Consider the following 268,076-nt stretch of genomic DNA (forward strand, 5'->3'; position numbering starts at 1 on the left):
GGCAGTTTTTCTTAAGGACATTGTCAATTTCATCAAAATTCCCTGGCATAAAGTTATTTGTAAAATGCCCCTATTATTTGCTTTAATGTCTCTGGGATCTGTAGTGACCTCTTCTTTCATCACTAATATTCCTAATTTATGTCCTTTTATTATCAGTAGTGTGGCTGGGGGGTCAGTCTTATTAGTTGCATCCTACCAATTTTGATAATTTTCATTTTACTCAATTAAAAATCTTTTCTCATTTCCTTAGACTTTTTTTTTGAGCAAGGGGCACTTAAAAGTGTGCTATCCAATTTCCAAATATCTGTGGATTTTTCAGATGTTATTTTTAGTCTAATTTATTTGTGGCCTGAGAATATACTTCGTGTGAATTTGATCCTCTAAACTCTAAAGTTTGGGGTTTATGGCCCCAAACGTAGCCTGTCATGTTGCAAATGTTTCATGTGCACTTGAAAAGAATGTTCTACTGTTTTGGGGTAGAGTGGTCTATAAGTATTACATCGATAGTAGATAGCATTGTTCAAAGTCCTTTATAGTTTTGTTAATTTTCTCTGTTCTATCAATTGATGAGAAAAGTGTTGAAATCTCCAAATATAATTGTGGATTTGCCTATTTCTCCTTTTGTTCTATTTGTTTTTGGTTCTTCTATTTCGAAGCTATGTGCATGATATTTGATTTTTATGTCTGCTAAGTGAACTGGCTCCTCTATTATGAAATGCCCCTTTATAATATCCTTTATTCTAAAACTTGTTTTTTCAGTATTCTTTTCACTATTTTGCATTATTTATCTTTTTCTATCCTTTTACTGTCAGAAAGGGGTTTCCATGTGAATAGCTTATAGTTGAGTGTTGCTTTATTGCCCAAGGTGAAAGTCTATCAGTTGGAATTTTTTGGAGCTTAAATTTTAGGTCATTTACAGATGGTTTCCTTATCTTCTTTTGCATAGTCTCTTTATGACTCCATTTTACAACATTCCATTTACCACTCTCAGCTTATTCAGAATCCCTCTGTCTCATTTATTCAGTGATTTCTCAAGTTCATAAATAAGAAAATGTACAAAGAAAAAAACTCTTTGGAGTTTTATATTAGTTTTGTTATTCAAGCAAATATATTACCCCTCTTCAACAAGCTGAGTTTTCAGTTTTGACTTTGAGATTAAAAATTTTTTAATTAAATGTTGTGGAGAGAATGTCTAGTTTGTTAGGAAGCCAGAAAAAAAAGTCAAACTTTTTCACAACATGGGAACAATGAAGCTAAGGCAAGAATAAAAAATAACACAGTTAAGAAAATGAACATAATACATAGATATGTCAACCAGACTGGACAGCAAGTATTTTATAGTATAATGTAGGTCCCTCAAAACCACCTGCAGAGGACAGTAAAAGCAACAAGGCCAATTCCCATTTAAAAACCTTTCCTCGTACAGCCATGTTCTTTGCAGCATTATTCACAAGAGCTAAAATGTGGAAGCAACCTAAGTGTCCATTGATGGATGAATGGATAAGCAAAATGTGTTATACACATACAATGGAATATAGTTTTAAAAGGAAAGGAAATTCTGACACATGCTACATGGGTAACCTTGAGGACATTATGTTAAGTAAAACAAGCGAGTCAAAAAGAGGCAAATACTGTATGATTCTACTTACTTGCAGTACATTTGAGTAGTCAAAATCATTGAGACAGAAACTAGAAGAGTAGTTGCCAGGGGCTGGGAGAAAGAGGAGCTAAGGGAGTTGTTATTTAATGGGCACTGTTTCAGTTTTAGAAGATGAATGGTGGTGAAGGTTGCACATAGTGAATGTATTTAATACCACTGACTGTACACTTGAAAACAGTTAAGATGGCAAATTTCCTTCACAATTAAGAAAGTTGAAAAAAAAAACCCTACAATCCAAAACCCATTGGAAAAAATCCATTTGTTCATATATAGGCTGGCTTTCTGCTGTATGTAAACTACACTGCTGCTGGTAAGCAACTTTCTGTGGATTCCAAACCAAATCTGGTATGACTTTAGACACTTTTTTTTTTAAAGAATGACAAAAACATACTGGCATATGTATTTTTACTTTATTAAATCTCACTAGTACTCTTTAAAGGACAAACACGCAAGTAAGGAGACTGCAGTGAAGAAATCTTATTTTTGTAAGAGAGTTGGGAAGCCACTAACTCAGATAGTTCCAGGAATTATCTTCAGTGGTGCTTCTTATCTTTATTCTGGGACTCCAGGTAATATTCAGCCCCTACAGCTACCACAAATGCAGCAAATCCCCATTTGAATCCTTTTAATAGTGCACCAACAAAGGAAACATTGTTTGAAAAGCCACCCATGTATCTCCAAGCTTCATTGCTAGAGAAAAAAAGGGAAAAAAATCATAAAATTATAATCACATACAACTTATATATATTGAGTAAAATATACTTAATTTTCACCTTTATAACAAACTTAAAGTCTGTTAGATAAGATAATCTAAGTGGATCCAAATAGGAATCTTTCTGTGGCAATAGATAATTAGGTCTAGATGCCTACATTTCACATATAAACAAAAACATTTGATGATTTCACATTTCAGTCATAATACTTAGGATTTTATAGAATTCTCAAATGGAAGACTCATTTTGGCCTGTGCCTATCCATCACAGGTCAGGATGTGGCTTTGCCTATACTAGTCTTTACAGCATCATGGAAAGAGAAAGTTAGAGACTTGGGTATTAATATTTGCCGTCATTTGTACTAGATTCACAATCTTTTGGGCTGGGCAAGCTATTTAACCTGTCATGGCCTGATTCTCCTTCTACTCAATGATTATTACTATCTGCCTTTTAGTGTTGTTATAAAGATAAACAGGAAAAAGATGATGGTGTAAGAAGTGAGGCCGACACCTCTTCCCAAAACCACATGTAACACAAAAATACAGCAAAAAGAACTAATATTGAAAGAGTGACTGGAAAGAAGACTACAACAGACAGCCTATATCTGGGGAGAAAAGAAGACCTCACAGAAAAGGGTAAATTAGCAAAGCTATGATCCAGCATCCTCCCACTCCAGGACCCAAGCCGTCCTCCCACCCCAGCTAACCAGCAGAAGAGAAATGGAGTGGAGAGTAGAAGCCCAGGACTGCTAAACAACCACCCCTGGAGATCTCCTCTGGGAGCACGAACCCACATTACATGGTGCTCTGGGGATTGGAGGGGTTGGAAAGCAAAGATAGGCAGAATACTCAGAGAGACAGAGACAGTTCCTGTGGAGAACAGGTACCCATAACCAGTCATTCTGGAACAAAAGAAAGGCAGGCACTTTGAAATACTTCCCAACAGTGAGAGGGGTGCTAAAGGGGTAAGGACAGAGCTTCCTACTCAGAAGAAAGGACAGGTGGACAAAATCATCATGGCACACTCAGCCCAGCACATTGGGAAGTTTCAGGGGCTTCAGGTGCTCCATCCTGCTGGCTGGCAATGCAGCACAGAGGCCACCAACTGCGATATGCAGCCTGCCATTCCTTCCTCCCAGCTGGCACCAGTTCGCAAAACTGTTGCCCCGCCATTGTGCCAGATCAGCCAGAGGGAGTCCCTGCCTAAAGCAGCTTCAAGGGCTTAACAGAGAGGACCTTCCCTGCACTCTTGGTCAACTAGACCTGGCAGTGGAAGCTAGCTCTGCAGCTGGGAAGCAGAAAAGAGCTCTTTCCTTCTGGCAAACACTAGAGCCACTTGCCTGTGAACCCCATCATCACTCCATATGCTGAGAAGCTCCAGAGAGTAGAGCTTCTGGGCACTACAGGGTACTGCCTACACAGAGTTATTCCATAGTAATCATTAGAAATATGAAACAGCAAAAGAATCTTGTACAAACCAAAATCCCTTAAATACCAGAAAGAGGGCTAAGTGAAACTGAAATCACCAATCTTCTTGATAAAGATTTCAAAATAAAAACCATAAACATGGAACTACAGAAAAATATTCAAGACCTCATGGAGGACTTCAAAAAGAGACAGAAACTTCGAAAAATACAATATCTGAAATGAAACATACAATGGAGAATTTAAAAGCAGATTAGATAAGGTAGAGAAGATGGTAAATGAAAGAGAAATTAGAGAACAGGAATACAAAGACGCTGAGGCACAGAGAGAAAAAAGGATTTCTAGGAATAAAAAAATAATAAGGGAAATGTATGACCAATCCAAATGGAGCAATATTTGCAGTATGGCGATACCAGAAGAAGAAGAGAGAAAAAGGGATAGAAAGTCTCTCTGAAGAAATAATTGCTGAAAGCTTCCCCAATCTGGGGAAAGAAATAGTCTCTCGGGCCATGGAAGTACACAGTTCTCCCAACATAAGGGACCCAAGGAAGACAACACCAAGACATATAATAATTAAAATGGCAAAGATCAAGGTCAAGGACAGAGTATTAAAAGGAGCCAGAGAGAGAGAAAAGATCACCTAATAAGGGAAAATCCATCAGATTTCTCAGCAGAAACCTTACAGGCCAAAAGGGAGTAGCGTGATATATTTAATGCAATGAAACAGAAGGGCATCAAACCAAGAATAATCTAACGGGCAAGATTATCATTTAAATTTGATGGAGGGATTAAACAATTTCCAGATAAGCAGAAGTTGAGGGAATTTACCTCCCACAAACTGTCTCTACAGTGTATTTTAAAGGTACTACTATAGATGGAAGTGCTCCTAAGGCTAAATAGCTGTCACCAGAGAAAATAGCTGACACCAGAGCCGTCACCACAGTAAGGGCAGTTGACCAATTAATTACTAAGCAAACACAAAATTAAATCAACTACACATAAAGTAAGTCAAGAGATCCACAAAGAGTACAGAAAGTGATACTTAATATAAAAAGAATGGAGGAGAGAAAAAAGAAGGGAGAAAAAAACCCTTTAGATTGTGTTTGAAATGGCATAATAAGTCTGTTAAGATAGACTGATAGATAGTAAAGAAGCTGCCTTGAAGCTTTGGTAACCATAAATCTAAAGCGTGCAATGGCAATAAGTACATATCTATCGATGATCACCCTAAATGTAAATGTACTGAACACACCAATCAAAAGACACAGAGTTACAGAATGGACAAAAAAACAAGACCCATCTATATACTGCCAACAGAGACTCACTTCAAACCCAAAGACATACACATACTAAAAGTGAAGGGATGGAAAAAGGTATTTCATGCAACTAATAGGAAGAAAAAAGCAGGAGTTGTAGTATTTGTATCAGACAAAATAGACTTCAAAACAAAGAAAGTAACAAGAGACAAAGAAGGATATTACATAATGACAAAGGGGTCAGTCCAAAAAGAGAATATAACCATTATGAACATCTGTGCACCCAACATAGGAGCACCTAATTATGTGAAATAAATACTAACAAAATTAAAGGGAGAAATAGAATGCAATGCATTCATTTTAGGAGACTTCAACACACCACTCCAAACGACAGATCAACCAGACAGAAAATAAGTAAGGACACAGAGGAACTGAACAACACACTAGAACACATGAACTTAACAGACATCTATAGAACACTCCACCCAAAAGCAACAGGATATACATTTTTCTCAAGGGCACATGGAACATTTTCCAGGAGAGATCACATACTAGGACACAAAAAGAGCCTCAGTAAATTCAGAAGGATTGAAATTGTACCAACTAGCTTCTCAGACCACAAAGGTATGAAACTAGAAATGAATTATGCAAAGAAAACAAAAAAGCCAACAAACACATGGAGGCTTAACAACATGCTCCTAAATAATCAATGGATAGATGACAAAATAAAAAAAGACCAAGGAATATATGGAGACAAATGACAACAACAACCCAACACCCCAAAATCTGTAGGACTCTGCAAAGGCTGTGCTAAGAGGGAAGTATATTGCAATGTAGGCTTACCTCAGGAAAAAAAACAATCCCAAACGAACAGTCTAAACTCACAATTCATAAAACTAGAAATGAAGCACAAATGAGGCCCCAAGTCAGTAGAAGGAGAGAGACATATAAAGCTCAGACCAGAAATAAATAAAATTGAGAAGAATAAAACAACAGAAAGAATCAATGAAACCAAGAGCTGGTTCTTTGAGAAAATAAATAAAATAATAAACCCAGCCAGACTTATCAAGAAAAAAAGAGTCTACACACAAAAACAGAATCAGAAATGAGAAAGGAAAAATCACTATGGACACCACAGAAATACAAAGAATTATGAGAGAATTCTATGAAAAATTATATGCTAACAAATTGGATAACCTAGAAGAAATGGACAACTTTCTAGAAAAATACAACCTTCCAAGGCTGACCCAGAAAGAAAGAGAAAATCTGAACAGACCAATTACCAGCAATGAAATTGAACTGGTAATCAAAAAACTACCTAAGAACAAAACCCCTGGACCAGATGGCTTTACCACTGAATTTTGGCAAATATTTAGTGAAGACCTAATACCCATACTCCTTAAAGTTTTCCAGAAAGTAGAAGAGGTAATACTTCTAAGCTCATTCTATGAGGCCAGCATCACTCTAACACCAAAACCAGGCAAAGACAGTACAAAAAAAGAAAATTACAGACCAATATCCCTGATGAACATAGATGTAAAAATACTCAACAAAATTTTAGCAAGCTGAATTCAAAAATATATCAAAAAGATCATCTACCATGATCAAGTAGGATTTATTCCAGGGATGCAAGGATAGTACAATATTAGAAAATCCATCAATATCATCCACCACATCAACAAAAAGAAGGATAAAAACCACAAGATCATCTCCATAGATGCTGAAAAAGCATTCCACAGAATTCAACATCCACTCATGATAAAAATTCTCAACAAAATGGGTATAGAGGGCAAGTACCTCAACATAATAAAGACCATATACAACAAACCCATAACCAACATCAGACTTATCAGTGAAAAGCTAAAAGCTTTTCCTCTAAGATTAGGAACAATAAAAGGATGCCCACTCTCACCACTGTTATTCAACATAGTACTGGAGGTCCTAGCCATGACAATCAAACAACACAAAGAAAAGGCATCCAGATTGGTATGGAAGAAGTTAAACTGTCATTGTTTGTAGATGACATGATATTGTACCTAAAAAACCCTAAGGAATCCACCCCCAAACTACTAGAACTAATAACTGAATTGAGCAAAGTTGCAGCATACAAAATCGATACACAGAAATCTGTTGCATTCCTACATACTAATGATTAACTGACAGAAAGAGAAATCAGGAAAAAAATTCCACTTACAATTGTATCAAAAAGAATAAAATACCTAGGAATAAACCTAACCAAGGAGGTGAAAGATCTCTACCCTAAAAACTGTAAGACACTCATGAGAGAAATTAAAGACATCAATAAATGGAAATCTGAAGACATTTCTCCAAAGAAGAAATTCCGATGGCCAAAAGGCATAAGAAAAGATGCTCCACATTGCTAATTATCAAGGAAATGCAAATTAAAACCACAATGAGTTATCACCTCACACCAGTTAGGAGAGCCAACATCCAAAATACATAGAACAACAAATGCTGGTGAGGATGCGGAGAAAGGGAACCCTCTTACACTATTGATGGGAATGTAAATTAGTTCAATCATTATGGAAAGCAATATGGAGGTTCCTCAGAAAACTAAAAATAGAAATGCCATTTGACCCAGGAATTTCACTCCTAGGAATTTACCCAAAGAAAAGAAGATTCTGGATTCAAAAAGACATTTACACCCCTATGCTATGGAAGAAACCTAAATGTCCATCAGTAGGTGTATGTACAAAGAAGATGTGGTACATATACACAATGGAATATTATTCAGCCATAAGAAGAAAAAAAATCCTACCATTTGCAACAACATGGATGGAGCTAGAGGGTATTATGCTTAGAGAAATAAGCCAGGTGGAGAAAGACAAGTACCAAATGACTTCACTCTCGTGGAGTATAAGAACAAAGCAAAACTGAAGGAACAAAGTAGTAGCAGATTTACAGACTCCAAGAAGAGACTAGCAGTTACAGAAGGGAAGTGGATGGGATGGGAGGGAGAGGGTTAAGGGACATTATTTTTGGCACACATGGTGTGTGGGGTATCATGGGGAGGACAGTGTAGCACAGAGAAGATAGGTAGTGACTCTACAGCATCTTACTACACTGATAGACAGTGACTGCAATGGGGTGGGGGTGGGGATTTGATAATATGGGTGAATGTAGTAACCACAATGTTGCTCATGTGTAACCTTAGTAAGATTATATATCAATGATGCCTTAATTAAAAAAAGATAAATAATGTATATATTGATAAAATGACATATTTTGATAAATAATGATATATTTTGGCACAGAGAGTATGTAACAATATTATTACTATTCAATAGGGTCACAGCTTTTCCCATCAGTAGGCCGAACTTTAGAAAACTGCTTCATGCTCTGGTAATTATTCTTCTGAGCACACTGAACAGAGAAGTAAACAGAAGTCAGACAGCTATCATGAAAAAAGTCTTCTCTCACAGGTAGGAATAGGTGAGAGGAAAAAGTCATTTTAGGAAGAAAACAAATCACTTAATTCTAAAAATCTGACTTACTAGAAAATATGAGAACTAATCAAATCTAATTTAGCTACCAAAATCAGATAAAGACATTAGAAGAAAACTACAGAGTAATCTCATGAACTGGTGCAAATATTCTCAACAAAATTTTAGAAAATTTAATCCAGAATACATAAAAAGGATAATATATCATAATGAATCCAGGTTTACCTCAAGAATGCAAGATGAGTTTAATATTTGAAAATTAGTAAGAGTAGTTAGTCATATTAACATAAAAAAACTATCTCAAAAGATGCAGGAAAAGCATTAAAATTCAATAACCATTAACAAAAATAACTTAGAATAATTTAAGAATAAAAGAGAAGTCCTTCAACTTGATACAAGGCATCTATGACCACCCTACAACTAACATTATACTTAATGGTGAAAGACTGAATGCTTTCCCCCCAGTTAGGAACAAGGCAAGGATGTCTGCTTGCATTATTTTTATTCAACATTATACAGTGTTAGCCAGTGTGATAATACAAAAAATACAAAGTTTGTAGGTTGAAAGGAAGAAGTAACAGTCTTTGTATACAAAATGATCATCTATGAAATAAATTATTAGGGATTTGTAAAAAAAACCTGCTATAATTAAAAAGTGAATTTAGCAAGGTAACAGGGTATGAAGTCAATACATAAAACTTGATTGTATTTTATGTATTAGCAACATACAACTAGAAATTGAAGTATAAAAATACCATTTACATTGGCATAAAAAATATGGAATAATTTGGGATAACTGTAGCAAAATATGTACAAGCCCTGTATATAAAGCAATAAAATACTGCTGAGAAAATTAAAGAGGGTTTAAATTTTCCATGGTCTGGAAGACTCAATATTGTTAGGACAACAATTATCCTCTATTGTTCTACAGAATCAATGTAATCCCTATTAAAATTCCAAGCGGGGATTTTGTTAGAAACTGAAATGTTCATTCTGAAATTTAAATGTAAAAAAGAACCTAGAATAGCTAAAACAATTTTAAAAAAAAGGTTGGAGATTTTATACTACATGATTTGAAGACAGTGGTATTGGCATAAGGATAGACATATTCACCAAGGTAATAGAATAGAATCCAGAAATAGACTACACATACTGTCAGTTGATTTTTGACAACAGTCTCAAGATAAATCAATGGGGGAAAGGTAATCTTTTAATAAATGGTCCTGGAATAACTATATGTCCATATGCAAAAATATTAACTTTTATCCTTACCTCACATGACATAAAAACTAACTCATAATGGGCATACCCTTAAATTTAAGGCTACTATAAAAACTTCTAGAACAAAGCATAGGAAAAAATGATAGTATTCAAAAAACAAGCTATAGAAGAAAAAGATGCTAAATTGGGACTTAATCAAAATTTAAAATTCTTTGACGGACATTAAAAAAATAAAGAGATAAGCTATACTTTGGAAAAAATTTGCATTTACTTGTATCTGATAAAGGACCTATATTAAAAATATACAGAAAACTGTTACATAATTCAATAAAAGAAGACAAAGATACTGGTATATAAAATGGGCAAAAGATCTGAATATACATTGCACCAAAGAAAATGTACATGACAGGCACAAGAAAAGATTCTCATTATCATCAACCTTCATGGAAATTCAAATAAAAACCACAAAGAGGCATTACTACCACATTCACTAGAATGGCTGAAATTAAAGACTGATAATACCAAGTACTGATGAGGACACTGAACAACTAAAATAACCATAAATTTTTGGTGGAAATGCAAAATGGTACAGCCACTTTGGAAAAAGTTTTGCAGTTTTTTAATAAAAATAATTATATACTTATCATATGATCCAGAAATCCTACTCTTAGGTATTGATCTAGGAGAAATGAACACACATGTTTGCACAGACTTGCACCTGAAGGGTCACTGCAACTTTACTCATAATAACCAAAAATTGGAAACAACCCAAATGGCCAACTGTGAACAATAAACAAAATGAGGTGCATGTACACAATGGACTATCATTCAGCAATCAAAAAGGAAGAAACAACAGATATAAGTTAATGTGTATAAGTCTCAAAAGCATGAAACTAAATGAAAGTGGCCAGAACAAAAGACTACATCCTGTATGATTCCAACTATATACAATTCTAGAAAAGGCAAAACGAGAGACAGAAAGCCAATTAATGGTTGCCAGGAACCAAGGGTGGGATAGTACTGAGTATAAAAGGAGAGAGAGAGAACTTTTTGAGATGACTGAAGTATTTTGTATCATTACTACAGTGGTTGTCATGTAATTATATACACTTGTCAAAACTCATGGAATTATACTCTTAAAATGGGTGAATTTTTACTCTATGTAAATGATATTTCAACAAAGCTTATTTTAAAATCTTAATGTAAAAAACCATTTTCAATGGGATTTTAAAGGAAAATACATTAAAAATGAACATAGATGTTGGTTCTCTAGGATAAATTCTACCTAAATTATTTAATTATTCTTACCGGCCCCATGGATCCCTTAGCCCTCGTGCAGCCAGTTTTTTCTGGACAGTTTCTAATGGTGTCCCTTCAATCTTCCATTGTTTATAATCTGGAAGTTCCATTTTACTGTGACCATGTTCATGTCCATGTTCATGGGCCATGTCTATAGGAAAAGATTAACATAAGGGAGTAATATGCAGATTGTAGATATTAAATGCCTAAGTTTAGAATTTAGATTTTAAGGTTAAAACATTTCATGTTTTAAAAAGAGAACCTATATACTAGAAAATTCTAAGTGAGATTTTATAAAAACAGCATCTTATCTATAAGAACTAATGAATGTTCAGTTAGAAAATACACATACATACACAAAATTTAGAAAAAGAATCAGCAATCCCACCACTCAGAGATCATCATTTACTATTTCATTCCTTTCTTCATTGTAACAGTAAACATTTACAGTGCCCTATATGCCACTGCACTAAAGTGCTTTTACATGTATTGGCTCCATTATTCCTAAAACAACTCTTTGAACTTAAATGATTATCACTATCCCCATTTTACAGCTTATAGAAGGTAACTTTCTGAAAGTAACAAAATAGTAAATGGCATAGTTGGGTTTTGAACTTTGCAGTTTTGTTTCTGAGCCCTTGCTCCTAACTTCTACTGTAAAGTCTGATGATAGCCTGAAGAGTTTTCCTCTGTAGGTGATCTTTTTTCTCTCTCTGGCTGCTTTTAATGCTCTCTCCTTATCTTTGATCTTTGCCATTTTAATTATTATGTCTTGGTGTTGTCCTCCTTGGGTACCTTATGTTGGGAGATCTGTGGACTTCCATGGTCTGAGAGACCATTTCCTTCCCCAGATTGGGGAAGTTTTCAGCAATTATTTCTTCAAAAACACTTTCTATCCCTTTTTCTCTCTCTTCTTTGTCTGGTACCCCTATAATGCGAATATTGTTCCATTTGGATTGGTCACACAGTTCTCTTAATATAATTCATTCATTCCTGAATATCCTTTTATCTCTCTCTGCCTCAGCTTCTCTGTATTCCTGTTCTGGTTTTTATTCCATTAACAGTCTCTTCCACCTCATCCAGTCTGCTCTTAAATCCTTCCATTGTTTGTTTCATTTCTGTTTTCTCCCTCCAGAATTCATCCCTTAGCTCTTGAATAATTCTCTGTAGTTCCATCAGCATGCTTATGACTTTTATTTTGAATTATTTTTCAGGAAGATTGGTGATTTCAGTCTCACCAAGCCCTCTCTCTAGTGTTAGAGGGATTTTGGACTGAACAAGGTTCATCTGCCTTTTCATGGAGATGGGAGTGGTCACCGGTGAGTGGCGCCTGTCAACTGGGAGAACAGAGTCCTTTCCTGCTTGCTGGTCCCCTTGCCTGTATCTGCTATCTTTGCCAGTTAACCACACACAGGGAATAGCCTCTGGGTTAATCCCCTAAACTGCTGTGGGTGGGGCAGCCTTTGGGGCACTGGCAGAGGTTGCAGGCGAGTGGTGTGTTTTCTGATGAGAGAACAGAGCCCCTTAGTGCTTCCCAGACTCTGCACCCGTCTCTGCTGTCTGTGCCAGTCAACTCCAGGCAGGGGGTAGCCTCTGGGTCTGGGCTAGTTAGCCGCATTCAGGGAGAAGCCTCTGTGCTAAGCTGTGTGGTTGCTGTAGGTGGGGCTGCTCCCCAGCTGTTCCACAGCAATGGCAGTTCAGCCGATTTGCTTGCAGTGCTGGTGGGTGGGAAGGAACAGGAGGCTGCTTATTGCCATGAGGGGGATTGAAGCTGCGTTGCCACCCAGGGGGTTAGGGTGCCTGAAGTTCCTTAAAGTTCCCAGCCTGCTGGGCTGAGTGTGCCAGGATGATTTTGTCCACCTGTTAAACCTTTGCCCCTTAAAGACTTTTAAGGTGTCTGTTTTTCTTCTGTCCCAGGGCAGCTAGCTGGCTGTGGGAATCTGTTCGCAGTCTCAATCTTGGACCTTGCTTTTCCACTCCTCCAATATCCAGTGCACCATGCAATGTGTGTCTGGGAAGACCACCAGGGCTGATTATTTAGCAGTCCTGTGCTTCCACTCCCTCCCCTCTCTGATTCCCTTCCTCCTGCCAGTGAGTTGGAGTGGGGAGAGTGCTTGGGTCCTGCCAGGTTACGGCTTTGTATCCAACCCTCTTCTGTGAGATGTTGGGCTCTCGCAGATGTAGCCTGGCTTATGTACTGTATCTTCCAGTCACTCTTTTAGGAATAGTTGTATTTTCTGTATTTTCAAGATATATATATGGTTTTTGGAGATTTCCACCACCCTATTCACACCACCATCTTGAGAATCCTCCCTTGCTCCTAACATCTAAGCAATGCTGTTTTCCTCCTTTTAGTCCTTTAATAATGCATAAATATATGCAGGAGTGTTATATATACTTTCTTCAGATGATACTTTTAAAATGCAGTATTACTGTTTGAATACCTATGATCACAGAAACTTCTTTGAACTTTTTCTCTAAAGATCCAGACAGTAAATATTTTAGGCTTTGCGGGCCAAGAGGTAAAATCAAGGACATTATGTAGGTACTTATACAACAAGAACAAAAACAAATTTCCACAAATATCTTAGTGATAAAATTAAATATATAATAATAACTGAGTACAGTTTTTTGTAATATAGGCCTACTGATGAAAAAATAGGACCTCTCCCCCCTTTTTGGGGGATAACATTTTGTTTAACCAGGGGTCAAAGTTTAGTGTTCCTTAGTATCAAATTCATTGCACATGTTTGTAAAAACATACTGAGCTTGTGGCTGTATCTGGCCAGCTGCTGAACTAGACCAACAGAGACCTTAGGAACCCTTTTAATCAGTAAGTTTGCTTCCCTAGATAAAATGCCCTCAATGGTTACAAAGACTTCAGTTTTACTAGTGTTACTTTTATAGGTGATTTGAAAAATAAATTTCAGCTCAATCCCCAGTAAACTGTTATGAATTTTAAATTAAGGGGGTATGAATTAGTAATGCTATATATATTATAATTTGTGTAAAGTTAGCAGTAGCAATTTTATAATCACTCCTCTCTAGAAATAAAAACAAACTAAAAAATTATTACCATTATGTCTGTATTTTTAATTACGAACAGTCCCAATAATAAGTCAGAACTCTCAACACTGCATTTTAGAAGAGAGATATTAGGTAGTATAGACTAAACACATGTGAAATGTTCATTCATTTATCAACAGTTCCAAGAATATGGAGGGGAAATTGTACACACTATTTCTGACAAATTAACCAATAATTAATAGTTATAGACATGTTAAAATATCACAAAACATTATGTTGAATATGTTCACATTTAAAAAAGAAAATGAACACCAGCTGGAATGGCTAATATAAAAAGACAAGAAATAACAAGTGTTGGCAAGGATATGGAGAAAAGCAAACCCTCATACACTCTGATGGGATTGGAAATTGGTGAAGTCACTGTGGAAAGCAGTATGGAGATTTCTCAAAAAACTGAAGGCAGAAATACCACATGGCCCAGCAATTCCATTTCTGGGAATTTACCTGAGGGAAACAAGATCACTAATCTGAAAAGATACATGCATTCCTCTTTATTGCAGCAGTATTTATAATAGCCAAAATATGGAAACAACCTAAATGTCCATCAATAGATGAATGGATAAGAAAAATATGATATATATATATAAAGAACAGAATACTACTCAGCCATAAAAAAGAATGGAATCTTGCCATTCATGACAACACGGGTGGGCCTAGAGGATATTATGCTAAGTCAGACAGAGGAAGACAAATATTGCATGATTTCACTTTTATGTGGAATCTGAAAACAAAACAAACTAACAATCAAAACTGAAATAGACTCATAAATACAGAGAACAGACTGGTGATTACCACAGGGGAGGGCAGTGGGGAGATGGTGAAATAGGTAAAGGGGAAAAAAATTAGTGAAAATGTTTGTTATCTTGATCAGGGCAATAGTTACAAGTGTACACATATGTCAAAATTCATCAAGCTGTACACTAAGATTTGTGCATTTTATTGTATGTACCTCAATTAGAAAAATAAAAATAAATGTGGAAAACTGGGGGAAAAAAGAGAGAAGGAAAACCAATATCCACAAAACACAAGTTAAAACTGCAACAATCAAAACTTTGAATAAAACACTTCACCCATTATTTCATTATTATTTGGTGGATTCAGTTAAAGGAACAAAACTATGGTTTCAGATTTCGGACTGTCTTTTGAGATTCAACACATTATTACAAAAGAAAGGCACTAGAAGTGTTTAATTAGAATGATAATGATAATAGCTTCTTCAAACCATATTTTCAAAAACAAATTTTTTAATAATGTTTCATTCCAAAATCGTTTAGAGACCCTTATTTTGCAAATCTATTGTAGAATATTAACCCTGAGTATCAATATACTTGGAAAAGACTACAAAACATCAACATTTTTTGATAAAATAGTTTAATTTTGAAAATAAAAACTGAAATATGACCATGGTATGAAGGCTATTTCAAAATTAAAATATTACTATGTCCAAAATATTAACTAATTTGGAAGAAAAAAACATGAAATTATAAATACAATTTCTCCTAAACAAATTTCCTTTAATAAACTCAATGTGTTTTCCCTTTTACCTAATTAAAATCTTTCACAGAGGGCCCCTTCATAGGCATTTACTACATAGAGTATTTCAATGACTTTTCAAAAAGAACAGAAAGTTGAACACAATTTCTAAGGAACTTTTAATTTTCTTTTTAAAATTATTTCCACTTCAGAATACCCATGTAAATCAAACAATATTATCCTGGCCACTTGAATGGAGAGTTTGGAATTCTACTGAAGTGGAGACTTTGGGGCTGTACAGATCTGCCATCAAATCTTGGATGCACCATTAACAGCTGTTAAATCCTGGGCAAATCTTTTAATTTCTCTGAACTTGAGTTTCTTCACATAACGTAAGGATAAAACCTACCTTGCAAGACTGTAAGAATTGGGGAAAACACATTGTGATGTGCCTTCCACTTTCACACCCAGGTGGTGAGAATGTGATTTAGCACAACCTTCTGAAAAACTGTTTGGCATGACCTAGAAAAGTTGAACATTGAGTATCTTGTGGTCTAGCAGTTCTACTCCTAGGAGTATACACTCTAGATCTGCACTATCAAATACAGTAGCCACTAGCACTTAAATTTGGCTAGTGTAATGTGGGAACCAGAGTTTTTATTTCATTTTAATTAATTTAAATTTCAAAACAGATTCTCAAGTCAGTTACTAGGAACTTTTAAGTGTATTTGGAACAATTTGGTTATATGGATCTACTTTAAGAAAAACTGTTGGGGTATAATTGACATACTATATTGATTTCAGGTGTACAGCATGACTTGCTATTTGTATTCGTAGCAAAGTGATCACCATGATAAACGTAGTTACCATCTGTCTCCAAAGTCAACTTTTAGGATTTAGTCTCCTGACAACTTTCTAGTATGTACTATAGTATTATTGGACTATAGTCACCATGCTGTATATTACATGCTGTACATAAAGTAATTACTAAAGACTTACTTTAAAACTGTTAGTTTGTACTTCTTGATGCCCTTCACCTGTTTCACCCACCCCCCTCAACCCCCCCTCCTCTGGCAACCAACATTCTGTTCTCTGTATCTGTGAGTTTGGTGGGATCTACTTTTTCAATGGTAAATTTATTATGATATATATAAATGCAGATCAAGTGTTTGTATTTATGAAAACTTGACATACAAACACATTATGTTAAGTGTAAAATACATAGATTCTGAAGATATGAAGAAAATGTGTAATATTTCATTAATAATTTTTAATATTGATTACATCTTGAAACATTTTGAATATCCTGGGTTAGATGAAATATAAGTTTTATCTGTTGCTTTTCACTTTTTATAAGACTACTAGAAAATTTTAAATTACATGTGTAGCTTGTACTGTATTTCTATTGGAGTGCACTGCCCTAAAGAAGCTCTTTTATGTGTACAATAGATGTTTTCTTAGAATCTTTCTAGCCACATTGTTTATTCCAGCCCCAAACTGTAAATAACACAAATATTCAACAATAATAATGAATTAATTATGGAATAGTCACACAATGGAATATTACACAATGTAAAACTACAAATATGAGTGAATCTCACAAATATAAAAATGAGCACAGAGTGGGTCAGAAAAAATACATACACTTTGATCCCATTTATATGAACTGCAAAACCTACCAATTCATTCATTAGGAATGAATCATAGAAAATTTAAAATAAAACAAGTGAAAGCTTATCAAAAGTCAGGATAGTGGTTACCTCTTGGTGGCAAAGATAGAATCAGAGCTCATATGGGGCACTTCTAAGAGTGTTTTGAAATCTGTTTTTAATTCTTGTACACCAATGATATTTTTCAGACACTTTTTTTCCTTATCACATTCTCATCACCCCTCCCCTGATGAAAATACCACAGATAAACTATATACCTGTTTATGTACTATGGCTCTGGGGGCAGGGGCATAAATTATTGTAGTATCTAAGACTTTTTTCACTCCCTTAAGCCCCCAAGAACCTATTTTCACCAACTTGAAAGGCAATCACCTCTGTTGAGAATGCATGTTCTAAGTTACTGGAAGTTACTGGCAATGTTTTTTCCCTTAACCTGAGGGGTGGCAATACAAATGTTTGCTTAATTCTTTAAAATGTACTTATGTTTAAATACAACTATGTATACTTATCAATAAAAATTCAAATTAGATAAAGTGACAAATTATGCCAAAGACTCAAAATAGGTTATTTCAAAACAGTTTCAGAGCTGTTCAAAAAAGGCAAGGAAATTAGTTCAGTAAAGAAAAAACATGTAATCATGACATTTTAAAAAGCTATCTACTTACGTTGGAGTGAAACTATACGTTTGGTGGAGATCAACTTCCACTAAAGGGAGCTAGCATACCTTTCCTAAGAAGGAAGTGTAGTTTTACAGCTTATCAAAGACTTTTCAAGTATGTATCTCAACTTTCCCGCATTTTTAAAATTGAGAATACTATAAGAACATTAGAAATAAAAGGCAAATGAATTTTTAGTGTCCCTTCCACGCTCTGCACCTAGGTCTGTGCAATTTAAAAACAGTAATCCGTCTAAAAATGCATGTAATTTTGTTCCCTGTTCTTTTTTCACTTTAATATTGCGTCATAAACATTCACACCAGAAAAATCTTACTTAAAATTATACATGCTTGTGATACAGGCATTATAATTATTCCTATTTCTACAAGTTTTCGATTTGGGGTCTGTTCTGCCTATACTTAATTCAAAGGTAAAACAAAAGACACGGGGCGGGGGTGGGGAGTGTTGGGGTTGGCAGAGGAGGAAAAAGGCATGCTAACTTAATTAACAACCACAGCTAGATCTCGCTGCACTCTTCTACAACTACCCCCTCACGACCCCAGAACTTCAGTGTTTTCCGGCGAGTTTTGCGATCTCCTTCTCTCTTGAGCTACACTCTCATCCTTCTCCATTCAGTCTCGCCCTTTCTACAATCCCCAGAATAGAGTCTCACTCATACTCCCATTCAAGAGGACACACACCAACTCGTCTGATTTACCTGACAGAAATCTGACCTCTTAGGACATTCAACAGTCAATCTCCCAGCAGGAGCCAACCGGAAACGGAAGTCATCCCTCTAGTACCTTACGGCAGGAAAGCAGAGAAGCCACTTAACGTTCCGGTAGGGGGTCCTGGATTCCTGGACCAGGCAGACATGACATGAAGTAGGCTGGAAACTGACATTTTCCCTGAACATCTGTGCATCAATAGCCTGGCTGAGGTAAGAGAAATTGTGGAGGACCGAAGGGCGGAGAAAAATGGTATTTTCCTTCCTTGGAGACCGGAATCCTCAGATACTGCACACAGGGGAGGGCCGTAAACATCAGGCAGCCAATTAGGGAGGCTGTTGTTAGAGCGTGGGATCAGCCAATGGGAAGGCTGGTTGTTGCGCTGCAGCTGGCAGGCTGCTGCGGGAGGCGGTGGCGGTAAGAAGCCCGAGGCAGCCGGGTGACAGGTAGGCGGCGGCGCTGTCTTTGGGGGACGCAGAGTGCTAGATCAGGAGGAATTTTCTTCTTCCCTGGCTTTAGGAACTATAGAGGGGATCTGACGAGGGTGGTCTGGGAAGGTGGTAGCTCGTGTTGACGGTTCCGGAATTTCTCTTAGACCAGGTGGCAGTTTGGGAGGGTCGTGAGAAGGCAGCAGAGGCGGGTGGAGGCTGAACCCTGTGGGGCGACATGGGGGCCTAGGGTGTGGGGGGCTGCGGTGGCGCCAGCAGAGGGAAAGAGAGACGGCTCCCTCAAGACAGTTCTTGAGGGCTGAAGGAATTATCTGCCCAAAGCTCGGAGAGAAAAGGACGCGGCATTGCAGGCACCTGAGAGGAATCCTGGGGATTGCTTCTTAGGGCCATTTCTTGGGGTGAGTAAGGAGAGCGGAGAAGGAAGATATTTACTGGCGGTCAGATCCTTGAAACTCCTTATAGCTTATACATTATGTAATCATTGGCTGGTATTTGTCCAAGCAACTAGGTCGAATCTCTTGGAAGAGTAGTTCTTGCAACCAGTTGGTGTGTCAAAATAGATCTTTTTCGTTGGTTTGAGTGCTTTGTACCGCGGCAGGCTCTGTAGGCGAAAAAGCGTGAAGAATAGAGTAGTCACGAAGACCTTATCTCAGATATGAACTTGGATTAATAGAGATGTTAGTTTGAGATGAGCGTGGGCAGGTTCACGTTTGGTAGTTCATGAATTTTGCGTGTCAAGATTGATTACAGATACTTTTTTTAATCTTCAGGAAAGCGGGCAGCCTCGAAAAATCGATAGTAGGAGGTAAGTGCAAGTTGGAAAATGAGTAGAAAATTATTGGTAGATTCACCGCCTTCCCCCACCTCCTGCCCCATGCCCATAGATACTGTAGATGTTAGGGACAATGAAAATAAGGTGGTGGCAGAATGGGGGGGGGGGGTCATCTTTTAAGTAATTTGCTCTGTAAGTCAGAGTAACTAGTCATGAATTATTTCTTAGGTTTAAAAAGTATGTTCTTTGAACCTCTCTGAGGTAGAATGTGTTTACAGACATAATTAACTGTAAAATATGTTTTTTCTGAGTTTTTATAATTCATTGCACAATGAAATGTAGAATTACAATAGGAATTCCATTCATTGTCTGTTATGGAAGGATAAACTACATTAAAAACTTGATTTTATAGCTCACCGGCAAAGTTTTAAAAGAAGCATTGTAAATTGCCAAAAATGTAAGCTGATTGAAATGTTGCCGTTAGCATAGACGATGAGGACTAATGTAGTATATTAGCAAGTAGTTTTTCTGTTAATAATTATTCTATTAGTATAACCCAGAACCTAAATCAGAAATTCATTTTTTTCTCCAAACAGTATTTGGTTAAGAGGTGGATCATTAGAGTTTGTTAGTTCTGAAATGTTTATAGAGTACTGAAATATTTATCAATGCTTCAGATAAAAAAATTGGTACTTGATATTATATTCTCTGTTCTTTTATATTTTTGCAAGAATAATACTATCTCACGCACAACGAATACTTTTGTTTCTATTTTAGTTGCATTTCTATAGTGTGAGCACCTGTGAACAAATCTCAGCTTTTATGCAGAGTGGTGTGTGTGTGTTATTACGTAACCAGTCTCCTAGAACTGTCTTAGAGAACTAATGGCTGGTTTTGAATGGCCAGTAGGTGTCATAGTAGAATGCAATAAAGTTGAACATTGAGTAGGAAATTAGCAAGTGATTTAAGTTAAGGAACACTCATCCAAATTAGAATATAATAGTAATTGGCTGATACATCATTAGAAGTCCATTTTTTTGCCACATTTCAGTATTGGAGCTGTTTATAAGGAATTTGAAACAATGGCTGTAAAAAAGTATAATTGCTCTAAAAAAGACTGAGAGTTTGTTTTTTAATCCAACTCTTAAGGCATCTTGACATGCAATCCAGAATAAATTTGGTTGTTTTTAATACATAGCTTTGGCATTCTGTAGTAGTTTATTAAATTCTAGAATGATAAGATTTTCAGCTCGACTGAGCTTTATAGTGGAAAACCAATGCTACGTAATGAAAAACTGAATGGTAGAACATGGACAGAAAGTCTCCAAACAAGTTATCAGTTGCACAGAATAGTACTTTGGTATTGTTCTTTGAATGCAAGAACAGAGGATTTTTGTCTTTGATTAACTGTGGCTTCTTAGGGGTTTTTTTAAATGTCCAAAATAGCTTCTTTTTACATTTTTTATCTGGCTAGTATATTATGTACTTTTCTTAGGATGATGAACTGAACATTTGTCATTGTCTAAAATATAATCGTTTTCTGTAGGGAGCTGGCACAGAAAACTCTGAAAATGGCTTGTAGCTGGTGTAAGTACAGCCCCTTACCTGCAGAGCCTTCTAAGCTCATGTAACTTTGTAGCTCCAGCTCCTTTTGCCTGCTATTAATACAATGTTAAAAATAGAGTTGGACCTAATTCAGAAAGTCTCCGTGAAAGTGGAGTTACATATATATCAGGATAATCCAGGTGCTTAAGAAAAGGAGCACACACACACACATAACCATTATATCATCTTCACTTCTCTTGAGAATCTTTGTGGTAGGGGCAGTGTGAAAGGAAGTAGATATATTTTGAAGGAAAAAAGTCCTGTATATGATATGGTTCACCACTGTCTTCGACTTTAGAATCATTGATGTAATTCAAGGCTGTCATACTTTTCATATGAAAGAGTAACAGTTTCCGTCGGAAAGGGCTGCCAAATATACCAATATTTTTATAGCTCAATAAATTCTTACCATTTAATGTCATAGATGGTATAGATTTTTCTAGCCAGGAGCTAAAGTTGCCAGAAATAAAAATTGTTTCTGAATGTTTTGGTTCAGATGAGTTTTTACTTGGCACTTAGCTGCTTTCCGTAAACGAAGCTAATTTCTTTGACGATTCAGATCTGTGCTAATGTTCACAGATATTTACTCACATCTTGTTCTCTTTATGTCTCTGAAAGCTATCTAGTTCTAGAATTAAACTAGAATTGAAAATAAGAATTGGAAGTTTTCTCGATTAAAGGTCTTTTTGAGATACTGCTGATATGAAGAAATACATTTATCTTTTGCATAAACATTCACTCAATAGTTTAAAACTTGAAATTGTGAATGTGTTGACTTTAGAATTTCTAGAAATTCATGGCTCATCTTTATGAACTCTGGACTTTCTGTTTGGGTGTCTACCTGTCACAGAGTCTAGTATGAGAAAAAGTAAATGAGTAGACTTTTATTTTGGAGAGAAAAGAGTAAGAATTCTGTAATATGTTAAGAGGTGCAACTTTGATTATTTATAGAATTATAGTTATTTCTAAATTTGAAATATGATTACGCATAGGTAGTCATAAAATATAGTAAGTGGCACCAATTTACTGAATGGCAAAACATGATTATAAAATGGCTATTTTGTTCTGTTGTAAAACACTGAACTCCAAGAAATGTTAAAATCAAATTTACTTATCACCTTTGTCTTTACGGATTCTTGACTCTTTTTTTTATTGAGATATAATTGACATAACCCTTGACTCTTGATAGTGCTTCATTCTTAATTAATATAGACTTTTGTTGTCTACTAAAATTTGTCAATTTACTCCTTAAATTACTTTCCCCATATATTTCTTGAAAACTTGGTGGAGGGAGTTGGTGCAGGGAGTAAAAATTTTGCTTTTTACATATTCTTTTGTAAAAAGAGGCTTTTTTTGAGGCTCAATTTTTTCCCCTAGATTATATTTTTTAGAGCAGTTAAAATTGAGTGGAAGATACAGAAATTTCCCATATATTCATGCATAATCTCCTGCATTATCAGTAGCCTCTACAGAGAGGTACATTTGTTACAGTTGGTGATCCTACATTAACACATTATTATCATCTAAAGTCCATAGTTTACATTAGGGTTCAGTCTTGGTTTTACATTCTGCAGGTTTGGACAAAGTATAATGTCATGTATCCACCATTATAGTATCATGCAGAGTAGTACTGAAGTTTCAGTATATATTCCTTTTGTAGTTCTTTTTAAATATCAAAGGGAGCAGGGAGGGGAGAGTATACTGTTGTTTTTTCTGCTTTTAAGATGATCATAAAACTCATATAGTAGACATGAAGTGCTTATAAGATCTGAAGTTAATATGAATTTGCAGTCTATCACAGTACCTATTGTTTTACTGTTTATGGGGGAAAAAACAGAAGAAATGAATGTTTCTGTTCAAGGTTCTGTTGTCAAATGTCTTTTCATTCCATACCCTGTCCCTCTGATCTTATTTACTCAATTAGCATCTAAATGTGATGATTCTCAAATCTTTATGATAATACAGAGCTGCTGCTTGATCTCTAGTTGCTATTCTATAAATCTAACTACCTGTTAGATGAGGATGCCCTGCAGGTTTCTCAAATATAATATGTCTAAAAGTGAATTCATGTTTTATCTTTTATCATCTATCTAATGTACTGAAGCTGGAACCTGGTGTTATCTCTGACACTTTATCTGTAAACTCCTCATCTGATCAATGCTAGGTTCTGTTGACTGAACCCTTTTTAACTGTTTCTTTAATTCCATTTACTACTAGAAATAGTATGAGGAATTGGGACCTAGAGGCAGACCATCTAGATTAGAATCCCATTTATAGCCTGCATTTCTCTATCTTTAAAAACAGGGTTGTACAACCCAGCATTTATACTTTTGGGCATTTATTCCAGAGAAATTGGAACTTGTATTCACACAAAAACCTGTATATGAATGTTCATAGCAGCTTTATTCCTAATAGCCAAACACTGAAAGCAACCCAGTGTTTTTCAAAGTATGAGTGTTTAAACAAACTGGCACTTTTATACCATGGACTGCTGTGCAGCAATAAAAAAGAATGACATACTGATACATGAAACAACTTTGGATCTCCAGTGAAAAAAGCCAGTCTCAAAAGGTTATGTACTGTATAATTTCATTTATATGATGTTCTTGAAATAAATCAGTTATAAAGATGAAGAACAGGTTAGCAGTTGCCAGGGATCAGGGAGGGGGAGTAGGTGACTACAAGGGAGCCTCTTGGTGATAAAGCAGTTCTGTATCTTGATTGTGGTGGTAGTTATACAAATCTACATGTTATTAAAATTGTGTTGAACTACACACAGAAATGAATGCTTGTAAAGCTAGTAATATTGGAATAATCTCTGTGGACTGTATTAAGGTCAGTTTCCTGGATTTGCTAGTTTACTGCAGTTATGCAAGATGTTACCATTGTGAGGAACTGGGCAAAAAGTACCTGGGACCTCCTGGCATATATTTTGGAAACTTTTGTGAGTCTTCAGTTATTTCAAAATAAAAAGGTTTTCAAAACAGTTGTTTTAGAGATTAAATTAGCAAATGTAAGGTTGTTATTACAGTATTGGTGCATTATAAATATGCAGTAAGTATAACAGCAGCAGCAGCAGCCTTGCACCCTACGAGGCTCTCACCCTACGAAGCGCCTCACTCCGTGGGGCCTGTCACCCTGCAAGGCTCTCGCCCTGCCAGGCCTCTCACCAGGACCGTTCCAGCAGTCGTCTGGCCTCAGTCTTTCCTCCCTCCAGTTCCTTCTGCAGTACAACCAGAGTGCTCTTTATAAAGTGCCTATCACATATTACTTTGTTTACACAAAGACCTTTAGTGGCTCCTCATTGTACTTTCATCCATTAATTTTTTTTTTAATCACAGTGAAATGAAGCATTGGGGTCAGTGTGACCTCCAGGATATTGTAGTAGATGAATTAAAGATAAAAACAGAAAAATCTCAAGTGATATTTCTCACTTTCAAGAAACTATTAAATACTGATATTTTAAAGTTTGTTTGTATTGCTACCTAACACACCACCTCATAACTAATGACTTGGGACAAAAAGATGTATTATTTTTCAGTATTCTCTAGGTTGGCTGAGCAGTTCCTCTGTTGGTTTCACTTGTTTCATGCAGTTGAAGCTACTGAAGAATTGACTGAGTTGGAAGGTCCAAGATGTCCTCACTCACGTTTGCAGTTGGTGCTGACTGTCAAAGTGCTTCAGTCTTCTCTGCGTGGCTTTTCATCCTCTTGTAGACTAGTCTCACAAACTTCCGTGGCATTGTCCTGGTACTCTTCTAAAGGTGAAGGTAGAAGCTGCAAGGCTGCAAGGCTTCTTTGGGGCTGAGGCTTTGAAACTTACATTATGGCCCTTCCACTACATTCTGTTGGTCAGAGCAACTCACCAAGCTAGAAAAGGACCTGTGTCCTAGTCAGTTCAGGCTGCTATAACAGTACCATAGACTGGGTGGCTTAAACAACAAACATTTCTTTCTCACGGTTCAGGAGGCTGGAAAGTCCACGATCAAGGTGCCAGCAAACTGTGTGTTTGCTGAGGGCCTGCTTCCTGGTTCAGAGACAGCTGTCTTACTGTGTGAGAAAGGGTGAGAGCTCTCTGGGGTCTTTTCCATAAAGGTACTAATCCTGTTCATGAGAGCTCCACTCTCATGACCGAATCACCCCCAAGTGCTTCCTCCTAATACTATCACATTGGAGGTTTATTTTTGTGTCTCCCTTAAATTCATATATTAGGGAAACACAAAAATTCAGTCCAAAACAGTAATCCACAGAGAGATCAGATTATTTTCCATTTTCTTGATGTAAGGATGAAAAACAATCCAAAAAAAATGACACAATCACTGTAAAAGTTCTTGAAAAGTTTTGCTGAAACAGCAAGTAAAATAACACAAGTACAGAAAACATTAAATGTCAATCCAGGCAGGACAGGTTCAAAATCTTTATGAAATAGAATAGTCTACATAGTATATGGAAGAATCAGCCTTGTTTGCTGTTTGTCAGCAGTGTTCCCTGAAAACTTGAAGGAAGTTAATCTATAAAGAGGTCGCTGGGTTTTTTATTTGAACAGGTTTTAAACAGCTGATTTAACTTCTTCCATTAAAATGTATATTTTTCCTAACCTCTTAGTTTCATATAATTTTGTCTTGCCAGTTAGTTTTATGAGCCACATTACTTTTCTACAATGTAACTCAAATGTTGGCAAGAAGTTACAGTACTGTATTAGGAAATCTTGTCAGTGTACTAAACTACTCTATGTCCCCTCCACTTGAACTATAATATAATGGTGGTGTACCTTCACAGAGTACAGGCTCTTTTTTCAATCTTGCCTCCTACTCTAGCCCCTATTTCAATGGAAATATATTTTGTTCACATTAAACTGAAGCATAGCTGAAATGACTGTTGGTGTCTTAGACCACAGATTTGCTGGTGGCATCTCTTTATCAGTTAGGAATTGTGTTTGGTTGCTAGGAACAGAGAAGAAATAACCATTGCTTAAACAAGAGCATAGTTCATTTCTTTGTCTTGTAAAAAAAAAAATTCAGAAACTGGCAATCTAGGACTGATATGGCAAACCCACAGAACTGAATGACCTAAGCTGCTTCTGCCTTTTTCCTTTGCCATCCTTAGCACGTGGCTTCCCTTCTCAAGATCACAGAATGGTTGTTGGATATCCAACCATTACATTCATATTCTAGGCAGGAGGAAAGGCAGAGGACAAAATGGTCATACCTCTCATCTTTAAAGAAACCTTTCTAGAATTCCCTGCACAGTGTTTCTTTGTGATCTCATTGACCAGAACTTAGTCATTTGGCTGTACTTAGTTATAAATAAGGTTTAGAAGTGGCTTTTAGCTGAGCGTATAGATTAAATTAGTTGGGGTAGGGGTGGGGTCTGTACTGGATGTGAACTAGAGGTCTCTGCCATATTTACTCCCTGTCATCTTTGTTGAGTTTGCTGCTGACTGCTTAGTTGTTGCTGTTTTCATTTAATAGACATGAATTAAGGGTTGTGTGCTAGGCCCTGTTAGGAACAGGAAATACAAACGTAATTGAGAAATACTCCCTGCCCTAGAAAAGTTATGGTTTAATAATAGGACTCACAAAGCTGTACATAGGTTTTTGAGAACAGAAGGTATTAAGTACTGCAGACTGTTTGGACTAGTTACCTCTATGATTCTGCCTACCCTATCAGTTTATAAGAGGCTTAAAGTGTAGAGGGGGAGGTGACCAATTTGGAAGAGCAATATTAATGGAAAGAAATCAACCATTCTCTGCTTCCTAAGGGGAAGGGATAAGTGCTATTTCCCTTCCTGAAAGCCAGGAAAAAGATGTCCTAAAGGAATTACTCTTGATGTTTTTTGTGCCTTTAAAGATACTGTTGTTGCAAACACTTTTATTCCAGGTGGGGCAGGAGCTCTTTAGCCAGAGAAATCTGACATGAAGTAGTGATGAGTATAAATGATATTTTGATGTCTGCTGTAATTTGATATGAAAATACCTTTAATATCTATTAGTGACCAAGATGTAGAAAATACTGTAGGGTTTTTTGTTTTGCCTACATTCATAATTCCAATGAAATGATACATTTTAGTTGGAGATTAGTTAAAGTAATTATGTAATTTTCTTCCCAACAAAATTTATGAATTTTATTCACAGATCCCTGAGGGTCTGTTGATTCTAGGTTGAGAATTTGTGAGTGAGGGGAAAGAAAGGGCTTTGAGTGGATATAGGATGGTATGCTAAGAAAAGGCTTTATAGAGGAGATGACAGTTGATCTGAGTCTTGAGAGAAGAGTAGGGTAGTTATGCTAGAAATATTCAAGAGAGGCGAGTCATTTAAGAAAATGAGTGGAGATATGAAACATGTTGTGGAACTGTAGATGCACATTAGTGAGGGGAAGTCTGTGTTGAGCCAAGGTATAATGTCTGTTCCTGCAGAAAGGGCTGTTTTGTTCAATAGTATATTGAACAAGTACTGGTGACACAGGCTATTTGCCAAACCATGTATGTGTACCTCTGGTCATTTGTCTTTTCAGGCATGGTGAGCAATCAGATACAACTGCTTGAAGATCTGCACACTAGAAAGATTTTCTCCTTTCTCCTGTCCTGCAGGGCTACCTCTGTGTAGAAGTAATGCCAGCATGTCATTTGGAACCAGGTGTAAACTAGGCTTGAAGTTTTCTTTTTTCTTTCTTTGGTCATAGGGAACTCTAGGAGGCCATAGACTAAGGGAGTGTTAACATTTAGTAGAAATATGTGACATGGATGTCTGAACCATTTGTTTTTAAGGCTTATTTATGCTTTTAGGGGCTGCTCTAACTTCATCACATATATAACCATTGGAATAGGACAGCTACTTATGTAATGGTAATTACCAAGCTTAAATCATGACTTAAAATTGAAAAAAAAAGAGATTTAGTTTTTTCTCATGTAAAATCTGCTGCAAGTCTGGATGACCCCAGGCTGTTCTTCATATGATGGATCAGCAGTGCATCTCTATATTTATCTCTGCTTCTGTTATCATAGTGGCAAGGGAAGAACAGGCTGGTTAGTACATACTGACATTTAAATACTTCTGCAGAAATCATTTTTGCTTATTGATCAAGCAAGGCATAAGGTCACATTTGACTTAAAGAAGGAAGAGAAGTATAGTTCTCATATATCATGAAGGAGAGGAAAATCTAATGTCTGACACACAGTATCACTTTCACTAATGATGGAATGCTCAACTTTCAACTTTATGGCTTGATGGGTCAGAACACCTGGCTCTTAAGAGTAGACAAAAAGTCTCTATCAGGGAGAAAAAGTCAAGTAGGAAGCTCTTTCTCAAAAGTAGAATAATCATCTGCAGAAGAGGGCTTAGCTTTATTCTAAAGCAGAATTTCTCAACCAGGGAGAATACTACTCTCCAGAGTATACCTGGCAATGTTTGAAGACATTTTGTCACAACTTGGGGGAATGGCTACTGACATCTACTGGGTTGAGGCCAGGGATGCTGCTAATCATCCTACCATGCCCAGGACAGCCTCTCACAATGTCAGGAGTAACCAGAATGCTAATATGTTGAGGTTGGGAAACCCTGATCTCTGTGGGGCTGCATGCCTAGGGGTCTATGCTTTGATTTTCCTAGTAGGGCCTACTGGTAGCTTTATGTAGCTACTTCATCATCAACCATAGACACTTCAAACACTGCTGAGTTGGTTGGATCTAAGGCCCAAACGGCAGAGTATCTTGCATTACCTCATTGACCTGCTAAACTGCCTTATGTCCTGGGCCCCATTTAAAACTGGCAGCTTTATGGATTATTCAGAAAATGGGCAAAGCTGCACTTTAAAATGCAGTTATTTGCAAAACTTTAATAAGAGACCCACCAAGCACTGTGTTTCTAAGTGGTGGTTGTGGGCTGAACTATGGCAGCAAACCAAGTCTGTATTTTTAAGAGTATGTCTTGATATACTCCAGACACTAGACCTCTAGAGACCTCCTAAGGTGGCAGGTTCCTAAATTTTCGTGTAATTTTTCTACGCTCTGACAGGCTTATATCTTTCCAAGGTATCTTACTGACCAGGTAAAATAAACATGATGTTCTTAGTATAATAAATACATATAATATCCTGTGGGTTGGTGAGATATTTAGAGTTTTTATAGTCTAGATTGACAAGACCTGGTTTTACCATTTAATAACTGTGTGACTTTGGGCAAGTGATATAACCTATCAGTGCCTGTTTGTTTCTTCATCTATAAAATGGGATGATAACAGTACCTACCATATAGGGTTGTTGTAAATAGTAGATGACTTATATAAAATGTTTAGAACAGTGCCTGATATATAATAAGTGCTATACAAGTATTGGCTAATAACATAATGCCTATAATAATACAAAAATCTTTAAGGAGAAAATAGGAATTATAACCTCAGCATAGAAAAGTTCATTAAAAAAACAAAAAGCATAATACTATAAAGAAAAAAGATTGACCGATTCAACTAGCTGTTAATTTGTAAATCTAAATATTAAGAATAAGCTCCTTTACATTTAAGTGTATTTAAAATTAACACGAGTACAGCAGGACTTCACTAGTACTATTTAAAAAGTAGTAATACTCACAGTAAGAAAAAAGGAAGAAATATTTAGGCACTTAGATGCCTGTGCCTGCTTCATCCCCTTAAATCCAATTTCCTGATTTCTCTTTTTTTTATTGCAGTTCTGGATTACCTTTAAAAATGTAACTCAAATATTTTTGCCTTCAGAAAGAGCTTTTTCTGAACTTTGTCAGTTAACTAGGTAAGGAAGACTTTTTTTAAAGGTAAAAATGCCACCAGACCTGGACACCAATTCCTTACTTGATTCTGAATGCCAACTACTTTAAACAATTATTCAGTATTTGAAAGATTTACTCTAAAATATAGCATATTTTCCTGAAATCATGTGTATTTAAGACATGCTCATTCTTTGGCATCCAGAATACAGTCTCTAAATATTATTTCCCACTGAAAGGAACAAGAGTTCCTTAGAGAAATGTTTGATCCTAGGTCTAGGACAGGAATTGTACAAGATGAGCCTGAAACTTCTTGTTCTAGCAGGAAGCTAGGAGACCATTATTATTTACTAGATTTATGTCACAAGGGCTTATGAGCTATGTTTAGGGGTCCCCAAGATAATCCCCAGATTTCATAACTTGTTAGAATGACTCATAAGTCATTATATTCATAGTTATACTTTTTTTTTTTTACAATTAAATGATGTGGATCAGTGTAAGTCTGCGGAGAGGAAATCCAGGGCAGAATACCTCTAAAAACTGAAATCAGTCAAAGGGAGAAATAAAGTTGCCCAGGTAATTACCCATTGATTTGGAGATCAACTTCTCTCCATCCCTGAGGAATGATACAAATGCACTAAAGCCACTAAATGCACCTCTGAATGCCTAGTGATATGCAGATATACTAAAGCCAGGTGAGATATTCTGGAAATATTACAATTTTACCCACAATCAGCAAAACAAAGGGTGCATGGGTAAAGTCTAGAGGAAATGAGCTACAAGCCTGCCAGAGTGCTCTCCCAATGGAGTTGAACAGGATACACTTAATCCCTCCAGTAATGAGTTGTGACAACATGTGTAAAATGTTGTCTACTGAGGAAGATCTCTTAAACCTAAATGTCCAGGATTTTTTACTGGGGGTCAGTCACACAGACCACAGTTCTAAAGTATTAGACCTCCAAAAGGAAAGTCTGCATTGTTTGCAGAGACTACCCAAATTGGTATAGTGTGATTCAAGGCCCCAAACATGCAAAACACTTTTATGAGACTATTTCAAGGGTTTAGTTCCCAGGACCCAGCTGTTATGAATTGAATTGTGTCCCCCAAAAAAGTGTTGAAGTCCTAACCCCCCAGTACCTCAGAATGTGTGACCTTATTTGGAAATAGGTCATTGCAAATGTAATTAGTTAAGATGAAGCTATACTGGAGTAGGTGGGTCTTTAATCTACTGGTGTCCTGTCACTATCAAAGAGGAGAACAGACATTGCAAATGTAATTAGTTAAGATAAAGCTATACTGGAGTAGGTGGCTCTTTAACCTACTGGTGTCCTGTCACTATCAAAGAGGAGAACAGACACAGACATAGTAAGAAAATACCATGTGACAATTGAGGCAGAAATTGGAGTGATGCATCTACAAGCCAAGGGATAACAAGAATTGATGGCAACTCCAGAAGCTAGAAAAGGAAAGGAAGGAGCAAAAAAGATGGTGGAGTAGGAAGGCAAGGTGGAAACCTCCTTCTATACACACCAAGGAAGCAACTGCAGCAAATACAACTAACCCTGAAAACTACCTCAAGACTACAAAACAGACCACCTACACCTGGTAAAGAAGAGAAGACCACACAGAGAAGGGTAAAGTGGCAAAGCTATGATCAATCAAGACCCCAACCCTTCCACCATCCCCCATGCTGGTTGGTCAGCCTCAAGTGTGTCTACCAGCCCAGCCCACTTGGCCCAGTAGTGGTCAGACTTTGCTGCCACTTTCCCAGATATCTCAGCCCTTTTTCAGCCCAAGTGGGGAGGCACCTGTGGGAGCCAGCTCAGAGTACTTCTTTCTCCTTGCTGATGGCCCACATGGTGCTCTGCAGCCCAGCACCATGCATCTGCCTCACCACCCCTTTAACCCAGCAGCACTGCCATTGCTGGAAGGCAGCAGAGGGTGGACTGCCCAAAACTATCCGGACAGTAGCATTGCTGCTCTCAATTCATGAAGGGCTGGCTGAGATGAGGTGTAACTTGCAGCAAACTGAGATTAGCTACTGTGGGCAGACAGACAGAAAGGCGCCCCACCCATGGCACACCAACAGCAATTGGGCTCCACAGCAAAGGAGAACCAGGCACTGGAGAGTAAAGAGTCTTGAGCTTCTGGGCACCACAGGACACATTCTTCATAAAGCTATTACTCTCTAGACCAGGAAGCATAGCAGATCTATTTAATAGAAAGGAAGAAACACAGAAACCCTGACAAAATAAGGAGGCAGAGCAATATATTCCAAACAAAACTACAGGGTAAGACACCAGAAAGAGGACTAAATGAAATGGAGGTCACCAATCATCTTCATAAAAACTGCAAAGTAACAGTCATAAATATGCTTACTGATCTGCAGAAAAATATTGACGATCTCAGGGAGGACTTCCACAAAGAGACAGAAAAGTTGAAAAAGAGCTGCTCAGCTGAAAAATACAAAAGCTGGAATTAAATATACAATAGAAGGAATGAATAATAGATTGCTGCAGTAGAGGAAACAGTCAATGAGATGGAAAACAATGAAGCTGAGGAACAGAGAGAAAAAAGAGCCTCTAAGAGAGCTGTTTGACAACTCCAAATGAAATAATATTCACATAATAGGGGGTACCAGAAGAAGAAGAAGAGAGAAACAAAGGAGTAGAAAGTATCTTTAATGAGATCATTGATGAAGACTTTCCCAAACTGGGGAAGGAAATAAGACACTCAGATCCTGGAAGCATAGAGAGCCCCTAAAAAAAAGGAACCCCAGGAAGACAATACCAACACATATAATAATTAGAACGATGATTAAAGATAAAGAGACGGTTTTGAAAGCAGCCAGAGAGAGAAAAAAAATTACTTATGTGATAACCCCATGAGCCTATCAGCAGATTTCTCAGCAGAAAATTTACAAGCCAGAAAGAAGTAGCATTAAATATTTAATGTACTGAACAAAAGGACCTTAAACCAAGAATCCTCTATCCAAAAGGGGCACAATAATTCAGTTACAATATAAGTTGGTCACAGGGGTTGGTAGTACAGCATAGAAAATATAGTCAATGATTCTGTCACATCTTTCTACATTGGTAGATAGTAACTGCAGTAGAGGAAGTGCAGATTTAATACTGTTGAACCACTGTGTTGTATATTTGAAATGAACATAAGATTGTATATCAATGATACTTCAATTAAAAAAAAGAGCCTCAATAAATTAAAAAAGTTTGGAATTGCATCCAGCAACTTCTTAGATGACAATGGTATGAAACTAGAAATACATTATATGAAGAAAACAAACCCAACAAACACATGGAGGGTAAACAATATGCTTCTAAATAATTATTGGATCAATGAACAAATCAAAGTAGAAATCAAGCAATCTATGGAGACAAATGAAAACAAAAATACAACAGTCTAAAATTTGTGAGATGCTGCAAAAGTGGTTCTAAGAGGGCAGTACATAGCAACACAGGCCTACCTCAGAAAGCAAGAACAATACCAAATGAACAGTGTAAACTCATAACTAAAGAAATTAGAAAAAGAACAAATGAAACAAAGTTAGTAGAAGGAGGGAAATACTAAATCAAATCAGAAATAAATAAAATAGAGAAGGAGAAAAACTATAGAAAAAAATTAATGAAACCACAAGACAGTTCTTTGAGAAAATAAACAAACTAGATAAACCCCTAGCCAGACTTATCAAGAAAAAAACAGTGTGTATACATCTAAGCAAAATCAGAAACAAAGAATAATCACAATGAATACCTCAGAAATAAAAGGAATTATTAGAAAATTCTATGAAAAATTACATGCCAATAAATTGGAAACCTGGGAGAAATGGACAAATTTCTAGAAAAGTACAACCTTCCAAGATGGACCCAGGAAGAAACAGAACAATATGAACAGGCCAATATCCAGAAATGAAATTGAATGCTTAATAAAAAAAACTCCTAACAAACAAAAACCCAGGACTGAATTACTTCACAGCTGAATTCCACCAAACATTTACAGACAAGATAATTCCCATCCTTCTTTAAGTATTCCAAAAAGTAGAAAAGAGGGAATACTTCCAAATTCATTCTGTGAGGCTAGCATCACTCTAACACCAAAACCAAGGATACTACAAGAAAAAAAATTATAGACCAATATCCCTGATGAACATAGATGCAAAAATGCTCAGCAAAATATTAGAAAACTGAACTTAAAAATGTTATTAAAAGGATCATCCATCATGACCAAATGGGATTTATTCCAGGGATGCAAGGATGGTACAATATTCATAAATCAACATCTAACACCACATAAACAAAAAGAGGATAAAAAGCACATGATCATCTCAGTACATGCTGAAAAAGCATATGACAAATTCAACATCCATTCATGGTAAAAACTCAACAAAATGGGCATAGAGGAAATATACCTCAACATAATAAAGGCTGTATATGACAAACCCACAGAGAGCATCATACTCAATGGAGAAAATCTCAAAGCTTTTCCTCTAAGATCAGGAACAAGACAAGGATGTCCACTCTCACCACTTTATTCAATATAATGATGGAGTTCCTAGACACAGAAATCAGACAAAAAGAGATAAAAGGCATCCAAATTGGTAAGGAAGAAGAAAAACTACCACTATTTGCAGATGACATGATACTACACATAGAAAACATGAAGGTGCCACCAAAAAACTATTAGAAATAATAATGATTCAGCCAGCTGCAGGATTCAGTTATTACACAGAAATCTGTTGTATTCCTGAATGCTAACAACAAACTAGCAGATAGAGAAATCAGGAAAACAATTCTATTTACAATTGCATAAAAAAGCATAGGCTATCTAGGAATAAAGCTAACCAAGGAAGTGAAAGACTTGTACTCTAAAAACTGTAAGATACTCAAGAGAGAAATTAAAAGAAGACACAATTAGATGAATCTGAGGGTTTAAGATGGCGACATGAGAGGTGAGACACAGGCTCCCTCCTAAAATGGCATATAATATGAAAATATAATTAATACAACTAATCCTGAAAGAGCAACAGGAAAGAGGGCTGTGCCAAACTGCATATACCTGGAGAAAAGAATAAATCTCATGGAACAGAGTAATGTACCAAAGCCATGGCCTAGCTGAACTCAAGCCCTTCCCCCACCCCAGCTCACCAGTGGGAGGAAGAGAAATGGAGCAGGGAGGGAGTGGAGGCCTGGGACTGCTGAATACCTAATTCCAGAGATCTGCTCTGGGAGCACAAGCCTACATTTCATGGTGCTTTCATGGTACTCTCATGACTAGGGGGATTGAAAGCTAAGACAGGCAGAATACCTGGAGAGACTGAGATTCCAGCCACTTGTGGAAAGCAGGGATCCATATCCAGCTGGTTTGGGACAAAAGAAAGGTTGGCAGTCTGAGAGACTTCCTAACAGCAAGAGGGCTACTAATGGGGCAAGGATTGCACAGAGCTTATTGCTCATGAAAAAGGACAGGTAGACAAAATTTTCCAGCTGCACTCTGCCTAGCAGGTTGAGAACTCGCTTGATCTTCAGGCACTACAGCTCCGTGGATGCCTACACAGCTTGAAGGACCTCCTGCATGATACACAGCTTACTGCGCCTTTCTCCCAGCCTGCCCCACCTGGCTTACAAACCAGCAAACCCTACCCTGGCATTAGGCCACCCAGAGGGAAGCCCCATCTACAGCATCTACAAAGGCAAAGCATAGAGGCTTATACCTCTGTGCTCCACCCACTGGTTCTGGCAGTGGAGGCAGGCATAGCAGCCAGGAAGCAGGAAACAGCTCGTTCTCCCCCCCAGGCACCAATACTGCTCCCCTGCAACCCCTGACACTGCTTCAGGGGCTGAGGAGCTCCAGAGAGTAGTAGAGCTTCTGGGCACTAGAGGGCGCCATATACAAATATGAAACACCAAACCCCGTTTAAAGTAAAATTGTGAATACAACACCTGAGAAGGATTCAAATGAAATCGACCTCATGACCCTCCCTGATTCATTAACATGCTCATGGAGGTACAGAAAAATATTCAAGAGCTCAGGGACAAATTCTGGTCAGAGATCCAATCGTTGAAGAGCTCAATGGAGGGTATTAAAAGCAGATTAGATACAGTAGAGAAGACAATAAATGAAATAGAAATTAGAGAATAGGAATACAAAGAAGCTGAGGCACAGAGAGAAAAAAGGATCTCTAAGAATGAGAGAATATTGAGAGAAATGTGTGACCAATCCAAATGGAACAATATTCTCAATATAGGGGTACCAGAAGAAGAAGAGAGAGAAAAAGGGAGAGAAAGTGTCTTTGAGAAGGTAATTGCTGAAAACTTCCCCAATCTGGGGAAGGAGATAGTCTCTCAGGCCACGGAGATACACAGATCTCCCCACATAAGGGACCCAAGGAAGACAACACCAAGACATATAGTAATTAAAATGGCAAAGATCAAGGATAAAGACAGAGTATTAAAAGCAGCCAGAGAGAGAAATAAAATCACATACAAAGGAAAGCCCATCAGGCTATCATCAGACTTCTCAGTAGAAACCTTACAGGCCAGAAGGGGGTGGCATTATGTATTTAATGCAATGAAGCAGAAGGGCCTCGAACCGAACCAAGATTATTTTATCTGGCAAGATTATCATTTAAATTTGAAGGAGGGATTAAACAATTTCCAGATAAGCAAAAGCTGAAAGAATTTACCTCCCACAAACCATCTCTACAGTATATTTTGCAGAGATTGCTGTAGATAGAAGTGTTCCTAAGGTTTAATAGCTGTCAGCAGAGGTAATAAAACCACAGTAAATGAAGTAGAACAGTTAATTACTAAGCAAATGTGAAATTAAATCAACTATCGCCAAATTCAATCAAGTGACAGACAAAGAGCACAGAATATGATACCTAATATATAAATAATGGAGGGGGAAGAAAAAGGAGGGGGAAAAAAAGAACCTTTGGATTGTGTTTGTAATACCATATTAAGTGAGTTAAGTTAGATGCTTAGACAGTAAGAAAGTTAACCTTGAACCTTTGGTAACCACATATCTAAAACCTGCAATGGCAATAAGTGCATACCTATCAATAATCACCCTAAATGTAAATGGACTGAATGCACCAATCAAAAGACATAGAGTCATTGAATGGATAAAAAGACAAGACTCATCTATATGCTGCTTACAAGAGACTCTCTTTAAACCCAAATACATACACAGACTAAAAGTGAAGGGATGGAAAAAGATATTTCATGCAACTAATAGGGAGAAAAAAGCAGGAGTTGCAGTACTTGTATCAGACAAAATAGACTTCAAAACAGAAAGTCACAAGAGACAAAGAAGGACATTACATAATGATTAAGGGGTCAATCCAACAAGAAGATATAACCATTATAAATATGCACCCAACACAGGAGCCCCTAAATATGTGAAACAAATGCTAACAATATTAAAAGGGGAAATAGAATACAATGCATTCATTCTAGGAGACTTCAACACTCCAGTCACCCCAAAGGACTGATCAACCAGACAGAAAATAAGTAAGGACACAGGCACTGAACAACACATTAGAATCGTTGGACCTAACAGACATCTACAAAACTCTACACCCAAAAGCAGTAGAATACACATTCTTCTCAAGTGCACATGGAACATTTTCAAGAATAGATCATATATTAAGCCACAAAAGAGCCTTAGTATATTCAAAAAGATTGAAATTATACCAACCAGTTTCCCAGACCACAAAAGTATCCAACTAGAAATAAATTACACAAAGAAAATGAAAAATCCCACAAACACATGGAGGCTTCACAACATGCTCCTAAATAACCAATGGATCAATGACCAAATAAAAAGACAGATAAAGCAATACATGGAGACAAATTAAAACAATAATTCAATACCACATAATCTGTGGGACTCAGCAAAGGTCGTGCTAGAGGAAATTATACTAAAATACAGGCCTACCTCAGGAAAGAAAAACAATCCCATATGAACACTCTAATCTCACAATTAATGAAACTAGAAAAAGAAGAACAAATGAGGCCCAAAGTCAGTAGAAGGAGGGACATAATAAAGATTAGAGCAGAAATAAATAAAATCGATAAGAATAAAGCAATAGAAAGAATCAATGAAAGCAAAAGCTGGTTCTTCATGAAAATAAACCAAATAGACAAACTCCTAGCCAGACTTATCAAGAAAAAAAGAGAGTCTACACACATCAACAGAGTCAGAAATGAGAAAGAAAAAATAACTATGGGAAAATTAACATAGATATTTATAATAGTTATATCTTCTTGTTGGATTGACCCCTTAATCATTATGTAATGTCCTTCTTTGTCTCTTGTGACTTTCTTTGTTTTGAAGTCTATTTTGTCTGATACAAGTACTGCAACTCCTACTTTTTACTCCCTATTAGTTTCATAACATATGAAAAATTGTATGCCAACAAACTGGATAACCTAGAAGAAATGGACAACTTTCTAGAAAAATACATCCTTTCAAGGCTGACCCAGAAAGAAACAGAAAATCTGAACAGACCAATCAGCAGCAACAAAATTGAATTGGTAATAAAAAACCTACCTAAGAACAAAACTCCTGGACCAGATGACTTCATTGCTGAACTTCATCAAACATTTAGTGAAGACCTAATACCCATCCTCTTTAAAGTTTTTGAAAGAGTAGAAGAAGAGGGAATACTTCCAAACTCATTCTATGAGGCGAGCTTCACTCTAATACCAAAACCAGGCAAAGACACCACCAAAAAAGAAAATTATAGCCCAATATCCCTGATGAACGTAGATGCAAAAATACTCAACAAAATATTAGCAAAAATTAGAATTCAAAAATACATCAAAAAGTTCATCCATCATGATCAAGTAGGATTTATTCCAGGCATGCAAGGATGGTACAAAATTTGAAAATCCATCAACATCGTGCACCACATCAACAAAAAGAAGGACAAAAACCACATGATCATCTCCATAGATGCTGAAAAAGCATTTGACAAAATTCAACATCCATTCGTAATAAAAACTCTCAAAAAAATGGGTACAGAGGCAAGTACCTCAACATAGTAAAGGCCATATATGAAAATCCACAGCCAATATTATACTTAACAGCAAGAAGCTGAAAGCTTTTCCTTTAAGATCAGGAACAAGACAAGGATGCCCACTCTCCCCACTGTTATTCAACATAGTACTGGAGGTCCTAGCCACAGCAATCAGACAACACAAAGAAATGAAAGGCATCCAGATTGGCAAGGAAGAAGTCAAACTGACCCTGTTTGCAGTTGACATGATATTGTACATAAAATACCCTAAGGAATCTACTCCAAAACTACTAAATCTAATATCTGAATTCAGCAAAGTTGTGGTATACAAAATTAATACACAGAAATCTGTTGCATTCCTATACACTAACGATGAACTAGCAGAAAGAGAAATTAGGAAAACAATTCCATTCGCAGTTGCATCAAAAAGAAGAAAATTACTAGGAATACACCTAACCAGAGAATTGAAAGACCTATACTCTGAAAACTACAAGATACTCATGAGAGAAATTAAAGAAGATACCAATAAATGGAAACACGTCCCATGTTCATGGACAGGAACAATTAATATTGTCAAAATGGCTATCCTGCCTAAAGCAATCTACAGATTCAATGCAATTTCTATCAAAATACCAACAGCATTCTTCAGTTACCTTGAACCAATCGTTCTAAAATTCATATGGAACCACAAAAGACCCCAAATAGCCAACGCAATCCTGAGAAAGAAGAACAAAGCTAGGGGCATTATGCTCCATGACCTCAAGCTATACTGTAAAGCTACAGTAGTCAGAACAGTATGGTACTGACACAAGAACAGACCCATAGATCAGTGGAACAGAATACATAGCCTGGATATAAACTCACACATATTTGATCAATTAATTTTTGATAAAGGAGCCATAACTATACAGTGGGGAAAGGACATCCTCTTTAGTAACTGGTGTTGGGAAAACTGGACATCTAAATGTAAGAGAATGAAACTGGCTATTGTCTAACTCTATATACACAGGAGTAAACTTGAAATGGATCAAAGACCTAAATGTTAGACATGAAGTCATAAAACTTAGAAGGAAACATAGGCAAAAATCTCTTGAACATAAGCATGAGCAGTTTTTCCTGGACACATCTTGAGCAAGGGAAACAGTATAAAAAATTAACAAGTCCAACTATGTCAAACTAAAAAGCTTCTGTAAAGCAAAGGACACCATCAGCAGAAGAAAAGGCAACCTACTAGTATGGGAAAATACATTCGTAAATGATTTAGTGAAGAGATGATAATACAGCATGGAGAATGTAGCCATTGATTCTGTATCAGCTGCCTATGTTGACATATAGTAACCTCACTAGTGGGGGTGAGGATTTAATAATCTGCTAACTGTTGAACCACTGTGCTGTATACTTGAAACCAATAAAAATTGTATATCAACTATACTTCAATTAAAAAAAGAAACTAAGGAAAGGAAAGGAAAGGAAGGATTCTCCCCAGGTTTCAGAGGAAGTATTGTCCTGCTGACATCTTCATTTCAGACTTTTTCCCTCCATCAGAATTGTGAGACAAAAATTTTCCATTCTTTTAAGTCATGCAGTTTGTGGTGCTCTGTTACTTGGAAAGCAGTACACTTGCCAGTGGCCACAAAAACAGGCCCTTTATGGGAATGTACAAAGTTTGAATAACCCAGGCTACCTGAGTTTACTCTTTTCTGCACAGGGGCCAGGCATGTAAAAGCTGTCACTGGCAAAGATGGCAGAATTTGAGTATTACTAAGAATCTAACTATAGTTGGTTGAAACATCAGGTTTGTGTAGCCCATGAGGTTATAATGATAGCTACAGAAAAATTAGTTGGTTACCTATACAGAATGTCATTACCCAGTTAATTTGAAAACTGGTAATTAAAGGGAAGAAATTAAACATCTTACCTTTACTTTAAAAATGCTACTACTGTGTAACCTAATACTAGATAAAGAGAAGTTTTTCTTAACAGGCATATCCCGGCTAATTATGAAGGAATAATAGAATTTGATAATTAGATTATAACTATTTGTTATCTCTAAACATCCCTATGCATTGATCACCAGCAGCTGCTAATATCACAAAGTGACAACCAGACATGAGCTTTCTGATTGAAGAACACACCAAAATGGTCTTTTGGTGTGATCTTACTACTGAAAAGGAACCTAATCTGGTCAAACTCTATGTACAACCATAATTTTATAAGAATACTGAAGAGGATAGAAGAATATATATTAAATCATGTGCAGTTAACAAAATCCAGACATGTGGAAAATGTTAATAACTTCATTCATCAAGCAGAGTTTATTTAAGACTGATATAAATACCTTTGTTTCTTCAACCAATAAAAGACAAATACACACACACACATCCAGATTTTAAGATTTCAGGGACATACAATCTAAGCCTGACATGTATCCTCATTTGAATGCTGAGTTAGTGTTTTTAAAAATTGGCATAATTGTAAATTTGAACACTAAAGGGATATTTGATTATATTAAGGGCTTAATGTTAAATATCCTTAGATGTAATGATATTGTGGTTATCTCTTTTAAAAGTTCTTGTCTTTTAGCACTATGTACTAAAATATTTATTGTTAAAATTATATCCTGGATTTGCTTCAGAATACTTGAGTGGGTAGAGGGAGTGGGGATGTATACTGAAAAGAGTTTGGCCATGATTTCATAAGTACTGAAGCTTATTGGGTACATGGGGGTTCATTATGCTATTTTCTCTACTTATGCATATGCATAATGTTCTTTGCACTTTTGCTTCTCATTCTTGAGACTGGATCTTGTGTCATTACCTCAGGAAAAAAACATACCTCCTTCCATGAAATTAGAAATTATTTCTTGGAGCCATCCCATAGGATTTAATTTTTTAAAATCCTAAACTAGCCACATATTCAAATTATATAGCAAACACTTAAATGGCTTTCAGCCGTTTGATGATTATGTGTCTAGGTATGGATCTATTTGGATTTATCTAAGCTGGACTTCCTGTACCTTCTTGGATGTGTAATGTTTTTTCATCAGATTTGGGAAGTTTCAGGCCATTATTTCTTAAAGAATTATTTCTGCCTCTTTCTTTCCTTCTTGGACCCCCATTATGATTATATTGCTGGTTTAATGGTATCCTACAAGTCTGTGAGGCTCTGTTCATTTTTCTCCATTCTTCTTTTGTTCTGTTCCTCAGACAAAATAATCTCAATTGAACTGTTTTCAAGTATACCGATTCTTTCTTCTGACAGTTCAAATCTGCTGAATTATTTATTTCAGTTATTGTACTTTTCAACTGTAGGTTTCTGTTTGGTCCATTTTGTTTTTAAAATAATTTGTCTATTTATCTCTATATTCTTTAAATGAAAACACATCATTCTTATACCTACCTTTCATTCTCTAGACATGGTTCCTTTATCTTGGAACATATTTAATAGAGCTGATTTAAAGTCTTTGCCTAGTAAGTCCAGCATCTGGTCTTCAGGGACAGTTTCTATTCATTGCTTTTTTTCCACATGGCTCTTCCATTTCTCATGTAAGTTTTCTTGATATTATAGAAATTCTTCCTTATAGCTAGAGATCTCTCCCTTGTAGCTTTCTTGTTGAAGGCAAATCCATTTCTACTCCAGCTGCTGGTTGGTTACTGTTTTCTTGGCTCCTGTATATTTAGAGGAGCCTCTAGCTTCTTTTCTGTGGTCAGCCTGTTCTGACATATCTCTGTCTTCCACATGGCCCACATCTCATCCATGGTAAGAATTTGTGCAGTCTTCCTGATGCAGTCTGGGAGTGCTCATTTCAACACATGAGCTCTTTTCATTCCAACATCATGGAGTAGCTAGCAGCTTTGACCCTTGCCTTATAGGTTTCTGAAATGTCAGTCACATCAATCTAATATATCCTTCAAGGTGTTGGTAAAATATATCAAGGTCTCTAAGTAGTATCCCTGAAGTCCTTTCTTATTAGGCATGTCATCAGGAGGCAGTGCCATCTACGTCTACTACTTTTGGGAGAATGGGAAACGTGGTATTTCAGTAACCTTTTCCAAAAAATCTTCTGTTCTTCAGTAATTTCTGACACTTTTGTCCTTTGGCTGAAGGATTAAGATTTTTGAAAATAGATGGAAACCAACTCCTTTGCAAATAATACATTGTGTCTCTCCTCTCATTATCTTTAGTTTTTTGAAGTTTCATTATAATACATCTAGGTGTGTTTTGTTTTGATGAGAAGGTATTTATCCGGCTCAGAGTTTACTGAGCTACTTGGATTAGTAGTTTGATATCTTTAATTATTTTTTAGAAAATTTCCAGCCATTTCCCCTTAATGCTGCTTTTATCCAATTTCCTCTCTTCTCTTCCTGGAACTTCAAATAAAACTATGCTGGCTGCTCTCTCTTTCTAGGGGCAGCCACTTTCTCTTTCAGATAATAAAATCTCTTGCATGGGCCTGTGTCTCCTGAGTCATTCTTGGCTTGTATTACAGGATTACCAACCCCTCTCCAAAGACGATGATCCTTATTAAACCTGGAACATGCCATCGCCACTTCAGACCAAGGGCTCATCCGAGGACCACCCCCCATCAATACAAAAATGAACTTCATTGCCCCTAATCAGCAGGATGCAGTTACTGAAGACTGACGTTCACCCCTTCCAAAGTCCTCCACCACTTATAAAACAGAAAAGGGAGGAATATAAGAGAATAGTAATTTAACCTCCATTTACCCCATGGTTACAAGCACAGAAGCCAGAGAAAATCATGCCTGGACTTGCCTGGGGCTTGCCTGGGCTTGCCTCACCTTATTTCTAAACATTCTGACCTGCCCCCAAGGCAACAGGCCAAGCGGTTCTTTTCCACTCCGCCTCTACGAAAGCCACAATGCTCTGCACCAGGTGGCTGCTCTCTCCCTCTCTCTAGGGGCAGCCACTTTCTCTTTCAGATAATAAAATATCTTGCGTGGGAAAAAAAAACTATGCTATGCAATTTGGTACTGTCCTGCAGCTTTTGGACAATATGTAATTTTTTCTCACCATTTATTTTTATTTATTTGTTTGTTATTTAGGTATTGTTAATATACAATTACTTGAACAACATTATGATTACTAGACTCCCCCTGTTATCAAGTCCCCACCACATACCCCATTACAGTCACTGTCCATCAGCGTAGTAAGAGGCTGTAGAATCACTACTTGTCTTCTCTGTGTTATACTGCCTTTCCCATGTCCCCCCCCCAGCTACATTATGTATGCTAATCGTAATGCCCCTTTTTCCCCCTTATCCCTCCCTGCCCACCCATCCTCTCAGTCCCTTTCCCATTGGTAACTGTTGGTCCATTCTTGGGTTCTGTGAGCCTGCTGCTGTTTTGTTCCTTCAGTTTTTTCTTTGTTGTTATACTCCACAGATGAGTGAAATAATTTGATACTTGTCTTTCTCCGCCTGGCTTATTTCACTGAGCATAATACCCTCTAGCTCCATCCATGTTGTTGCAAATGGTAGGATTTGTTTTCTTCTTATGGCTGAATAATATTCCATTGTGTATATGTACTGCCTCTGCTTTATCCATTCATCTACTGATGGACACTTAGGTTGCTTCCTTATCGTGGCTATTGTAAATAGTGCTGCAATAAACATAGGGGTACATATGTCTTTTTGAATCTGGGATCCTGCATTCTTAGGGTAAATTCCTAGGAGTGGAATTCCTGGGTCAAATGGTATTTCTATTTTTAGTGTTTTCAGGAACCTCCATATTGCTTTCCTCAATGGTTGAAGTAATTTACATTACCCCCAGCAGTGAAGGAGGGTTCCCCTTTCTCCACATCCTCACCAACATTTGTTGTTGTTTGTCTTTTGGATGTTGGCCATCCTAACTGGTGTGAGGTGATATCTCATTGTGGTTTTAATTTTCATTTCTCTTAGGATTAGTGATGTGGCGCATCTTTTCATGTGTCTGTTGGCCATCTGAATTTCTTCTTTGGAGAAGTGTCTGTTCAGCTTTTCTGCCCATTGTTTAATTGGGTTATTTGCTTTTTGTTTGTTGAGGTGCATGAGTTCTTCATATAATTTGGACATCAATCCCATATCGGATATGTCATTTATGAACCCTTTTATTTTTTGTTTCAAGTTTGATAATTTTTTTTCTTATCGTTTAAGTCTATTAATTCTTTCCTAAACTGTGTTGGAATATTCTGATAGGCCTGGAGAAGGAATTATTTATCTTTGGCTATGTTTTGTTTTGTTTTTCTTTCTTTCCTAGCATTTCCATTTGATTGTTTCTGATTGTTTACATCTCTGCTATAATTACCTGTCTTTTTCATGAATGTTTTCCCAACCATTTTACTAGATCCGTTATATATTATAGTTATTCTAAAGTCCCTGTCTGGTAGTTCTAGGTCCTGTTGATTTATCTCTTGAATATAGCTGACTGTTTTTGTGTTCTGAAATTTTTTATTGAATGCCTGACATTGTAGAACAGTAGAGACTGATGTAAATTGTATGTATTCCTTAAAATGAGCCCACATCTATCCTGGAATTAGTGTATGTGTGTTGAGTCAGTTTAGTCAGGAATTGAGCTGGGTTTGGGTCTGTTGCTATTATCATTATCTTCAGTACACTTCAGATCTTTCTCTAATGGTAACTTGCTATTATTTTGTGTTAGAGTGAGGATTTAATTCTCAAAGGTTTCTGTTTGGTCCATTTTGTTTTTAAAATAATTTCTCACAAATAAAAAAAATTTGTTGAGGATTTAATTCTCAAAGGGTTTCTCATGCTTCATCCTCAACTTTCAGCCATCCCTGTCTACATATGACACAGAAAGGGTCTTTCCACACAGGGTCCCTCCACACTTTTTGTTGTTTTGTGAAGAGATTTTTAAACTGTAAATTCTATTTTTAGGATAGATACAGGACTATTTGCATTATTTCCTCATGAATGAGATTTGGTATTGTATTTCTTTCAAGAAATTTGTCCATGTTAAATAAATTGTTGAATGTATTTGCGTAAGATATTTATAAGGTTCCCTTATTTCCTCTTGATTATCTGTAGAAAATAATAAGAAAAAAGTGAGAAAAAATTCATATGTTGATTCTTGTAGTTGCTATTTCTGATTCTCTTCAGTCCTTTGAGTAAATTCATGTTTCTATCTGGTATCCGTTTCTTCTCCCCAAAGAGCTTTCTTTAACATTTCTTGTAGTACAAGGCAGCTTTTGTATGTTTGGAAAAGTCTTTATTTTACCTTTGTTTTGAGAGATATTTAGTTTGCTTTATAGAATTCTAGGTTGACACATTTTTCTCTTTTAGTACTTTAAGGATGTTGCTTCATTGTCCTCTCTTATATCATTTCTTTCATCCTTATCTTTGTTCCTCTGTACATGTGTTTTTCCCCCATACTCTGAGTTTTTAATATGTTCTCTTTATTACTAGTTTTGAGCAATTATAATGTACTTTGGTGTAGGTTTTCTTCATGTTTCTTGTGGCTGGGGTTCAGGGACTTCTTAGAACTGTAGGTTAATAGTCTTCATCCAGTTAGGAAGTGTTTTGCACCATTGTTTCTTCAATTTTTTTTCCCTTTCATTTCGCTCCTCTACATTGGAGAATCCAATAACATATATGTTATGCTGCTTGTCTCTCTTTTGCATTTTTCTGTCCTGTGAAAACTAACACCTTGGTTTACCTGGACTCTCAGCTGTACTGCCTTAACTTAGGGAATTGGCTGGACTTTGCCTACTTTTCTCTTCGTTATACTGCAGCCTGGAAACTCTCTCAAGGAAGGAAGTTGGGCAATTTCATTGTTCTTTGTGCGCAGTGTCTTAGAAACCTGTTTATCACATTTTCTCCCATTTTTTTATTATTTCAGGCAAGAGAGTAAGTTGAATTCCTATCACTCTGTCATGTCCAGAAGTAGAAGACTTTTTCTCTACATACTTTTCCTCTTTAACTAGTACAAAAGTTCATGGCTGATAGTAGGGATGTTGTCTGTGATCCTGGTTCAACCTCAGTCTTAGGTTGGCTTACTGTGCCAGTGCTTCATGGTTTTCCTGCCCCACCCCACACCCCAAGCAATCACAGATCTCTCCCTAGGTACTGGGCATATGTATTGCTGATATCTTCTGCTACTCTTCGGCTTGCCTTTTCACATTCTTAGTTTGTCTTTTGATGATAAATCTAATAGTCTTATTTATCTTTGTTTTTTTATGTTTAGTGCTTTTTGTTTTGACTTAGCAAGTTTGCTGCTTCAAGGACACAAGTTTTGCTGTTTTCTTTTTTTCATACTTTCACAATGAAATCTACATTCTATTTGGAATTTACTTTTGTGAATTGTATAAGGTTGGAAATCATGATACATTTTTTTCCATAGGGATATCCAGTTGACCCAGCATCTTTTATTTAAAAATAGAGTATCTGAATAGACATTTTCCCTAAAGAAGACATACAGATAGCCAACAGGTACATGAAATGTTGCTTAACATCACTGATTCTTAGGGAAATGCCAATCAAAATCACAATGAAATATCACTTCACACCTGTTAGAATGGTTATTATTAAAACCAAGAAATAAGTGTTGGCAAGGTAGTGGAAAAATGGGGACCTGTGTGCACTGTTGGTGGGAATGGCTATTAGTACAGCCTCTATGGAAAATGGTATGGAGCTCCTCAAAATACTTAGAAGTAGAACTACCATATGATTCAGCAATTCCACATCTGGTTATTTTGGTAATATACCAGGTAAAACAGAAACAGTAACTTGAAAAAATATATGCACCCTCATGTTCATTGCAGGATTATTTACGATAGCCAAGAAATGGAAACAACCTAACTATCCATTAGTGGATAAATGGATAGATGGGGAAAAAATGGGTACAGGCTCTTTAAATTCCCTGGAGGTCACTTCAGTGAGAGGCATGGGGCTTGCAACAATAAGGGGAGGTGGAACAACACTGGCTGCCCACTTCTTTGGCCCTCTATGATCAGAAGCAGCAGTCAGTAATTAGAGCACAGATATTCAATATTTTTTTAACAGGGTCCTTTTTACCATGCCTTGCTCCTGCAGTGTGCTCCAGGAACATGTCAACTGCTGCCTGCCATATGGCTGGAGGTGGAGGATGGATAGCTGTTAGTGTGCTAAGAGCTGACACTGACTAAAATTAATTACAATTAAAATTAAAAACCAAAAAGTCTTCCATGAAAGTTGCATTTCAATAGACTCCAGAGTTCCAAAATAGTTACATCAGACAGATTCAGCTAGTATAATTACTGTCTAAATTGACAGATTCCTGGTGCATTCTGCAATCTTCCCAGAATCTTCTCCTCCACCTTAATTTTTGAAGGCTGTTTTTGCTGGATATTGTATTCTAGGTTGTCAGTTATTTTCTCTTGTCCTTTTAATGGTTCCAGTCTGTTATATTCTGGCTTCTGTTCTTTCTGTTGAGAAATTTGTTTTTAGTCTTTCTGTTTTTTTGAAGGTCAACTGTATGTTTTTTTAAATATTGTTTTTATGAATTGTCTTTTCCTTCCTTCATTTCTTCCTTTCATAATTTGATTATGATGTCCTAAGAATAGTATTCTTTGAGCATACTCTACTTGGAGTTGACATAGTGCCTTAAATCTCTGAATTAATTTCATCAGTTTCCCTGAAGTCAGTTATTCTATCTTTGAATATTGCTTATATCTCTTATTCTCATCTGGGACCTCAATTATATATATATTAGAAATTTTGAACATATCCTACCTTCTCTCTTAAACCTCTCCTTCTCTGCCTTTCTGCTTCTCTCTGCCTTTCCCCTCTCTTCTTCTCTTCTTTCTCTACTCTTTCTCAAGCTATAGTTTTGGTATTTTTTTTATTGACTTAGCTTTTAATTCTTTGGTCTGCTATATCTAGTGTTATAAAGTCAATGTATTGGGTTCTTAATTTTTTATATTGTGTTTTTCAGTTCTTGAATGTCTTATTTAATTATTTTTATAAATCTTAATTCACTGGTGAAATTCTCTATTCTTCATTAATTCTCTTTTCCCTCTATTTTCTTTAATATAATAAAATTATTTTAAATGATTGTCCTCCATGTTAACTACACTATTGGGTCATTTGTGGATTGATTGCCTAGTTTTCTCTTAATTATTGGTCATATTTTGGTCACTTTGCATATTTAATAATTTCTGATTGTGTGCTGGACTTTATGTATGAAAGAACCATACAGGCTCTGCACAATGTTACCTTCCTGACAGTGTTCCCATTTTTTTCTGTGGCTCATTACCTCCAGTTAATCAGGGATTGAGATTTTTTTAAAAGCTGTGTTTAAGCTTAATAAACCTTAGTTTTCCTATCATTTGTCCTGTTGGGTTTTTTTGTTTTAAATTGAGAGCCTAGTGAGTATCTGTATCCTTAGCCCTAAAAGACTGTTGGAGGCTCATCTCAAACAGAGGTTCTGAACTCAGCTCTCAAGACTACTTATCTGCACTGCTTCAAAATCTAATGATTGTCTTGGTGGTTGAAAATTCTCAAGGTACAAAAAGAAACTTAGTCCCCTTGGCATCAAGTGCCCCTACCCAAAGTATAACCAGTTTCTTGTGTATCTTTCCATAGATACTCTGCTAGTCCTTTTCCAGTTTTTTTCCCTCAGTTCAGAACTTCTCATGAAATAAAAATCTCATGTAGTAGCCCAATATATGAGATAAAAAGTCAGCTGCCGTGGTTGGAATAGGAGGTTCTGACACATCTTTAATTGGAAAACACTGGAGACTTTACCATAATAATGCAATTTAACTCCAAGAGAATTTTAGTTCAGTATTTGTATTTTAAAAAAGTGTTTTGTTAATGAACATAGTTTAAAATGTTTATTTTCTTTTGGTTTTAGATCTTAAAGTTGTGGTACAGTTTTTAATCAAAGAGATACAGCATAATGTGGTCAGCAACTATGTGAAAATAATTACTACTTTATGATGAAATCATACTGTTAGCAATTTGAAAATAATTCTCTCTGATCAAAAAACTTTGAATATGTTTTTGTGTGAAAAATTCAAGTAGAAGCATTTTCTGTGTTCTTTTAAAAAATTTTAGAACTTTCAGTTCTTTGAAACTCATCTGCAATGATTTTATAGCCATTGGTACTTATTATTTAAGTTTGGTTTTATACTGCATATTAAAATTGAATGGTGGTTTGTATGTGATATCACTGTAACATGTTTCAAAAGTTAGAGTCATAGAATTTTTTACTAGAAGGGACTTAATTTTATAGGATTTTCAAATGAGGCTCCAGAAAATTTAAGTAACTACTCAAGGTCTTACAGAAAATTGTTGGCAAACTCAGATTTCCTTTCTCTGAATCAAATGATTTTTTTAATTAAGCCTGATAATGGTACATAAGTATATGCTAGCTATTATAAAATTTTTTGAATCCCTAATTATTTAAGTTAGATAAATTATGTTACAGATGTCTTAATCAAAATGATTTTTTTCTTTGTATTACATTCTTGAGAATATTTTCCCTCAATATTATGCAATTTTTCATTTTTATCTTTTATAGAATTGGAAAATATTTAAATCTCAACAAATGAATTCCACACTTGAACTCTGCTGCATTCCTGTGCCACCTCCTCCTTTAGAAAACTGATCTTAGAACAGAGGTAAAATTATAGAATTTCACTTTTTAAAGGGTAAAGAATGAATTTCCCATATAGTAGACATGTTGGAATGTGAGGTAATTTTTGATGATAAGCTTCTGTTATTAAGTGATTTTACCTAGGAGATTTGAAATAACACATCTTAATTACTGCCTTTCAGTTTTGCTTTTGAAAAAAGTATTTCCTTTTTAATAGTTATGTCTTCTAACCTTTTTATTACTTAAACTTTACAGTTATTGAATTATTAAGTTACTCAGCATAATTATATTATGTAGCTACATCTAGATCAGAGCTGTGCAGTAGAATTTCTGTGATGATGTCTATGTTGGATATCTGTGCTGTCCAATATGGGAGACCCAAGCCATCTTTAGCTGTTGAGCACTTGAATGTGGCTAGTGTGACTAAGGAATTGAATCTTTAAATTTTATTTCATTTAATTAAATTTAAATAGCCACATGTAGCTCATGGCTACTGTATTGAACAGTGCAGTTTTAGGTTTTTCCTTAGGGAATTTAGTATTCACAGTAACAGCACATCTAAAGTGCTTAAGTTTCAGACTTATACTTGAAATATCTTCAGAGTTGTTGACCTAGTTTTAAAATGTTCACTAGCAAAACCATTTTTTTGCTATCTTGTATGTTGCTTTGATAATTGTGCAGTTTTGTTTATCCAATATTTTTGATAGAGTAGAAATCCTTGAGAGCAGTTATCATAGTTCTGCTCACTGATGTGTTAACTTATTTAATCCTTAATAAAAAGCCTTTGATATAGGTACTTATATTATCCCCATTTTATAAACGAAGAATTTGAGGCCACAGATGAGTTAAATAACTTTCCCAAAGATGCATAGCTTATAGGTTACAGAACTGGAATTTGAACTCAGGCAATCTAGAGCCAGAGCCCATACTTAACCATGAGGCTGTACTGCCTTTTATATTCTGATTCTCTATAAATTGACAAAATTCCTGAAAAAGATTTGTCATGATTGTCAGCTAAGACACAATATCTGCCCATGTAGATAATGGAGAACTTATTGTACTTGTGTAAATACTGTGCGTTTGCTTCCTAGCAAGTATTTATTGACCTCCTTTAGATCATTTTCCAGTAATTACTATTTCATTCATTATGTTGTATTCAGGGCTTGCTAATAAAGGTTGCCATTACTATGGTCACTAAAAAGTTAATCATTTTCTGTGATAATTCTCTTTACTTTGTTTTACACTCTGAAAATGAAGCAGTATTGGCCTCAATTAAGCTGCATGATGAAATACCAGCTTGATTTTTGCTTTTAAATACAGTTTTTATATAGCAGGTAATGATGGGATGGGTGTAATAGACAGTAGAAATATTGATCTTCAGAATTCTATATTGTCTGATCAAATATATAACTGTTCATAGCTACCTCTAGAGACTACAAGATACTGAGTCTGTTTAGGAAGTATATATTTACAAAATTTCTCTGTAACCAGTACTATTCTATTTCTTAAATGAAGGTACTAAAATATATCCATAGAATTTTAGAGTTAGAGAGTAACGTATTGTAGAAAACTTAAGCCCAAAGGGTTTAAGTGATTTATCCAAGGCCATATAAGCAGTGTGATTCATTGATTCAACAAATATACATTAAATTCCTGCCATATGTCCAAATAAGATATTATGCTTATTAGCTTTGAGTACATAGTGAGCACTCAAATGTAAGCAAAATAGAAGTGGACCCTGTCTCCTAGAACTTTAAGTAATCAATAGGTTATGAGGTCTAATAAACAAGGTACAAAATCCAAAACTCTAGGAAGGAAATTAACCATATTTGTTCAAATGGAAAATAGTGGAAAATGGAGAAAGGGCTGTTCTTTAGATCAAGAAAGGCCTACTGAAACTAACAGGATTGGAAGGAGCCAGCTGTTTAAAGTAGCAGGAGTAGGACAGCTGGAACATTCCAGACTGGAACAGCCTACATAGAATCCTTGGGGTAAAGATGTGCATGAAGCTATAGAAAACTAGAAGGGAGAGTATGGCTAGAACACAGGAAGCTGTGAGGGGAAGTAGTAAGAGCTAAGAAAGGGGCCAGTTTACATTTTTCAACTGTAGGTTTTAGAGTAGGTGTTAAATTCAAATCCAAGTTCACCCACTTAAACTGTGTTACCTTGCGTGGGTTGCTCAACCTCTTCACACTTTTAGTTTTCTTACCTCGTAGATGGGAATAACAGAAACTATTTTACCGTACATTGAATTGTGAAGGTCAACTAATACTTCTAGCAAACACTTATATAGTATTTAGCTTATGAAAGGAATTGTTGTAAGTACATAAGAACTATATGAAGTAATGGTATTATCTATCAATTTGAAATGAGACAATGAAGCATAGAGGGTTAAAGTATAACTGGTAAGGGGATAAGAAGGTATAAACATAGCTAGAATAAGTGATCTTAAATTTAGATAATAGGGCTTCAGAATCTGAACTCCAAGTGTGTCCTGAGAATCCTGTAAGTTTATCTCTGGGGTCAAAACAATTTTTGATACTGATACTGAGACAGTATTTGCCTCCTTTACTATCATTCTCTAATGAATATACGTAACTCAGATAAAACAATAGAAAACAGTTGATACAGTGTTTATACTTGATAGGCTCACTAATAACTTACATATTTCCTCACTTTTTTTTGCATTTTAGCATTTTTTAGATCAGGATGTGTCTTGTCTGAATGAACTTTTCAGCAACCAGTCAAGTAAATTGTGAGATAGCAGTAGTAATCTATATTTGGAATTTTGAGAATTTAACTTTGTATAGTCATTTATTCAGTTATTATTTTAGTTGATAATACTAACCACATGGGGTTGAATTTTTAGTTCCGTTTGCATCCCTAATTGTTACTTAAAATGTCTGTAAAATGAACGATCGTGTAAGCAGAAAATTGCCTGGTGCATGCCAGTTAATTCAAAGGCAGCAAACTTGCCAAATCTCTCAGTCTCTTAATTTCAGACCTGGGCAAGGTTAGTATGACTGATGCATTCATCTGGGAGAATATCTACCTGTCAAATTTCAGGGTGATTTTTTAAAAAGCTATTAACTTTCATGTATATTTACTTTGGAAAAATAAAATTATTGAACTTAATCAAGTAGAAAATGCAGGTAGAAATCTCAGGTTTTGCTTTGACCAGAAATAAAACTGTCATTCCTAAAGGTGCTAAATAAAGTGAATTCATAAGGAGAGGTAATTAAGTTGAGATGTTTGAGTGCCTGCTATCTGTGCCGAATACAGTGCCTGTTACTGTAAAGTACAGACGCTAGTGGGAAAGATGGACAATAATAAGTAAACAAATGAGATAATTACAGATCTTTCTAGATACTATGAAGAAGTGGACAGAGCAAGAGGCATTGGAGGAAGGAGGAACTGGGGATAGAAGGAAAGGCTTCTCAGGGGAGGTGACATTTGAAGTGAGTCTAATCCAGCCATGTACAGAGCGCTGGGAGAACCTGCCAAGTGGCTAGTAAAAATACCAAAGGTGGCTAGAAACATAAAGGATAATTATTTAAAAGTCATGTGATTATATGGATAAGCTTAGGCTCTTATCCTTTAGTTAATTATTTTTCATTTTAATAAATGATTTTTTTATTATTTTCTACTTTAATTTGTTAATGAATTACTGTCTTAAAATGTGTAGTGTCATAGATGTGAGGAAATACGATGTGTTTTAATTATAATTATTATTAATGCCATTATATTTCTCTATTTAAAGACATTTAGTTTGCAGTCATTTTTAAAATGGTATTGATAGACACTAAAGTGATTTGATGTACCAAATTCATGATTATATGAGAGATCAGATAGGAATTTAAAATAAGAAATTTAACCTGGATGTGATACTTTTTTTTTAACTGAAGGGTAGTCATCAGGTTACTTGGGGAGATCTTATCAGATAGGAATTTTGATGTGCTATATATCAGATTAAAAGATTTTTTCTTTTTAAAAATATTTGGGTTTCCTTTTGATTTTAAAAGCACTTTTTCTTTGTAGAGTATTTGAAAAAACATAAGTGTAGTTGCTTTTTCTTGACCTTTTCAATAAGGCAGTAGTATTCATTTAAAAAATCTTCCAATCCCAGGGACTGCTATAGATGGAAGTGTTCCTAAGGCTAAAAAGCTGTCACCAGAGGAAATAAAATCACAGTAAAGAAAGTAGAACAATTAATTACTAAGCAGATGCAAAATTAAATCAACTACACACAAAGTCAGTCAAGAAATAGACAAAGAGTACAGAATATGATACCTAATATATAAAGAATGGAGGAGGAAGAAAAAGGAGAAAAAAAAGAAAGAACCGTTAGATTGTGTTTGTAATAGAATACTAAGTGAGACTTAAGTTAGACTGTTAGATAGTAAGAAAGTTACTCTTAAACCTTTGGTAACCACAAATCTGTTGCATGCAAAAACAATAAGTACATACCTATCTATAATCACCCTAAATGTAAATGGTCTGAATGCACCAATCAAAAGACATAGAATCACTGAACGGATTAAAAAATAAGAACCATTTATATGCTGCCTACAAAAGACTCACTTCAAACCCAAAGACACACACAGACTAAAAGTGAAGGGATGGAAAAAGATATTTCATGCAACTAATAGGGAGAAAAAAAGCAGGAGTTGCAGTACTTGTATCAGACAAAGTAGACTTCAAAACAAAGAAAGTCACAAGAGACAAAGAACATTACATAATGATTAAGGGCCAGTCCAACAAGAGGATATAACCATTATAAATATATATGCACCCAACACAGGAGCACCTAAATATGTGAAACATACTAACAATTGAAGGGGGCAATAGAATGCAATGCATTCATTTTAGGAGACTTCAACACTCTACTCACTCCAAAGGACAGATCAACCAGACATAAAAATAAGTAAGGAGACAGAGGCAGTGAACAATACATTAGAACAGATGGACCTCACAGATATCTACAGAACTCTATACCCAAAAGCAGCAGAATAAACATTCTTCTTAAGTACACATGGAACATTTTCAAGAATAGATCATATACAAGGCCACAAAAAGAGGCTCAGGAAATTCAAACAGATTGAAATTGTATCAGCCAGCTTCTCAGGCCACAAAGGTGTGAAACTAGAAATAAATTACGCTAATAAAATGAAAAAGCTCACAAATACATGGAGGGTTAACAACATGCTCCTAAATAACCAATGGATCAGTGACCAAATAAAAAAACAGATAAAGCAATATATGGAGACAAATGACAACAATAATTCAATGTAGCAAAATATGTGGGATGCAGTGAAGGCTGTGCTAAGGGTGAAGTATATTGCAATACAGGCTGACCTCAGGAAAGAAAAACAATCCCATATGAACAGTCTAAACTCACAATTAATGAAACTAGAAAAAGAAGCACAAATGAGGCCCGAAGTCTTTAGAAGGAGTGACAGGATAAAGATTAGAGCAGAAATAAATAAAATCGAGAAGAATAAAACAATAGAAAGAATCAATGAAAGCAGGAACTGGTTCTTCAAAAAAATAAACCAAAAAGACAAACCCCTAGCTGGATTTACTAAGAAAAAAAGAGAGTCTACACACATAAACAGAATCAGAAATGAGAAAGGAAAAATCACTACAGACACCACAGAAACACAAAGAATTATTAGAGAATACTATGAAAAATTATATGTTAACAAACTGAATAACCTGGAAGAAGTGACAACTTTCTAGAAAAATACAACCTCCTAAGGCTGACTCAGGAAGAAACAGGAAATCTGAACAGACCAATCACCAGCAACGAAATTGAACTGGTAATCAAAAAACTACCTAAGAACAAAACCCCTATACCAGATGGCTTCACTGCTGAATTTTATCAAACATTTAGTGAAGACCTAATAATACCCATCCTCCTAAAAGTTTTCCAAAAAGTAGAACAGGAGAGAATACTTCTAAACTCATTCTATGAGGCCAGCATCACTCTAATACCAAAACCAGGCAAAGACACCACAAAATAAGAAAATTATACATCAGTATCCTTGATGAACATAGGTGCAAAAATACTCAACAAAATATTAGCAAACCGAATTTAAAAATACATCAAAAAGATCATCATGGTCAAGTAGGATTTATTTCAGGAATGAAAGGATGGTACTACATTCAAAAATCCAACAACATGATCCACCACATCAACAAAAAGGACAAAAACCACATGATCATCTCCACAGATGCCAAAAAAGCATTCAACAAAATTCAATATCCATTCATGATAAAAACTCTCAAAAAAATGTGTACAGAGGAAAAGTACCTCAACATAATGAAGGCCATATATGACAAACCCACAGCCAACATCATACTTAATAGTGAGAAGCTGCAAACTTTTCCTTTAAGATTGGAAACCAGAAAAGGATGCCCACTCTCCCCACTTATTCAACATAGTTCTGGAGCTCCTAGCCACAGCAGTTAGACAACACTAAGAAATAAAGGGCATCCAGATTGGTAAAGAAGAAGTTAAACTGTCCCTGTATGCAGATGACATGATATTGTACATAAAAAACCCTAGGAATCCACTCCAAAACTACTAGATCTAATACCTGAATTCAGCAAAGTTGCAGGATACAAAATTAACATACAGAAATCTGTTGCATTATACATTAATCTGAAATCTGAAACCTATACATTAATGATGAACTAGCAGAAACAGAAATCAGGAAAACAATTCCATTCACGATCGTATCAAAAAGAATACAATACCTGAAATAAACCTAACAAAGGAAGTGAAAGACCTGTACCCTGAAACCTACAAGGCACTCATGAGAGAAATTAAAGAAGATACCAATAAATGGAAACAAATCCCATGCTCATGGATAGGAAGAATTAATATTGTCAAAATGGCCATCCTGCCTAAGGCAATGTACAGATTCAATGCAGTCACTATCAAAATACCAACAGCATTCTTCAACAAACTAGAGAAAATAGTTCTAAAATAAATATGGAACCACAAAAGACCCCAAATAGCCAAAGCAATCCTGAGAAGGAAGAATGAAGCTGTGGGTGTTACTCTCCCCAACTTCAAGCTCTACTACAAAGCCACAGTAATCAAGACAATTTAGTACTGGCACAAGAACAGATCTATAGACCAATGGAACAGACTACAGAGCCCAGATATAAACCCAAGCATATATGTTCAATTAATAAATGATAAAGAAGCCATGGACATACAATGAGGAAATGTCAGCCTCTTCAAAAATGGGTGTTGGCAAAACTGGACAGCTACATGCAAGAGAATGAAACGGGATTATTGTCTCTCCCCATACACAAAAGTAAGCTTGAAGTGGATCAAAGACCTGAATGTAAGTCATGAAACCATAAAACTCTTAGAAGACAACACAGGCAAAAATCTCCTGAATATAAAGATGAGCAACTTCTTCATGAACATATATCCACAGGCAAGGGAAACAAAAGCAAAATTGAACAAATGGGACTACATCAAACTAAAAAGCTTCTCTCCAGCAAAGGACACCATTAGCAGAACAAAAAGGCATCCTACAGTTTGGGAGAATATATTCATAAATGACATCCGATAAGGGGATGACATCCAAAATATACAAAGAGCTCACACACCTCAACAAACAAAAAGCAAATAATTCAATTAAAAAATGGGCAGAGGAGCTGAACAGACACTTCTCCAAAGAAGAAATTCAGATAGCCAACAGGCACATGAAAAGATGCGCCACATCACTAGTCATCAGAGAAATGCAAATTAAAACCACAGTGAGATATCACCTCACACCATTTAGGATGGCCAACATCCAAAAGACAAACAACAACAAATGTTGGTGAGGATGTGGAGAAAGGGGAACCCTCCTCCACTGCTGGGGGGAATGTAAATTAGTTCAACCATTGTGGAATGCAGTATGGAGGTTCCTCATAAAGCTCAAAATAGAAATACCATTTGACCCAGGAATTCCACTCCTAGGAATTTACCCTAAGAATGCAGCAGCCCAGTTTGAAAAAGACAGATGCTCCCCTATGTTTATCGCAGCACTATTTACAATAGCCAAGAAATGGAAGCAACCTAAGTGTCCATCAGTAGATGAATGGATAAAGCAGAGGTGGTACACATACACAATGGAATATTATTCAGCCATAAGGAGAAAACAAATCCTACCATTTGCAACAACATGGATGGAGCTAGAGGGTATTATGCTCAGTGAAGTAAGCCAGGCAAAGAAAGACAAGTACCAAATGATTTCACTCATCTGTGGAGTGTAGGAACAAAGAAAAAACTGAAGGAACAAAACTGCAGCAGACTCACAGAACCCAAGAATGGACTAACAGTTACCAAAGGGAAAGAGACTGGGGAGGATGGGTGGGAAGGAAGGGATAAGGAGAATAAGGGGAATTACGATTAACACACATAATGTAGGGGGGCACACGGGGAAGGCAGTGTAGCACAGACAAGACAAGTAGTGACTCTATAGCATCTTACTACACTGATGGACAGTGACTGTAATGGGGTATGTGATGGGGACTTGATAATGGGAGGAATCTAATAACCATAATGTTGCTCATGTAATTGTATATTAATGAGACCAAATAAATAAATAACCATAATACCATGATCACATCTACCACAATTAAAGATAATTTTTATGATGTATAAAAAAAGAACTCACATGCCTCAACAACCAAAAAGCAAATAACCCAATTAAAAAATGGGCAGAGAATATGAACACACAGTTCTCCAAAGAAGAAATTCAGATGTCCAACAGGCACATTAGAAGATTATCCACGTCGCTAATTATCAGGGAAATGCAAATTAAAACCACAATGAGATATCACCTCACACCAGTTAGGATGGCCAGCATCAAAAAGACTAAGAGCAACAAATGCTGGTGAGGATGCAGAGAAAGGGGAGCCCTCCTGCAATGCTGGTGGGAATCTAAGCTAGTTCAACCATTGTGGAAAGCAATATGGAGGTTCCTCAAAAAACTAAAAATGGAAATACCATTTGACCTGGGAATTCCACTCCTAGGAATTTACCCAAAGAAGAGAAGTTACCTGATTCAGAAGGACATGTGCACTCCTATCTTTATTGCAGCACTATTTACAATAGCCAAGATATGGAAGCAACCTAAGTGTCTATCAGTAGATAAATGGACAAAGAAGAATGGTACATATACACAATGGAATACTATTCAGCCATAAGAAAGAAACAAATTCTACAATTTCCAATAACACGGATGGAGCTGAAGGATATTATGCTCAGTGAAGTAAGCCAGGTGGAGAAAGACAAGTGCCAATGATTTCCCTCATTTGTGGAGTATAACAATAAAGCAAAACTGAAGGAACAAAACAGCAGCAGACTCACAGACTCCAAGAAGGTACTAGCAGTTACCAAAGGGGAGGGATGGGGAAGGGTGGTTGGGAAGAGAGGGAGAAGGGAATTGAGGAGTATTATGATTAGTACACATAGTGTGGGGAGGGTCATGGGGAAGACAGTGTAGCACAGAGAAGACAAGTAGTGAGTGACTCTGTGACATCTTACTACACTTATGGACAGTGACTGCAATGGGGTATGGGTGGGGGCCTCAATAGTATGGGTGAATGTAGTAACCATGTTGTTTTTCATGTGAAACCTTCATAGGAGTGTATATCAATAATGCCTTAATAAAATTGTAAAAAAAAAGAAAGGGAAAAATACCTTCCATCCCTCATACTTAGTGAAAAGATAATTTACTAGTTTATGAATTTTTCTAAAACTTAGAAATATTGATTTAAACCATTTACAATATTTTAAATATATCTAAAATTTTGTTTATTTTGGTTTTTTAAAAGTGTTTATTTTTGTATTACAATAGCTAGTTAGAAAACAATGAAAAAGAATCACCATTGCAGCAAGAAAATATAACTACTTAGTAATCAGCTTAATTGGAAATGTGTTGACCTTTATGAAAGAAACATAAAATTTATACTAAGGATTTTTAATAAAGAGCAGTGCTATGCTTCTGATTGGAATAGCTTAATACTGTGAAGCTGTTATTGGGAATTATAAGTTTAATTCCCATGAGGATGGAGTGGGGGGGGGAACTTATCTATGTCTAGTATTCATCTGGAAGAATGATGCAAGGAATAATAATGAAATGTATTTTTAGGAAAAGTAATTAGGACTTGTACTGTTATATATTAAAGTGCATTATAAAACATTATAAAACACTGTAGTCCTAGTGCAGATTAATGGGAAAAATATCTCAGAAGTAGTTCCAAATATATGTAAGAGTTTTAGTATATGGTAAGAATAGCATTTAAAGTTAGAAAAAAATGGACATGTGAACAGTGTATTAGAACAATTGATAACTATTGGGAGGAAAACATTGATAGATAGATCTTTATCTCATTATCCCATCTAAAAGAGCAAAGGAATGTTGAAAAACTAAATAATGAAGGTGGTTTCTAACTTTAAAAGATTCCAGCTTTAAACAAGCAGACTGATTTTTAAAATTCAGTAAAATACATTCTGATTTTTTTTTTGCCATGTCTGTTTCAAATATAGCATTGTATGAATTAAATTTTTAATATTTTGGCAATAGGTACTCACTTGAATGTTCTGATACTGGTTTTTATTGTAAAAGTCATATATGTATGCCATTGATAAATATAGAAACATTGAAATTTTTATATTTCAATTTATTTAGACTTCTATGCTAAAGTAGTAGTTTTATAAAATAGCGCAGATGGGAATTATTCTGTACATGTGACAGTCATATGCTCTTTAAAAAATATATGATGGATTATGGCTCTGAGAATTTATTTCTATTTGGATTTGCCATCAATAATATATCCTGTGACCTTAAAGTTTCAAATTTAATTTTTAAAATTTATACTACTGAAGAGAACAACACAAATGTACAAATATTATGAGGTTGTTCATTGCAGCATTTTAATTTTGTAATATAAGACTTGAAACTATGTGTCTCAGTAAATTATTAGATTATGGGATTATACTTAAAATTAATTATAGCTGTTAAAAATTAGATCGTTCTGTAGGTTTTTCGTATATTTTTAACAATTGAAAAAGCATATTGTAGAACACTCTGATGAACTATATTTAAACTATATATACACACATGTACATACATACATGCATATACATGAATATATACCTGGAAGAAAAATACATACCAAATAGTTGACTGTTGATCTTCACAGTGCAGTAGGTAGTTGGGCTTTCTAAGTTACTTTTTTTATAGGCATATACTAAAAATAAGTAAGTTATTTAATAATTGAATGTCAACTATTCATATTTGTTGCTTAATATTTTTGTAAAATTAGAGAGGTAATAGTTGAAATACAAATCACATAGCTTTATAATTTTCCAGTAAATTAGAAACAAAAATCAATTAATTAATATCCAGCAGTAGAGATACAGGAATTTTTTTTAAGTTCCTATTTTGTTGATTTTGGAAAATAAGTCCTTTCTGTCACCACTACAATAAAATTGTGCTCTCCTTCCTTACATGATAATAAATGTTTTGCAGCATTTACTTTATTTTTTGGAGTACTTATCAGAGAGGATGTAAAATTCATTTTTCCTTTTGTGGTCCACTTATGAACTCACTAGAGATGAAGTGGTTGAAAGAGGAGGTGTTATGAGTGATATTAACAGAGCAGCCACTTTTGTTTATACCTTCGTAAGAGACTTGGGAGGAAAGGGAAATACTAAGGGGGATCAGGATGTTAGAATTAAATTCTGAAATAATTATTTCCTGAGAAACTAATGTAGGCTTTGCTTTAACTTTTTATGCTTTATTTGAAGCTTAATAAAAATTGAACCTAGCTAGCTTACATACTTTTCAGGTACTTTGTAAATAAAAACCATTTTTCTTACCAGTAGCTATTCAGGTTTTTTTTATTTCCAGAGACTTGGTAAGAATTCTCTGAGTATGTGCTATAGCAAGTCTGGAAATCTTTTTAGTCTTTATACTATTGGGAAATTTGTAGCTAGTTCTGAAAGGGGTACCAGTCCTTTCTCTAATCAGCCGGGTGAGCTTTTCAAACCTTTAATCTGTCATTTGCTTAAAATGTTCAGTCACTGTCCACACTTAATGTGTACTAGAAGATCCTATTTATACAATCAGGCAATGCCTGACTTTACATTTTTTACCTCATCTCTTGCCCCTTGATTTCTGTGCTTCTAGCGACTTGGATCTTCTTTCAGATTCTACAACTTACTGTTTTTTTTTCTTCCGACAGGACCTTTGTATAGGCTGTACACTCCTTCTATCTAGAGTGCTCTCTTCCTACCTCCCATAATGCCTACGTATCTTTGATATCTCAACTTAAACGCTATCTCAGAGAAACCTCTTTTGATTCCTTCACCAGCATTCGGTTCTTTTGTTTTATGGTTTTTTGTGCTTTACTTCTTACTCCAAATCTCTTTGCAAAAATGTGTTTAGTCTCCTCACTAGATAAATGCTCCATTAGAGTGAGTCTATATCTGGTTTTGTTTACCATTGTATTTCCAGCTCCTAGCATAATAGCTGGCCTATAGTTGGTGTTTAAAGAAATATTTATGTAATAGATCAGTGAATTTTGACTGCCTCCTTCCTTTGCTTTATGGTCAGTTGCGTCCTTGAGTTCTGAGAAGCTTTCAGGGGCAAACTACCTTAGGATATTTAGAAAATTGTTCATACCTGAAAGTTATAATGTATGGTGGATCCATGCTTCTTATTTTATTTTTTGTAATTAAACATTTTTTATTGAGGTGTAATTTGCATAGAGTAAGAAAGGCAATAATCATAGTTATACTTTGGCATCTGTTTTCAGGTGAAGAACAAGGTTTTAAAGAGTATTTAGTACTGCTTAACTAATACATATTTGAAAAGAAAGAAAAGAATTCTGAAAATGATTTGAAAAGTCATTGTAATGAGTGTAGGAACCTATTAATGTGATAAATGCAGTAACCTAAATGTAGTAAATGTAGAAATCTTTGAGGGGCATTATCATATGGATGTGTAGTTGTGCTCTATTTTGTGAAGTTATTTTTAAGTCTCATTTCTTCATGAAGAGTTTTTAATTGGGAATCCATATCTATTAATGGGTTTTATTGGTTATGTGAACCTCCTGAGATGCAAAACTGTGTACATGTGGGCATATTTATCTTTTTCTGAAGGGGAGAGGGGTGTCTGTGACTTTCGGATTTTGCCCACTGCCCAAAAAGGTTAAGAACCATTGTTTAGGATCTTGTATATCATGATTTGAATGTAGTGTTAGTTACTCAGTCCTTTTTTTTTTTTTTACTACAGCTTTTATTTACTAATATGGAATATTTCAAACTTACAGTAACATGGAGAAATAATGTAACAAACTTGTATACCAATCACTCAGCCTCAGTGGTTATCTACTCATGGCTAGTTATATTTCGTCTGTACCAATGCCCTCTCCTCCTTTGGGTACCTTCCCACCCTGATTGTTTTAAGGGAAATCCCAGGCATCGTTTCATCATTAAATATTTCAGTATGTATTCTAAGTGAAAAACCTAAGTATAATACCGTTATCAAATAGAAAAACAACCTCACCTGTAATGATTCCTTAACTTAAAATCATCAAATAACCAATCATGTTCAACTTTCCCCAGTGTATCATGCTCTTAATTGTTTGAATAAGAGTCCAAATACAATTCATACTTTTGTTGTTGATTTTATTACTATCTCTTATTTCTCTTACAATTTATTTGAATAAATCAATCAGTCATTCGTTAGAATATTTGCTGTATGAAAATTAGCATGTCTTCTTTTTGTACTCCATGCTTACATAGTACTTTTGATATAGTGCATTATATAGGGATATTTTTAAATCCTTTTGGATTTAAGGGGAGAAATTAGAAAATCTGATTTCTTTTTCTTAGGTAATAATTTAGTGTGGAATTTGACATACTCTTAAGAAATACTGTCTTTTTAATAAAAGAACTTTCATTGCAGTTCCTTTGAAACTATATCTCCCCACCAAGAAATTCTTTATTTCTTCTAGTTCTTATCTTTTGAGCCTTAAATTAAAAACAAAAAACTTTGTCCTTCTCAATTTCTGTCTGCCTCAGCTTCTCTGTAGTCCTGTTCTCTGATTTCTATTCCATTAACAGTCTCTTACACCTCAACTAGTCTGCTTAAGACCTTCTATTGATTGTTTCATTTCTGTTATCTCCCTCCAGACTTCATCCCTTACTTAGCACTTGCATATTTCTCTGCAGGTCCATTAGCATGGTTATGACTTTTATTTTTAATTCTTTTTCAGGGAGATTGGTTACATCTATCTCACCAGGCCCTCTCTCCGGGGTTGTCTGAGTGATTTTTGACTGGACCAGATTCTTCTGCCTTTTCATGGCAATAGAAGTGGTCGCAGACAGGTAGTGCATGTGTCAGCTGGGAAAACAAAGTCCGTTCCTGCTTCTTGGCCACCTCGCCCTTCTGTGCTGCCTGTGCTGTCTTCTCAATTTAAACATAATACATCCTTATTTTAATTTTTTTATAATTAAAAGTTACATGATTAGAATATCCTCAGTAATCCTTCCCTTGAAGCGAACACTTAATAGTTCAGTGTCTATATGCTTCTATGTCTTTTACACATTTTATATAATTTTTAATGGAGTTATAGTTATATATTATTGTGAAACTTGCTTTTTCTACTTTGGACATTTTTACATTTGCGAAACAAATCTACCTTCTTTAAAGGCCTTATTTCATGTAGTATATATACATTTATAATCAGTTTGCTGAGTATATCACCTTTGATTTCTAGCTTTTCTGTGTTTGTCACTTACAGTCTGTCACATGGTTTGTTCTATGAAGTATAACTTGATCCAGTTGTTTATTTGGTAAAAGCTTTAGGCATAGACTGAATTTGTCTTGGGTAGCGTGCAATTTGGTTTCACTCAGTAAAGTTGTTTTTGCTGCTTCGAAGTATAATTTGGGGGGAAAACATAAAGGTATTATGAAAATAGGGTTCAAACGTATCATTAAAAATTGAACTTATTTCTTAAAAAGAACATTGTTTTAATTGAGCTCTGGTCTAAAACTAAGCCTCCTTATCTGAAATACATACTAGATGAATTTCTTCTTTAGTGAAAGGCATATATCATTTTTTACTTGTGGTAGTTTCTGTAAGTAGTGCTATTTTCAAGTTCAGTACTTTTTCCTTTCAGAAAAAGAAGAATAGAAGATAGAAGAAGATGCTGGGATCTGAACGTGGTGTTGTAGAAGAATGGTTATCAGAATTCAAGGTAAATTGGATTGGGGACAAGTATGGATCAGATGCTTATATATATATATCTGTATTCAAACATTGAATATGTGTTCTATGGAGAAACTGAAATGTTATGAAGTGGAAATGGCAAAATCCGAAAAAACTTGTTTCTAATGAAATAACATGTTTCTATAATTGCAACTCTTTAAAAAGCACTTATGTGAAAAATGGCTAGAAGATAATATGTAAAAATGAAAATGGTTGTTAGGATTGATGAAGGGATAAATAAATTTTAAAGTAAAAGAGCAGAGAAGCCTCCAACCCATAATAAAGCACAGAAATAAGATTTGTCTTATATTTTTATTTCCTATAATTAAAATCACTCATTGATTTGCCTGAAAACTATATAATTTATGAACATCACAGAAATAAGTATTTTGGTTGTAGCATAATTCATTTATTAATATATCCTACACTGTTTTTTTAAGATAAATTAATTTAAAGTAAGCAAAACTTGATATAATGTGTGGTTTCTTTTTTTTATTGCCCTATACTTGATACACAATCTTGTATTAGTTTCAGGTGTGAAACACATTGGTTCAACAGTTACCCATATTATTAAATCCTCATCCCACTAGTACAGCTACTATTTGTCAACATAGGAAGATATTACAGAATCATTGACTATATTCTCCATGCTTTACTACTATCCCTGTGACCAGCCTACATTATGATTGAGGATTTTTGTGCCCCTTTATCCCCACTCTCCCACCCAACCCCTACCCCATGATAACCTCCAGTCCTGTCTTAGTGTCTAGAGTCTACTACTGTTTTGTTCCTTCTGTTTTGCTTTGTTTTTATATTTCACAAATAAGTGAAATTATATGGTATTTGTCCTTCTGTGCCTAGCTTATTTCACCAAGCATAATACTCTCTAGGTCCATCCATGTTGTTGCAAATGGCAGGATTCTTTCTTTTTATGGCTGAATAATATTCCATTGTGTATATGTACCACCTTTTCTTTTTCCATTCAGCATTGATGGACACTTAGATTGCTTCCATATCTTGGCTATTGTAAACAATTCAGCAATAAACATAGGGGTGCATATATCTTTCCAGATCAGGGATTTTGGTTTCTTCAGGTAAATTCCTAGAAGTGGAATTACTGGACTGACTGATATTTCTATTTTTAGTTTTTTGAGGAATCTCCATACTGCTTTCTACAGTGGCTGTACCAATTGACATTCCCACAGTGTAAGAGGGTTCCCATTTCTCCACATCCTCAGCAGCACTTGTTATTTCTTGTCTTTTGAATAGTGACCTTCTGACTGGTGTGAGGTGATCTCTCATTGTGGTTTTGATTTGCATTTCCCTGATGATTAGCAATGTGGAACACCTTCACAGATGCCTGTTGGTCATTTGTGTTTCTTCTCTGGAGAAATGTCTATTCAGGTCCTCTGCCCATTTTTTTAATTAGATTTTTTGTTTTTTTGGGTGTTCAGGCATTTGAGTTCTTTAAATATTTTGAATATTAACCCCTTATCAGGTAAATCATTTATGAATATATTCTCCCATACTGTAGCTTGCCTTTTTGTTCTGCTGATGGTGTCCTTTGTTGTACAGAAGCTTTTTATTTTGGTGTAGTCTCACTTGTTCATTTCTGATTTTGTTTCTCTTGCCCTAGGAAATGTGTTCAGGAATAAATTGCTCATACTTATATTCAAGAGATTTTTGCCTATGTTTCTATATATTCAAGAGATTTTTGCCTATTTTTCTTCTAAGAGTTTTATGGTTTCGTGACTTACATTCAGGTCTTTGGTCCATTTCAAGTTTACTTTTGTATATGGAGTTAGACAGTAATCCAGTTTCATTCTCTTACATTAGCTGTCCAGTTTTCCCAACACCAGTTGTTGAAGAGGCTGTCATTTCCCCATTGTATATTCATGGCTCCTTTATCATATATTAATACACGTGTGGATTTATATCTGAGCTCTCTATTCTGTTCCATTGATCTATGGGTCTATTTTCTATTCTGTTCCATTGATCTATGGGCCAGTACCATACTGTCTTGATTACTGTAGCAGCAGGAGTCTCAGCCTCCCAAAGTGTTCCAACTGTTCCTGGTGCCCAGCCCCCCTGATCACCAGAATCCAGTACAATGTGGACTCATGCTCTTGGAGCACTTCTCCAGGGCAAGGAGTGTAGAGTTCCTGGGTATCTTTCCTCTCCACACTCTCTTCCTCTTCCTCCTGCCTGTTGGCTGGAATGGGGGAAGGGCTTGGATCCTACTCGATTGTGGCTCTGCCTATTTACCCTTTTCTGTGTGGTCTTCTCTTCTTCTCCAGGTGTAAGTGGTCTGTCTGAAGTCTTCAGGTTGCTTTCAGGTTTAGTTGTATTTGCTGTTGTTTCTTCCTTGGTGTGTTTGTGGGAGGAGGTTTCCGCCTTAACTCCTACTCTGCCATCTTTTTCCCCTTCCTGTGTAATGTGTGATTTCTAATCAGTTCTCATGGTTGAATAGTTAGAAAAATCTATAGCATCCTAACAGTTTGTTTTATTAACTATCATGGTTATTTCTTATACTACTTATTTTTATTTTTCTTAGTTGACTCCATTATGAATCTTTTCAAAAGGAACTCATATGAAATAAAGTTTGACTTCCCAAATATTAAATTCACTTTTCTTTCCTTTGATGTTTCTTTTAGGCATTACCTGACACTCAGATCACCAATTATGCAGCAACTTTACACCGGAAGAAATCACTGGTACCAGCCCTCTATAAAGTTATTCAAGATTCAAATAATGAGGTAGGAGAATTTATATGAAAAATAATTTCAACATAGTAAAATGGAATGTGTATTCTAAAACACATACATGTTGTTTTGTAATTTTTCCTCCTCTTTTTTTTTATCCTTCTTATGAGACTGGAAAACTTTCTGCTGTTTTCATTCTGATAGTTGCTTTGGCTTTCTCTTTGCCCTCCCTCTCCATATTTTTTAATGTTTTGATCAAATTTGTTTCTGTTAAGGACAGTGTGTTTAGATTCTTGATTTAAGTGAACATCATCTCAGTAGATTATTTAATTTGAAACTTTTTTCTGTCTCTTATTCTGGAATGTTTTCTGGAAGTCAAATTTTAACCATACACTGATTGAAATTTATTTAAATATCGTGTATGTTATTTTATTGCCAATATAGAACTGTGTATAATCACTCTAATTGGTAAATTCAAACCAGTAACTTGAAATGATCCTGCTAGTAAATTTAGCTTGAAAATGGTCAAAGGAAGTACTTTTTTAGCTCGTCGAGATCAATAAACTTAGAAGAAGAGTTTCCTGTTATTCAGCTTTGTGAGAGAAGGAGGAAAACATTACAGTATTGAATCTGTATGTTAATTTATGCAAAGTACACACATCATCTTTCCCTTAACACAATAGTGTGACATACAAGTTTTATCACCTCTGGATTCATGTATGCTTTAAAATGAAAATGAAAGGAACACACAGGAAAGTAGCTTCTTATCTTCCCAGATACAGCCTTCAAGAGTGCCTCTGCTGTGTACTGGAGTGAGTTTGAAGAAGTTCAGGTAAACATCTCCTAACCAGCAGCTTAACTTCAAGTCCTTAACTTTTGTCCTATGACTAAAAGCTTGTTTACTGACTTCTTTTTTCCTAGCTCCTAAACAATGATTGGCTCTCAGTTAGGCTTGCATCTGTTGCTATATAGCAGCAATTGCAAGATTCACTTGCTTCTTTTTCTCTTGCTGTGTATTTATGAACGTTTTATAACTTTAGGTATGATAATATACATATATGTATATCCTTCTCGGTCAGGAGTTTTCAAAATTCTGTTTGAATAATGAATGTGTGTATTCCCTACTCCTTGTTTTGCACTGTCTTTTAACATTTAAGCTTTGCTTATTAAAATTTGTTTTATGCCTTCTCTTTAAATTTTAAGCTCTTCATGGGCAGTGGTCATGTATTCCACATTTGTTAATTCCCTAGAATCTGGTATTTTGTCGTATAATGAACACTTAATAAATACTGATTAGAAGAATAGTGAAATATAAAATGAGACTGGCAAGTGCTATCATTTTCATTAGGACTCATAAATGTATAAAAAGTATCAGTTTCCTTTTTTCTTTTATACTTGGAAGCTATCACATTGAACATTGAAGTTATTCATATTACTTTATATTGTCATACTTTATCATAATAACATGTAAGGCCTTGTCCTGGTCAGAAAAAGAAAAATTACAACTTGAGAGATTCAAGCTCAAGACCAACAGTCATTACATCATCCAGTTGCCAGTGTAGGTCTTCCCATCCTTTCTCCTGTCAGGTCATAAGGTTCTAACCATGTGTTCATACTTCAGAAAAGCAGAATGTTAAGCTCTATAGAATCTCAAAGCAATTCTGGACTTTAGTTGTAGAAGGAGAGCTCTTTTAGTCCAGATTTTGTTATATTTTATACCATGATCAAATGTGTTATTTAGTTAACAGGAAATTATTTCAGAAATTATCACATGCCATATATAATATTAATTGAAACAGTTCTGCTTTAAAGAAGACCATAAAGGTTCTTAAGAAAATGTGTATTTCCAGAAGTTTAATATTACATATGATAGCCAACCTATAATCTCTAGGCCAATAGCTTGTTTTAATCTGTAGACCGACATATTGCTCTATTTTTCTCCTTTCAGTCCTTCCAGACCCCTTAGTTACTCCAGCAGTTCTTCCTCTTCAAAGAGACTTTCATCCAATCCATTAACCCTTATCACTTTTTCATGATTTAATTGCCTTTCCTTCCTCTCTCGAATGTCTCACTTCTCTCTTTTCCCAGCTAACTTTTTATGACCCATCATTAGTCATTCCTTTGCAAACATTCTTAGTTTCTTTGTCTCTCATTCCCTTAGTTTACATTCTTTGGGCAAAGACTCAAACACTTGGATAAAACCAAGCCATACACCAATTTCATGTCTGTACCTTGGTGGTTACACATACCTGAAGAAAACACAATTTTGTTGACTTACTCCAGTTTAAATGCAGGACAAAAATCTCAAATGGGCATATAATACTGTCTCACAGTCTTACGTTACTTCTTTGGTATACCTTCTCACTTTTCATTTCACACCTTTTTTCCTCATTCGCTTATCCTCCTTTCTCATTTTCAGCTTGCTTTCTAGATAATTAAAAAAGCAGCAAATAGTTGGGAGCTCTCTTATTTTCACATTCAAATCTACCACTCTACTAGCACTTCTCTCTCCACTCTCCTGCCTTTTCTGTTGTTCAATGGATAAAGTGTCCCAGGTTGTATCAAAAGGCCATCTGTCCCACTTAGGCCTGGATGCCATCTTCTGTAGCCACCTCAAAGATTACTCCTGCAATTATCCCCTCTCTTTCTTCCATCCTTGATTTTTTTTCCTTTCCTGTTGAATGAAAAATGGTAAAGACCATATTCTAATTTTAAAAACCTTCTTTGATTTGCCTCATATTTTATTATCTACCCCATTTCTCTTTCCCTCTTCACAGGTGAACTTTTTATAAAAAATACTGCTTATTTATAGCCTCTCTCTACTATCCCCATTTTCTCACCTCACATTCTTTAACCCACTCAAATTGGGCTTCAGTCTCCATTATTTCACCCAAATTGCTCTCAATGTGTTCATCAGTAGCATGTCTCTTAGTATTTATAATGTCAGAACTGTTTGCTAAATTTGGGGAAAGTGTCCACTCTTATTTTATTTTTTTAACCAAAGGATAAGGATTTTTAACACCTTTTGATGTGGGTGATAGTGCCATTTAGGGGAAGTCGTAGTCACTTATGATACTGAGAAATTGATGGCATGGTACATATGCTTAGAATTAAAGATTTTAACAGATAGCATTGGCAAGTTTTTAAGTCTTTTTTTTTTTTTTTTGCAGTGGTATCTGATTAAAATTACTGCATTGCCAGTCACTCCTCCTCCTCACTTTGAAAAAAAGCAGAGTAATAATTTTGGTAACTCTGTTTCTTTTCTGTGCTTACTCAAAATATAGTCTACATGCCAGTGTACTTCTTGCTACTGAGGAGGGGAAGTTTAAAGTCTTTATAATATAAACAAATTGTAATTGTACCATGGACAGTAAAATTCAGAGCAACTTTGAGTCTTTTACTAAAGTGGAAAGTAGATTTGAAGCATAGATATATATTTTTATTAAATAAATTTATGAGAGCAGCAAGCTTGAATTCCCCTAAGAGCTGGATATTGTTGTTGGTGTTTTAAAAAAGATACCAGCAACTGTTTTCAAATTTTTATTACTTCATTATTGGAACTCCATGGAATATACTATTTGTAATTAAAAATAACCCTTACCTTCTGTTCTAGTATAAGAAATGTAGTATAATGGGAATATCAACTGGTGTAGGAAAACCTGAAATTCTAGAGTGAACTTGATGACCTTTATTGAACAAACTGACTGGTCTAGACTTCAGTGTAAGGGGAGAATTGGAATGTTTTGAAGATTTTAAACACTATGATAGTAATTTCACATAAAAGACAGTAGTTACTAGACAGGTGCATGTGTGTAAATTTTTTCTAGCTTTAGAGTTGTTCCTTACTAAGCTTAACTTATCTAAATATATTAACTATACAGTCATATAGGATTTGTGACTTTTAATTTACAATTATATAAGTAGTGACTTTAGAATGTTGGATTATTCTAGGCATGTATAACTATATTCAAGCAGATTTCTAAATGTATATGCATTATTTTAATCAACTGAGTAGAGGTAAGCATATAAATTACTGAATTACTCATTTTTTTAAAAGTTAGTATTAAATTTTAATTTAAACATCAGTCTATGGTTTCCTTTCAGTGTTTTATGTGCATTTTAAAATCACACCTAGTTTTGTAGAGTCTGCAGTTATTCCAATAAAGGCATTCTAAATTGGCAGTGGTACGTGTTTAGGGAAAAGGGAGAGTTTATTTAAACTGCTCATTTTCTTCAGTTTTCAAAGAGATCAGGTTCCTTGCAAGTCATATTATGTAATATCCTATGGAAAGTTATCCACTTAAACATGAAAAAGTTATTTCTGTATACTTTCCTCCTTTTCAAAATCTTTCAAATAAATTAGTAGAACTTAAGTCAGTCTTAAAAAATTAATTTGTTGCTGGGCATAGAAGCCACAGGGCATAAATATGCTAAGAAGTAAAAAGTAACTTTTCAAACAATAAGGCTTCTCTCTCACTTACCAACTTAACATTTCCCTGTATGGCCCCGGAAGATGACTGGTTAGCCAGAGATGGGTAAGATTCCTCAAGGGAGGAACAACCTAAGACAGGCACAGTCGCAGGGGGTCCATCAGGTGAGAAATTGGGGATCAACAGAGGTGAAGCTTAGAACCTCTCCCCCCTGTTCTGAGAGAAATCTTCTGCATACGTGGATGTTTTATTGCCCTTGTCTAGCTTGGATTAACACATAGTCTACAGGCGCACACCTGATCATCTACAATTTGCTCTCTTACAACACTAAACTATGTTTTCTACCTTTATCTTGTATCTACCTACCACTTCAGCATTTTATTGAAAATAATAATAATAAAGGGAGAAATGTGGTATCCACATATAAATCAAGAATAAAAATCAAATGAATATTCATATTTGAACTGACTGTTTATAGTTCATAATGCATGAGCAAAACCGAAAGCTTCTGTGATGACTGCCCTTGTAATGTTCACCATGTAACTTATTCACTATGTAAGAATTTGTACTTCATGTAAGAACTTGTTTGTTATGCTTCAGAAGATTGGAGACTGACAAAAATTAGGCTTGGGGTGGATTAAGGATTGTGCACTGAGCATTGACCCCCCTATACAGAATTTTATTGTTGTTAACCATTTGATGAATAAATATGAGAGATGCCCTCACACACACACACACACACACACACACAATATATATATATATATATACATACACTTGCAATTGTAAAATAAATAAGTAACCTGGATGTAATGTATAGCATAAGGAATATAGTCAAAATATTGTAACAACTTGGTATGGTGATAGCTGGTACCTAGAATTATCATGTATATAAATGTTCAATCACTATGTTGTACACCTGAAACTAATATAATACTGTGTGTCAACTACCCTTCAATAAAAAATAATTATCTAAAAAAAAGAAAATACAATATGTGAGTACCCCCCAAAATGAAATATTTACATATAAACCTAACAGAACATGTACAAAATATATATGAGGAAAACTGCAAGAGTCTGATAAAAGAAATCATAGAACTAAATAAATGGAGGGAAATTCAAAAAAAAATTAATTTGTTTTACTTGTATGTATTTAAAATGTTAGCTCACATTTTGGATATCCAAATATTATGTATTTCAAAACCCCTTTCTCTACTCAATGGTATATAATTTGTTTAAATCATATTCTAAATTGAAATGTAAAGTTCCTTTATAACAAGATCATTTGAAATGATTTTCTTCCAATAGAAACTTTTAAAAATAGAGGATAGTAAAGGTTGGTAAGAACAGGAAAGGAAACTCACTAAATATAAATGCAGTACATTGGTTAAGGAACTAATTATCTACTAAATCTAGTACAGTATATTGAAATATACATTGATATTATGGGCACAAACTTCTCATAGTAGATTGGTCGCTTTACAATGTGGTCTGTGTACACAGAGATTAAGGTTTTGGTTGCATTGATTCAAAAATGCAAAAACTAATATTGAAAATTTATTTAAAAATACTATGTAATTATCTATGCCTTTTAAAATATATATGTAGTTAACCAAAAGATTAGAAATAGTTAATGCACATTATTTTCCTTTTAGCTCCTGGAGCCTGTCTGTCACCAGCTATTTGAACTCTATCGTAGCTCTGAGGTTCGACTTAAGAGGTTCACATTGCAGTTCTTGCCAGAATTGATGTGGGTTTATTTACAGCTTACAGTTAGCCGAGACAGACAGAGTAATGGCTGCATTGAAGCACTTCTGTTAGGAATTTACAATTTGGTAAGTTGAAAATGATTGTTCAGAAAATTTTAAGTATTTTTTGAAGTTCTCTGAAATAATTCTTAAGGGATATTTAGAAAAAAATTAATTGAAGTGTCCACTGAATAATTTATTTGAATTAATTGAGTACAGAGATGATTAATATGTAATGCTGATAATGCATTTTATAAAGTAGGTGAGGCTATTATAATTGATAGCATTGTAAGTATTTTATGACTTATTTCTTCAAATTATTTTATTTGACCAATGTGTCTGAATGCCTTGCATTTAAAATTTTTTAGCTTTTTAAAAATAATCATTTGAAAATACATTATTCATTTGTTACTATATTGTTTATGAAACTTTTTTTATTCTAAGGAATTCTTAGGTACCTTAAACATTATTATTCTGGGGTTTTTTCCTGTGGTGCCTAGTTCAGGACATTGGTATTGAAATTCTTGCCCTTTGAAGTCTTATATTTGGTGTATTCAGTACTTAATATAAGCAAACATTCAGATAATAAAGTTAAATTTTTATAGTGGAGAGGTAATAAAGTACCTCACAGAACATTGAGTCTCACAATGAATAAATATTCTTCTGTATCAGTGCTCACGCTTCTAAGTGTTATCCCTTAAAAAAGAATCATTAGAAAACATTTCCATCTTTAGACTGTATCTGAAGAAAGAATCATAGCCTTTAGAATCACTTGTATTTTGTTTAAAACTAGGCCCTGCCACTTACTGACTTGTTTTAAATTTGGGCAAGTTGCTTAATATCTTAACTTCAGTTGCTCCATCTGTAAAACAGAAATAAAACATTGTTAGTAGGATTAGAAACAGAAGAATCCAGCATAGTACCTAAGGTGTTTAATAAATGCTTATCGTTATCTGTAGTATTTATCTACTTACTAGTAGTAGCTTATCATACATTAGTAGTAGTAATAGTTGTAATTTAAAGTGAGGGTTTTTTTAAATTAAAAGCTAGGTTTAGGTATGAAATTCCCTATTTTGCTAACTTGCCTGATTGTTTTCTCTTTTAAAGCAGGAAATTTGTTTCTTATATCACTGTGTTTCTTCTAGTGTTTAGCACCTGCATTTAGTGTTTGTTGATTTAATAGTAGAGTTTAGTTTTAGATTATGTTTAACATTAAGCTATCATTTTAAAATTTTTTAATTAACATTGATATACACTCTTATGAAGGTTTCTCATGAATAAGTTATCATTTTTATTAATTTGTTTAGGGTATAAAATTCAGTAGTTGCACAAATGAAGCAAAAATATTTGTCTAGTGGAATGCTTGACAGTATTCATTGGTTGCTATGGTTTAGTTATTTTTTGGCATCTCAGAAATAGTGCACTGTTAAAAAAATGCTCAATTATTGTGTCAGAAATGGGATCTCAGAATTTTGTTTTCTTTAATTGCCTTGCTATCTGTGTTCTCTCTTCTCTGTGGTTCTTAATTTCTCTTACTGTGCTGGGTTTCTTTTATATATATTCATTTCTGTTTTCTTCTTTCCATCACCAGCATTTCTCCCTTGCTTCACATAGCCCCAGAGGGTAGTTTTATATTACCCTCTGCTTAAACAAATTTCAGCACACCCTTCTCCACAAATACAAATAAGTATAAAAATGAAAAGGATTTGGTTTCATTTGAAAGCTAAGAATACAAATTAAAATTTTATTGCCTAATGTAAATCATGTCCATTCACCTTAGCATAGCCCAGATGTTATAGTAACTAGTTTTACTACAAAGTAGTTAAATGATCTCTCCAGGCAATTTTTAGACCTATTCTCCTGCTCAAATTAGAGGTATGGCCTTTGTTCACATACAACTGTTACTCTTCTCTGACATATTAAATTTAAGAGATGAGCCTGATAGGGGGATTCTTTTGGGTTTGTGTTTTGGTGATGATAGTTGTTTTTATTGTTTCTTTTGTGCTGTGTAACCACTCAGTCTCTCTTTAACTACCTTTCCTCTAGGTCTGTTAAGGGCAATCTTCTTTCTATGGATTTTATGCCAGTTATGTATAAGTTGTAAAAGAAACATAGACTAAAATAAGGCAGTGGAGAAAAGGAGTGATGTAGGAGAGCATTTCACTCCTCTAATTGCTGGCGTCTGTAGGCAGATTTTTACTGATACCTGTGGAAGATTTGAGGTACCAGTAGAGACTGTAGAAATGAAGGACACTGTTTCCCTTTCAAGAACAGTAAAGTACTTTTAAAAGTCACAAGAATTTAGTAAAAATACCTAAATATGAACTTATTTTTAATCACTTGGATTAATATTAGTTATGTTATTATGTAGCTTATTTCAGGTCATTAGGTTATTGCTAAATAATTGTAAAAGTTTCTTTTAGTCAAGATTCATTCTGTTTTAGAACAATGTGGTGCTCTTATTTCAGGAAGTACTAGATCCTTTGGCTAAAACCTTTAATTTTAATCTGTTTAATTCAGCCATGTTTCTACTAAAAGATCTAATCACTGGTAATCTCCCTCTTCTGTATGTAAATTTAACATGAAAATTGAATTGTGTGCCTACCTAATGTCTTTGCTGTCATTTTGTATTTGAGTTAGTATAGTATTGCTCTCAAAGGATATAGTATATCTCTCAAAGGATAATTTGACTACCAAAGTATGTAAATTTGTTGATAGGTTAGAAAAGATACAATAGGGTAGTAATATTTTTTGTATATTACTTTTTCACAAAATCTTCCTCAGTTGCCAGTGATGCATTTGGTAAATTAAGAAAGTTATTATTATTTCCTGTAATATAGTCCTGTGATTATTTCATTATTTTTGTATATTTTTTCATCTATAGGAAATCGCTGATAAAGATGGAAACAATAAAGTTCTATCTTTTACTATCCCTTCCTTATCCAAGCCTTCAATATACCATGAGGTAGGTAAGATTGGAAAGGTGGAATTATTTAAATTATATTCAATAAGAGATAGAAGCCAGTTTCTTATGAGAGATAAAAATATTCCTAACACATCTTTACGGATTTGTTTCTTAAAAGTAGATGTTTGTTATTACTGTTGTAAAGCTGAGCTGTTGTCCAGAGGCAGAAAGTAATTAATGGAAAATTTTCTGATAGTTCTTATTCTTCTGCCTTTTCAGTCTTTTTCATTAGTCTTTTATGAATTTTCAAAAATATTATTTTTAAAGATTTCACATATCAATTAGAATTCATCTACATTGTGACTACTTAGAAGAATATTAACACCATAATTATTTTATTTTCATTTAAAGGAGTCTAACATTCTAGCTATTTAATAAAATTAAACTTCTGATTTTTGGTTATTTTATTTGGTGAAGAATGTGAAAGCACTAATAATCACATAGGTAGATAACTCCTGTTAACCTGAACTCCTTCTGCCTGCTGTCTGTGGATGCTGTAAATCAAGCCTCTGAACTGTAATGGCCTTTAGTGCATGAAGTCATGAGGAAGCATTTAAAGAAACTATATCAGTAGTTTAAAAATTACTTTCTATTTTGTTATTAACAAACAGTATCCTGTTGTTCCATCACTGTATGTAGCTGTTTATTTTCTTAGTTGATTCTCATAGGACTTTTGTGTTGGAAATAGAATGCCTCTTAGCTAGGACTCATTTATTCCTGAGTAATGGCTTTTAATTAAGTGCTGTGTATCATGTTATGAACCAAAATGGAAAATAGTGAAACATTATGAATGGATGGTTTTTATAACTTTAGATACATGATCAATTTTGTCACTATTAAAGAGACATTTGGTCATAGTCTTAAGTATTGTTTGTGTTACATAATTCTATACCTGGCTTTTTTCAATGTAGAATAGGATACATGAGAGAGAGTACCTACCTGAAATTAAACTGCAAAGTTTGAGCACACAGTCCCCAAGATTGCTCTGTGTTCTGGAATACAAAAAAAATGAAAATTGATATATCTGTAGTCTTTAGTCTTTTCAACAACTTTTCTTATTCTTATCCTGAATAGAAATTAATTCCATAATCTTTCAAAAATAAATCAGTATATTTTTAGTTTTATATGTTACATATATAATTTCCAAAAATATGTTTAGATATATATGATTGAAAAATGGAAAAGGTTTTGAAAGAGAAGAAATGGTCTGAAACTGCCTTTTTTTGAAATAAAAAAATACCTTACATGATAGAGATTCTTACTTCATTTTAGAGACATAATCTCATACTTTACCTTATTTTTGTAGCCCTCAACAATTGGATCCATGGCTTTGACAGAAGGGGCATTATGTCAGCATGATCTCATCAGGGTTGTTTATAGTGATCTTCATCCTCAAAGGGAAACATTCACTGCCCAAAACCGGTAATGGTCAAAACTGTAGACAGTAAAAATTGTTAATTTTATGCTTCATGGTTAACTGTAACTAACTTTGTAAAGTTTGGTGACTTTACTAACAAACTTACAAGTTTGGTAAGAGAAGAGGTAAAAAGTTAAATATATCATACTAGTGAAATACATAATAGCAGTGAAATACCCATCCATCTAATGCTTGGTAATATGTCATCTTGTATAGAGCAATGTAAAAATTAAAAAGTGTGGGCATCAAGTCAGACAAAGCAGGGCTTATATTCTAGCACTACAACTTAGAAGTTTGCCATCTCAGACAGTTTATCTACTCCCTATACTTTGCTTCTTCATTGTAGAATAGATTAATTAGAGTAGCTGCCTACCTCAAGTTAGACAAAATGCAAAGTTTGAATATACAGTCCCAAGGACTGTTTCACTTCTGACACCAACTACAAGTTTGGGGGATTCTCATAACCACTCTTTGGTTTGATGACTTGCTGGAAAGGATGCACAGTTCACTGAAGAAAAGCCGTTACATTCACAGTTGCAGTTTATTACAAGGAAGGGATGCAGATTAAAATCAGCCAAAGGAAGAAATGCATTGGGTAGAGTCTAGGAGTGTTCCAAATACAAAGCTTGTGTTGTCCTTGCCCGTGGAGTTAGGATGAAGCATTACCTCCCAGTGTCAGTGTGACAGTATGCAGTCAGTCTAGGGTGAGCTTTGATGTCCAGAGCTTTTATTGTTCTCCATGTGTGAACATGATTGATTAAGTTGATTACTCACATGGTTGATTTCAGCCTCTGGGTTGATTGATGTTGTATGATCCAAAGCCCTACCCTAAATCATATGGTGGTTCTTTCTGGTGTGGCTAAGAATGTTAGATGTGACCAGCTCCATCCTAAGATCTGTTGTCACTAAACCCACCCTAAACAAAGACACTCCTGTCAGTTACAACATATGTTACTTCCTAGTAGGGGGGCAGTTGCCAAACTTCTGGGCCATACCAAATTCTTTTCTTGGTTGTGGGAGTGGGGGAAGGGAGTGGTGGTTTATAACAGTTTTACTGAGACAAAATTCACATACCATGCAATTCATCTACTTAAAGTATATAATTCAATGGTTTTTAGTATATTCATAGAGTTGTATAACTGTCATCACAATCAGTTTTAGAACATTTTCATCACCCCAAAAAGAAAGTCTGCACCCACTAGCAGTCATTCCCCATTCCCACTTCCTCTAGCCCCTGGCAACCACTAATCTGTTTTCTGTTTCTATAGATTTGCCTATTTTGGACATTTCTTACAAATGGAATTATACATTATGTGGTCTTTTGTGACTGGTTTTTCTCACTTAATGTGTTCTCATAATGTTTTCAAAATATATTCATGTTATAACACTTATCAGTATTCTTTTGTTTATATTGCTAAAAACATTCTATTATATGGATAACCACGTTTTATTTATCCATTCATCAGTTGATAAAATTTGGATTGTTTGTAATTTGGGGCTATGATGAATAATGCTGCTATGAACATTCATGTGCAAGTTGTGTGGACATGTTTTCATTTCTCTTAGATATATGCCTAGGTGTGAAATTGCTGGGTCATATGGTAATTCTGCTGTTTTAACCCTTTGAGGCACGACCAGACTGTTTTCCAAAGTGACTATTCCATATTACAACTCCACCAGCAGTGTATGAGGGGTCCGATTGCTCTACATCCTCACCACACTCTTTATCTACCTTTTGTTTTTAGCCATCCTAGTGGGTGTGAGTGGTATCTCTTTGTGGTTTTAATCTGCATTTGCTGGTAATATTAAGCATGTCTTCATGTACGTGCTGGTGTTTTGTATAATCTTCTTTGGAGAAATGTCTGTCAGGTCTTTCTACCTACTTCTTTTTTTATTATCATTGATATACAATCTTATATTGGTTTCAAGTATACAATACAGTGGTTCAGCAGTTACCCATATTATTAAATCCTCACTCCCAGTAGTACAGTTACTATCTGTCAACATAGGAAGATGTGACAGAATCACTGACCATATTCTCCATGCTGTACTACTATCCATGTGACCAACTTATATTATGTTTGAAAACTTTTGTGCCCCTTTAACCTCCTCCCACTCACCCTTTCCAAACCCTCCTGCATGGTAACCAACAGTCACTTCTCAGTGTTTATCAGTCTACTACCATGTTCATTTTGTTTTGTTTTGTTTTTATATTCCACAAATAAGTGAAATTATATGGTATTTGTCTTTCTTTGCCTGGCTTATTCACTTAGCATAATACTCTCTAGATCCATCCGTGTTGTTCCGTGGTAGGATTTTTTCATGGCTAAATAATATTCCATTGTGTATATGTACCACATCTTTTTTATCCATTCATCTATTGATGGGCACTTAGGTTGCTTCCATACTTAGTGTGGCGATAAACATAGGGGTGCAAATATCTTTTTGAATCAGGAATTTTGTTTTCTCTGGGTAAATTCCTAGAAGTGAAATTAGTGGGTTGTATGGTATTTCTATTTTTAGTTTTTGGAGGAACCTCCATACTGCTTTCCACAGTGGCTGCACCAATTGACATTCCCACCAACAGTGTAGGAGGGTTCCCTTTTCTTCACATCCTCGTCAGCACTTGTTATTTCTTGTCTTTTGGGTAGTGAAGGCCAAATTCTTTACTACAGAGGCCATTCCCTGGCCTTTTGTCCAGGCCCTTTTAAACAAAACAATCATGTTTACCTAGGCCTCTACATTAATATGTCATTTGTATGACAGATGCAGATAGCAATATGATCATAATGAAGATGCCTTACGTTTGAGGAGCCAGTATAAGCCAGTGATAGATTTAAAGAAACAACCAATTCATTCTATTAAAGCCACTCACTACATACATTTTCATAATTTTGTACCAATTCGATTACTCTCCTACTTCACCCTACCTTGATCTGCTATACTTACCATACAATAAACTTGAGCAGAACTATTCATCATAGAAGTTAGCTGCTGGTTAGCTAAATGCAGTTCTTCCCTTAGCCCAGGCATTTTCCATTACTATTCATCCTAAGGAGGTTTTAATTCAATTTACCAATACATATGACCCTCAATATCAGTATTATAACCTTATACCAACAATGCCGGTGTCACACTATATTACAGAATGGTGGTAGATGTAAACTGAAGCATAAGAGTCAAAGATATGGCATAATACTGGAGTCTCAGTCATTAATGATTATTCTAGTTCATGACTGAGACTCCAGTATATACTCTGTAAAAAAAAAGTGTCTCCCAGAGCAGTGCCACTCAAGTTTGCATGTTTCTGTTTGATTTCACGAGGTCTAAAAGAAGGAATGATGTCACCAACATATGGCTTCATCCTTTCAGGCATCTGGTGTAACTGAGTCAAGAAACGATATCATCTCTTGCTCTGACCCTCTCTCAAGGTGGCAGTGTAATATTGAATTCCCTTCATTGCATAATTTATTTATTAATACCTTTATATCAGCTACCATTCCAAACTTTCTCATTTGTACCCAGACTTTTCTTTCTACGTTTGGAAGGGATGCTAGGTTCAGTCACTGTGCTGGTCCAGATTGCTGGCAGTAATACTAATCTAGCATGTACCTTCCCTCAATCTGCTCTCATCCATGTACAGTGAGTTTACTTAGGTACAGCACAGAACTAGTGGGCTATCTCAACAATGGGGTGAAAGATATGTGTCCATTCTCTGTTAATGTCAGTTTTGACAGAGGGGGTGAAGGTACAGTGTACCCCATTGAGCCTTAGGAATTCTGACATAGAGGTTTAAAGATACAGTTATGGCTTCTTGCTTAGGAATCATCTCTGCTTCTGGCACCTGCAGTTGCAGCCCTGGTCCTGAAACCACTGTTTCAGATAGGAGGAAAAAAAGCTGAGGTGATATGGAGGAAAAAGAAAAAAGTATGGTTATACGACCAGCTTACCCCCATAGGAAGACTTGCATAGTTGTACCAACATTGTCCCTCCCGACCCATCTCTTCCCAAATCCCCCAGGAAAGTGAAGGAATCTATTTAGTGGTGATCCTCCTGTGGGCCCCCTCATGTTAAGTATGAGTACACACTCATGAAAGAATACAATCCAGTCCTTTATGTTTTATTCTCCCACCCCATCTCACTTTAAACAACAAATGTTTCAATTCCTTCTTTGACTTCTCTGTCAAACCATTACTCTGAGTAGATCTCCTTACCCATTGTTTAGACCTTATGGGTTATAAAGTGTGTTTGTTGCTCTGAAGAAATGTGACTCAGCAATCCAGATTAGTACAGTATCTTCTGTTCTGGTTCTGTCAAATAATAGAACATTTGATCTATCATCAGCTGAGCAAAGATCAATGGAGAGTAAGTGTCTTTTCCTGTCAGGACCTATTTTTAGCCTGCAGGGGCTGCTGGCATCAGTCCAGCTGTCAGCTGTGTACAGGGCCTTATCCCAGGGGGAATCTGCCCCATAGTCAGCAGTAGCCTCTGTCTCTCCTTTTGACAAACAGAACAGTTCTTTTTGGCATTTTATGCCTCATGGTGCAGAAGGAATATGTCCAAATTTAGCCCATCTGCATTGCCACAGTACTACCATGTCCACTCATTTCATGGACCCAGATGGCATTTTAAACAAGCATACTAGGAAATCTGCTCACTGATGCCAATCACTGTCTGATTCTGGAAGGGGTTTCTTTTGATGGGCATAAATATGTCCTACTTTAATGCACTACTCAGATTTGCATAGTGATTTCCATAGGTCTGTTCCTCATGTGGGCATCCCTTTAATAGGCCAGCTTTCCATTGCCCTCCTGCCTGACCATATGGCCAGGCCATTGGCAACCACCCGTGAGTGTAAAAACCCAAACATAGCAGAAAACAGCATGCAGTTAAGTCCACTCACCAAGTTTTTAGTTTTTCAATCAGCGTGGCAGTCTTCAAACAGAATGTAGTCCATTCATCTTGGAACTGCCATCCATAAAGCAAGCAGCTCTTTATTAGTCAGTAAAAAGCTGTTCATAGGGTACCATCCAGGTGATGACAGAATCTGGCAGCTTGTCAGTTGATGCCAAATTTGGCCCTTGGGAAAAAGAGGCTCTCTGCTTATGAGAACTCTGGGTACTTTGCATTCTCCCCATAGCTTGTTCCTCCTCAAGCCATTTCCATTTATTATGGAACTTTTCTGGCACTGCCTGTGTTTTTCTGACATCACCGAAGATGATACGGGTATTTCAGATTTCAGGATCATTTTATATTTCAGTCATAGAGGCAGTCTTCAGTTGGTGCCTAAGGGCAAGCTAGTTGTCTCTCAAATGGAACTTTACTGGTCCCAAATTCCAGAAGTCATCACTAGGTGGCATATTACTGGTTTTTGCCATAAGCCCCAAGTTACTCCACACAGGGCTATTGCACAACAAATTAATGACCTTGTGGGCTTGAGCAGTCTTCCTGGTCCCCATTTAGCATGTCCAGTTAATACTGGAGAAAGGGTGGATTTACATGGCTTTCTGTTTACAATACTAGACAAGGGAAATTTTTCCAGACACTTACAATATCCATTCCCACAGTGCAATCAGGTAGATGAGACACAGTTACTTCACATAAAGTTTATCCAAACTTTCACCTTAATGCTCTCATATCCTTGCATTCTTATATCCTTTTAATCTAGTCAGAGCCTGGGACTTAACCAACAAGGAGATTTTGTGTCACCAGCACCAACCCCGTACCCTAAACACACCTGTCAGGTATGACACAGGTCACTTCCCAGAAAATGAGGGCAAAGGCCAGACCTTTCTTTGGACAAGAACAAATTCTTTACCACACATTACTCTTCCATGGTGGTTGTGAGGAATGAATGAGCTGATGCCCTAAACATGCTTATAGCACAGTGCCTAGCACATAATAAATGTAGGTGACTCTTTTATTCATTATGTAATATTTTGTTTGTAGTAAAATAGTACTCTTATTGGTTATAATATTGGAGCTATGGAAAGAATATAAGATCAAACAAATTATCATAGTCATTGACCTTTGATCAAGTGCTTCAATCTGGAATTCCAGTTCTTCCTATGGGTCTTTCCATTAATTACACATATGATAGAAAATGCAATGGCTTCCCTGTGTCCTAACACATTGTTGGGAATTCAGCTTTAGTGATTGCCCTTTATTAGCCAGCAGGGTGCTGAATAATATTTGGAGAAGACCTTATCCCAACTTAAATAACAGCTTAATTTTTTTTCTATACAGTTATGTTGGTTTACTCAAACCATTTTATAATGTAAAATTTCTATTAGAATAGTGGTTGATAAGTACAGTCTGCAGATTGATTTACATAAAATCATCTAGTTACCTAGTTCTTTTTGTTTTAAATTAATTATAATTTTTTAATTAATTAAAAATTAAATTTTCTTAAGTATAACATATACTTGGGTAAGTTTGAAATCGAACAGAATATAAAGTGAAAATAGATGAGAGTACAAAGAGAAAAGTGTGTGTGTCCTCTTCTCTGCAGCCACTCATTTCCACTCCCAGTAGTTAAATTGTTAGCAATTTTTTGTGTCCTTCCAGAAAATTTTAATTCATGCCGTAGCACATATTCAACCTTAAACACTTGCAGGCCCATACACCCTAGCTTCACTTTTGTATATTGTTCTTCAACTTGTTCTTTTCACTGAAGAATAAATCTTAGGCATATTTCTCTAACAGCATACAGAGATTTCATTCTTTTTTAATGACTACTTACTATTTCATTCTATATATGTAACATATGTTTTATGTTGACTAACATTTGGATTGTTTACAATTTTTTTGTTACTGTAAGCAATATTGCAAAAAACACAAGGTTTTCATATATATATATTTGCATGGGAGCACCATAGTATCTGTAAGGAATTCATAGCAGTGAAATTGCTATGCAAAAGAACTTCGTCGTCTTTAGTTTGAGTAGACACTGCCAAATTAACCTTCCCCAAACAACTGCAGCAACTGAATCTCCTACCAGTAGTTTGAGAGTGCCTATTTCCTCATCCTAACCCCCAATATTGGGTATTTTAAAGTTTTTTTTATCTTTACCAATCTGATCATTAAAAATTAATGTCGCATTGTGTTATTTGACATTCCTTTATGACTGGGCTTGAATGCTTTTAAGTTCTTTATACTGTATTCTTCAGCTCTGAGTGGCTTTTTTGCAAGTCTTCTATCTCTTTGTGGAAGTCCTCCCTGAAGTCTTGAATACTTTTCTGTAGATCTCTGAGCGTGTTTATGACTTTTACTTTGAAATCTTTATCAAGAACATTGGTGATCTCTGTTTCATTTAGCCCTCTTTTTGGGGTCTTGTAGTTTGGTTTGGAACATATTCCTCTGCCTTTCATTTTGTCAGTTTCTGTGTTTCTTCCTTTGAGTTGGACTATGGCTCTGCTATCTTTCCTGGCCTATGGAGTAATAGTTTTATGAAGGAGGTTGTGTCTTGTGGTTCCCAGGTAGAAATTTCTTCTTTTATCCTTTCAGAAAACAAATCTTCTGTTTCAGAAAATAAACTTCAGTAAACCAAGTGGCATAGAGAAGATGGTGGGATTTGAAGATGTGACTGCTTCCGAGTCAGACTTTCAATTTGGTTTTTAACTTCTCATTTTGAAATAAATTCATACTTATGAAAAGCATTGCAAAATATTACAGAGAGTTTCCATACACTCTTAATCACCTATGGGAAGTTTTTCTGAAGTATAACTTCCCTGGGTCTTGCCTTCATAGATTCTAATTGGGTCAATCCAGATTGAGACACAGGAATGTATTATTCCAGAATGTCCCTAATTAACTCTAATATGATGCTAGGTTTAGAAGCCACTTTCTTAGAGATTGTAAAGATTAGAAAAGCAAGAAGGAGCCAAGATGGTGATGTGAGTAGAGCAGCGGAAGTCTCCTTCCAAAACCCTATATATTTTTGAAAATACAACAAATGCAACTATCCCTAAAAGAGAGACGAGAAGATACAGGACAACAGCCAGGCTACATCTACACCTTCAAGAACCCAGCGCCTCACGAATGGGGTAAGATACAAGCCACAGCCATGCGGAACCCGAGCACCACTCACCTCAGCTCCTGGTGGGAGGACAGGAGTCGGAGCAGGAGAGGGAGAGGGAGCCCAAGACTGCTAAGTACCCAGCCCTAGTCATCCACACCAGGAGTGCAGTCACACAGTGCATGGGGTGCTGGATACTAGGGAAATGGGACAGTAAGACCTGCGAGCGGCTCACCGTAGCCGGCGCCCCTGGGACAAAGAAAAGTGAGTCTTTTTTGAAAGTATTTAAGGGACAGGGATCCCACACGAAAGTGTCCCAGGACACTTAGCCCAGCAGCTGGGAATCCCAGGGAAATCCGGGTGTCCTAACCCCTGAGTGGCAGCACAGCTCGGAGGCCCCTCACAGCAATAAAGAGTCTCCCGCCCATTCCACCTCTGGTGCAGCTCCACCATAGCGAAGCAGCAGCCTGAGGACAGCCACGCCCACAGCAGCAGGGCAGAGCTTCTTTCACTGCAGCCAGGCAAGAATCAGAGATCCCGTCTACGCGCAGCTGCCCAGCACAAGCCACTGGGGGTCTTTGTTCTCCCAGGAGAGGAATGCCACAAACTAGCAAGAAGGGACGTTCTCCCAGCCGACACATGCACCAGCTCCCCACAACTACCTCTATAGCCATGAAAACGCAGAAGAATTTGATCCAGACTAAAATCGCAGAGACAATCTCTGAGAAGGAGCTTGGAGAGATAGACCTAACCAATCTTCCTGAAAAAGAATTCAAAATAAAGGTCATAACCATGCTGATGGAGCTGCAGAGAAAAATACAAGAGCTAACGGACAAAGTAGGGAGAGACTACAGAAATAAAACAATCCCTGGAAGGATTTATAAGCAGAATGGATGAGATGCAAGAGGCCATTGATGGAATAGAAACCAGAGAAACCAGGAACACATAGAAGCTGATGCAGAGAGAGATAAAAGGATCTCCAGGAATGAAACAATATTAAGAGAACTCTGTGACCAATCCAAAAGAAACAATATCCACGTTATAGGGGTACCAGAAGAAGAAGAGAGAGGAAAAGGGATGGAAAGTGTATTTGAAGAAATAATTGCTGAAAACTTCCCCAAATTGGGGGAGGAAATAATCACTTAGACCACGGAAGTACACAGAACTCCCAACAGAAGGGACCCAAGAAGGACAACACCAAGATACATAATAATTAAAATGGAAAAGATCAAGAACAAGGACAGAGTTTTAAAGGCAGCCAGAGAGAGGAAAAAGGTCACCTACAAAGGAAAACCCATCAGGCTATCATCAGATTCTTAACAGAAACCTTACAGGCCAGAAGAGAATGGCATGATATATTTAATGCAATGAAACAGAAGGACCTTGAACCAAGAATACTGTATCCAGCATGATTATCATTTAAATATGAAGGAGGGATTAAACAATTCCCAGACAAGCAAAAGTTGAGGAAATTTACCTCCCACAAACCACCTTTACAGGGTATTTTAGAGGAATTCCTCTAAATGGGAGCACTCCTAAGGCTAAACAAATGTAACCAGAGAAAATAAAATCACACCAAAGAAAGCAGACCAACCAAATACTAACGAAAGGCAAAAAATAAAATCAACTACCCACAAAAGCAGTCAAAGGAAACACAAAAGAACACAGAATAAAACATCTAAAAGAAAAAGAATGAAGGAGGAATAAGAAGAGAGAGAAATAAAGAATTATTAGACTGTGTTAATAATAGCTCAATAAGCGAGTTAAGTTGGACAGATAGTAAAGAAAATAACCTTGAACCTTTGGTAACCACAAATCTAAAGCCAGTAATGGCAATAAGTGCATATCTTTCAATAATCACCCTAAATGTAAATGGACTGAATGCACCAATCAAAAGACACAGAGTAACAGAATGGATAAAAAAGCAAGACCCATCTATATGCTGCTTAAAAGAGACTCACCTCAAACCGAAAGACATGCACAGACTAAAAGTCAAGGGATGGAAAAAGATATTTCATACAAACAACAAGGAGAAAAAAGCAGGTGTGGCAGTACTAGTATCAGGCAAAATAGACTTTAAAACAAAGAAAGTAACAAGAGACAAAGAAGGATATTACATAAAGATGAAGGGGACAGTCCAACAAGAGGATATAACCATTATAAATATATATGCACCCACTACAGGAGCACCAACATATGTGAAACAAATACTAACAGAATTAAAGGAGGGAATAGAATGCAATGCATTCATTTTAGGAGACTTCAGCACTCCCCTCACTATAAAGGATAGATCCACCAAACAGAAAATAAGTAAGGACACAGAGGCACTGAACAACACACTAGAACAGATGGACCTAAGAGACATCTACAGAACTCTACAACCAATAGCAGCAGGATACGGATTATTCTTAAGTGCACATAGAACATATTCCAGAATAGGCCACATACTAGACCACAAAAAGAGCCTCAGTAAATTCCAAAAGATTGAAATTCTATGAACCAACTTCTCAGACCACAAAGGTATAAAACTAGATATAAATTGTACAAAGAAAGCAAAAAGGCCCACAAACACATGGAGGCTTAACAACATGCTCCTAAATAATCAATGGATCAAGGACCAAATTAAAATAGAGATAAGCAATATATGGAAACAAATGACAACAACAACACAAAGCCCCAACTTCTGTTGGACGCAGTGAAAGCAGTCTTAAGAGGAAAGTATATAGCAATCCAGGCATATTTAAAGAAGGAAGAACAATCCCAAATGAATAGTCTAATGTCACAATTATCGAAATTGGAAAAAGAAGAACAAATGACACCTAAAGTCAGCAGAAGGAGGGACATAATGAAGATGAAGAGAGAAGAAATAAACAAAATTGAGAAGAATAAAAAAATAGAAAAAATCAGTGAAACCAAGAGCTGGTTCTTTGAGAAAATAAACAAAATAGATAAGCCTCTAGCCAGACTTACTAAGAGAAAAAGATAATCAACACACATCAACAGAATCAGAAACGAGAAAGGAAACTTCACGACGGACCCCACAGATATACAAAGAATTATTAGAGAATACTATGAAAACCTATATGCTAACAAGCTGGAAAACCTAGAAGAAATGGACAACTTCCTAGAAAAATACAACCTTCCAAGACTGACCAAGGAAGAAACACAAAATCTAAACAAGCCAATTACCAGCAACGAAATTGAAGCAGTAATCAAAAAACTACCCAGGAATAAAACTCTCGGGCCAGATGGACTTACCACTGAGTTTTATCAGACATATAGAGAAGACATAATACCCACTCTCCTTAAAGTTTTCCAAAAAATAGAAGAGGAGAGAATACTCCCAAATTCATTCTATGAAACCAACATCACCCTAATAACAAAACCAGGCAAAGACCCCACCAAAAAAGAAAATTACAGACCAATATCCCTGATGAACATAGATGCAAAAATACTCAACAAAATATTAGCAAACAGAATTCAAAAATACATCAAAAGGATGGTACAACATTTGAAAATCCATCAACATCATCCACCACATAAACAAAAAGGACAAAAGCCACATGACCATCTCCATAGATGCTGAAAAAGCATTTGACAAAATTCAACATCCATTCATGATAAAAAGTCTCAACAAAATGGGTATAGAGCGCAAGTACCTTAACATAATAAAGGTCATATATGATAAACCCACAGCTAACATACTGAACAGCGAGAAGCTGAAAGCTGTTCCTCTGAAATCAGAAACAAGACAGGGATGCCCACTTTGCCCACTGTTATTCACATAGTACTGGAGGTCCTAGCCATGCAATTAGACAAAACAAAGAAATACAAGGAATCCAGATTGGTAAAGAAGAAGTTAAACTGTCACTATTTGCAGATGACCTAATATTGTACATAAAAAACCCTAAAAGCTCCACTCCAAAACTACTAGAACTGATATCGGAATACAGCAAAGTTGCAGGATACAAAATTAACACACAGAAATCAGTGGCTTTCCTATACACTAACAATGAACTAATAGAAAGAGAAATCAGGAAAACAATTCCATTCACAATTGCATCAAAAAGAATAAAAAACCTAGGAATAAACCTAACCAAGGAAGTAAAAGACCTATACCCTGAAAACTGTAAGACACTCTTAAGAGAAATTAAAGAGGACACTAACAAATGGAAACTCATCCCATGCTCTTGGCTAGGAAGAATTAATATCATCAAAATGGTCATCCTGCCCAAAGCAATATACAGATTTGATGCAATCCCTATCAAATTACCAACAACATTCTTCAACGAACTGAAACAAGTAGCCCGAATAGCCAAAGCAATCCTGAGAAGGAAAATAAAGTGGGGGCGGATCTTGCTCCCCAACTTCCAGCTCTACTACAAAGCCACAGTAGTCAAGACAATTTGGTACTGGCACAAGAACAGAGCCACAGACCAGTGGAACAGAATAGAGACTCCAGACATTAACCCAAACATATATGGTCAATTAATATACGATAAAGGAGCTATGGACATACAATGGGGAAATGAGAGTCTCTTCAACAGATGGTGCTGGCAAAACTGGACAGCTACATGTAAGAGAATGAAACTGGATCACTGTCTAACCCCGTACACAAAAGTAAATTAGAAATGGGTCAAAGACCTGAATTTAAGTCATGAAACCATAAAACACTTAGAAAAAAACATAGGCAAAAATCTCTTGGACATAAACATGAGTGATTTCTTCATGAACATATCTCCCCAGGCAAGGGAAACAAAAGCAAAAATAAACAAGTGGGACTATATCAAACTGAAAAGCTTCTGTACAGCAAAGGACACCATCAGTAGAACAAAAAGGTATCCTACAGTATGGGAGAATATATTCATAAATGACAGATCTGATAGAGTGTTGACATCCAAAATATATAAAGAGCTCATGCACCTCAACAAAGAAAAAGCAAATAATCCAATTAAAAAATGGGCAGAAGAGCTGAACAGACACTTCTCCAAAGAAGAAATTCAGATGGCCAACAGACACATGAAAAGATGCTCCACATCACTAGTCATCAGAGAAATGCAAATTAAAACCACAATGAGATATCACCTCACACCAGTAAGGATCTCCACCATCCAAAAGACAAACAACAAATGTTGCTGAGGTTGTGGAGAAAGGGGAACCCTCCTACACTGCTGGTGGAAATGTAAATTAGTTCAACCATTGTGGAAAGGAGTATGGAGGTTCCTCAAAAAGCTCAAAATAGACATACCATTTAACTCAGGAATTCCACTCCTAGGAATTGACCCCAAGAATGCAGGATCCCAGTTTCAGAAAGACATATGCAACCCTATGTTTATTGCAGCACTATTTACAATAGCCAAGAAATGGAAGCAACTTAAGTGTCCATTAGTAGTTGAATGAATAAAGAAGATATGGTACATATACACAATGGAATATTATTCAGCCATAAGAAGAAAACAAATCCTACCATTTGCAACAACATGGATGGAGCTAGAGGGTATTATGCTCAGTGAAATAAGCCAGGCGGAGAAAGACAAGTATCAAATGATTTCACTCTTATGTGGAGTATAAGAACAAAGAAAAACTGAAGGAACAAAACAGCAGCAGAATCACAGAACCTCCCAAGAATGGACTAACAGTTACCAAAGGGAAAGGGAATGGGGAGGATGGGTGGGAAGGGAGGGATAAGGGCGGGAAAAAAGAAAGGGGGCGTTTTTATTAGCATGTATAATGTGGGTGGTGTCATGGAGAGGGATGTGCAACAGAGAAGACAAGTAGTGATTCTACTGCATCTTACTACGCTGATGGACATTGACTGTAATGGGGTGTGTGGGGGTGACTCGGTGAATGAGGGAGCCTAGTAAACAGAATATTCTTTATGTAATTGTGGATTAATGATAAAATTTTAAAAATAAATAATAAAAGCAAAGCCATTCTATACTAAAAAAAAAGATTAGAAAAACATTAATAAAAACGTATTGGGCAATTATAATGTGTTAGACACTGTGCTGGACACTAGAGATAGAGTGAATAAATCAGAGTCTTTGTCCTAAAGTTGCTTATTACTAAATAGGTGAAACAGACAGAATTGTGATTCAGTGGGATAAATGCTATATTACAGCTACACAGATAAAGAGAACAGTTTCCTTTAGTTGGGAGAATTAAGGACAGGTTTATGCCTAAGGTAAAAATTTGATCCAGGATTTGAAACCTTAAGTCATTTTTAATGACTACTTAGTATTTCATTCTATATATGTAACATATATATAGTCAGTAAGAGTTTCCCAAGTAGAAAAGCATGTTTTAGTAAGAAAGGCATCCATAAAAACAAGGAGTTATGAAAGGTTATGGTATATTCCTGAAGTGGTAAGAACAACATTGTAGTGTGGTATGTGTGGTGGGCAGTGGAGGGAAGTAAGGTTGGAGAGGTAGATTGAAGGTGGATTTCAAAGGGCCTTGTGTGTCATGATGAGTTTGGATTTAATTGTGCAGTCAATAATGACAGTGGATTAATGTAGGTAGGGGAGTATATGTTAAAGCATGATGGTTTATCTTTTGAGGAATAAAATACAGATGACAGCAAGGGACACATGACCTTTAATAAGGAAAGGGATATAGGGAAATCACTGAGGAGGATATTCATAGTAATCTGATTTGAGAAACCATGAAGGTCAACATCAAGGAGTTGTTACAACCATCCACCAAAGAGATCACAAGGCCCAACAACAGCATCAGACTTTGCTGCCTGGCAGGCAGAGGGAAACTCTCCCAGCTTTCTCAGCTCTGGGATGGTGCCTGCAGGAGCCACCCTAGGAGCTCCTTCCTACATGTGGGTGTCCAAGCCCTGTGCTGCACTTTGGACCTGGGCAGAGCCCCACATCAGCCTGCCCGCCCAATTATCCCTGCCACCCCATCATTGCTGCAGGGCAAGCAGAGGGCGGCCCCTCCCACAGCGATTCCAGCAGAGACTTCTCTGCTGATCACAAAGGCGTGTCTGAAGCAAACTGCTCCCCCAGACTCAGACCATTTACAGAAAGCAGACAGAAAGATGGCCCAGCACACTACTCGCCAACGTTTGGGGCTCCCACACTGGAGAGTAAAGAGTCCTGAAATCATTTACTGTAGTCACTAGTAGAAATAATTGTTAGTAATCCTTTTCTCATTTTGTTTTTCCTAGGTTTGAAGTTCTGAGTTTTCTCCTGTTGTGTTATAATTCTGCTATTGTGTATATGCCTGCTTCATCTTATCAGTCTCTTTGTCGGATGGGCTCCAGGTAAGAATAACTATCATTAACCTTCATATTCATTTATTTGACAAATATTTATTGAGCACATTCTCTGTAGTAGTCAGTTCTGGTGATAGAGCAGTAAACAAAACTCTGGGAGCTTACAGATAGGAATCCTTATCACCCCTTATGCATGACTTCTTGAAAATATTTCGGCATTAAAGAGGTATTTTCTTGCTGAACATCAAGTTAAGCCAAGACATCTTGAGTTTAGATTGGTTTAGTGATACATCTAATCATAGCCTGGATATCAATTTTTGTAAATCAAGAGTTTTGAATAAATAGTCCTGTATGTGGAGAAAGTTTTAAAGAATATGAATGTTTTCCTTAATGTATTTCACAAATAACTGTCTCTGCTTCAAATAAGATTAGCAATAGCACCAGTTATCTATATGTCTTATTTGTATTTGTGTGTTCTAATCTTTACTAAATCAGAATTTTTATTAATTTGGACAGACCTGAGCTGAAATTTAAATTTCCTCTACAGAAACAGAATTTAAGTAATATAAATTAATTTGGAGTCAGAGGATGCTTAGTCACAGAATCTCAATTATAGAAGGAACCCTACATTCATCCTGTTCATCTGGTTTTTACTTGAGAAACTGAGCCCCTCAAAAAAGGTTAAATGCAAATGCCTTATTAGTTTTCTATTGCCTCATAACAAATTACCACAAACTTAGCAGTTTAAAATATCACGCATTTATTATTTCACAGTTTCTGTGGGTCAGACATGAGTCTAGGGATAACTTAGCTGGGTCCTTTGCTGAGGGTCACAAAGATGCAGTTAAGATGTTGGCTGGAGTTGCAGTCTTATCTGAGGCTTAATTGAGGTATTATACACTTTTGTTGTAGAATTCAGTTCTTATAGCTATAGGACTAAGGGGTTCAGTTTCTTGTGGGCTGTATGCTGAAGACAAACCTCAGTTTCTTGCCACGTGGACCTCCCAACATAGGCACCTTACAACATGGCATCCTCCTTCTTAAAAGCAGAGTAGGAATGAGAGACTCCAGCAAGACCTTCACTATAGTCTTATGTAACATAATCACTTAATCATATCATGTGGTCATAGAATTCCTGTTATCTTTGTCATATTCTGTTGGCTAGCAACAAATCACAGGGCCCATCCATACTGAAGAGAAGAGGATGGTATAGGCATGAATGCCAGGATGGAGGGATCATAAGGATCGTGGTCCCGCTAGAGTCTGTCCAAAATGTTCAAATTCATGCTATTGTGTTACTGGGAGAGTGTGTAGTCTTGCTTATAGCAAAACTCAGTTCTGCTGATTAGGAGAAGGCCAATCTAAATTAGCTATAAATTTGACTGTATACATTATCTTAAAATAAGTATATTATTTATACTTAACTGTGATAACATGATTAGTGACTAAAAAAATTCTCATCTCTAACCTGTATACTGTTATCAAGAGAATACAGTTTAAGAATGTACTGCCTACCTACAGATAAATGTATATGTAAATGACTATTTTTGGTTCTTTAAAACAAATCTGCTGAATCTCTAAGTGGCATCATTATTGTGACATTTAATAGTTTCCTAATAACAAAAGTGACAGTTCAGTAGTCCTCAAACTTTTGTTTAGTTACAAACTAAAGAATTTTGAAAAACTATGTAGCCCTTGCACATTTTTCAGTTAACATTTAAATTTTTCATCCTATCTTAGTTGCAAATGATATGATTTCCAGTATGAAAATATTGACATAATAAACAAATAGTTGATCAGTATTTTAAATGTATATATAGTGCCAACACCACACTGATCTAATACCACCACCATCCATTTGAGAAATAAAACAAGCTTTTCTTCAATAGTCTCTATTATTCCTTTTTCTCCTTAAAATTGAACTTCCATTCCACTTTACCCACATAATTTTTTCCTAATATAATGCCATTTTATACTTAACCAAGTCTTTTATTGGTTACCTAGTTTATGTCTCTGCTACAAAAATATGTATATGTAATTTGAAATAAAAAATTTCCTGAGACCATAATACACTAAACACTAAAAAAATTTCTTCTGGACTTGCTTACCATTTATAATTATTCTAAAAAGTTAATTGTTAAAATTATCAGCTTTTGGTAATTACAAACATAATTTTTCTGGAACCATCTCTAAATGAGATGGATGACAGAAGGTTGTTTATGGTACTTTGATTAAAACCAGCCTCACAGACATGTGAAATGTCCCTTTATTTGTTAGGAGATTGCTGTATCTCCTAACTAATTCATCCTGATACAATTTGGGATGCATGAAAGTTATATATTTCTTTTGTGAAGAGGAAGAAGGATGGTTATAAAAGAGACAGTAAGCTATTTGAGAAAAATCGTGTTTCTTATTGGTAGAATCCTCAACACTGTATGCTTTATGAGGGCTCAGATTTTTCTTTTTGCCTGTTTACAACTGTATGCCTAGGCCCAGGATAGTGACTGGGACATAGCAGGTATTCAGTAAATATTTGAGGAATGAATAATTGAATAACTGAAATGATGAAAGCAGAAATATTTTATTTAATGAATCAGTAAATCACACATGATAGATACTGTATTTTCCTAGGGTTTGTGTGAGTGGGTTTCCACGGCAACATGAAAAACACTGGAAAGAACTCTGTGGTCGAATAGTATTGGATCCTGAATTTATGGTGCAACTTCTCACAGGGGTTTATTATGCCATGTAAGTAGGTTGATATGAAATTGGGTGAATTCTTCCTGATGCTTGGAAACTTAGTATTTCTCTTTTTTTCCTAATACAAACTTCTTTTTGGACTTTTAAAAAACAAATATATACTTTTTATTTGAGAATAATATAATAACAAAAATAATTTTTATGAGATATAATTGATAAAAAAGATTGTATTAGTTTTAGGTATATAATGAGTAGATATATTTTATATTGTGAGTTGATTACCAAAATAAGTTTAGTTAACATTCATCACCACACATAGTTGCAAATATTTCCTCTTGTCATGGGAACTTTTCAGATCTACTCTCTAAGCAACTTACAAATATATGATATAGTTTTATTAATTCCAGTTACCATGCTGTACATTATATCCCCAGGACTTATTTATCTTTTAACTGGAATAATTACCTTTTAAGTCCCTTCACCCTTTTTTCCCCCCTCTCACCCTTGCCTCTAGCAATCATCAGTCTATTTTCTGTATCTGTGAGTTCAGGGTTTTGTTGTTGTTGTTTTGAGATTCCACATAGAAATGAGATCAAGCCATCCTGAGGAAGAAGAACAGAGCTGGGGGAGATCATGCTCCTTGACCTGTGGTAATCAAAACAGTTTGGTACTGGCACAAGAACAGACCCACAGATCAATGGAACAGTATAGAGAGCCCAGATGTAAAGCCATGTATATATGGTCAATTAATATATGATAAAGGAGCCATGGATATACAATGGGGAAATGACAGCTTCTTCAACAACAGGTGTTGGGAAAATGGACAGCTACATGTAAGAGGATGAAACAGGATTATTGTCTAATGCCATACACAAAAGTAAACTCAAAATAAATCAAAGACCTGAATGTAAGTCATGAAACCATAAAACTCTTAGAAGAAAACATAGGCAAAAATCTCTTGAATATAAGTATGAGCAGTTTATTCCTGGACACATTTCCTAGGGCAACAGAAACAAAATCAGAAATGAACAAGTGGGACTACATTGAAATAAAAGGCTTCTGTTCAGCAAAGGACACCATCAGCAGACCAAAAAGGCAACTAGTATGGGAGAATATATTCATAAACAATTTACCTGACAAGGGGTTAACATCCAAAATATATGAAGAATTCACACACCTCAACATCAAAAAGACAAATAACCCAATTAAAAAATGGGCAGAGGACCTGAATAGACATTTCTCCAAAGAAGGACTACAGATGGCCAACAGGCACATGAAAAGATGCTCCACATCACTAATCACCAGGGAAATGCAAATCAAAACCATGATGTCACTTCACACCAGTCAGAAAGACCACTACCCAGAAGACAAAAAATAACAAGTGTTGGTGAGGATGTGGAGAAATGGTTACCCTCCTACGCTGTTGGTGGGAATGTCAATTGGTGCAGCCACTGTGGAAAGCAATATGGAGATTCCTCAAAAAACTAAAAATACATGTACCATTTGGTCCAGTAATTCTACTTCTAGGAATTTACCTGATGCAGACAAAATCACTGATTTGAAAAGATACATGTACCCCTATGTTTATCACTGCACTATTTACAATAGCCAAGTTATAGAAGCAGCCTTGAGTGTCCATAAATGAATAAATTAGTAGTACATATACACAATGGAATATTATTCAGCCATAAAAAATAAAAAGAAATCCTCCCATGCAACAACATGGATGGACCTAGAGGTATTATGCTAAGTGAAATAAGCCAGGCAGAGAAAGACAAATATCATATGATTTCACTTATTCATGGAATATCAATATGAACAACAAACTAGTAGATTCCTAGACTCTGAGAAGTGACTGGTGGTTATCATGGGGTAGGGTTTGAGGTGCATGGGTGGGTAGGGAAGTTGAGGGGGATAAAGGGGCACAAAAATTCTTAATCATAATATAAGTTGATCACAGGGATAGTAATACAGCATGGAGAATATAGCCAAATGATTCTATAACATCTTCCTATGTTGACAGTAATAGCACTCATGGCAGGGGTAAGTATTTAATAATATGGGTAACTGTTGAATTACAGTTGTATACTTGAAACCAATGTAAGATTGTATATATCGATACTTCCATAAAAAAATAAATAAAAACAAAAATGAGATCATACAGTATTTGTCTTTCTGTCTTATTTCACTTAGCAAAATGCTTTAAGGTCCATCCATGTTGCAAATGGCAATATTTCCTTCTGTTTTTTAATGACTGAATCATATTCCATTGTACATATATAGTTAACCCTTGAACAATGAACTGCACAGGTCCACTTACACAGATTTTTTTTTCAGTAAATATGTTGGAAATTGTTTTGGAGATTTGTGATAGTTTGAAAAAACATTTTTTTTTCTCTAGCTTACTTTTTTGTAAGAATACAGAAAATAATACATATAATATACAAAATATGTGCTAATTAACTTATCAGTAAGGTAGTAAACAGTAGGCTATTAGCTACTAAGATTTTAGGTAGTCATAAGTTAATATGCAGCTTTTGACTGCATAGAGGGTTGACACCTTTAATGCCCATGTTGTTCAGGGGTCAACTGTATATACCATATTTTCTTTATCTGTTCATCTGTCATTGGACACATAGGTTGTTCCATGTCTTAGCTATTGTAAATAATGCTGCAGTGAACACTGAGGTGAAGATATATTTTTTAAATAATGATTTCATTTCCTTTGGATATATACCAGAAGTGGGATTGCTGAATGGCAGTTCTATTTTTCATTTTTTGAGGACTCTCCATACTCTGTTGCCATACTGGCTGTACCAGTTTACATTCCCAGCAATAGTGCACAAGATAGATTCCCTTTCTCTACATCTTCAACAACACTTGTCACTTCTTGTCTTTTGATAAAAGCCATTACAACAGGTGTGAGGTGACATCTCATTGTGTTTTTGATTTTCATTTCCCTGATGATCAGTGATATTGAGCATCTTTTCATGTACCTGTTAGCCATGTGTGTGTCTTTCTATTCAGATTTTCTGCCCATTTTTTAATTGGATTATTTGTTTTTTCCTATTGAGTTGTATGGGCTCTTATATATTTTGGAAATTTACACCTTATCAAATATATGGTTTGTAGATATTTTCTCCCACTCCGTAGGTTGCCTTTTCATTTTGTTCATGGTTTCCTTGGTTGTGCAGAACATTCTTAGTTCAGTGTAGTTTTACTCGTTTATTTTGCTTTTGATGCCTTTGCTTTTAGTGTCAAGTCCCAAAATCATCGCCAAGAGCAATGTCAACTAGTTTACCACCTGTTTTCTCTTAGGAGTTGAATGTTTTTTGGTCTTAAATTCCAAGTCTTTAATTCATTATAAGTTGTTTTTTGTGTATGGTGTAAGATGGCAATCCGGTTTCATTCTTTTCCATGTAGTTTTTCTGTTTTCCCAGCACCATTTATTGAAGAGACTGCCCTTTTCTTACTCTATATTATTGACTCCTTTGTTGTAAATTAATTGGCCATATGTGTGTGGGTTTACTTCTGGGCTCTCTCTTCTGTCCCATTGATCTGTGTATCTTTTTTTTATGGCAATACCATACTGTTTTGATTACTGTAGCTCTGTATAATAGTTTGAAATCAAGAAGTGTGGTGCTTCCAGCTTTGTTCTTTCTCAAGATTGCTTTGGCTATTTGAGGTCTTTTCTGATTCCATGTGAAGTTTTAGGATTATTTGTTCCATTTATGTGAAAGATAACATCAGAATCTTGATAGGGATTGCACTGAATCTGTAGCTTGCTTTGGGTAGTATGCACATTTTAACAAAACTCTTCCAATCCATGAGCACAGAGTATCTTCCCATTTATTTATGTGTTCTTCAATTTCTTTCATCATTGTCTTACATAAAAACTCTTTTAAGTATACAGTGTACAGATCTTTCACCTCCTTGGTTAAATTTATCCCTGAGATTTTTTTTTATTTGGTTGTAAATTGGATTGTTTTCTTAATTTCTATTTCTGATAGTTCATTATTAGTGTAGAAAATGCAAAAGATTTTTGTGTATTGATTTTTGTATCCTGCAACTTTGAGTAATTTGTTTATTCTAACAGTTTTTTGGTGGAGTCATATGGTTTTCTATATATAATATCATGCCTGCGCAAATAGAAACAGTTTACTTCTTCCTTTCAGATTTGGATGCCTTTTATTTCTTTTTCTTGCCAAATTGCTCTGGCTAGAACTTCCAGTACTGGGTTGAGTAAAAGTGGTGAGAATAGACATCCTTATCTTTTTCCTGATCTTAAAGGAAAAGCTTTCAGTTTTTCCCTGTTGAGTATGATGATAGCTGTAGCTTGTGATATATGGTCTTTATTATATTGAGATATATCCCCTCTATATCACTTTGTTGAGAGTTTTTATCACGAATGAATGTTGAATTTTGTCAAATGGGGTTTTTTTTGCATCTGTCATATGTTTTTGTCCTTCAGTTTGTTAATATGGTGTATCACATCAAACTGCAAATATTGAACCATCCTTGTAACCCAGGGAGAAATCCCACTTGATCATGGCATATGATTTTTCTAATGTATTGTTGAATTTGGTTTGCTAATATTTTGTTGAGGATATTTGCATCTGTGTTCATTAAGGATCTGTAATTTTTTCTTGTAGGGTTGTTGTCTGGTTTGGGTACCAGGGTAATGCTGTCTACACTAAATGAGTTTGGAAGTGTTCCCTCCTCTTCTGTTTTGTGGAAGAGTTTGAGAGGGATTGGTATCAATTCTTTTTTGCGTGTTTGGTAGAATTCACCTGTGAAACTATCTGATCCTGGACTTTTGTTTTTGGGGAGGGTTTTTGATTATTGATTCAATCTTCTTTGATTAATTGGTCTATTCAGATTTTCTATTCATGATTCAGTCTGGGTATGTTGTACTTTTCCAGGAATTTACCCATTTCTTCAAGGTCATCCAGTTTTTTGGCCTATAATTGTTCATAATCTGTTTAATACTTTAAAAATAACCTAAATATAACATAACCGGTCATTAAATTGGAGTCCAAAATTATCAGGTTTTCTTTATGGAATACTATGCCTCTCTATGTTGTTCATAAACCAGGTTTTCATAAATGCATTAAATAAATTACCCTAATATCAACACCTGATAAGAGCTAATTTATGTGAATTTTAAACATTAATATTTGAAATCTTCATTTTGTTCTTATAACCAAAAAATGGGATAGCTTAGAAATGAAATGAGGCAAAAATAGATGTGAAAGTCTTGTTTCAGGATCAAAATAGTAGGACTTGGAACAATAAAATGTTTGTTGTTGACAATTAGAGATATTTATTTGACAAAGATAGTAAATGATCTGCTTCTCCATAGGTACAATGGACAGTGGGACCTTGGCCAGGAAGTCCTTGATGACATCATCTATAGAGCTCAACTAGAACTCTTTTCTCAACCACTGTTGGCAAGTTACTGTATTTTTCTTTATTAAACATACCTGTTCATAAAAAGGGTACTAGTGGGTAAAGAAACTCAATATGTAATATATGAGGCAATCCAAATCATTGAGGGAAAAAAGTTTATTCCTTAATAACAGTTGGCTAACTGTTGGAGAGAAAACTAAATTTGCTTGATTCTTTCCTCTTATCATATATCAAAGTAAGAGTCAGGTAAATTAAAGAACTGTTTTGAATTCCTTTAAGAAAGAAGAAAAAGTTATAAATATTTACTCAAATTTCTGGAGAAGGAAGGACTTTTTATATTGCATGATGGGACAAGTTAGTAAAAAAAGTTGATTTTTTTTTTGACCACATAAACATCTAAACTAATTTTTAAAAAATAAAATTAATGTAATGCACAAAAAACACATAATCCACAAACTCAGAAAAGTATTCTCAACAGGTGTGACAGGAAGGTAAATGATGAGTCACAAAACAAGTGTACACATTCAATAGTGGAATAAAGAGGGCATTCTTTACCAGTAGCAATACAACACAACTCTGAACATCCCTTTGCAAAAGCAGTTTGGTAATGTGTGTTTGTTTTCTCTGACCCACTATCCCATATCTGGCAACATATCCTAGGAAACTACTTTAAATTCTTTTTTTTAATGTATTGTAAGCAAAACAATACTGTTATTTTTTAATTGCAAAGGAATCAAAACAGTCTAAATGTTCCCACAGCAGAGAATGATTAAGTTATAATATTATTGATGATATTCAAAAACTCATGTTAAAGAAAAATGCTAGCTTGTGTTAAGTGGTAAAGCAGTATACAACATTTTTTTTTTAATTTAGAAAGAACAGAGGAAATATAAAAAATGCTAATAGTTAATCTAGGTGATTTCAACTATGGATGGCTTCTACTTTTTGCAATTTCTGTATTTTTAAGCTTTTTTGTAGTATTTTTTTTTTTTTTGAGAGGGCATCTCTCATATTTATTGATCAAATGGTTGTTAACAACAATAAAATTCAGTATGGGGGGGTCAACGCTCAATGTACAATCATTAATCCATCTCAAGCCTAATTCTCGTCAGTCTCCAATCTTCTGAAGCATAACGAACAAGTTCTTACATGGTGAATGAATTCTTACATAGTGAATAAATTCTTACATGGTGAACAGTACAAGGGCATTCATCACAGAAACTTTCGGTTTTGATCATGCATTATGACCTATAAACAATCAGGTCAAATATGAATATTCATTTGATTTTTGTACTTGATTTATATGTTGATCCCACATTTCCCCTTTATTGTTATTATTATTTTTATTTTTTCTTATTTTTTATTTTTTTTTGAGAGGGCATCTCTCATATTTATTGATCAAATGGTTGTTAACAACAATAAAATTCAGTATAGGGGGGTCAATGCTCAATGTACAATCATTAATCCATCTCAAGCCTAATTCTCGTCAGTCTCCAATCTTCTGAAGCATAACGAACAAGTTCTTACATGGTGAACGAATTCTTACATAGTGAATAAATTCTTACATGGTGAACAGTACAAGGGCATTCATCACAGACACATTCGGTTTTGATCATGCATTATGAACTATAAACAATCAGGTCAAATATGAATATTCGTTTGATTTTTGTACTTGATTTATATGTTGATCCCACATTTCTCCTATTATTATTATTATTTTTATTTTTAATAAAATGCTGGAGTGGTAGGTAGATGCAAGATAAAGGTAGAAAACATAGTTTAGTGCTGTAAGAGGGCAAATGTAGATGATCAGATGATCAGGTGTGTGCCTATGGACTAAGTATTAATCCAGGCTAGACAAGGGCAGCAAGACATCCACGGATGCAGAAGATTTCTCTCAAAGCAGGGGGGGTGAGGTTCTGAGCCTCACCTCTGTTGATCCCCAAATTCTCACCTGATGGCCCCCCTGCGACTGTGCCTGTCTTAGGTTGTTCCTCCCTTGAGGAATCTTACCCGTCTCTGGCTAACCAGTCATCTTCCGGGGCCATACAGGGAAATGTAAAGTTGGTAAGTGAGAGAGAAGCCATATTGTTTGCAAAGGTTAGCTTTTTACTTCTTTGCAGATTTATGCCCTGTGGCTTCTATGCCCAGCACTTGTCTCGAGGTATCTTTACCACCTGGAGGAATTATGATACTCGGTAAATTCGATATGAGGCACGAATTCTATTTAAGGGTTGTAATTAGGAAGAAAGAAGAAAAGCTACAGATGTAGCATATGGAAGGAAACATGGGAGGATTGATTATTTCTTTGACATATCTTCTTGTATAGTACCTTAAGTATGTATAGGTTTTAAACTACTAACTAATTTGCACACACATATTAACATAATAGGAATACGGTGACATAAACAAAGCAAATCTATAATTACCATCCCTCTCCAGTGAAGCCAAGAAAACCATTTCGGCACCCTAGGCATTTGTGAAAATTTGTCTATGATATGATGGATATTGTCCAACTGTACTTGAACAGTCTGAGAGAAATCAGACAAATTAAAGCAGCCCATTTCTAGGATCTGTTCACATCCCATATGTTCTTTTAACCGTAGATAGTCTATAGTCATAAGATTTTGGAGTGCTACACCTTGCACCCCTCCCAACTCCTAGTTGAGTTCCAACAGTACAGATCCGGTCAAATTCGTTGTCTCACTGTATGCACATGCCAGCCTAGACATCTCCCTCCTCATTCCTATGGCAAGTCCAGGAGACGGTGGGCTGGATGCAGCCACAACCGCAGCATCGTCCGGATCCCTGTGGAGGCTTTTTGATGATCATCCCCCGGCACAAGTCCTCCAGAGAGTGCTGATGCCGGAAGCTCCTCCTCATATCGTATCTTAGTTCATTTTCTGGGTATCCAAGCTAGGCCTTGATCTTCTGCATAGAAACAAACAGACCCTTTGCCCACACTTTGACATGCCCTCTATACCACTGTGCAGAACTCATTGGAGGTCAGCACACAGTAACTGCTTTTTTTTTTTTTTAATTAAGAGAAAGGAATATTATCAGAAAAGAGTACCTCCATAGCTGATCACCTGACACCCTTTAAGTGATCAACATTAAGGATATTTAAAGCATGCATTGATCTTTGATTTACCAATAGTTTTATCCTGTCAAGGAGTAATCCGCCTTTTCTTTCTTTCTTTCTTTTTTTTAATTTTTAATCTACACTTACATGAAGAATACTATGTTTACTATGCTCTCCCCTATATCAGTCCCCCCTAACAACCACATTACGGTTACTGTCCATCAGCTTAGCAAAATGCTGTAGAGTCACTACTTGTCCTCTCTGTGTTGTGCAGCCCACCCTCCCCTTTCTCCCTCCCCCCGATGCATGCTAATCTTAATACCCCCATTCTTCTTCCCCCCCCTATCCCTCCCTGCCCACCCATCCTCCCCGGTTCCTTTCCCTTTGGTACCTGTTAGTCCATTTTTGGGTTCTGTAATTCCGCTGCTGTTTTGTTCCTTCAGTTTTTCCTTTGTTCCTATACTCCTCAGATGAGTGAAATCAGTTGGTATTTCTCTTTCTCCGCTTGGCTTATTTCACTGAGCATAATACTCTCCAGCTCCATCCATGTTGCTGCAAATGGTTGGATTTTTCCACTTCTTATGGCTGAGTAGTATTCCATTGTGTATATGTACCACATCTTCTTTATCCATTCATCTACCGATGAACATTTAGGCTGCTTCCAATTCTTGGCTACTGTAAATAGTGCTGCGATAAACATAGGGGTGCATCTGTCTTTCTCAAACTTGATTGCTGCGTTCTTAGGGTAAATTCCTAGGAGTGGAATTCCTGGGTCAAATGCTAGGTCTGTTTTGAGCATTTTGATGAACCTCCATACTGCTTTCCACAATGGTTGAACTAATTTACATTCCCACCAGCAGTGTAGGAGGGTTCCCCTTTCTCCACAGCCTCGCCAACATTTGTTGTTGTTTGTCTTTTGGATGGCAGCTATCCTTACTGGTGTGAGGTGATACCTCATTGTAGTTTTAATTTGCATTTCTCTGATAATTAGCAATGTGGAGCATCTTTTCATGTGTCTGTTGGCCATCTGTATTTCTTTTTTAGAGAACTGTCTGTTCAGTTCCTCTGCCCATTTTTTAATTGGGTTATTTGTTTTTTGTTTGTTGAGGCATGTGAGCTCTTTATATATTCTGGACGTCAAGCCTTTATCGGATGTGTCATTTTCAAATATATTCTCCCATACTGTAGGGTTCCTTTTTGTTCTGTTGATGGTGTCTTTCGCTGTACAGAAGCTTTTCAGCTTAATGTAGTCCCACTTGCTCATTTTTGCTGTTGTTTTCCTTGCCCGGGGAGATATGTTCAAGAAGAGGTCACTCATGCTTATGTCTAAGAGGTTTTTGCCTATGTTTTTTTCCAAGAGTTTAATGGTTTCATGACTTACATTCAGGTCTTTGATCCATTTTGAGTTTACCATTGTATATGGGGTTAGACAATGGTCCAGTTTCATTCTCCTACATGTAGCTGTGCAGTTTTGCCAGCACCATCTGTTGAAGAGACTGTCATTTTGCCATTGTATGTCCATGGCTCCTTTATCAAATATTAACTGACCATATATGTTTGGGTTAATTTCTGGGGTCTCTAATCTGCTCCACTGGTCTGTGGCTCTGTTCTTGTGCCAGTACCAAATTGTCTTGATTACTATGGCTTTGTAGTAGAGCTTGAAGTTGGGGAGTGAAATCCCCCCTACTTTATTCTTCTTTTTCAGGATTGCTTTGGCTATTCGGGGTCTTTGGTGTTTCGATATGAATTTTTGAATTATTTGTTCCAATTCATTGAAGAATGTTGCTGGTAATTTGAGAGGGATTGCATCAAATCTGTATATTGCTTTGGGCAGGATGGCCATTTTGACGATATTAATTCTTCCTAGCCATGAGCATGGGATGAGTTTCCATTTATTAGTGTCCCCTTTAATTTCTCTTAAGAGTGACTTGTAGTTTTCAGAGTATAAGTCTTTCACTTCTTTGGTTAGGTTTATTCCTAGGTATTTTATTCTTTTTGATGCAATGGTGAATGGAATTGTTTTCCTGATTTCTCTTTCTATTGATTCGTTGTTAGTGTATAGGAAAGCTACAGATTTCTGTGTGTTAATTTTGTATCCTGCAACTTTGCTGTATTCCGATATCAGTTCTAGTAGTTTTGGAGTGGAGTCTCTAGGGTTTTTTATGTACAGTATCATATCATCTGCAAATAGTGACAGTTTAACTTCTTCTTTACCAATCTGGATTCCTTGTATTTCTTTGTTTTGTCTGATTGCCGTGGCTAGGACCTCCAGTACTATGTTAAATAACAGTGGGGAGAGTGGGCATCCCTGTCTGGTCCCGATCTCAGAGAAAATGCTTTCAGCTTCTTGCTGTACAGTATAATGCTGGCTGTGGGTTTATCATATATGGCCTTTATTATATTGAGGTACTTGCCCTCTATTCCCATTTTTATCATGAATGGATGTTGAATTTTGTCAAATGCTTTTTCAGCATCTATGGAGATGATCATGTGGTTTTTGTCTTTCTTTTTGTTGATGTTGTGGATGATGTTGATGGATTTTCGACTGTTGTACCATCCTTGCATCCCTGGGAGGAATCCCACTTGGTCATGGTGTATGATCCTTTTGATATACTGTTGAATTCTGTTTGCTAATATTTTATTGAGTATTTTTGCATCTACATTCATCAGGGATATTGGTCTGTAATTTTCTTTTTTGGTGGGGTCTTTGCCTCGTTTTGGTATTAGGGTGATGTTGGCCTCATAGAATGAGTTTGGGAGTATTCCCTCTTCTTCTATTTTGTGGAACACTTTAAGGAGAATGGGTATTATGTCTTCTCTGTGTGTCTGATAAAATTCCGAGGTAAATCCATCCGGCCCCGGGGTTTTGTTCTTGGGTAGTTTTTTGATTACTATTTCAATTTCTTTGCTCGTAATTGGTTTGTTTAACTTTTGTGTTTCTTCCTTGGTCAGTCTTGGGAGGTTGTATTTTTCTAGGAAGTTGTCCAGTTCTTCTAGGTTTTGCAGCTTGTTGGCATATAGGTTTTCATAGTAGTCTTTAATAATTCTATGTATTTCTGTGGAGTCTGTCATGATTTTTCCATTCTCATTTCTGATTATGTTGATTTGTGTTGACTCTCTTTTTCTCTTAATAAGTTGGGCTAGAGGCTTATCTATTTTGTTTATTTTCTCGAAGAACCAGGTCTTGGTTTCGTTGATTTTTGCTATTGTTTTATTCTTTTCAATTTTGTTTATTTCTTCTCTGATCTTTATTATGTCCCTCCTTCTGCTGACTTTAGGCCTCATTTGTTCTTCTTTTTCCAGTTTTAATAATTGTGATGTTAGACTATTCATTTGGGATTGTTCTTCTTTCTTCAAGTGTGCCTGGATTGCTATATACTTTCCTCTTAAGACTGCTTTCGCTGCGTCCCACAGAAGTTGGGGCTTTGTGTTGTTGTTGTCATTTGTTTCTATATATTCCTTGATCTCTATTTTGATTTGTTCATTGATCCATTGATTATTTAGTAGCATGTTGTTAAGCCTCCATGTGTTTGTGAGCCTTTTTGTTTTCTTTGTAGAATTTATTTCTACTTTCATACCTTCGTGGTCTGAAAAATTGGTTGGTAGAATTTCAATATTTTGGAATTTACTGAGGCTCTTTTTGTGAGCTAGTATGTGGTCTATTCTGGAGAATGTTCCATGTGCACTTGAGAAGAATGTATATCCTGTTGCTTTTGGATGTAGAGTTCTATAGATGTCTATTAGGTCCATCTGTTCTAGTGTGTTGTTCAGTGCCTGTGTGTCTTTACTTATTTTCTGCCCGGTGGATCTATCCTTTGGGGTGAGTGGTGTGTTGAAGTCTCCTACAATGAATGCATTGCAGTCTATTTCCCTCTTTAGTTCTGTTAGTATTTGCTTCACATATGCTGGTGCTCCTGTATTGGGTGCATATATATTTAGAATGGTTATATCCTCTTGTTGGACTGAGCCCTTTATCATTATGTAGTATCCTTCTTTATCTCTTGTTACTTTCTTTGTTTTGAAGTCTATTTTGTCTGATATTAGTACTGCAACCCCTGCTTTCTTCTCACTGTTGTTTGCCTGAAATATGTTTTTCCATCCCTTGACTTTTAGTCTATGCTTATCTTTGGGTTTAAGGTGAATTTCTTGTAAGCAGCATATAGATGGGTCTTGCTTTTTTATCCATTCTATTACTCTATGTCTTTTGATTGGTGCATTAAGTCCATTTACATTTAGGGTGACTATTGAGAGATATGTACTTATTGCCATTGCAGGCTTTAGATTCGTGGTTACCAAAGGTTCAAGGTTAGCTTCTTTAGTATCTTACTGCCTAACTTAGCTCGCTTATTGAGCTGTTGTATACACTGTCTGGAGATTCTTTTCTTCTCTCCCTTCTTATTCCTCCTCCTCCATTCTTCATATGTTGTGTGTTTTGTTCTGTGCTCTTTTTAGGGGTGCTCCCATCTAGAGCAGTCCCTGTAGGATGCCCTGTAGAGGTGGTTTGTGGGAAGCAAATTCCCTCAGCTTTTGCTTGTCTGGGAATTGTTTAATCCCGCCATCATATTTAAATGATAGTCGTGCTGGATACAGTATCCTTGGTTCAAGGTCCTTCTGTTTCTTTGCATTAAGTATATCATGCCATTCTCTTCTGGCCTGTAGGGTTTCTGTCGAGAAGTCTGATGTTAGTTAGCCTGATGGGTTTTCCTTTATAGGTGACCTTTTTCTCTCTAGCTGCCTTTAAAACTCTTTCCTTGTCCTTGATCCTTGCCATTTTAATTACTATGTGTCTTGGTGTTGTTCTCCTTGGATCCTTTCTGTTGGGAGTTCTGTGTAATTCCATGGTCTGTTCGATGATTTCCTCCCCCAGTTTGGGGAAGTTTTCAGCAATTATTTCTTCAAAGAGACTTTCTATCCCTTTTCCTCTTTCTTCTTCTTCTGGTATCCCTATAATATGAATATTATTCCTTTTGGCTTGGTCACATATTTCTCTTAGTGTTGTTTCATTCCTGGAGATCCTTTTATCTCTCTCTATGTCAGCTTCTATACGTTCCTGTTCTCTGGTTCTATTCCTTCAATGGCCTCTTGCATCTTATCCATTCTGCTTATACCAGGGATTGTTTCACTTCTGTGATCTCCTTCCTGACATCTGTGATCTCCTTCCGGACTTCATCCCACTGCTCTTGCATTTTTCTCTGCATCTCATCCCACTGCTCTTGTATTTTTCTCTGCATCTCATCCCATTGCTCTTGCATTTTTCTCTGCATCTCTGTCAGCATGTTCATGATTTTTATTTTGAATTCTTTTTCAGGAGGACTAGTTAGGTCTGTCTCCTTCTCAGGTGTTGTCTCTGTGATCTTTGTCTGCCTGTAGTTTTGCCTTTTCATGGTGATCGAGATAGTTTGCAGAGCTGGTACAAGTGACCGCTGGAAGAGCTTCCCTTCTTGTTGGTTTGTAGCCTTTTCCTGGGAGAATAGCGACCTCTAGTTGCTTGTGCTGGGCAGCTGTGCGCAGACAGGGCTTCTGCTTCCTGCCCAGTTGCTTTGGGGTTTATCTCTGCTGTTGCTGTGGGCTTGACCTGGCTGGGGCTGTTCCTCCAAAATGGTGGAGCCCTGTTGGAGGGGGAGCGGCCGGGAGGCTTTTTATCTCTGTAAGGGGCCTCTGTGTTCCCTGCTGCCCAGGGGGTTAGAGTGCCCAGAGATCCCCAGATTCCCTGCCTCTGGTCTAAGTGATCTGTCCTGCCCCTTTAAGACTTCCAAAAAGCACTCTCCAAACCAAAACAACAACAGCAACAATGAGAGAGGGAACAGAAAGAAAAAAAAAGGAAAAAACACGCAATTTTTTTTTTTGTCCTCAGGTGCCGGTCCCAGGCACCCGCTCACTGGTCCTTCTGCCCTGTCTCCCTAGCACCAGGGTCCCTGTCCTTTCAAGGCTTCCAAAAAGCACCCACCCACCGGTCCCGCAGGGAAAGAACCCTCAATATTCTTTGTCCTCAGGCGCTGGTCCCAGGCACCCGCTCACCAGTCCCGCCGCCCTGCCTCCCTAGCACCGGGGTCCCTGTCCCTTTAAGGCTTCCAAAAAGCACTCGCCAAAAAGAGAGGAAAAAAGGGGAAAAACGCGTGATTTCCTCCGTCCTCAGGTGCCGGTCTCAGGCACCCGCCCACCGGTCCCACAGGGAAAAACGCGGGATATTCTTTGTCCTCAGGTGCTGGTCCTAGGCACCCGCTCACCAGTCCCGCCGCCCTGCCTCCCTAGCACTGGGGTCCCTGTCCCTTTTAGGCTTCCAAAAAGCACTCGCAAAAAAGAGAAAAAAAAAGGGGAAAAACGCGCGATTTCCTCTGTCCTCAAGTGCCGGTCTCAGGCACCCGCCCACCGGTCCCGCAGGGAAAAACGTGGGATATTCTTTCTCCTCAGGCGCCGGTCCCAGGCACCCGCTCACCAGTCCTGCCACCCTGCCTCCCTAGCACCGGGGTCCCTGTCCCTTTAACGCTTCCAAAAAGCGCTCGCCAAAAAGAGAAAAAAAAAGGGGAAAAACGCGCAATATCCTCCATCCTCAGGCGCTGGTCTCAGGCACCCGCCCGCCGGTCCCGCAGGGAGAAACGCGGGATATTCTTTGTCCTTAGGCGCCGTTCCCAGGCACCTGCTCACCGGTCCCGCCACCCTGCCTCCCTAGCAATGGGGGCCCGTCCCTTTAAGGCTTCCAAAAAGCACTCGCCAAAAAAAACTGCTCCGGTTTCTTTCCACCCGCCGGGAGCCGGGGAGAGGGGCGCTTGGGTCCCGCCGGGCCGAGGGTTGTATCTTACCCCCTTCGCAAGGCGCTGGGTTCTTGCAGGTGTGGATGTGGTCTGGATGTTGTCCTGTGTCCTGTGGTCTCTATTTTAGGAAGATTTTTCTTTGTTATATTTTCATAGCTCTATGTGTTTTTGGGAGGAGATTTCCACTGCTCTACTCATGCCACCATCCTGGCTCCGCCTTTGTAGTATTTTTATAATGGTATTTTTAAAAGATTTATTTTTTGTAGCACTTAAAGGATGTAATTTTTTTCAAAGCCATTTTCTTCATATCTTTTTTTATATTTTAAGCAAAATATAAATTTATTGAGGTAGCATTTACAATAGTTCTTTGACATTTGAATTCCCTTTTTTTTCTCATGTCAGCATCCCTACCCTGAGAGCTACATTAAAACAAATGGATAACAAGACAAAAAAATCATAATAATAATGCCTTGTATTTGTGAGATTGTTTAAATTCATATTTTTCTCCTTGAAAAAGTCTTATAAATTAAACAGAGGTGGCATTTCCAAGACAATATATGCAAAGACAGTAATATCTAGTCCTAGAATAATCCCTTATTGTTGGGTCTCCAAGAGACCTAATCAATAACACTGTTTTTTTCTCTATTCAAATCTAGAACCAGGTGATAAATGGATAAAATAGTTGGCAAATAGAGAAAAAAGCATCATCTTTATTACTGATAAAGGCTAAACGGAAAAACTTAACTCACCCCTCAGTCTAGATATTAGAACAGCCCACTGGAGAGAAGGTTTGAACTGGCAGAGCAGGCACACTTATCCAGGGTGCTATGTTCTACTTGTCCTGTCCAAGTACAGGAGGCAGGGAGAAAGACAACCCTCTAGTTCAAAATCTTTGCTAGATTAGCACTACCCAGTCAAGAAACATGGACCAGTTAATGACACTCCTCTGTGAAGGGCAGAAAGTGGTGTGGGACAAAATGCTATATGTGTGTAGTGAGAATTTCTCCTCTTGAAAACAAAGGAGTGGAATAAAGGCTAAAGTGTTAAATCAGAGATTAAAGTCTGAAGAATCAAAAACTTATTATAAATTTTCTTATATCAGCATTCAAATGTTAAACAGATTTTTTCTCTTTAGAATGCTTTTTTTCTTTGAAAGTCAGCAACTTCAAGGAATCTTTGGGGTGTGTGACTCATATTTTTAAAAATAAATTATTATTTAAATAGCCTGCCTAAAAGAATATAGAACAATGAAGACACAAACATCTCTGAAACATTATACTTTTTTATTTTTATAGGACAAATTTGAAATATATATTCCAAAAATTATGGAATCATGCAGTATAAAATAAGCATAAATTGTGTATTGAAAAAAAATTGTGTATTGGGTATAAATATGTATAAACTTGTCATTTTAGGTTGCTAATGCCATGAAAAACTCATTACCATTTGATGCTCCTGACTCTTCCCAAGAAGGGCAGAAAGTACTTAAGGTAGAAGTCACTCCCACAGTACCGAGGATTTCTCGGACTGCAATTACAACAGCTTCAATCCGTCGCCATAGATGGAGGAGAGAAGGTGAGTACCCACTCCAAATAGTCCACTTTTGGATTCAAGTAAATGTATCACTGTTTTTACAGATTGTATTAACACATGATATTATTGCACTCTATATAAGTAAAGCAAAATTGTTTAGTTTTTAAAAAGAGCACAGAAAATGTAGCTTAAATGCCTGAATATATTTTAATATATTTTTTAAAGTAAAGTAGATTTTCTTTAGACTGTTCTATGAATGTTAAAACAAGATAACCTTAATTTTTGTATTTCTTTGAACTAGTAATAACAATAGGAAAGAAGTTCCTTTAAGCCTGTTACCTACCATACTGGGGAAAAAAAAGGTGCATGTATGAGCGTTGTGGGACTAAGTTATATAACTGGCCAAACTAATGGTATGATACAATCTATCCATAAATGAATTGATTATTGAATTTTCAATTTTTATCTTTCCTTTTCTTTTTGTTGTAAGTGCTGAATCCAGCAGTATTTCATAGGCATATAGTACTTGAATAGTCAAGCTGTCTTGCCTAAGAGATATTAATTGCCATTTTAATGATCCCTATTTTTCTTTCCTATTCATTTGCAAACCTCACATTGTTCATCTGCCGCCTTATGTGTGTGCATCCTGTGCACACACATGTAACTATATAAATAGTGTTTGTGTTTATATCATATCCATATATACATTCTCTTATCTGCCTGGGTCAAAATGCTCAGAAAAGAATAGAGCAGCGCAAAAGCACTAAAATTTTATATGTTGAATCCCAGATGGCTTTGACTTCTCAAACGAGGCTGATTCGAGTATTCCTGGCTCCCCGATCCAACACGGCTCCACTGACCTAGGGATCAAACGTGTGCAAGAGGGGGAGGTGCTGGTGCGCAGGACCCCTGAGCATGGCTCACCGGAGCCCAACTCAGCAGCAGCCACAACAGAGGGTAGGACAGAGATGAGGAGGCAGAAGTCAGTGAGGCAGTTGCTGGAGAAGGATCCTGGCTCTCTATCCCCAAGCAGAACATCTTTCCATTATAGTGTGTGTTTCTACTATCCCAGGGTGTATTAGCTTCTCCTTGCAAAGCATACCCCCCAATATGCATAGAGCCGGGTCAAGGGACAATCTTTAGTTACCATTTGTGCTGGCCTGGAGTCTGCATCCCTGTGTAATCAAAGAACAGCTTGGCATGGCTACTAACAAGGCAGAGGCCTGTCTCCAAAAGGTCTGCAAATGCTTGGGATTTTTTCATTACTGAGCATGTTTATTCTAACATAGGTAAAGGAAAAATGTACTCAGTGGACATGAGCCTTATTAAGTCAATATGAATTGATTTAATCTATATAATTTATTACTTAAAAAATAAAAGGAGAGTTTTAAAACATTAACACATTATCTTTAAGAAATTGGACTGAAGTGGAACTGGCTGATTTATCTGTTTCCCGTGTGGTCAGTTAACAAGAATTTCTTGCCTCTTTGACAGAGTAAACCGGTATTGATTGGCTTTTTGTGATCTTTGAGTCAAGTTGCCTGGGTGAAAGTGGTGAACTACTGACATCTTTTCTCTATAAATGTGCTATCGTGGTGCACACTGCATTTTATCATTTATTGAAATAATGATTATCCTATATAGCTCCCAGTTGGAATTGAAATGTGTTATTTAGAAGTCAGGTATCCTAGTAGATCCTTATTTCTACAATGTAGACATTTCCAAATGAGAATTTTTTTTTTATCCTGCCCCTTGCCCCCACCACAACCACCACTGTCTGATAGAAAAGTATTTATTTTCTGTTTTATGTGTGATGCCTTAGGAGTTGGCTTTGTGAAAGAGGGGCCTGTAGCCTAGTATTAGGTTTTCTCATTATTATTATATTATATTATATTATATTATATTATATTATATTATATTATATTATATTATATTATATTATATTATATTATATTATATTATATTATATTATATTATATTATATTATATTATATTATATTATATTATATTATATTATATTATATTATAGCTGTATTGCTACTGTGGAACCTTTACACTAATTTATGAAATACAGCAAGTAGTTTTGAAATAGGTTACATATTTTTACTGCTTTTGAAGACCAAACATACATGAAGCAGTTACTTTCCACCTTAGGGAAGTCTCTTGCTCTTTGGTGCATTAGAAATTTGAGCATGCTCAGTAAGAATCTAAATCTACTCTTTGTTCCCATGACCATTTGCCCAGATTGACCTTACTTCATTTAACAGTGTTGCATGTGCATGATCTCGGGATTCAAAGAAATTGGTGCTGTTTTACAGAGATCCTGTGAAAAGATGCAGCCTCCCTTTTCCTTTTTTCTGTATCTCTTTATGTTATCCCCTGGAGTCAGTTTTATCTTGTATAAAGGCATAAAAATAAGTACATAAGTAGATGTCAAACCCAGAGTTGGCCTAAATTTAACAACCTGTTTCTCAGCCTTTTTGATGACTAAATGAGCCACGTGGTGTATATTTACTACTATTGTTAAGATGTTTGAGTATTTGTGCTAAAAGTAGCACTGTGTTAATTAACACTTGCTGAAATTCTAGAAAGAGTGGGTATTGGTTGCAATATTTCTCCCAATTTATCAAAGTCATACACTTTGAAAAAGGTTATCAAATAGTAGTTCCTTTCAAATATCCTGTTAAATATTAACATATCCTATTTTAATATCTCCTATCTATGGTAAAAATTTCAGTTTGGGAGGATGGGGGATAGCTACAGTTAAGAGGAATGTGTTCCATCAGTGTGTTTGAAATTGCTCAAAAATAATTTTGCCTTTTAACCTAGATTACTTGTAGCTTTAAATCAATATTAGTAGAAGCTAAATTTATAAGGAAAATCCGACACAAACTTCTCTATTGACAGAGAAGTTCATTAAAAATCCTTTTTGGTGGTCTCTTTTTTAGATCATGACGAGTTTTGTTATTACCCAGGGAAAAAATTAGAAAGGAAAAATGCTGTGCCTTTTTATTCCTTGAGGTTTTTTAAACAGAAGGAAGGAAATTACTAAAATCTATGAAAAGTTTTGGTAATTCTAAAGTCAGCTGGACCTTTTGGATTAACATTGATGATTGATCTTTTTTTTAAAAAAGAAAATGTTTTCTAGTATGATTTTAAATAGTTTTGCAGTTAAAATTGTGTTTATTATATGTTGAAAATGAAGGGAGAACATGAACCCATCACCTACTTTTATCCTGATTATCAAGTAACACTTTATTTGTGACTTTCACAGTTGGATTTAGAATTATTACTAAATTGAGGACAATGCCTATCATTAAAGTATAGTCAGTGTTTCACTATACTGAAACAGCATTTCTTAGTATATAAAATAGGAGTTAGATTCTCTTGCATGGTGGCTTTTATGTTATCATCTCTTATGCCATATTGCTTGGGCATCAGATCTGCATGTAGCAAAATTCAGAAGCTAGCGCTAAGTCTCTCAGTCTCCTTTCCTAATTATATATATACCCAATGATACTTTTCTTTTCACTCCCACTTTATATTACTGACAGCAATTCTGAACCCGTAACTGTCTTTTCTTGGGCATTTTGGGGTTCTTTATACTAATTTTAAGTAAATTGCTAAGATGATATATGAATATAATTTCAAGTTTTTATTTTGATCATTATGTACTATTCTTTTGAAGAAGGGGTTGAGAGAAGTGGTGTCAGCTGTGTTTTCATATGGCTTTGCATGGATAATTAAAGATTATTAAACTGCTGGATATGATAACAAGGTGCCTTTTGCTTTAAGGATAGCCTATTTTATTTATCATTCTTTTGAAGGAAGGAAATAACTAATCTATATGAGAAAATACAGCTAAAAATTTTTTTATTTACCCAGATCCTATGTTAAATAAAGGTTGTGTTTAAATATTTCATATACTTTACTTAGGTAACCTGTATCTCAAAGTCATAGTTGCTTAGAATTCTTTCCTAACATTTTACCTTGGCCATAATATTGATATCTGTATGTAGATTCAGATTAAACTTTCTTGCAGTCTGGTAAACCTGTTTAATGAGTAGCAAACTGCTATCAGTTTCTTAACGAAGCAAATATATTACTTCCTAAGAAAATGTTGATGGTACTATCAGTAAGAGAATTAGGCTTTCTGGAATCCCCAAACTAAATATATGTGCTTCTCCCCTTCTTATAAAATCCCAAGATGAGGATTCTTTCATTACCTGCAGTTTCTGCATGAAACATAATGGGACACTAGTACTTTGTGATTATGATGTCTCAATACAAAAAAAAATCTGAAATATTATAGAAATAGTTTTATAGAATATTTCTATATATAGAAATATTGAAAGTATAATATTTAATATAGAAAGTAATAAATCCTTCTTAAATACCCTGCTGGTTTCCTATCCTCACTCTCCAGTAATCAAATCTTTTCTTCACATTAATTGATCAAGAAAATATGGAAACCAGTGTGTAGATACGTCCGTAAAACAAAATAGGATTTTGAAGTTATTGGAAACAATTTAGAGTGTTTTAGTGTAGTGTTAGAAAAATTAGTTCTATAAAGGTTTTAAAGCCATTTAGAAGCAGTTAGCTGTTGAGTAAATATAAAATTTTACTGTAGTTAAAAAGGATTTGGCTTTTAGGGATAAATGAGTTTTGGGTATTCTGGGTGACTGAAATTAGAAGGGGGTCTCATTTGCATGGTCTGTTTTATGGTGGGTTAGGGAAGATAAGAGGAAAAAAATTTGTTTTTTTGGATAGGTATGGTCACCTCAAATTGACAAGGGTGTAATGTAAAGATTTATAACAACACTGTATTTTACATAAAGTTGTTTTATGTACCTAGATATTGAGATACTGCGTTCATTTCTGGATAGTTTGGACTAATCAGAGCTAAATGAACAGAATGAAAAACATTTCAGAATTCTGTATAGATTAAGGTTTCTTCCCCTAAATAATTTAGGGGAGGTGGTGAGAGCAGGGCCATTGCCAACCTATAGCAAACATAAACCAAGAGATAAGGTCAGTTGCGCTGTTACTCACAGCTGCTGCTTATTTAACTTAGCTGTTGCTGAGCCTGTCTGATTTGTTTTTTAGGTGCTGAGGGTGTAAATGGAGGCGAAGAGTCGGTAAACCTGAATGATGCAGATGAAGGATTTTCATCAGGGGCTTCCCTCAGCAGTCAGCCATTTGGGACCAAACCATCCTCCTCTTCTCAGAGGGGAAGCTTAAGGAAAGTAGCAACTGGGCGTTCAGCCAAGGATAAAGAAACAGCCTCTGCCGTCAAATCCAGTGAGAGCCCTCAAGATTCGGTAGTTCGCAGGCAGTATATACAGCAACCACCTGATCTTAGTGTAGATTCAATTGAGCTGACACCAATGAAGAAACACCTGAGCCTGCCTGCTGGCCAGGTGGTACCAAAAACCAATAGTTTAAGTCTAATCCGGACAGCCAGTGCTTCCTCAAGTAAATCATTTGACTACGTAAATGGCAGTCAAGCAAGTACCAGCATTGGGGTTGGCACTGAGGGCGTTACTAATTTAGCAGCTAACAATGCTAATCGATATTCAACTATCAGTCTACAGGAAGACCGGCTAGGTCAAGCTAGAGAAGGTAAAGAGCTCCTGAGCCCAGGAGCTCCTTTAACCAAGCAGTCTCGATCCCCAAGTTTCAATATGCAGCTAATATCCCAGGTGTAGTTTTGACATCCTATCATCTTTCTGCTTACCTTTTAAACTGAACATTTCATTGTGCAAGAAGACACTTCATCCCACATTGTGAAAATATGGGTCATTGTAATCAGATCTGATTTAGTTTAGGTATTTTCATACTGTATTTTGTATGAAAACAGCAATAAGGTTTTCTTTTTCCTCCCTATATCTTCTCTTCACCTATTCCTTGTAAATGCATTTGTGAAGCAGTATGAAATGTTTGTGTTTTCCATGCATTCCTTTCTAGAAACCTTGGGTGATGTGCAATCCATCGTAGGCTGATCGGTCCCATTTCAACACTGTGAGACTGAGGATACGTTAGAGGAAATGGTGTATATGATCCCTATGAAATGATTCTTTGGCTTTTGTTTAAAAAACAAAACGGGTTTGTTCTCATAATTTATAGAACTATGAAGATTACTGGATCATGTTTTTTTCTCTCAACCAGGAGTGCCTCAGAGATTCTGCTATGACTTTGGACTTCTCTGAGTCTGTGCAATTGTTTTCTTGAGAAGCATGGGGAAAGGTGGTAGACTGCAGCACTTTTTCATTAAAATGAGGGTGGCTCCTCTCTTTTTACCCCCATCTCTTTTATCTCGAGGACACAACTGTTCAATTACTGAGGCATTTAAATCAAGTTGTGGCCACCTCCATCAGAGAGCAGGGCTCTTAGTTGATTGTGTAATTGATAATGCACTTTCTTTATGGCTGTATAATCATTAACATGTCTTCCCTCCTCCCCACAAGGACATAGGTCATTTCTGTCCTTAAAGTTTTTGAACAACTAACAAATCAGAGAATCCAAGGGGTATGTTCTATTTCCCAGGAATGATTGACACTTTGGTGCTGGGGTTTTTTGGGGGAGGGGTGGTTTTTGTTTAGCTCATGTGGGATTCTGTATGTGAGTGGAAGTGTTGATTTTTTTTTTTCTTTTCCTTTGTGAGCTGATGATGACTGAAGTAGAACAAGTACGTCTTCAGGTAAAGAGAGGGATTTCTCATCCCATTTTCTGTGATGTCAGACTATTGGAGAAACCCTTTCAGCTGCTTTCTAGATGTACCTAAATTCAGTCAGGTATTTTGGATTAAGAAACCTGAAGTCCTGATAGATCATATACTCCAAGGAAATACATCAGGGACAGATAATTGGCTGAAAACACTGAAGCTTCAATGTGACACATTTTTACAGAATATTTCTACGAGGGGGTACTGACTTGATTTCTCCTACAAGGACCACACTGCCTTTGTGTTCAATGTAATGCAATTTGTGTACCTTCTAATTATATACCTGCAAAAGGTTCTCATTTTTATAAAACTTTGAAATCATGCCAGTAAGCTAGATGTTGAATGTATGTAAGTAGCATTTAGTAACTGTGCTAGGAGGCTACAAAACACATTATTGGTTGAAAAACTTTTTTAGTTCTGATTTTGTTGGGTAAGATTTCATTATAACCTTCTGGGTCTCAGGCTCTAATGCTTGATTGAAATAGAAGAGAATATATTGGTATTTGAAAATGAGTATATTGTGACTTGAACTGCTCTGTACATTATCTTTCCACAAAATACACCAGAGCTATTAGTACTTTGCATTAGACATTTTGATTTTATTGTGCAAGAAAATACACTGAATTTATAGAAACCAAGTATTCTCCTAATTAACAAAGTTTAAATTTTTATCTCTACCAATTAAAATTACAAAAGATTTTTATAAATAAAATAAATAGAAAAATGCCTCTTGTTTTTTTCACACCAAGATGTCTCCCCTCTCATCTCTTTTTTTGGTTGTAATAGGTTAGGTTTTTTTTGTTTGTATTTTTAAAGGACTTTCTGTTTTGAATCTTCGTAAGAACAATGAAATGCTTATTTGAATTTGGTGGTCTGTAACATTTTTTCAACTTAAACGAAAATGGAAAACTATAACCTGAACTAGTATCTACAACATTGCCAAAGTCTGAGGTAATGCTAAAAGTTAGTAAATAGAGATTTATTAGTTTGTGTGTGTGTGTGTGTGTGTGTGTGTGTGTGTATATATATATGGTGTGTATATGTATATATCACAAAGATGTATTTTAAATACTACTTACTTTTAAAAATTTAAGGGATGTCAGAGAAGTGAATTAAAAAGCAGCCAAAATAAATAAGATGTAAAGATCTATAATATACTAAGGAAAGCAAGGTTTCAGGTATGAAAGGAACAGCATTCTTCTTTCCAGGGAGTAAGACCTTGGCCATAGCCAGAGGTCATTCATTTTATAGCAGAGATATTTGGTTGATTTTGGAGGCTGAAGAGTTGTTTTTAATTCAACAAGTTGTGCATTTATTGGCATCTAAATCTAGGAGGATTTTAGCTAAAGCACAAAAAAACCCAAGTAATAACAAATTATAGCAAAAGCTATATGTGATAAATAAGATGTTCCTGTGGTTTGTTACGAATCTTACATTACAACTGAAAAGTTGGTTTTTAAAGACTTTCAACTTAGAGGATTTATCTGTATTCAACTTATCTGTATGCATACTTATTTTGTACATAACCTTTAAACAGTTCATCACCCTGCAGCATTTATGTTCCATTCTTTTAAGTGATATAATTTGGCCCCATGAAGAAACATTTCATTTAGTTCAAACTTTGCATTCAGGATCTTAGAAAAGATTTCCTGTGCAAAATACAGTAAATGGAATGAGTTACTTTAACAAATCATAGTCAAATTTTCTAAAATATTTTTGATATTCATTTGCATTATTTATTGGCTTCTAATTTAAAATGGTTTTCAGATATAGAGCAGCTGTTACAAATGTATGCCAGCAATATTCATACTTTATCCTTTAACAACCTTTTGTTTTATATTTCCTACCTTCCATAAAAATATCCTTCCATCTATGGAAAAACTAGTTAGGGAGAAAATACTTGTTTTCTATAATAAAGCAACTTGATTAATGCCATCTATGACAGATTAAGAAATACTAATACCTGAAAGTTTTGGGAACTCTATAACATTAAGTTAAAGTCATGTTACTAGAAAGCAGACCAAAATGTAAAGTGAAAAGCTAACTTTAAAGTAAGATTTTTAAATATAAAAATGTTTTGAGAAGCTAGTGGGGGAAGTGGTTGCAGTTTGAAATTCTAACCCCTGCAACCACTCTTATTCTCCCAATTACTCTTCTGTTCCTATTTATTATAGTTAGAATGTGCTTGAAGAGGCCCAAAGATAATCTAATTCATCTCTCAACCCCACCCCGCCCATAGCCATCCTCAGAAAACTGAGGTTCAAAAAGGCTGTGACATGATCAAGTCACATAACTAAGAAGCAGAGCCATAATCAAACTTCTCTGTCTTGTCAAATGCATATTAACACCCCACTGCCTCCCTTTACTCCTACTACAGTAAATGTGCTATGTAATACTCTCCATTTCTGCAGTTTATAGTTCTGGTGTAGTTGATGAATATGGCACCTTAAGAAAAGTATTAAATGAAGAAAAAGTGTAGAGTAGTAAACATAGATGGGGAAGTGTTGTAACTGTACCACAGATGTAAAAATAGATGCATTTTTTCTTCTAATTTATGCCTTACTATTTTCTGCCACATAACAGTTGTAATATGCCATTTTATAGTTGATAGTATTTCTGGGAATTTATTTAAATGCAAAAATAAGCCCAGTGAAATGGCTTTGATCAGTGTTTCTAGTCATTTTAAAGTAATTTTTGAATCAGTCAGCTTTCACTGTCATCTATGTGACAAGCTAATTGTATTGCACAGTGGAGTATTACAAAGTAAAAATTAAACTTGATCCCTTTCATTTTTAATGTTGAAAAAGATTGAACCTTACCTGTGCTTTAGAGAAGATAAGTAAAAGCAATATTTCCTTATGTGATTGAAAAAGGCTTACAGTGTGAAGCTTATGATTCCATAAAGGAATGGAGACCACGATGTCATTTAAAGTGTATGTACCATATAAAATGTCTTAAATGCAGTTGTCTCAGCTGTACAAGCTCAATATTTCCAACCTATATTCTCAGATTCCACTTAGTAGCTTTAAATTAACTATAATTATTTATTAGACACTGGAATACTGAGAATAACTTCTTTTGGATTCTTTTATTTGCACTATTTTTGTGTATATTTTAATGAAGTGGGTTTTTCCCACCTCATTTTGTGAGGTTTGTATCAGTCCATTTTTGAGTACTTTAGTTGTTGATAATCAGTTGTCTCCTATAATTCTCTGCATGTTCATTTGTAAGTTAAAAAAAATTAATATCTGTCTTTAGTGGGTAGTACACTATTTATACTAACACTGGCAAGGAGGAGCTCTCCATTTCTGATCTTGGATTATAAAGTAAGTTTTGTTTTGTTTTGCTTATATATCAGTATTTCAGTTGTGTATTTGTTTTTCAGTTTAAAATGTTTAATAGGTCATGCTAGTGGTCACAAAATCTGTAATTTTAGAGCAACCTTTCTATACTGTGGCTATGTTAAGCAGTCCAAACATGAGACTTTTTATCCTTCAAGTTGAATGATTATGTCATGTTTCAAACCACTGAATTGGTTGAGACACTTACTTGTAATACTTTAATTTTTTTAAGGTGCTTTTTAGAAACAAGTTGTTTGAAAACCAACTAGAAATTACTGATAGCTTAAACTCTAAGAAATTAGAACATTTACCAGATTATAAGAAGATGGACTGCAATGTAAAATTGTTAACAGTGCTAATAAAATAATAATGAGTCATCAGATTGGTACAATTTTCCATTGCTAAGGTGGTTATTGTTGATAATGTAAGACATAAATTTTAGTATTAACCTGCATTGTGTACCTAATGGGTATATCATATTGGTACTGACCAGCATAGTAAATACTGTTCATAGGGGCAACTGATGTACATTTAAACTATATTAGATTTTTGGTGGTGCCAGAAATTTGTGTGGTGATCCTGCCATTGAAATTATAGTAGTCATCATCAGCCAACCTTCCCCTGCCCCTGTTGGCACTTCCTTCTAAACCTGACCACACAACCACAAAATTTTGGTAACTTCAATCTCTTCAGTATTTTTATAGTCTCAGCCATTAACCACATGAGAAATATATACAAGAGCAAACAGTGTAGGATAGCAGTTAGCAGAAAGCTGGGAATGAAGTGTGAAATAACTGGCAGCATAGTACAGAAATGTAGGTTCTATGTTTTGCTTCTGGATTTTGAGAAAATGTTTACAAATTAAGGTACATTCAGATGTCTACTATTATGTAAATACAGATTTTACCAAAAAAATTAAAATTAGGTGTAACTTAACATATTGAGTCTTTTTTTAATACTTATGTATCTAGAGGTTGGTTTAATACATTCTTTATTTTCAAAGAGAAATAAACTTAATTGGACAATACATCCCCAACTACAGAATTTTTATCAATCTGGTTTACTGTATTTGAGGGTCAACAGCTCATTGTTAATTACAGCAGAGGAAATTCTTTACTTCATTGATCAAAAAATTTACCAAAGAAAACGAATCAACCAAATTTTTAAAATACCTTTTAGGAATGAGGTCCTTTAACATAAAAGGATTACTTTCTAGCCCTGGGAAAATAAACACTAAAAGATTGTTTGATCTGGAACACAGGTATAAATAGTACCTACAAGTTCTCATGTGAGGTTTTCTTGTCAGTAATACGTCAACATTTTACACTTTCCGCAAAAGTACCACTTAAAGCTTAAGTCCAAATATTCTTCCTTATGATATTTTCATGTCTCCTTAAATTAAGGATTCTGCACATCAGTATTGAGTAAAAAGGGGGGGAAATTCCTAAAATTGGTATCTTTTATAATATCTAGCTTTTTAAAAATAAAATTGAGTGAGAAATTACAGAAATGCATGTTTTTAAATGGGCAGTGGTAATCATTTCTGATAACTATGATATTGGCTAAATGTTATGTTTATATAATTTATGTACATGATTGCTCTGGGTGGGTTCCCCACCCCCCTTGCCTTTGGGAAAGAAAACATGACTGGGTTAAGAAATGCTAATTTAAAAAATGTCTAGATCAATAAGAAGTGATTTTTTTCAACTATTAAATGATTTTGGGGGGGGGGTACCATGAAATGTATATTAATTGATGTTCCAAACAGGTCCTGTGCATTATTTTTTTTGTATTAGGTAGTAGTTAAAAAGTAACGAATGTATTGATTGATCAGCTGTCTTGGAAAGAGAAGATTAGCTTTCCAACAATTACTAATGTAGATTATGGGTTTTTTAAGTTTTATCATCCAAACTGAATTGAGAAATAAGATCAATGCTCCATGTGTTGTTTTAAATACTATCATCAACTACTTGACAGTAAATCTTATTCTAAAAATTATGCTGACTTTATATTCAGTTTAACTGGTTAATTGAAAGTTCTTATGGTTTATTTTATTTTCCCACAATAATTTGGCTCTCCTGAGCCACAATTTCTAAAGGAAATTTTACTGCTTTAGCATTATGTAGTCTGATCTCTGTCACAGTGGACAAGTAAACAGGAAGTATCTCACTTCCACATGTTTGCTTCATAAGAGGATATGGAATGTATGGATCAGCTTTATTTTTTTTTACAAGCATCAACCTATAGCTCAGTATAAACTCCCCAAGTATTCAGAAAATAGTGCTGATGAAAATTTAAATAGGGTAAGGCATGAAGAAAATATGATCTCTATTGATCAATGTCCTTAAAACCTAGGCCTAGTGAAAACCTTCATTTTTCAGAGCTGAAGAAAAAAAAATGCACATTTAAGATCATACATAAAATCGGTGCATGTAAGCCATTATCTTAACTGTCTTACTGAACTGGTTAATGCTGTCGATTGTTGAAATGTGAAATGTAGTCACTGTTGACCTTGTAAATATCTGCCAGAGATGAAAAAATATTTTAAGTTATTGTAAATAAAGATGTATAAAATTCATTATCAGTCTGCAATGCAGAAACATATCTAAGATGTTAAATATTGTGTTTCTTGAGAGATGTGTAATTTTTCCCTAGATATATCCAGTTACATTAAGAATGTAAATTTTCTTTTGTACCGTATAAAAATACAGCATTATTTGGCTTTTGACTGAATTTCCCTGAGTTAATTTTATATCTTACCTAAATTTTATACCTTAAAATGGTCCTTTATTGTATTTTTTCAAAGCATACCACTTGTCTGAACTTTTTATTTATATAACATCCTATTAAGGCAATATATAAAATTACATATAGCATTCTAAAATAAGTAACATGAAGGCAGGAATGAAATTAATACATAAAATATGTATCTGTATCTTAGTGTTGAAATACAAATTCATCTGAACTTTAAAACAGCCAAATGCCAAGAAAGAAGTAAGATTAATTACATGACTTTTAGATGTCCTGATAAAAACAAATCAGTTTCTCAGGTAAAGCACAACTGTTACTAGTACTGCATTGTGAGAAATTTTCTCTCCTGGGTCCTTATAAAGAGGAGCCAACGTTATTGCAGTTATCATTTACATTCTCTTCAGCAATGTATGAAAAGATCTGTTTCCTCACACTCTTAGTAGTTAGTTCTCTAATCATTAAATTTTTTGGTCTTCCCTTCATTGTATTTCTAAGTATACTTTAGCTTTCTTTTGGAACATGGGTTTAATGAAAGGCTGAGCCCCAAGGCCTCTTTTCTTTTCCCTTTACTTGCAGTTCCTAGAAAAATCTTTGTGCCTTTTTTTCTTCCTAATGGCTATTGTTCCTTGCTTATGGACCAAGGCTTTATTTTCCCTTGTCTTTCAGATTTAAGCAGTATAAAGCACATTTTTAAATATCTTTTTTATTATGCCTTAATCCAAGATTGCTGATAAAGTTCCAGGAGAAAATGGCTTAAGGCAACTCACCAAGCCTGTTTTTGTGTTTTTTTGTTTTTGCCTTGACTCTGAATCTGCATGCATTAGTTTCCAAGGATGAGATTCACCAGTTGACATTTCAGTTTTTCCCTTTTATTAAAAATATAATACTTGCTCATTTTGAAAGCCTTAGAAAATACAGAGAAAGTACAAAGGGAGAAGTCACTTTTAAGGTACTGCAATAAAATAGTAAGAGTAGAGACACTATCCCTCAACACACATACCGCTGTGGTCCAGGTCATAATATTTTATGTTCCAAAGATTCTTTCGATGTGAATTAAACAGCAACAACATTTATTGGGTGCTGGGACATGTCAGGCACTGTCCTAAAAACTTGAAAGAAAATGTCATAATTCAATACTCAATTCAATAGTATTAGATAAGTACTTTTATAAGAAAAGGAAAGTTCATCTGTTCAAGGTCACAGAGCTATTAAATGGTAGAGCTGTGATTGAACCCAGACACTCAGGTTCATGGACTTTTGCATTCAACCATTATAGGATACTGCTTCTTCATATAGTATTGATTATTCTCAACTATTAGTACACATGCCCTAACCCCAACAAGGCCAAAGCCAAGGCCTCAGGGGAGGGGGGCACATGGATTGGAAGGAAGGGGAGATTGGATTTTAGTGGAGCTAGTTTACTAATAGGCAAACTAAATCCCTGAGAGAATCAAGCCCTAATACCCTAGGCATCCGTAGTTATAAATTAACTTTTATCCTGACCATGATTCTAGTTGTGTACTATCCTTAAGTATGTACCATTCTTGAAAGAGAGAAAATAGTCTTTCTTTGGTACATATGAGTAACCTCAGTTGAGAAAAGCTGATTTGGAGCATTATTAAAGCACAGGAGACTCTCAAAATGTAAAACTTTAAAATATTTTTTAGTTACTCCCCCACTGAATGTGGGGAGAATGAGAATACTCCCCCACATTGCTCCCCAACAAAAAAGCTGCCAGGTAGCTTGGGAGGAAATCAGAATTTTATTAGACTTACTTGCAATTATTTTATGATTTAATATTATTTTAAACTACATGGAGAGGGTAGAAATAAAGTCTTTGTGTTTACGGCTTCTAAAGGTCTAAAAAATGGACCCAGGTCATAATTCAAGTCAGGTGGGTATAACTCATGTAACAACACTAGTTTTGTTCAGAATGCTACATCAGAAAGGGGGTGGTGACTTCTAAAACTCATTTGAAGGGCCAATCACTTTAGGGACTTTATTAGAGAACTACGGTTAATACACTGTAGAAATGAAACTTTTTTTATGGCCAGGTCATGCTGATCAGTAAAAGCTTAAGTTCAGAATCATTGTATAATTTAACTAAAAACACTGTTATATTCAAAAGGATTTTTTATTCTCTCCAACATTCAGTAGGGAATTCCTCAAACACAGGCTTTCCCTTTTTCCTCAAAGTCAAAGATTAACACACTTTTAAGAAATCTATAGATTGTTACAATAATGGCTTTACTCATGCTGTAAAATTCTGTACTGGAGATTACATTCTAAGCAGTTACCCAGAATTTGAATTACTGTGTACATAATAAGAATTACTGGGGGTGGAGCCAAGATGGCGGCGTGAGTAGGACAATGGGAATCTCCTCCCAAAAACATATATATTTTTGAAAATACAACAAATACAACTATCACTAAAAGAGAGACCAGAACATACAGGACAACAGCCAGACCACATCCACACCTCTGAGAACCCAGGGCCTGGAGAAGGGGATAAGATACAAGCCCCAGCCCGGCAGGACCCAAGCGCGCCTCACCCCAGCTCCCGTCGGGAGGAGAGGAATCGGAGTGGGGAGGGAGAGGGAGCCCAGGACTGCTACATAGCGAGCCCTAGCCATCCGCACCCAGGAGTGGGGAGCTGGATACTAGGGAAACAGGACAGTAGGACCTGTGAGCAGGTCCCCACAGTCAGAGCCCCTGGGACAAAGAAAAGCAAATGCTTTTTGAAAGTCTTAAAGGGACAGGGACACCACAGCTGGACAGAAGTGTCCCGGGACACTTAGCCTAGCAGCTGGGAATCCCGGGGAACTCTGGGCACCCGAACCCCCTGGGCAGCAGCTCTGAGACCCCTCATGGCGATAAACAGCTCCCCTGTCCATTCCCCCTCCAGTGCCCCGCCATAGCAGAGCAGCGGCCTGAGGCTGGCCACGCCCACAGCAAGGGAGCTTCCTCCATAGTGGCTGGGCAAGAAACAGACCCAGTCTATGTGCAATTGCCCAACACAAGCTGCTAGGGGTCGCCATTGTCCCAGTAAAGAAAGGCCAGGAGCAAGTGGAAAAGGTCTTGGCTCTCCCAGCTGACAGACAAGTCAATAGTATACCACTGCATCTATCAACATGAAAAGGCAAAAAAATTTGATCCAGACCAGGCTAACCCAGACACCTTCCACATCCTCTCCTGAGAAGGAATCTGGGGAGGTAGATTTAACCAATCTTCCTGAAAAAGAATTCAAAACAAAAGTCATAACCATGCTAATGGACATGCAGAGAAATATGCAAGAACTAAGCAGGGAGAATACAGAAATAAAACAATCTCTGGAAGGACTTCAAAGTAGAATGGATGAGATGCAAGAGACCATTAATGGACTAGAAAACAGAACAGGAACGCAGAAAAGCTGATGCAGAGAGAGATAAAAGGATCTCCTGGAATGAAAGAATATTGATAACTGTGTGACCAAGCCAAAAGGAACAATATTCACATCATAGGAGTACCAGAAGAAGAAGAGAGAGAAAAATGGATAGAAAGTGTCTTTGAAGAAATAATTTCTGAAAACTTCCCCAAACTAGGGGAGGAAATGGCTTCTTAGACCACAGAAACACACAACTCCCATGACAAGGGATGCAAGGAGGGCAACAACAAGACACATAATAATTAAAATGGCAAAGATCAAAGACAAGGACAGAGTATTAAAGGCAGCCAGAGAGGGAAAAAAAAGGTCACCTACAAAGGAAAACCCATCAGGCTATCATCAGACTTCTCAACAGACACCTTACAGGCTAGAAGAGAATGGCATGATATATTTAATGCAATAAAACAGAAGGGCCTTGAACCAAAAATACTGTATCCAGGACGATTATCATTTAAATATGAAGGAGGGATTAAACAATTCCCAGACAAGCAAAAGTTGAGGGAATTTGCCTCCCACAAACCACCTCTACAGGGTATCTTAGAGGGACTGCTCTAGATGGGAACACTCCTAAAAAGAGCACAGAACAAAACACCCAACATATGAAGAATGGAGGAGGAGAAATAAGAAGGGAGAGAAATGAAGAATCATCAGACTGTGTTTATAATAGCTTAATAAGTGAGTTAAGTTAGACGATTAGATAGTAAAGAAGCTACCCTTGAACCTTTGGTAACCACACATCTAAAGCCTGCAATGGCAATAAGTGCATATCTTTCAATAATCACCCTAAATGTAAATGGACTAAATGCACCAATCAAAAGACACAGAGTAATAGAATGGATAAAAAGCAAGACCCATCTATATGCTGCTTACAAGAGACTTACCTCAAACCCAAAGACACACACACATTAAAAGTCAAGGGATGGAAAAAGATATTTCATGCAAACAATAGGGAGAAAAAAGCAGGTGTTGCAGTACTACTATCAGAAAAAATAGACTTCAAAACAAAGAAAGTAACAAGAGATAAAGAAGGACATTACATAATGATAAAGGGATCAGTCCAACAGAGGATATAACCATTATAAATATATATGCACCCAATATAGGAGCACCAGCATATGTGAAACAAATACTAACAGAATTAAAGGAGGAAATAGAATGCAATGCATTCATTCTAGGAGACTTCAACACACCCCTCATTTCAAAGGACAGATCCACCACACAGAAAATAAGTAAGGACACAGAGGCACCGAACCACACACTAGACCAGATGGACCTAAGAGACATCTACAGAACTCTAAACCCAAAAGCAGCAGGATACACATTCTTCTCAAGTGCACATGGAACATTTTCCAGAATAGACTGCATACTAGACCACAAAAAGAGCCTCAGTAAATTCAAAAAGATTGAAATTCTACCAACCAACTTCTCAGGCCACAAAGGTATAAAACTAGAAATAAATTGTACAAAGAAAGCAAAAAGGCTCACAAACACATGGAGGCTTAACAACATGCTACTAAATAATCAATGGATCAATGGCCAAATTAAAATAGAGATCAAGCAATGTATGGAGATAAATGACAACAACATCACAAAGCCCCAACTTCTGTGAGATGCAGCGAAGGCAGTTCTGAGAGGAAAGTACATAGCAATCCAGGCCTATTTAAAGAAGGAAGAACAACCCCAAATGAATAGTCTAAAGTCACAATTATTGAGATTGGAAAAAGAAGAACAAATGAGGCCCAAAGTCAACAGAAGGAGGGACATAATACAAATCAGAGAAGAAATAAATAAAATTGAGAAGAATAAAACAATAGAAAAAATCAGTGAAACCAAGAGCTGGTTCTTTGAAAAAATAAACAAAATAGATAGGCCCCTAGTCAGACTTATTAAGAGAAAAAGAGAATCTACACACATCAACAGAATCAGAAATGAGAAAGAAAAAATCATGAGGGACCCCACAGAAATACAAAGAATTATTAGAGAATACTATGAAAACCTATATGTTAACAAGCTGGAAAACCTAGAAGAAATGGACAACTTCCTGGAAAAATACAACCTTCCAAGACTGACCAAGGAAGAAACCCAAAATCTAAACAGACCAATTACCAGCAATGAAATTGAAGCGGTAATCAATAAACTACCCAAGAACAAAACCCCCAGGGCCAGATGGATTTACCACTGAGTTTTATCAAACATATAGAAAAGACATAGTACCCACTCTCCTTAAAGTTTTCCAAAAAATATAAGAGGAGGGAATACTTCCAAACTCATTCTATGAAGCCAGCATCACTCTCATACCAAAACCAGGCAAAGACCCCAGCAAAAAACAAAATTACAGACCAATATCCCTGATGAACATAGATGCAAAAGTACTCAATAGAATATTAGCAAACAATTCAAAAATACATCAGCAAGATCATACACCATGGCCAAGTGGGATTCATCTCAGGGATGCAAGGATGGTACAACATTTTAAAATCCATCAACATCATCCACCACATCAACAAAAAGAAGGATAAAAACCACATGATCATCTCCATAGACGTTGAAAAAGCATTTGACAAAATTCAACATCCATTCATGATAAAAAGTCTCAAGAAAATGGGTATAGAGGGCAAGTACCTCAACATAATAAAGGCCATATATGACAACCCACAGCCAACATCATACTTAACAGCGAGAAGCTGAAAGCCTTTCCTCTAAGATTTGGGAACAAGACAGGGATGCGCACTCTTCCCACTGTTATTCAGCATAGTACTGGAGGCCCTAGCCACGGCATTAGACAAAACAAAGAAATACAAGGGATCCAGATTGGTAAAGAAGAAGTCAAACTGTCACTATTTGCAGATGACATGATATTGTACATAAAAAATTCTAAAAACCTCCATTCCAAAACTACTAGAACAAATATCTGAATTCAGCAAAGTTGCAGGATACAACATTAATACACAGAAATCTGTTTCTTTTCTGTACACTAACAATGAACTAGCAGAAAGAGAACTCAGGGGAAAAATTCCATTTACAATTGCATCAAAAAGAATAAAATACGTAGGAATAAACCTAACCAAGGAAGTGAAAGACCTATACCCTGAAAACTACGAGACACTCTTAAGAGAAATTAAAGAGGACACTAACAAATGGAAACTCATCCCGTGCTCTTGGCTAGGAACAATTAATATTGTCAAAATGGCCATCCTTCCTAAAGCAATCTACAGATTCAATACAACCCCTATCAAAATACCAACAGCATTCTTCAATGAACTGGAACAAATAGTTTTAAAATTCATATGGAACCAAAAAAGACCCCAAAGAGCCAAAGCAATCCTCAGAAGAATAAAGCAGGTGGGGACCTCGCTTCCCAACTTCAAACTCTACTACAAAGCAACAGTAATGAAGACAATTTGGTACTGGGACAAGAACAGAGCCACAGACTAGTGGAACAGGATAGAGAGTCCAGATATTAACTCAAACATATGTGGTCAATTAATATACAATAAAGGAGCCATGGACATACAATGGGGAAATGAGAGTCTCTTCAACAGCTGGTGTTGGCAAAACTGGACAGCTACATGTAAGAGAATGAAACTGGATCACTGTCTAACCCCATACACAAAAGCAAGTTCGAAATGGATCAAAGACCTCAATGTAAGTCATGAAACCATAAAACTGTTAGAAAAAATCATAGTCAAAATTCTCTTGGACATAAACATTAGTGACTTCTTCATGAACATATCTCCCCAGGCAAGGGAAACAAAAGCAAAAATGAACAAGTGGGACTATATCAAGCTGAAAAGCTTCTGTACAGCAAAGGACACCACCAATAGAACATAAAGACATCTTACAGTATTGGAGAATATATTCATAAATGACAGATCCAATAACGGGTTGACATCCAAAATATATAAAGAACTCATGCACCTCAACAGACAAAAAGCAAATAATCCAATTAAAAAATGGCCAGAGGAGCTGAGCAGACAGTTCTCCAAAGAAGAAATTCAGATGGCAACAGACACATGAAAAGATGCTCCACATCGCTAGTCATCAGAGAAATGCAAATTAAAACCACAATGAGATATCACCTCACACCAGTAAGGATTGCTACCATCCAAAAGAGAAACAACACTACAAAGCCACAGTAATCAAGACAATTTGATACTGGCACAAGAACAGATAAAGAACAGATAAAGAACCACAGACCAATGGAACAGAATAGAGACTCCAAACATTAACCCAAACATATATGGTCAACTAATATTCGATAAAGGGGCCATGGACATACAATGGGGAAATGACATTCTCTTCAACAGATGGTGCTGGCAAAACTGGACAGCTACATGTAAGAGAATGAAACTGAATCACTGTCTAATCCCATACACAAAAGTAAATTAGAAATGAATCAAAGACTTGAATGTAAGTCATGAAACCATAAAACTCTTAGAAAAAAACATAGGCAAAAATATCTTAGACATAAACACGAGTGGCCTCTTCTTGAACATATCTCCCTGGGCAAGGGAAACAAATGCAAAAATGAACAAATGGGACTATATCAAGCTGAAAAGCTGTACAGCAAAGAACACCATCAATAGAACAAAAAGGTATCCTACAGTATGGGAGAATATATTCGTAAATGACAGATCCGATAAAAGGGTTGACATCCAAAATATATAAAGAGCTCACACCTCAACAGACAAAAAGCAAATAACCCAATTAAAAAATGGGCAGAGGAGCTGAATAGACAGTTCTCTAAAGAAGAAATTCAGATGGCCAACAGACACATGAAAAGATGCTCCACATCACTTGTCATCAGAGAAATGCAAATTAAAACCACAATGAGATATCATCTCACACCAGTAAGGATGGCTACCATCCAAAAGACAAACAACAACAAATGTTGGCGAGGTTGTGGAGAAAGGGGAAGCCTCCTACACTGCTGGTGGGAATGTAAATTAGTTCAACCATTGTGGAAAGCAGTATGGAGGTTCCTCCAAATGCTTAAAATAGACTTACCATTTGACCCAGGAATTGCACTTCTAGTAATTTACTCCAAGAATGCAGCACTCCCGTTTGAAAAAGACAGATACACCCCTATGTTTATCGCTGCACTATTTACAATAGCCAAGATATGGAAGCAACCTAAATGTCCATCAGTAGATGAATGGATAAAGAAGATGTGGTACATATACACAATGGAATATTACTCAGCCATAAGAAAAAAACAAATCCTACCATTCGCAACAACATGGATGGAGCTACAGGGTATTATGCTCAGTGAAATAAGCCAGACGGAGAAAGACAAGTACCAAATGATTTCACTCATATGTGGAGTATAAGAACAAAGAAAAACTGAAGGAACAAAACAGCAGCAGAATCAATGAACCCCAGAATGGACTAACAGTTACCAAAGGGAAAGGGAATGGGGAGGATGGGTGAGAAGGGAGGGATAAGCGTGGGGGGAAAGAAAGGGGGCATTATGATTAGCATGTATAATGAGAGGGCAGGCACTGGGAAGGCTGTGCAACACAGAGAAGACAAGTAGTGATTCTACAGCATCTTACTATGCTGATGGACAGTGACTGTAATGGGGTTTGTTGGGTACTTTGTGAAGGGGGGAGTCTAGTAAACATAATGTTCATGTAATTGTAGATTAATGATAGCAAAATAAAAAGACTCATCTATATCAGTGCTGCAGTCTGCCTTCTCTATATCCTTAAGCCCCCAACACTTTGAGGTGCTTGTACTTCTTGACCTGTCCCCTTTCTCATTCCCTTCAGCTTCAGTTCCAAAGCTTCATTACTTTAAGTACTACTTTCTCAGCAGCCTCAATTTTTACTTTCTCCATAAAATGGAGGCCATAATGCTAAAATGTTATCCCATACCACTTCAAAGAAAAACTATCTACAACTACTCTCATCTTGCTGCCTATCTCAGAAGATGATGTATCACTTCCTTTCTTACTTTACTCAATATCCCTGGCAATTCTCATTTTTCTCCCTCTGGTTTTAATCTATACACTGATGACCCCTGATTTCTATTTGTAGGCCTTGACCTCATGAATGAATTTCAAGTTCTTATATTCAGCTGTTTCAGGATAATTTGATATACCTCACTCATTTCAAATGTCAGGATGCCCCATGTTTAACTCAACTCTTCTACACTCTCTCTCATCTGTAATATGTCTTTCACAGCGCGCTAGGGAACTGATACCTAAGCAATCAAGCCAAAAACCTGGGAATTACATCTTCCCTTTCCCTCTATATCCAGTTTCTATCTCCTGCTGACTTTGACTTTTCTTCCCCAAATCCATTTCTTCCTTTCTATTTTTACTATTACATCTAAAACTCATGCCTACATCTTCATATCCAGACTGCTTTGATAGCATCCTAACCAGACCGCTTGCCCCTCAAATTAATCTTCCTTAGTAATTGATATAAAATACTTATCAATTCTGTTTATAATTATTCAATAGATCCATCATAGGAGATAAATTCTATTCCTTAGCCTGAGACTTCCCCCACCACATGTCTCTATCATTCATACTTGTACGTAACATTGGTATTATGTTGGTATTATGAATACTCTCTCCCTGAAATCCCTTCTCTGCCCCCATTCTCTATGGTTTGTAGTTAATTAGGTCCTTTCTCTGCTGCCTTGTCCCCTTATCCTCCCACCTGCCAGGCTGAGCTAAGTGGCAGTTGTCCTAGTAGTTCTCAGCAAATTCTCTTTGCAGTCACACTTTATTGTATTTAGATTGTCTGATTCCACCCAACTAGTATCTAAGTTTATTAAGGTTGGGTACTATGTCCTCTATATGTAGGTGTTCAAAGGTAACTGAATAAGCTTAACTGGTCAACGAAAAAGATCCAGGGAGAAAATGGATTTTTTTTTTCAAGCAGAAATAGCATCAATATAAAGATTTTCATGAAACTGGTAATAAAGACAAAAGTTACCTGAGTTTCCCAAATTTAGGAACCAATGCAAGTATCTCTTGTCCATATGACCTACCTGGTCATGGTTACTTAGTGAGATCTCTCACTGAGTTCAATGCAGCTATTTATATTTCATTTTGGAATATAGAAACTGATACTGAAATTGATCATATAAAATATGGCATGGGTAAAAAACCTTGTTTGAACATAAAAATAAACTTAAAAAATGGTATCATGTTTTTTTTACTCAGTCATCTATCTCCCTGACAAAGAGACACATAGACTATTTTTTCGTTGTGCAGCTAATAAGATGTTGCAGTCTGTTTAAAAATTAAAACTTTAAAGATCTAAATTTGATGACTCAGATCTTTTATATTCTTTGTTTTAAGATATAAAATCTTTTATCTCTGAGATTTTTATAAAATTAGTTTGGAATTAATATTCTCCTGGGTTCTTGTAAGTTCAGGGAAACGAAATCCTGGGGCAAAATACCTCTAAAAACCAAAATCAGTCAAAGGGAGAAATAAAGTTTGAAACCCGTTTATTGCTTACAAACTGCAGTCCAGGGCAGTCTCTCCCCTGCTCCTGAAGGAAGCAAGCCAGCAAGCAAGTCAGCCTCTCCCCTTAAATTCTCAGGTTCATATACGCCCTCGGTTGCCCAGGTAATTACCCATTGACTTGGAGATGACTCTCCACCCCTGAGGATATGCAAATGTACTAAAGCCAGGTGACATACTCTGGAAATGTTACCATTTTACCCACAGTTCTACATAGTCTATTTGTTCCTAGTCTATTTGTTTTCTCTTTCATAGCTGAGGCTTTGTTGGAAAGTTTGGTAATGCTAAAATTGATTGGAACCTCTGCCTACAGGGGCAGGACTTACCAGCTAGTAGGTTTCAATGTGGATGTACAAGTGAACTAATTTTTCTGCCTGCGCCTCCTGCCTTCTGATTAGTCTGCATGAAGAGGGAGTCTTTAAATTTAACACCCAGGGGCTTTATGACTAATTGCCATTGTTCTGGGAGCAAAAGATTCCAGTGTCCATATAATCTGCCCAGGTAATTTTCCCCACCCCCTACCACACCCCCAATTTCAGTATGACTTTTCATTCCTACTCTGTTGAACTTAGAGCCTCTTTGGTTTACCTTGTAACTTGGTCTTGTGCTAAGAACAGGAGACCTGGAATCCAATTGTTCCTTGTTTCAGACTTCAACCAATTCTCTGGTTCTCAGCCCCATAACTGCTCTTCTGACTTCAGAGGTTCCTATTAGGAGGAACCTCCTAATTAGTTTGGGAGACCAATTCCTGAGATTATCTGAAGCTCTGTGACAGTAATAAGTTTCTTATTGGTGTCAGCCTTTGCAGGTCTGGGTTTCAACTTACTTTGCCTAATTACCATGTATCTACCAAAATTTTATCTCACCACCTTTCCAGGTCTCCTAATTGTATGTTTATACTTAAAAATAATTCAGTTGTGTCATTTTAGTGGCATTTCAAGAGACTGTTCAATTCACTGTTTAATCAAACTGTCCTAGAGACTTTTAAAGCCAGGCCCTAAATTTCAAACTATTAACTCAATTAGCTGCTAATTTTTCTACCCCTTTAAAATGTACCTTAAGTTAACTTGGTCCCCTCTTTCCCTATGGAAAAGTCTTAATGCTCTACCCAAAATTTCTGTGAATACATGGGGGAATTGCCATTTTATAGTCACCTCTTAACTTCAACTTCCTGACAACCCCCTAAATTCCAAATCTCCATTCTGAAAGGTATGGCTTTGTTTTTGTAAGTATCAATCTAAGTGGGAAACAGCTCCTTCCATTTCCCACACATATATATCATAAAAACAAAATCAAAACCCACCACTCAAAGCCTTAGTCTAGAAGACCACTGAAGATCTGAGAGGGAGATGGAAGAGACTTTGCATCATAGAAACATATAGAACATATGTTAAATACCCATTCAGTATTTCTAGATCTTCAAATTTTTAAGGACTCTAAAAGCACTTCATTGTTAACTATTGGCTATGGTCTCTTTCCTATTCTTCTCTCTACTTATAGCCCAGATTCTTTATTTCTAATGTAGATAGAAAAAAATTACTTTTATCTTTCGTTTTTTAACTTCTAACCAAATGGAGTATTGAGGTATCCAGGCTACCATCATTTCTCTTTCTCAACTATATTTCCTAAACAGCTTCCAAATTGGTGTAACTCCATCTCTTCCTTCACTCCCACTTTGACCGCTTTCATCCAGTGATCTTTCAATACAAATTTGGTGCAATAAGGGCCAAACTAGCCTTCTTAACTATAGACCTAAGTTTGGCCCTTGCCTCTGCATCTGCTGTATTAATTTGGGTCTTCTACCTGGGAAGTTTTGTCCTCCTTTTTGTCTGACTTAAATCTGTTCAACCCTCAGGTTTTGATTTGAATCTCTTCCTCCAAGGAAGTTGTCCTGACTCCTTCAGTCCGTTAATACCCCTGCCACGTGGTCCAATAAATACTGGACTTCCAATATAGTAGTATTTTTCTCAACAGTGTTCAGTATCTTCCCCTGTAGTATCCTTTGAGGGCACAGATCGTGTTTGCCTTGCTTAATATCGTGTATCCTCGTTATCTGGTACACGCGACTCTTAATTTTGAATGCATGAATCCAAATGAATAGTATTGTTAGTGGGTAATACTTTATCCCAGCAGGTCCCTTCCTTTTTTTCCCTCATTATCTCTGTCTATATTTATTCCCCTTATTTTCCCAGTCTCTTCATCCCATTAGCAGTTTGATCCTATCTCCATATTCAGTCACCCGACCCTAATTCTCTACAGAGAGGACTGTGTCCTTCCTGCCTACCTCAAACTGAGACGCACAGAATCCTACCTTTCACACAAATCAGGAGAAACTTAAAAAAACAACAAAAAACGAAGTAACTCCCAAGACAGACACTCAGCCTGCCACACCTCCATAAATTCCCTCAGATCTAACCGCCTCCTTGTCCCTTCCCCGGAAATGGAACAAGGAACGAAAAGGCCCAGACCCAGTGATTAGATACTCCTTTTCCTCAGGTTTCTTGGTGGGCGGGGCCGGGAGGTGAGCGCTGAGTGGGCCACATACCCGTCGCTCCCGGCTGACTCCGCTTCCTACTGGCTTCTTTGGGCTCCGCCCCTGAGCAGGGCGGGAGATTCGGTGTGCCGCAGGCAGGCCTCCCATCCCCCAGTAGGGCTCCCTGGTGCCTGTTTGCTGTAACCTGTGACCCTGTGATCCTGTTCTCCGGCTGCTTACAAGAATTTAGCCTTTCTCGCTGGGGCCGTCCCAGCGGAAGCCTTCCCTGCAGCAACCACTCACCGCTGGTAGCGGGGTGGCCGGAGCCGCGCGTGGCGGAGACTGAGCGGTGCGTAGTGAGGCGACCGAGTAGCCTGCCTTCATCGCGTTCTTAGTTCGGGGCTTGTGAGGTGAGTCCAGTTGCGCCTCCCACTCGGCCTTCCGCGGGCTGCCCCGCAGTCCCCCGGGCCCGAGGATCCCCGGCTGCCGGAGTGCAGCCCGATGGTCTGCGGCGTGAGGCCCAGGCCGCAGTCCCTTCAGTACCTGTAAGGGTAGGAGCTTCCCTCTAGAAAGACAGTTTGTCTGTCTGTCCAGCAGTAATAACGCTCTTCGGTGCAAGGGACGCCTGTTACCAACATCTGTTTTCCGGCATAAGGAGCTCTATGCTTGTAAAGAGAGAAGGGAGAGAATCTGTAACGAAAATAATAAAGTGATCTGTGAGTAAAGTTAGGACTGAGGGGGACGAGATCGTCCCCAAACTACCACTGGAACAAGAACCTTTGATGTTAGCATATCCCAGCCTGGAAGCAACAAATGGATGATGCTAACAGAACAGACTACCGTGGGACAGTGGTTGGTAGTTAAACGTTGATAAACCAGGCTCTTTCGGTAGAGCTTTTTAAATTAAAAGGATACTGGTGCATAATTTTTTTGTTCTGTAGCTGAAATCGTAATAAAACCATTACACCCTCCCCTAGTTAAATTGCAGTCTGAAGCATGGCATGGCCCTACACTTTTGTGTAACGGCACTGCAGGTTATATGGGCATTATTCATTATTCATTTATAGAGCACTTTTTCTGTTTGACGGGATATAGAAATGTAAAAGAAGTCTGTATGGTTAAGTTGAATTTTAAAGTTAGCATACAGATAATAGGGAAGATTTAATTAGCATTTTCATATGCTAAGCACATTATCTCATTTAATCACAACTCTGTGCAGTCACACACGAAAGTGTGGAGCTAAGATTGGAACCCACGTTTACCCCATGTTAAAATTCGTGCTTAACCAGTAATCATACTACCTTCTTTTTTTAAAGGGTTATGTTTTTTAAAGTGCAGCAAATCCTTTATTTGCTCCCAAAGGAGAATGTGTTGCTGTTAATACTTACTTGGTGTAGCTGTATTGCTTACCTATTAACTCCTTGAAAGGAGTCCCCTTAAAAGTAAGTACCCAAAGACAGTGCCTTGAACAGTAAATGATCGCCTTGTGTTTGCATTTTCTTTTGTGGTTGTGGAATAGTGGGTTTTTGTTTTTTTTCCTTCAGAAATTGTTGGAGAAGGAATGGTTGCTTTCAATTTTCTTTGTATTAATTTCTTCAGCTTGGTGATTCTGTACTGTATAATAAAATGTCTTGAAATCTAGAAAAGGAAATTATGCATAAGAGCATTCAACTACAAACAAAACTAAGTTAAACAAGACTCTGTCCAGGCAGCTCTTAATGTAAAATACCAAAGGGAAATTGCCTAGTTGTCTAGAATATTCATTTTAAAATTTTCCTTGAAAATCCCTTCTGTCCTACCCCTAAGGAACTACTTAACTTTGTTGATGAGAATGAATTTTGTAACTGCCCTTTTTCACTTTGATTACCAGCAAGCTCAGAACCAAAATTCCTTGTATGATTTTATTTTTTACTTATCTTTCTATTGTCCCTGATCCAGACTCCCTGTTAACATTATAGTTTGTCATTTGTTTATTGCATTTGCTTATTGTCACTGTTTCAAATCCTTTGTAGAACAAAGCAGCCTATAATTTAAATTAATGTAGATTATGCTGAATATGGCCATGCTTTTAAAAATGTGCTTGATAGAACTAGTCATGTTTAATTTAAGGAACTGGAAACCTACAGAACCATTGAAGTCTTCAGATATTTGAACTGCCATGTGGGAAAAGATTAGACATACTATGAATAGTTTCCAGTGGTCAAAACAAGCATTTGGGATAACAGATTTGTATTTAATACCTGCAGAAGCGTGTGGTATCAATTAATAGAATGATCAGGGACGTTGTAATCAGTCAAACTTGGGTTTTGGCTTTAACATACTTCATAACTGTGTGATATCGGATGAGTAATTTAATATTTAACCTCTGTTTACTCATCTGTAAATTGGGGAAATAATGTATTCGTTTTAACTGCCTCAAAGAATGAGGATTTAATGATCTGGCATACATAAAAGTGCCTAGTGCAGTGCCTAACAAACAACCCCTCAGAAAGTCTTTATTTTATATCCTTCCCCCCACAAAAAAACTAAAACACCATATATTTTATACAGATATAAAGAAATCATAAGTTTCTTCATTTTCTACAGATGTCATGTAGATGAATTAAACTTTTGCTCTAATAGACTCAAGCTCTCCATAATAAGCAGTGTTATGATTATGACTATAACGAAGGCCCAAAAGGATATGTCTAATGGTCATATAAATTATAGATGAAGTGTTAATACACAAAGTATAAACCTAGTAGAGATGTGGCAAGGACTAAACAATAATACGTATAGAATATTCAAAACTGTGTCTAGCACATAGTAAGTGCTCAGATTTTGGCCCCTTCTCTCCATCCACCTGCCCACCCAATTCAGATTTACTCAGTCTCTAGTTTCTCTGGGTCACAGTGGTAATGGTCATTTTGCCCTTTACTATGCCATCATAATAACTTTTGGCTTTATAAGAACTATGTTTATCTATTCATCTTGTTTGTTAAGACTCAAACTTCTGGTTGCTTTCATTTCCTATTAGCTGACCCTGACTGAGATCTTTTTCCAGTTACAGGTGACTCTACCTGAATTTTCCAGTAGCAGAATGTATAGTACCTTTAAAGGTAAATGAAAATGCTAGTCATTTAAGTGTGCTAGTAATAAAAAAAAAACCCTTGGCAACATTTAGTAAGTTACCTGCTTGCAAATAACTGACTCAAGAGGGACACAGTTCTGTGTGTCCTTGTCAGGAGAAAAGAGGTTCTTTTTCTTAGGAGAAAAGGCAAAAATAAGATCTGTGAGAGAGAGGAAAGATAAAAAAAATTTTTTTTGAATGAATCAATTAGCTGGCAGCTAGTTGAAATCATCATTAATTAGTTTTAGGCGTAAGTACTGACACTAGATTTTGTCAGAGTAGGCAGAGTTAATCAAGCTCTTGTTTGCGGAATGGTGTTTGTTCAGGTAGAGCTAACTATAAAGTATTGGAAAGATTCCTGCTTACTGTTTAGTTACTAAGATACCTAAAAAGCCATATTTATAATTGTAAAATTGTTGGGTAAGCTTGTAGTAACACTGAAGGGAGGTGCTTGACGCTTGGTATACCAGTGAAGTACACAGAGTTCCCTCAGTGGGGATAGCTTTCCAATGAACAGATATTAAAATTCACCAAAGCATTATAAACCAGAATTTATACCTGTCATGTTCTAATTCTTTGGATGCCCTTTTTCTAAACTCTCATATAGTAGCTGTCCCCTTTCTGGCAATGTTGTTATTCCATAGATTGATTAGAGCTTTCTTTACAGGCAGAATTGTTTTCTTGTCATTAAACTATAATTTAATTTGATTAGATTTGGTTCTTTCCAAATCTTGAGTCCTTCTCTTCCATTTTTCAAATTAAGAACTGAGTCACCTATTACCAGAAACACAATACTAACACAATAACAAATGACCTATTTTTCATACTTAAAAGACTTTTAAAAATGTTATACAAACACATGTATTCATTGTGAATATTTAATTGGCTAATTGGTAAGAATTTTTCATCACTTTTGAGTGCTTTATTGCTTTTGTTTAGGTTGGCAATGATGAGTAAACTGGAATTAAAGGAAGACAAGATGCTGGAAGTTCAGTTTGTGGGAGATGATGATGTTCTTAATCACATTCTTGATAGAGAAGGAGGTACTGAGTGATCATATAATTGAAGAGATGCTTGTATCATGGTTATAGATTATTTCACTTTTCAAAATATTTTAAACCTTTTTTGAAAATACAGCACAAAGTATTTGATCTAGTAAGACTAAATAAAAACTTTCAGTTCACTCAAACTTTATTGAAAGTAAAAAAAAATAAAATAATAGAGCTCAGTAGTAGTGCTAAATTATAACTAACCATTGTAATTAAAATTATTTTGACCCCCAAAAATATGTACTTTCAGGGTGGCGGGTTTTTTTGTAACTTAGTTATACAGACTGTGGAAGAGGGGTCTGCACTTTTAATCAAAGAGAAAACACTGAAATTCTTTTCCAACCTTTAAGTAAGGACAATAGTAGCAGAGTTTGTTTACTTACCTAAGTGTAATGTTTAGAAAGAATTTATATCTGTCTTGTTCTAATTCTGTGGATATTCTTATAGGAGCTAAAATTAAAAAGGAGCGAGCTCAGCTTTTGGTCAACACAAAAAAAATAATAAAGAAGCCGGAAACTGATGTGGAGGATGGTGACCAGGAAGTCTTAAGAGATCAGAACTATGTGGGAGTTTTGGGACGAGATGTTCAAGGTATTGTTGGGGTGGGGATGGGTCATGTAATACTTCTGCTAGTAGCCAAAGTGACTTTGCATGATTCATAGAAGTAGTCTAGTAGGTTTGGCAATGGTGTGCTATCTTTTTTTTCCAAATTTTTTAATTGTAAAAATACACCTTACATGAAATTTACTGTCCCTAACATGTTCAGTTGTACAGTTCTGTGATATGAAATATGTCCAGAAGTTGTACTACCATCATCACTATCCATTTCCAGAACGCCTTTCATCTGGTGTGCTATTTTGTTGTATTTCTAATCAGAAAAGCATTTGCTTCAGATATTTTCTCTACAGTTGGAAAGGTTAGAAATTATGAGTTTCCACTACAGGTTTTTTCCCTCCAGTTCCTTTTTTTTTTTGACAACCAGTCCTGCACTTAATTCTTTTTAGCAAGATGGATTCTATAGACTTCCCACTCTAAAATTATTTTTTAGGATAATTATGTTTTTAACTAACTTGAAATATTTTCATAAGGTAAGTCACTTCATTATTACCTTGATCTTCTTTACAGAAATGGAATGTTATTTCAACCTAGACATGCTAATGTAATGTTTTTTTTTTTTTACACATAAGCCAGATTCCTGCCAGACCAAATTGAAATATTTTTAGGCTTGAATTTTATATTTTAGTTAGGGCTTGAAAAGCACAGGTTTATATTAGAGTACAAGAAGCACAGATCTATGTAATTGTAGATTAATGATACCAAAAAAAAACAAGAAGCACAGATCTACTCAAGTTAGCTTAAAAATATTACAGTCAAGCAATGAAATCAGTATTGTTGGGCACTTAGGGGCACTAGAGCTGGAAACGCATTAAAGCATGAGGAACTTTGCATTTGTGGATCTTCTACTCTTCCTCCTATCATCCCTGTGCATCTGTTCTATTCTCTCTGTCATCTCTCTCCCTCATGGACATGTTTTTTATTTTTTCATACATGTCTTATAAATGGCCATGATGACTAATCCTGACCTTTTTGTCATGTCTTGAATTAAAATGCTTCTGGTTTCATTACCAAAAAAATGGAACACTGTCCCTCAGTAAGCTTAGTGGGCAGGGTATGCACCAACTAGACGTTGACATTTTTAGGGCATATTCTAAATAGAACTTTGGATTCTTGACCACCTAGAATGCTAGACCTAAGAAGAGTTTGAAAACAGTATTTTTTTTTTCAGGTTTTTTTTTTTGTTGTTGTTATCATTAATCTGCAATTACATGAAGAACATTATGTTTACAAGGCTCTCCCCTACCCCAAGTCCCCCCCACAAACCCCATTACAGTCACTGTCCATCAGCATAGTAAGATGTTGTAGAATCACTACTTGTCTTCTCTGTGTTGCACAGCCCTCCCCTCCCCCCCGACATTATACATGCTAATGGTAATATCCCCTTTCTTCTTCCCCGCCCTTATCCCTCCCTACCCTCCCATTCTCCCAGTCTCTTTCCCTTTGGTATCTGTTAGTTCATTCTTGGGTTCTGTGATTCTGCTGCTGTTTTGTTCCTTCAGTTTGAAAACAGTATTTTTTTAAACTATTTTCTTAAAAAATTTTTATTGTAAAAATAACACATATTTATAGTGGAAACTCAGTGCTTCTAGCCTTTTTTCACATGATAGCACTCAATAGCAAATATTTGGAGGCACACTAAAATAAATGGAAAATGCCTCAGACTAGGGAAAGACAAATGCCTTAGAGCTGCTGACCCCTATTCCTTCCTGCTCTGCAGGCCCTGACTGGAATCCTCAAAGGCCTGAGAGACTCAATACTCAACATACCTGTCACTCATATCTTTAGTATCTACACACTGCTTGGGAAACTTTGCCTCATAGTAGTGCTTATCCATCTTTTTCCCATTATCATCCCTTAAGGAAACTTTGTAGACATTTTCTCCTTATCATCTCCACCCATGAAATTGTAGTACTACATACATAAATGCTGTGTATCTGTTTATGTACTATGACTCTTTGTAGGGCTGCAGACCATTGTGATATCTAAGATGTTTTTCATACTCCCCTTACTCTCACCAGTAGCCAGTTGTCATTCCAATGGGAGCAATACTGTTCTTGTTGAGAGTGCACACTTTAGAGGATATGGAACTGTTAACAATTGGGTGTGTTTCTTCTGTCTATACACACATGCACATACTTAAGCTGGTGTCAGCAGTCTCTGAGTCCAGGATATTGAGCTAGTCATTTGGCTATGGATATGTACAATACAGGAGCCTGTAACTTATAGTTAAGTCTTGTAGACATGACTCTTCCTGTTTTGATATGTTTTTTTCTTGTTTGCCAAAATGTGTATAGGGGTGGAGAGTGGTGTTCAGATAAGTGTAGAAAGTTTTCTTTTTATGTTTTCTTTGGAGAAGAAATGGTGAGATCTACTACAGTCTTTTTTAACCTCGTCTGAGATACTGAACAGTAATCTTCTGTCTGTTCTTTCATTAAAAATAGAAAACAAGTAAGCATTATTTTTAAAACACAGAGGGACATTTGACAAATTTTAGGGATAATTAAAAAAATTTTTTGATTATAGTACTTTTGTCTTTTTTACCTTCATACTAGCTTTGAAGTCATTGATCTACTACCTCTGGTACATGTTTGCTTTTACCAGTGAAATTTTTGCTTTCCTTCTTTTCTTGCTTCCAGTTAGTGTCTTTCTCTTAAAAAAAGATCCTTTAACGTTTCTTGTAAGGCCAGTTTAGTAGTAATGAGCTCTTATGTTAAGCTCTTTATCTCCCCTTCCATTCTGAATGATAACCATGCTGGTAGAGTATTCTTGGTTGGAGATTTTTTTTTTTTGTTTCAGCACTTTGAGTATATCATGCTACTCCCTTTTAGCCTTCTAGAATTTCTGCTGAAAAATCAGCTGATTGCCTTATGGGGATTCCCTTGTAGGTAGCCTGTTGCCTTTCTCTTGCTGCTTTTAAGATTCTCCATTTGTCTTTGATCGTTGACATTTTAATTGTGATATGTCTTGGTGTAGACTTCATTGGGTTTATCTTGTTGGGCCTTTCTATGCTTCTTGGACCTGGATATCTGTTTCCTTCCTTAGGTTAGGGAAGTTGTGAGGTATTATTTCTTCAGATAACTTTCTACATCTTTCTCTCTTCTCCTGGGATTCCATAATGTCAATGTTTGGACATTTGGTATTATCCCAGAGCTCCTGTAACATATCCTTATTTCTTTCATTTTTTTCTTCCTGCTGTTCAACTTGGGTGCTTTCCATTACTCTGTCCTCCAAATCACTGATTCATTCTTCTACATTCTCTAATATGCTCTTGATTCCCTCTAGTGTATTTATTATATACTTCATCTATGGTTGTTTCTGTTTTGTATTTTCTTTCTCTTCATAGAGCTTCCTACTGAGTTCCTCTACTCTTCTCTCAAATCTGTTTGAATTCTTTATCTGATAGATCGTTTAACTCTGTTTCATTTAGTTCTTTTTCTGAAGTTTTGCCATGTTCTTTTGTTTCAAGGATATTCCTCTGCCTCTTCATTTTGTTTGACTTTTTGTGCTTGAATCTGTTAATTAATAGAACTACTTCTCTCAGGCTTGAAGGATTGACCTTGTATAGGGAAGGCCCCCTGGGTAGACTGCATGTGCCTGGTGGTTTGGGCTGGCTGGCTGGAGGCCTAGTGAGCATGAGATGGAGGTGTCCTGGTATCAGGGTTCTCAGGGTCAGGTTGGAGGGCTCCAGCTGTAGAGACTTCAAGTAGATACCAATGGGGTCCATGCTGGCAGGGGGACAGTGGGTCCAGGTGCAATATCCAGGAAAGCCCTGCCTCCCCAGCTACTGGCTGCGAGCCTGTGGTGCACTAGTGGCCAGGGTATGCTCTCTGTGGGTTGGTGGCAACAGGTTCCATGACATTGGGGCAGCTGCAGGCAAATGCACTCTCATACTAACTGGGTGTTTGTGGGGAGGGCTGAGAAGCCACTTAGACCAAGCCTGAAATTGGTGTGTGTGCCCAAACCCTTCTCCCCACATCACTATCAGTGTGGGGAAGGAGTGCAAACAATGGTGCATCCCAGACTCCCCTTCCAAACAATGAGTACTTTAGTTCCAAAAATCTTTTTTTTTTTTTTCACTTACAGTCTAAATGCACTTTAAAGCATGGCTGTTTTTTCTCTGTCAGGGCAGAGAATCTGTGTTCTGGTCCCTGAGCAATATCCCTCCCCACTGTAGGTCATTGCGCTGGGGCTGGGGTTTCCTCCATTACCATGTCTCTGTCTCTCCTGCTGCTTTTTATGCAGTCTTTTTATCTCTTGCGCAGAAGGTGCTGACTGGGGCCTTGGTTTTTTCTAAGATGAATTGCTCTGTGTATAGCTATAGATTTGGTATGAAGGTGGGAAGAGATGGGTTTAAGCTCTATCTATGTCACCATCTTCCCAGAAGTCCCATTGACATTGTTTCTTCCAGTCTCCAGAACTCTTTTTATCTTAAACAACTGAAATTCTGTGCCCATTAAACAACTCGCAAGTCTCCCTTTCCCCCTGGCAAACACCATTTTTACTTTCTGTCTCTTTGAATTTGACTACTCTGGGTACCTCATATAAGTGGAATCATACAGTATTTGTCTCTTTGTGACTTGCTTGTTTCACTTAGCATAATGTCACCAAGGTTCATCCTTGTTTAAAACATTTTAGCATGTGTCAGAATTTCCTTCCTCTTTGAGGCTGAATAATACTGCATTGTATGTATATACCACATTTTGTTTATCCATTCATCGGTCACTGGACCTTTGGGTTGCTTTGACCTTTTGGCTGTTGTGAATAATGCTGCCACGGACATGGGTGTACAAATAGCTCTTTGAGACCCTGATTTGAATTCTTTTGGCTATATTCCCAGAAGTAGAATTGTTGGATCATACGGGGAGGCTATTTTTAATTTTTGAGGGACCACCAAATGGTTTTCCACCACAGCTATACCAGTTTACATTTCCACCAACAGTGCACAAGGGTTCCAGTTTCTCTGCATTCTTACCAACGCTTGTTTTCTGTTTTTCAGTAATAGCCCATTCTAATGGGTATGAAGTGGTAGTATTATTTCTTTTTAAATTTAATACATTGTTAAATTCTTAGAGATTATTCTCTGGACAAAAAGAACTTTATAAACTGTTAATATTGTATTCTAATCTAAATAATACATAGTTTCCTTTATTAGACTTGTGAATTCTTTCTTTTTATTTTTATAATTAATACAGTAGTGATTACCCTTGGAGTAAATCTTTGCTTAGATTCCTTATTTCTCCATAAGAGACTGCTAAGAAAGTGTATGAACTTTATAAGATATACATATTGTCAAATTGCTATTAAGATCCCTCATCAGCATTAAACATTTTATCTTATATTTATTAGCCACTTTTGTTTCTTCTGTGAACTGCATATTTATAATTTTTTGGTGTTGTGTACTTTGAGTAATTTTAAAAGTATTAAATGTCTCACATACATATTACAGTAAAGCCCTCTTGGCCAGTGTGATTAGAACCATTATTAGTTGGTCAGTCAAAATATCAACTAGTAAATCATAAAGATAGTTTATATACCCTAATGTTTTGTCATACATGTAAGCATATGTGTGCATGTATGTATGGGTGTACACACATACACATATGTGCATGAGCATACATATACACCAGAGTCTTTGAATATAGGTTTGTCATGGATCAGCTCGTTGAAGAACAACATCACCTTTGGTTTTGGTGTGAGGTGTTTTTTAGATAGCATATCCATGATGTGTCATACAATATTTCAGATTTTTATTTCTTTCCGTTAGATTTTTCTCACAGTTTTTCTTAAATCTTTATGGTTTCTTATCCATATATAATTGGAAACTAATTGTTTTAGTTAATAACTTTTATAAAATCTCCCTAAAGCATTTAATCTAGTTTACCTAGAAACTACTTGATATTTTTAAATTCATATTTTCTGTTTGCCAATAATTTAAGTTATATGATTACAGCAACAAGTTCTTCATAAACAGACTCATGCATGTATAGAAACCAGATAAATGATAGAGGCAGCATTTTATATCAGCTAAGGATGAACTGGTCAATAAATGATATTGGGATAAGTGGGTATCCTTTTGAAAAAAAGAAATTGGATCCCTACCTCCCATTATAAATAATGTAATTACCTTAATTAAAGATTTACATAGGAAAAGCAAATTGCACATGCTTTTTTTAAAATGTTTTATTTATTTTTTATTTTTTATTTTATTTTTTTATTGAAGGGTAGTTGACACACAGTATTACATTAGTTTCAGGTGTACAACACAGTGATTTAACATTTATATACATGATAATTCTAGGTACCAGCTATCACCTACCAAGTTGTTACAATATATTAACTATATTCCTTATGCTATACATTACATCCTGGTTACTTATTTATTTTACAATTGGAAGTGTGTACTTTTTTTTTTTTTTGTGAGGGCATCTCTCATATTTATTGATCAAATGGTTGTTAACCACAATAAAATTCTGTATAGGGGAGTCAGTGCTCAATGCACAATCATTTTTAATCCACCCCAAGCCTAATTCTCGTCAGTCTCCAATCTTCTGAAGCATAACGAACAAGTTCTTACATGGAGAACAAATTCTTACATAGTGAATAAGTTACATGGTGAACATTACAAGGGCAGTCATCACAGAGGCTAAATTGCACATGCTTTTATAAGAAAATACAAGAGTATGGTTTTGATCTTTGTGGAAGAATTTCTTTAAAAATATGTAATCATGTAATCAAAAAAAAAGTTTGACAGATTCACCCTGAATTAAAATTCAGTACTTCTCAAAAGACAATAAGACAATCATAGCCTAGGAGAAAATATTTGCAAAAGATCTATCTGTTAAAGAACTGTTATCCAAAATACAAATCCAAAGAGCTCTTAACACTCAACAATGAGAAAATTAACAACCTGATTAAAAAATGGCAGAGGACCCAGATATCTCATCAGAGAAGATGCACAGATGGCAGATAAGCATATGAAAAGATGCTCAACATTGTATGTTATCAGGGAATTGCAAATTAGAACAACAGTGAGCTACAACTTACAAATCTATTAGAATACCCAAAACTAAAAACCCTGACAATTCCAAATGCTAACAGCAATGTAGAGCAACAGGAACTCTAATTTGTTGGTGGGAATGCAAAATAGTACCACTCTTTAGAAAAGTTTGGCAGTTTCTTATAAACTGAGCATATTCTTGCCATATGACCAAGCAATTGTGTTCCTTTGTACTTACTCAAATGAATTGAGAACTTAGATCCACCTAAGAACTGCACAGAGGTGTTTTTACAGCAGCTTTGTTCATAATTGCCAAGGCTCAGAAGCAACTAAGAAATCAACCAAAGATAAAGTAATGGTCATATCTGTACAATGAAGTAATTAATATTCAGTGCTAAAAAAAAAGCTGTCAAGCTGTGAAATGATATGGAGGAGCCTCAAGTGTTTTATTGAGTGAAAGAAGCCAATCTAAAAAGGGCTGCCTACTATATAATGATCTAGAATAGAAAAGGCAAAACTGTGGGGACTTACAATGGTCAGTGGTTGCCAAAGGTTGGGGAAAGGGAGGAATGAGTAGGTGGAGTACACAGGGTTTTTAGGGCAGTGAAACTATTAAGTATGACACTGTAATGCTGGGTGTTTGTCATCATACTTTTGTCAAAACCTATAGAATGTACCACACCAAGAGTGAACCCTAACATAAGCTGTAGAGTCCTTGTGATAATGCTGTGTCACTGTAAGTTCATCACTTGTAACAAATGTACCACTGGTGTGGGATGTTGATAGTGAGGGAGACTATGCATATTTTGGGACAGGAGGTATATGGGAAATCTCTGTTCCTTCCACTCCAGTTGGCTATGAACCTAAAACTGCTCTAAAAGCCTATTTGAAAAAAGATTCAGTTCTTCTATCAAATGAGACCTTAAAGAAGTGAAAAGACAAGTTATAGGACAGAGAAAATATTTCTTCTGGAAATAAGAAATATGAAGAGATGTTCAACTTCACTAGTGATTAACAAAAGCAAGTTAAAACACCTCCCTCCATGAGATTGATTTTATACCCACTAGATTGGCAACAATTAAGGAGCTTGAATAATACCAAGGGGTAGTGCATATACATATCAGTGGGCACTCTTAAGTTCTATGGAGAGTGAACACCAACTTTGGAAAAGTTTGGCACTGTATTGTAATAAATAATAAACCCATATGTGTTAACATAAATTACATATATTTAGATGAAAAACAATTATTTCCAAATAAAAAAGTAGTGAAGAGGTCATTGATTTACATTTTTGCAGATCACTTTCATCTTTGCAAGTATGGCTTAATAGGAGATGGCTGGATTTTCATACCTGTTTTACACATCGCATTAGCCAGTGGGGTGGTGATGTCATCACATGACATGTAGTTTCTGGAATACCTCACTATATATACACTCTTAGTGGAGAGTCACAAAGTCAAATATCTTAGTGTTACATTTAAAAAGTTTGGGCCTCAGGGACCTCATAGATTCCCCAGACCCTACTTTGAGAATTGCTGTGCCAGAGGGTAGGCTGTTGGCCATGAGCGTCCACTGTGTGTATAGGTAGCAGTTCTTATTTAAAGGGAAAATTGAAGAATGAAACTAAGTAAAGGTCTTAATTGAGAGTAAAAGAGCTTTTACCACGTAACAACTATTTAAATCTCAGCTGCAAGTAATAGTTGTGCTTATGTATGTTTGCTTCAAGCAGGAAACAATAGTTCCTTCTGTCCTCCGTCCTCAGGGGCATCTATCATGAATGTGTATCTGTCTAGTCTAGAGGGGTTTTTTAGTGGAATTTTGTGTATCTGTGAATAATACATGTTTTCTGTATTTAAAAATGTATATACACAGTATCATTTTTTTTAATTTCATGTATAAGTGGGTATTGTTAAACCTTTAAGAAAGTGAGGGATACAAATCTTAAGTTTTTAGTTAAAATTCTTTTTTTTTCCTGTTAATTTTTCCCATTTTTCCTAAATACATGTTGCATTCTTTCTTTTAGAATCCTTGAAAAATGGCTCTGCTACAGATGGTGGGAATAAAGTTTATTCTTTTCAGAATAGAAAACAGTCTGAAAAGATGCCAAAATTAGGTATGTTGTTTTTCTGATTTCTATAATCACTATTCACCTTTTCTAAGAAGGTGTATTTAATCACATTCCCCACAGTTATCATCCATTGCATTCCCTAAAAGAATGAGGGGTATTATTTTAATCAAACACACACATTATCAAGCATACTTAAAGTTAATAGTTTCTTATAATACTCAGATGTCAGCTAGGTTATAAGCTAGTTGCTGTCTTAGTTTACTTCCCACAACTTCTACCATGGGCTCTTAACAAATTTGTATTCAGTAAATGAGTGACTTAAGTTACATACAAATATTCTGAATTTATTGAATAAGAGTTTTACACTGTATAAAGAAAAATGTATTAGAGAAAAAACTAATTATATAAAATGATTACAAATGGACTATTCTAACATTTTTCTTATCAAAATTGCCTCTTATACTAATTACACATGAATTACTAATTTCCAGAGAACTAGACTGCAATAAATTACATACAACATTAAAATTAAACTGTCAATATGATTCTTTTTTAAAAATTTGGATGGCAGTATATTCAGATCTTGTAGTATAAGGGGGCCATCACTTTTGAAAGTTTTCAGGGAAGGAAAAAAGAAAGCGGTTGGACAACTGAGGAGGTCCAAAATCACATGAAGGTTTGGGAATACCAAAAAGTCAAGAGCAAGGAAATAATGAATGACCTGGTAAAATGTAATAGTTCTATAAGAGGGCTTATAATCTAATTATAAAACACTTAATGTATATTTCTTAAGTGGTATATTTTTATGTATTCTAGCCAGTGGTCATGTTCACTGGTCCAGTGAAAATGTTCAAGGTCCAGTGAAAAGTATACTCATTAAGAGTTGACACTGAAAGAGGACATGCAAGAAATAATTATAAGACCCGTGCTTCTGAACACAATATGATTTAATCATTTGAAAAATCCAGTTTTTCTTAAATGTTATTTTAAATATATCATTAATTTTGAACCTGACATGGTACATACAATAATTTACTTTAATTGATGTGTTCCTTAATGTTTATAATCCACATCAAGAAATTAAAAGGTTTTCAATTAGTAAAAATGACTGAATTCTCTGAGAACCAGAGAAGAAATGCTTGTATAATTAATCAGGAAAGATCACATAGACACCAAGACCAAAATGAAACCATCGGACAATGAAGCAGGACAAAGAATCTTGGAGAAAGAGGAGAATTAATAGTGAAAAGAAGAGTGCAACCCCAGAGAAATAATCAAATAGAAGTTCTCAAAGTGGGTATTCAGCGTACACATAATTACAGTGATATCTGTCTAATATGGCTATGCACTACAAGAAACGTAAGTATTGTTATGTTGTGCATTTATGTCATATTGATAGACATACATATACAGTCATGAAAAGATAGTTTTCTGGATAATTTGAGATTTATCATACTTTGCAAAATCTGTGTTTAGTTAGGACCAGCATTTAGTTATGATGCTCTTTAAAGAGTTTGACTCATTAAGTATTGTTGCTGATTGTGTTTACATCTATTTTTAAATGTGTTTACAAATATCTTTAAATGACTTATGATCTGCTAGAAAATCATATACTCTGAGTATAAATGATGATTAAATAAAATTAACCAAGATATAGGGCTAGAAATGAGTTAGATTTGAAGGCTTTATAAAATGCTGAGAATATGTCCTGAATGAGTAAATAAATGCCAACAAAAGAGCAAAGGCGAAAATACCAATTAGAACAGTGAAAAGTTTAGCTACACTGGAGAAAGAAATCACTTTAAGGAAATTGAAAACAAATTGGTTAGATAGTATCACATAACAGCCTGATGAGAAGCCATCATTAGGCAAGGAGGAGTTTTATTTTAAAATTTCCAGTATGTTGCAGACCAGCTTTTGTGTAAAATACAATACAAATGAATTAGAAAAATTAAAATAGAGACATGTAAAATATATGCCCCAATTTTTTATTGTTAGAATCATTAGCCATGTATGGATGACTCTTGTTCTTTTTCCTCTTCTTTTTCTTCCTTTCTCCGTTTGTAGTTTGATAGTTACTTAAAAGCAAATAGAGAATTTTCTTTCAATATAAAACCAAAATCTCAGCTGAGTTACATTGTACTTATGTGACTTTTTTTTTTTTTTGAGAGGGCATCTCTCATATTTATTGGTCAAATGGTTGTTAACAACAATAAAATTCAGTATAGGGGGGTCAGTGCTCAATGTACAATCATTAATTCATCTCAAGCCTAATTCCCGTCAGTCTCCAATCTTCTGAAGCATAACGAACAAGTTCTTACATGGTGAACGAATTCTTACATAGTGAATAAATTCTTACATGGTGAACAGTACAAGGGCATTCATCACAGAAACTTTCGGTTTTGATCACGCATTATGACCTATAAACAATCAGGTCAAATATGAATATTCATTTGATTTTTGTACTTGATTTATATGTTGATCCCACATTTCTACCTCTATTATTATTATTTTTATTTTTAATAAAATGCTGAAGTGATAGGTAGATGCAAGAGAAAGGTAGAAAACATAGTTTAGTGCTGTAAGAAGGCAAATGTAGATGATCAGATGATCAGGTCTGTGCCTATGGACTAAGTTTTAATCCAGGCTAGACAAGGGCAGCAAGACATCCACGGATGCAGAAGATTTCTCTCAAAGCAGGGGGGGTGAGGTTCTGAGCCTCACCTCTGTTGATCCCCAAATTCTCACCTGATGGCCCCCTGCGACTGTGCCTGTCTTAGGTTGTTCCTCCCTTGAGGAATCTTACCCGTCTCTGGCTAACCAGTCATCTTCCGGGGCCATACAGGGAAATGTAAAGTTGGTAAGTGAGAGAGAAGCCATATTGTTTGCAAAGGTTAGCTTTTTACTTCTTTGCAGATTTATGCCCTGTGGCTTCTATGCCCAGCACTTGTCTCGAGGTATCTTTACCACCTGGAGGAATTATGATACTCGGTAAATTCGATATGAGGCACGAATTCTATTTAAGGGTTGTAATTAGGAAGAAAGAAGAAAAGCTACAGATGTAGCATATGGAAGGAAACATGGGAGGATTGATTATTTCTTTGACATATCTTCTTGTATAGTACCTTAAGTATGTATAGGTTTTAAACTACTAACTAATTTGCACACACATATTAACATAATAGGAATACGGTGACATAAACAAAGCAAATCTATAATTACCATCCCTCTCCAGTGAAGCCAAGAAAACCATTTCGGCACCCTAGGCATTTGTGAAAATTTGTCTATGATATGATGGATATTGTCCAACTGTACTTGAACAGTCTGAGAGAAATCAGACAAATTAAAGCAGCCCATTTCTAGGATCTGTTCACATCCCATATGTTCTTTTAACCGTAGATAGTCTATAGTCATAAGATTTTGGAGTGCTACACCTTGCACCCCTCCCAACTCCTAGTTGAGTTCCAACAGTACAGATCCGGTCAAATTCGTTGTCTCACTGTATGCACATGCCAGCCTAGACATCTCCCTCCTCATTCCTATGGCAAGTCCAGGACACGGTGGGCTGGATGCAGCCACAACCGCAGCATCGTCCGGATACCTGTGGAGGCTTTTTGATGATCATCCCCCGGCACAAGTCCTCCAGAGAGTGCTGATGCCGGAAGCTCCTCCTCATATCGTATCTTAGTTCATTTTCTGGGTATCCAAGCTAGGCCTTGATCTTCTGCATAGAAACAAACAGACCCTTTGCCCACACTTTGACATGCCCTCTATACCACTGTGCAGAACTCATTGGAGGTCAGCACACAGTAACTGCTTTTTTTTTTTTTTTTTTTTATTAAGAGAAAGGAATATTATCAGAAAAGAGTACCTCCATAGCTGATCATCTGACACCCTTTAAGTGATCAACATTAAGGAAATTTAAAGCATGCATTGATCTTTGATTTACCAATAGTTTTATCCTATCAAGGAGTAATCCCCCTTTTCTTTCTTTCTTTTTTTTTTTTTAATTTTTAATCTATACTTACATGAAGAATACTATGTTTACTATGCTCTCCCCTATATCAGGTCCCCCCTAACAACCACATTACGGTTACTGTCCATCAGCTTAGCAAAATGTTGTAGAGTCACTACTTGTCCTCTCTGTGTTGTGCAGCCCACCCTCCCCTTTCTCCCTCCCCCCCGTGCATGCTAATCTTAATACCCCCCTTCTTCCCCCCCCCTTATCCCTCCCTGCCCACCCATCCTCCCCAGTTCCTTTCCCTTTGGTACCTGTTAGTCCATTTTTGGGTTTTGTAATTCCGCTGCTGTTTTGTTCCTTCAGTTTTTCCTTTGTTCCTATACTCCTCAGATGAGTGAAATCATTTGGTATTTCTCTTTCTCCGCTTGGCTTATTTCACTGAGCATAATACTCTCCAGCTCCATCCATGTTGCTGCAAATGGTTGGATTTTTCCACTTCTTATGGCTGAGTAGTATTCCATTGTGTATATGTACCACATCTTCTTTATCCATTCATCTACCGATGGACATTTAGGTTGCTTCCAATTCTTGGCTATTGTAAATAGTGCTGCAATAAACATAGGAGTGCATCTGTCTTTCTCAAACTTGATTGCTGCGTTCTTAGGGTAAATTCCTAGGAGTGGAATTCCTGGGTCAAATGCTAGGTCTGTTTTGAGCATTTTGATGAACCTCCATACTGCTTTCCACAATGGTTGAACTAATTTACATTCCCACCAGCAGTGTAGGAGGGTTCCCCTTTCTCCACAGCCTCGCCAACATTTGTTGTTGTTTGTCTTTTGGATGGCAGCTATCCTTACTGGTGTGAGGTGATACCTCATTGTAGTTTTAATTTGCATTTCTCTGATAATTAGCAATGTGGAGCATCTTTTCATGTGTCTGTTGGCCATCTGTATTTCTTTTTTAGAGAACTGTCTGTTCAGTTCCTCTGCCCATTTTTTAATTGGGTTATTTGTTTTTTGTTTGTTGAGGCGTGTGAGCTCTTTATATATTCTGGACGTCAAGCCTTTATCGGATGTGTCATTTTCAAATATATTCTCCCATACTGTAGGGTTCCTTTTTGTTCTGTTGATGGTGTCTTTCGCTGTACAGAAGCTTTTCAGCTTAATGTAGTCCCACTTGCTCATTTTTGCTGTTGTTTTCCTTGCACGGGGAGATATGTTCAAGAAGAGGTCACTCATGCTTATGTCTAAGAGGTTTTTGCCTATGTTTTTTTCCAAGAGTTTAATGGTTTCATGACTTACATTTAGGTCTTTGATCCATTTTGAGTTTACCGTTGTATATGGGGTTAGACAATGGTCCAGTTTCATTCTCCTACATGTAGCTGTCCAGTTTTGCCAGCACCATCTGTTGAAGAGACTGTCATTTTGCCATTGTATGTCCATGGCTCCTTTATCAAATATTAATTGACCATATATGTTTGGGTTAATGTCTGGAGTCTCTAATCTGTTCCACTGGTCTGTGGCTCTGTTCTTGTGCCAGTACCAAATTGTCTTGATTACTATGGCTTTGTAGTAGAGCTTGAAGTTGGGGAGTGAAATCCCCCCTACTTTATTCTTCTTTTTCAGGATTGCTTTGGCTATTCGGGGTCTTTGGTGTTTCCATATGAATTTTTGAATTATTTGTTCCAATTCATTGAAGAATGTTCCTGGTAATTTGAGAGGGATTGCATCAAATCTGTATATTGCTTTCGGCAGGATGGCCATTTTGACGATATTAATTCTTCCTAGCCATGAGCATGGGATGAGTTTCCATTTATTAGTGTCCCCTTTAATTTCTCTTAAAAGTGGCTTGTAGTTTTCAGAGTATAAGTCTTTCACTTCTTTGGTTAGGTTTATTCCTAGGTATTTTATTCTTTTTGATGCAATGGTGAATGGAATTGTTTTCCTGATTTCTCTTTCTATTGATTCGTTGTTAGTGTATAGGAAAGCTACAGATTTCTGTGTGTTAATTTTGTATCCTGCAACTTTGCTGTATTCCGATATCAGTTCTAGTAGTTTTGGAGTGGAGTCTCTAGGGTTTTTTATGTACAGTATCATATCATCTGCAAATAGTGACAGTTTAACTTCTTCTTTACCAATCTGGATTCCTTGTATTTCTTTGTTTTGTCTGATTGCCGTGGCTAGGACCTCCAGTACTACTTTAAATAACAGTGGGGAGAGTGGGCATCCCTGTCTGGTCCCGATCTCAGAGAAAATGCTTTCAGCTTCTCGCTGTACAGTATAATGCTGGCTATGGGTTTGTCATATATGGCCTTTATTATATTGAGGTACTTGCCCTCTATTCCCATTTTGCTGAGAGTTTTTATCATGAATGGATGTTGAATTTTGTCAAATGCTTTTTCAGCATCTATGGAGATGATCATGTGGTTTTTGTCTTTCTTTTTGTTGATGTTGTGGATGATGTTGATGGATTTTCGACTGTTGTACCATCCTAGCATCCCTGGGAGGAATCCCACTTGGTCATGGTGTATGATCCTTTTGATATACTGTTGAATTCTGTTTGCTAATATTTTATTGAGTATTTTTGCATCTACATTCATCAGGGATATTGGTCTGTAATTTTCTTTTTTGGTGGGGTCTTTGCCTGGTTTTGGTATTAGGGTGATGTTGGCTTCATAGAATGAGTTTGGGAGTATTCCCTCTTCTTCTATTTTGTGGAACACTTTAAGGAGAATGGGTATTATGTCTTCTCTGTGTGTCTGATAAAATTCCGAGGTAAATCCGTCCGGCCCTGGGGTTTTGTTCTTGGGTAGTTTTTTGATTACCGTTTCAATTTCTTTGCTCGTAATTGGTTTGTTTAACTTTTGTGTTTCTTCCTTGGTCAGTCTTGGGAGGTTGTATTTTTCTAGGAAGTTGTCCATTTCTTCTAGGTTTTCCAGCTTGTTGGCATATAGGTTTTCATAGTAGTCTTTAATAATTCTTTGTATTTCTGTGGAGTCTGTCGTGATTTTTCCATTCTCATTTCTGATTATGTTGATTTGTGTTGATTCTCTTTTTCTCTTAATAAGTTGGGCTAGAGGCTTATCTATTTTGTTTATTTTCTCGAAGAACCAGCTCTTGGTTTCTTTGATTTTTGCTATTGTTTTATTCTTCTCAATTTTGTTTATTTCTTCTCCGATCTTTATTATGTCCCTCCTTCTGCTGACTTTACGCCTCATTTGTTCTTCTTTTTCCAGTTTTGATAATTGTGATGTTAGACTATTCATTTGGGATTGTTCTTCTCTTCTTTCTTCAAGTGTGCCTGGATTGCTATATACTTTCCTCTTAAGACTGCTTTCGCTGCGTCCCACAGAACTTGGGGCTTTGTGTTGTTGTTGTCATTTGTTTCTGTATATTCCTTGATCTCTATTTTAATTTGTTCATTGATCCATTGATTATTTAGTAGCATGTTGTTAAGCCTCCATGTGTTTGTGAGCCTTTTTGTTTTCTTTGTAGAATTTATTTCTACTTTTATACCTTTGTGGTCTGAAAAATTGGTTGGTAGAATTTCAATATTTTGGAGTTTACTGAGGCTCCTTTTGTGAGCTAGTATGTGGTCTATTCTGGAGAATGTTCCATGTGCACTTGAGAAGAATGTATATCCTGTTGCTTTTGGATGTAGAGTTCTATAGATGTCTATTAGGTTCATCTGTTCTAGGGTGTTGTTCAGTGCCTCTGTGTCCTTACTTATTTTCAACCTGGTGGATCTATCCTTCGGGGTGAGTGGTGTGTTGAAGTCTCCTACAATGAATGCATTGCAGTCTATTTCCCTCTTTAGTTCTGTTAGTATTTGCTTCACATATGCTGGTGCTCCTGTATTGGGTGCATATATATTTAGAATGGTTATATCCTCTTGTTGGACTGAGCCCTTTATCATTATGTAGTGTCCTTCTTTATCTCTTGTTACTTTCTTTGTTTTGAAGTCTATTTTGTCTGATATTAGTACTGCAACCCCTGCTTTCTTCTCACTATTGTTTGCCTGAAGTATGTTTTTCCATCCCTTGACTTTTAGTCTATGCTTATCTTTGGGTTTAGGGTGAGTTTCTTGTAAGCAGCATATAGATGGGTCTTGCTTTTTTATCCATTCTATTACTCTATGTCTTTTGATTGGTGCATTAAGTCCATTTACATTTAGGGTGACTATTGAGAGATATGTACTTATTGCCATTGCAGGCTTTAGATTCGTGGTTACCAAAGGTTCAAGGTTTGCCTCTTTCGTATCTTACTGCCGAACTTAGCTCGCTTTTTGAGCTGTTATATACACCGTCTGGAGATTCTTTTCTTCTCTCCCTTCTTATTCCTCCTCCTCCATTCTTCATATGTTGTGTGTTTTGTTCTGTGCTCTTTTTAGCGGTGCTCCCATTTAGAGTAGTCCCTGTAGGATGCCCTGTAGAGGTGGTTTGTGGGAAGCAAATTCCCTCAGCTTTTGCTTGTCTGGGAATTGTTTAATCGCACCATCATATTTAAATGATAGTCGTGCTGGATACAGTATCCTTGGTTCAAGGCCCTTCTGTTTCATTGCATTAAGTATATCATGCCATTCTCTTCTGGCCTGTAGGGTTTCTGTCGAGAAGTCTGATGTTAGCCTGATGGATATTCCTTTATAGGTGACCTTTTTCTCTCTAGCTGCCTTTAAAACTCTTTCCTTGTCCTTGATCCTTGCCATTTTAATTACTATGTGTCTTGGTGTTGTTCTCCTTGGATCCTTTCTGTTGGGGGTTCTGTGTAATTCCATGGTCTGTTCAATTATTTCCTCCCCCAGTTTGGGGAAGTTTTCAGCAATTATTTCTTCAAAGAGACTTTCTATCCCTTTTCCTCTTTCTTCTTCTGGTATCCCTATAATACGAATATTATTCCTTTTGGCTTGGTCACATAGTTCTCAGTGTTGTTTCATTCCTGGAGATCCTTGTATTTCTCTCTATGTCAGCTTCTATATGTTCCTGTTCTCTGGCTTCTATTCCTTCAATGGCCTCTTGCATCTTATCCATTCTGCTTATAAATCCTTCCAGGGATTGTTTCACTTCTGTGATCTCCTTCCTGACATCTGTGATCTCCCTACGGACTTCATCCCACTGCTCTTGCATTTTTCTCTGCATCTCATCCCATTGCTCTTGCATTTTTCTCTGCATCTCTGTCAGCATGTTCATGATTTTTATTTTGAATTCTTTTTCAGGAAGACTAGTTAGGTCTGTCTCCTTCTCAGGTGTTGTCTCTGTGATCTTTGTCTGCCTGTAGTTTTGTCTTTTCATTGTGATAGAGATAGTGTGCAGAGCTGGTACAAGTGACTGCTGGAAGAGCTTCCCTTCTTGTTGGTTTGTGGCCTTCCTCACCTGGGAGAATAGCGACCTCTAGTGGCTTGTGCTGGGCAGCTGTGTGCAGACAGGGCTTCTGCTTCCTGCCCAGTTGCTTTGGGGTTTATCTCCGCTGTTGCTGTGGGCTTGGCCTTGCTGGGGCTGTTCCTCCAAAATGGTGGAGCCCGGTTGGAGGGGGAGCGGCTGGGAGGCTATTTATCTCCGTAAGGGGCCTCTGTGTTCCCTGCTGCCCATGGGGTTAGAGTGCCCAGAGATCCCCAGATTCCCGCCTCTGGTCTAAGTGACCTGTCCTGCCCCTTTAGGACTTCCAAAAAGCACTCTCCAAACCAAAACAACAACAGCAACAATGAGAGGGAACAGAAAAAAAATAAAAAATAAAATAAGGAAAAAACACTTAATTTTTTTTTTTTGTCCTCAGGCCCCGGTCCCAGGCACCCGCTCACTGGTCCTGCTGCCCTGTCTCCCTAGCACCAGGGTCCCTGTCCCTTCAAGGCTTCCAAAAAGCACCCACCCACTGGTCCCGCAGGGAAAAACGCGCGATATTCTTTGTCCTCAGGCGCCGGTCCCAGGCACCCGCTCACCAGTCCCGCCACCCTGCCTCCCTAGCACCAGGGTCCCTGTCCCTTTTAGGCTTCCAAAAAGCACTCGCCAAAAAGAGGGGAGAAAAAGGGGAAAAACGCGCGATTTCCTCCGTCCTCAAGTGCCGGTCCCAGGCACCCGCTCACCAGTCCCGCCACCCTGCCTCCCTAGGAACGGGGTCCCTATCCCTTTAAGGCTTCCAAAAAGCACTCGCCAAAAAAAAAAACCGCTCCGGTTTCTTTCCACCCGCCGGGAGCCTGGGGGAGGGGCGCTCGGGTCCCGCCGGGCCGGGGCTTGTATCTTTCCCCCTTCGCAAGGCGCTGGGTTCTTGCAGGTGTGGATGTGGTCTGGATGTTGTCCTGTGTCCTGTGGTCTCTATTTTAGGAAGATTTTTCTTTGTTATATTTTCATAGCTCTATGTGTTTTCGGGAGGAGATTTCCACTGCTCTACTCACGCCGCCATCTTGGCTCCACCTCTCTTATGTGACTTTTTATTGATGTGAAATATTTTTTTGCTATCCTGTGAATCAGCGGCCTTTAGTCCAAACACAGTATATTTTCTGGTGCAAAGGGAAGGCCAAGGCCTGAGCCTCAAGCACAGCCTGCAGGTAGAATGCTGGGGAGCATGTGGACAGTGAAGAAGAGGTGGAATAACTACCAACAGTAGCCAGGGGACCAGGACAATGTCATAGGACCCAGATAAAGGAATGATTTCAAAGATTTTAAAAACTGGTGAATGATAAAAACTTAACCAGTGAGGTTAAAAAAGTAACGAGTGCATTTGTGAGGACTGTCATGAGTATCTTGGGTCAGTTTCAAGACTATAGGATTAAACTGTGTGGAATAGGTTAAGAGAAGTTTGAATCAGGAAAATATAACTTTAACTTAAATTCAACTCTTATTTTCTCCTCTGGAAAAAAAAAGGGAGGGAGATAATTTAAATAATATATACCTTTTTTCTCAGTGAACCGTGTCCCAGTATGTGTTAATTTGGGAAATGTAAGTCTATTCTTTCAGTTAGGCTCAGTTTCCATATGCCTTTCACAGTGTGAGAATGTTTTTAAAGGTAAAGATAAAATGGCCCCTTCTATTCAGAAGCCACCTATTTCACCTGTTGCACAATTGAAGAAATGGCCATCTGGTCAATGCATTATTAAATTTTTTACATTATTTATATGTATTATATAGTTGTAGACAAAAAAGAAAATATATCACATTTTATGGGAGATTTAAGAGCTCTTAAAGTATAATTTTAAATATACATGGCTTTTACTTGATTTTAGATCCCACTTTCTGTCCTGCCTTTCTTAACTCCTAGCAAAGATGTGCCTCAAGTTTATATTGTAAAGAAATGGAAGATGTATAAGTTTGTGAATTAAGAGAGAGAGAGTATGATAGAGAAAGCAGTAAGGCCAAGTTAGCTCTTTATTTATAGGTTTTGAGAGACCTGTGGATAATTGAAAGAAAACTTGAAGATGCTGGGAACATGGTGAATAAATATGAAAGCAGTAGTAATCTTAGTATGGGTCGGGTTAGTTTATCTTTGTGATACTATTAGTAGGCAGGTTTTTTTCTTTCTTTCTTTTTTTTAAATTTATATAAGTGAAATGAGGCTACCCCTCTTCATCTGGTGGTAATACCTTAAAAGGCTTTTTATATATTTCTTTTGTCTGTTTACAGATTCAGAACTAGCAAAAACGCCAAGAAAAAATGTTTCATTCACTTTGAAGAATGATCCTGAAATTATGATAAACACTCCCCAGTGTAGCAAGGGTAAGATTTTACCTCCATTCTTTGAAGAGAGTTTTCATAGTTGCTTCAAGATGTAGTGTGTTATTTTTTTTCCTTGTCTACATGCGTTTGTATATATTTTCTTCTTTGCTATTGCGAAAATGCATTCAACAAAATGCAGTTAGTATCCCAACCTGTGCTTTAGTATTACTCATATTTAGCTATCAATAAAAGGAGAAAATATCTGTGCTGGTTGAAGTTGTACAAATTGATAGGGCCTATTAGAAACAGTCTTAAAATCCTTTTGTTATTTGCTTGGGTTAAAATGTTCATGGAGGATTTACCTTGGCAGAAACTATTTGAAGTGAGGCCTTGAGGTTTGAAAGTTTCACAGTTTATGGAGAATTCTGGAGCGGTTTTCTTTGAGTGATCCATTCCAACCAGGTTAAACAGTGTGCTTTTAAATAATGAACAATGAAAAGGGCTCCATTTTTTCTTTTATAAAAATACTACAGAAATGTAGGACATAGCTGTCACTAATAGGTATAAGCATGAAATTAATAGTGATAGTTCAACCTATAGAGGACATGCAGTTAATTGAGAAATCAATAATAATGTGGTGGCTTCTGGGTAGAAACTGCAACTTTGCTTTTTATGAAAGTGGACTATGATGAAAATCGAAACATTTGTACTGAATAATGGCTTTTTGTTTTATTTGTTAGGGCATTCTGCTTCAGAAAAAGTTGAGTTGAAGGTAAGCATTTGACTAAAATAAGGAAACCCTTAGTATTACAGTGCTTTATAATTTACAGATATTTTCCATTTAAATACCTAACTTACAAATGAAGAATCTGAAATTCAGAGAGGTAAATTGACTCATCTAAGTTCACCTAACTAGGAAGAAGAAAATCTGGAAAATGAAGCCAGGTCTGCTGGACCCGACTGTGTCAGAACTATTCCTGGGTATTTTCAACTTAAGACAGCAGGCCTGGAAATTTTCTGGGTTTTATTTTGTTTTGCTTTGCTTTTATGTAAAATGTTCTGTTGTTTCTTGGCGGACTGTTTCCAAGGTAAATTAACTCCATTAATCTATCATTTTATAACTTACATTAAAAAACTAAGTTGTTTTTGGTAAATTCATTCCAGGGTAGCTGAGAGGAATTAACAGTATTTATACTCTACTTTGTGTTTTTGTGATTTTTTTTTTTTTTCCATTTTCTCTTGTCAAGTGGCCCTGCCTGGATGTGGGCAAGCCTAGGTGGGCATGCATTAATCCAGGAAAATGAGTATGTGTGCATGTGTTCAGGCCTGGATGGCTATAGATTTAGACATACCTGGACTTGTGTACAGCTAAGTTCAAGGAACCCTTATAGGAATGTGAATGTAGACATTCAGAGCCATGGTTATGGCCTGTGCAGTAATGTCCTATTTAGTTAGGCAAGTCTAATGTGGGATTAGACATACCAGAGCCTCAAACTTTGTTTTTAATAATGCTTTTTTCCTGTGTTTTATCTTGTATATTGTATCACTCTAAAAGAATAAAACTTATTTCCATAATCCAGTCAAGAATTTAGATACATTAGTATGTTCTTTTCTCAAGTTGTGGATCACAACACATTAGTGGATCTTGTCAGTTCCTCAAGAGACCATCAGAAAACCTGTTTATCAAAGGTATTTTACTTACCACAATAAGAGATAACCTCATTATGACAGTTTTAGTGCTCTTAGAGTGGGGAGTTCAGAAGAAAATGTGTATAGGGCTTGGGGATCTGGACTCAAAGGGCTTAAGGCAAATCTGTCAAGTTGGGACCTGATCTGTAGTAAACAAAACTCATTAGATGATATTTTGGGACTAGTGGACACAATAAACTATTGTTTGATAGGCCAGCTATTTGCCTTGGTGAGTAATCTTTTTGTCCTCATGGGAAAACAGGTTGTCTGAATTAACAAACTGTCAAGATAAACTAGTTTTCAAAAATTTCTGTAGCAAACAGTGAAGTTACTTATTAGTTTACAGCCTTATCTTTTTGAGCAAGAATTTTCTGAAACAGTTATCTTGACATGGGTGTTCTCTGATAATTAAGTATGGGGATACAGGTTGTCTGACTGTGATCACTGATCTTTGACATTACTATTATAATTGCTTTGGGGCACCACGAACCGTACCCATCAGATGGACAGCTTAATTGATAAATGTGTGTGTTGTGACTGCTCCACCCACCGGCCATTCCCCGATCTCCCTCTCCTTGGGCCTCCCTACTCCTAAAAAGGCACTGTATTTAGGCCAGTTAATAATCCTACAGTGGCCTCTAGGTGCTCAAGTGAAAGAAGAGTCACACATCTCTTACCTGAAATCAAGAGCTAGAAATGATTAAGCTTAGTGAAGAAGGTGTGTTGGTAACTGTGCCAAACACTTAGCCATTTGTGAATGTAAAGGAAAAGTTTTTGAAGGAAATTAAAAGTTCTAATCCCGTGAACACATGAATGATAAGCAAAACAGCTTTACTCCTCATATGGGAAAGTTTTAGTGGCCTGGATAGATGATAAAACCAGTGACAACATTCCCCTAAGCCAAAGCCCAATCCGGAGCAAGGTTCTAACTCCTCGATTCTATGAAGGCTGAGAGAGGTGAGGAAGCTGCTGAAAAAGGTCTGAAGCTAGTGGAGATTGGTTCATGCGGTTTAAGGGAAAAAGCCACCTACATAACATAGAAGTTGCAAGGTGAAGTAGCAAGTGCTGATGCATGTTAAAGCTGCAGCAAGTTACCCGGAGGATCTAGCTAAGATCATTAATGAGGATGGTTATACTAAACAACAGATTTTCAATACAGATGAAACAGTCTTCTTTGAAAGATACCATCTAGGACTTTCTTAGTTAGGACAAGTCAGTGCCTGGATTCAAAACTTGAAAGGACAAGCTGACTCTTGTTAGGGGCTAATGCAGCTCATGCTCATTGGCCATTCCAAAAATCCTGGGGCCCTTAAGAATTATGCTAAATCAACTTTGTGCTCTCTCTATACATGGTAAAACAAAGTTTGGAGGACAGCCATCTGTTTATAACATGGTTTACTGAATATGTTAAGCCCACTGTTGAGACATTGCTCAGAATAAAGATGCCTTTCAGAATATTATTGCTCATTGACAATGCACCTGGTCACCTATGAGCACTGAGGGAGACGCACAATGAGATTAATGTTTTCATGCCTGCTAACACAAGATCTCTTCTGCAGCCCATGGATCTTTTTGACTTTCAAGTCCTATTATTTAAGAATTACATTTCATGAAGCTATAGCTACGATCAATAGTGATCCTTCAGATGGATCTGGACAAAGCCGATTGAAAACCTTCTTGAAGGAGTCACCATTTCAGATGCCTTAAGAAATTCAGGATTCCTGGGAAAGAATCAAAATACCAATATTAACAGGAGTTTGGAACTTGTTTCTAGCCCTCATGGGTGACTTTGAGGAATTCAAGACTTCTGTGGAGGAAGTCACTGCAGATATGGTGGAAACAGCAGGAGCACTAAAATTAGAAGTGGAGCCTGAATATGTGACTGAACTGCTACATCTCGTGGTCAGACTAACAGATGAGTTGTTGCTTATATGGATGAGCAAAAATGTGGTTTCTTGACACAGAATCTACTTCTGGTGAAGATACTATCAAGACTGTTGAAATGACAACAAAAAAATACATCAGCTGAGTTGATAAGTAAAGGCAGGATGTGACAGGATTGACTCCAATTTTGAAAGAAGTTCTGTGAGTAAAATGGAATCAAACAGCATCACATGCTACTGAGAAATTGTTCATGAAAGGAAGAGTCAGTCAATCAGACTTTATCATTGTCATATTTTAAGGAATTGTCACAGCCACCCCAGCCTTTAGCAACCACCACCCTGATCAGTCAGCATGGGAACCAGCCAAAAAATGAAGACTTACCAAAAGCTCCAATGCTGGTTAGCGTATTTTAGCAATAAAGTATTTTTAATGTGTATTTTTTTAGACATAGTGCAATTGCACACTTTGTAGACTACAGTATAGTGTGAGTATAACTTATATAAGCACTTGGAAATCAGAAAATTCATTTGACTCTCTATATTGCAGTATTTGCTTTATTGCAGTGGTCTGAACTGCAGTATCACTGAGGTCTGTCTATATACACACATAGATCATAGTGTGTATTAAAAAAATGTAAAAAAAACTCTGTTAAGGATCTGGATCAAAAAAGTTTCATACAATGTGATGTGCTTTATAAACCCATTGGGACCAGCTCAATTATTATATTACATATTCTTAATATCCCAAATCAGAATTTATTAGTATTTGGAACTAGCACCAGTGACCTATCACAAGACAACAACCTTAAATTTTTTGTTATTATTTTCATACAGGGTAGTTTATCTTTTTATTAGTACCATTAAAAACATGTATACAACAGTGGCCATTTTAACATGCTAGAAATTTACTGGTCTTAAAGTATTATAGTCTGTGAGGTAAAGAAAATTTATGCTTCTGTAAAATGTTTAAGAAATTGAAAAATACAGAAGTAAAAAGTATAAATCTCTGTTTCTCCTCTTACAGAATGTAATACTTTATACCAGTTAGTTTCTAGCACATTAAGTGGCCTATTGCTGTATACACACAGGAGTACCCATTTCCTTGCTTGTTCACCCTTGGATATTACCTTTTTTTTTTTTTTTTTTTTTCTGTTGTTGTTCAAGATAAAGATCTTTTGTACTATTTTTTTTTTTTTGAGAGGGCATCTCATATTTATTGATCAAATGGTTGTTAACAACAATAAAAGTCAGTATAGGGGGGTCAATGCTCAATGTACAATCATTAATCCATCTCAAGTCTAATTCTCATCAGTCTCCAATCTTCTGAAGCATAACAAACAAGTTCTTACATGATGAACGAATTCTTACATAGTGAATAAATTCTTACATGGTGAACAGTACAAGGGCATTCATCACAGAAACTTTCGGTTTTGATCACACTTTATGACCTATAAACAATCAGGTCAAAGAATATTACCTTTTTAAAAAAAAAATACTCTGCTAATCTTATGGGTGAAAAGTGGTTCAAAAGAATGATGTACTTACATTTTTTCTTTACATAATAATTAAAGTACATACATACTATACAGATGTCTGGAATACAACTTATAGAATCACTCTAGGAATTCTTTGGAAATTGTATCATTTTTGTTTTTATACCTTATTTTTTTTCTCCAACCAATTTGTGATTGTCCTCTAGTTCTAGGAACTAGGCGCATCTATTTGTAATGTGGTCTACCGATAACAAAATCTTTTTTTTCTTTTCTAGCCTCTTTCACTCAGATCTGTTATTAATTTTCATGTCATTGTTATTATTTGACATTTAAACTGTACTGCTCTTTTATTTTTAAACAGAACAATGATCAAAGTGAATTTCTGTCAACAGCAACTCGTGGCCTAAGGAAAAGATTAATAGGTATGTATTTCTTTTTACACTGAGCTTTCATTTTAAAAAGCATCCAAACAAGAGGCAGTAATGGCTAAGTACACAGGTCCTAGACTTGGACTGCTTGCTTTTTACCTTTGGTGTGCCACTAACAGGCATCTCTTAATGCATCAGTTTTTTCATTTGCAAAATGGGGATAATCATGCCAGCCCCAGAGTTGTTTTGAGATTAACTGAAAGAAAGCATATGTTCATGTCCTAAACTAAACTGGTAGATTCCTTAGAAGCAAGGACTATATCTTAATATTTTTAACTTCAGTACTAAGCACTATGCTTTTTACATTATAGTAAATGGCTATTGAGGTGAGTTAAAATGTCTCCAATGAAATAAAATGCCTGTTTGTTTTGAGACATTTTTGGAAACGGTTCTATTGATTTTTTTTTAGAAAGTTTTATGATAAAATAATTTTAAATATTCATAGTTGTACTGAATATTACACAAAGCCAAGTAAACAGACATGGGTCCTACCTTCTGGAAAACTAAAAACGGCTTTAGATTTTTAAATATTTAACTTTGGAGCAAATGACTTCTTGACATTTACATTTGAGAAAGGTGTCAGTTCCTTTCTTCAGGTTGACCCCTTAACAATAATACCAGCTAACATGGTCAAATCCATGCTATCTATAGCCATTTCTTTTCAAGGTATAGGTTTCATAGAACTGTTTATACTACATTTTTAATTAGCATAAAAAATGGTAAAATTAAATGATTGAATATCTGAAGCAATAAAAGATGATACTGCTATTATGGTTATTGTATATATCAGGTATGCCCCATGTCCTGTGTTTCCTCCTTACTCCAAAAAAGAATCATTTTTAGAGAGAAGATGAACTTTCTCTTTCCTATCAATCACCACCAAACATACATATGTACATGCATGATGTTACATGTAAATAAGATAGACATTTCTGGTACCTCCTATTATTGCTAACCCATGTATCTACCATGGGCAGCAGTCAGTGCAAATATGAAGCTGCAAAACTGTGCCCACAAAATCAAAAGCCTTTTTTCTTTTTCTCTCTCTCCCTCTTTTAGTGTCTATATTTGCTATACATTAACTGGATATTCTGAAATATATCTATTGTTCAAAATAAATACACTGATTTGGTTAAAGTTATTTAACTGATATTTTGGAAGGTAACTTTCTATAATAGTTTTATACTAATTTTGTTGAGTGTAAAAGTAGCTTTATTATTTCTGGGGAGTGGCAGAGGTGGCTATGGTTTATTTAAAAATACAGTTCTTGTATAAACTCCAGGGTGGGCTTGCCCGTGTATTATTAGAACTTATAACAGCTATCATTTATTGAGTTTTCTATCATCCTAACAATGGCATTTTCAGTAGGCAGCGACAGAAAATTCTATAATGGTGGCTTAAACCATAGGCACTTAAGTATCTCTCATAAAAATCCCACGTTTGATGTAGTGACTTAATAGTGTCATGAAAGACACACATCCTTCCCGTCTCTTTGCCACCAGCATTTTTCACCTTTAAGTTTAATACTTCATGTGAAATGGCTTCCATGGCTTTAAGCTATGGGTATAAATAAGGGGTTTTCCTTCCATAAGCAATAAAAATTTCCCAGAATCTTCAGGAAATTTTCCTTCAAGTTTCATTGGTCAAAAGCTTCCATAACCAGCTCTAATTGCAGAGGAGACTGGGAAAGCAAGTATGGGAAAAGGAAAAGATGATATGGTGATTATCCTTTAGAGTGGGGCACATTGGAGTTCTCTTAGTAAGGAAAAAGGAAAGAAAATGTTAATCGGGATGACTGACAGTTTCTGCGACAGTTCCTATGGTCACGCATTGTTAGTTGCTTCACATACATTTCGGTGTAATTGCCACAATAGTTCATTAAACTAGGCACTAGGAAACTGGTGCTCAGAAAACATGTAACTAACTAGCTCCGATGAGATTATCTGCAAATAATGACAAAACCAGAAGTCATTTCTCTTACCTCAAAGACTATGCTCTTTCCCTTATCCCACAATGGCTCTTATGTTAGACTGTCAAATTTTCCCTATTGCTTTTCCCTCCAACAGTTTCAAGGTCTCCTTCTGACAGTGAAAGTGAATATTCTACTTCCCACTCAGAGGATGATGAAGAGGTTGCACAAGAATATGAAGAAGGCACTAACGAATTCAGCCAAAAGATTCAACCTCAGAATAGAGTAGTTTCAGCTCCTGTTTGCAAAGAAACACCTCCTAAGAAAATGAAAAGAGATAAAACAGTAAGTGAAGAGAGCGACCTTAACTTTAAAGAAAAATTGTGTAATATCTCAAAGATAAGCTACCCAAAGAGAAGAAACCCATATTGGGGGGTCAACATAATTATTTTCTTCACTTTTCTGTTTTCTCAGTCTTTCACATAAATTCTCATACATACTTGTATCTATTTCTGCACTTTCTATTCTGACTTATCTGCATTCATATCCATGTATATATACTAAAGGTGACATCTCAATTCAGTTGTATAAAAATGAGCTTTTTAATAAGTAAATACTGATTGGATAATTGGAGGCAAAACTTAATAGTTTATACCTTTCTGTGTTATTTTATTTTTCTAACATTGTTGATGTATTCAAGTCAATGTAAGTAATAAATGGTATGACTTTGGATCCATGTTGAGTTGTTTGGGAGAACACTGGCTTGAGAGAAGACCTGGTGTTCTGTGTAAAGATTCAAAGCAATCTTGGAAGCCTACTACTTGGAATGGCTTCCCATCTTTTCCTTACTACCACGGAGGTCAGTCCTGCCCCAGATCAGTAGAACAAACAATGAGCCATTTTATTGGAATCGTAATCAAGCCCTTTTTTACTGTAGTGTTGACATCTTTCTCATTTTCACAGTTCTTCAATTGTCCTAATAATAAAGGATTTCCTAGGACTGTGTGAGGCAAAACAGCCTCCCAACCCCCGTTTTGTAAGTCTAAATGGAAATTATATGTTGGAACTTAGGAATTGTTTTTGGGACCAGACTACTTCAAACTAGTCATTTTTTTAACTTTTAACTTTTAAGAGTTACTTAGTTTTATTATTATACTTAATTTGCTTGGTCCTTAATCTGTGTTATTGCTTGAGGAAGAAAATACTAATTGCCAAATAAAGAATTCCACATATTTTACATTAGTGTTACTGTCTTGTTTGACATAAACCTAAGAACTAACTTTGCTGTATCCATTTTCAGAGTGACTTAGTAGAAGAATATTTTGAAGCTCACAGCAGTTCAAAAGTTTTAACCTCTGATAGAACACTGCAGAAAATAAAGAGAGCTAAATTGGATCAGGTATGTTACAAGGAATGCTACTTCTAAATTTTTCCTATTGTGAGCTGAAAAATATACTACATAATCAGCAAAGTTGGAGAGTTAAGCACACTCAAGCAGAATTACTGTCCTGATAAAATGAGACACAAATTAATGTAGCATTGCTATTATATACTTTATTATATAAATGGTTCACTGGGTTAGAATTCTGTTTGATATACTATAACTATCACTTTTTTCTCTTATTTCTCATTTCTTCAGGATCTATAAGAATCATTAGGGTCATAGTTTTTTTGGTATCTGTGTACCATTAATCACTCATTCATTTAACCCATATAGTCATTGACCCTCACAGTGGTTATAAAACAAACACTGATCTGACTGTCAGTTACGAACCTTGCAAAAAGCAGAGGGTATTCTGCTTCTTGATATGGAAAACCTGCCCAGTGCAGTAAGATAACAAGATTACTATATATACCAATGGTTCCAATATCTCTTTTTACAAAAAATACCTACAGTTGTACTCTCTAGGGCTTTGATTGCTACTTCCCTGAGAGAGGAGATAGAACTATCAGAATGAGAAAATCTTTCAGTACAGATAGGGGTTGATAATAATCTAAGTCAAGAAGAGTTTGTTACTGGCTCAAAGATGATCAGTTTTATTTTCTCTGCAAACTGAAATTGAGTGCAGTTTTCTAAGGTGTACAGGGCTTTAGACAGAGTTTTCAAACTGTAAAAAGGAGAACGTAGGATAAGCCTCTATAACCTGGGTGACACGGTGCTGTGTGGGTTGAGTGGTTTCTGTTTTTTTGTCTCCTGGCTTATTGGTACTGAGACACAGATCAGAGACTAGGTGAGCACGTGTATCAAGAAGCCGTTTGTTCCAGGGAGGAGAGGGCACTAACACATGCTTCGTGGTTATATTTTTATATAAGCAACATGGGATAATAAAAGGATCCAGGATCGAAGCAAGACTTCATAGGACCTAGAGGCAAAAATGACCTCTGGGCGGATGAAACACCTGTTGCCAGTAATGAGGGAAGGGAAAGTCTTTTGTTGATTGTGGACATAGCTAACAGTACAGTGTCAGGAGCATGTGTCAGTAAGCACTTATTTCTCATATCTGCGGGTCTGCTGATCTAGGATTTGATCCATATGTCTCTCCTCCTCTTGGAACCAGCAAGCTAGCTGAGGTATGTTGTCCTGACAGTGTCAGAAATGTAAGAGAAATGGAAAAACGCAAGAACCCACAAAAGCTTGATTCAGAACTAGCTCAGTGTCACTTTTGCCTCATCATAGTGGCCACAGCAAATCATGCGGCTGAAAACAAAGTGACCAATCAGGGAACTAGACTCCATCTCTGCATGGGGAAGGACTGCAAGGTCACATGGCGACAGGCATGAAAATAAGGAGGAAGCAATTATTCAGACCAACACTGGATCCTACAGGCACTGTAGTGCAACACTGTTGTACTGTTCCCACTGTGGATGCTGTAGTGTGGTTCCCCACAGATGCTGGTTTGAAGGGAAAGTTCATAGATGAGATAACAGTGCAGAGTTCACACCCAAGTGTGGGCATGCTCTGATAATCCAGTGGGAATGACTACTGGAAATGATACTAGAGCTTTATCTGCTTCTTCAAGGCTCTAAACTTCAGAAGGAGTGAAAAACATTTTTTAAAACTAACCTACTTAACAGTCTGACATAGAACTTGTCCTATTTCTCTTTAAGTATGTAAATAAAAACTATACAGGCCAGAGTGCCTGGAATGTTGACTTGGCAACTCTAATCTTCAGTATTAAGAGAATAAAGAGTGGAATCATGAGAATGCAATGCCAGGGTAAAAATGCATGCGCAACTTTTGCTAGAGTTTTCATTTAAAAAAATTAGCTATGTTTGATTCACCAGCGTGAATTTTCAAGTTTTGGGTGCAGGGTAATATGTACTTTCGTCAGTTTATTTACATCGTTGTTTCAAAAACTTTGCCATGCTCATCAAAGATAAAGGATTTGTTAGAAGTAGCTTTTTTGGAAGAGGAGCAGCAATGCAAGTTTATTGTAATAATAATGATAATGATAAATTATAAAGAACCTTTAATGTTTTCTGAGAATTAATATTGAACTATTACCTTAAGCTTTCACATCCACCTTTTCAGATTCATAGATTTTTAAGTCTATCTGGATTTGTTGTCAAAGCTGGGAGTCAGGTTTAATCATCTTATGGTAACAATCTTTTCAGAAATTAAAGCCTTCTATTGGGATTTTCCCTATTATATTTGGCAAATTCCCTATTATATTTGTACTAAAAAGAATGTTTAAGAAGTTTTAAGAAAATATATTTAAATCATATTTGAAATATTACAGTATTTCAAATTGATGCCCTCATTACCAAACCTGATTAAAGTTCTGTTTCCACCAGTGGTCTCTTCTGACCTCTACCTCTAAAGAAATATTTTTAGTTTGGATTGATTTGATGTATATAGTGATTTTCTTCCCTCCCTCTCTTTTTAAAGCAAACTTTGCATAAGTTACTGAGCAAGGTTTCTCCTTCCTTTTCTACTGAACTTAAACAACTAAATCAACAATATGAACAATTATTTCATAAATGGATGTTGCAGTTACAGTAAGTACTATTATCATTGCAAACTCTTGTAAGATAAAAATGTCAAAAAAAGCAGTTTAACACATTAATTTTCTTTTTTTGCAGTTAACTATATTTTCATTTGTATATAAAAATGCAAAAACATAGTTTTTTTTCCCCAATCTTAGGGCTTAATATGGAAATGTCATATTATTTATGGCTCTTTTCAGAAAATCAGCAGTTGTCAAGAAACTTACCTTTGTAAATTTATCAATCTGGAAGCCATTGGTAAAATAAATAGCATTTCTTCAAATTGTACGTTTTTACTCATAAAAATATTTGAAAGCCTAATTTTTCAAGGTTGACGAATACATCAATAGATTTTAATTAGCTTTTCAAGCAAAGTTTACAAAACGAGAGAATTATTTCGTTTCTCTTAAACTTATTCTATATAAATGTCCTAAGACCTTCAGAATTTTTTGAGATCTGTCCTATAAACATTATTTTACCATTTCAAAATGATTTCTTGGAATATTTTTTCAATTTTAATAATTCTTCAGACACTGCAGGTTGAATTTTAGATTTTCATTAAAATATCTAGAAGAATGATTAAAATTAGGAGTGTTTTTTACTATAATTACTTTATCCTTTATTAAAAAGGACCTCAGTGTAAGGAAGTACTTAAAATTATGCTAATGTAAATATACATACATGCTCACAGTTACATAGTCACTGGGGTAAATAAGAAGACAGGTCCACCAAGCAGTAAGAACATAGAACTTGACACAATTACCCCCAGTTGACCCTAGTTTTCTTTTGCTAATAACCCATGAAGGGTTATGCTAGCAAGAGAATGATTATCTTTCCTACAAGGACCTCAGCTTCTCTAAGTAACTATTTATGGATCTGTTTTTTACAAATTTATAAAGCAGGTCTTCACTCTTTTTCCACCCCGCAGTTCACATACTTCATTCTTCCAGCATGTTAGCTCTGATTCCTTGACTTACTTTGCTCCGTCTAGGTCCCAGCCGAGACCTCATAGTCACCTACTTCAACAAAATTGCTAGCTCTCTGCATTCCCATGCTTCTTTTTTTTCTGCTGCTCCTACCATTGCTAATCTCTTCTTTTGGGGGTTGTGTCTTCTCTTTTCTTGTACTTCTAGGCTATCCTGCATTGCTGCAGAGCATCACATGAATAAACACTGTATCTGACTGACCTCCATAAACAATCATGGACTTAAACTTCAGCTTAACCCCTAGTGCTTGGTGTTCTGAGTCATCTTACTCACTCTCTTGGCTTTGGCTGCTTTTTGTGTATGAATAACTCTTGTTAACTGTATCTCCAGCCCAGCCCAGTCCAGTCCAGATCTCACACCACAGCAAGAGACATGGATATCTGAATGTATATTGGAAGTTTCTATGTGGATGTCCTATGAATAATTCTATACACAGAAAATTAACTCATCTTAAACCCATCATTCCCACCTGCCCCTGTTGCCTAGCACAGTGAATATTACCCCATTCATGTAGTTGCCTCTGCCAGAAAACCTTCCACATCTAATCACTCTCCAGATCCTGCTGATTTGCCCTATGAAATACTTGACACATTAAGTTTTTCTTCACTGCACCTAATTCAAGTCCATAATCTTGGGTAGGTTTGTCCCTCCTTCCTGTCTGCTACCCTCCCTCAGCCAGTATGATCTTTGTGAAAAGATCCTGCTACGTTCCTACAAAACCATTCAGTTCGTACCTGGCCTAGTTACTTTTAAATGTTTGTTGTCCTTGGAATAAAATCAATTAATTTAGTTGACTTAACATGACCTTTGTGACTTGGCTTCTGTTTGCCAATTTAATCTATTAATTAAAACTGCTTCAGTCTGTAAAACTTACTAGTGCCTTGTACCTACCATGTTCTTCCTTACCTCCAACCATCTGTCACTTGAAAGATAATACTTGCTGGAAAGAAGGCTGCTAAAGTTGGAACTTAAGTTTGGTGTACAAATAATAAAATTGTGCTTTTACTTGTATAAGTTGGGAATCAACATAGTTAAGTTCTTCCTATATTCTTTATAAGCTTACATTAGAAAACTGGTTGATTATAAAATAGGCAATAAGAGGTACTGAACTTTAATTTCATGAATCTTTCATAACAGCCTGGGGTTCAACATCATGCTTTATGGTTTGGGTTCTAAGAGAGATTTACTAGAAAGGTTTCGAACTACCATGCTGCCAGACACCATTCATGTTGTCATCAATGGCTTCTTTCCTGGGATCAGTGTGAAATCAGTAAGTTTCAAAAATGTTAACAGGAGTAATGTTATACTCTGCCAACCCATATCCCCAACATGAATGAGGATGCTACTTCTCATTCTGGGGCATTCAGTTTTTGTTTTTAGCCTTTACAGTAGTAGGACTGTATAGTATTTAAGATCATGTGTTTGGGCTCAAAGCATTCTGGCTTTGAATCCCCATCTTTGAATTTTCTGCTTTGTAGCTGATACTGTATTTAATCTTGGGGAAATACTAGCTTTGTTTACTACACCAAATATCAACCATACTTCTCTGCAGGATAGGATTATGGAGGACTTCGATTTTACTATTCTTTTATGTTACTTTGATACTCAAAAACTAATTTTAAAAGCCCAGTAAGTTTGTAGTTTTATAGTGTACATTATAGATTATTTTTACTCAAAATGCTTGTCTCTTAATCATATGAAAATTAATTTAAACCTTTTGGGGCTGGCCATTAAACAATGTAGTATTCCTTTTTTAAAATGTCCTTAATGTTTAGGCCCTCTTTCCTTTGATAAATATATAGTTTTATGTTTCTCATATTGTTGGGGTTTTTTTAAGGGGTGGGGTGGGGTTGCTGTCCTCTTATCTTTACATCTTTGTTATTCTTCCCTGTTTCCTTTTAGCATAACTTATGCAAAAAATGAATTAGGTATACTTAAGTACCAGTACAATTTTTCAAGTGCTTTTTCAGCTTTGATGGGAAAGCCAAACTCACTTTTAATTTATAAAAAAGGATTGATTTGCTAGTTATATTTATCCTGTATGACAGAGTTAAGTTATATCTGATGTGCCTCTTGCACTTTTATGATAGATCCTGAATTCTGTAACAGAAGAAGTCCTCAATCATGTGGGTACTTTCCGAAGTGTACTGGATCAGCTGGACTGGATAATAAACAGGTTTAAAGAAGGTAACATGAAGTAGATGTTCTAGTTTTAGGGTGAAGCTAAGTAGACACTTCTACTTACCCATATACAGATGGTACCTAACTTATGATGGTTTTACTTAATGATTTTTTGACTTTATAATGGTGTGAGAGTGATTTGCAAATGCTAGAAAGCATACTTTGAGTTTCAGATTTTAATATTTTCCTGGCCTAGCAATACATGGTATGATATTCTCATTGTGCTGGGCACCTGCTATGAACCGCAGCTCCCAGTCAGCCACACCATTGTGAGGGTAAATAATCAACACACTTAAAATCATTCTGTCCCCATACAGCCATTCTGTTTTTCACTTTCAGTACAGTGTTCAACAAATTACATGAGCTATTCAACATTTTATTACAAAATAGTCTTTTGTGTTAGATAATTGTGCCCAACTATAGGCTAATGTAAGTGTTCTGAGAATGTTTAAGGTAGGCTAGGCTAAGCTACGATGTTTAGTAGGTTAGGAGTGTCAGGTGCATTTTCAACTTCAGCCTATGATGATGGGTTTATTGGGCTGTAACCCCATTGTAGGTCAAGGGAGATTTGTATTAGTATGTCAGATAATATTATCTGAAATACATTGAGTCCCCTATACAGAATTTTATTGTTGTTAACAGCCATTTGGTCAATAAATATGAGAGATGCCCTCTCAAAATAAATAAATAAATAAATAAATATAAGAAAATAAAAAGATTATCTGAAATAAGGGGCTTTAGCTATATAAATTCAAGGTAGTAGGAGTGTAATTCTTCCTTGTTAAGTGAGTGAAGTTCACAGATGAGTTTCTGTGCTACCTGAACTGTTTGCCTTAAGATCACCCCTCATTTTCTTCTTTCTAAACCTTGGCTCATCCTTTGTTATCTTGATTTCTGTAGTGTTTGGTGTTAATGGCTGCATCCTCTAAATTCTTCCTTAGTTGACTTTTTAAAAATTCTCTGACATTCCTGATGCCTTGAGCAGTATCCTAAACTGCACTTGCTCCCTTTTTTCTTTTTTAATTTTTTTATTTTGATGTCATTAATGTACAATTACTTGAACAACACCATGGTTACTAGACTCCCCCCATTATAAAGTCCCCCCCACATTCCCCATTACAGTCACTGTCCATCAGCATAGTAAGATGCTGTAGAATCACTACTTGTCTTCTCTGTATATACTGCCTGCACTTGCCCGTTTTTAGTCTCTTTGGGCTTTTGTGATAATTGGGGTTTCTGTTATTTCTTAATACTTAAAGAAAAATGTTGGGGTTTTTTTGGTGTCCCACTACCAATTTCAACTTGTAATTCAACATATACAGATTCACCAGCAATCCAGGATGCATCTCACCTTGTTGCCTATACCTTACTGACCTTATTGAAACCATTTTCTTTACAATGTGATTCAAGTGCTAAATCATTCCAATTAAATCTAACCACTCTAGTCGCTACTGATTTCTAATGAAAATTTTTTGTAAGACTTGATAATATCTTGTGTACTTTATAACTGACTGGCCTGTCTTCTCAAATAAAATGCATACCCCTAAGCATTGTTAGTTTGTCCCATACTACTTTGATATATTTGTTAATACATATGGGCATTGTGTTTGGTAGGGACTGTACAAATACTGGAAATTATAACTGAACTCTCTTTCATTTTAGATTCTTCTTTAGAACTCTTCCTTCTCATTCACAATTTGGATAGCCAAATGTTGAGAGGAGACAAAAGCCAGCAAATTATTGGACAGTTGTCATCTTTACATAACATATACCTTATAGCATCTGTTGATCACCTCAATGCTCCTCTCAGTAAGTTAAATGTTACTTTTCTTTCTTGAGATACCAGTCTTACAAAACTAATTTTTATTGTTTTTTAGTACACTTTTTTTCTTTGTTGCATGTTTAAAGACACAGGTTTCCAAAAATAGGTGTCCTTAATCTGATTTAGAACATCATTCTTAGAAATAAAAATTCAGATTCTAAAGGTGTCCTACACCTAAAGTTTCATGAAGGTTGAGGAGACCCAACTATTATTTTGATCTCTTTCTCTTCATAAAGTATTATAGCATTTATAGTATGCATTTAATTCAGAAACTTTATGATAATCCTATACAATAAAATGTTTCACATTTCAACTTGTATTTGCTATACAAATAAGATGTTCACTGACAATGCAAGGGTACTGATTTGGATGGGGAATGGCAATAATGAAAAATTTCAGGATTCATTGTTTATTTAATGCTCTCTCATTCTTTCCTGGAGTAGAATCTGATAATAAAACAGTATGAAAATAATTAACAATGCTTGTGTTCTTCAATCATGTGCTCTAGTGTGGGATCATGCAAAACAGAGTCTTTATAACTGGCTGTGGTATGAAACAACTACATATAATCCTTACACTGAAGAAACCTCCTATGAGAATTCTCTTCTGGTTAAACAGTCTGGATCACTACCACTTAGTTCCCTAACTCATGTCTTACGAAGTCTTACCCCCAATGCAAGGTAAGAATTTTAACTCTGTACATTTTAAGACTGCACTATAGGTTTTAATGGCAATACTAAAGTCCCTAATTTGTTTGGGGTATTAAGAAAAATATTAGTAAGAATAGTTGCCAGTACTGGGTTATGCAATACACAGACTACGATATATATATATATATATAGTATTCTACTAAACTGCCCAATAATAAAGCAAGAGTGTCAGCATGTTTTTTATTGATTTTTATGTTTCTGAATAAGAGCATTTCAGGGGTCATCATGGAAAAAGAATTTTGATGGATTTTACTTATATTCGAGGGTTATTTTAAATTATATATTAAACATTTTGATTCAAACACAGGGCCCTTTACATGAAGTAGCTCATTTGATCCTCATAAGCATGTAAGGTAGATAGTAAAGGGCATAGAAATTTTGTTCCAAATCTCCCTGACTTCAAAGCTCATGCTTTTAAACATCTTTGTATGATTTGTGTAGTACCCTTTCAGCAGCCTAACCAAGAGGCAGATATGAATTAATAAAAGCTGGATACAGCATAAGGCAGCAAAAAATAAATTCCATGATAATTAACCTGTTAAAAAGAGGCTTTAGTAGCAAACTCCACTGCAAAGTATAGAATTCCAGAACTATTTTTAACAAGATGAAGTGTTGAAAACCAACAACCTGTTGGGATGAGATAAAAATTTGAATAAATGAAGAAATACTGTTTTCTTGGATGGACTGAATATTATAAAAGTAGCAGTTATGCCCAAGTTAGAAATGTGTAAGACCTATAAATTAAGCAAACGTAAATTTTGTGTGTGTGTTTTAAATTTGACAGAAAACTCAAACTTTCTTAAAGCAGAAAGAGGTGAGACTAGTAAAGTTTTTTTTTTTTTTTAAGAGCAATGAGGGGACACTTCTGGTCAAGACATACAATTTAATTCATCCCCTTTTGTTTGAAACACACAGTGTAATAGATGAAATAAAAAACAATAAAAAATAAAAAGATATAGCCTGACTCAAAAATATGAACATCTCAGTGGAACAGAATTATAAAGCAGGGAGAGAGCTGACACCACAGCCCAGCTGTGTTCTAGATCTAGAAGCAGCATTGGCATCTAGGAGTTTGTTTGACTTATGTGGGGTAACACTAGCAACAATATCATGTATTGTCCAGACCTAGACATTTTTATTCGGGACAAATGCTAAGCCGAAAATGATGGTAGATGTAAAAATAAAAAGCATATGAAACAATACTATATAGTGCCCAAATTTATATGTCAATATAAATAGCTTATAAATGTGCACAGAAATAAAAAAATAACTTGATTCAGGATAGTACTGATAGTACAGGATAGTAATTACCCTGAAAAGAAGGGAGGGGAATAGATAAGGGACAGTATACATAAGAACTTTCAAATCTTTTATTTTTGGCTAGCAGTTTCCTTTCTACTTAATTTATTTTTCTTTAACGTGTACATTTTTATTAAAACTTTTTGTTTTGAAGTAATTACAGATTTCACAGGAGGCTATAATGAAAGGTAGGGAGATCCTGAGTACCCCTTTCCCAACCATCTCCCATGCCAACATCTCACACCATAGAACAGTAGTAAAACCAAGCAACTGACATTGGCACAATCCATAGGGCTTACTCAGATTTTAGCATTGATACATGCACTTATTTGTGTGTGAGTGTGTGTATGTGTTCAGCTCTGTGCAATTTTGTCACATATGTAGTCTTGCATAATTATCACTTCAAGAAATGCAACTGTATCAACAGTATCATATACATATGTATATGTATCTCATGTCATATAATCAACTACATATATAAGGACTCAAATGCTAATTTTAATGAACTTTGTTACTCTATCGAGCTGGTTTTGTACACTTTAAGATTAGCATTGCATTAATATTAGAATATGCATTAGGTGAACATCTAATCAAAATTTATGATGGATTTGGGAACAAAAAATCTTCATTCAATTTTACTAATATGCTTACTGCTTATGGACCATTGTAAATTGCTACATAGAAAGTTGGAGATCCATGCAAGTATTCACAACATTAAAGATGACACTGCTCTAATATAAATGTTCTTTAGTTTGGCATACCTAAATGTCTTTGTGCAAGCTTCCAATGCTTTTATTTTTTATTAAGGTATCATTGATATATGATCTTATGAAGGTTTGACATGAGCAACATTGTGGTTACAACATTCATCCATATTATCAAGTCCACCCACACACCACACTGTAGTCACTGTCCATCAGCATGGTAACATGCTAACAGAGTCACTACCTGTCTTCTCTGTGCTATACTGCTCCCCGTGCGGTAATCATAATGTCCCTTAATCCCCTTCTCCCTCTCTCCCTCCCTCCCCACCCAGCCTCCCCTATTCCTTCCCTTTGGTAACTGCCTGTCCCTTCTTGGAGTCTGTGAGTCTGCTGCTGTTTTGTTCCTTCAGTTTTTATTTGTTGTTATACTCTAGAAATGAGTGAAATCATTTGGTACTTGTCTTTCTCTGCCTGGCGTATTTCACTGAACATAATACCCTCTAGCTCCATCCACGTTGTTGCAAATAGTAGGATTTGTTTTCTTTTTATAGCTGAATAAGATTCCATTGTGTATATGTACCAACTCTTTATCCATTCATCTACTGATGGACACTTAGGTTTCTTGCATATCTTGGCTATTGTAATAGTGTTGTGATAAACATAGGGCTGCATATGTCTTTTTGAATCAGGGATCTTGTTTTCTTTGGGTAAATTCCTAGGAGTGGAATTCCTAGGTCCAATAGTATTTCTATTTTTAGATTTTTGTGGAACCTCCATATTGCTTTCCACAGTAGTTGAACTAATTTACATTCCCACCAGCAGTGTAAGAGAGTTCCCCTTTCTCAGCATCCTTGCCAGCATTTGTTGTTCCTAGTCTTTTCTGTTGGCCATCCTAACTGGTGTGAGGTGATATCTCATTGTGGTTTTAATTTGCATTTCCCTGATAATTAGCTATGTGGAGCATCTTTTCATGTGTCTGTTGGCCATCTGAATTTCTTCTTTGGAGAACTGTCTCTTGTCTCTTCATATCCTCTGACTATTTTTTAATCAGGTTATTTGCTTTTTGGTTGTTGAGGCATGTGAGATCTTAATTTTGGATGTTAACATCTTATCAGATATGTCATTTATGAATACATTCTCCCATACTGTAGGATACCTTTTTGTTCTGCTGATGGTGTCCTTTGCTGTACAGAAGCTTTTTAGTTTGATGTAGTCCCATTTGTTCATTTTTGCTTTTGTTGCCCTGGCTCAAAGAGATGTGTTCAGGAAAAAGTTGCTCATGTTTATATTCAAGAAATTTTTGCCTATGTTTTCTTCTAAGAATTTTATGGTTTCATGACTTACATTCAGGTCTTTGATCCATTTCAAGTTTACTTTTGTGTATGGGGTTAGACAATAATCCAGCTTTATTCTCTTACATGTGTAGCTGTCCATATTTGCCAGCACCAGTTGTCCAACACTTTTTTTTAAGTACTTTGAAACTTTGGTTCATTTTGCAAACTCCAGTATCATTTAGTCTTTACTTGGTATGAATATGACTGATGAGAAATCTTTACCAAAATTTTTTAGCTGTGGAGTTAGTGGCAGTACTTAGTTATAAAGACATATGGATCTAAAATATGCTTATAGTAGTTATTCTCTTAATTATCATAAAAATGAAAATGCAAAGGCTTAAAATTTGTCCATACCCAAGGACTGTTAAGAATAAGTTAGTGTAACACAGCTTCCAATCCTATAATTCTACTGTGTAGTCCCCTATAGAAATAATTTAAAATATGAAAGAACATTTATATATAATTTTATTTAATATGGACTTATTTTTAATAATTAAAATTGGAAGTAATGTTAACATCCAAAACCAGTAGGGAAATGGTAAGTTTGTGGTACATGATACGATAGATGAGCAGCCAGTAGAAACTGTATAAGAAAGATCTTAAAAGACATGGGAACATCAGTAAGTGAAAAAGTGAGGTTTATAATAGTATATACCATATATAAATGCATGAATTTGTTTCCACTGTGCCTTATCCTACAAAGATTTAAGAAAGCAGCATACGCAAATACAATCTCCATATTAGATGTTAGTTGCTATTATTTTAGAGTTACAGGATTTTTTCTCTACTTAGATTTTGTTTTACATTCCAGATTTGCTAGTGTTGACTAACCTATAGTAAAAAAAAAAAAAAATTCCTAAATTTTCCTTAAAAGGAAATTTTAAAAGCTTCTCTTTTTAAGTAGATCAGGATATTATGATCCTTGAAGAAAGAAACTGAAGATAATATAGACAGGCCAAGTATTTCACATTCTCTTGGTGTTTTTTACAACTTGCTGTTATCTTTTTATGTTAATGTTTTGTATTTGAATTCCTGTGTTTTGTTTTTTTTTCCTTAGGGGGATTTTCAGGCTACTAATGAAGTACCAGCTGGATAACCAAGATAACCCTTCTTACATTGGTATCCAATATTTATGATATTAAATTGTGTGACTTGTGCTTCACCCCATAAATTCCCTTTTCTGGGGTCTAATAATAGCACCACGGTTTTTCACAGCAGTGAAGTGGTTTGCTACATGATCAAGTGCGTCTGCCACAGTGCATCTGCCACACAGGGCATTTTCAAGCAGCCATTCAAGCTGCTAAACAGGCTGTTTGCCAATGTGAATAGAAACATAAACCTAGCTTACTTTTTAAATTTCCTGTGCTAACTACAGATATGTGTCAACCAATTACATGTATTCCATACATTGGGATATTTTCTTGCCCTTAAGTAAGAACAATCTGTTAAACATTTTAATAATTGTTCAGCTGTCATGACTTAACTAGTTTGCTGTTTAAAAGTCAGCTTTATCCATGCTGTTTAAAACTGCTCACAAGATTGTTATACTTGGCACAGTCAGCTTTAAACCAATCATTTCTCTTTAAGAAATCTAAGTCACAGTGTATAACACCTAATATTCTGTAGTTTTGCTTCTTCAGAGGTACATACTTACAAAAAACCAATCCTGACTGACTAAGGCAACAGCACCTTTTTTCTGTGTTCTTTGATATGGGTATCCATATATGGAGTTGCCTTAAGTGCTGACTTATGTTCACATTTCCTTTTTAACTCCCTAGGACTCTCTTTTCAAGATTTTTACCAGGAGTGTCGGGAGGCATTCCTTGTCAACAGTGATACGACACTTCGGGCCCAGTTAACTGAATTTAGGGACCACAAGCTTCTAAGAATGAAGAAGGTGAGACTCTACTGTTGTAACATCATATGCCAGGAATGATGTGTCTCGTCTACTTATGGATAAGTATGGCTTTGACTTAGATTTTATTATGAAACTGAGGTTCCTTGATGGGTCACAAGGATCCATTTAGGCAATGTGCCATTTGAGTTCTGTAGAGAGAGAGAAAGCAGAAATATTCGGCTTCAGCATTGAGCATAAAACTTAGGAGTTCTAGTCCAGAGTAATAGGCAATTAGAAATATATTATGAGAAAAGTAATTCTATTCCCTTCTCTCTCTTCCTTCTACCCCATTCATTAATCTGGTCTGTAATTTATTGAGCTCTAACTATATACCAGATACCGCACTAAGTATGAGCATACAGTAGTAAGCAAAAACCTAATTCCTTTCTCATAGAGCTGAAAGTCTAATGAAGGAGATGGACATTTGTTGAGTAATCAATCACATGAAAAATTTTAAATGTAAAGAGCATGTTAAAATAGGTAGATTTGACCTAATTATGGGTATCAAAAGAGACCACTGAGCTGAGATCTAAAGGAAGACAAGGAGATAACTAGGCAGAGAAGGAGGGGAAGAACACTGCTGGAAGGCCAGCATGGTACAAGATGAGACTGAAAAGACAAGGATGTAAAGGCTAGACTATGTATGACTTTAGGCCAAGGAAAGGATTTTGGTCTTTATTCTAAAATAATGGGAAATCATGAAAAAATTGTTCTGCCTCTGGGGCAGAGTGGGTTGGGGATTGCCTAGAGGGGATGCACAGAGAGACCAGCTAGGAAGGTATTAGTAGTTGGAGTGAGATGACGGTAAACTTGCAGTAGGGGGAATAGAAACAGGTGGTGGGGATTGTACTTGGGCGCAATGTTGACAAGAACTGGTAAGTTGGATGTGGAACCCAAGGGAAAGGAAAGTGCCAAGAGTGATTCCTGGTTTCTGGTTTGTATAACCAGAAAGATGATGGGGTAACTGGAAAAGCGACATTTCTGGGCAGACAGATCATGAGTTCATGATTGTAGTATGTGTAAACTTACTGAGGATCCTTTGAGATTTCCAAGTGGAGAAGTTAACTAGGCAGTTGGATTCCTGGCACAAGAAACCAGAGGAAAGATCTGGGCTAAAGGTACAAGACTGATTCCTGTATATTTAGATTATAGCTGAAACCAGGCATTGGTGAGACTACCTAGACAGAGGACATACAGTGAGATTAGATGGCCAAAACCTGAGCCTAGAAGTGTGACATGTAATGACCAAGTAGAGGACAAGCCTACAGAGATAAAAGAAACAGTAAGAAAAGCAGGGCGTGATGTTGCAGAAGTTAAGAGAAGCATGTTTTCAGAAAGAATGGTCAGTGTCACGTGCTGCCAAGAGGACCAGAAGAGGAAGACTGAAAATACCTTTTGGCTTTAGGAATATGGAATTCCTTGGTGGTCTAAGCCAAAGTTCCTTTGGTGACATGATAATGGTAGCAGTAGCTGGGTTGGACTGGGCTGAGTGAATAGTGAGGCCATGAAGACTCCCATTTATAGATCGCTCTTCTGGAAGGTACAGAGGTTGGGTGATAGCTGGAGAGAAGTAAGAGATTTAGTGAGGGTTATTTTTAAATAGGACACACCTAAATATGTTCAAAGCCACTGGGAAGGATCCAATTGAAAGGGGGATGAAAGAACAAAAACATCAATACATTAAGATTCTAGAAAAAGCAGGAGGAAGAATAAAGTGAATACCTACCTACTCACACTCTAGTTATCTTACCACTATAAAGTGGTGTGACTATAAACTCAGTATATTTAAGTAGATACATATGGCTGTGTGTCCCTTTGTCTTAATCTTTATTCTCCTGTATTTATATAAAACATTAAAGAAAAAAATACTAATAAAAACAAATTTAAAAAACATTCAAGAAATCAAATCCATTTTTTAAAATCTATCCTGTAATAAGGATTCAAGTATCTTTACAGACGACTAACATGCAGGGTATTCTTCTATCTTCAGGGAACGGATGGAGTGGAGTATTTATTTATTCCTGTTGACAATGGAACATTGACTGATTTCCTGGAAAAGGAAGAAGAGGAGTCTTGAAACTATTCTTTCCTCTTGAATCTTCAGTGGAAGGGCTGCTGTACCCCAGCTGCCACTCCTCTAAAGTGTTGTGTTTACATCTAACAGACTGTTTCCAGTATATAAGAGTTAAAATTGGGAGGGGGGAATTCATCAGTTAGAACCTTGATTAGCCTGGCTGGTGTACCATCTCTAGTACTATGCAGTGGTCCTCAAGTTGGAGAAAATGTGCCTTTCATTCATTACCTCTCTTGCTGGAATGAAGTGTGCTCAGGGACTATTTGGAACTGGATGTTTTGCATTCTTTTATACCAGAGATGATGATATTCATAATGTTTTGAAGGGTCTGTTAACACTCCCAGAGCTGTTTGTAAATGTGCTTGTTCCAGAGCATGGAAGTACCAAGACACTGGCATCACGTAAATCTGCTCCATTTGCTCTTCTGTGTGTCAGAACTGATGAGTGTAATGGAGAAGGCAGATCCCCTCTTAACTCTTTCTGTAATGGCTTACCAGAAAGTTTAGATTGGGGAAAAGTAAGGTGATCCAGTTTCTCCTTTTGGATTTAGTCTACATCCTGGTGCAGGAAGAGGGGGCATGCCACACTATTCAGCTGGGATAGTGGGAAAAACATAACGAGTACCTAGAATATACCCAACCATAGAAAGCACATGAATAATAATAGGTCATGATATTCAGACAGATAATGTTTGTGCCATCACCTTCATGGTAGAAGTGAGAAGCCAGGCTAGAAACACAATCCTGAATTATATTTTTGTCACTGTTTTCAAGACAATAGAAGATAGAATTTTAATTATTCTTATATATTAACATATTTTTCTTTTCTTGAATAACATGCAGGTGACTAGCATATTAATGGTTAGCTTAAATTAATTTTGATTTCTCTATTAAATAGACCTAAAACTCACCAAGGCATTTCAATATTTTTTTCTTAAAGTGACAATTTCAAGCCTCCTAAATATTTACACAAGCCTTTTTTCTTCAGAAAGAAAAAAAAGATGAGCCTTTGGCCACTGCAGGCTGTTTATGGTCTTTGCATACTCCCTAAAATACTTCATCCTTGGAAATGAAATTCTTCATTAAAATACAAGTAATAAAGTATGTACCACGTTAGCATTTTTTACCCATTATTTACCATACAAACCCCTTTCATGAAAATATTTTCCAAAATGCTTAGAATTTTTTAAATAACTCCTTTGTGGCAATAATTACTTTTATGTTAAATCCATGTATTAAGGGTTGTCTTAAATATAATTACTAAATACTAAATTTGTACATGTATTTTTAATTGTACAATAGGATAGTCAATGAAAAGTGAGTCTCCCCATTTCCGAATCCAGCCCCTTAGGCAAGCATGGGTAGCAGTTCAAGTATTCCCACAGAGGTGCTCTATGCATATGTAAGGGTATTTGTCTATCTCCTTTTAAAAACGCAAATGGTAGCACAGACGATACTTGCTGGTTTGCACCTTGCTTTTTTTGCTCAATATATCTAGTTTATAACTTATAGTATAAAAAAGTATATAAAATCTTTAATGACCTTATGTGTAAACTTGCATTTGCCCTTAAATTTCTGGTTTATTTTTATAATTTTTGTGTCTATACTATTTGCAAGCTGTATGTGTCAACAGTCTACTTTTAATAAATAGCCAATTTGTGTAGAATCACTTTTTTTTTTAGAGGACTGGGTTTTTACTAAAAATAGCTTGAAGTGCTTCAAAAATTTTATGAGTGCATCTTAATAGATCTGATGAAGATCTTAGAATTATTATATGCTCTTCATTAACTTGTTTCAACATCAATGTTCCTTAAGCTGGGGTTCAACAGCTAAGACTCCAAATTCTATTCCTTGCTTCTGGTAAGACTGAACAGACCTGTAACCTTCTAAGATTTATCAGGCTGCTCTTAATAAAATGGCTAAATAAATAGGCCCCCCAAAAAGCCACATGGGATGTAGAACAGATATTTACACTCTACAAACTTGATGGAGTACTTAATTCCTTAGGCAAGGCATGCTACATCAGTTACTGTGACACTCCACAAAACGGACCTTCATAGCATCATGCTTGCCATTTTAATATATGAACATCTCATTCATATAAAAGCCCTGAAAGTTAGGGAATGGTTAATAAGTTTTGCTTTCTAAAAAAAGGAAAAAAAACTAAACCTTAGAAGTGTTTTTTTTTTTTACCCCCAGCTAATTCAAATTTGGAGCCAGGTACATTGTTCAGAATGTATTTTCCTGCATTCTAGGTAAGACGACCCTTCCAGTTTAGTCCTGCGTAGCCATCAGATAGTGAGTTGTGAGGGTCTGCCTTGCCACAGAGTATGTGGCTCCTAGAAACTGAGGAATGAAAGAATCATTATGTACATAACTTTGTTGTCATGCTTTGAGTAGTTACTTGATTTCTTCCTCGGGAGAGGCTCCCGCATTTTGATTTTTCAAATTACTTTTAAAAATAATTTAATTCAGGTTTCTTGAGCACTTAAGACTACCTAGAAGGCTCCATGCTAGACAGGAGTTGTTGAGGATATGAAAATAAAATACGAAATTATGTATGAGATTTTTTAAGAGAATTAAAAATTAAGGAGTATCCTTAATATGTTGAATAAATCTGAAATAACTGATGCTATGGAAAATAAAACTTCAAACTTGAGTAACATAAAGCTCATCACCAAATTTTCATTAACAGTTCGGTGTATACCAGATTGGCCTCAAGTGTTCTCAGGTATTAGGTTACCATCTTTACTTTTGCTGTCCAACGTGTGGTCCTCAGAACGCCAGCATCGGCATCTTTTCAGAGCTTAGAGATACTTGGGCCCTACGCAAGCATCTGAATCAATCCAGATTTAAAAAATCTCCTGAGTTCTTGTGCATATTAACATTTGAAAAGCAGTAATACATTACAAATAAGCAATACCTCAAAGAAAGTTAACAGTTCAAAAAACTTGACAAGTGAAAATAAAGTACCACTGAAGATTCTTTGTTTTGGGAATATTTTTAGTTACTTAGAAATGCTAACATGCCAGTAAAGCAACTTATAAAATTTATTACAGCAATAATGTCATTAAAACCTTGGCGATAAGTATGTTCAATCATAAATTATTTGACCCATTTAATCCTTTCTGGAACTCAATTCAAAGGAACTAATCCACAGTCTTCAACTCCATGAGATCCTAAATGCCATCATGGGTACTCACACATGAAATCATGTCCTACCTTAAGTGTGCTATAAAGAAAAAAGGGTTTGAGAGTCAATTTCTTGGGCTTTTCAATGTATTGGGTTATTTCTGTTCAGTGCATTTGGTTAAGTTGTCCCTTTTGACTGAATTACACCCTTTCCCCAGAAAAGCTTCCCTATAAGCCCTATGCATAGCCTTAACATATTTACTTAAGAGTTGTGATCATCATCCGAATGTCTGTCTGTTTTTCCCACATCTCCAGTGGGCCCAGCACACAGAAAGCAAATGATGCATGACTGAAGCAAACCATTAAGAGAGTTTCTCCTGTCACCTCATTTTGGCTTTGATGCTGTTGACCATCCCTCACAGAAACATTCTACTTTTTGTCTTCGACACTTTGCTGATTCTCCTCCCATCTCTTTGGCTCCTCCAACTCCCTAATTGTGGGCATAAGGCTCATTTCAGTTATTTCTGTAGTAATATCACAGGTGAACCACCAAGAATAATTTGTAAGTTGATTGGCAGGAAAGGTGTCCTACAAAAGAAATTTTAAGTTCTATGCTTTCTCATTATATACAGCATTTTAAGATTTACTTTTGTCATTATCAAAGTAACATGCTCAGCAGAGAAACTGGAAATATGTATAAAACCATTAAAAAGAAAAATCTCCCACCATATCATCCAGAGAAAATCAGTTAGAATTGTTTTTTTCCTTCAGGATTTCTTCTGTACCTTGTACATCAGTTTAATCAATGTCAACTAAAGTAATTAAGCACACAGGCTCCAGGGCCAGACTGCCTGAGTTTGCATCCTAAGTCCATCACTGCCCAGCTATGTGGCCGTGTGCAAGCAGGGTCTTGGTGGTTCACCATAATATTACTACAAAAATGACTGAAATGAGCCTTATGCCCACAATAGAGAGTTGGGAGGCACCAAAGAGATGGAAGGAGAATCAGCCAAGTGTCTGAAGGTTCTGTTTGTCTCCTTGCCTGTAAAAGCAGGCATAATGATACTTAAATACATTTTTAAGGGTTGATACCTACAAGAATGCCTGGCACAAGATTAATACTGTGTAAGTAATCACTAGTATTTTAAAAGCTAACCGTCTTTAGATATTCCTAATAAAATTACATGTGCGTTACCTAAGAGGCAATAATAGTTACATGAATAATGAGCATTTAAAGAAAAAAAAAACACCCTAATCCTGATTTTGAAATTCAGGTGGTAGATTAGTGATCCAGAAACAAGAACTTACAGACCTTATCATCCCCTAGAAGCTACTACCTAGAAATAAGTGTTTCAATCCCAAGTTATTAACATACATTTTTAACCAAAGGCTGAGAAATCTAGAATGACACATCCCATCTACAATTAAGCTAAAGAGAGGATTACTTGAGCTATTTCCAAAGAATGTTAGTTGGTCTTCACTAAAGTTTATAATGAATATATATACTTTATATATTCTAGTTATATAATTTGTTCTTTATAATGAATAGTTGTTCTTCAGTGGTAACTACATTACTGTTTTCACCTTACAACCTAGAAATGATAACGTACATTGTAAGATTCTTCCAGAAGATACCAACTTCATTGATCCATGTTGTGCATTCAAATTGGGAACCAATCGATTTGTAGATTGTGTCATCCTGTTCCTGTATGCATTATACCACATGAAGAGGGTCCCTGTCTGCTTCTGACAGGATAATATTAATCTTATGCTCCAAATGAGCGCCCAGCATATCTCTAAGGTCAGAGAGAAAGCCTCGTTCAGTGTTGCTGTGTTCACAGAGGATGACACTTATTCCTCGGGAAGCAGCATCCAGAATATCATGATGGGACATCTCACCTGCCAAAAAAGGAAAGCACAAATACTTAAGTATCAGACAAGGAATGTGTGGAATGCTGAATCATAACAGAAATACCAAGTGTGTATTCTGTATGAAACGTAATACAGCAGAACTTGACATAAATCTAGAAAGTTGTGTATGAGTTTCTTACATGTCTTCCAATTTTAAAAGAAGCAGAGATGATCCCATTGAGAATTACAAGTCCTTTTCCTTGGCGGACCCAAGATAAGTATCCAAACCCACACATCCAATGGCTTCTTATACTGCCAGAACCAGACCCATAGGAACCCATTCAAATGTTTCCACATTTAGCTCTGGGGAGTACAGTGGGGACTTCCAGAAAATTTTTCTTATGTACATATTAAATAACAAATACCCCAAGAAAATCCTAAGTAATCATCCCAGAAGACTCCTTTATGCTTTGTGAGCACCAAAATTTTCAGCATCAACCCTAGTCTAATAAAGATGAAATGAGCTTGTTTATTTATAAATTAAAAACAGCATATTCATTTTTCTTTCATTTACTCAGAATTCCTGGAATTCTGGCATTACTGGTAGAAGAGTTTCTCATCTTTAGTGAAATGATTTAGGGAAAACATGTTTAGAATTTTTTTAAATGCCATTTGTGAAACTGATGACATAATTAAGAGCAAAGACATTCTGCATATTTGGGCTGTTCAAAAAAAGCGTAATTTTGAAGTATATTTAGAGGCATAAAGGCATAAAAATAAGGAAAAATAGGTTCTTGGAGAAAAAAGTTTCTTCCCCCAGAAATCTGTAATTCCCTACACTCCCTATACCCCCAATATGTGTCATTTCATTATAAGGAATAGTTTTTATTCAAGCACCTACTAGAACATCTTAATCCAAAGAGTAAAGGTAAATTAAAAGGAAAAAAGACATAAATGTGAACCAGATAGAAGCCATGCTTTAGGAAAGACATGTCTGAGTTTAGGGAAGACAAGCCTGGAGTGTTATAAATGCACTGGCTGGAGCAGGCATGAAAGTGGGGAAATCTGTGAGGACCCTGCAATAACCGCTGAAGGCAAAGGAAAGAAACCTGGCTCAAATGGCAGCTGTGGGAAAGAAAAGGTGAATGAGAGAATTCGTATTTGCAAAGAGCAAGCTCCCCACCTGCTGGTCTTTCTAAGCTATTACCCTTAACAATCTAATAACCCTGCCAGGCTCCAAGGAAGGGTGATGAACATTACCAGAGGCCTATACTTGGTCTTTGGGCTGGTGCTTCCCATCTCTGAAGTTACATTCAAAGTAATACCTTATAGATCATAGATATCTAAGATTAGCCAGCTTGGATATTTTCTATTTCCTCAAGTAACTAGATAGGAAGGACATTTTCATTTTGGAACTGCATGAATTTCTCTTACGAACACACTGCATTATAATAAAAAACTAGTTATAAAAAAAGTCATTTTACAAGCTAACAATGAGATACCCCAAACTGAGAGAGACACTACAAAGCAATTGACCTGTATTCTTCAAAAGTGTCAGTGCTCGAAGACAGAGCTGAGGAACTCTTCCAGATGCAGCCTGTGATCAGGGATTGGATATCGATGAGAAACAGAAAAGCTATTAAGTTTGATCAATGAAACTGATTATAGACTGTATATTAAACAAGTGTTTCAACAATATTAAATTCCTGAATTTGATCATTATTCCATGGGCATTTAAGAAAATGTCCTCGAGGTTCTTGGGAGATATATGCTGACGTATAGGTGTTAAAGGTCATCATGTCTGCAATTTTATTACAAAATAGTTTTATGGAGTCACAAATACATAAGTATATATTTATATACACCCAAGTATATGCACATATATATGTGTACAGAGAGAACATACAAATGTTGCAAAACAACCATTAATAATTTAAGCGAAGGGAAATTTAAAGGAGTTTATTGTACTATTCTTGGAACTTTTCTATCGATCTGAAATTCCTTTAAAGTAAAATGTTATAATTTAAAATAGTCACACACCATACTGTAAGATATTCAAACTGTTAGATAGTCTTACCAAGGAAAAGTGAGAGAAGCAGTAAATAAAATCACAAATGAAAGATGAGAAGTTACAAATGACACTACAGAAATACAACTGTAAAAGATTACTATAAAAAATTATAGGACAACAAATTGGGCAACCTGGAAGAAGTGGATAACTTCCTGGGAACATACAATTTTCTAAGACTGAACCAGGAAAAAACAAAATCTGAACAGACTGATCACTAGTAATAAAACTGAATTGGTAAAAAACTCCCAGCAAACAAAAGCTCAAGACTTCACAGGAGACTTTACCAAACATTTAAATAAGAGTTAATACCTATCCTCAAACTCCTCCAAAAAATTGAAGAAGGAAAGCTTCCAAATTCATTCTACAAGGACAGCATCACCTTGATACCAAAACCAGACAAATTAAAAGAAAAGAAAACAACAGTCCAATATACTTAAGGAACACAGATGCAAAAATCCTCAGCAAAATACTAGCAAACAGAATTTTTTTTATTAAGGTATCACTGATATACAATCTTATAAAGGTTTCACATGAGCAACATTGTGGTTTCAACATTCACCGATGCTATGAAATCCCCCCACAACACCCCATTGCGATTACTGTCGATCAGCATAGTAAGATACTATAGAGTCATTACTTGTCTTCTTTGTGCTATTCTGCCTTCCCCATGACCTACCTATATTGTGGGTGCTAATTATAATGCCCCTTAATCCCCTTCTCCCTTCCTCCCTCCCTCCCCACCCAGCCTCCCCTATCCCTTCCCTTTGGTAACCGTTAGTCCCTTACTGGAGTCTGTGAGTCTGCTGCTGTTTTGTTCCTTCAGTTTTGATTTGTTGTTATACTCCACAAATGAGGGAAATAATTTGGTACTTGTCTTTCTCTACCTGGCTTATTTCACTGAACATAATACCCTCTAGCTCCATCAGTGTTGTTGCAAATGCTAGGATTTGTTTTCTTCTTATGGCTGAATAATATTCTATTATGTATATGTACACATCATCTTTATCCATCCATCTACTGATGGACACTTGGGTTGCTTCCATATCTTGGCTATTGTAAATAGTGCTGCAATAAACATAGGGGTGCATATGTCTTTTTGAATCAGGGATCTTGTTTTCTTCACGTAAATTCCTAGGAATGGAGTTACTGGATCAAATGGTATTTCTATTTTTAGTTTTTTGAGGAACCTCCATATTGCTTTTCATAATGGTTGAACTAGCTTACATTCCCAAGAGCAGTGTAGGAGGGTTCCCCTTTCTCCGCATCCTCGCTAGCATTTGTGGTTCCTTGTCTTTTGACATTGGCCATCCTAACAGGTGTGAAGTAATATCTCATTGTGGTTTAATATGCATTTCCCTGATGATTAGTGATGTGGAGCATCTTTTCATGTGCCTGTTGGCCATCTGAATTTCTTGTTTGGAAAATTGTCTCTTCATATCCCCCGCCCACTTTTTAATCAGATTATTTGCTTTTTGGGTGTTGAGGTGTGTGAGTTCTTTATATATTTTGGATGTTAACCCCTTGTTGGATATGTTGTTTACAAATATTCTTCCATACTGTAGGATGCCTTTTTGTTCTGCTGATGGTGTCCTTTGCTATACAGAAGCTTTTTAGCTTGATGTAGTCCCATTTGTTCATTTTTGCTTTTGTTTCTTTTGCCCGAGGAGATGCGTTCAGGAAAAAGTTGCTCATGTTTATATGCAGGAGATTTTTGTCTATGTTTTCTTCTAAGAGTTTTATGGTTTCATGACTTACATTCAGATCTTTGATCCATTTCAAGTTTACTTTTGTGTATGGGGTTAGACAATAATCCAGTTTTATTCTCTTGCATGTAGCTGTCCAGTTTTGCCAACACCAGTTATTGAAGAGGTTGTCATTTCTCTGTTGTATGTCCATGGCTCCTTTATCGTATATTAATTAACCATATATGCTTGGGTTTATATCTGGGCTCTCCAGTCTGTTCCATTGGTCTATGGGTCTGTTCTTGTGCCAGTATCAAATTTCTTGATTACTGTGGCTTTGTAGTAGAGCTTGAAGTCAGGGAGTGTAATCCCCCAGCTTTATTCTCCCTTCTCAGGATTGCTTTGGCTATTCGGAGTCTTTGGTGGTTCCATATGAATTTTAGAACTATTTTCTCTAGTTCGTTGAAGAATGCTGTTGGTATTTTGATAGGAACTGCATTGAATTTGTAGATTGCTTTATGCAGGATGGCCATTTTGACAATATTAATTCTTCCTATCCAGGAGCATGGGATGTGTTTCCATTTATTTGTATCTTCTTTAATTTGTCTCATGAGTGTCTTATAGTTTTCAAGTATAGGTCTTTCACTTCCTTCATTAGGTTTATTCCTAGGTATTTTATTCTTTTTGATGCAATTGTTAATATAATTGTTTTCCTGATTTTTCTTTCTGATAATTGACTTTAGGGTTGAGTAAAAGGAACCATTTTCTATCTAAGGCAGCAAGGTAGGAAGTATCCTCTTAACAGACACACAAAATCTGAGAAATCATGTTTAGGGAGAAGAAACATTTTAAAAATGCTGGTTATTCTCAGATAATCTAATAATAAATTATTAAAGTTTTTTGTTTCCCACCACAAAACATAGAGTATGTCCTCAATTTTGGTATCATTCCTGTTTAGTTCAAATTCAAAAACATTCATTAGATCCATCTATATGCCATATGCTGTCCTAAAATCTATTTTTTAGAAGTTAAAAAATACTAAAGAAAGGTTGGGTAAAGATACACATAAAAAGGGTAGAAGAGAGATCCAAATGCTGTCTCACCTGTGAGGTAAAGGTCGGCCTCTGTCCCCTGCAGAACACTGCTCCCAGAACCAGCACACAGAGCCACGACTTTGACTTGGGACTCTTCGATATAAAGGAAACAAGAAACCAATACTTTACAGTTTCCCTCATTTTACTATTATAGTTTATACTAGGAATCCTAAATGTAGTTTTCACTCCTGGTCTCATCATGAGTATATAAATTTTGCTTACTGACCTCATAAAATAACAAAGTGTCTTCATATAGGCAAACAGATGTTTTTGGTATTGCATCACTAACCAAAGGCAGGTTTATTATTCCTTCAGACGTAATGACTACACATACCCATATAAGGCACCACTGAATTAGTGCTAATGGATCAACTCTAGGCTTTATCACAAGTAAAGGAACCCCATCTGGGTCTCTTGGCAGCAGTGAGAGGTAAATAGGTACTATCTCTTTTCTCACATGAGAAAGCTGCTAAACTAAAAGGACTAGTTACAAGAATGCTGTGAATTAATTTGATACATATTTTTTTAATTTCATATCTATCCTTTTATCCTGAAAGAGCATCTTCTGAAGAGTGAAATAACATACAGTTTCAAGCCAAAATCCAACAAGCATTTAGCACTTAGTCTTCTAGAATGGATACTCCATCAGTGGTCACCCTATTAGGCATTTCAAAAGAGGGGCTGTGGAGTTGGATAAGAAGTCAAATCGCACCTCTGCCATCCACTTTCTTTGGAAACAAATTCCCTGAAGTTGTTTGTTCCAACGGTGGACTTTTGGCTAAGTTACTTATCTCTCTGCACCTAAAATTTTCACTTATAAGACAATGGGAACACTACCACCACCACATAGCTAACAGCAGCCAGCATTTACTGTACAAATGTGCACCACTGGTTCTTGTTACATGGATCACACTACTACCTCAATGAGTTAGGTTTTATTACTACTTCTGTTTTACAGATGAGGCTACCAGGACACAGAAGTCAAATAACTTGTCAAGGTCATGCAGCAAATAGGACATCTCAATTTGAACCCAAGACATTCAAAATCCACACTCCTAACACCTGTGCTTCACTCCCTGCCTTTGCAGTGGGAACTCACAGCTCAGGACACTCAGCACAGTGCTAGGCTCACTATGGTGGTCCCACAAATGTTCTGTTTGTTCCTGTTGTTCCCAAAAAGTACTAGGAAAGGCCAAAAGACAATGACTGGCTATAAGACTCAGAAACTGCAGCAGATCACTTCATTAGTAGCACCTCACTATGAAGTATGACCAGTATTGTAAAATGCAAAACACATTGTAATTGGAACAGTCAAAATTTAGAGCTCTCTTCCTTCCTGGCACATTGTAAGACTGCACTTCATGCCCCCACTGGGTTATGTTGGGCAATGTGACTAATTCTGGACAATGATTTTAATAGAATATGTGTCATTTCCAGGTTTGAATGTTTAACTGATGGTTTAAGACCCTCGAAAACTCTCCTGTAACAGCGACCAGTCTACAAAGAATAGACTTCACCTGCTGGGTTGAGATGAACGAGGAATATGAGTGAGATAAATCTTGTTTAAGCCAATGAGATGTATACCATAGAATAATCTACCTCATCCTGATCCATAAAGTAAACCAGTCATCACCCTTGAATTCCTAGCACATTTTCTATCACTCATATGAATACAACCAAGAGCTATGACTTTTGCCCAACATTATCAGTAAGTATATACTGGACAAATAAAGGAGATATATTTACCTAAGGTCCTCCCTACCCCAAAAGCAAGGCGAACATGAGATAGTTTTAGGTGTCTTTTGATTCGCTCAATCATGGTTGCCAAGGGAACAGATTCCTCCAGTGTGCATAAGCGTCCCATTCCAGTGTATAGAAGCAGAGGCTAAAGAGAAACAGAGGTTAAAAAATCTTCCCATTAAAAAAAAAAAAAATCTGCCCATCATTACTCCTAGAAAATGAACCTATAGAACAAATAGCAAATGCTGAGATCAATAAAACATGTACCCTGAGCTTTCTATAGCCAGCTTCAGGCTAAGTCTGGGGATGCAACCCTGACAAAAACATCTTCGGACGTCTAGGATCTCAGTCTCCTGGGAAGGCAGATGTTTTGACAAATAACCACAATGAAAGTGTTTAAATACAAGAGAGGTGCTATTTTTACAGGTGCATAAAGAAATGACAAATGAGCTGGGACTTGCGGAGCACTTGGAGGAAGAGAAATCAAAGATTTTATAAAAACTTAGGTCTTCAAGACAGACCAAAAAGGAGTTAGGTCAAGTGCAACGTGGTAAGTTAAGGACAGGGTGGAATGTGAAAAGCTGTACTAAAAAGAGAGAACATGTACAAAGGTGCCAAGGGATAAGACCGCTTGCTGAGGGCAAATCCAAAAGCAGACAATGTGGCTAATGCGCAGAGAAAGGGATGGACAAAGAAGAGGCTGGAGACAGGGGCGAAGGCCAGACACAAAGGGCTTCATACACTAGGCTAAAAAGCATGGATAGTCTCCTATAGGTGACCACTTAGGAGATCTCACATCCCAAGTGAAAGAAGATAAAAAGTTTCAACTACTGTGGTGGTAAAGCAAATAGATAGGAGAAACATTTTATAGATTTAGGGTCAGAATCAGCAGGGCTTGGATTCAGAGGAGCAGGAGAGAGCTGTGGAAACTTGGAAAGCAAGATAGATGATAACACCAGCAATAAAATAGAAAAAAGGAGCATTTGATTGGGTAGTGTTGGAATAAGGTATTTGTATATCCTGGATTGAAGTACTTATGGGATCTGTAAGTGGAAAATGTCCAAAAAGTACTGGGTATTTTATGGGTTCATTTTTAAATTTTTTACCTTAAGAAAGCATTATGAGCCAGAAAATAAAGCCACAGGAATCGTCATCATATGAATGGCTGTCAAGTCAAAGGCGTGAATAAAATGGCCCAGGCAGAGCCTGAGACCCAACCTGCTGCCTGGTAACTGAGTCTCTCAGTACCGCCAGGGTCTGAATGTTTTCTGTCCCCCCACAACTAATTCATGTTGAAATCCTAACTCCCCAAGGTGATAGAAGTAGGAGGTAGAGCCCTTGGGAGGTGCTTAAATCATAAGGCCAGAACCCACAAATGGAATTCGTGCTTTACAAAAGAGGCTTGAGACATCCCTAGTTCCTTCCACCAGGTGAAGACACAGAGAAGGTGCCGTCTATGAACCAGGAAGCAGGCTCTCACCAGTCACCACTCTGCATCTACCAGCACCACAACCTTGGACTTTCCAGCCTCCAGAACTGTGAGAAATAAGTTTCTGTTGTTTATAAGCTATCTAGTCTGTGGTGTTTTGTCACAGCAGCCCAAATGGACTAAGACAAGTACCAACACTTTTCTATTCCTGAAATGTCTCCCTTTCTCAATTGTACTTTCCAGGGTATACTGTGCCCTCATCACCACTTTGTGCTTCTTTAAGTAAGCGTTAACAGCCTGTTGATATAATAATTTATAAATGAATTTGCCAAACAAGAATGCACAGTAGCATATTTTTATTACCTTCTCTAGTGACAGAATTTCAGTCTTCTGATAAAATTGTCTGTTCTGGGAAAGAAAAGCCACCACCTGTATCAAAGCCTGCTGACTACAATTCAGACTGATCCGTGTGTGTTCTTCATCATCAGTCCTAGAAAAAAAAAATCACTTGTTGGTTTACGATAAATGTAAACAAAATGTATTTTAAATAATCCACATTTTACAACCTCCTTTACTAAGAAATTCGTTTTGTATAAAATCTAGAATTTAATCCCAAACCAAACTGTTTTCTAGAATTGCATTTTTTCAAGCTTTAACATGCATCAAAATCAACTTGTGGACTTAGTAAAACACACATTTTGGACCCCACTCCCAGAGTCTCCAACTCAGTAGGTCCAGATGGGGTCTGAGAATTTACCTAACAAGTTGCAGGTGATAGTGTTGCTGGTCCAATGACCTTGCTTTGAAACCATTGTTCTAGAACTGCTTTTAATCTCAGCTGTGCATCTGAAATCTCCTGCAAACGTCTTAAAATGCTGGATCCTTCCACAGATCCAGTAAAAGAGAACATCTATGAATGGGGCTGGGGCAAACTGTTTTTTTTTTAAGCCCTAGAGAACTTAGTTTTCACACACAATTGAATAAAAGAATCTCCTGGCAAACTCCATTTTAATTACAAAGATCTAGAATGAAGCTAAAAATCTGCATTTTTCATAAGCACCCCATTAACAATGATGCAAGGAGTCCTTGAATTGTCTTTTGAGAAGCAATGCCCTAGAGCCTCTCGAAGAAGACTGGCATCAAGAAAGTTTTGTATTTAACCATAAATTCTAAATATATCATAGAATGCTAGAACTAAAAGACCCCTTAAAAGATAATCTGGAAAACAGTTGTCAACATTTGAAATCATCTGCAGAACTCTGAAAAGAAAAAGGGAAAAGAATGCCTGGCCTCCAATCTAATAGTAAAACCCAAATATCATCTATAATATGGAAAAACTGGAACCAAACTAAATGGGAAAAACTGAAACCAAACAGTTAGGGAGAAGAATACTTAAAGAAACTACAATACAGCCATAATAAGAAAACCTACTGATCAGTTAAAAAAAAAGATGTCATATACATGGAAAGATCACTAAGACATCATGCTAAGTAAAAAAGACAAATACAGCATATCATTTAATTAAGAAAACAATGAATAAAACAAAACTATATACATTTCTTCACATCCCTATGTGCACTTGGAAAGATACACAATTCTCTGAAAACAGTGGAAAAGACAACTTGAATCGAAAGTACTGGGATTGAGTAGAGGGGACAAGCAGCACTTTGTGTTTAACTTTTCATGTTTTATTTGGATAATTTACTTTTAACTTCAGTATTTACATATTATTTCACTATGATAAAAGACATGTATGACTGTAATCAGGCAGTCCTATAAATAATTTTCTTGAGATACTTGAAATTCCCTAACACTATTAGATATTAGAGAACATTTGCAATGATTTTACTATAAGGTGTGTGTATGTATATGTGTATATATATATATGTATATATATGTACACACACTTAAAAACCATTCACTTTAACTTGACTCAAATTTCCATTTTATTAAGTCATATTTATCTTTATTTTTTAAACAATTACTAAATCCTAGCTTTGTAGGGTTAAACTTGTCTTTTATGATGCTTAAATAGATATTAGTATTAATTAGCCTAAAAGAAAATCTATGAGGCAACATTTCAGTATCCTATCCTAAATAAATTATTGACCTTATAAGAGGCACTTTAATGTATTTTTCCTTAAAGTGTTTGGGAATCAATGATATGCTAAAAACCTATAAGAGTAAACCTATTTTCAATAGTATCACTAGGGTTTATCTATATACACTAAAGTAAAAAGTACCTCTCAACATTATCAGGAGTATTAAGAATACTGTATGTAAAATGTGTAGTATAGTCCCTTCCACACAGAAAATAGTAAGAATTACTTATGATTTTTACAGTTTTGAAAAGACTCCATGGTTCTCTTTGAGTACTCACATGCAGATAAGAAGTATGCTGCTTTGTAAACCCACTCCAGGAAAAATTATTTGTTTCCAACCTAAATACCAGAATTATAGAATTTGTATGGAAGATCCTTACAAATACACACATAAAAGAGAAAAATATATTGTACCTAGCAGAAAAAGAAGTGACAGAAACATCTGCAATCCCTTTCACCGCAGAGATGACTTTGTCCAGCTCTTGCGTGTGGTTAACGTTGAATTCCACTCTGTGAGTTCCCTCCGTGGGGCAGTTGGGAGCTTTGGAAGGATGTATGGGCCTGGAGGTACAAACTCCTAGAAAAAGAATTGTGAGTTTTTTTAATTAAGAAGATAAGCTATTATGGGCAAAACTTATAAGAATTTTGTATTTTTTTAAAGATTCATTCTCAGATGCTTATATAACATACACACATATACACATCTCTTACATATACCTCCAACAGTCCTCATAATCTAGGGATTTAGTACATACAACATCAAATTTATTTTCAAAATTCTTTTCCAGTTCTTTCACAATTCTTTTCCAATTCTTAAATATCACAAAAATTTAGACAAAAAAGAATGACTCAGGAATTTTTAGATGACATACAGCATTGTGACTGCTGACTAAATTTACTCATGTAAACCAGGATTTAGGTTGCAAATGCTTCATAATCTACTTGACCACATCAGTCCAGATTGTATCATCATAAAAGCTTCAGCCCAAAATAAGTAATCTAAAAAGGCTTACGAAAAATAAACCTAACATACATATGCTGAATTCCCTCATTGTCCTGGGCAAAAGTAAGCATTCAATAAAACTCTGATATCTACCAAACTGAGATATGAAGTACATTCAGGAGAGGTCTGAGCTTTCAATTCAATTTAACAAGCATTTCTAGAGTTCTTGGGTACTGGACACTGTGTCACATGAGGAGTGACAGAGCTCAGCCCAGGAATGAAGATTTTCTATACTTTTCTTATTCATTAAGGATAAAAATTATCCCCCAACCTTTAAAGCAGTTTTTAAAAATTCTACTGGAAAGACAATCTGAAATTCAAAGCATTTGTAGGGAAAATATTAAAGAACAAGAGGCTTCTCACCAAGCCCTTTGGCCAACCAGCTGTTGACTCCCTGGGGCGCAGCATCATAGGCTGTATGAGGAGAGTAAATACCAACTCTGTTCTCCAGAGCCCGGATCACCAAGCGCTCCTTCCAGGTTTTCCAGGTTATGCGTTTCATGGGTCGGAAAATAGGTGGATGGTAGGAGAGAATGAGATCTGCCTTCTTTCGCAGTGTTTCCTCCATCACCTCTTCAGTCAAGTCATTTGTCAGGAAGAGTGTGTTTACAGTGTGTGGTGGGCTTGGTTCCACCAGTAATCCAACATTGTCCCAACTCTCAGCAAATGAGAGGGATGCAAAGTCATTCAAGGAGGAAAGGAGAGCCTTCAAATCCATGCAAAAATGGGAAGAATCACAGATGAAAGAATGGACAAGCCGGGCTAGTGTAGGGACCAGGTGCACACGAGATGACAACATACAGAAACCAGGTAAAAACTGAGTATCTGAAGTCAAAACACAGAAAATTGGACACTTGTACAGTTTAGTCCCAGACCTCGGAAGCAGCAAATGTAAGAGCTTTAGTCATACATAACCTGAGCTCAAATGCTGACCCTGCCACTTATCAGCAACATCTCAGATAAGTCATTAAACCTTGTTAATGGGCCTGTTTTTTCATCTACAAAATAGAGATACTACAACCTACCTCACAGGCCATCACGAGGAGCTAATGGATTAGTATGTGTAAGCTACCTAGCATATGCCTGGCACAGAATGTGTAACTGTTCATCCCTTCCTCCCTGGCCTCCCCCCACACCCTTGTTCTTGTTCTCCCACACTTGCTTCAACTAACTTCCTCCCTTCACCATTTCTCTAAATATTACCGTTTTGTGTCTAAATATTACCTTTCCTTTCTAGTCTCCTTCAACTTCCTAAATAAAGCTTTTCTTGACAAACTGTCCTTCCTGGTGCTTCCCTCTTCCCTGTTCCACACCTTCTGGCCTAGCACTCTCATAATGTTATACTCCTGTTTGTCTGTCTCACTGGAGAACAGGAACTTTTACATATCTCAGTACCACCAACATAGGCCAGCACTAAATGCTTACTGCACAGACTGATCCAATCCCCCTCCCCCCACCACGGCAGAATCTGGAGTTAGTTTAATGCCAATATACTGGCATTAAAAAGTGCTCTTTCAAAAAATTAATAGTATATAAAAAAATGGTAAGTGCTTTGTCAGCAACCAGAAGGGTGGGATGCATAGATGGGTCACTCTATGAATGGGCAGGTCAAGAAAGGATCAGGCAGGAGATGCTACCCTGGAACCAGCATGTGTTCCACAAAGGCCAGGCTCAAGAGGTGGGAGAGGTGAAGGTGTGTAGGGCACTTTGCCCAGACAGTCTGTGAAGGGCCCCCACCAGTAAGATGGCAAACTTCCGGCTTCTCTTCGGGGGGGGGGGGGGGGGGGGGGGGGTCCTCGGTTCCCGCCGGCGCCACCTGAAGCCCAATCACTTTGCTCCCCTCCCAATCCCAGCACCTAGCCAACAGCCACCAGCCCCGTAGAAGTGACACCTCAATCAATTCATGCCCCTTCCTATATAACCCAGCACCTTTCCTTTCCCTAATAAAGCGGAACTCTCCGGTTAATTGCTGCTGTGTGTCGCTCCTTTCCTTTCATTGGTGCCGAAACCCAGGAGACGGGACACCCCAACTGGGCCCCGTCTTCCCCCCGACACCAGCAGCAGCTTGCCCTCGTCCTCTTTTTCCGGCGCTGGCTCATCACACTCACCACTCCTCTCTGGCCTTTAGGTAAGTTTTCCCCCTGGAGTGGGCCACTCTTCCCCGAGCTATTGCAGTGCCATTGACCGTGATCGTCCGGCAAGGCCCTGACGCTCGGGGATGAGGAGGGAACTCTCCCCGCCTCAGGCCTTCAAGGCTGCAGCAGACCCTCAGGCCCCTCCTCCGACAGTCATAAATGCATTCACCGTCCCTTCCATCAGTGCTGAAACTTTTTAAGCAAAATTTCCCCCGGGTGGGCCACTCTTCTCCGAGCAATCGCAGTGCCATTGACCGTGATCGTCCGGCAAGGCCCTGACGCTCGGGGATGAGGAGGGAACTCTCCCTGTCTCAGGCCTTCACAGCTGCGGCGGACCCTCAGGCCCCTCCTCCAACAGCCATACATTCCCGCCTCAGGCCTTCACGGCTGCGGCGGGCCCTCAGGCCCCCTCCAACAGCCATAAATCCCTGCCTCAGGCCTTCACGGCTGCGGCAGACTCTCAGGCACCCCCCTCCAACAGCCATAAATGAGGTGACTCCTTTGTGGATGAGAACGCTCCCTTCCCCCCCCCTCCTTCTGCTCCGTCCACCGAAAACTCCTAGCGCTAGGTACCTCGAGACTCAGGCACTCTGCCTTCTTAGGGAAGTCTGGGTGACGACCCACACTTCCTAAGAAATTCCGACTCATATACGAGTTTCCGCAGACCACCAAGGATCATCAGGGACGCCCTTTGTCTCCTTGTGCTCTGCTTCCAGTCCGAGGATCTCTGTTCGTCTTCCCCTGTTTGTCTCCTTCTCTGTCCTTTAGCCATGGGAGCCTCCTCATCCCTCCCTGAAAGTTCACCTCTTAAATGCCTGCTTAAGCATCTGGCTACCCTCTCCCTGACGCCTGATATAAAACCAAAACTTCTCCATAAATATTGCTCCCAAGATTGGCCGACATACCCCCTAGACAATAACAACCAATGGCCCACAGGGAGAACTCTTGATCCTAACATCACTCGCGATCTCTTTAACTACTGCCAGCGCCTGAAAAAATGGAAGGAGATTCCCTATATCGAAGCTTTCCGCCTCCTCCTCTCCCTGCCCCCTCCCAAGTTCTCCTAGCCTGCAAGCCGCCGCCCCCGCAGAAGCCTCCGGTTCACTCCCTTCCCCTTCTTCTCCTACAACAGCCCTTCTCCCTTCCTCCCCCACCATCTCCTCCCCAATCTCACCTCCTCCGCCTTCGTCCCCCGCAGATTAAGCCTGAGCCTTTCAGCCTCCCCTTTAACTAGGTCCCAGGGGCCTCTCCCGTCTTTGCCCTCATCACCTATTTCTCCCCTGTTAGGGACCGCCTTTGTCTTCTCACATGTTTGTAGGGAGAATGGGAAAGCACCTTCCCCCATGTCTGAACGCAGCATGGGAAAGCACAAGCTAGAGAACAACCGGTGCAGTCCTTGGAAGTTATCTGTCCACAAAAACATGTGCAGTCCTTAGAAGTTATCTGCCCACAAAAACATATCTTGCCAAGACTTCTCACTCTGAAAATAGGGAGACCTTGAAGATGTGTAGAAACACCACCCCTGCTTCTAAGTATGCCCTTCCCCCACTTGCCCATGTAGCAAGAATGGAGAACAAAGAACATTGTTTACGTATTCCATAAGCAATTAACTGGAGCCCTGCAGTAGTTCAGTTAGTAGAGCATGGAACTCTTAACCTCAGAGTCATGAGTTCAAGCCCAACTAGAGCAGCAGAGGCAAGCAGCTGGGCTGCTAGCTGGCGACATGTGGGTCCGATTCTATCTTTATTTTCTTTGCCCCCCTTCCGCACTTCAGGACCTGCTTGAATAGGCGCAGCTAGACCGCGTCACTCCCCCACAGACTGAGCCAGAACCCTTCAGTCCCCCTCAGACTCAGTCCCGAGAACCTCCCAAAATTATTGCCCCCCTCCTGGAGGTAGCAAAATCCAAAGGCATCGTGCGCCTTCACGTCCCTTTCTCCTTAAGAGATTTAGCCTAACTAGAGAAACGCCTAAATTCCTTTTCCACTGATCCCATGACATACATCAGGGAGTTTCAATAGACCCTCCAGTCTTACAGCCTCACACATCATGACATTTTCATGCTCCTGGCCAATACTCTCCTCCCTGAAGAGCGTAGACGAGTTTAGGACTTCGCCCAAATGCAGGCTACTGAAACCCACAAGACTGACCCCACCTATCCCCCTGGCCCCACTGCTGTCCCCGAACAAGACCCACACTGAAATTATAACACCGCCATGAGTCTCCGCTCTCGAGATATTTTTGCCTCCTGCTTAATAGCAGGTCTGAAAAAGGGCAGCTTGTAAAGTAGTCAATTTTCAAAAGCTCCAAGACATAATTCAAAAGAGAGATGAAATCCCCTCCGAGTTCTTAGACAGACTCACTCAAGCCCTATTACAGTATACCAGCCTGGACCCAGAAACACCTGAAGGAAGACATGTCCTTATGACATACTTCCTAGCTCAAGGCTACCCCGACATTAAAGCTAAACTCAAAAAGTTAGAACAGGGCCCCGCTACCCCACAGACTGAGATCCTAACAGTGGCCTTTAAAGTCTTCCATAAGCGGGAGGAGGAGAAAGAATGCCGTAAACAAAAGGCTGATCAGGCCAATTTCCAGATGTTGGCCCAGCTGATAAAACCACAACCTGGGCGCCCCTTCTCAAACAAGCCCCCCCAAGAGCTTGTTTCAAGTGCAGAAAAGAGGGACATTGGTCAAGGGCGTGCCCCTCCCCCAGATCTCCTACCACCCCATGCCCCAGATGCCACAAAAAGGGCCACTGGGGGTCTGATTGCCCAACCACCCAAAGGGGAGGCTGGACGAACAACCCCCATCCTAAGCCCGCTGTAGTGGGGCTGGCAGAAGAAGATTGATGGGGCCCGGAGGCTTCTCGCCCGACCATTTCCATCACCAAACAGGAGCCCAGGGTTACTTTAACAGTAGACGGTCACCCCATCTCCTTCCTCTTAGATACAGGAGCCACCTTCTCAGTCTTGTGAGAATACCGGGGCCCTACCACGCCAGCCATTACTCCTATAGTCAGAGTAGGAGGTAAACAGATTTTCCCATTAAACCCCCCACCCACCCTTTTATGCACAATCCAAGACAATCCCATACCTTTCTCCCACTCCTTCCTGGTTATGCCCCAGTGTCCCATCCCTTTACTAGGACGAGACATCCTTTCCCTCCTCCACGTTTCCATAACTATATCCACTCCCACAGCCCCCAGTACTCCCTTTCTGATGGCCCTCATAGCCGACGACCCCCCTCTACCCAATGAAAGCTCTGGTTCTGCCCTCATACACCCTGTAAATCCCAAAGTTTGGGACATTACAAGCCCCTCTGTGACCCTATGTCCCCCTGCCTCTATCAAATTATGTGACCCCTCTCAGTATATCTGTCAGGCCCAATACCCCCTAACCACTTCAGCCCTCATAGGCCTCCAACCCATCATTCAAGCAGACCCACTCACTCCCCATTTAATACCCCCATATTAGCTGTTAAAAAAACCAACGGATCTTTCCGCCTTGTCCAAGACCATCGCCTCATCAACATAGCCATTGTCCCTAACCATCCCTTAGTTCCAAATCCATACAGCCTCAGCATCCCACTTCTCAGTCCTAGATCTCAAAGACATACCCCCATATTAGCTGTTAAAAAAACCAACGGATCTTTCCGCCTTGTCCAAGACCTTCGCCTCATCAACATAGCCATTGTCCCTATCCATCCCTTAGTTCCAAATCCATACAGCCTCAGCATCCCACTTCTCAGTCCTAGATCTCAAAGACCCATTTTTCTATCCCTCTAGACCCCTGCCTGCTCCCAAGATTTTTTCATCTTCACCTGGGTGGACCCATACACAAGACATTCTAAACAACTCACTTGGTCAGTTTTGCCACAAAGCTTCCGAGATAGTCCCCATATTTTTAGACAGGTCCTAGCTTAGGACCTCAAACAGTTTCATCATGATCACTCCAAGTCCACCTTATAATACATAGACAATCTTCTACTCTGCAGTCTCGTGGGAACAGTCTCAACTTGACACTGCCTCCCTACTTAACCTTCTAGCTTCCAGAAGTTACTGAGTATCCCCCGTCAAAGCTCAAATCTCTTCCCTTCCTATCACTTACCTCAGATTCCTTCTATCTCAACAAAGAAAATCCATTACCTTAGACAGAAAATGGCTCCTCTCTGACCTGCCCATTCCCAAAACCAAGACAAAAATCCTTTCCTTTCTAGGCCCTTTCTAAGTCTAGCTAGATATTTTAGAACGTAGATCCCTAACTTCTCCCTGCACCCTGTTGGCAAGACCCCTATACAACCTCAGCAAGAGCCCCCCTAAAAAACCATTATCCTCCTCACCCCGACACTCCTTCATTAAGCTCCGTCAAGCCCTTGTAGAAGCCCCAGCTCTCCATCTTCCTGATTTGTCAAAGCCCTTCTCATTGTACATTCATGAGAGGTCCAGTCAAGCTCTAGGAGTCCTAGGCCAATATGCTTTGCCCCAGTAGCTTATATCTCCAAGCAATTAGACCCCACAGTTCAGGGATGGGCCCCCTGCCTACGAGCATTAGCCGCTAGACAGCTCTTGCAGAAAGAAGCTCATAAACTGACATTCAGAGCGCCCCTTACCATTCTGTCCCCACATCACCTAAAAGATCTCTTAACCTACAAAAGTTTACAGACTCTCCCTCCCTCCAGACTCCTGACCTTACTGTCCTCTTTCCTCCAAAATCCCGTTCACCCCCTTTGCCATCCATACCCGAATCATGACTTTTTCCTCCTTTACTGCTCTCTCGCTTTTTTTCCTCATTCCTATTGTCTTCCCCACCACCCCAGCCTCCTTTGTATGGCGATTCAAAGTCAGACAGACTTACACACAGCATCAAACAAAAGTTACTGCTCCCATTGCCACACCAGACTGCCCTCTGAAAAGCTGCTCTGAGCCTTTATACCTCCACTTTCCCCCCTCCACTGAAGTGTTCACTAGCAGCTACCCTTATTCTCCCTACCTCTGCTTCCTCTATGACCAAAAACAAGCCTATTGCAGGTGATAGCCAGACACCTACAAGAGATGTCCCTACTGGTCTTGCGCCATTCACTACATGAGTAACTTCCAGTACCCACAGTATTACTCCTCCAACCGTTTCATGAAATATCCCAATGGCTCATTCTCCTTATCAATCCCAGATCCCTGGGACTCTCGATGGGCTGCCAGAGTCACAGCCTCAGTTTACTACGGGGGGTCCTCGACCCTCCACAGTACCCTTCATATCTCTCGAAAGTATGTTCCCTCTCATTCCCAGATCTCTCAAGTTGCATCAGATAGCAGACATTCCGAAAAAGTCATTATCCAAACTCTTGATAGCGCCTCTTCATCTTCTTATCCCCACCCCTCTTCCCATTTCTCCTACTCTTCATTACAGCTCATTCAGGACACCACCATCTTTCTCAACCACACCCTTAACACAGCCAATTGTTTCTTGTGCGCATCACTACAGCGCCCACTGCTGGCCGCCGTGCCCCTTAATATTTCCAACTACTCCTTCCATGCAGAAAGACAACCCCTCTGCCCCCTGGCAGACATACCCCTATGGGAACCAGAATACACAGATAATCTCACCATCCACCACTGTGTAGGCCCAACTCCACCCCCCTCCAGTGCACTTCACTGCCTCTCTATCTACACCCCTACCTCCGGCTCTAAGACTTTTACGCAACCGGGACACTTCTTTTAGTGTAATAGCAGTCTTTTCAACTCACTGCCTCTCAACTCCGATACACCCTGCATTCTCGTCACCCTAATCCCACAGTTAACACTTTACAGCATGGCAGAATTCCTTGAGCTCCAACCTCCCTTGCCCTCGTGCACAAAAAGAGCTGCGTTCCTTCCCATCATAGTCAGTAGCTCTTTGATCACCTCAGCCATTGGGGCAGGGTTTTCGGGAGAAGCCTTGGGTCACTCTATAGGCAGTTAAAAATCTCAATGCCAAACTTGAGGGAGCCCTGACATCCACTGCCGATTCTCTAGCCTCTCTCCAAAGACAGGTCACTTCGCTAGCTAAAGTCACCCTTCAAAACCGGCGGGCCCTAGATCTGCTTACAGCCGAGAAGGGCGGCACCTGCGTCTTCCTCTGGGAAGAGTGCTGCTATTACATCAACGAATCTGGCATTGTAGAAACTGACATTACCAAACTCACCGACCTTGCCTCCAGTCTCCACTCTGCTTCCAATTCCAACCCATTCTCGTCAATACTAACAAACCCCCTCCTCACCTGGCTCTGGCCCATTGCAGGCCCCATAATAATCATTCTTCTCGCCTATCTCTTCTTACCCTGTATAATAAAGTTCATCAAATCCCAAGTCGGAAAAATCTCTAATCAAGCTTTCAACCAGCTTTTACTCAGGAACTACCAGCTTCTGGCCACAGAAGATCCCTCACCCTCACGTGACCTCCTCACCACACGCTGAGATGGACCCCTCTCTCCACTGGAAACTGTTCCTGGAAACAATAGCCGCAGACACCTGGCTCCTGACACCCATATCCTCTCAGCCAACCTATGGTTACAGGGAACCTTCATTGATTTCCAAACCTGAAGAAGTCCACATCTACTTGTCCTTACTGCGGGGAGTCCTATCAACCCTTTCCTCCCAATCCTCAAGCCCTCACTCCCTTCTCCGCCCCTGTTCAGCAGGAAGCAGCCAGAGAGAAAGCAACGTCCACAAACCCATAGAGGAGAAAGGGGGGAATGAAGGGTCCCCACCAGTAAGATGGCAAACTTCCGGCTTCTCTTCGGGGTCCTCAGTTCCCGCCGGCGCCACCTGAAGCCCAGTCACCTCTCGCCCCCCTCCCAATCCCAGCACCTAGCCAACAGCCACCAGCCCCGTAGAAGTGACAGCTCAATCAATTCATGCCCCCTCCTATATAACCCAGCACCTTTCCCTAATAAAGCGGAACTCTCCGGTGAATTGCTATGTGTCGCTCCTTTCCTTTCATGTATAATAAAGTTCATCAAATCCCAAGTTGGAAAAATCTCTAATCAAGCTTTCAACCAGCTTTTACTCAGGAACTACCAGCTTCTGGCCACAGAAGATCCCTCACCCTCACGTGACCTCCTCACCATACGCTGAGATGGACCCCTCTCTCCATTGGAAACTGTTCCTGGAAACAATAGCCACAGACGCCGGGCTCCTGACACCCATATCCTCTTAGCCAACCTATGGTTACAGGGAACCTTCATTGATTTCCAAACCTGAAGAAGTCCACATCTACTCGTCCTTACTGCGGGGAGTCCTATCAACCCTTTCCTCCCAATCCTCAAGCCCTCACTCCCTTCTCCGCCCCTGTTCAGCAGGAAGCAGCCAAAGAAAGCAACGTCCACAACCCCATAGAGGAGAAAGGGGGGAATGAAGGGCCCCCACCAGTAAGATGGCAAACTTCCGGCTTCTCTTCGTGGGGGGGGGGGGGGGGGGGGCCTCGGTTCCCGCCGGCGCCACCTGAAGCCCAATCACCTCTCGCTCCCCTCCCAATCCCAGCACCTAGCCAACAGCCAACAGCCCCGTAGAAGTGACACCTCAATCAATTCATGCCCCTTCCTATATAACCGGGACACTTCTTTTAGTGTAATGGCAGTCTTTACACTGGCAGCGGAACTCTCCGGTGAATTGCTGCTGTGTGTCGCTCCTTTCCTTTCAGTCTGTATGCCTTCTAATCAATATCCAAAACAAAAGACAACATTGTCAACTCCATTTTAAAATTTAATATCCATGGACATTTTGTTTTTAAAGAAAAGCATTTCATTTCATATTATCACAATAATTATCAAGAATGCATAGCCAATTGCAAGTTTAATGAAACGTTCATAACCTGGTAATTTCAAGAGCAAATTTTCAATAAAATAATCTATTTGTTGAAAAGAATTTTCAGCAAAAATAATCAGGATGAGATGTGAGGACTTGTTCAACATGAGTTGAAGTTATGTGGAGCCTCCAAAAAGCCCTGGAGCCTTGGAAGATATTCTGATGGTCGTTATACCAATACCACTCCCCAGATTCCACATCCTAATACTGCTACTCCACTCTCCAGTCTCTTCTAAATCTGGGAAGTGCGAGAGGGAAGCTCCAGTGGGCCACTACACCAGTCTTGAATTATTTACTGTTACATTTTAAAGAGCCCTTGGAAATAATACACAACACCTCTCATCTTACAAATTAGGAACACTGTGTACCTTGAAGGCACAATTAACAAATAGGGGTAATGGTGGTAAAGAACACCAACTAAAACGAGAATGACTCCCAGAGCCACAGCTGTGTAACAAAATTAACCTCCGCTGTTACCCCTTCTGAAGAATGAAATAGTGCGCACACACAGGCTTACTGCGAGATTTAACCATAAAGCTGGACACGACGCCCGGCCTAGAGGCAGCACTATGCTTGTTACTGTTAAGTGACATTAGTAGGGCCCACTTTTACGACCTACGACCTGCACCCTCTTACGCTACCCATTTTCCACTCATTTCAGTCCCACTTCAGAGACAGTGAGAGCCCAGAAGGCACGGCCAGTAAACCCTTGAGTGAGGACCCCTACCCACTAGTGCCCTATGCGCTCTTGCGACAAGCCAGTCTTCTGCACGGTTTCGCGACAGCAACCCGGCACGGCCGCAGCCTGCCGGAACCGCGGCCTGCAGAATGAAATCGCCCTAGACTCACTTGTCTCGCGAACGCTCCTCGGCGCCACTTCCGATCCTGCGCCGGACCTCGGGGAAGGGTGGGAATGGGCGGGGCAGGGCAGGGAAGGGGCTGGGCGGAAGTGAACCTTGCCGTTTTGTGTCTGAGTGCAAGGCACTTCTAGTTCCCCAGAACGTTTCGGGTTACGCTTCGTGAGCTCCCTTTCATTGTCAGACGCATTCCAGGCGGGGATAAATTGTATTGTCCCTCCAGCTTTAGTCATTTTGGTTTGAGACAGGAGAGTGGAGGAACAAGGAGGCGAGCAGACGAGGCGCGCCCATCTGTCCCGCGCTCAATTTACGGTGGCCGGAGAAACTCGTTTCCAATCTGCAGACGCTGCGGGCATGCGCAATTGCGTCTTTTCTGTTTTAATTACAGCTGTGCTAACCGAAGTGGTAAGTGTGGGCTAGGGCCAATCCCTCGTTCCTTCTTTCACTTAGTCAAATGCTTGTCGAGCGCTGTTTTAAGTCTTGGGCTGCTTCGATTGAGCATCTGGACCGGGAGGGGGTGTTGGAACGACAGTCTTAATAAACTAGGAAAGTATACATTATATTCGTGATAAGTGCTTTGGGTAATGGGAACAGGGCAGGTACTAGGATTACAGCAGTTTTGAATGGAGGTATAAGGGTTATGAGCAGAAACCAACCATACAGATGTCTGCGTGTAAGCGTTCCACCAAGGCCGAATGTACCGGCTTCTTGGAAGACTCGCTGGGAGGCGCTAAACGAATAAGCAGAGAAAGTAGGAGACAGGTGCTTAACTCCAGTAGGATCTCATCACTTCCATAACAATATTTTTATTCCTTGGGGATGAGGTGTTATTCGATATGCAGTAAAGATGAGCGTGGGTAACTTACGAGGGAAAATGAAAATTCTTTTTTCTTTTGGGAATAGAGATTCTTTTTTTCTCTCCATAAGGCTGTGAGAAATTAAGCAACAATACTTCCCGAAACCAGAAGAAAAATGGTAAGATGTATGCAGTTCTTATGAATATCTTTCATTATGAGTAATTTTTAGAAATTCAGTCAAGGGAAATAAAACTGCATGAAAATTTCAGTGGCAAGACAGAAATGATAAGCTGTAGTAGCATTCAGTGTAAGATAATTATAAACAACCATTAGTAAGCAAAATTCTTTTTAATTCTTTAATGTTTTCACTTAAAATGCACAGAATTTACCTTTTCTGGGAAAAGATTGATTACAACATGGTAATGAAAAGGGGGAGTTGGAGAGAAGGAGCAGAAAAGTACAGCCAGGTGTGATTATTTTAATTGGATCTTTCTGCTCTGGATCTAAGATGGGTAACTAGACTTCAAGTAGCCCCCCAACTCCTGCCCTCTATCTTCAACTTGGCCATACTCTGACTTCTAGATACTGTTTCAAGATAAATGGAAAAACGTGAAGCCTCAGAATAGTTTTCCCCCTCTCTGGAAAGGGATAACAAAAGTATGCAAGCTATCAAAACAACAGATAAAAAGCAAACAAGAACGAGTACTGTGGTTACTACTTCTGCACATTTAGGATCTAGAAGCCCTGACCCTTTTTATGTTTGTTGCCTTTGGTCAAGAAAAATTGTTTTTAACCCTGTCTCTCAAAATTAGATTATGTAATGGTGGAGGCAAGTTTTGAGGTCATTTTCTTACTGTTTTTCAATAAATAATGTTGGTGAATCACCATTTAAATTAATAATCCTAATATAACCATTGCTTTTATTTTTACTGATGAAAAATTCGAACATTATTTTCATCACAATATTTGCAACTAAATTTTAGCCCAGATAACATTTTACCTTAATATTTATATTTATCTTCTGGAGATTTTTTCCTACTGAAATAAATTTTGAAGAAGTACAGCTTATCAGCTGCTTTGTGGACAGGTTACCTCTGAAATGGTATTTCTGTTTTTGTTCAGATTATACCAAGTTTAGGGAAACAATATAGTGCATAAAGTCATCTGAAGAAATCTCATTGGTTCTCACATTCTTTCTCCTTTTCAGTCGGTGACATTGCATACAGATGTAGGTGATATTAAAATAGAAGTCTTCTGTGAGAGGACACCCAAGACATGTGAGGTGTGTACCAGTATGTACGTGTCAAACATGAGTTAACACAGCAGGATAACAATTTTGAAATTGAATTATCTAAGCTACAAAAAAGTCGGGTTTTTTTTAATAAAAAACTTTCCTATAAAACCATTGTCAGGAAAAACTAGCCATCATAATTTCTGACCTAATTTCCACTTACCTTTCCTGATATCAAAGGTCAAAGAAAGGGTATATAATTTTTCTCTAACTATAGAATAGCTTGTTTCTTTTGGCTCATTTACCTCAGGAAATGTAAATAATCATTAAGATATTAGGTGAGAGAGCTGTTTAATACACTGTTTCACTTGTTTAAATGACAAAGTTAGAAAGAAGAAGAGTCAGATATGTATATTCATTTAGTAATTATTTGTGAAAGGCCAACTTTTTTTTTTGAAGTAAATATGTGAGAAAAGATAAATTTTATTTTAAAAAGACCAACCAAAAATGATGGGGAAAATCTAATTCTAACAAACATCAAATACATTTTTTTTTAAATAATGAAAAAAAGATGTACTGGCACAGACATAATCAACACAATAAACTAGAGTCTGGAAATTGACCTAAGTACATATAGGAATTTAGTATATGATAGAGATGGCATTTTAAACACTGGGGGGGAAAAAGAGTATTCACTAAATGATATTGGGACAACAGGCTAGACATAGCAAAAATTGGGCCAGAATCCCCATCTTATTCCTTAAAACAAAATTAGTCTTCTTAAATACAAAGGGCAATCTTCGTCACAGTCTGGGAATACAGTGATGAGTAAGAGACTTTATTTGCCCTGATGGAGGTAATATTCTAGCTGAGAAATAGGCAAAGGAGGAAATTATTCTAGAAAAAAAGTAATTCTAGAGGTGATAATACCTTGAATGAAATAAAGTTGTTGAGATGGAGAATAATGGGAATTATTTAAAAATAGGTCAGGGCATGCCCAGCCCAGAAAGTGATACTTAAACTTGAGTGTGAAAGGTAATGAAGGCATCTCCATGGAAAGATATAAAAAGAACATTCCAGGTACAGATATAGTAGGTCCAAAGCCCTCAAGGTGGGAAAGCCTGCCTGTTTTGGGCCAATTTTCAGAAGGCTGATGAGGTTAACATAGTAAATAACAGAAAGGGGTTATTATCATGAGATGCAAAGGTAGGCTTATTAGGCCCTGTTAAGGATTTTATATTTTATTCCAAGAACAGAATAAAGCCACTAATGTATTCTGGGCAGGGAAGTGATTTTATCCAACGTAATGCCTAAACAATAGTTTATATATGCTGTTAGCAGTGTTTTCAGTATATACAACTGGTTCTTTATCTAAAATGGATTTCTGCCACCTAATTTCTCAATCATTATTTTTATTCTCTTCAGAATTTCTTGGCTCTTTGTGCCAGTAATTACTACAATGGCTGTATATTTCATAGAAATATCAAGGGTTTCATGGTTCAAACAGGAGATCCAACAGGTAAGTTACTCCATTAATATCTAAGGTATTAGGTATATATTGTGAAAAAGAGGGTAGACAAAGAATAGAAAAATAAAAGCATATGAAGTATTTACAACCAGGCTACCTTACCATAGCAAGAAATACTTAAGCAGAGCTATAGGCACCTAGCCTTAAAATATGACCAGTAGTTTTGTTTTTTGCAGAGATATTTTATTTTTCTGGTCTGTTAAAGTGAACTTTGGGGAAGAGAGGACATACCAAATTTTGTGTTTCAAGAGTTATATTTTTATATAACTTAAATTTTAGAAATTGAACCCTTTTTCAACTTTAACTAAATACTACTTTTGATTTGTTTGTCTTGTAACATAGGTACTGGAAGAGGAGGTAACAGTATCTGGGGCAAGAAATTTGAGGATGAATATAGCGAATATCTAAAGGTATATCTCAAGTACTTCAGAATCTATTTTCTCATGGCTGTTTAAACTTGGAAACTTTGATACATATGTAACACAGGTTAACATCATTAGTAAATGAATATGCTTTATGGTAGTTTTTGCACACTCGATAAATAATGTCAGGTAGAAAATACAAATGGCTATTCTAGCCTAAAATATATACTGGAAGCTGACCTTCACATGGATCTTGATATTGAGTGAGCTCATCTTTTTGTCCAAGCTGATGTTTAATCAGTAATGTACCCAAGGGACTTACTGTCTCAGTATAAAATTCATGTTGAATGACATGAATCATTGGCCTTTTGAGAGTGGAGAAAAAAGAGTATCAGACCTCTTGATTGCAATATTACCCCTTATCAATCTCCCAACTTATGTCATCTTCTGTTAGATGTTAGAATATTCCTGTATTAAGTCTACTTAGTGCCTGCAGTAGATCTCAACTAGGTTAAAGAAAAGTGCATGCAAATAAATCTTCAACATTGTATAATTAGGGATTTTTATTTCCTTTCTTGTATTTTTTCTGTATTTTTCAAACTTTCTAAAGGATCTTTTTTTTTTCTAAAATTAAAAAATTAATGCATGCTTATTTAAAAAAATGAGTTCCACTTCCCAGAGATGACATAAGCTAACAATTTATCATGTGTTCTTGTAAACTTTGTGTCTTCAGAGAATAACTTTATAATTAGACAAAAAATTCTCCTCAACTAGAATATATATCTTGGTGTATTATATTTCAGTTACATTAAAATATGCCTTGCAAAATTCTGAAAAAAATTCATTGCAGTATTCATCTCTGGATGGTAGTATGCGTAATATATTTTATCTTGTTTTTGCTTTTCTATCATGAAGAAATACTACTTTTGTTATAGGAGTTGAGGTTGGGAGGTGATAAGTTGTTTAAAAAGACATCCTTTTCCTGAACTAGAAACAAAACAACGTTATAGAGATTAATGATTGTTTCCATAACACAATCTGTCATACTAAACCAGTGGTTTTCAGCCTTGGCTGTTAACACACTTACCTGTGGAAGGCCCCACCCCCCACAAATGTAAAGAAAAACACTCAGTAGGACTGATTGGGACCTTGATTATATTTAAGTTTCCTTGGTGATTCCTGTGCGGGCAGGGTTAAGAACCATTTTCTTGTAAGTCAAGTTGAAGATGTATGTTGAATATTCACATATTCCATTTCCAGATGTTTACCTGGGAGAAACTCTTGTATGTGTGCATCAGGAGACATGTACGAGAGTGTTCCTAGAGTACTATTTTTATAGTAAAAATTTTAAAATATCCTAAATGTCCATTGGTCATACAATGGACAAATTGTAGTATATTGAACAGTGGAATATTATATAGCAGTAAAATTTCAAAAACTACATATATATGTATGAATCCTAGAAACATAATAAGTATAGAAAGCACTTCCCAGAAGACTACAAATAGTATGATAGTATTTTGTCGAGCTTGCAAACAAACACAGAAACAGTATACTGTTTAGGCATGTGCAAAGATATAGAAGAGTAATAACTCTTGGAGAGGCTAAGGTAATAGATGAAAGGAGTGCACAGGCTTACGCAACAGTTTGCTGAATTTTATTTTTAAGCCAAGAAATAGGTTATTGGATACTTTCTAAGTTACAAATGGCACATACATTCTTGTGTGTATATCAAATATTATATTTGATTGGTAGTCACTTTTTAGGAAGACAGTAAAGTATTAATATATTCATGTAGCTGCATCTCTACTGCTCGTCTCATTAGTGTCCCCTAACAAGTAGCTAAAGATAGAATAATCATTGGAGTTATTTACAGTGTTTTATATTGGGGCACCTCCCTAGAACATGGTTGTCATGTTTTCAATCTTAATCAGTGAAGTCTTTTAAATTCCTTTACACATAACAAATAGTAGGAGAGCTAGACAAGACCTTCCTTCTATCATCCAGTCCTGGGATCATGAACTGACTGCCCTTGGTTTGAAGACCCACAGATGCATTCTCTATTGCTGTTGTTTAAAAAATTTTAATGCCATTAGGCAAGAGATACACTATTCCTGTCTCCACTCCTAATGTTTACATTCTGTCCAATTATCAGTTTATCGGCTGACCCTTCTGACCATTTGAATTATGAATAAACCCCTGCACTAGTCCAACCTCCCTTGTTTTACAGATAAAGAAACTAGCCAGAGTCCAGTGTATGTGTGAAGAGATTATGGGAATTTTGATTTTGTTGTCTGCCTGATGGTTTCATGCCAGCATACTGTTCCTTAATATAAATGTAAGGATTATTTCTATTATACATTGGTATTGCTAAAAGTGTTCGTGGCTATACTTCTCCAAGGTGAAAATGAAAATTGGGGAATATAATTTGATTTATAAACTTTTTACATACAAGTTTTCAGAGACCCAGATAATACAGAAATGGAACATTTGGATTAGCCCTAATAGAAGCTGATTAAATGTTTATGTTTTCTTGGTGCCTTAAATACTGGGAAGTTAAAGAGTACATGTTTTGTTTTGGTCCTATATTTGGAGTATTTACATAAAAACACAGTTAAATTAATACTTTGGCCTGTCTTTTTCAGCACAGTGTTAGAGGAGTTGTATCTATGGCTAATAATGGCCCAAACACCAATGGATCTCAGTTCTTTATCACCTATGGCAAGCAGCCACATTTGGACATGAAATATACAGTATTTGGAAAGTGAGTATTTTGGCTATGGTTCCTTTGGAATTTCAGGGCAAAGGATGCATATGAGTGGCTGTGACTGTAGCATAACTAATAAACTGAAAGAGTAGTGTGAGTGTTCAAGGTTCCTGAAAGGTCTACCACTTAACCAGCCCTATGACCTTGGGACGTTATAAACTCTTTGAGTCTCAATTTCCTTATTCTATAAAAGAGGGGTCAGTACTTTTCTTTCAGGATCACTATGCAAGTTAATAGTAACATATCTATCTTTATTAAGATTTGTTTTGTTTTGTTTTGTTTTGTTTTTTGCCTGAGATGTTTCCTATGTCTCTCTTTCTCTTACTGACCTAGAAGGTGGGACATAATTTAAAGACCTCAGTTGTCATGCATTTTGGAGTAAAATCAAAAGGATTCGGTTATAGTACCATTTCAGTAGAAATGCAAAATAAGTGTAAACCTGGGGTTTTAAGTACATATAAGGTCTTGGGAATTGATTTGATTTACACTAAGAGGTATAATCTAAAAAGCTACCTTTTCTTAACAAATGTTTTAGACTAATTTGCTAAAACATATTTGAAGGCTAGCTCTCAATGTAGAAACGTGAAGTGGGCTTGCTGGAAATGGGCTTAACTGTCCATCTTCCCTTCTCCTATTTTATTATTATTGCTTTCTGTTGTCCAGAAGCAAAAAGTAAAAACACCATATTTAAACAATAAAGTGCAAAGTGGTCACCCACTTCAGTACTTTCAGTGTAGGGCAGAACTGATAATACTAGTGTCATCCTTGCATACTTTCTCTGGTTATTTTCTATAGCAAAGAAAACCTTTTGACTAGTTATATTGGCCCCATTTGTAGCTATGCAGTGCAAATACTTTGGTGGGAATATTCCAACCTTGCTATTAATGTCTAAAGGCATAAAATGAATTTTTGTTTCTGAATTTTGGTCCATGTCTATGGGAGGAAATCAACTCAGTATTTTACACTCAACTTTAAGGAATTCAAAGAACTATTGACACAGGGTCCTTTTCTCTTAGAGGAAATTTTCATACATCATATTGTTTCTCTTTCAGGATAATAGATGGTCTGGAAACTCTAGATGAATTGGAGAAGTTACCAGTGAATGAAAAGACATACCGACCTCTTAATGATGTACACATCAAGGACATAACTATTCATGCCAACCCATTTGCTCAATAGCTGTAGCAGACCTGGACAAATACTTGGCCAATTATCTGAGGAACACACCTTTGTGGTTTGCCCAGCTTTAATTATGTCAAGAAATTGCATCATCCTTCTGCTTGTTTACAACGAAGATTTTGTATGAGCTGGTGGTACTAAGAGTCAAACAGCATTTACTCCTATTCTTGAGTATATTCTTTACTATAACTAATGTCTGGTGTATTTCTTAAAGTTTAATTTTTTAAAAAAACTTTTTTTGTTGTTACATGTAAACATTTATTTTTAAAAGCTGAGCCTCAAAATCTAGGCATTTTGAGCACCCTAATTACATACTCCTACCATATCCTAGTCCACATTCTGGAAGTACTGTTTTCTATTAATTACTCATCTTGTATAGTTAAAAAGAGATGGTCTGAAAAGGCCAGCCAATCCATTTGCTCTGATCTTTGCATTTACAGTGAAGCCTCAGAGAAATTCTAGAATACAGTAAATATGGAATTTCCCAACTGATTTACCCAAGGAATTTTTTTTTTTAAGTGCATCTTTTAAAATATTGCAGGACAGAATTCTACAATAATCCATTTTTAAAAAGCAACTAGTTGTTTGAGTATCAGTTGGAGAGTCTTGGGCTATGCTTGAATCACAGCTTTGCCCCTACTAATTAACTTAAGTCAAGTTAATTATCTCCATACTTTAGTTTTCTCATCCATAAATAATACCCCCCTCATAAGGCTATTGTGAGGATTAAATGGAATAATGTGTGTGAAGCTTCTGGAATGTAGTATGTGTTTTGTAGTAAAAGGAAGCTGCTCTCCTAAACATATTTATCTCCACTATAAGGCTTTCACCTGATCAGGTGATTTTTTTTCAGGTTCTACCATTGACTTCATCAAGAACCATGTTCTGCTCACTGCCTAGATAACCTTGGTTAGATTTTGGGTATTCCTAAAACAGATAACCAAATGTTCCTTGGTTTGTGTCATTTGTGCAGATAGCTGATCTAATTAATGTTTTGATTCTTAACTACAATTTGGGAGTTAGCTTGCAGCCCTCCTGTTACCATCTATACCTTCCACTAAACTGAGGTGCCAGTTATATTAATGCCTTCACATTTTATTTCACCCTTTTAATTTAGTTATTTACGTTTCTAGAATTAGTGTCAAGGCCTCTTTTTTTACCAGTTTGTTTTGCCCCCTTACACCTGGTATCTTCTAACATGTTGAATTTTTTTGTCATTACATTTTTAAGAGGCTTTTACTAATCGTCAGGATATTTTTCTATTGACTGGCATTCCCTTAGTTTTTATCCTAATCTCTACTTTCTTTTTTTTTTAACTTGCCAGTATGGTGACTTTTGGTTCTTTGAGCTCATTTGTGTCAGCTCGGTTATAGCTGTAAGGATCTCATAGATAGGTATTCTAGCTGCCCACCTTGGGCCTGTTGTAGGCACCGTGAGAATCAAGAGTTAGAACACTGATTTCTGTCCACTCACAAAGAGTTAACTGGTTTACACTGCATGTTAGTAGTTGGGTGATGTTCATTCCCTGTATTAGTCGGCAGTAATATAAACTACTAAGAAGACTAGAACATTGCTGATCATTTAAAAAGAGAGTAATATGATTCCCCATCTAGTCTAGAGGTTGGCAAACTATAGCCCTTAGACTGGCCATTTGTAACATCTGGGACACAACCAGTCCCTTTTATTTATGTATTGTCTGGCTGCTCTGTGCTACAAGGACAGTATTGATTGATTGTGACAGCAACTAAATGGCGTGAAAGCCTAAAACACTATCTGGCCCAGTAAGTAAAAGTGCCAACACTTAATCTAGACTATCAGAAATTGCCAGATAATGTTTTCACAGCAAAAGGGAAATACTTGAGCTTAAGGGATAGTATGATCAAACTATACATGATACCTCCTTGACCACTCTTTTGTTGAACTTGGTAATTTCCAAATTCACTTAACACATATATGTTGGGTATTTCTGGAAATCTTTCTCATCTATGTTTATCTGAACTAAAATTAGTAATTTATTAAGCTTCTTCCAGGCTTGGGTACAAAGGTGCATAGGACACTGCCTATTCCATGAGAGCACAGTCTAAGGAACTAACAGACATGTAAACAGATTAAAATAGAAAAGATTCAACTTTAATCAGTTTAGCAAAGTGGGTGGATTAGTTACTGCTCATTAGTGAACTGAAAACTGATGATTCTTTCCAATTAAATTCAATTTGTACCAAATGTGGTAAAGGTAGAGAGATGGGAACTCAATGTAGTAATTCTAAAAGCAACTCTGAAAGCATAAATGGTGGTGGAAATTAAAAAAAAAAATTACAATGAAAAAGGAATTCTCTCCAATCTTTATAAAGCTGTAAATATTAAAACTGATGGGGTGGGGGATAAAGCTAGAATAATAGAACAAGAATGTAAACAGTAGTGTATATATAGGAGTTTAGTATGTAAATCTGTATCGAAAGTCATTAAAAAAGAGAAGGGTTATTTTATAAATTATGTTAGGATAATTGGTAAACAGTATGGAGAAAAATAACAAGAATTTAACTTAACATGATTAACCAAATTTCCAGATGGATAGAAAAGTTGCCTTTTTAAAGGAAACACAGGAAAAAGTTAAAACATTTCAAAGAATTGCTCTGAAGTGGAAAGGAATTTCTGTTTACAAACCTGGCCAAAGTAAATATGGAACAGATTTGTCTATGTGAAAAATGACAAGTTTTTGGAATTAAAAGGACAAAAGAACTACAAAAATGCAATGTATGAATGGGCAAGTCACAAAAGAAAATGCTGAACTTCACTAATTAGAAAATAAGGTTACAAGTTCAATCTCCACCAAAATATTTTTTAATTGTATGCACTATATTAGAAAGGCCAGATTGCTTAAAAAACAAAATTTTCTGACACTTATAGAGACTAGAAGATGTAAGAAAGATATGGGCAGGATTGTTTACTCTGGGGCCTCTCACCTTTGTTTATAGATGACCAATCCTGTCTTCACATTCTTTACTCCCCACCTGCCTATGTCCTCATCTCTTTAAAAAGGCCCCAATCATACTACATTAGGACCCACTAATGACCTCATTTAACCTTAATTACCTTTTTTAAGTCCGGGAGAGGAAATTTCGGGGCAAAATAGCTCTAAACACTGACATCAGTCAAAGGGAGAAATGAAGTTTAAAACCCGTTTACTGCTTACAAACTGCAATCCAGTGCCGTCTCGCCCTCCCCTGCTCCAGAAGCAAACACACAAGCAAACCAGCCCCTCCCCTTAAACTCTCAGGTTCAAACATGCCCTCGGTTGCCCAGTAATTACCCATTGACATGGAGATGAACTTCTCTCCACCCCTGAGAATATGCAAATACACTAAAGCCAAGCGAGATAATCTGGAAATGCTACAATTTTACCCACACCTCTGTAAAAGTCCTTTATAAAAATACAGCCACAGTCTGCAGTAGTGGGAGTTAGGTCTTAAAATTAAAAATGAGTATGTGGGGGGATATAGCCCCCCATCAGCCCATAAGATGCACTTAAAGGACCACTGAAATAATTTCATAGATGAAACTAATAAAGGTATATCCCAAATTAGTTACTGGCTGGACTTGGGCTTTGCTAAATTTAAAACTATTTTGAAAAGCAGTTTTTGCAATACAGGATTTTTTCAATGCTATCTTTTACTGTGGAGATTTCTCCTAAAGTTATTTTAAATACACTAAATTACTCTGCACAAAGACATTGTTAAGTCCGGGGAAAAGAAATCCCTGGGCAAAATACCCCTAAAAACCAAAATCAGTCAAAGGGACAAATAAAGTTTAAAACCCATTTATTGCTCACAAACTGCAGTCCCAGGCCGTCTTCTCTGCTCAAGCAGCAACCACACTGGCCCTGCCCCTCACCTCTCAGGTACAGATAAGCCCTCTGTTGCCCAGGTAATCACCCATTGATATGGAGATGAACTTCTCCACCCGAGGAAAGATGCAAATACACTAAAGCCTACTTGTTTACACCTCTGAACGCCTGTTGATATGCAGATGCACCAAGGCCTGGTGACAAATTCTGGGAATGTTTCAATTTTACCCACAGTCATTCACTGGAACTTTTACTTAGAATAGAATACAGTTGTATCTTGCAGGCTGTTAGGATTAAGAGGATATAGGTATGGTGTTTAGCACAAACTCCTACGTGATCAGTTAAAATCCTCCAGACTGGGATCCCCAAGTTTGCTTAACATTTAAATGTGCTACTAAACATATCCCGAACAGCTATAAATCTCACAACTTACTGTGATGAATTTCACCATGAAATGTTTTGCCTTATTATTTACTGATCCTGGCCCCACAGTAAGGATTTAAGAATTAACGGTTTTTAAGTCATTTTAAATCCAGTAAGAAGAGAAACTTAAGGAATGCAAACCACAGGAGTTTTGGGAATGTGTATTTCTCATCACTGTACCCTACAATAGTTGTGCATCTGATAGGGCTGGTTATCTACGTTGCTCTCCTGTGCAAATGTGACCAGTTGTGGGTAAAATCGAAACATTTCCAGAATATCTCGCCTGGCTTTGGTACATCTGCATATCAACAGGCGTTCAGAGGTGGAAGAAGTATGGCTTTAGTGCATTTGCATCTTTCCTTAGGGGTGGAGTTCATCTCCGTATCAGTGGGTAATTACCTGGGCAATGGAGGGCTTATCTGTACCTAAGAGGTGAGGGGGAGGGCTGGTGTTGCTGCTGCCTGAGCAGGAGAGAGAGAGAGATGGGACAGACTGCAGTTTTGTAAGCAATAAACTGATTTTAAACTTTATTTCTCCCTTTGACTGATTTTGGATTTTAGAGGTATTTTGCCCCGAGATTTCCTTTTCCCGGACTAACACCAGTAAAATTAAAATTATAGTTCATTGTAATGCGTGATAATTTTGTTTACCACAAAGTTTGTAATGAGTTTTCTCAAGCGACAAATTGGAGGGCGGGGCGCGTGGGTCAGGATCAGCAATTTATCAAATCGGTGTGTCTGTCACAGGTTGTTTCCTGATAACCCGTTTTCCTCACGACCTTCCATTTTCCCCTTTTACAGTTCACCGGGCCTTAACTGCAAAGGCCTCTCAATGCGGAAATGTTTCTTAGCTGAGAGCCCCCACTTCCTGTCCCCGTGGTCTCGCCCGATCACTTTTTCAACTTTAAGTCCCTTCGGAAAATCTTTCTCATTCAATTCCAGTGCGTGTGAATCCCAACCATTAAAGATTTCAGTCCCAGAACCTTAGCAAAAGACAAAATTCAGACACTAATTTTTGGCAATTGTATGCAGGTGGGGCCATTTTTTAAAGCATTGTTTTAGCGACTGCTATCGGAGCACAGGTTAGCTCTTTCCTGCCTCACTCACTCTTTCCTTGTTCCCAGCGTCCACAAACACGATTTTTAAGAGGCATGGACGAGACCCTTCTCTTAAGCACTTGAGTTTTTCCAGAATCCGAAAAGAGCCCGAGGCCCACAAACGCCTTCCCCACCTCCACCTTGGGTCCTTCGGGCGCCCCACCCGGCGCCTGCGTCACAACACCCGCAGAGCCCCGCCTCCCTCGCCGCGTCACCAGTGTTTTCGCCGAGTCGCGTCCGGAGTCCGCGGCTGTCAGCTCCATTTTGTTGTCGGAGCCCGTCGCAGCCAGCTGGGCTCTCTCCGTGGTCGCCTCGTGAGCCTCGTCTCCTTCGGCCTAGACTTCTGACCAGGACGGTAAGGCGCAGGAGGACGGGGGTTAGTGTCAGGGCCTCTGTGCCTCGAGCGTGCGTGGTCACGGCCCGTCCCTCTGCTTGCTTGCCTCCCGCAGTCCCTGGCGCGACCACCCCTCTTCTCCGTCACCCTCTGGACCCCACAAAGGCGGCCCGCCCGTCGTCCCGGCTCTGCTGAGTCTGTCGCGGCGAGTGTCTGCATGAACCGCGACCCCTCAGGCAGTGGTGGAGGGTGGTGACAGTGGGTGCTAGGCAAGGAATGTTCGCCTTCCTCAAGAGGTGGCGGGGAGGGCCGCGCCCGGGCGCCCGCGAGCGCCATGTTGTCTTCGGCGGCTGCGGCGGCCGCCGAGCTCTAAGATGGCGGCGGGCGGAGGAGGCGGTGCTGTGCATGGTGCGTGGTGGTCACTTGTTTTTCTGCAATTGCGCAAATAATGCTCCAGTGAAGAACTGTACGGAGGGAATGAAGGGAATGAGGGAGCATATTGATTGTTTTAAGACATCATGTCTAGTTGAGTCCTCAGAGGGTTGGAGTGAAAATCGCGAGTGTCTTTGCCCTTTTGGTGGTGTTAAAAATCGGGTTTAGGAACCCGAGGAAAGAAATTAAATGTTATATGTGAAGCACCGTGTGAGAGAAGTCGGACGATCAAGCACTGTATGCGGTTGGAATTTCGCTCCTTTCCGCTCCAACCTCTCGGGAACAATTGGAGCGTTTTGACTTGAGTTGTGTAAAGAGACGTGGTGAGTTCAGGCCCCTAAAGTTAGGGATATTTGTTCGAAACATTTCTGAAATGAAGATCCCTCTCCCTCAAATTTATTGGGTATGATTGCTTTTAGGGTTAGCTGCGTCTTGTTATGTATAGTATGTGCTGAAGAGTGGTGCTCAAAAGACGATAATTTGTATTTTTGGTGTCTAATGCCATCCTTAACTTCTTCGTATAATAAAAAGCCTTAGTAGTTTGATCACTTTTATCTCCTTTATAGAAATACTCGATCATGATGGTTTAGTTTCCAAGAGCACTTATACTTGTATATGAGTTGGAGGCTAGTTTCTGATACACATGTAACTGGAGAGAATTACATATGTAGATCTGTATTGCATTTGTATTGCTGGCAGGAAGGTGTAAGATTTTACCAAAGTTGGCAAATGGGATTTCTCCCTACCCCACCCTGTTTTCTTTCCTTATATTCTTCAATAGATCTGAACATGACTTGGACTTGGATAAAGTCCAGACTCCAGATTATGGGACAGCGTGATCTTTGGGTTTATTAGTGCTTTGAATCAGGTGACAATGACTTTTGAACTTTGACCTAAAAGAATTAGTTAAAACGTCACAACTGTGGTAAATTTGCAGAAAAAGAGTTTCATTAAACTGCTTTGTGTTGACGTGGGGTTTCGTACAGTTTAACTGGGAAAAACTTGTTTTATAGATGAGACACTCAAAGAGAACTTACTGTCCTGATTGGGATGAAAAAGATTGGGATTGTGGCAGCAGCAGTCATAAAAGAAAGAAGAGATCACACAGCTGTGCCCGGGAAAATAAGCACTCCAAATATAATCACTCTAAAACATCTGATAGGTAAGGAGGGTATTGAATGTATCTTAATGTAGAAATACTTTTTCATGATTAAAAGTAGTATTTAATGTGAGTAACCCTGATTGCCATTCCTTTCTGTTTCCAGTGATAGCTTGTAATGTTTGTAAAATTGTGTTGGTTTTTGTTCTTTTACTGTGGAAAGCATAACATTGAATTAAGAGTACTGTCTTGGAATTTACTGAGAACTTGAGGGTATTTAGTAAAAATATTTTTCATTTTTCTAGCTATTATTTAGAAAGCAGATCCATAAATGAGAAAGATTATCATAGTCGACGCTACATTGATGAATACAGAAATGACTACAATCAAGTATGTGAACCTGGACATCACCATAGAGAGCATGAAAGCAGATACCAGAACCATAGTAGCAAGTCCTCTGGTAGAAGTGGAAGAAGTAGTTATAAAAGCAAACACAGGATTCACCACAGTACTTCACATCATCGTTCACATGGGGTATGAGCTCTTTTAAAACATTTTGGATATTTTATTTCCTATATGGAACAGGAAAACTTGAATTTGTGTTTGATCATTTGAGAAAGTTCTGTTTAAAATGAAGTCATCTCAATTTTAACTTGCAGGATTTTTTTCTGTGTTTATGCATTGGATAGGAAATTCCTGATATGCAGTACATATTTGCATGGTAGCCAGTTTTATTACTAGTTAGCAACTAACTGTCATGCCAGTGAAATAATGGATGTTATAAATTTAGGTTTATAGCAGTGATTACAAGATCTTAAAGTTTTTTGTAGTGCTTCAAGAAATAGGATTTCTTTTGATAAATTGAAGACTTAATCACAAAAATTAGAGTAGGCATGTAATTTTGGATGATTGAGAAGTAAATGCTTTTTTGTTAAAGTATACTCTAATCCTTTTTTCACTATGCAAACCACTTAACAGATTCGAACATGATACATGTTAATTTGGAGATAGCTCTAATGACATTTAATATGCCATAGTATTATTCTTGTATGCCAAATTATTTTTTCTCCCCAAAATTAGGACTTTGATTTTATTTACTGTTTCACTATTTGTTTTCATAGATTAGCTAGGAAATCTTAGCTTGGCCACAGTCGACTTTGACATGTAGATATTACATCCTACAATTTTACAACATTAAATTAGGACACTAGAAACTTAAAATTATGCTTCAGTGAATGCTACAACTAAGCTTTTTTTTTTTTTTTCTAAGAAAAACAATTGTATTATGTTTTGTTGCCTTGCCACTTTGAGTATCTTATCTGAAAATCTGTTCCTTGCCATGTTTTTCTCCTGTTAACATAAACTATGTGCCCTGTGAATTTCTGGGGACTGAATTTGAAATTGCTCCTGCCAACCGTTTGTGGCCTGGCGTGTATCTGAATGCCTGAATATCTCCCCGCTGAATGAATTTCGTATTCTGCCCTGAATTCACTCGGGTATATTGATTGGCTGGATGATCTTGGTGCCGCCCACTTGACGTTTCCAGAAGAGTCACCGAAGGAAAAGAACCGGGAGTGTAGAGGATGATGAGGAGGGTCACCTGATCTGTCAGAGTGGAGACGTACTAAGTGCAAGATGTATAGAATATTTTTCAACACTTATTAACTTTTCAGATAACATAATCTGTATATAGATTAAGATTTCAGGGATTTGGAAATCTATCTTTCTCTGTTTCTGTTTGTTTTTTTCCATTTCTTTTGGTGGGGGGGATTGTGTTTTTACTTTCTTTAGAAATTTAATGTTATGCAGAACTTCCAAACCTAAATCAAGTTAATAAAATTAGCTTAAGAATGAAATTAAACCTAAATATAGTTATATGTTTTTTTTGACAGTGTTGACCAATAAGATATCTAGTGATAAGGAAATTTGTAGGGTCAATTAGAATAATCTGCATTAATAGCATTTATTATGATAAGTAAACCGTTTCCACTTCTTAGTATGACTGAGATGTATCTCTCTCTTTTAGATGAAATTGTTGAAACTTTAGGTGAAGGAGCTTTTGGGAAAGTCGTGGAGTGCATTGATCATAAAGCGTAAGTTTCTTAGCCTGTGATTGTACTTAGGGAGGCCAGTCATGTAGAACATATATTTAGATTTAGAACATGAGTTAGATACAGATTTATCATTATACTAGTTTAGCTGGGTTTTTGACTTGGATATAGGAACTCCCAGTGAAAGGTACTAGCCCTTTGTTACAATTTTTAAGCATTAATTAGTAATTGTGCATGTGTCTTCTAATTGTCAGTTTTAAGCTGAGAACAGGTTTTGTTTCAGAAAGTATTCTTTTGTTACCCAATGGGCAGTGGCCATTTGTGTTTGTTTTGGGGTTTTGTTTTACTTTGTTTTGCTTACCCTGATCATATTTAAGCAATCTTAGGGGTAATTACCTAGGAACCTATATGTTTAGAAAGTGCCATAATTCATCCTGATAACATAGCTCGGGCTGGGAACTCTTCTAGATTGATGTCCACACGTTTAATATGTCCTAAAATAGTGTAAGAAATCTTCCCTTTACATTTTCTGTTTCCTGTTTGAAATTTTTCTCCCCTTCAAATGGCAGAGGTTTTCTATATGAATTACTAGAGAAGGCTTCCCACTATTGGTTGGTTCTGAGAACCAGAGCTCCTTACTTTTCTGGTAACCTGGGCCAAAGGAAGATTTCATGTAATATTTGCCAGTGACAGATTACTATAGGAAGAAACTGCTTTATGTACTTAGGTTTGAGTCTTAGAATGCAAACTGAGGTGGTAATTTCCCAGTACTGTTGTAACTTAGAACTGTTGATACATAGCTTAGTTGATGGACCAAGAAATTCATGCAAGTGGTGGTCTGATAAGAATTTTGTATAAATCAACATGTATTACTGACCCTACCACATGCTCAGTGGTCATTTTGGTTATTTATTACTGAGTTGTATTTAGAAAAGAGTACTTAACATATAATCAAACCTGAATGCTAGACCATAAATTAGAATGGGTTAAACAAATAATGATGGTTTAAAAAAGAAGAAGCACTGTTTGAAAAGTGATAGAAAAATGGAATTGGACATCATCCTTATTTTTTTTTAAATTTGGACTTACTCTCTCTAACAGGGGAGGTAGACATGTAGCAGTCAAAATAGTTAAAAATGTGGACAGATACTGTGAAGCTGCTCGCTCAGAAATACAAGTTCTAGAACACTTAAATACAACTGACCCCAGCAGTACATTGTAAGTATCAAAATAGAACTTAGGAAATAGCGTTAGCTTTGAGTTGGGAGAAGTTGTACTTATTTTTTGTGTGTTATAGCCGCTGTGTCCAGATGTTGGAGTGGTTTGAGCATCATGGACATATTTGTATCGTGTTTGAACTACTAGGACTTAGTACTTACGACTTCATTAAAGAAAATGGCTTTCTACCATTTCGACTGGATCATATCAGGAAGATGGCATATCAGATATGCAAGTCTGTGAATTGTAAGTACTTGACATATCTTCCAGAAACTTGGTTTTATTGAGTATAAATTAATGCCAGACTAATTGAGATCTTTAAGGGAAAAAAAGGGATCTAGCATTTAGGACTTTGAAGCCTGACTTAAGAGTGTGTGTGAGTAAGATGTAGTCTGTTACAGGCTGTTGGTCTGTTTGCTGCATTTGTCTAGCATACGATAATAGAGTTCTATATAGGAGATTGAGCTGTGCTTTTCTCGTTCCTAGACATACTAACCTAGAATTTCTGGGTTAAAATTAAGGAATGGCAAATCTCAGCTTCATAAGAAAGTTACTACTCACTTTCTAAGCAGTTAGCTGTTAGTGGACCAGCTTTTTGAGGAGGGTGTAGTGGGTGGCTTTCTAGCGGGCTATTGAGTGTTGACAACTCACCTTTGGGCATTTGGAAAAAGTATCAGTAGTTTTTTGTTACAGGGTGGCTTCTGAGTTTTGTAAGGTCTTTGGTTTTTGATTCTCAGATTACAGCAACTATTTCTCTTTCATTCGCAGTTCTCCACAGTAATAAATTGACTCACACAGACTTAAAGCCTGAAAACATCTTATTTGTGCAATCTGATTACACAGAGGCATATAATCCCAAAATAGTAAGTCCTTCAGTGTATTAACTCCATAGTTTCAAGTGGATGTTTTTATGCCTTAATATTACACCTTCTTAACTATCATTTATGATTTTCAGAAACGTGACGAACGTACCTTAATAAATCCAGATATTAAAGTTGTAGACTTTGGAAGTGCAACATACGATGATGAACATCACAGTACATTGGTATCTACAAGGCATTATAGGGCACCTGAAGTTATTTTAGGCAAGTTTTTCTTAATTGTATTTTGGACACCCGTATATATTTTCATTAAATCCAACTTTAAAATTTACTTAACATGGGACTTTTTATCTTTTCCCTTAGTATCATAAACGATATTAAAGGTTTTAAGCTTGTTACTGTTCCAAATAGTCAGTTCTGGGACTTTGGCTAAGTGACTCAACCTTGCCGGAATTCACTTGGCACATTTGTGTTATGTGTTGGGGTTCAAAACAATCATTTAATGCCTTTTGTATCTCAGACACTTTGATGTCCAGTCAGTCCTTAGATGCTGTAGATAGCTCCCATTTACAGGTTAGGAAATTGAGGCTCAGAATTTTTTTTTTCTTCATCTGAATAACTAGTCAATGAACCAAAAGAATGAACCACAGTTGGGATTTGAAACCATGTGTTACCAAACCCCTAACTTTTCATACTGTGCTGTTATGTTACATTCAGTCTTGGGTTAAGTGATTCCTTCAGGATCTTTTCAGCTCAAACAGCAAATTATGTATATATTTCTAATGTCTTTTAAGAAATACAGAGGATTGTTTTCGTAACAGTTTGCTTTGTTTTGCAGCCCTAGGATGGTCCCAGCCGTGTGATGTCTGGAGTATAGGATGTATTCTTATTGAATACTACCTTGGGTTTACAGTGTTTCCTGTAAGTGACAATGATCTGTTTCATTGGGCTTTTCACAAGAGAATTGCCTGTTAATGTGAAGGAACACTTTAGTGCATAGTATATACATTAGGTAGCTTTTTTCCCCCATGTTATAAGCTGTTAATCATAGATAAGCTTAAAGAAACAATAGTCATGGACTTTTGATGCTATTTAGCATTTTTATTTCCTTGGTAATTTATTACTTTAAGTATATCATGAACAATCATTCATGTTCATTTAGGGAAATCATTGATGAGTTTGTTCTATAGGCCTGATAGTATTTTCATAGCTGTATTGGTAAAAGTACTCCTTTTTTAGTGATCACCTTAAATCATCTGGACTAGAAGTTTAGCAGCTATGTTGAATGAAAATAAAACAGTGTGAAAGTAGAGATAGTTAACATTTGTTCTTTATTATTTTAGACACATGATAGTAAAGAGCACTTAGCAATGATGGAAAGAATTCTTGGACCTTTACCCAAACATATGATACAGAAAACCAGGTATGTTTTACTTAAAAATGCCATCTTTATACCACTTGGTTGTGTATTCTGATTAGAAATTAGTAAAACAATAAAGTCAGACTAACGTCTTTTCACTTCAGTAGCAAATTACCTTGCTGGGAGGCTGGTAACTATATCTAGGCTGCCTTTAAGTCTCTAGAAAAAGTGTTAGTCTTTCATGGCTAAAAGTATAACTATGAAACCAATCACTTTGCTAGGTGTTTTAAGTTCTCACTGTCAACATTATAAACATGAGTGCATATTCACTTACTCTTAGGAAACGTAAATATTTCCATCATGATCGATTAGACTGGGATGAACACAGCTCTGCTGGCAGATATGTTTCAAGGCGTTGTAAACCTCTGAAGGTAAACCTGGGTCCTTGCTTTAAATGATCAAAACCTTAAGCTTCCCCTTTTGTGATGGTAGAGAAATATAATTACAATAAATGGTAGTAGAAAAGGCTGTTAACTGTATTTCTCTTCCTTTCAGGAATTTATGATTTCTCAGGATGCTGAACATGAGCTTCTCTTTGACCTCATTCACAGAATGTTGGAGTATGACCCAGCTGAAAGGATTACTCTGAAAGAAGCCTTAAAGCATCCTTTCTTTTACCCCCTAAAAAAAACTATATAGGCAAATAAAATCATGCAGCTCTCTTGAAGAGATCTTACAGACTGTATCAGTCTAATTTTTAAACATTAAGTTATTTTGTACAGCTTTTGTAAATTTCTTACATTTTCATACTACCATGTATTGTTTGGAAATTTCGTTTGTTAAATAGCTAAAGTAATGAACATCCTTTTCAGTGATTGTATAAAACGATTCAGAATAAACTTTGTGCTTATGAAATTTATAGGTATCTGTACGTGTTTTTACTGCTGTTATTCTAATTACCTCTGTCACAGATGTTTCTTTTCTTCAAGGTTTCCAAAGTCTTTGGAAGTACTTAGCTTTGTTTCTCATTTAGGATTTGACAGCATTCAGACTTAATGCCTGCCTGCTCTGAAACAAATGTAATGAGACTAATAGGATACAAACAACTAGCCAAGATTTTGTTCTCCCTTTATTCCCGTTCACATTTAGTGCTGTTGCTTTCTTGTCTCCCCCTAAGTAGGACTCTACAAATGGTTTAATATCATTGTACTCTTCAGGACTGTGAATGAAAGATGGGGAGTCCTAGAGCCCTTTGCAGTTAAGTCTGAATTATCAAGTGCCTGTGGTAAATTGGGCTTTGTCCATGGTTTTTTCAATACTTGATCTTTTTTTAATACAGACTTAAAATAGTTGCAGGCTTCACAGCAAAAGCAAGAGGAAGATAGAGATTTCTGATACACCTACTGTTCCCACACATGCATAGACTTCCCCATTATCAATAATTCCCCAACATAGAGTACATTTGTTACAGTTGATGAATCTACATTAACATATTCTCCCCAAATTCAAAGATTACTTTCAAGTTCACTTGGTTTTCCTATGGGTTTGGACAAATGGATGCTATGCATCTGTCAGAGACTACAGAGTATTTTCATTGCGCTAAAATCTCTGCCTACTCATTCCTTTACAACCTCTGGTAACTACTGATCTTTTTAATGTCCATTGTTTTTTGCCTTCTCAAGGATTTCAGAGTTGGATTCATGTGATATATAGCCTTTTCAGATTGACTGCTTTCCCTTACTAAGTAAAGTGCATTTAAGCTTCCTTCATATCTTTTCAGAGCTTTATAGCTCATTTCTTTTTAGTGCCCAATCAATATTCCGTTGTCTGGATTTGTACCACAGCTTACCTATTCACCTACTGAAGGACAACCTGGTTGCTTCCAAGTTTTGACAATTGGGAATAAAGCTCTATTAAATATGGGCAGGTTTTTGTGTGGATGTATGTTTCCCATTCCTTTGGGTCAATACCAAGGGGTGTAATCACTGAATCAAATGCTAACTACGTTTAGTTTTGTGAGAAACAAACTTCCACATCTGTTACAACATTCAACATTCCCAGCAGCAATGAATGAGAACACCTGTTCACCCAATCCTCGCCAAATTTAATGGGGATGTTTCTTTCCTTACTGTTGAATTTTATGTAAGAGCACTTCATATTCTTTGAATAGCAGTCCTTTATCAAGATGTCTTTTGCTAGTATTTTTTTCCCAGTTTGGGGTTTGTCCTCTTGGCGTGTGTTCTCAGCAGAGGTTGGTTTTTAGGAAATTGATGTATTTCAGGCATTATGCCTTTGGTGGTGATTTTAAAAAGTCATCCCACTCAATATCATCTAGGTTTTCTCCTATGTTACATTCTAGTTTTGTGTGTTAAATTTTAGTCTGATCCATTTTAATTTTTGTCAAAAGTCTAGGTAAATTTTTTGCATGTGGATGTCCAGTTCCTGTACCATTTGTTGGAAAGAGGGTTTTTGTGTCTTGGGGTTATGGGTTTGTTTTCAAGACGATCAAAATGCAATTAAGACTCAAAGTTAAAGCAGATTTGTAGACCATCCTATAAATTCTTCCTTGTTGCTAGAGTAAGGATCCCAACTCCAGAGACACACTGCCTGGGTTCAAATCTAGTCCTCACTAGCTACATGACCTTAGTATGTCACAATCTCTGTGCTTGCCTGTGTTAGCTGTAAACTAAGGAAGATGGTATTATATACCTCAGTTACAAGTATAAATTAGTTTAATACATGTGAAGCACACCTGGAATAGTGGCCTAGATTCTCCATAAGATATTCTAGAAAAAGGGGCACATACGTGTTAACTAGTGTTTTGCATATTCCTTTGGTGCATACAATAGTCATTCAAGGTTAATTTATTTCTCACTCAACATTATATCAAAGTTCCCTGTGCAGAGGATTTCTCCAAATGTTTTCTTAAATCTGAAGTTTCTGATAAATTTTAGGTAACAACCTTAGATGCCTTAAATTAACTATTTTCTGCATTTTGAGTTCTGTAAATTGTGCTATTGAAAGTGGAGACATGGATATTCAGTTATACTAATTCTAGCCTAAGATCTGAGAGTCAAAAGTGCATTGGTTACATATTTGGAAAAGATAACTGAGGCTGGATGACATAAACGTTAAGGGCCTTTGTTTTCTTAGATTTAAAAGAAGCACTTTCAGACTTCGAGACTTACCCTATATCACTAGTGTCCCAGTGTCCCGGGGCCAATTTATTAATATCCCATTGGTCAAAAAGAGTCACATGGCTAGGGCCCAGAATCTACATGGGAGGGCATTGCAAAGTTACATGGCAAAAGGCCCACACCATCAGTGGGATCAGTTGTCTACCCTACCTACTGCAGCCTATTAGAAGCCAAGAGTGAGCTTGTTAAAGCAAGGTTGAGTCACTTGTCTCATCCTCCAAAGGCTTATCAGTTTTACCAAAGTCCTTATAATCACCTTTGTGATAGAATATCTACCGTGCTGCTTCATCTTTCTTATTACTACATTGTCAGCTTCTTTCTCTTCCCATGCAGTGCTGTGGCTTCACTGGCCTTATTCCTTGAACAACCAAATGGAGTCCTTCGTCATCTAGATACACACATCTCACCTTTGGGTTTTTATTTAAATGGTACCTTCCCTGACTACTAAAAATTGGCACAACCTCCCATGTCAACACCGTCCACATATGCCATTTCTCTGTTTTCTCTATCAGAGTTTACTTTTACACATCTGACAGGTAAGCTCCGTTTTATCAGAGATGTTTTAGTTCAATGTAACAAACTGAGCCTGTAACAATGCCAGGTAGAAGGAGCGTGTTAAATATTGGTTGAATATGGATGACGTTTTGGAGCAGAGTTCTTAGGAAGTTAGAGATTCATAGAGATTACAGGAAGGATTGTGCAGTCAGGAAACAGTAACCGCCCCTGAGGCAGAAACATCCTCAGTATTTTAAATGAGCAGAGTGGTTGAAGCTGAATGGGTGCTAGGAAGAGTGTTAGAAGATGAGGTTACAGAGAGTTCCAGGGGGCCAGCCAGATCATACGGAGTTTGATTGATCATTGTAAAGACTAGATTTTCTGCATGATACAGAAAGTCACTAGAAGGTTCCACATGGTAGCAAGAATAGTTACCTGCAGCCTCTCTGACTTACATTCTACCAGTAGAAGAGAGAAAATTGCCTCCCTCTTAACAATTAGAAAAGGATTCCCGGGAAAGTTATGGTGTCTTGGTTTTGCTTCAAAAAAAAAAAAAACCAGGGGTTTGGGCAAAGCAAATGGGGGAGAAAGTACAGACGAAATAGAATTGACTGTGAGATCATAATTGTTGAAACTGCATGATGGATCAGTAAGGGTTCACTGTATTTTTTCTTCTTGTATATGTTTCAAATTTTCCATGAAAAGTTGAAAAAAAAAACTTCCCATTGACTAAAGGGCATATGTATTCATTATAAATTGGTATTCTGGTTAATACAGGTATACTGTGCAGACTAAATCAGGTTTCTGAACCTTGGGGTCAGACTGGATCAGGACTTAGCAAATTTTTCTGTAAAGGGATACCTAGTGACAAAACAGCGATAGGCAATAATGTAAATGAATAGGTGTCAGTATTCCAATAAAACTATTTTCAAAATAGGCAATAGGTGGCTGGATTTTCAGAAGTTTGATATGTCTTGGTGTGTATTTTGGTTTATTCTGTGCACTCAGCTTCTCAAATCTTTGGGTTTCTAGCTTTTGCCAAATATGGGAAGTTTTCAGCAATAGTTCCCAGCAATATTTCTTTGAAAGCTTTCTCAGCCGTGTCCTCTCTTTTTTCTTTCTGGGACTCCAAGACATGAATACTAGGTCTTTTGTTACAGTTCCACAGGTCCCTGACTATCTGGTCATTATTTTTTCATTTATTTTCTCAATTTCTATTATTCAAGAGTACCAATTCTTTTCTCATTCCCCTCCTTTCTGCTGTATAATCTACATTGAGGTTTTTACCCCAGTTATGTCTTTCAGTTATAAAATTTCCATCTGGTTCTTCCTAAATGTCCTATTTATCTTCTGAGACTTCCTAGTTTCCATTTGTCTCAAATGTGTTTATAATCGCTCATGGCAGCACTTTTATGATGACTGATTTAAAATCGCTGGGTAATTGCAAGATCTATGTTCTCTTGGCATCTGTTTGGCTTTTCTTGTTCATGCTGGGATTTTTCTTGGTTCTTTGTATGATGTGATTTTTTAAATTGAAACTTGGACGTTTTTGTGTTCATGTTATGAGCCAGCTTTTGAATCTCATCTAAATATCCTTTTAACCAGGCCTCCTCTGAGTACCTCATTACTGCTCGGTAAGATGGAAGTCCAGGGTTCCCACTCAGCTCCTTTAACACCTGAGGTTGGTAAGGTGCTCCTCATCACCGCTAGGCAGAGTTGGGGAGTTCTGGGTCCCCACTGGGCCTTTGCTACCCTTCTAGTGGGAAGGGCAGGATTAGTTAATTACTTACTGACCTCATGGCCTCCACTGACACTGGAAGAAGTGGCCTCAATACATGTTAACACTGGACAGTGGTGAAAATTCTTGACTCCACTTGACCTCCTCAAATGCCACACCAGAAGGGAGAAGGAGGGATATTTTGTTAACACTGAGAGGAGGTGGAGGTCCACGCTCTCCAAGGGGACATCACAGGGAGGAGGGAAGAGTGTTGTTATTCAGAAGAGATGAAGTTCCAGCTCCCTGCTTAGCCTTCTCTGACACCACCTAGTCAAGGGTTGAGCCTCAGAAAGGTGGAAGTCTGCTATTTCCACTTAGTTTTTGCCATCAGGGATAGAAGTAGGGCCATGTTTTTTTTCTGTGGTATTCGGCTGGAGTGGAGCAATCATTGTTTTGAAAGTTTTCTATTGAGGAGGAGCCAAGATGGCAGTGTGAGTAGTTCAGTGGAAATCTCCTCCAAAAAACATATATTTTTGAAAATACAACAAATACAACTATTCCTAAAAGAGACACCAGTAGATACAGTACAACAGCGAGACTACATCTACATCTGTGAGAACTCAGGATCACATGAAGGGGGTAAGATATGAGCCGTGGCCCAGTGGGACCTGAACACCCCCCTATCCCAGACCCCTGTGGGAAGAAAGGAGTTGGGAGTGGGGAGGGAGTGAAAGCCCAGGACTGCTAAACAACTAGCTCTAGAAATCCGCACCAGGAGCGCAGACACACAGTGCATGGGGTGCTGGATATTAGAGAAATGGAAAAGCAAACCCTGCAGGCAGATCCCTGCAACCAGCATCCCTGAGACAAAAGAAAAGCGAGTGCTTTTGTCAAGTCTTAAAGGGATAGGGACCTCATAACTGGGTGAAGTCATCCCAACACATGCACCCCAGCACCTGGGAATCAGGAACTCTAGGCGACCTAAGCCCCTGGGTGGCTGCAGCTCTGAAGCCCCTCACGGCGATAAGCAACCTGCCAGTCATTGCCCCAACTGGTGTGGACCCTGACACAGCAGCCCAGTAGTGAGAGAGTGGCAGCACGTGCCAGGGGAGGCAGCACCAGAGGGGCCCAGGAGCAGCTTACGTGAGCCCGCGGCAGTAGTAGCTGAGTGGCCCACGGCCGGCCTGGTGAGCTCCCGGCGGTTCCAGAGAGGCCCAGGAGTGGCCTGTGGGAGCTAGTGGTGGCGGAGGAGTAGCCCAGGAGCAGCTGCACCCCCAGCAGCTGCTCAGCCTGGTGCACAGTCACCTGGGCCAGACCCAAAGGCTGCTATCAGCACACAGCTGCCAGGCAGGGGCACCGCTTTCGCAGGAGAGCATACCCGGCATGCCTGCCACTCCCCACAGGGCTCTGCACTACTCTGACAGAGACCCTGCCCACAGCAGCTTAGGGGATTAACCCGGAAGCTGCTCCAAGAGTGTGGGTAACCGACACAGGCAGCAGAGAAGGGCAAGGCAACCAGCAAGCAGGAAAGGACTTTGTTCTCCCAGATGACACATGTGCTACCTGCCTACAGCTACCTCTTTCACCATGAAAATACAGAAGAATTTAGTTCAGTCCAAAATAGTCCAGACAGCCCCTGAGAGAGGGCTGGGGGAGATAGACCTAGCCAATCTCCCCGAAAAAGAATTCAAAATAAAGGTCATAACCATGCTGATGGATCTTCAGAGAAATATGCAAGAGCTAAGGGATGAAGTCTGGAGGGAGATTACAGAAATGAAACAATTTCTGAAAGGACTTAAGAGAAGACTGCATGAAGTGCAAGAGGCCGTTAATGGAATAGAAACCAGAGAATAGGAATGCAGAGAAGCTGATGCAGAAAGAGAGATAAAAGGATCTCCTGGAATGAAAGAATAGTAAGAGAACTGTGTGACCAATCCAAATGGAATAATATTTGCATTATAGGGGTACCAGAGAAGAAGAGAGAGAAAAAGGGATAGAAAGTGTCTTTGAAGAAATAAGTGCTGAAAACTTCCCCAAACTGGGGGAGGAAATAGTTGCTCAGACTACGGAAGCACACAGAACTCCCAACAGAAGGAACCCAAAGAGGACAACACCAAGACACATAATAATTAAAATGACAAAGATCAAGGACAAGGACAGAGTATTAAAGGCAGCCAGAGTGAGAAAAAAGGTCACCTATAAAGGAAAACCCATCAGACTATCATCAGACTTCTCAACAGAAACCTTACAGGCCAGAAAAGAATGGCATGATATATTTAATGCAATGAAACAGAAGGGCCTTGAACCAAGAATACTATATCCAGCATGATTATCATTTAAATATGAAGGAGGGATTAAACAATTCCAAGACAAGCAAAAGTTGAGGGAATTTGCCTCCCACAAACCACCTCTACAGGGTATTTTAGAGGGACTGCTCTAGATGGAAGCACTTCTAAGCCTAAATAGATCTCACCAGAGAAAATAAAATCACAGCAGAGAAAGAAGACCAACCAAATACTAACTAAAGACAAAAAATAAAATCAACTACCCACAAAAGCAGTCAAAGGAAGCACAAAAGAGCACAGAACAAAACACCCAACATATGAAGAACGGAGGAGGAGGAATAAGAATGGAGAGAAATAAAAAACCACCAGACAGTGTTTATAATAGCTCAGTAAGTGACGTAAGTTAGGCAGTAAGATACTAAAGAAGCTAACCTTGAACCTTTCGTAACCACGAAACTAAAGCCTGCAATGGCAATAAGTACATATCTTTCAATAATCACCCTATATGTAAATTGACTGAACGCACCAATCAAAAGACACAGAGTAATAGAATGGATAAAAAAGCAAGACCCATCTACACGCTGCTTACAAGAGACTCACCTCAAACCCAAAGACATGCACAGACTAAAAGTCAAGGGATAGAAAAAAATATTTCATGCAAACAACAGGGAGAAAAAAGCAAGTATTGCAGTACTAGTATCAGACAAAATAGACTTCAAAACAAAGAAAGTCACAAGAGATAAAGAAGGACATAATGATAAAGGGAGCAGTCCAATAAGAGAATATAACCATTATAAATATATATGTACCCAAAACAGGAGCACCAGCATATGTGAAACAAATACTAACAGAATTAAAGGAGGAAACAGAATGCAATGCATTCATTTTGGGAAACTTCAACACACCACTCACTCCAAAGGACAGATCCACCAGACAGAAAATAAGTAAGGACACAGAGGGACTGAACCACACACTAGAACAGATGGACCCAATAGACATCTACAGAACTCTACATCCAAAAGCTACAGGATACACATTCTTCTCAAGTGCACATGGAACATTTTCCAGAATATACTAGGCCACAAAAAGAGCCTCAGTAAATTCAAAAAGATTGAAATCCTACCAACCAACATTTCAGACCACAAAGGTATAAAAGTAGAAATAAATTGTACAAAGAAATCAAAAAGGCTCACAAATACATGGAGGCTTAACAACATACTCCTATATAATCAATGGATCAACAAACAAATTAAAATAGAGATCAAGCAATATATGGAAACAAATGACAACAACAACACAAAGCCCCAACTTCTGTGGGACACAGTGAAAGCAGTCAAAGAGGAAAGTATATAGCAATCCAGGCATATTTAAAGAAGGAAGAACAATCCCAAATGAATAGTCTAACATCACAATTACCAAAATTGGAAAAAGAAGAACAAATGAGGCCTAAAGTTAGCAGAAGGAGGGGCATAATAAGGATGAGAGAAGAAATAAATAAAATTGAGAAGAATGAAACAAAAGAAAAAATCAATGAAACCAAGAGCTGGTTCTTTGAGAAAATAAACAAAATAGATAAGCCTCTAGCCTGACTTATTAAGAGAAAAAGAGAATCAACACAGACCAACAGAATCAGAAATGATAAAGGAAAAATCACGACGGACCCAACAGAAATACAAAGAATTATTAGAGAATATGATGAAAACCTATATGCTAACAAGCTGGAAAACCTAGAAGAAATGGACAACTTCCTAGAAAAATACACCTTCCAAGACTGACAAAGCAAGAAACAGAAAATCTAAACAAACCAATTACTAGCAATGAAATTGAAGCAGTAATAAAAAAAATACCCAAGAACAAAACCCCTGGGCCAGATGGATTTACCTCAGAATTTAATCAGACATACAGAGAAAACATAACACCCATTCTCATTAAAGTTTTCCAAAAAATAGAAGAGGAGGGAATATTCCCAAACTCATTCTATGAAGCCAACATCACCCTAATACCAAAATCAGGCAAAGACCCCACCAAAAAAGAAAACTACAGACCAATATCCCTGATGAATGTAGATGCAAAAATACTCAACAAAATATTAGCAAACAGAATTCAAAAATGCATCAAAAGGATCATACACCATGACCAAGTGGGATTCATCCCAGGGATGCAAGGATGGTACATCATTCGAAAATCCATCAACATCATCCACAATATAAACAAAAAGAAGGACAAAAACCACATGATCATCTCCATAGATGCTGAAAAAGCATTCGACAAAATTCAACATCCATTCATGATAAAAACTCTCAACACAATGGGTACAGAGGGCAAGTACCTCAACATAATAAAGACCATATATGATAAACCCACAGCCAACATCATACTGAACAGCGAGAAGCTGACAGCCTTTCCTCTAAGATCAGGAACAAGACAGGGATGCCCACTCTCCCCACTGTTATTTAACATAGTACTGGAGGTCCTAGCCATGGCAATCAGACAAAACAAAGAAATACAAGGAATCCAGATTGGTAAAGAAGAAGTTAAACTCTCACTATTTGCAAATGACATGCTATTGTAAATAAAAAACCCTAAAGACTCCACACCAAAACTACTAGAACTAATATTGGAATTCAGCTAAGTTGCAGGATACAAAATTAACACACAGAAATCTGTAGCTTTCCTATACACTAACAATGAGCCAATAGAAAGAGAAATCAGGAAAACAATTCCATTTACAATTGCATCAAAAAGAATAAAATACCTAGGAATAAACCTAACCAAGGAAGTGAAAGACCTATACCCTGAAAACTATAAGACACTCTTAATAGAAATTAAAGAGGACACTAACAAATGGAAACTCATCCCATGCTCTTGGCTAGGAAGAATTAATATCGTCAAAATGGCCATCCTGCCCAAAGCAATATACAGATTCGATGCAATCCCTATCAAATTACCAACAGCATTCTTCAATGAACTGGAACAAATAGTTCAAAAATTCATATGGAACCGTCAAAGACCCCGAATAGCCAACGCAATCCTGAGAAGGAAGAATAAAGTGGGGGGGATCTTGCTCCCCAACTTCAAGTTCTACTACAAAGCCACAGCAATCAAGACAATTTGGTACTGGCACAAGAACAGAGCCACAGACCAGTGGAACAGAATAGAGACTCCAAACATTAACCCAAACATATATGGTTAATTAATATTCGATAAAGGAGCCATGGACATACAATGGGGAAATGAGTCTCTTCAACAGATGGTGCTGGCAAAACTGGACAGCTACACGTAAGAGAATGAAACTGGATCACTGTCCAACCCCATATGCAAAAGTAAATTCAAAATGGATCAAAGACCTGAATGTAAGTCATGAAACCATAAAACTCTTAGAAAAAAACATAGGCAAAAATCTCATGGACATAAACATGAGTGACTTCTTCATGAACATATCTCCCTGGGCAAGGGAAACAAAAGCAAAAATGAACAACTGGGACTATATCAAGCTGAAAAGCTTCTGTACAGCAAAGGACACCATCAATAGAAAAATAAGGTATCCTACAGTATGGGGGAATATATTCATAAGTGACAGATCTGATAAATGGCTGACATCCAAAATATATAAAGAGCTCACACACCTCAACAAACAAAAAGCAAATAATCCAATTGAAAAATGGGCAGAGGAGCTGAATAGACAGTTCTCCAAAGAAGAAATTCAGATGGCCAACAGGCACATGATAAGATGCTCCATATCGCTAATCATCAGAGAAATGCAAATTAAAACCACAATAAGATATCACCTCACCCCAGTAAGAATTGCTACCATCCAAAAGACAAACAACAACAAATGTTGGCGAGGTTGTGGAAAAAGGGGAACCTCCTACCCTGCTGGTGGGAATGTAAATTAGTTCAACCATTGTGGAAAGCAGTATGGAGGTTCCTCAAAATGCTCAAAATAGAAATACCATTTGACCCAGGAATTCCAATCCTAGGAATTTACCCTAAGAATGCAGCAGCCCAGTTTGAAAAAGACATATGCACCCCTATGTTTATTATAGCACTATTTACAATAGCCAAGAAATGGAAGCAACCTAAGTGTCCATCAGTAGATGAATGGATAAAGAAGATGTGGTACATATGCACAATGGAATATTGTTCAGCCATAAGAAGAAGACAAATCCTACCATTTGCAACAACATGGATGGAGCTAGAGGGTATTATGCTCAGTGAAATAAGCCAGGCGGAGAGAGACAAGTACCAAATTATTTCACTCATATGTGGAGTATAAGAACAAAGGAAAACTGAAGGAACAAAACAGCATCACAATCACAGAACCCAAGAATGGACTAACAGTTACCAAAGGGAAAGGGATTGAGGAAGATGGGTGGGAAGGGAGGGATAAGGGCAGGGAAAAAGAAAGGGGGTATTACGATTAGCATTTGTATTTGTGGGGGGCACAGGGAGGGCTGTACAACATAGAGAAGATGAGTAGTGATTCTGCAGCATCTTACTACGCTGATGGACAGTGACTGTAATGGGGTTTGTTGGGGGGACTTGGTGAAGGGGGGAGTCTAGTGAACATAATGTTCTTCATATAATTGTAGATTAATGATACCAAAAAAAAAAGTTTTCTATCTTGCTAGGCTTTCCTTTTCCTGGTCCTTTGCTAGAGAGAGCAGACTTTTACTGAGGTTTTTTCATCTGTGCTTGGTGTTTCCAGGTTGCCAGCTTTTCCTGCAGCACATCTAGGATAGATGAGCAAGAAGAAAACCCAGGGAAACTCACCACCATGTCATTCCTCAGAGCCAGCTAAGGTCCCTAGCAGTTCTGCCTTCTCTGCACCTTCCACAATCTCTTCTTACTTTTGTTTTGTATGTAATTCTCAAGAGATTTCAGTTGTATTTGGTGGGAGGACTAGGGGAAAAAAGTACTTCAATTCTGTCTTTCTGGAAGTGTCTCTTTTATGTTCTTTTTATATTTCCCATCTTTCCCATGTTTCCATTTGTGGATTTTCTTCTGGCCTATTTTGCAGTTCACTAATCTTTTGTTTATCTAATCTCCTGTTAAATTCATCTATTGAAGTCTTAATTTCAGATATATTTTGGCACTAGAGTTTTTATGATTCTAGCTTCCAGTTTTCTGCCAAAGTCCTCCAATGTTATTATCTTGAACATATTACTCATAATTATTTGAAAATGCAAGTCTGATAATATTATAATGGACCTCCTGTGGGTCCATTTCAATCATCTATTTTTTTCTCATTATTCTCAGTCATTTATGTCTTTTTGTTTGCCTGCTATTTTTATTTATTTTTTAATAGAAAAATATTTAATTGAAATATAGTTGCTATATAGTATTACATTGGTTTCAGATATATAACATAGTGATTCAACAATTATATACATTGCTAAAAGTTCACCACGCTAAGTGTAGTTACCATCTGCCAACATACAAAGATAGTACAATAGTATTGACCATATTCTCTAAACTGTACTTTCATCCCTGTGACTTATTTATATTTGGAATTGTCTTCCTCTTTAACCACTTCACCTATCAACCTACAGTCTGTTCTATGTATTTATGAGTCTATTTCTGGCTTGTTTGTTCATTTGTTATTTTTTGGATTCCACATATAAAAGGAATCATATGGTATTTGTCTTTGACTTATTTCACTTAGAATAATACCCTCAGGGTCCATGCATGTCACAAGTGGCAAGAATTATTTTTTGTGGCTGGGTAATATTCCATTGTACATGTGTGCTTCATCTTTTTTATTCATTCATCTTTCAGTGGACATTTAGGTTGCTTCCATATCTTGGCTATTGTAAATAGTGCTGTGATAAACATAGGAATATGTGTATCTTTTTAAATTAGTGATTTTGTTTTTTTCAGGTAAATTCCCAGAAGTGCAAGTACTGGTTCCTATGGTATTACCATTTTTAGTTTTTTGAGAAATTCCATTACTGCTTTCCATAGTGGCTACACCAATTTATTCCCACCAACAGCTCACAGGGGTTCCCTTTTCTCCACCTCCTCACCACTGCTTACTATTTGTTATCTTGTTGATATTTGACTATTTTTATTTGAATGCCAGGCATTGTGTATGAAACTATGGAGCCCAGGATGATATTTTTCTCGAGGGAAGATTTACATTAACTTTTGATCTGTAAATCTAAGAAAGGCAAATCATACAATCTAATCAGGTATTGAATTGATTTGAAACTAGGCTTCAGTCTTTTTAGAACTGATCTATTTCCAATCTACTTCTATTTCTAAGGTATGTGCTTAGGTAGTCTCTTTTTGTTTGGGTCCCCCAGAAGCAGACCCTATGACTGCGAGTAGTTTATTTGGGAGATGAACCCATGAAATATCAATTTTGGAGTGGGGAAGTGAGACAGGGAAGGAAAAATGGCTAATACAGGGTATACTTTTAAGCAAGTTACCACTGTGGGTAGTTGAAGTTTAAAGCCACTGAGGAATTCTGGTAACCAGTGTAAAAAAAAGTGTCTTAAAGGTATTCTACCTGAGGTATACCAGAGAGAGAGATTTATACATCAGCTCCTGCTAGTCATTGATTTTGGCTGCTCTGAATAAACACCAGAGGGCTGTTAATTCTTGGCACTACTGGACTCTGCACTCAGGTGTAGTGGGCTCTTGGTTTAGGCAAAGCCCTCAGGCGAAAAAATGCAAATGTCGGTAGAACTGGGACCTGTATGTACTATCCTGGTAGTGCCTTATGGGATAAGGGGGGATGCCAACAATGACTACAGCCCATTCTTGGCACTACTGAAATCCACTCAGGCTCTACACTACCTTTACTCTGTCCTGTCACTGCTTCCTTCAGGCGGTGGCTGGTCATAACTTATAGAAAAAGGAATTTATAACAAAGGGTTGGTTAGAGCATGCTGTAAGGTGGGCTGGTGTGATGTTCTGTGGAATGTGCAGATCCTGGGATAGAGAGCAAGAGATCTTATATAGCCCTGGGACAAAACCACAAGCAAGTACTGCCGGCTATTCCAAGTTGACTGTGACTTGCTTCTAATTCTCTGTGGGATTAGAAAGACTGCACTTGCCAGATCTGTAGCTCCGTACTGTTCCTTAGGCTGTGTTGATTTGATCTAATAAAGATACTGAGCCTGATATAGCAGCTAAAACTGGTCTACCCTTGGTTAAATTTAGGGTAGTCCACTGTTATCCACAATGATCCATCTTGTTTTTGCAGATTCCAAATGGATGAAATTAAATAGAAAGACCATCCTCAGAGTTTTAGACTTTGAGGGTATCACTGATCTGGTATTTAGAGGCTTCCCCTTGGCCTTTCATACTTTAATACCTCTTATACTACAGCTAAGGGATTAATGTGAAGATTCTGTCAACTGCTAAATGTGTCCATCGTTTTTCAAAGAAAGGAGGAATGACTGCTAAGCAGTAACTTGGACCCCTTTGGGCCAGAACTCAATTTAACACGTGGATTCCACATGGTCTCATTCTAACAGGAAGGCCATGATGGTATTTCGGTTTCCCTAGGATTAGTATCAGTTCAGACCCTGTCTTAGTCAGTGTGGCCTGTTACAACAAAAATACCACTGACTGGGTAGCTTAAACAACAAATTTATTCCTTGCAGTTCTGAAGGCTGGTAAGTGCAAAATCAAGGTGCCTATCTATTAGGTTCCTGGTAAGACCGTTTTCCTGGTTTGCAGACAACTTCTTGCTGTATCCTCACACAGCAGGCAGAGACAGAGGAAGCAAGCTCTTGGGTATCTTCCTATAAGGTCCCTAAACCCATCACAACCTAATTACCTTCCAAATACCATCATATTGAGAATTAGAGCTTAACATATGAATCTGTGGAGGTGGCAGGGGGAGACTCTAGCATTCAGTCTATAGCAGACCCGCCTCAAAAGTGGTAGGTATTCCAGTTTCCCCAGTTTACATTTACTTCAGGAATGGCCTTTGGGGAAAGAATAGAAAAATTGGCACTGTTAACACTGGCCGAGGTGTTGCAGGGTTCTTCCTCCAGGGAACCCAACCCTTCCTTCATTCCCTGGGCTCTTGGTCTGAGAACCAGATCATACCTGGCAACTGCGGAGGGATTGGTTTTTCCATCATGATAGCTGACAGCCTTCTGCTCATTTGCTCTTGAACATTTTGGTTATTATATACATCAAGCAGCACACTGATTGCTACATAAACTCTAAGAGGGGTGATAGCATAGATCCCTGCACTTCAGAGCTCCCCTAGGTGCCAATTCGAATTTGCTGCATGTTAAAGTAATGATGTCCATTTTGCCTTTGATGGTGAGTATTGCACACAGGCCTCTGCTGTTCTACAATCCATTCATCCCAGCTGACACTGAGAAAACCAGTTCCATACCAGCGTGCCCTGCTGATAATCCTGGCCTGCATGGGAGAGCCACCTGTAAGCTTCTCAGTGACGTTGGATGTCCTGTTCCTATTTAGGGAAGAGTGTCCTGAGGGCCCTCTTATGGAGGAGCATAGTCAGCTGATGGGTTCTCTTGCCTAACATAATAAATTCATGGTAGCTGAATTACTCCGTTACCACTCCGAGGCTTTTGGCCATCTCCTTAATATTCTGGCAAGGCAGTTTCAGCATGTCATTTTACTGCCATCAGTTTTTCTAAGTTTAAAAGTATGAGTCCAGCAGCGTAGGAGGACAAACTCCAGGTTCCTTTTGGTATTAAGTCCTGAGCCACGAGAAAATTCCCCCATATCAACAAACTCCCCCGTATTTAGGAACTAGACAATTTTAGCAGGTCCTGAATCTATACCCTCCGTCCCCACATTCTACAAGAACAGTTTACACGGAATGTTTAGAATATAAACAAGCATCTCACTGAATTTATGAACACTCGCTGGAGTCTCCCACCAGCCTCCCTCCCCCGCTACTCATGTCTGGCTATCCACCAACTGTAATATTTGGGTCTTCCTTTCCTCAGGGTGTTGGCGCCTCAAGTCATCACTGTCTTGGTAACTTGCCAATGCTTCAAACTTATGTATTTTACCTTTTGTTCTGGTTTTCTAGATGTTATTAGTAAGAGAGTTTGTTTGGAATAAATTATCCTGCCATTGCCAGACGCAGAAGTCCCAGTTATACAACATTGAAGGAGAGAATAATGAGTGTGGGAAGGGGTTGCTCAGACTTTAAAACAACCAACAACCAAAAACCTTGGTGCTTTATCTAAAGTGGCAAAATTTGGGATTTTCATTTTGCATGTAGATTAGCAGCAACTCAAATATAGTAAATCTAAATTGCCCACTATAAATTCTTAGTTTTCCTGCATCTTGTGAAATTTACTGCTCAGTTTATAAATCTGGTAAGAGCCAAGCATGGAATAACTCCCATTATTCTGCCTTTACAAAGAACTTCGAATTGTAGGTTTTAGAAAATCTCATATGTCTCACATTCCTTTGAACCCCTGTGTTTCAATTCACTGAGCCTTAATCAGTGGCATTGTATCATTACTTGTTGCCTTATGTTTTGTCTGCTAAATTGAAGGCATCCATACAACATCATTTATTGAAAACTGGTATTTTCAACATTGGTATTTTATTACTCAAATAATTTTCATTGTGAAAGATTGAAACAGTACAAAGTAATGTAGCTCTAAATATATGAAAGTCCTGCTTTATCCATTGCCTTCCCTGAGCGTTTCAGCCCTGGGCAAGTTCACTCTGGATTCAGTGGGACTGAATAACAGCGGAACCTTGGGGATAGAAAGGGGCTCCTACCAATCTTTATTCTCACGGTGGCAGGTCAAGTGCTAGAATCACGTCTGCCCCTGCATGCAGCAAGCCTGTCTCAGTCTCTGCCTCGGCCCCAGCCTCTGATCCAGGTGCTGCCTGCCGTCCAGTCTCTACCTCTGCTCTCTGCTCCTCAGTCTCCTGCTCTTTTGTCTAGGCTCGGATCTTAGCACCGGAGAGGGGAGCTCTTTTTATAACAATGCCAGCAGTAATGGCCTATTGCCAACGTATCTGCAAGCATGTGCCTGTGCAGTAGGCTAAATATTCCTTCATTGCGCATACACAATGGGTATCAAAAGAGGATCCTGGCCATGGAACTTCCATTTTCCCTACACCCATCTTCCTCATCACCATCCCTGTATACTTCATACATTGCAGTGTAGAGAACCTTTTCCCTTCTAGTTCTTCGTGATTTGTGTCTGCACAAGTGCACACATTTAAAAATTTTACAAATGAGATTCATTCCTCTTTTTTTTTCACTTATCAAATATAAGTATTTCTGTAAGATAGGTATGGCAGATTTTTTTCAAAAAATATCTAAAGTATTTCCCATTTCACATGCTCTTTGGAACTGGTAACTGCTTCAAGTAATAGACCATACCAGAAGTCATGCTAGGTCATAAAAGGTCATGCAGCTTCCATCTCGTTTTCCTTAAACACCTGCCCTCAGCAGCTCCCCTCCTGGCACTACCTTTGGTGTTCTGCTATCATACTGTGAGAAGCCCAAGTCACTGAGAGGGGCCACGTGTAAGTGCTCCAGTCAACAGCCTGTCTCCGGGTCATCCCAGATCAACCTCCAGATGTTTCCAGATCTCTGTCGTTTGATTTACTTCCCTTTCCAATTGTTTGCTATTTGTTTTCTATATATCTAGTCTTTTTTTGTCCCACTATTACCTTCTTTTGTTTTAAATATCATCTAGGGTACCATTTTAATTCCATATTTTTTGAATTATTTTCTTAGTCGTTGCCTTGGCATTACCATTAGTGTCTTAATTTATAATAAGTTTAGTATTTGGAATAACACCAACCTAATCTCAATGGTATGTAAAAGCTTTGCTTCTGTATACTTTTGCTCCTTCCTCCCTTTTTTCTGCTAACAATTATTATCACACAAATCACATATACATTATAAGCCAATCAACACAGTTTTATCATTCTTGCTTTATGACTTGTATTTTTAATCAGATAGGAGAGAAAAAGAATTACAAAAAATATTCTTTTATATTTACCTATGTTGTAACCTTTACCAGTGCTCTTTATTTCTTCATGTGAGTTTGAGTTACTCGCTAGTGTCCTTCCATTTCAACCTGAAGGACATCCTTTGGCATTTCTTGTAGAGCAAGTCTGCTAGTGATAATTTTTGTTTCTGTTTTTCTGGGAATGTCTTAATTTTGCCTGCATTTTTGGGGGGGGGATGGTAATGAGTCTTAATATTTTATTTCAAAGTAGAACAATTGAATATTACTCTCACAGCACATTTATACCCATTGCTTCATAGTACTTCATGAGCCACGGTAAACATCAGGCTCCGAACACCAAAAGTATCACATTATTATATTCTTAATCAAGGATAATTTAACTTTAGAGTCCACAGAGAATTTCTGAAGTCCCTTTTATATAAGAATAGAAATTATGAAATAAGTTTTTCTTCACATTCTTGGGATTTCTTCACAATCTCAAGCATTTCATGGACAGGAGAGATGCTCACCACTATACCACTGAAGAAATTATTTATTCTTGACCTCAACTATGAATAATTTTGTGTTTGTAAGTATAGAATTCACAATTCTTACATGTTATCTCAGCCGGCATAACTGTAGGTATTTTTCTTATTTATAAAAATGCCTTATCCTTTATAAAGAAAATCTTTAAACTCTTTTTGTATAGTGATTATTCCTGGAAAACATTTGCTCTACACTTAAAAATGGCCACAACATTGATTAGGGTGAAACTATAATAACTGCTTGAGATCCACCTGCAATGACTTCAAGTAGGCAGGCATATTTCCAATGTCTCTGAACTGTACTAAGATCTCATTTGCTATTCTTGCTAATCTGTCTTTATTTTTCCTTTACGCAGAACAAAAACATTTATTTCTACCTGTCTTCATTTATGTGCAGATATTCAATTCAATTATAAAGATAATCTCACTGATGGCAGGGAAATATGTACAGAAAATTGATCTTTGGATGAGGCACAGCTGCTACATAAACAATTTTAGAAAAGCTTAAGATTTTAGGAAAGCTATTATATGAAAAGATGCTTACTGTTTATTTATTTCAAGAAAATGATAAAGATTAAATGTGACCATTCCACTAGGTAATATTCCTTCCACAGGATTCCATCAGTTTCCAGGAAAGTTGACACCTGGTAAATGCTTTGCCATCTTGGGTAAATACCACTCATAAGTCATCATTTCCCGATCCTCTAATGAAATATCTGGCCTCAGGCCCTTGCAATGATGCTTGTAGCGGAGAGAATTCCCTGGCAAATCTCCTGTGAGTAAGATAATTGCATCATGAGGCATAGAGGCTAGAAGATTCTTTGAAAATTTATCGATCACATAGTTGGTCCTTTGGTCACAAATGCTGAAATTAGAATATATTTGGTAAGTTATAAAAAGAGTTGCTGAAAGCCATTCCAGGCACTGGAGCCCATTGGTGTTCAACATTCGGTCACTCTCAGAAATGAGGGCGGCCAAACCGATGCCAGTGAGGACAGCCACCACCACATTGCTCTGCATACAGAATCGTTCTACCACACCCATGAAAAGTGGTTTTGAAATATCTAAATTTGCCCTCCAAGCAAAGAACAATGAATAAATCAAAAGATTCCAGTGAAAAGCCATACTATTGATGGGTTCTTTCTGTCTTTTCTTGCTAAACATATATTTGGCCAAATTGCAAGGGCTTGAATGTTCAGTGAGAGTTGGGTCCTCATATTCATTACCTGAGAAAGAATTTTAGACATACTGGATCCTACTTCAGATTTGGCCCTGTTCCATGAGGTCTGTTCTTTACTCCAGGTGTATGCAGTCTGGTGCAGCCTTCTTTCCTGTTGCTCTTTCAGGATTAGTTGTATTAATTATATTTTCATATTATATGCAGTTTTAGGAGGAGGCCTCTGTCTCACCTCTCACACCACCATCTTTAATCTGCTTGCTTTTTTAAACCATCTTCCCTGCATTTTTGAAGGGTAGATTTTTCTGGATGTAGAATTCTTGGTTGGCACTGTTTCTTTTAGCACTTTGAATATGTCATCTCAGTGCCTTCTGGCCTCCATGGTGTCTCATGCACTAAGATACAACTATTCCAAGCAATGGTCATTGTAGTAATCATTACTGCAGTAATGGCCTAATGTAGCAGCCACTTGGTCCCCCAAATGCTGACTGCATTTGTTAAGTGCTTAATCAATAATTTGATTAACTGTGATGCCATTCTATACCATGGATTTCTAGAATCCCACTTCCCACTGGCAAAACGTTCAGCAGTGTATTCAAGAGCAAACCAAACATCAAATACCCTCTTTAGAGTGCTTTCTAGGAACACTCCCAGGACCAATTCTTACCAGTCAGGAGACAAGATAAAATGAATTTAACAGATTGAATATAAAGTATTTTAAAGCAGGAACTAGAGATTGGAAAGACTAAGGGATATTGAAGTATCAGAGGTTGTAGGTAGTAATTACAAGAAGTGGCAAACATCCCTGTGGCTGGGGGTAAAATGGGAAGACATCAGGATTATTAAACTTTGAAGGTTTGGAAGACAGCCCAAAGAGTGGGAATTTAGCTTGGGGAGGGGCCCTTTCTTGGCTGGTCTGGAGCTTTGAACTCAGAACGAACCTCACAAAGATGGGGGCAGACCTTTGAGAGGGAAATGCCAGCTGACTGGTGTTGGCATCTCTGAGAGTGACTATAAACCTGATTGTGTAGTGTGAGAAAACTGCAGAATAGAACCAAGTGCCACTGCCAGGGCAAAGGACCATGGCTGCGGTGACACTGACAGGAACAGGAAACAAACAGGAAGGAGCAGGGCCTTCCTCCATCATTCTAGTCTTTCTCTAGAACCCTTTATAGGCAGAGCTTAATTGTGAACCAGATGATATATAAGAAATGTATTCTGCAGAGTGCTGGCCCCAGTACCACACAGGACAAAAGGCTGTGTTTGAAACTGATAGGAACTTAACAATCAGCACACTACCACTTGGTGTTTCCCTATGATTTATCTATTCAGATTTTCTCCTTCTTGAGTCTGTTTTGGCTGTTTCTTTTGCTATTTCTCTTTGTATTTCTAAATAGCCATTCAGGATTACATTCAGCTGCATTTAACAGGAGGCCTAAAATAAAAATAACTTGAATAACATACTTTATTATCTGATAGAAGTCCAGATGTAGGTTGTCCAAGATGGAATGCTGAATATGTCAGGAACTCATGTTTTTTTGTTCTACAATTCTCAGTGATTCTTCACCTTCATAGTCCAAGAATTGTTTGAACTCCAGTCATCACGCCCATTTCCCAGCTAGCAGGAAGGAGAAAGGTGAGGAACTTAATTATATGGCCTCTTCCTTTATGAGCCCTAGAAATAGCCATCCCATCTAGAACGTAATCACATGGCACTATACACCTGTGCGACTAAGGATCTGCCCATTAACTCGTTTTGAATTCTAAGGTGGTACTCTCTTATCTGTTTGGTGTCTGTGGGGAAGTTGGAGTTCCTATGGCCAGGATCCTCACTGAACTTACACCACCTGATGATGTAACTGGCCTGTTGCTATGCTACTGCTTCCAAACCTTTAGGCAATAAGCTATTATTGCGCTATATAGAGAGCTCGGCCCAGTGCTCTGGGTGGAGGCAGAGACGCTAGTGCTCCACCTACTGCTGGGAGAACAAGCTGGGTAATAAACCCTTTCACCCCAAAGAACGTTTTGCTGTCAATTTCTTTGGTCACATTGAATCCATAGCAAACTTGCCGGGGGCTGAAACCCATTGGCAAGACAATTGGCGAAAGTTGGCAGGGTTCGCTGTTGACCAAGGAAAAAGACAGCTTTCCTGACAGGCTGCCCTTATGGGAGGGGTGCTTCAGCGGGCTGCCCCTGTGAATGGGGAGACAGTGGATCGTACCCCAGTGGGTCTGTGGTCTGAGGTGGCTTGCCTCCTAGAGGACTGGGCCCCACCCCAGGACTGGAGTCAAGTGGAGGTGACACCTGAGGCAGTAGGGGTGGCCCTTGGTATGATAAGTAGGTCTTTTGAGAGACAGAGTGCCTGTGAGGCAGCGGGGACTGTGGGTTGGCTGCTTCTCAGTTTTAAAAAAGTCTACAGAAGAGAAGGACATGATCCTGAAAAAGACCCAAGAAATGGCAGCATGAGAATGTGAGCTGCAAGCTTCTGTGGATTTCCTGAAGAAGGAAGTGGCACTGATGGGAGAGGAGGCAGCACGAGAATGCTGGCAACAAGGTGCCATTGAAGAGATAAAAGATTCCTTGCAGAATGAGATGGCAGCACTGCCAGGTGCTCTGAAGGAGGAAAAGGCCATAAAGGAAAAAGACAAACTCCTGAGGTGGCACAGGTGGAGGTGGCATGAGAACACCAGCTGTGAAGCATTGGGGTGAAGGTAAGAGAGCTGCTGAAGACTGAGCTACTAGCATTGCTGCGAGGCACAATAGAGAACGTAAAGGTTGTAGCAGAGGAGGCACTTGGGGGAGGGGAGAGAAAGGTGCCATCAGTCCTGGAAATCGAGGAGCTGCTGGGGAAGGATGAACAGGTGGTGCTGGAGGCACGGACTCCTCCTCTACTGAAAGCATGCCCAGTGGTTGTTAAGAAAATAAAGACCCAGCAGCTGAAAGTTCCCCAAGGAGAGGAGCAGCCCCCTCCCCAGGTAGCGGAGCACTCTATGCTCCGCCCCTATACTCAGGCTGAGCTGGCAGATTTGGGCTCCCAGTTTAGGCAGAGGCCCTTGGAGTCAATATCAGCTTGGCTTCTGTGTCTGTGGGACTAAGGGGTGGATGGAATTATTCTGTCGGGATCAGAGATGGAAAAGCTGGCTTCCCCGACAGTGCAGCCTGCCTTGAGGCAGCGATTACAAAATGCACATCAGACCCGAGGAATTAACTCCCTCCTTGATTGGCTTATGGCTGCACTTCATGCTGTGTGGCCCAATCTGGGTGATCTACCATCCTCTCCTGTTAGATGGCAGATGTATGCTGAGCTCCAATAGGTGTTACGAGAGCTGGGCATAAGAAATGCCACGTATAGTCCAGAGGATTATGGCCCAGATGAAGAGATTTTCACTACTGGGATGAGAAATATTGTGCTTCAAACATCTCCCACATCCTTCTTTGGGTCTCTGGTGGCCATTCTTTCCCCTCCTTTAGGGCATCCCTTAAGTGAGGTGACATGTACAGTAGCAGCCTTAGGAGAGGATGAAGCAATGAGAACACGGAAAGAAATAAGGTCTTCTCATAAGAAGAATTTAAAGGGCCCCATGAAGGTTACAAGGACCCAGGTGTGGGTTGATTTAATACAGGTGGGAGCAGATGGAAGGAAACTCAATGGGAAGTCCAATAGGATCTTACTAGAGCTATGGCAACAACAGAAACCAGAGCAGCAGTTCAGCCATTAAGAACAAAGAGGCAGAGGTCAAAGACAGAGCCAAAAGTCTGGCCTGTTTGTTTGCAAGACTTCCTACTGGAGAGCAAGCCAACTTCACTGGAGCCCACACAGGAAGATGATTGGGGAACATGGTTTGACTGAGGGGAAGGTCAAAGTATCTGCCCTGAGGGACGGGGGGGACCGGAGGCCACATGTTGAAATAGCTATAGTTCCCAGTGAACATACAATGTGTCCTGACTCTGGTGGACACAGGGGCTGAATGTTCACTGATTCATGGTAACCTTGAGTGGTTCCCTGGGACCCCCACTATCATAGACAGATATGGGGGTAAGGGGTCAGAGTGAAACAAGCCCAAATCCCTTGGGAATAGGGCATCTACCCCCAAAAGAGTATACTGTGTGTATATCTCCTATCCCTGAGTATATTTTGGGGATTGATATCCTGCAGGGTCTAAGGTTGCAGACCACTGCAGGTGAGTTCAGACTCAGAGTACTGTGTGAAGGCAGTTCTGAGAGAACATGCTAGGCACGCGCCCATAGCTTTGCCTGTGCCTCAGCTGGTGACTAATACCAAACAATATAAACTGCCTGGAGGGCATAAAGAGATTGGAGAAACTCTCCAGGAGCTGGAAAAGATGGGTGTTATAAAGCCCACCCATAGTCCTTTCAATTCCCCCATGTGGCCAGTAAAAAAGCCATATGGCTCCTGGCGTATGACTGTGGATCTTGCTAATGCCTGCTTTTCCATTGACATTGAGCAGGAAAGTCAGGAACAGTTTGCCTTCACATGGGAAGGATGGCAATGGACTTTTACCATCCTCCCACGGGGATACCTCCATAGCCCCACCATCTGTCATGGATTTGTAGCCCAGGACTTGGCTATATGGGAGAAACCACCAACGGTGTGGCTGTACCATTATATTGATGATGTCATGCTCATATCCATCACTGAGACAATATGGTTGGAAGAGCAGTCCAATGGGCAGAGTTGCGGGCCGTGTGGCTTGAGGGCAGCCTATAGTTGTCTGCACTGACAGCTGGGCTATCAGGGCTTGACCCTGTGGCTACCAACCTGGTACCATGCCAACTGGCTGGTTGGTCACCGACCCCTTTGGGGGCAAGAATTGTGGCAAGACTTATGGGCCTGTGGTCAGACCAAAATAATTACAGTATACAGTATACCCAAATAATTACATGTTACAGGTCCTTTGCCACTAACATCCCCAGGAAATGATGATGCAAATAAATTGGCCCAGATACTTTGGTTAGAAGGAAAGCTTGCCTCTGATGTAGCCCAATGGTTACTTCAGTGTTTGTTGCATGCGGGGCAAAAGACAATGTGGCTGTAGCATTGATGGGGCTTGCCTTTGACATTTAAAGTTAGTAGAGCCCGGCAGGAGTGTGTTGTGTGCTCCAAAAGGGACTTACACCGAGTTCCACAGCAACATGGGACAATAGCTAAGGGGCCTATACCCCTCTTCAGGTGACAGATAAGACTACATTGGGCCTCTACCTGTGTCAGGATATCGATATGCCATGACTTGTGCGGACACAGCTACTGGACTTATGGTTGCTTTTCCTATCTGTTGTGCAGACCAGCAGACGACGAAAAGAGGCCTCTTTTGCTTCCTATGGCCGACCATTTTACTGGACATACATTGCAAGAATGGGTGCAACATTTGGGAATCAAATGGAAGTTTCATGTGCCATACAATCCTACCATAGCAGGCATTATAGAGAGGAACAATGGCTTGTTAAAATCCAGACTAAAGTCAGATACCAATAGTCTGCGGGGATGGGCAGTCTGCTTATGACCGTGCAACAGCGTTTGAACGAGAGACCCTGAAAGGGAGCCCTGAGCCCCATAGACATGCTAACACATATGGCTGCCTCCCCCATACAACTGCAAGTACAAACCAAGGAAGAATCACTGAAGCCAAGGATCGGCCACAATAATATCTTGCTGCCAGTACCAACTGCGCTGAACCTGAGACTCCATTGACTGAACGTGGCCTTGGACCTTTCGACACATGGAGCAATGATTGCTGGCTCTCCTGGCACCTTGGGGACATGGTCTGGAAGCTGGCCTTCTGTGTATTCCTGGAATAATAGCAGAGTGGCCCCCAAAGGTCACAGTAGTATATCCTGAATGGCCAGAAGGTAGGAGCATCTTACCAGGGAGTTTTATCATTATGGCCAGTGCATGAACTTTCAGTAGCACTATATATAGACCCTTCAGTAACCCCCATAGGGAAAGGAGTAAAAGTATGGTATGCTGGACTTGGAAGGAACCCCCTTCCTGCTACAGTCCTGTTACAGGACCACTCTCTTGCATGCATCCTACCTGATGGACAAGATTTGCCTACATTGGTGTCATTAAAACGTATCTTATCGCCCCTAAGGTCTTTGTGGATTGGGAACTTCCTCTGGCTTGAGGATTATTATAATTTTTGTTACTTATCTTAATTTTTGTTATTATCTCAAAGTTGTTATCCTGTTGCTGTTGTGAAATCTGGTTACAGTGCTCCAGCTTTCTCCCACAGAGTCCATTGTGGAAGATTGAAAGCGTGGATTGTAAGGCCAGAGGGGTGGAGTGTGGGCAAGTTGGGGTTCCTATGGCCAGGATCCTCACTGAACTTAAACCACCTGACAATGTAACTGGCCTGTTGCTAGACTACTGCTTCCACACCTTTAGGCAATAAGCTATTATTGCACTATATAGAGAGCTCAGCCCGTTGTTCTGGGTAAAGGCAGAGATGCTAGCTTGACCTACCACTGGGAGAATAAACCAGGTAAGAAACCCTTTCACCCCAAAGAATGTTTTGCTGTCAATTTCTTTGGTCACATTGAATCCATAGCAAACTTGCCTGGGGCTGAAACCCATTCACAAGACAGTATCCAACAGTCCAGGGCCCCCACCTTTCCCCGCTAACTTCTCCAAATGGTTAACCTTGTTTTCTGCTTAATTTGTGTTAACAAGTCAAAATAACCTGGTGATAAAAGGGGAGGGGATAGAGTAGGTGCCTACTCTTTTAAGACTCCAATACTCATGTTTTCAGCTCTGCCACTCCCTACCCTGCCCTTAAGAAACTAGAGCCCTCCAACTCCCGAGACTTCCCTGGGTCCTGCAGTACCAATCTCGTTAGCTCTCTGTTGCAGCACAGGGGCTTAGCAGAATAGAAAGATAAAACCAAGCCAGTTGGTCATCTGCTTTCCTTCTTTCAAGAATTGGTATTTTTCATATGCCACGAACTCTCCTCATTCTTTGTGGGTTTTTAACTTTTAGTTATTAGAATGGAGTTCTGGGAGGACACTGACCCTGAATGATTGACCACACACATAAAACATGATTTCCATTCTTACAACTGGGCCATGAGGATTTGTTACCTTGCATCTCTACCCAGTTGCTAAAGCAGGCATTATGATGGTTGCAGGGACTTCCATTACCTTCAACCAGTTCAAGTCTAAGAAACATGTACTCAGGGCTTTGGCAGTGTCAGTTCTGCTCTCCCATTAACACATCCTTGGCAAACAAAATAGCCAATGTTCACAGAGTAATTACTAAGTGATGGTACTGTGAGAAGTTTTTATCTAAGTAGATTTCACTGTAAACCACCACCTATCTATCACATGATAGGCATCATCTGATGATCACAATTCTTTACAGAAAACAAGGCTTAGAGGTTGAATTATTTGCCCAGTCACACAGCTAGTAGATGGACTAGATGTTGGTCTCCAAGACTTTATTTCAGGTAGACCTGCACTATTTTTGTTAGGCGCTTGCAAACCATATTATTAATGTAATTCCTCTTATGGTATTTTAATTATAGCTCTTGAAACGAGACTCTGATTTGCCAGTACCTTTTGTCCTTATTTTACACTCACCTCACTCTTTGATTACTCACCATTTCCTATAGGCCTGAATTGACACCCAATCCTGTTCACTACCCATTGGCCTAAAGCTCAGCAGAGTACCTGACACCATGCATTCACTATTTAACTGATAGGTTTTCATCCTTTGGTCACTTTGTAGCAACCGTAAACACAGAACAGATAAACTGTGTCTAAGTTGCTTCTAAATATTTAAATATCTAAAATTCACATTGTAACAGATTCCTTTCTACATGCAAACATCCGTTTTTCATATTCTCTTCAGTATTCTGATCCAGGAATAATTATCAACATGCCAGTTTTCATTTTCTTTACTCAACTAATATTTAATGCTTACTACTTGACAAGTACTATTTGACACTTGGCATGTAGTGGTGACTAAGAGGGAAAGGGAAATTAGATTCACAAAGAGCCTCAGACAAAAATAAAGGTCTGAAAATGTTAAACTTAACTTCAAGGAACCACCCTAGCTGTAGTGTTTAACAGATGCTGGTGGCCTGAATCAGGGTAGTGGCATTGGGGTTATTCTGGAGTTGGAATGGACAAGACAATCCGTTAAATGTGAAGGCTGAAAGGGAAGGGACCTGAAGCTTTCTGGGGAGGGCAGGTGGCATTTTTTTTTAAAAAACCATGTACATGTTTGGATATTAGTTTGAAGCACATGTGAGCCAAACAAAGCAAGAGTGGTCTGGTGCACAGGCCTTTGATGGTCTTTAAAACACCAAGGGAAACAGAAGACTGGGACAAGAACTGAGCCTTAACCCAACCCAGCACTTAGTAACTAAAGGTTATTAGCATACAACACCCAATGCAAGTTACTGCTTTTCTCTTGACATTAACAAGGAGTCTCATGAAATTTTATTCAATTTCAAGAGTACAGACAAGAAGTAAATTTCACAGTTAAACACAGAAATAATGCAGCAATGTAATTACTGGCATGGATGGCTGTACTGAGGTTTTTCAGAGTGCCAAGAACTATTTGAATTACCAGCTATCCAGTTTTCTCTGTTCTTCAACTGTTCGCATGCCGGGATCCATTACTCCTAACTAGAAGGGAAGTGAGCTCTGTTTACAGAAAAAATATTTTATTTTTAAGATGCCAGAGAATGTAGATCATCTTTTAATAGAGGCTTCAGTATGTAAATGGATCGTTTATTTCCCCAAAAGGTTTACCTCTAAGTCAAAATTTTAAGCACAGCCTTCAAGGTTTCAGCTAAAAAAGTCTAAACTTTCATCCTTATTTTAATCTAATCATGTAGTTTTTAACAAGATAGTGGTCCCTCTAGATAAAGTCTACAAAATAAAGGGTTCAGTAGATTTCTTACCATTGTCTCCTCTAGGGCACTATAGTATGCACCACGTGCAGCTGACTTTTAACTAAGATTCTTACTAACAGTTACTAAATTGACAGCGACTGAGTGCATTTGTAAAGTATCTTCATCTTTTTCTCAAGTCATTAACAGTTGAGACTACAACCCTGGAATAAGGATAGGATTATAAGTGCATTGGAAAATTTAAATGATTGGATTTGATATGACTATTTGCCTATAATTAAATTGGAGGAAAAACATGGGGAGGGGAAGCCAGGAAGACTTCCTGATCCATACCAAGTTTCATACAATTATGCATAAGATTGTTTAGGTACAAGCCCACTACAATTCAAGATTTTAGGCAGAAGCCAAATTCATTATTTTGAAGTCAGAAGTACTTACCTTCTGGACTTCACTTAAACCAAATAAACCTTACTGAAAAATTTTCATTTCTTAATAATATATTTTTTAGGCCTTAGTAGGCTGGTGAATAGAAATATTTTATACAAATTGAAGATTAATACTTTATATGTAATATCACAGCAAGGCAATTTACCAGACTCCTCACAAAGATGCTTATTAACCTATTTTTCATGGCACCTGTAAATAGCATCTGAACAAAATTTCTACAAAGGTAATCCAGTAACCTAAGCAGTAATGAACACTAAAACTTTGGCATCTATGTTACACTGAAAGCTAAACAACAGTGGTCAGTCCCTGTAGGCAGCCTACTTGAGTGTGACCGTAGAGTCATCAGTACAATTTTAATACCATTTATTTAAGTGTTATGCCCAACTTTAAATCACTCACCTAGGATTTTCACTCGTTTATAGATTAGAAGAAACCAAAATGATTCAACTTATGATACATTTATAATCCGGTAAGAATCTGTCAAGACCTCCAAAGCCAGTGGGAAATGACTTTTCTGATACCTACCGTGGTTATATACAAAAGCACAACTGTTAAGGGATAGGGACTGGCAGAAAACAAATTTTTTCTATTTTCTAGTGACCCTGGCAGAAAACACTGCTTCAGATATGGACATAAAGATATATCTGTCAATGCAAATGTCTACCACTAGGTCCCCTTCCCTTTAAAAAAAGATGTATTAGGGCATGCATTTGCTATGGGGGTGCCATCACACCCAAGTGGGACCAAAAAACCCCTTACTCTTTTCATGTATAAAGCAGATAC

At 37.3% G+C, this 268,076-nt stretch overlaps 6 protein-coding genes and 1 long non-coding RNA gene across 39 annotated transcripts; 4 read left to right on the plus strand and 3 right to left on the minus strand.

The window, feature by feature from the left end:
• Positions 1-2,056: 2,056 nt before the first annotated feature.
• NDUFB3 (NADH:ubiquinone oxidoreductase subunit B3) lies at positions 2,057-18,866 on the minus strand. Of its 3 annotated transcripts, none has more exons than XM_073218378.1 (3): positions 18,727-18,866; positions 11,047-11,188; positions 2,057-2,350 (listed from the first exon to the last, which is right to left on the minus strand). In XM_073218378.1, the coding sequence occupies exons 2-3, from the start codon at positions 11,184-11,186 to the stop codon at positions 2,194-2,196; spliced, it is 297 nt and encodes a 98-aa protein (XP_073074479.1). In that variant the 5' UTR covers positions 11,187-11,188; positions 18,727-18,866; the 3' UTR covers positions 2,057-2,193. The 3 variants fall into 3 exon arrangements, with proteins under 3 accessions (XP_073074479.1, XP_017527078.1, XP_017527077.1); XM_017671589.3 differs by having other exon boundaries at positions 18,658-18,793; XM_017671588.3 differs by having other exon boundaries at positions 18,642-18,788.
• On the plus strand, positions 18,735-126,916 carry HYCC2 (hyccin PI4KA lipid kinase complex subunit 2). 15 transcript variants are annotated; one of them, XM_073218360.1, is made up of 16 exons: positions 19,021-19,097; positions 19,871-19,905; positions 21,419-21,459; positions 50,770-50,869; positions 65,143-65,254; positions 66,050-66,127; positions 68,793-68,894; positions 74,926-75,105; positions 77,903-77,983; positions 79,290-79,405; positions 94,595-94,690; positions 97,274-97,390; positions 102,705-102,792; positions 114,001-114,160; positions 114,908-115,075; positions 119,225-126,916. In XM_073218360.1, the coding sequence occupies exons 6-16, from the start codon at positions 66,077-66,079 to the stop codon at positions 119,824-119,826; spliced, it is 1,761 nt and encodes a 586-aa protein (XP_073074461.1). In that variant the 5' UTR covers positions 19,021-19,097; positions 19,871-19,905; positions 21,419-21,459; positions 50,770-50,869; positions 65,143-65,254; positions 66,050-66,076; the 3' UTR covers positions 119,827-126,916. The 15 variants fall into 15 exon arrangements, with proteins under 15 accessions (XP_073074467.1, XP_073074462.1, XP_073074460.1 ...); XM_073218361.1 differs by lacking the exon at positions 21,419-21,459 and having other exon boundaries at positions 19,006-19,097; XM_073218364.1 differs by lacking the exon at positions 65,143-65,254 and having other exon boundaries at positions 66,034-66,127.
• Positions 126,917-126,985: 69 nt separating this feature from the next.
• LOC140844995 (uncharacterized) lies at positions 126,986-140,337 on the minus strand. The gene is made up of 3 exons (XR_012123612.1): positions 140,153-140,337; positions 138,430-138,548; positions 126,986-128,043 (listed from the first exon to the last, which is right to left on the minus strand). It is a non-coding gene; the product is annotated as an uncharacterized lncRNA (long non-coding RNA).
• A 146-nt stretch (positions 140,338-140,483) lies between these two features.
• Positions 140,484-191,822, plus strand: ORC2 (origin recognition complex subunit 2). 9 transcript variants are annotated; one of them, XM_037009150.2, is made up of 19 exons: positions 140,485-140,724; positions 141,631-141,756; positions 143,358-143,412; positions 144,363-144,466; positions 144,920-145,063; positions 154,111-154,200; positions 165,726-165,818; positions 166,499-166,530; positions 171,185-171,245; positions 173,318-173,505; positions 174,461-174,559; positions 177,050-177,159; positions 179,271-179,403; positions 180,224-180,320; positions 181,977-182,123; positions 182,645-182,816; positions 187,241-187,302; positions 187,962-188,080; positions 190,071-191,822. In XM_037009150.2, the coding sequence occupies exons 4-19, from the start codon at positions 144,370-144,372 to the stop codon at positions 190,155-190,157; spliced, it is 1,731 nt and encodes a 576-aa protein (XP_036865045.1). In that variant the 5' UTR covers positions 140,485-140,724; positions 141,631-141,756; positions 143,358-143,412; positions 144,363-144,369; the 3' UTR covers positions 190,158-191,822. The 9 variants fall into 9 exon arrangements, with proteins under 9 accessions (XP_036865050.1, XP_073074474.1, XP_036865051.1 ...); XM_037009155.2 differs by lacking the exon at positions 144,363-144,466 and having other exon boundaries at positions 140,484-140,724; XM_037009151.2 differs by lacking the exon at positions 141,631-141,756.
• Positions 188,074-217,325, minus strand: NIF3L1 (NGG1 interacting factor 3 like 1). Of its 5 annotated transcripts, XR_005058744.2 has the most exons (9): positions 217,080-217,325; positions 206,621-207,082; positions 205,669-205,831; positions 203,516-203,642; positions 201,730-201,868; positions 199,993-200,076; positions 194,896-195,184; positions 189,473-189,640; positions 188,074-188,229 (listed from the first exon to the last, which is right to left on the minus strand). XR_005058744.2 is itself a non-coding variant. In XM_073218375.1 (8 exons), exons 1-8 carry the CDS (start codon positions 217,318-217,320, stop codon positions 195,181-195,183), a joined length of 1,281 nt encoding a protein of 426 aa, XP_073074476.1. In that variant the 5' UTR covers positions 217,321-217,325; the 3' UTR covers positions 195,051-195,180. The 5 variants fall into 5 exon arrangements, 3 of the variants coding, with proteins under 3 accessions (XP_036865053.2, XP_036865055.2, XP_073074476.1); XR_005058743.2 differs by lacking the exon at positions 188,074-188,229 and having other exon boundaries at positions 188,591-189,640; XM_073218375.1 differs by lacking the exons at positions 188,074-188,229; positions 189,473-189,640 and adding an exon at positions 196,673-196,733 and having other exon boundaries at positions 195,051-195,184.
• Positions 217,187-225,284, plus strand: PPIL3 (peptidylprolyl isomerase like 3). Of its 4 annotated transcripts, none has more exons than XM_017651232.3 (7): positions 217,187-217,492; positions 217,991-218,062; positions 219,092-219,166; positions 220,541-220,634; positions 220,986-221,053; positions 223,651-223,769; positions 224,825-225,284. In XM_017651232.3, the coding sequence occupies exons 2-7, from the start codon at positions 218,060-218,062 to the stop codon at positions 224,949-224,951; spliced, it is 486 nt and encodes a 161-aa protein (XP_017506721.1). In that variant the 5' UTR covers positions 217,187-217,492; positions 217,991-218,059; the 3' UTR covers positions 224,952-225,284. The 4 variants fall into 4 exon arrangements, with proteins under 4 accessions (XP_017506721.1, XP_017506720.1, XP_073074478.1 ...); XM_017651231.3 differs by having other exon boundaries at positions 217,188-217,492; positions 218,015-218,062; XM_073218377.1 differs by lacking the exon at positions 219,092-219,166 and having other exon boundaries at positions 217,188-217,492.
• A 5,227-nt stretch (positions 225,285-230,511) lies between these two features.
• Positions 230,512-238,548, plus strand: CLK1 (CDC like kinase 1). Of its 2 annotated transcripts, none has more exons than XM_017651229.3 (13): positions 230,512-230,669; positions 232,094-232,242; positions 232,485-232,713; positions 233,726-233,816; positions 234,206-234,272; positions 235,332-235,448; positions 235,528-235,694; positions 236,217-236,311; positions 236,404-236,533; positions 237,108-237,190; positions 237,613-237,692; positions 237,970-238,060; positions 238,185-238,548. In XM_017651229.3, exons 2-13 carry the CDS (start codon positions 232,094-232,096, stop codon positions 238,326-238,328), a joined length of 1,443 nt encoding a protein of 480 aa, XP_017506718.1. In that variant the 5' UTR covers positions 230,512-230,669; the 3' UTR covers positions 238,329-238,548. The 2 variants fall into 2 exon arrangements, with proteins under 2 accessions (XP_017506718.1, XP_073074475.1); XM_073218374.1 differs by lacking the exon at positions 230,512-230,669 and adding an exon at positions 231,095-231,948.
• The last annotated feature ends 29,528 nt before the right edge of the window (positions 238,549-268,076 follow it).

This window comes from Manis javanica, chromosome 12 (assembly GCF_040802235.1).
Source record: "Manis javanica isolate MJ-LG chromosome 12, MJ_LKY, whole genome shotgun sequence".
Classification (NCBI taxonomy): Eukaryota; Metazoa; Chordata; class Mammalia; order Pholidota; family Manidae; genus Manis; species Manis javanica.

Excerpts from the sequence above, each read along its gene's own strand:
- NDUFB3 (XM_073218378.1), bottom strand. The coding sequence starts at position 11,186 with ATGGCCCATGAACATGGACATGAACATGGTCACAGTAAAATGGAACTT. Across the intron at positions 2,351-11,046 it reads CTAAGGGATCCATGGGGCCG|CAATGAAGCTTGGAGATACA; the intron begins GTAAGAATAATT and ends TTTTTTCTCTAG.
- CLK1 (XM_017651229.3), top strand. The coding sequence starts at position 232,094 with ATGAGACACTCAAAGAGAACTTACTGTCCTGATTGGGATGAAAAAGAT. Across the intron at positions 234,273-235,331 it reads GAGTGCATTGATCATAAAGC|GGGAGGTAGACATGTAGCAG; the intron begins GTAAGTTTCTTA and ends TCTCTCTAACAG. Across the intron at positions 235,449-235,527 it reads ACTGACCCCAGCAGTACATT|CCGCTGTGTCCAGATGTTGG; the intron begins GTAAGTATCAAA and ends TGTGTGTTATAG.
- HYCC2 (XM_073218366.1), top strand. The coding sequence starts at position 66,077 with ATGCTGGGATCTGAACGTGGTGTTGTAGAAGAATGGTTATCAGAATTC. Across the intron at positions 66,128-68,792 it reads AATGGTTATCAGAATTCAAG|GCATTACCTGACACTCAGAT; the intron begins GTAAATTGGATT and ends TGTTTCTTTTAG. Across the intron at positions 115,076-119,224 it reads AGCAGCAGCCACAACAGAGG|GTGCTGAGGGTGTAAATGGA; the intron begins GTAGGACAGAGA and ends TTTGTTTTTTAG.
- ORC2 (XM_037009150.2), top strand. The coding sequence starts at position 144,370 with ATGATGAGTAAACTGGAATTAAAGGAAGACAAGATGCTGGAAGTTCAG. Across the intron at positions 173,506-174,460 it reads AAATGAAAAGAGATAAAACA|AGTGACTTAGTAGAAGAATA; the intron begins GTAAGTGAAGAG and ends ATCCATTTTCAG. Across the intron at positions 174,560-177,049 it reads AGAGAGCTAAATTGGATCAG|CAAACTTTGCATAAGTTACT; the intron begins GTATGTTACAAG and ends CTCTTTTTAAAG.
- NIF3L1 (XM_037009158.2), bottom strand. The coding sequence starts at position 217,320 with ATGACTAAAGCTGGAGGGACAATACAATTTATCCCCGCCTGGAATGCG. Across the intron at positions 200,077-201,729 it reads TGGGGTAGGGAGGACCTTAG|AGTCCCAAGTCAAAGTCGTG; the intron begins GTAAATATATCT and ends TTTATATCGAAG. Across the intron at positions 195,185-199,992 it reads GGCCGACCTTTACCTCACAG|GTGAGATGTCCCATCATGAT; the intron begins GTGAGACAGCAT and ends CTTTTTTGGCAG.
- PPIL3 (XM_017651232.3), top strand. Across the intron at positions 219,167-220,540 it reads GGACACCCAAGACATGTGAG|AATTTCTTGGCTCTTTGTGC; the intron begins GTGTGTACCAGT and ends TATTCTCTTCAG. Across the intron at positions 223,770-224,824 it reads AAATATACAGTATTTGGAAA|GATAATAGATGGTCTGGAAA; the intron begins GTGAGTATTTTG and ends TTTCTCTTTCAG.